Source organism: Pungitius pungitius, chromosome 14 (genome assembly GCF_949316345.1).
Source record: "Pungitius pungitius chromosome 14, fPunPun2.1, whole genome shotgun sequence".
NCBI lineage: Eukaryota > Metazoa > Chordata > Actinopteri > Perciformes > Gasterosteidae > Pungitius > Pungitius pungitius.
Window position 1 is genome coordinate 4,733,046 of NC_084913.1, and position 249,723 is coordinate 4,982,768.

General features: G+C 47.9%; 10 protein-coding genes across 20 annotated transcripts; 4 read left to right on the forward strand and 6 right to left on the reverse strand.

Moving 5' to 3' along the window:
• Window positions 1-622: 622 nt before the first annotated feature.
• On the forward strand, window positions 623-8,085 carry LOC119228185 (glutamate-rich protein 1). 2 transcript variants are annotated; one of them, XM_037487587.2, is made up of 8 exons: window positions 623-968; window positions 1,602-1,742; window positions 1,863-2,006; window positions 3,615-3,986; window positions 4,225-4,404; window positions 5,416-5,515; window positions 7,070-7,146; window positions 7,935-8,085. In XM_037487587.2, the coding sequence occupies exons 1-8, from the start codon at window positions 950-952 to the stop codon at window positions 7,973-7,975; spliced, it is 1,074 nt and encodes a 357-aa protein (XP_037343484.2). In that variant the 5' UTR covers window positions 623-949; the 3' UTR covers window positions 7,976-8,085. The 2 variants fall into 2 exon arrangements, with proteins under 2 accessions (XP_037343484.2, XP_037343485.2); XM_037487588.2 differs by having other exon boundaries at window positions 625-968; window positions 1,869-2,006.
• Window positions 8,086-10,611: 2,526 nt separating this feature from the next.
• On the forward strand, window positions 10,612-22,165 carry si:ch211-195o20.7 (cytospin-A). Its single transcript, XM_037487223.2, has 12 exons — window positions 10,612-11,360; window positions 11,735-11,859; window positions 13,567-14,202; window positions 14,406-14,458; window positions 18,151-18,641; window positions 18,837-18,933; window positions 19,050-19,116; window positions 19,726-19,786; window positions 19,985-20,081; window positions 20,198-20,314; window positions 20,407-20,466; window positions 20,567-22,165. The coding sequence occupies exons 2-12, from the start codon at window positions 11,820-11,822 to the stop codon at window positions 20,654-20,656; spliced, it is 1,809 nt and encodes a 602-aa protein (XP_037343120.2). The 5' UTR covers window positions 10,612-11,360; window positions 11,735-11,819; the 3' UTR covers window positions 20,657-22,165.
• Window positions 22,166-22,378: 213 nt separating this feature from the next.
• cd109 (CD109 molecule) lies at window positions 22,379-33,865 on the forward strand. Its single transcript, XM_037487221.2, has 32 exons — window positions 22,379-22,458; window positions 22,592-22,743; window positions 22,828-22,856; window positions 23,383-23,616; window positions 23,713-23,841; window positions 23,958-23,997; window positions 24,249-24,330; window positions 24,413-24,512; window positions 24,609-24,702; window positions 24,806-24,915; window positions 25,031-25,222; window positions 25,443-25,547; window positions 25,658-25,720; window positions 26,215-26,388; window positions 26,486-26,638; window positions 27,237-27,306; window positions 27,427-27,511; window positions 27,594-27,711; window positions 27,971-28,084; window positions 28,279-28,485; window positions 28,647-28,788; window positions 29,267-29,443; window positions 29,533-29,614; window positions 29,727-29,958; window positions 30,321-30,495; window positions 31,002-31,192; window positions 31,303-31,458; window positions 31,556-31,621; window positions 32,179-32,318; window positions 32,467-32,623; window positions 33,219-33,321; window positions 33,444-33,865. The coding sequence occupies exons 1-32, from the start codon at window positions 22,379-22,381 to the stop codon at window positions 33,641-33,643; spliced, it is 4,152 nt and encodes a 1,383-aa protein (XP_037343118.2). The 3' UTR covers window positions 33,644-33,865.
• A 46,843-nt stretch (window positions 33,866-80,708) lies between these two features.
• On the reverse strand, window positions 80,709-127,634 carry LOC119227598 (collagen alpha-1(XII) chain-like). 4 transcript variants are annotated; one of them, XM_037486511.2, is made up of 66 exons: window positions 127,462-127,634; window positions 126,303-126,408; window positions 122,875-122,991; window positions 122,641-122,784; window positions 122,024-122,077; window positions 120,584-120,847; window positions 120,286-120,450; window positions 119,903-120,076; window positions 119,465-119,755; window positions 118,719-119,321; window positions 118,188-118,466; window positions 117,811-118,086; window positions 117,445-117,717; window positions 113,075-113,344; window positions 111,347-111,613; window positions 111,010-111,202; window positions 110,786-110,910; window positions 109,171-109,320; window positions 108,950-109,069; window positions 108,674-108,838; window positions 108,443-108,589; window positions 107,920-108,059; window positions 107,291-107,420; window positions 106,860-106,999; window positions 106,370-106,499; window positions 106,122-106,258; window positions 105,004-105,133; window positions 104,779-104,918; window positions 104,464-104,596; window positions 104,238-104,270; window positions 103,358-103,497; window positions 101,565-101,694; window positions 101,332-101,471; window positions 101,103-101,232; window positions 99,483-99,625; window positions 98,663-98,792; window positions 98,418-98,560; window positions 98,173-98,302; window positions 97,871-97,990; window positions 97,599-97,745; window positions 97,391-97,507; window positions 97,128-97,280; window positions 96,900-96,974; window positions 96,669-96,808; window positions 96,373-96,496; window positions 96,053-96,196; window positions 95,657-95,821; window positions 95,365-95,403; window positions 95,060-95,198; window positions 94,267-94,409; window positions 93,736-93,845; window positions 89,565-89,723; window positions 89,280-89,357; window positions 88,435-88,521; window positions 87,953-88,006; window positions 87,586-87,681; window positions 87,203-87,256; window positions 86,383-86,436; window positions 86,045-86,098; window positions 85,248-85,319; window positions 85,129-85,164; window positions 84,962-85,028; window positions 84,673-84,855; window positions 84,400-84,477; window positions 83,047-83,217; window positions 80,709-81,520 (listed from the first exon to the last, which is right to left on the reverse strand). In XM_037486511.2, exons 2-66 carry the CDS (start codon window positions 126,370-126,372, stop codon window positions 81,372-81,374), a joined length of 9,354 nt encoding a protein of 3,117 aa, XP_037342408.2. In that variant the 5' UTR covers window positions 126,373-126,408; window positions 127,462-127,634; the 3' UTR covers window positions 80,709-81,371. The 4 variants fall into 4 exon arrangements, with proteins under 4 accessions (XP_037342408.2, XP_037342409.2, XP_037342412.2 ...); XM_037486513.2 differs by having other exon boundaries at window positions 81,378-82,453; XM_037486512.2 differs by lacking the exon at window positions 104,238-104,270.
• A 650-nt stretch (window positions 127,635-128,284) lies between these two features.
• LOC119227309 (cytochrome c oxidase subunit 7A2, mitochondrial-like) lies at window positions 128,285-130,187 on the reverse strand. Of its 2 annotated transcripts, XM_037485997.2 has the most exons (4): window positions 130,034-130,187; window positions 129,149-129,238; window positions 128,597-128,681; window positions 128,285-128,494 (listed from the first exon to the last, which is right to left on the reverse strand). In XM_037485997.2, the coding sequence occupies exons 1-4, from the start codon at window positions 130,049-130,051 to the stop codon at window positions 128,436-128,438; spliced, it is 252 nt and encodes an 83-aa protein (XP_037341894.2). In that variant the 5' UTR covers window positions 130,052-130,187; the 3' UTR covers window positions 128,285-128,435. The 2 variants fall into 2 exon arrangements, with proteins under 2 accessions (XP_037341894.2, XP_037341893.2); XM_037485996.2 differs by lacking the exon at window positions 130,034-130,187 and having other exon boundaries at window positions 129,149-130,027.
• Window positions 130,188-130,198: 11 nt separating this feature from the next.
• LOC119227306 (cell cycle control protein 50A-like) lies at window positions 130,199-134,734 on the reverse strand. The gene is made up of 7 exons (XM_037485988.2): window positions 134,245-134,734; window positions 133,414-133,533; window positions 132,804-132,911; window positions 132,635-132,722; window positions 132,287-132,430; window positions 132,000-132,206; window positions 130,199-131,298 (listed from the first exon to the last, which is right to left on the reverse strand). The coding sequence occupies exons 1-7, from the start codon at window positions 134,491-134,493 to the stop codon at window positions 131,105-131,107; spliced, it is 1,110 nt and encodes a 369-aa protein (XP_037341885.2). The 5' UTR covers window positions 134,494-134,734; the 3' UTR covers window positions 130,199-131,104.
• An 899-nt stretch (window positions 134,735-135,633) lies between these two features.
• filip1b (filamin A interacting protein 1b) lies at window positions 135,634-156,322 on the reverse strand. The gene is made up of 6 exons (XM_037485986.2): window positions 155,627-156,322; window positions 145,728-146,022; window positions 145,091-145,261; window positions 144,735-144,913; window positions 137,932-140,731; window positions 135,634-137,169 (listed from the first exon to the last, which is right to left on the reverse strand). Exons 2-6 carry the CDS (start codon window positions 146,013-146,015, stop codon window positions 136,963-136,965), a joined length of 3,645 nt encoding a protein of 1,214 aa, XP_037341883.2. The 5' UTR covers window positions 146,016-146,022; window positions 155,627-156,322; the 3' UTR covers window positions 135,634-136,962.
• Window positions 155,271-181,704, forward strand: tfb1m (transcription factor B1, mitochondrial). Of its 3 annotated transcripts, none has more exons than XM_037485989.2 (8): window positions 155,271-155,294; window positions 161,674-161,820; window positions 162,447-162,598; window positions 162,800-162,908; window positions 162,991-163,142; window positions 163,246-163,365; window positions 179,947-180,074; window positions 180,851-181,704. In XM_037485989.2, exons 2-8 carry the CDS (start codon window positions 161,685-161,687, stop codon window positions 181,128-181,130), a joined length of 1,077 nt encoding a protein of 358 aa, XP_037341886.2. In that variant the 5' UTR covers window positions 155,271-155,294; window positions 161,674-161,684; the 3' UTR covers window positions 181,131-181,704. The 3 variants fall into 3 exon arrangements, with proteins under 3 accessions (XP_037341886.2, XP_037341887.1, XP_037341888.1); XM_037485990.2 differs by lacking the exon at window positions 155,271-155,294 and adding an exon at window positions 160,653-160,693; XM_037485991.2 differs by lacking the exon at window positions 155,271-155,294 and adding an exon at window positions 160,704-160,922.
• Window positions 170,221-173,995, reverse strand: LOC119227308 (claudin-20). Of its 3 annotated transcripts, none has more exons than XM_037485994.2 (2): window positions 173,733-173,995; window positions 170,221-173,058 (listed from the first exon to the last, which is right to left on the reverse strand). In XM_037485994.2, exon 2 carries the CDS (start codon window positions 172,866-172,868, stop codon window positions 172,137-172,139), a length of 732 nt encoding a protein of 243 aa, XP_037341891.1. In that variant the 5' UTR covers window positions 172,869-173,058; window positions 173,733-173,995; the 3' UTR covers window positions 170,221-172,136. The 3 variants fall into 3 exon arrangements, with proteins under 3 accessions (XP_037341891.1, XP_062413423.1, XP_062413422.1); XM_062557439.1 differs by having other exon boundaries at window positions 170,221-173,324; XM_062557438.1 differs by having other exon boundaries at window positions 173,186-173,995.
• A 736-nt stretch (window positions 181,705-182,440) lies between the features above and the next one.
• Window positions 182,441-225,463, reverse strand: tiam2a (TIAM Rac1 associated GEF 2a). Of its 2 annotated transcripts, XM_037485982.2 has the most exons (27): window positions 225,360-225,463; window positions 222,110-222,197; window positions 220,376-221,509; window positions 217,283-217,748; window positions 216,515-216,687; window positions 215,632-215,856; window positions 212,774-212,959; window positions 212,518-212,661; window positions 210,185-210,241; window positions 206,396-206,572; window positions 205,743-205,847; window positions 205,563-205,641; window positions 205,355-205,444; window positions 205,060-205,263; window positions 202,593-202,693; window positions 191,938-192,177; window positions 190,691-190,759; window positions 190,063-190,188; window positions 189,523-189,631; window positions 187,513-187,692; window positions 187,154-187,272; window positions 186,574-186,682; window positions 186,104-186,162; window positions 185,914-186,001; window positions 185,616-185,709; window positions 184,553-184,698; window positions 182,441-184,206 (listed from the first exon to the last, which is right to left on the reverse strand). In XM_037485982.2, exons 3-27 carry the CDS (start codon window positions 221,501-221,503, stop codon window positions 183,479-183,481), a joined length of 5,202 nt encoding a protein of 1,733 aa, XP_037341879.2. In that variant the 5' UTR covers window positions 221,504-221,509; window positions 222,110-222,197; window positions 225,360-225,463; the 3' UTR covers window positions 182,441-183,478. The 2 variants fall into 2 exon arrangements, with proteins under 2 accessions (XP_037341879.2, XP_037341880.2); XM_037485983.2 differs by lacking the exons at window positions 220,376-221,509; window positions 222,110-222,197; window positions 225,360-225,463 and adding an exon at window positions 219,886-219,993 and having other exon boundaries at window positions 182,443-184,206.
• Between the last annotated feature and the right edge of the window lie 24,260 nt (window positions 225,464-249,723).

Below are 249,723 nucleotides of genomic sequence, written 5' to 3' on the forward strand. Positions count from 1 at the left end.
TTTTGAAAAAAGCCAGTTGCCCAAAAGTCAGGTAACCAATTAACGCACCCATTTTACACAACTGCACACCACGATTGAATTCTGCACGTGTCCTATGTTAGGAGTTAAACATCTGCTCATAGATGAATTAGAGATAGAGAGGTGGGTGGGTGAGGGGAGGTGATTACCTTCTTCAGAGCTGACATCCTAGGTGGATCTTCCTCCTGGAAAGCCCGTTCACATGCTGAGGTCCCAAGCTAAGTTTGGAGGGTGCTCAAATCCCACCTCATTCCGGTGCTGATGCTGAGCCATGAGGCGGCTGCTTAGTATTCTCCTCTCGCCTCCTCTCCATCCTACCGCTGGCTCGGTGCGCGCAACCCCCCAGCGCGCTGTCATTACGGGACTCCAACACACGGGGAGCTACGGGCTCGTTCGTCGTACTTCATGGAGAAAAAAAAAGTTGCCAACAGTAACTTTTAAAAAATTACTTCTGCTTTGTATGCCGATGTGAAGAATGGGTTCAACAGATTCGAATCGTGTTTTTAAATAAAGGATAAACGGTATACGTACTTTGTGACGCCCGTGGTTACGTGAAATCGACGAAAGTTTGAATGAGAACCCGGAGGGGGCGTCAGTCACCATGACCGGTCTGTGGTCCCTCGAAGGGGACGAACGCAGCTGGAGCGGTCGGAGTATTGTCGCTCTTTTTTAAAAGCGTACTTGACACGGACTATTTATCTACCCATTTAAACACATACCGCCGACCAACTTAGAATGTATAGCCGGTGTATCTGTCATGAATCGAGCTAATTTTGGAAGCTAACTACACAACTGGATAGCTACCTTAGCTAGCACGCTAGCGGAGCTAACTAGCCGACTGAATAGCTACCTCTGCTAGCTGGATTAGCTACAGACACGTGTTGCGTTAAGTTTCCGTCCTCGTCGCCTCCACGCAGAAATATTCGTCAAAATGGCACGTAGGGAAGAAGGTGAGCATCGCCCGCGTCATCGACAACATTATTCCTCGCATAAATCTCAACATAAACGTGTGAGCAGCTAGCTAACGAAGCTAACGTTAGCGGCCCAAGTATCGCGTTATTAAGTGGGTTCTAGCCTTGTAAACAAATACACGTGCTCCACTGTCAGATTATAGCTGCAGCATACGAGGTTATTGTAACGTGGCAACAGCAGATTACGAGAGCCTTTCTTTTTTTTCCATTCAGATCTGTAAGACTTGGTGTTTTACCCCTTGATGATTTCCCTTTGTGCCGAGTTCATAGTTAAACAAATGTTTACGATCTGTAGCTAGTCGTTTAATGGAAATATTGTATAACTATTATCACTAGTATCAATATAATATAATAGCAGTTAATGGCTATTATTCATTTAACAGGCACATCAACATGCACCGATTTTTAGGTTGTCGGTCACACTGGTTATTTATTCAAGTTTATCCTTTGTTCTCCATCGAAAATAGATTTATGAACCCTGGACAACATTGGATTTGCATTGTCAATCAGAATTCAGCATGGCCATTTAACATAATATTTTACAAGACCAAATGATCAGATTAACAGGTGTTGGTCTCTGTTTTGTGTCCTTTTTTCTTGTGTCCCTTTTAGTGTTTCAATCAAAAGTCTTCCAAAAGCTGTACCCTGCACCTCCCAAACTGGAGAGGGAACCGAGCCCACCAGCCATAGTAGATGCTCTTTCCAGAAAAACCCATGTGAAAAGAAAAGCCCCTCAACGGGAGACAGCCGCTGGTGAGATCGCATTCCAGTTTAACTTTCACTTTTGGTATTGCAAAAATACACAACAACATATCCACACGTGTGTCTTACATATGCATTGAGGCTTAATACCTTCTTTTTCTGTCTCGGGAGATGCAGGAGGGAAACCGAGCTCTGACAATCCGGCCAAGCGGATGTACACAGTCCTACCTCCTCCCGCTGACTACAAGACGGATTCAGAGAAATCCGTCACACTCCCCCAGTTAGAAAGCATGAATAGTGCAGACGGCCCAGCTGGTAAGGCAATGTACTGTGCACCATAAAAGCTGGGAGAGATTTACTGCGTGGGCGTCCTCCAGCCTCCTCCTATCATGTGTTAAATCCACTCAAGTTAACAAAAACAAACGGCGACGATCGATTGCCTTTCTGACCTCGAATGCGCCGCCAATGTATTTTCACTTGAATCGGTGTTGTTTGTCAGAGTGAACTCGTGCAATCTGTCCAAAGCTGCAGTGGAACGCGTCGTTTAACGGCTGCTTATCTGGTCTGCGGCTTGTTCTCTCGTCATGAACCGTTGGAACGATCAGACTGTGATGGAAGTCCCGGCTCATTACGCGGGTCTCTGTCCTCATCGTCTTCCTTAATGCAGACCTCCATTTACCGGATACGCTTCGGCTCCACTAGGAGTTTGATTAAATACACTCGCCTGCCTAACATGAGCCGCAATAATAGTTGCAATCCAAAGTCTGCGCTGACGTCGTCCTCATTTTTAGTGTTTGTCTCATTTCCCAGCTAACCAATTATCACAGTAATGGCAGCTTATAGAAGTGCATTTAGGCTTAAACACACACATTGATACAAGATAGGTTGGTTCACTTTTTAATGCGTTCACATGCGTTTGCAGCAAACAGAACAGTGCAGTTCAGATGAATAATCAATGAAAATATTTTGCTTCATTGATGCTCAGGCTGTTGTCAGTGAAGGGGTCCGTCCTCTTAAACCGCTTCTCGGGAAATTGTTTTGCGGCTGCACTGCCACCGCCTTTGGCCGCGAGGGCCACTAAGGAATCCATCAGAGCTGGTTTCTCTGACCTTTTAACACCTCTTGGGTTGTAAAAGCTGAGGGCTCTTGCTCACCCACAAGAGCGTAGCTCCTGGGTGGGATCACGGTTCAGCCAGAGTCCTTCAATTTAAGTAATAAGACATGACAGGAGAGATCTAATACACAGGTAACATGTATTGTTGTGCTACTTTTCTCTTTGTGAGTGCATAGCCTGCCGGTCTGGCCCGTTGTTATTTGGTCTTTCATCAGAGTGCTGGAATTGAAATGAGAGAACTGGTTACAAATCGGCACATACAGAGAGAATTAAAGAGACTCCATGGAGGGTTTTGTCTGCGACTCTCTCAAAAACCCACACGTACATTATACTGATTCTGTTGTTCCCTTATTAACCACCTTATGGTTTATATTTTTGCTCCATATGAGGTCAAGGATTGTGCAAGGTTTTATTTTCAATCAGTGAGCACGCCAGCTGATTAGAATGCAATCATTTTTTTTTTTAAAGACGGAGCATCTTAATTAGTGGGATCACCTGGTGCAGTGATTGGATGGAAGGAAGCCATCTCTCGGCACATTGATTAGCACAGTAATAACATTCTAACTCAAAGTGCTGGTTTGAGCCTGTATGTATGCATTTCTCAGACATCATCTGAATTGCAGGTGAATCCAAATCTGCCCACCCTCACTCACTATGTGTCACGAATCAATGCTCTTCACACCCTCTCTGCCCACCCTCACTATGTGGTCAAGATCAGAGGTGCATACGGAGGGCAGCAATGCATTAGTTCAATTCAACAATTAAAAACCCCAAAACAAATCCGAAATGATTGATCCTGTTTCCTGCAGACGGGAGCGTCCACGACAGCAATGAGGAACCAGGCCCAGATGAAGAGGAAGAAGAACCGCGAAGAAGACGGAAGAGAAGGAAACGGAAAGCGGCCCTACACCGGGACCCGGGAGCAGCCGGCGCGAGGGAGTCCGGCCCGGGTCCGGGTCGGGCCCCTGGCGACGAGAACATGAGCAGGAACAAGAAGAGGAAGCTGAAGAAGAAACGGCACAAAGAGAAGCTGCTCGCCATGGGTCTGATGCCGCGGGCCGCTGCACTGGAGTTCACATACCGAAAAGACGAAGAGGAGGAGGAGGAGGAGGACAACGAGACAAGAGCTTTTGAGGTGTCCGACTTTCTTAGGACAACAATGGAAATCTATATGTCAGATCGTAAGTATTTATCTGAGTGAGTTCTGCTTTTTAGGATCAGCCAGTTTTGTGCATTCTCACTGCAAAATATTGGCCCGTTGTTAATATTTTGAAAATAAACGCTCTGCCGGGGAGTATTTTGATTTAATTTTTGATTTGTGCCACGGTGATAGAAAGCCATCAGATGTGATCGTCCGATGCAAAGCTTTGTTTCTGTTGACTCCTAAATTGACCCCCCCCCCCCCTCTGCCCCCTGCAGCCTCTTTGCGCTCAGACCAGCGCCCCCTCCTGTGCGGGACAGTGAACAACCTTTTGAGCCGCCGCCCCCCCTGCGCCCTCGAGCAGCTCCACGCCCTCAAGGCCCTGGTTCAGCGCCGACAGCCGGGCCAACTGGAAAGGGCCCTGGTGGAGCTCGTCGGCACCTCTCCCCTGTCCTCAGGTCAGCGCACCGACGCATTCCCGCGGTTCCCATCGAGCGAGCGAGTCCTCGCCGCCCTCTGTTTGCCTGGGCTCCGCCCCCAGGTGCGCAACCTGCCCATACTGCCCTTCGTCCGCTTTTTACCTCTTTTGTGGGCCGTGCACGTGAGTTTGTGCCGCGTGCCTGCTCGCGTAATGGGATCATCGGAGACTTTCTGCTGTCACGAACGCAAGTGTTTACGTGCAGGGAGGAGGAGGAGAAGAAGGAGGAGGAGGAGAATCAGGTCACCGGCTTATTCTTTGAAAAATAATTTTCAAAAGAAAGTTAAAATATGTTCAAAGGTCTTAAAATATGTTGGAAGGAAAAGTACAAAAGGTTGAAAAAATGTATTGGGGTGAAATATGTCAAGAAAAGTCAAAATATTTATTGAAATGAGTTTAAAAAAAACATTTGGGCCCGTTTGATTCTGCCTGTCGCCGAGACAACACCATACAAAAAAATGAATACATAAAAAAAACTGGTTTTCTGCCAGCAGTATTGCTCTTTATGCACCTGCTCATCAGCCGACCCTGTCCTCTGACGCTGTATGAGTCATGCATGATTCACTTCATTGTGAAGAAAACCTGAATGAAATGAAAGCGTCCCTCGCTACATTCGACCTCGCCGCATACGATTTTGCTGCAGTGTGACAAGATTTCGATACTTTTTGATCCCTACCGTCCAACGGCGTTCTCTATTTTCATGTAACCCACGTCTTCACGGGGAGCTTTTCCTCGCGCTCGAGGTGAGGTTCCCTCGGCCTCCGTTCCGCACATTCTAATTCTGGGGTGTTCAAGTATAAGTGAAAAGGAAAATCGTGGCGTCCAGTCCAATGGCGTTCAGTCGAATGGCGACCCGCAGAGAGGTTCAGCGGTGCATTCATACACGGGTCGGGGGACTTTTAGGTCCTACGCTTAACAAAGACTCGGCAGCAGCGGCCCCTTTAGGCTCCCGAGGTGTGAAACGTTGCTCTCTTGTCTCCGTGCGCTTCAGAAGAAACCGCCGCCGTGGCTTCCCTGTTCCGATACTGGATCACACACATTCTTCCCATGCAAGGCGACGAGTGGGCTCCCTCCGACGCGCCCGCCACACGGTGAGTCACATGATCACTCACTCCTTCAATCTGAATCTGAAGCTGAATAAAGAATTTTAACCACTTTAACAAAAGCGGTTAATACTGAGGTTATTTACATTTTTGACAAAGCTGTTGCTTAAAGTGCCTCAAACATTTTCTTGGTTTAAAATAGCCAGAGAAGGTCAGTTCTACAGGAGCTGCAATTTATTATTATTTTTTTCAATAGCTCCTCAATTATCTATTGTACCCTCTCCACGATCCCCTTTCTGACCAGCTTACTGCTCCACGGGCCTTTTTTCAAGTGTGCGGATTAGCCCGCTGAAGAGATGACACACTGGTTCTACTCGGAGATCATGTGTACCGTTATGATGACCCCCCGCACACCTACTAGTTGTTGTTGTTGTTGCCCTTATCTAACCGCGCGCTCAATACAGCCGCCTGGAATGCCGCTGATGCACCTTGGGAGCAAGTCCCGCCCGGGAAGCGATTAGCTTAACCTCCTCCCAGGTAATCTATTCGAATGCCCCTGCGAGTCGGTGCCAAGGGGACGAGTTCAGGAGGAGGGCAGAGAGTTATCTGTCTCCACGCCGCGGCTCCAGGAGGAAACTCTTTGTCTCTCTGTCTTTTCACGAAATGGAAAAAAGTTCATTTTCAGGTTTTATTTTTTAATAAATTAGCAAATATTCGTTAGTTTTTGGGGTTCATTAAGTGTACATTAATGAGAAATATAATGACCTTTTTTAATTTTTAGCCTTTTGTCCTTTTTAAATGGCTTCATGGGCTTAAAACCCAGCAGGCATCCCGCGCTTCAGTGGCAGCGGGACTTTGACGGTATTCATGGGTGCAGGGAGCGGGGGAGGTCGAGAGTTGCGTCCTATTACCGGAGATGAGAGGAGGGCCGTTGCCGGGCTGCTCTCTTTCGGCGCGAGAGCCGTTATCAGCAGAGCCGCCTGATTATCGGACCTCACCGGGGACCCCGCGGCTGGGAGGGATATTAAAGCGTGAAGAAATCTGCTGACGTGGCGGGAGAAGCCAGAAAAAACCCCATTTCAAATCAAATCACTCGGAAGATTCAAATGGATACCAGTGGATCCGGTTTCAAATAACCTGGGAGTGGGCCTTCTGAAGAAAGCCGTTTTTCAAAGGTCAATTCACCCTTGACACTACTTGCATGAGTTGGTTAGGGAGAAGAATTTTGTCAAAAACCTCCGTTATCTTCTTCCAAACAGTATCCATCAATTTGTATAATTTCATGTTTCGCCTCAATGGGACAAACGTCCTGGGAAATCCAAGTGGTTACCTCCCTCCTGTTGGGACGGCCTTATTGGCCAGCTCCTGTAATCCCATTAGGAACCCCCCGCCAGCAGATAACCTGCTATAAAAAGGGCCGGCCTGGCCCGTCCCGCCCCAGATAGCCCGAAGCGCAGGTACGAAGCGTCCCAAGAGCAGACCTCAGACAGGCCCGCTCGCCGCCGGCCGTCCCGTCCTGGGGGGTCCAGGAACGAGAGAGCCGACAGTCACCTGACCTTTTGGCTCTTCTTCTTTTCTTTTTTTTTTGGACGGATTCAACAGGGGGACCCTCGCAGACCGCTCCAGAGATGTTTTTCAGAGTGCCGAGACTGACTCCGGGATACATCCGGCTGCTGCAGGTGAGAGTGGGCGGCGTCGCTGGGTTCAAACCTCTTCTTTTTCTTATTTTTCTCCCTAAAATAATTGAGTTAGTTTGGATCTTTTCGATGACACTTTTAATGTAGAGGTGAGGTGGAAACACCTGCATGAAGCAACTTTCACTTGACGATCTTTTAAAACAATAAGGCAGAATGCCGCCTCAGTGGCTGGGATGTCTTGAGAGGATGATGAACACACACACACACACACACACACACACACACACACACACACCATCCCCTTGTGTTAGCTCACAAAGCACAATCGCCTTCTTTGCTGGTGTTTATTCCAAACAATAGAGAAATGCAAGCCCATTGCATTGTCAAAGAAGATGGGAAGCGGGTGAGTGAGCTACGGAAATGGCTTCCTAACTATTTGCTCCTCCGTAGCTTTATATATTTGTCACGGCCCCACTGAGGAAATTGCCCGCGTCGCAGAATAGGCGAGCCTTCGGTTTGTCAAAAAGAGAGAGAGAGGCTGCGACTCGGTTTAAATGAGAGAAGATGAGTTTCTAATCTCCGGGGGGGGGGGGGTTGAGGGCGGTCTGAGCTACACACCGAAGCAGCCAGTCAGATGACGCCAACAGACGTTTTGAAACGGATCAGCAGCCATGCTGCATGCATCCATTTAGCGCATAAACAGACCATAACTCTTATGGGGCCCGTAGTTGTGTCATTTCCAGGGCTGCTCTGATCTCTCATACACCCCCCCCCCCCGCCCCCCCGCACGACGCCTTCCTCTGACCACGTTGCACCCCTTCTCCTTTCAGACGCAGGCCTACCACCATGTGTCTGTGACCCCCCCAGCTGAGCGGAGCATGCCGGGCCTGGCTGTGCTCCTGGGGGCCGTGGGGATCGGCCTGTGCGGCTACAGCTCCAGGCAGCTGGCCCTTTACCACCGGCCCTCCTCCCGCGTGCTGCAGTGGGTCGGCACGCACACCGACGCCACCAGCGCGGCGGGCGTGGCGGCGGCGGCGGCCCACCGGAGCCCCGCCCTGGAGGCCAATCGCCGCGTCGGAGCCTGCCAGGAGATCCCGCCCGCCTCCTTCGTGGGGCAGAGGGTTCTGGTGAAATGAGAACCCTTCGGTGGTAGATTGGATAGAGACTGGCAGACGGCTCAGGTCGAGCTCCGGTAACGACGCTCGCGCGCCACTAAGATTGTAGCCATGCTGGCCCCCCCCACCCCCGTGCGGCGCGCGGCCCATGTGCTCTCTTGGGTCTTGCGCGACTGTCGCTATTGGACCTCGAACCTTTGCGTTTGCAGGGGAGTTGCGCGTGGTGTAGTTTCTAATGACATGTCAGACATGGATAAATAGTTTTAACGTAAACTATTGGATGGTAACGTTTAGAGCCTTTGATGCAGGAGGAATGCGAGCGCTTCGATCATGTGACACCGAACGCTGCGGCTGAATGGCGCTGACATGTTTAATTTGGAGACATTGTGTGTCTTAATGGCTGGCGTAGAAAAAAAAACAAAAAAGGGGCTGACGCTTGGCAGTGCCTCGCCGTACACAGATGGTTGGCGACTCTCTTTCTCTCACTCCGTAATCGTTCCTCCCCAGCTATGTGTAAGTAGCCCCCCCCCCCCCTTGCCCATGGCTTCTATTGATTTCCTCAGAGGAGAAGCAGGTGCCATCCATCAACAAGCCGCGATGCATTCGCTGGCGTGGTCCGGCCACGGCTGTCAATCAAGAGAGTCCGGTTGGGAGGGAGGACGCGCGCTGAAGCCCGGTCAGGAGAGATAAATCCTCCGGAGGCGTCGGTCAAAATTGGATCGGGAAGACAAAAAAAAATAAACAAAAAGGTCCATTTGACCTTGAGAACCCGAGTCACGTAAACAGCCCAAACACTGGATTATGGGTCCTCATTTACCTCGCTGAGAGACAGAACCGTGATTCCTCCCGGAATAACCTTTGTCCTCGTGTCGCTCAATCTGCTTCACCTAATCTGGTATTAGAGCCAAAGACCTGCGACGGGGGGGGGCAGACGGTCACCGTGCGCACCCAACTTCGTACCATTCCCCCTGCAGTGTCCGCCATTCAGCCCCACCTGCCATGCATGGATTAACCCGCTGTGGAAATAGGTGTTTCCATGTGGGGGGGGGGGGGGGGGGGGGGCACTCGAGGCGTGGCGAGACACTGAGTGTGGTTGAGAATGCGTGCCGTGCCTTTATGGAGCGCACGGGGGCCATGCTGTCTAATGTCGTCATGGCGGCCATTAAAGGGGACAGGAGGACAAAAGAAAGTCAAATTGTGAAGAGGGGAGGACGGTGAGGAGGATCCCCCCCCCCCAGGGTCACGCGCACGGTTCTAATCGCCTTGATCTGGACCGAGACCGACACCCGTGAACTGTTTTACAATTTTTTTTTTGGTCGCGACGGGTCTCGCAGCAACACAAATTTAAGCGAGAAAACTTAATTGAAATTTAAAATGTCAAATCAATCACAAAGCATATGTCCTGAGATCCGGGGTCTGATCTGATCGCCTCCCGTCACGCTGGCGAGAAACCGCCTTTCAAAAGTCTTTTTTTTTTTCAGGCCCGGTGTGAAATGACCGGGGGCGGGGGAGGAGTTGTGCACCTTGCTGCTTTTGATGGATGGTCCCTCTTTTTTTTTTTGCAGCGGCGGTCGAGCATTATACAGTTTATGAGGTGGGGGGGGACTGCAAAGACAGTGCACTGATAAAACAGAGAGGCGATAAAAGAGCGAGGGAATGTTGGACGGCACTGTGTTAAACCTGTTAGCTTGTTGCGGGGGGTGTCGCACATCAGCGCTCGTTCGTTTGAATGAAGTCGACTTCAGCTGTGCCCATTAACGGAGAGTATTTTTCTGTTAGCGATATAATGAATATTTAATGAAAAGATGTTGGAAGAGATTTACGAAATAAAAGCATTTGGCAAACCCGCTGCTCTGCTGTTGCACTTAGTCACATTTGTGGGTCCGGTTGTTTTTCTACTGTGTGGTGAAGTTGTGCTTTTTGTACCGAAGAATGAAGGTGTTTTTAGTCAGAGTGCAATTCATGCTGCGTGGCTGTGATTAAGGTCAAATGAGAGATCAAGTGCTGATTTTACAACTTTATGAATCGGTTGAATCATTAGTGTGAATCTTTTACTTTGAAATACGCAAACTCAAAAGTGTAGTGCACAGATTTAACATTTGTGCCGTTGTTTATTCAAACACATATTTGTGATCCTGTATGTTTCTCCAACCACATTTCAAAATATATTCATTCCCCTGCACTGGAGTCACAATTAAACTGCCTATTTTAAATTATAAAAGCAACACGACACAATCAAAACTCAATTACAGTTCCTATATATATATATATATACATATATGTATATATACATATATGTATATATATATATATATATATATATCTCGTGTTTTCCAGTCTTCCGAACTAGATAACTAACTATATATATATATATCAGAATCATTTAAGCCTTTTGAATTATTTATTTAGTATTGTACAATGAGTCACATCTAATTAAATGTGCAAGTCCACTTGAAGCTGCAACGTAGCAGAGCGCCAGCAGGCTTCTTTAGAAATCGCTTCTATCAACCTACATTGTGTGTCTTTCTCATCCGGTTTTGCAATTTCAGATTCATGCAAATCAAAAACTAAAAATGTCATTGACCATTCACCAATAAAGAGTTATCAGGAAGAGTAGGAGGACTAACTTGGGGCAGTGTGCATAAGTTCAGGTGCAATAAACCCTGCTCGGCCCAGCGGGTCAATGGGTCACCGGCCAATGAGTCGGCTTCAAATTAAACCAAGAGGAAAGTGGCCAACCCAACATCCCGGAGGCAACAAGTTGTCCCTGTGGCGGCCTGGCGGCGCCCTCCAGCGGTCACGTCGAGTGGACACATCCAGCGCCCCCCCCCCCCCGGCCGCCATCTGCCGCCCGGCTCTCTCCACCAATGGTTTGTTTCGGGTTTCCCTCCGCGCTCTTTGTGCGTGTTCAGACCATGTCCTGTCTGCGTGTCGGTGAGACGTCTCCAGCGGCGGCATGTCGCGGGGTTTAGAGCGCGCTCGGACAGGGGACGCGGCGCCGTGGCCTCTCCTCTCCTCTCCTCTCCGCGGGGACGCACTGGGCAGCGCGCACGGCCCGCGCGGCGCAGACACACGTCGGAGAGCGCAGAAGAAGAGTTCTCCGTGAACGCAGTGGGGGGGTTTCTGCGCTTTTTTAAAGGGGTTTGTATGCGTTTTTTATTGCTCTTTTAATGCATCGCCGTTAAACGTAGCGTGCGATACGTTGATGGGACTTTTATAAACTTAACTTAAACTCGGGGTGATGCTTAATCGGCGTTGGGTAAAGCCAAATGCGTTACAACAACATGTTATTCTTTCTTATCCAATTTGCTCATACAAGTTAGTGCCGTTAGTTGAGTTGTTTCGCGGAGTTTGTTTCTACTGGAACATTTTCACGTGAAGGGTTTCAATCAGATGTTTTATCCCACCGTTGGAGGCACAGAGGTCCCTGGGCGGGATAACGGAATAAATGCATGAAGTTCATGACTTCATCCCTCATTTTTCTGGATGTCCTGTGTGTGTGCCTGTGTGTGTAGGTCACTTTGGTCTGAGCTGTGAAAAAAAAAAAGCATCAAGCCCCCGCAGGGCCTGCATCATCCGCTCACACCCCATTACTGCAGCATGGGTAACTTTTCCAGCAAGGACAGCCATGGACCCACAGGTAGGTCAACGCAAAAATACACCCACAGAGACACAAACGCAAACTAATGAGCCTCAATTTCTTTATTTTTATTATCTCAAACTAATTAGGAGCAAATGACTTGAATCTCCTCCGGTCTGTCTCTGAATGCGTTAATGGATTTCAAATGTTTGGTGGCTGTACACACAGACCTAGCAACGTGTGTGTGTGTGTGTGTGTGTGGGGGGGGGGGGGGGGGGGGAGATATTTTGAGAATAAAGTCAGCCCACTTGATACATGAGGTAGAAAGAGGATGGTACAGGAAGAAATACGGGAAGAGCTGGGAGATGACGGGTGAATGAGCGCCAATCGTGTTTTTGCAGGCAACAAAAGGAGAAGCAAGCTGTTAAAAAGGCTTTATGCGTGGGTGTGTGTGTGTGTGCGCGCGTGTGTGCGTGCGTGCACTGAGCTGCAGCAGGAATCTTGGCCGGCCTCCTGCGTGTTGCACAGTGAGTGGTCATTCTCCTGGCGTCCCTATATGATGCGTTCAGGCCAGCTGTGATGAATAGGCAGAATTCCCCAGCTGAGCACAAGGGCAGCGGATTAATCACAGGAAGCCTGATGCTACTTGACACACGCACACACACACACACACACACACACACACACACACACACACACACACATTCTGCCACCCACGCGCATTGGCTGGACCAACAAAAAGCCGAGGTGACACAAGAAAGTTTCGAGACAATCCCGTCATTCTTTCCCAATGATTTGGCCTCACAGCTGTTCGTGCGTTACTTCGCTAACACGAAGAAAAAAAAAAAAAGGGAAAAAAACACTTTGTTTTATTGGCAATGAGGCTTTTGTCCAAACAAGGAATAGGTGGAAAGAAAAAACGGATACACAATGCCCAGTGGTTCCCATAGCTTTTAAAGTTGTTATTAGTGGCATGCAGTTACAGACAAAGAGAACTGGGCCCTGTATCGTTTGAGTTATTGCCTTTGTGTCAGGTTTGGAAATGTATTTGCGCCTGCCTGCTGCAAATTGGTCTATGTACGGGAAACATTTCCCCTCTGTGTAAGTGTGTGTGTGTAAGTGTGTGTGTTCCTGAATGTCAGAGAATGAATGTCACACACAGCGCTGTGGATGAGCGGCCCCTGAGGAATGTCCGTATTAAAGCATTCATCTTCAGGGGCCCGGCCTGAATGTCTGCCGGCATGTTTTTTTTTTGTTTCTACATGCCACAGCAGTGAGCACTAAACCTTCTTTTTTTTAACAGTCTGTCTATGATTCGGTTTCTCCATCAGTTCTTTCAATCCCATTGTGTTGTTTTATTAATCCTAACTTTACAGCCTTGTTATTTTACTGGATGTAAATCTTTAAGGCCAGCCATTGGCCACATACACTTCCATTAGATCAGTGATGCACAAGACCACTTTAAATATTAAACAATTTGCATTTACATTCACTTTGGATCTTTCAAATCGGGAGAAAGAGTAGGAGTCATTTTAAAGGAGATAAGGAGAAATTGATATCTGATGAGTTTTTATCTAAAGCAGATTATAAACGATATGCATGAGTCCTGTTTGAGTTCGGTACAGCGGTGGCAACAAAACGAAAGCACAAGTAGACAAAGCTGTACAGTGACAGTAAAACACAACCCACCAAACATTCAAGCCCCAATATATAGTACGTGCATCTTTTAAAACATGTCTTTGCTTTTCTTATTTCATCTGGATTTAGCTGGGGATAGTTTCCACACTCCTCCCGCCTCCCCACAGACCGACGGGCCTCCTTCCCTGCTCAGTGGCCCCTCTTTCCTCCAACCTACTCCTCACCCTCCCACCACCGGGGCACCGGTTTCGTCGCCACCTCCCGTCCCAGTGGCCCCACCCGGCGGGAAGAAAGCCCAGCCGAGCGCCAACGCTACCGCCACCGCCCGCGGTGCCGCTCCTGACTGGAGGCCCCGCCCACCGGTCGGCTCAGACAGCTTCACCTTCGGCCCCGGCGTCGGCCCCGGCGTCGGCCCCGGCGTCGGCCCACTGCGCGACAAGTCAGGGAGTGCCGTGGGAAATGGACAAGATGCTTTGGGGAGGAATGGGGGACCTCCCGCTTCCACCCCGCGACCCGCGGCCCCCCAGGGGAGGACCGTGGCCGTCGGCCCCACAAAGAGCCCCGCCTCCCCGTGCGGCGCCTCACCTGTGCTGGCCGGCTCTTCGGGGCCGGACCGGAAGGAAAGGGACGGCGGCCCAAGTCAGCCTTTGCCGGGGGGTCACGGAGGTGGGGACGGCCGGGGCGAGGCGCTGGAGAAGCTGCTGGAGGAGTGTAGGTCAACACTGGGTATCACTGCCAATCAGGATGGGGCCAAAAACACTGCAGGTAGGACATAATACAATGTACTCAGTGTTCTGATGATGAATAATATCCAGGTCTACAGAATCTAAAAACCCTCATTTCGTTGGGGGCTTGACATTTCCCTGTGTTGAGAAGGGTTCCTCCGTTTCTTCTTCTTTTTAATTAAAAAAAGAAAAAAATTGGATATGCATTGAATGTCACCTGAAATTTCTGTGTCCTTCCCTCAGAGGTACTAAAGCATCTAGTGACAGAAGTGAAGAGTTTGAGGAGTACTTTACAGGTGAGAAAGTTTGTTTGTGTTGATAATGACCATCATTTAACATTGTTGAGCTCGTCGGTTGCTGCCACCCACTGGCCTGGAGGTGTTTAATAACTTGCAGACTTAGACGGTCAATAATGGCAAATTCTTTACAGCAAGTAAATAATATTTTTGGGGACCGATTAAGTGATGCAGGACATTTTAGCTCGCTAAGCTAACTAAGCTAGCTCTAGCTAGCAACAATTTCCTCTTCAACCAATGAGTTTAGCAACGTAAACAGGAAGCCGAGCATCAGTCAGAGTTGCGCTTGTGACCTTCCGTCCAGGAGATAACAGCGATACCCCCCCCCCCCCCATTCCCATCCCCCTCTAACCCCCCCTCCATCACAGAACAACTGTGGGCCCCTGTGGGATCTGCAGCTTTGCTAATGGAGGTCTTCCTGTCCTCCGGTTCTCCCGGGCCGCCCCAAAGAGGAAAACCTTTGAGATTGTCATCTGTCAGAGTTGGTTTTGTCGCTCATACTTGTTTGTCCCAGATAGTCGGGGTGTGGCGACTTAAATGTGGAAACGCTAGCAGGGACACCTGTTTCTTTGCATGGTTAATTGGATTTTTTTTTTGCCACTCTTTTGGATCGACACACTATTGGGATCCAAATCTGTACCTTGTAGAAACAATAAGAAGGTAAATTACGTCAGGCATTCTTTGGTCCCATTGCTCGGGCGGCGCATGCTCTCACGAGGATGGCGATACGCTGCATGTAATTTCCTGTGCGTCGTTCTGTCCAAATTCTTCCCTCCCCTACGAGGCTCCCAGCTCCCTCTATATCCGCCACAGTTTACGACAGCTGGAATATGACCCAACGATGCGCCTCCGTCGAACCCCGTCGCTCTTTTACCCTGCTTTGTCCACCCCGTGACCTCCTTCTGCTTCTATGAATCATCTTAATTGTTCATACCACTTGCTAATCGGAAACACGTGACAACCATGTCCTCCTCTACCCCGGCGCTCCCTTCTCACCTCCTTCCCTACTTGATATTCATAGCCAGCTTTCTCCTGTTTTCGCCCCCCCTTCCGCTCTCCTCCAATTTCCCACATCCCGGTGAGGGACCAGGAAACACTCGCCAGCTGAACCTCAGAGAGACCTGTGGTATGCCAGTGAGAGGAATTATAATATCGGGGCGATCCAAAACTGTGTTTACTCTGGCCCCCGGTGGGGCAATATAAGCCCCCAAAGCTTGCCTTTATGAACCCTCCCGGCCTGCACCGCTGCCCAGGGAGCCTGTTTGTGCTGCGAGCTGGGAAGGGGGGGGGGGTGCGGAGGGGAGGTTCACATTCGGCTGTTCGGGAAGACAACAACTTGTTTTGTGCTGTGCGGCAAGATGGGGGGGGGGGGGGGGGTGTGCACTCCACTTGAGACGGAGGACTCGCGGACACGATTGGATGCATTGAAAGGCGCTGTGGTTTTTGAAGCTCTGCGCCCTCCCTCCCTCGCTGTGCCTCTCCGCCGGGTGCTTCAGACTTTTTGCTCCCACTCTCTATCTCACCCCTCTATCTGCCCCCCCCCCCACTCCCCGGCCATATTCTACCTTGCTTCTTGAATTCGGCTCTTCCTCTTCCGTTACTCTTCTCATCGGACTCCAAGCTGCTTCGGCCTTTTTGCTTTAGCTTTAACCTCCTTGTTTTTGGACCGTTTTTTAGGTTTTTTTTCTCCACTGTGTGACATAGGAAGCCATTATTCTTCCAGTCCTCAAATGCCCTTGGTGTCTTTACACACTCACAATGTATTCCTGATGTACTGCAGTTCCGCTGAATTCTAAAAAACACACATGGTTAGACAATGCGCATCGAGCTACAAAAGGGTATCATGCGATGTGGCGTCTGCCTGTGATTATGCGCACCACCACTCTTCAATTGTCTTGCCCAACAAAAATGAAAACACTCATTCATGGGCAGTGTGTGTGTGTGTGTGTTGGGAGGGGTGGGGGGGGGGTTTGGCTTGTCAAAGTTGTGCTCCCTCCCTTCTGGAGTCCTCGTCGATTCACAAAGCCCCGCTTTGGAATCAGTTCCAGGTGAACGCCGCCGGAGATTTCCAGGAATGGTCTCCCGGTTCCCTCTGCTCTCTTTTCCTCTTCGCTAGGCTGCTTTAGCAAAAAAAAGAAAAAGGGGGCCGCTATGGAGGCCACGAACGGGTGTTTTGGGGGGGAGGGGGGGGGGCGGACGACTTGTGTCTGTGTTTGCAGCAACAAGTAAATGGCAGTGACACGGGACTCTTTTCTAGGATGTCTGTGGTCGTTTAGATGCGCTGCTGAGCCATTTGGGCCAGTCGGGGGAGGGGGGGGGGGGGGGGGGGGGGAAATTGGCCTGTTTTGTGCGCTCGTGTGACTGCTGTAGAGAAAGTGAAATGTCCCTTAATAGCTGTAACGGCCTATTCTACCTGCAGCGGGCTGTGGAGAGCTGGCGAGGGGAGCCGGTGACCGAGCCCGGGATGTTTCAGAACCACGATGGGTGTGGAAGTGAACAGATGCGCACACACACACACACACACACACACACACACACACACACGCACGCACGCGCGCTGACACAATCATGCGTGTGCGGGGCCCTGATACCACATCTGGTCTTGCTGTGGGACAACTCTTGAGGGAGAGCAAAGTGTTTTGTCTCCTAAGACTGACAATCCACACCCTTATCTCAGCGGGAACCCGATGAGCAGTCCTTCCTGTCTCCCCAGACGGACATGCTCCAGTTGGAGTCGTGTCCAGATAACAAAGACTCTGCGACGACGAGAGCCCCTGAAGGCCAAACGGGCGCATTACTCAACGGAGAACGTCTCCAAACTTCGAACCGCGCGGTGCTACTATTCATCTGACTCAATTTACCAGGGAGAATGTGCTCCAGCTTGGCCCTGAATGTGCAGAGAAAAATGAAGTGCGGTTTAGTGGTAAGAGAATAAGGGAGCTGTATGTGGGAGAGAAAAGGGGAATATGAGATGTGTGTGCGCGCAGTGTAATCAAATCCAGCTGTGGTCTTGAGTCAACGGTCAAACTTGGCTCTTATGTTGCCTCCTCCTCCACATCTCCATCCATTCGTCATCTAATTACCAAATGCTCCCCTCCTCCCTCACATGTCCCTTACCTTCCTCCAAAGCCTGAACCGTATTAAATCTGTATGATTTTATCCATTATATTCTCTCTTCTAATGATAATGGATGCTCAACTTTTTTTTATGTCCTGGTGTCTTTGCCTTTGGTTGTGTTATGTGTCACGTTTTTTGTGTGGGATTCATTTCATTCATCAATTCAATTTTTCAATTTTGTCATGAGTTGTTCACACAGGAAATAAAAAACGTTATGGGGCTGGAATATTTTCTTTCCTGGAACAAAGTTGATTTTTAAAGGCACCATCATCCAAATTCCTTGTGAGAAATGGACCAACTCCCACCTTACACCATACGGTTCGACTACAGAGGCTCAATAGTCTGGACCGAGACCGTATTATTCCTTTAATCTTTGACAACGACCTCGCCTTCCAGACCCACGCTGATCCTTTTTACAATAAAAGCCACAGACAAATAGACTCTGATTTAAATATATACAAATTTTAGAATGTATTTTGACCCACAAGTACACATAAATAAGAAACTCAATCTGCTGTTGGGATATTCAAATGACCGAATGTTTGAACCCGCCCCTCATTCTGTCCCCCCCCCAGACGGAGCGCGGCGACTGGCTGCAGTTCCAGGCCGACCTGCAGGTGGCGGTGGCGGTGGCGGACCGCCTGAGGGCCGAGGCCGAAGAGGAGCTCACGTCGCTGCGCTCGGCTCACGAGGACGTGGGGCGGGAGCTGGCCGCTTCCCGGCAGAGGCAGAAGGAGGCCGACGCCCACCTGGTGACCCTGAGAGGGGAGCTGAAGCAGAGCCGGCAGAGGCTGGCCGCTCTCGCCCAGGCTCCGCGTCAGGAACCGGAGAGGCCCGACGGCTCCGAGGGCAACGGAGGTGCCCCGAGGGGCCGGGAGAGGGGGCCGTGCAGGCCGGGGCGGGCGGGGGCGGAGGCGGAGGCCAGGGGTCGGGACGGATCGACGAGGAGCGTCGAGGATGCCAGCGGGGACTGTAAAGGTGTGACCCAGCGTTACCTGAGGAACGTGACCAAAAAGGACCGGGGCGGAGAGGAGGCGCGAAGGACAGCCACCACAGAGAGGTCAAGGTGAGATGACCTGTGTGAGCGTAAGCGGCACTAAAATGTGTTCCGACCGCAAGGGATTTCCAAAGTCAAGAACCCAAATAAATACTATTCACCAAAGTCTGTGTCCACTTGAGGACAGTTCTAATAAAATAAAATGCCCGTTTCTTTGGTCGATTTGAGACATTGTTCTCCTCACTACGTATTGTGATGTCACAGGAGCCTTTCCAGGTTACCTGCGTCCTCCGGTTCCCCCACCATGCAGAATGGAACCTTCCAGCCCCGGTCTGCCTCCACCGTTGGCCTGACAAACAAGGTGAGACCATTTATCTCCAGCCTCCATTAGAGTTGGCTTGATTGTCTTAATTCATGATTCGATGACTCTGTAGTGATTCAAATTTGAATTTTTAACACCTTGTGTTGTTTGTGAAGAACTCGGGACAACCGAGAGGCCGAAGAAGTCTGGATTGGCAAGACAGCCGGTCGAGTAGTGAAACAGGTGGGCTCGTTCGTATTTTCCATGTAACCACTTTTACCCCTGTACGTATTTATGGCCCTGTGTAGTTGGTTTATTTTTATAGAGCAACCCTTTTTACAAATGGGTCCCCATCACGTCGACGACCTGAATGCGTCAGACTCACATCTGTGCTGTCAGTACGATGTGCCACTGTACGTCATTTACAAACAGCCTGTGGCGCCTCGAAAATAACTTTTTGTACAGTTTCTGTGAAGAACTGTGTGCTCTTCCAGACTAGTCTGGGCTCTAATAGTGGTCGAATGTAATTAAGTATATTTAGGATACTCTAGTTCTGCGGCACTTGCACTTTACCTGAGTATTTTGTGTAACTTCATACATCTTGTCCACTGCATTTGAAACAATAGATAAGAACATTTTATTCTATTTAACATCTGTTATACCTTACAGCTCACTCTGATGCCACTGGGTGGGCAAAAAAACAGCTGCTTTAAACATAAAGAACTACAGATAAGGATCTTTGAGGGGGGGGGGGGGGGGGGTGTAGCTGAACCTCCGTCCCTCCGCCACCACTTAGTGTTCATAAAGATAACATGCTGTCATGTAATGAATAATGGAAGCTGGTCTCTGCAGGGAAACGTGAGGAGTCTCTAAACAAGCACAACTCTACCCTCACTGAGCTGCCTCCCACCAAGTGAGTCTTCACCCAAACACCCACGCGCTGACAAAGCATTTTGTCCGAAGGGAGCAAACCGATTGGCCACAAGCTGCCGAAAACAAATGAGTCCCTTCGCGTGTTGTAATAGGCTCTCCTGTCAATAACAGAGACCACGGTGTGACTTTTTACATGTTTACATGTGGTGTTTCACCCAAACGTTGACCTTGTCGTCAGGTCCCAGGATGGTTTCAGCCTGCTGCTGCGCCGCCACGGCGGCTCGAAGAGAAACTCGCTTCTCCGCTGGTGTCAGAGCCGAACCCACGGCTACGAGGTGATCCCCGGGATTCGCGCGAGCAAACACGCTGTGAGCGAAATGTGCAAACCCGGCGGTTTCTCTCCGGTGCCACCGTAATCCTTTCTGTCCCTGCCCCCCCCCCCTCCGTGCAGAATATCGACATCACCAACTTCAGCAGCAGCTGGGCCGACGGTCTGGCCTTCTGCGCCGTGTACCACACCTACCTCCCCTCACACGTCCCGTACGCCGCGCTCACGCCGGAGGGCAAGGTAGGTCCCGCCTCCTGCCGCTGGCCTGACGCACGAGACAAGGTGATATGACGGCGTTGAGCCTAAATCGATTGGTTCCTTTTTCTCCGTAGAGGGAGAACCTCTGCCTGGCATTCAAAACAGGAGAGACCGTTGGGATTGAACGAACCCTGGTAGGCCTCGGCGTCTTTTTTTATTATTGAGAATCGCCTCCTTCCACCACGGATGGAAGGTCTGAGCTTACGAATGTATTTGATGATCTTTGCTCCGTAGACGTTGGAGGAGATGCTGAGAGCAGGCGGTCCCGATTGGCAACGGGTCCTGAGCTACGTGGAGAACATCTACCGTCACTTTGAGATGTGACCCTGAAGGTCCCTCTAACGGGAAACGAGATTGGTTCCCGGAAAACGATTAAATGCCCTTTCTCGTGTGCCCTGATAAAATGTCAAAAAGTATTTTAAATTTCTATGTGCTACTGTGGACTCAAGTGACCTCTGCTTGTGAAACGCTTCAGAAAATGTCCTCCGACCAGCAGTGGCTCGTTTTCAGTGTCCCATTCATTTTTATATATTTTTAATACACTTAATCTGCTGCCATTTGATTTTTACATCAGAACGTAGGAAAGAATCTAGACACAGTGGAAGTCTGACCAATTGAGACCGACAATAAAACACCTTTAAAAACATTTTAAATATGATTGACCATTATATAAAGAATTTGAGGAAGATATATATATATATAGTCTTCACACTGGCCAAAACAATACTGTATGACAGACATGTCTTTTATCAAATCTGTAGGAAGTTCTTAAACTGCCAATGTGTGTTTTCCCTTTATACTTCTCCCCGAACCCTTTTTAGCACTCTGTAAATATGCACTTTTGTAAACACCTCGTTGGTGTACGAATGTATTAATGTACAGTACAGATGTTACGCAACCTCTGGGGACTTCCACAGGCTCGGCATGGTGTTTGTTCGAAACGGCCGCAGACCAGTCAGGATCCGTCGGCTTCAGATTTCTCTTTTTGGAAAAAAAAAAAAAAAAAAAAAAAACTTTTCTCACAGCAAACACAGCGACTGAATGGCAACAAGTGCCTCCATGTTAACAAAAGTGCGAGTTGCATTACAGGAGTGACGTAAGAGAAAGTACAAGCCAACATCAGCTCAGGTCACACCTGCGTCCTCACGGAAGACCAGAAACTGGATAACAAGTTTCAGCAAATGTAACGCGGGAGTTTGATGTTCCAACATTTTTAAACCTTTTTATGTATGTATGTAGAGTGAAAGGGAAGAATACCAAAGAAATAAAATGTTAATATGAAGTAAATGACGCAGTGTGGATATTGTGCATCGCAGGGAAATTCCAAAGAACAACTCAGAGTAAATTAAACGTTTACTTTAATCATAGCACTAAGCAGAGTGAAGAACTCTCATGTCTACCAGCTTGGAAGTGAGGAGTTAGCCTTGACTTGACCACCTCCTGCTGGTAAAGAGTTAGAAGGGCCTTCACGTGTTTTCATGTCCGCTTGGTAAAAGGTTCGAGGTGAAAACATGATCCAACCAGGTCAGCCCCTCCCCTCCCAGCTGCAATTGTTACACAAACCCTTTGTGTTGCACCAATTTATGTGTTCCCCACTTGCATAACCGTGCAAAAAATGACAAGACGTCCCTTGGCCTGGCAAAATTTGGTTTTCCAAAAAGTGATCAAATGTTTCCAAAAGCGATAAAGATTAAAACGGCAGCATCTCAGTTTTCTGATAGCACGTCACGTGTAAACCTCTCAGGTGGTTTTGTGTCACACGTTACATGCAGCCTTGTTTCCCCCCCCTAAAAAAAAAAAAGACAGATGAGACGTGTCCCCCCTGGGCTAGAAGGTGTGAAAGTGTGTGAACTCCCTTGTGCGACAAAGACTAGACGTGTGATGATATGTGCATGCATCCCTGTGTGTGTGTGTGTGTAGAGGCGTTGGCGGTCACACACACGGGAGGGAGGGAGGGAGGGATCTGGTACGTTTCCAGGTGACTTCGCGGAGCGGCCCCTGTTACTTCTGCGTCTGAACCAGGCGTCGAAGGTGTGGACCAGAAGCATGGCTGGGATCTGGGCTCTGGTGGTGTGTGCATCAGTCGTGTGGTCGGCTGCGCCCGCTTTGTCCCTCAACTCATCCAGGTAAGAGACGTGGTTCGTTCTCATTGTATGTACTACTAGTCTTAATCCCTATATTGATGTGTTTTTTTTTTTAATCTCACGCTCCAATTTGTTTTGCTTATCCATAACGAGCCACTCTTTTTTTCTTCAAAAGGCCGTTCTTTCTGATCTCAGGTCCAGAGGTGGTGCATGCTGGGACACCCACTTTGCTGGCAGTCACTGTCCTTGCTGACTTCTCTGGCAGGGTGACGGCTGAGGTTGCCGGTGGCAACACCAAAGTGGCCCAGACAGAGGACTTCGCAGGAGGTGATACTGCAGGAGGCTTTGGGTTAATTTGCATAATCACTTTTGACTTATTGTGCTAAAGTATCCATTGTGTTTTTTTTTAAGGTTTAACCAGCGTCCTCACAATCCCTCCTGTAAGTATAAATGCAGTTTATATGTCACCGATGAGAAAACAATGATGAAATTAAACTTTTCAGTGTCTCAAAATGCACCAACAGCGTATTGACTTATTTTTAGACTTTTTTTTCTATGACACTTTTTTCCATAACATTTTTAAACTCAATATTTGCCTTTTTTCATGACTTTTTTCCATAAAACATTTCACGATATTTTCTGATTTAATATATGACACGTTTTTATCTTACAAGGTCATGTCTCATCTTACATTTACATTTTGTAAAAAAAAAAAACTTTTGACCTAAGATATTTTTTTCAAAATGTTTTTGGACCTTATATTCTCATATTTGTCTTTCGATGACTTTTTTCCATAAAATTATATAGATTTTTTTTTAAACTTTTTTGAAAATATTTTTCTACCATATTTTGACATTTTTCTAAATCTTTTTAAACCCAATATTTTCGCAATTTCGCAATTTTTTCCAATTACCTTTTTCAATCCAACACAACCCTCTACTTCACATCTTTTGACTTTTTCTCCAGATTCCTGGAACTGCCGCTGCAAATTCCCCCTTGAACCTAACGGTGAGTTTCTACAGAGAGAACGACCTCGTTTTCACCAACACCACCACCCTCAGCTTCAGCCCCAGGAACGTCTCCACCTTCATTCAAACGGACAGATCGCGCTACCAACCGGGCGACAGCGTCAAAGTCAGAGTTGTGTCTGTGCGGTCGGATAACCGTCCGTACAGAGGCAGGGTGGATCTCTCTCTACAGGTAGGTCTCGGACGCCTGTGTCCCGAGGAGTAAAAAGCATCTTTTGTTTCGTGTGGCGGCACGAGGTTTTGAGCGACGTCCTTTTGTCACGCGCAGGACCCCGGCGGGAACGTCGTCGACAGGTGGGATTCCACTGGGAACGTGGGGATTGTGCTGTGGGAATTCAGCCTATCCCACGCAGTCCCAAATCCCGTCGGACAGTGGGTGATAACGACCACCATACAGGTGGGCCTGAAAAAAAAAATCATGAATTTACTTTCATCTGTTACAAAAAAATACTGCCCGTTGACTTAAATGAGAAAAGCAACGTTAAATTCCCCCTCCAATCCTCTTCCGTCCAGGGCGTCAGTGACGCGAGAGCATTCGCTGTGGAGCATTACGGTAATAGATATCAGTTTTATTGCAATATCAATCCAGTTAGTCTATCAAGACTGAACGATCCCAACAACGACCGGGAGATTACGGTCATTTCTGTGCAGAATCATGGTCCCCAGGGGATTAGTACTACCCCTCCCCCCCAAAAAATACACCATTGGTCTCCAAGAGTTTGTCCTCTGAGAGTAAATACAGCAGAATGAACGTGGCCGATAGCCACTCTCTCACTGATTCCCACCAACGTTTCACCGTTGCAGAGCATCCGCTCTTCGAAGTGCTGCTGAGGACCCCGTCCCGGGTCCTCGTTGGAGACGACATATCGGGATCAGTGAGAGCCCTGTGAGTTCCATCAACCCACGCAAAGCCCAGGCCGCCACATTTCAGCCTATGATGCCAGTGGCTTTCTCGTCTCCTCCACTAGTTACCCGAGTGGGAAACCTGTGCAGGGAAACCTAACCGTGTCGCTCACTCTGGAGGCCGGGATGCCCAAAACCTCATTCATGCCCACACAAACCACACCGGTGAGGCTTTGGAACTAATTTACGGTTGGCACGGCAGGTATCTGCCTACTGAACGACCCCGGATGACCTTTTTTTTCCTTTTTTTTCTCGTTCCAGATCTATGGGTCCACACGGTTTTTCTTCAGCAAGGATCTGCTTCAAGGAGCCGGCAGCGTACGCGTTTCCGTCTGCGTTACCGACAATTCCACAGGTGGGGTACATTTTGAGGCCTAGTCCGTTCGAGCGTCCCAGTTGCCCCCTTTTCGAACCGCTGTGCTGCAGCATCTCCTGTCTCCCCCCCCCCCCCTTCCAAGGACTCCGAGTGAACAGAACGGTGCAGGTCCAACGCGCGAGCACCGCGTTCCGGCTCGCGTTCCACCACTCGCCGCAGACGCTGAAGCCGTCTCTGCTCTTCGTCGCGAAAGTGATGGAATTATTATTATTAATTATTATTATTATTATTAATCTGCGTATGCGCCGTCTGTTTTTAAACTGATGTCCCAGTTTTCCCATTCCCCCTCTGCGCGTCTCCTGTGCAGCTCAGGGTCTCCAGGTGCGACGGGAAGCCGCTCAGCGCGCAGGACGTGAAGCGCTCCGCGGCGATTGAAGTCACCCAGAGAACGTCCACGGCGGCCGGCGAGCCGACGACTCTGACGCTTCCGGTGCCCGAGGACGGGAACGTCGACGTTCGGTTCGAGTTACGGGATCAAATAGAGATGCTTTTCATTCGGGTGAGCATTTGTGATTGACGACACGGGGCTCGAAGCAGTTTGGTTGGATGCAATTTCAGTTTCAAAGAAGACACACAGAGATCCGTGGAATTTAAGCAGAGCATCCTGAAAATACTTCATTTTTGAGGAAAAACAAAACCTAAACAATACGCGTTGATAATATATTTAATGAGGTTGGTTTATTTTTTCATATCTTCTGTGTCTTGGGTTTACATTCAAGGCAAGATTCCAGTCCAGTGAGGAGACTCTGACTGTCTACAACACCCAGTCCTCTCCCAGTGACTCCTATATTCAGATTTCCCCAATCAATAACTCACAAGCACAGGTAGCTCTAAGCATTTATTTAGTACCATTGGGATACGTTGATAAAGAAATGAGTAGATGACGCTAATAATGGAAACAAGGCATAATTCAAATAAGATACTTGTCTTTCAGATTGGAATACCTCTTCAGATGGATGTGATGAGCACCTTTCAACCAACTGAGATGCACTTCGTGGTACTTTTCCCTCAATATTAACAACGCATTGGGACAATAAAGACAGTCACATGAGTTTAATTGCATTTAGGGGTAATACAAACTTGATTGCTTTGGGTTTAAATCCAATTACTCAAGTCTAGCATTTTTATTTGAAACAATTTGAATATATTGTTTCGCATATAATCTCACGACACATGATAGTATCTTTACATGAGCAGAATATGTGGAAGTGGGCATCTGCCCAGACAACCTCCGTGTTGCTCAGTATGGAGTACATTATTACCCTACTACTTATTTATTTAACATTTTAAATTAAAAAAGGTGTGATTAAAAATGTTCCATTCTTCCAAACAAATTCACTTTCTACTGTACACACCAGGAATGTGTAAAGTAGAGTGTTCTTGTGCTCTATAAACCCAGATACAGTTTTTAGTTGGTCTATTTATGCGCTCCGACGAGTACACCAATCACTGTAAATGATGGATGTACTTTTACGGTTGATGTACTTCCAGGTGAGCTCGAGAGGGCAAGTGTTGAGCGCCGGGACGACGACGACGTCCTCCTCTTTTTCTCTGACTCCGACGGTGTCCTGGTCCCCTGAGGCCTGCGTCACCGTCTACTGCATCCTCTCTGACGGAGAGGTCGCCATGGACACGGCGCACATACCCATCAACCAACGACACTACGTACTCTTCCTCTTCCTCAATGGGTTTCCCACGGTTAATATATATGTTTGTTTTTGTAATAGTCGCGGTAGATACTTTGTGCGTTTGCTTTCCCCAGGGCTCTCTGAGCTGGAGCTCTGCCAGAGCTCAGCCGGGAGAACGGGCATCGCTCACCGCGACAGCTCTGGAGGCGCCGTCCGTGCTGGGAGTCGTGGTGACGGGGGCGCAGGACGACGCTCCGCCCGCTGACCTTGACCTCAAAGTGGAGCAGGTGTGATCACCCGTTTTGATATGCCAAAAGCTTTAGGCAAATAGCTAAATATCATCCGTGAAACTTAAAAGTCCCCCTCAGATCTGCTTCATTTTTGTCCCTCTATTAAACACTTCACACACACTTTTCCCAGTGAGATACCACACAGCCGGTTCGTCTAGGTGTAATCCATCTGGTCTGCTTTGTTGGGAGGTGACTCCGCTCTTTCCAAGAACTGGTAACGTTAGTGTGCTGGGTCACGGACCGGAGGGTTATTGATGAATGCGAGGTGAAGGAAACAAAGCCCCACCACAGTGGGCTGTCTTAAGATGACCTTTGCCCATCTCCAAAGCACAGATGGCGTGTATTGTGTCTGGTGGAATACACTAGTATAACAAGCGAGATCTCCTCGGGCATCAGAGCTGAGACCGTTTTACTCCTTATATCACATGCTGACCTATATTTCACACTAACAATGCGTGATCTGATAGTGGACTCCTTTGTACAGGCCTTTTCTATCTGTATACAAAAAAAAAAAAAAACTTTAAGCTGTAATATTATCAGCTAATGTAACAGGTTTACCATTGTTATCGTTGTCTTTGTGTCTTTCAAACCACAGGAATGTAATATTAGGATGCTGACCAATGCCAGAATATATCAGAAAAACAGGCCTGATGGACCTACAAATGGTACGATGACAAATAGCACACTGAGTGAAGGTGCTTTTTAATACGGCATATAAATGTTTGTTTTTTTTGGGGGGGGGGGGGCTCTTTATTACAGTTCTGATCTCGTCTCTCCTTGTTAAGACCTAGCTGACTTGATGGTGGAGAAGTACTGGAGCCACTGGATGGATGCCGCTGAGCCCTTGCTATGGTTCGACACTAGTGTGACGTGAGTGCTGAAGGGAGCCCGCAGCATGATTCGTTTTGAGTGTTCAGTGATGCGCTGAATGCGCTCCTTCCTCTTCAAACAGTAATCAAACGTGGACGAGTGGGAAAGTCACGGTGCCGGATGGCGTTACGTCTTTGAGCGCTTTTGCACTGGTGATGTCAGACAACCAGGGTCTGGGCTTCTCTGCTGTGCCACAGAAGGTAACTAAATCTTCGCCATGGCCTCCGCACATCTAATTGTGTCATTTTTCACAAGTCGAGGACGTTGAGCTTCTTTGTTTGTTCTGATAAAGGGAAAGTAGACACAGGGAGAGATTTAATGTTCAGTCTTTCCACTTGGTGTCACTCTAATAGTCTGTTTGCTTCTGTCTTGTAAACAAACTAAAAATAGTGTAGCTTTAAACAGTTCAAGGTTGTATACTAATGTTGTAAATTGTTTTATATGTTCTTTCATCCACAGCTGACCGTCTCCAAAGATTTCTCCTTGTCTCTGGATGTCCCACCGTATCTCATCAGAGGAGAGGAGATTGTGCTGGAGGTGAACATCATCAACCATCTAGAGCACGACATAGAGGTATGGACGACTACATCTTTGGAAATTCTTGCTACAACTGGTAAACCATCTGACCTGGAAAGTAGTACTTTACTACCTGATGATTTATTTGTATCTTCCACCAATACCGGTCATTTATGGCAACCAGAAGGTGGTACATATCTCTCTCTCTCTCTCTATATATATATATATATATATATATATTCTCTCATCAGGTCATTGTGCTGCTGGCACAGAGTGAGGCCTTCGAGTATGTTTTCAAACGGGATGCCTTTGGGAGTCGTTCTCTCACCGTAGGGAGTCATTCTGCTGCTCCAGCGCTGTTCCCTATAAGGCCCGTGGTTCTGGGCCAGATGGACGTATGCGTGGAGGCCGTGTCCGCCCAGGCCTCAGACACACTTGTTTGGAGGCTGCTTGTGAAGGTGCGGTATGATGGGAACACTGGATGACGTCCAATAATAATACTACTACTACTACTAATAATAATAATAATACTCAGTAAATAAACAGGGCGAGTTCACAAATGCACCGTGCTACGTGGCACGAGATTAAATCTTAAAAATAACTTCCATGTTTCTCAAAGCCGGAGGGAGTTGAACAGTCCTTCTCAGACACTCTGTTTCTGGAGATGGCACCAACGAAATACAACAGTTCCAGATCCGTCTCCTTCTCCTTTCCACCAGATGTGGTAGCGGGCAGCCAGAGGGCCCATGTGGCATTGGTCGGTACGTCCACGGTTTCGTCCTCCCTGTTCCATTTTGGGGCTTTTCATGTTTGCTTGAAATCCATTATGCATGCATAATATCTTCCCTATCTTGCATTTTCCATCGTGAATAGATGATGATTGTGGGCACAAGTCCTGAAACATTTGGGAACGGAATGATACCCAAGGAATAATTGACGTCAGATGGGAATGTTTATGGTGGGCAGATTCTGAGCAGTCGTTTCACTTGGCTCCGTTTGGGTTGAGGGATGTTGGGAATTCGTTGCGGTAGAAAGGCGAGCCCATATTTGTGGTTTCTGTACTGTACATGCGTACAGTGAGTATTAAAACATCACGCAAATATAGAATTGACTTTTTCCCCTCTAATGTGGCTTTCTAATTGGCATGGTGTTTATTCTCCATTTTTCCATACCTTGTAAATTTAAGATTTTGACATTCATTAACCTGTGCAAACTTGCGTCATCTATTGCTTTTCACAGGTGATATCTTGGGCATGTCCATCAGACACCTGGACTCGCTGATTCAGAAGCCCGTTGGCTGTGGGGAGCAGGTCATGCTCCACTTTGCTCCGTGTATTTATGTTCTCCAGTACCTGGACAAATCAACTGCGGACAATCAAGAGATCCGGAGCACAGCTCTGGGCTACATGATGGAAGGCAAGTCACTGTTGTACCGTAAATGTACTGTATACATACCGTTTACAGTTATTGGACTCAATTTGAAACGTTTCGTTTCCTGCTGTCAGGATATCAAAGACAACTGTCCTTCCAACGAGATGATGGTTCGTTCAGCGCTTTCGGAGCCAGCGACACCTCCGGTAGCACATGGTACGTCACCAGTGGAACGGCTGCAGGCCACGAGAGCTTTCGTTGCGTTCAATCGTCGCTACAGTTGGTTTAAAAAGGCCTCTCAACGCGCTTCTCCTCTCCGTGGTCCAAGGTTGACGGCCTTCGTGCTGAGGTGCTTCCTCCAGGCTCAGCCCTACATGCAGGTTGACCCGAGTGTCCTGTCCAGAGCCGTGACTTGGCTCTTGAAACGGCAGGGGCCCCGGGGTGAGTTTGTGGAGGTGGGCAGGTTGATCTCCACAGAGATGCAACGAGGACTGGATAATAGCTCGGTGGGACTCACTGCCTACGTGCTGATGGCGCTGCTGGAGGACAACAGCCTCGCGGTGAGTTCTGGGAAATTGTGTGTTTCGGGGGGGAAATGGGAAACGGACACAACTTTTGTACTTTTCAGGCGACACCATTTGCCGATGAGTGTCGATTTGATCCATTCGTTGCTTGATTAAGGGTCTAAGAGGCTTCAGACAAACTTTTTTGGGGTCTAAAGCATAAAGCGCAATATATTTTATCCTTCTGCTTATCGTCATACTGATTTACAGCGGCGCTCTTGCTCAATGGTTTTTAATGAATTAATAAATGTTTGTGTGTGTTTTGAGTCGATGTTTCGCGTGCCACCAGCGTGGATCGTGAGGATCTCTCTGGCTCTATTTGTCGGTGACAGACTTCTGCCTGGTTTGTCTTTGTAAAGGACATGTACCCAGGTAACGTGTCCCTGGCTCAGCGGTACCTGGAGAACAAAGTGTCCAGTGGAGCGATCGTCAGTAACTACAGCTTGTGCCTGGTGGCCTACGCTTTAGCTATGGCCAAAAGCAATGTGGCCGACACTGCCCTGGGTGAGCTCAACAGGAGAGCTGACCACAGAGGTAATTCGCTTTTGTTCTTCAGGAATTTGTAAAAGTCACATGTCTACTTAAATCCTTCTTATAGTTGATACGGCATGCATGCAATCCAATGAAAGTGCCATTATGTGGACGATATGGAGGCTTACAAACAATGAATTTACCAAAAATGAGATACGCTCAATGTTTAATGGGGAAGAAACCATGAAGACATATCTCAGGATAAACTTATACCTGCATGATCAGCACATTCATTGCAGCTATAAAACAAAAGGTTGCTTTCAATTATTATGTAAAGGGAAGCTAGAAGTCACAGACAAATGTGCAAATCATTTTTACTACAGACAATTAAAGGAAAAAATATAAAAAACGATGCCATTGCAACCCCGAAATACTAATCGTGACTAATCCCGTGAGAAAAATAACCTGCCATTTGTAGGAACTTACTGCATTGTGCCACCATCTGGTAGAGTGCTAGAACTTAAATCACATGAAAACGACACATCCTGTGCCGTGATGTCCTTCCTCAGACGGAGTCATGACGTGGGGATCCTCGGCCGGCCTGGGGTCACCCGACTGGCAGCCGCGCTCGGCCCAGATCGAGATGACCTCCTACGTGCTGCTGGCGCTCTACAGGCGCGGCAGCTTTGTGGACGGCATTGAAATGTTGAAATGGTTGAGCGTGCAGAGGAACCATTTGGGAGGCTACGGCACGACACAGGTGACCCGACGCCTGCTGCTGCTGCTGTTGCTCGACGTCTGTCGGCCTGTGCGGCGGACCCGTTCGTTCGGGTCCGCGTTGCGCTAGCCAACATTCTCTCCCTCTCTCAGGACACGGTGGTCGCCCTCCAAGCCCTGGCCGTTTACGCCGCCTTCAGCGGCGCCATCGCCATCGACCTCAGGCTCAACATATCTGCCCCAGCGTCTTTGTTCGAGTCACTCTTTAGCATTAACTCCACCACCTATCTGACGTTAATGAGCAGAGAGGTAATTGACCTGGGTTGAATCCTGCGCTCGTAATGTGCATTTTATGTGGTACTTTATTTATTTTTGATATGAGACTCAACCTCTCTTTGTTCCTCAGATCAGTTTTGACAAAGATCTAAATCTAAATATATACATGGAGGGAAGAGGATTTGCAATATTTCAGGTAGGGTAATAACATGTTAATGTTTTTCTTTGTCTGTAGAATATAGATTGGAGCTATAACATGAATTCTTCGGAAACAATTCTCATTTAAGGAAAATGTAACTCCACAACACGGGAATGTTTTCACACATCAAACAGCTTTAATTCAATCGTACCAGAATAAATTGAACACAGCGGTTGTAAAAGGCAAATATAGCATGATCATGGACTCCCAGCAATTCCTATCTGGAACACATACTCTAGCTTGAAAGTGTCTCCGGATCAACTTACTAGGACCTGGTGAGAGGTTAATCATTTCATTGTGCTCAATCTCACAAACCTTGACATCCTGTTTATACTTCCATAATTCAATACTTTATCATTGGAAAAAATGCAACGATCTTGATTTAATTCTCGCTTCGCTGTTATTATGACCGTGAGTGATTTAAATTGAATCGTTTTTATTACATATTCATATGGCCTTTAGCAGGGCGGATCAAGCAGTACAGTAAATTTAAGCTCCTGGCTACTGAATCTATTTTTTTTTTACACTTTTAAAACATCTGTTTATCCATCCAGATGAACATCTTTTACAACTTGGAGAGCAAAGCTTTTTCACGGGACCCGAAGCCCCGCCAGGACGAGGAGGCATTCTCATTAACTGTTGAGGTTACTGGGGAAGTAGACCTCAATCACATGCTGTTGTCTATATGCACGGCGTAAGTACTGCAACACAGAGCCAACCTGTATGTCGTAAAATGTACCCCAGTTTCTGACTTCATTCACATGGTTCATTGTTGTCATGCATGTCAAACATCCAGCAAGACAACAGACCATTATCCGGTACATCTTCCTGTTCCTCTGTAGGTTAAAGGGGAATCAGGTGATACCTCATACGGGGATGGTTATAGTGGACGTGGGCATGCTCAGTGGTTTCAGTCTCTCTCCTGAAGCTGCTGCCTCCACGGATCTTATCAGAAATGTGGAGATACTTGCTGATAAAGTCAGCCTGTACCTAGATTCAGTAAGTGTTTCATCATGTCCTTGTCTCATGTACCTTGTACTTTTATTTTGTCAAATCAGAACAGATCTCATTGGTTGGATGTTTGACTAACCCTGTCGTTTTCCTTCAAGGTTATTATTAATTGATCAAAGAGCTTCTTTGATGAGAGAATTACTTTTCATCCGATTTATTACATCCGGAAACACTAAACAATATTATCGTCTCAAGAGTTAAAGGCCTTCTTCCTCATGGCACGATGTTCATTGAGTACATTGACAGCCCGTTGAGAGTCAAATACATAATGAAGCAGTGTACGCTTTAAGGGGTGGCTACCTTTTGATTGACAGGTCACTACAAGGGTCTTTTTTCATTTAGAAAAAATGAACCCAAGATGACCACAGCAAAAATGGCGATCGCAAGGCTTCCAAGCATGTTGTCCCAAACCAAAGGGTGACGCCACAGTGGCGTATTCATTTCGTATGCGGGCTGCAAAGAACCCCCCTTTTATTTTAAAGATAACAAATGACTAGCTACATCACAAAGTACTTGTACATTTGACAGAATAAGGTAAGAGAATGTTATATTGAGTTACATTGCCTCGGCCCCCCGCTTGCAGCTCAACAAGTCCGAGGTTTGTATCAGACTGCCGGTGACCAGAGACTACAAAGTGGCCCACGTGCAGGATGCCGTGGTGCAGGTTTACGACTACTACGAGCCCGGTGAGTGCAGCCACACGTCGTTCGATTCTGCAGTCTGCTCCCGTGACTCTTCGGGGACATTCACACGCGGTCACCTGCTGATTATCACTTTTTTTTTTTTTTCCCCCCTCCCCATCTCACAGCGAGAAAGGCGACGAGAACGTACAACTCGGACGCGCTGCGCAGCACGACCCCCTGCTTCTTCTGTGGTGATAACTGCGAGCGCTGTGGGCCGGGCTTCACCATCGCTTTGTCATCACTGTTTTCTCCCTCTGAAACCAGCGCAACCCACAGCGTTGTTTCCATATTTCTTGGAGTTGCTGCTTTTTTTGCGGTGCAGTGAATTATAGTGAAGATATAATGATATAATAAAATTAGCACACATGGAATTGTTATATTTTAGAAATCTATTTTCTTTGCTTAGAGCACATGCCTTCTACTGCTTGTGAACTGTTTTGTACACAATATGAAATGTAGGAAAATGCTTTGAAACTATTCTGTCAAATTTCATTCATTTAATTGTAATTTTTAGTTCCGAATAACAATAAAAAAAACACGGTAGAAATTACATGAAATGATTTGTCTACCTTGGTCATGAGACCTGCCATTTTTCAATATGGTTTCATGTGTTGACAGAAATGAGAGCTCTAAACAACAGAACTCATGTTTAGGAACAAACTAGAAAATGCATTTCCTCCAGAAAATCCGTTGGAATGCTGAAAGCTGAAATGAATTTCAGAAAATTGCAAAAAATACAAAAATGAAAAAACTGAAAAGTTTGGGGAGGAGGGGTTTGGAGAAAAGGAAATTTTGGGTGGGGGGGGGGTGGTTTTTTGATGGGTGGTTTAATAAAAATAGTTGAGGGGGTGGATGAAGGTAAGGGATTTTCACTCACGCTGTCCTACTGACTGTCCCACAGACTGTCTCACACAGACTGTCCCACAGACTGTCCCCCACAGTTTCACACAGTGTCCCACACAGTGTCCCACAGACTGTTTCACACAGTGTCCACACTGTGGACCTGTGGTCTACATGTCGGTCGGCTCTGGCGGAAGTTTACAAAACGTGTGCCTTCTGTTTTTTTTTTTAAATATGTCACCAGATTTGTACTGGAACCTACGGGGCTTGTGACAGACTTTGTCTGACTCTCGGCCTCCTCAGGCAAAAAGTAAATAACTGTAATTCCATACCCACATGAGTCCGACCAGGACGGCTAATAATGTCTGAAGGTAGCTGAACATTTTTATATTTGAACGGTTTTAGTAGATGAAAGTGTGAAGGAGTTGAAACGTGCCACGGAAGAAATAGAATGAGTCTGAATAGAGATTAGAGGAACAATATGCTTCAAAGCATTCCAACAATAATGAGATGTTGAATAAAGATTTGAAGAACAATACTTGGAATGCTGTAACTCATTCCAAAAAGGAAAATGTGTACCACGTGTCCCGTTGTCACCACTTCCGAAAACGCACACAATGAGTTTGGATTTAAATACGGCAAAAAAAAGAGGAAAATGCCCCTTCAGATCGTTTGGAGTGATATGAAATCTATCATTCCCTTCGGCCACATCACGAACATTCGAGCCAGAGGAATGCAGACTGATCTGGAGCGCACACGTGTAAGTGATCAGGCCTGATGTTGCTTTAGTAAAATAAAATATGAATGTTATTGCTGAGGTTTTCATCTTATTGTGTTCAGTCCATAGCATATTTAACTTTTTTCAAAATAAACATTGCGTTCACATGACCAAGATCAGTGAATAAATGTTTTTATTTGGAAGTAATATCGAAGTTCCTCCAGTGATGAAAGATTTGGTCCGTCGCTGTACCCGACCTTTGAACCAGTCTGTTTTTTATGTGTTCGATGTTTTATAATAAGAAACTTCCCTCAAGGGCCAGTAAAGCGTTTTGTTTCATGAGCAAACGCAGACATGGAATGAAGTTGAGAATAAAAGTTGTTCTGATAAAAACCTCTACACATTTGAAACCTTAACTTTTGGCTTCATTCAAATGTCATAAATGCCTATAACTCAAATCTCAACTCAAAACCTTCAAATCTTTAAAATGAAGTGAATCCTTCAGTAATGATACCTGCACCACAGTACTGTGGTATGAAAAAAAAAATTACAGCAAAGACTGAACTGTGGACATGTAAAACACATGTGACCACACGGCCTTATTCTCTTTATTCCCATATGCTCCTGTTTTAAGACCTTGCCTTATTTAAGCATACAAACTACAAACCAGGAGCTCACAGCAGATTTATGAATCTTCAAAAAAGGGTAAACTCATACAAAAAAAATGGGTGGATGATCTTTACTTCTTACTGATAGCCCTTTGTAGATTGGCTTTGTCAAAGATATTGTACTTTGAGTACTGGGTCCATACCCTCGCATTTGAATGGAATTAGTGAAAGTCACTTTGCATTAAGGGCGGCAGCTAAACTCAATTTAATGTAATTAAGATAGAAACTATGCTTTTTTCACAAAACCCTGAGAGATTGCAGTACCAGTCCCACAGCACTAGATGGCAGACTTGCTCTCATAATATCCATAGTTTTAAAAGCTAGAGCCTTAATAAACCGACACTATTAGAAAGAGGAAATACTTTTGGCCTGCACACTCTGGTGTCTGGGATTTAATGATAACTTTGCCGTTAGCGCTAAATGGAAAGTTGACGTGACACCGGGGATGATACCTACTCACCAAAGACTCCCATTACGAAAGGGTCCATCGCGTCCTCTCTATGCTGGCTCGGAAACAAACTGCCTGTAAACCCTTAATTCATTCGAGCTGGCGGCTCGGCTGAAAATACCCCCGATCACGTGGGACAACACCCAATGCGTAAAGGTCACGACGAATGACCCTCACTCAACGGGGCCTTCTTGTGAGTCCGGCTTAGAAAAACAGCGATCAGTCAGTGGTCATGATGTCACGTGTTTACTATGTCAGAAGGTTGACAACTGCCTATATGCGGGGGGGGGGGGGGGGGCCTTAACTAACACAGAACTCGGTAAAGTGTTAAGAGGAGTTGAAGGAAAACTATGTCAGCAAAACCTTGTATGAGAGACAGAAGAAGAAGAGATTGACGTCTCAACAGCGCGAGTCTTTCACCACTTTGTTATCCAGTTATGAAGATCAACATGGGGATAAAAAGAAGAAAATGTAACATCCCGCAGGAACCGCTTCTGGGTCTCCGGTTCCCTGGAAACAATTGCTGAGTCCGAAATGAATCCGATCCACGGAGTCCGATGATATTTATTGACGTTTTCCTCATGTCTGTGTGGCCTTGAGAGGAGCAATGTTGGCAGCGCGGCTGTCGAAAAGCAGACGTGGTAAACAAAGCGCGGGAGATGATTGCACACGACAGAGGTCAAGGTGGAGTGGGAACGTTATTTCCCCAACACGCAGTTCACCTGGACAGCAGGCGTCTTTTGAACGTACCCGAGAAAAATATGTCTGGCGTTGAGCAGATTTTATCAGACACACTCATCGAAAAGGAAAAGCTTCTTGACAGCGCTGCAGATATTCAAGAGCAATACTTTTTCTCGCTTTCAAACCGCAGCTATTTCGAGCGAGACTTGTGTGGCTGGGAGGCGTTTCCTGGCAATGCTTCATATTAGAGCAGCATCTTTTTCAGAATAACTGATACGAAATGGCCCCCCGCGGCCCCCGCGCCAGATGACATCAGTGGGAAAGCTCCGCCACCACAACAAACAAGCACCTCGTATGGAAACCCAAACGATGCATTTGTTTGGCGAGGCACGCTCCATTCACCGGGTCGAATTGTGGAAGAAAAAAAAAAAAAAAATAGAAAAAAAAAAAAAACCTTTGAGCTTCGATCCCACCCAGAGTGAGTGCATGTTTGCACAACCCCCCCCCCGCCCCCCCACACCTCCCCCGCCGTTGGCGATCCTGCACAGGCCGGCCGAGACAGACAAATCCACTGGAGGGGCCTCAGGAGGAACAAAGCGGGGCTGACAGTGCGCTCAGTCATCCCGCCAGAGGTGGGCCCGATCTTATCACCGCGGGTCGATCCTCTCAGGTGGAGAGATGACCCCGAACAAGAGGCGTCTGGTTCGCTCTTCGTCACCGCCGGAGATTATGTATGGGTTATTAGTGTCTGTCAGGCGAAACGTCGGCCCGCGTGAGTCACTCTCTTTTGATGCATCATTTTCGACCTCATACGTCGATGTCTGGTACGCTAGCTGCTACAAGCCCAATGAGGCGCGAGCCAAATCAAATCCAGAATTATGAACCACACATTGAGGGCCTGCATGGATTCCTCTTAGACTTGGGACATTTCAGTGAAAAATAAATGATGAAAATGCACATTAGCTCTAATGATGTAACCCAACCAGCACTTTGGAACCCAAATATCTCGACAACCGCTTTAGACAAATGGTAATGGCAGCTTTGTTGTTGTCGACGTTTGCGAGTCACATGGTGGAACTGCTAGTGCAGTTGGTAGAACCGTTCATCTCTTCATCAAAGACCTCACGGCCGCGTTCAAAGCCCAGCTTTGAGTAAATGGATGACTGGCCTCTGCTCCATCCGCATTACCGCTCAACGCAACAGAATGAGTCGGTTTTTCATTGCGGTGAAAGGTCATTTTTGGGGAAAAAGGCTTCAACCGTGCCGCCTCTTGGGAGCGTGATGGATCGGTTCTGTCTGGCTCCCGATGGTTCCTTGACTCGGCGCTCCTGTGCTCCATCCATCCGGGCCTCGCGCTCGTCGTCACTCAGCGAGTCACTTCGGGGCTCTGGGGTTCTGAAACGTCTTTGTGAGGAAAAGCTACAGGCAGAAAACGCTCCCAATGTTGCTCCGACTTCTCTCACTTCGGTTTTCCACTCATTTCTCATCGGGGTTGTTTTCCCTCCCCCAGATTCAGATGTCACAAGTTTCCTCAACCTCGTGGGCCAATAAGAGTAATCAGAAACAGGTGGAAATAGGATTATGCCAGTGCTCCTGTATGCGTATGTGCAAATGTGCCATTCTATGCGCGGTTTTCGGGACCAAAGGGGAAGATTGTTAGTGCGTCTTGTGAAAGCAGCATGCGCTTGTTGGCACAGACGTGTCTAACCGACGTGGGATTATTGTGCGAGGAGTTCCGGCAGTCCGACAGACCCGAACACACGTCTCAAAGCGTCCGAATCCGCCGCCCTGGTTCCTCCGCATGGAGGAAACGCGCTGTGTGACACGGGGGCTCATGCAGTAGCAGGATACACGGGGGTTGATGAATGGAGTGGCGCTGAGAAAATAAACGCTACCGCTGTGTTATTCCCGCTGACGAATGGCTCGATGATAACCGACCCTTCGATGGGGGACCTGCTGGAAAGGCTCGGGGCCCGGTTGTGACGGAGCGTACCGAGTAATACGAGAAAGCAGAAATTCATTAATGATGTGTTATCAGACAACTCAGACCTGCAATTACACTGTGCCAGAAGTCATTTATTTGACATAGAAGTAATATTGTGCGATGATCGAGTGTTAGTGGATTCAAAATATCACCCAGAACTTCATGGTACGGTTATGTTTGTATGCAGGAACTCAATATAAACCAATACTAATTCATAGTAAGCAGGAAATTATGCATTATTTATAAATTGGCAATGAAGGATTTCATATTTGGAAAGGCTGGCGATCCGAGATGGGTTGTATAAGACTTATTAGTACGTGTAGTTAATACCAGATCAGTGTCCAATGGGACCAGAATTATGATGTAATCAAAAAGAATTTATCACAGAACTTGTTCAGTCATTCTCTCTCTGCATCCAGGACAAAATAAGTCCAACATGTCATTACAAATCATGTAGGGTCGTTAAAATGTGGCGTAAAAGGCTTAGATTTTCATTCTTTCATTGAAAATTTATTGTCAAAGGAAAATAAATTGAGTTGGTTTAACTTATATTTGTGTGAGATTTAAAATGCATGGACTGATTTCCCACTATTATTAGATAGTGGGAAATCAGGGAAATCTAACATTTTCTGTTTTTACACTCTTTTCGTTCCTTTCCAGAAAAAACAGACTACAGCATTAGTGTTTATTTTTGCACAAAGGCTTTGTGGACAGACCTGACCTCCACAGGGTTGAATGATTCAGAATCATATAAATGAAACCATTTTACATTTTACAAGATGCCGCCAAACTTTAGTTCTGCAAATAATTCTTATTGTGGAAAATAGACAAATCTGTTCCAAATAAGATATCAACATCAGTTTACTGTCACAGTAAGAACTGAACCCTAAAGGTATCTCTTGGGCCTTAATACAGCATCACAAGTGAAAGCCTGCTTTACAAACTGGCTTGTGGAGTTTGAAAGCTGCAATTACCAGCCAAACAAAAAAAGGAAAATCTTTCCCTCAGTGAGAGACTTATGGGGAAGCACCCTGAGCTGACACAGCATTCACTGTTTACTCTACAAGGTGCAAACGTTTCAGCCCCACTACCATTAATTGGCCGTGGCTGCGTTATTAGATATGCACAGAGTGGCCTTCAGACTCATAAAAGGAATGCATCCTTGAGAAATATGTCTGTGCATCTTCAGATGTGACATTTGCCTTTTCAAATTGCTTAAAATGAATTCCCACAGTCCACAAAACAGGACCAAGGGAGAACCTTTGGCATTGGGACCATGCCAACCTCAATGGAGCGTGTAATGATTTCCAAAATCACCCTCTCTCATCATTGCCCTTTGTGCCCCGTTAAAGGATATTTACTTCTGAGTAACCGCTTGACCTGCCAATGGTTGCGACTGATCTTTGGTGTCCATATGCCTATTGTGAGGATGATACCTCTCCCATTTTGTCTCCTGGGGAGAATCTGGTGAGTCCTTTGGGCTATCTGCAGGATGAATACCTTTATCCTACAGACCTGTTTATCTGGCACCGGCTGCATGTGGGGCGGAGCAGCAGATGTGCGAACGCAAAACCAAAACACCCATACAGTCAGAGAAAATCATTACTTCTAGAAGGTGTGCTGCTAGACAGTGTATGTATGTATGTACATGACTGACGTTGAATCTGCTGTCACACGAAACGCCTCAGGGAAACAAATCCAATCTGCTCTGGATTTTTGCACTTAACTCAACCTCCCCCCCCGCCCCCCCGCTGTCAGTCGGCTGGTGTTTGGAGACAGGCCGAGGTCTCGCTGCGGCAGACAGACATAACAGGAATGTCTGTCGGACCGACATATGTGACGAGGGGAGGAACAAAACGGAGCAGGGGCCAAGGGGCCGCGGTGCCAAAACAAGTCCCCTGAATGTGTGTTTTGTGAGAGCTGCTGCACCCACACACACACCTCTGCAGTACCTACCGCTCTGGGGACGTGATTTGTGTGTGCCTCGTGGCGACTAAACATTGCTGTTCGTTTCCATCGACGGACGGTTGAGCGTTAATGGGGTGTCAAAACACTCGCAGATGACCCCTGTGCTATTGAAGTCCATGGGAGTCAGTTTGCAAGTAGCTATGATAACAAATTCAATTTTACTGCAAATTGTTGTAGTTTATAAGGTATCTTTGGATTTTCATGCCTCTGAAATTAAGGCCACTCAGGAAACTTTCTCAAGCAATAATTCCACCTTTTGGCTTTCTTTCCAAGAATGGTTACCAATGTAATTGTTTCATTAGCGAATAGAGCTAACGAGGTCCCATATAAAATAGGTTTGTTTTTTACCGTAGGAAAGAGCCCGTCAAGCTTTTTCCCCCTGCGCACTTTTATGTCTTTATGCAAAGTTAAGCTAACTGGCTGGTGGTTGCAGCTTTACACCCAACAAACAAACACAATTGTTATTGATTACCAGAAACAAGAACAATTAGCATATTTATGTTTGGGTGCTATTTGGAAGCTTCGTAAGTTATATTTGCCTCTTCTGTGAAGCTGTAGGAGAATTGAACCGACACCCAATAAGTACCAGTCTTATTTACCAATCCTTTAGGGAGCTGCATCTTTGGATGCATAAAAGTAACAAAAAGAGGATTCTGTTGTCATCACGGCTAAATGCACGCACAACGGTCAGTTCCATGCTGAGCTCGGACTCTCAACCCCGGGCCTCTTTTTTTGTACACCAAGGACACCCTGGCACTCAAATTTAAAACCATATATCTTCCCGGTTTCCTGGTTCCGGGTCTCCAGACGAGCCGTGACCCCTCTGTGCTCTCACGGTCCAGATCTGAGGAGCGTCCTGTCCGTCCAACGTCTCCACTTCCTTCAGGTCTGCTCACACCAGACCATTCATTGTCAAGCGGCTGCAGTGTCTGCCGCCGATGAATTATTGTTTCTACTCTGAGGAATTTCCTTTTTTGTCTTTTTTTTCTAGCAGCTCTCCAAGACATCTGAGGTCCACATGAGGCCTGTCGGTCATCTGCTGCCATAGATCTTCTCCAGCACTGGATATGTGTAGCTGACCGTGTAGCTGGAAACGCATTCAGTCCAGCAAACCCCTTTGATTCACTGCACGCTGTGTATGAATGCACACACACACACACACACACGGACCCATTAAAAGGATGTTTCACTTGGATTAAGTGAGATGGAATTCATTACAGTCCAGAGCTTTGGCAAAGCATCCATGACTGTGTTCTCGTATGGTGGCAAATTACAGTAAGTGATGATTTCTTTTTGACACATTGTAAACTTGGCAGTAAATGGAGACCATTTTTCACCGTGGAGTAGAGGTGGGCTGTGTTATGTTTATGATATCATTTCTTTCTCAGTAGTCGAATGTAAAAACTCTAAAGAAACAAGGTTGACTAAGGGCCTAAGAAGATACTTTGAAAGGAATGGTTTGACATTTAAACATCATAAAAATTGGAAACAAAGAAATAGAATTAGAAAACGCACTATTAAACGTATCTCTTAATCTTTAGAAAAACAGGAGAATGTTTTGGTTTCATGTAATGCAAAGGAACGAAACCACCTGTTATTCCTGCTTGGTGGAGCTAACACATTATTATTACCCCTATTTGAAGCCTTGTAGTGACATCATTGAAATCATGAATTAAAGCCTATGTATATTAGCAACTTGACTCGTGGCAAATCTTTGGAGCAGCTTTTAAAGAACTAGAAAGCCTGAATCCAAAAAGTAGTATTCAGGTCCTCTGAAATAAGCAGAGTCATCAGCTGAGAAAAATACAACTGAAACGTTATTCTATTATTTTACCATTATACAGAGCAAGGCTAGCTCTGTACCAATTTCTATTCTTAATGCTAATTGTATCAGCTGTTGGCAGTCACTTTATATTTACCTCAATCTGTTTGACTAATATCCGCAATTAAGCAAAGAAGCACATTTCCCATAATCTAGACCTATTATTTTCCGAATCCCATCACTCTGTGTTGAAAGGTTCCCTCACCAAATGCTCCTCGGTGTCAAGCAGAAAGACAAATGTCGGGAAAGAGTCACTGGAAAAGAACGGACGTTCTGAGCTCACCTCCCCAGATAGTTCTGTCTGTCCAAGGGCTGTCCCCCTTGTTTCCTTTCAACTACGTTGCCCCCCCCCCCCCCATGGGGCAGCAACATGTACTGGATGAAGTCGGGGGCACACTGAACCCCATTTAACTGCTGAAGCAAGTAACGGGGGTTTGAAACCTAATACCTCTGACCCAAATCGATTTTCCAGCCGCTCCCTTCGCGCCCGGGGAGCCGGCCCGTGCAGGAAACATCAAGCGGAGGTGGGCGGCGGCGGACATTTTATTCCGCCTCGTAGAGTCTGCCGTCGACTACCGTTGGGTTAAGCCCGATGCCCCCCCCCGCTCACGGCGTTCCAACCCCGGCAAGACATAAACGGGGCCCAGCCCCTTTTTCAGCTACCTCCAGGTAACCTCTGCAGACGACGCTCCATATAGAAAGAACAGTAAATTACTTGCTGCAGTGTCAGGAAGCTGGAAAAAAAAAATAAAACGGAATGGAAAAAATGTGCAGCCAAGGATGTATGGGAGAGAACCGTGAGGTTGGGGAGGAGATAGAAAACACTGAAGAATGGGGAGCCGTTTCTCCTCAGCAATACTGTCCAGACTGTCTCGAATGTATGATGGGAGCCCGGACCACCAAACCCTGGGGGCAACCAGTGGGTGGGGGGGGGGGGGGGCGGTGGTTGAGGTCTGTATCTGGAACCACCATCTCCCCGGCCTCAGGTCTATTTTCAGGAGACGCTGCGGAGCCTCCACGGTGAACTCCAGAAGCTTCTGCGCTTAAATCATGGAAAATCTGGGCCCCGAAGCTTGCAATTGCCTAATTGGGAAGCCTCACTCCCCTCAGCTATTTCCATAATCCCCCCCCCACCCCCAACCCTCCTCCCTTTCCCTATCGAGCCGCCACTTTGATGACAACGTGAACCAGACGGTTCCGTCTGAGAGGTGTGCGAGCTCACGAGCGCCTGTGATTTGTGGCCATCTGATGCAGAGAGCCTCCTTTCCACTTCAAACCACTGGGCTCATGTCGGTGTGCTGGTCATGGAGTGGGGCGGGGGGGGGTGTGGGCTACAGCTGGGGAGGGGTGTAGTAAAACATGGCTTCCAGCATAAAAAAAAGAGCAAAGACGGAAGAGTTTCACTTGACTTTGTCCTCCTTGTAGCTGAGACATCATCACAGTCGGGGGGGCTGTGAATCCTTTGGAGTCTTTTTACAGTCTAGTAAAACAGTCCAATTGTTGTTCTTTGCTTCTCTTTCACATAATAGTTTGTCATCCGGGCCACAAGTAGACCGTATTCCTTGTTAAAATTGGCCTTTTCATCAGACCCTCAGAGACACTCATGCACCACAGAACTCGGGTTATTCACAACCCTCGGGGGGTGGGGGGGGGGGGGGGGGGGAAGCGGAACGCCCCGGTCTGCGCCCTTTCCTAAACCACGTCGTCATGCCACTTGAGGGCCCGGAGCGCTGTGAAAGTCAGTGGACCCCGAGGCCCCCGAAAAAAAGTGAAGGGGGCCACCTTTCGCCCGGTGAAGAACCAGAACAGAAAGGGGGGGGGGGGGAAATAGTCCACTGCGTGGTTAGCTCTCACGCTGTAAGAAGACTTGTTCTCAGGCAGCAAGGCAGGCCAAGAGGAATGGTTTTGAGATCAGTTGTCCCCCCCCCCACGAATGTCTCCACGTCAAAAAGAAGATTCATGTCTTTCTGCAGGTTTTACAGAGAAAACATAACCGGTTACACTCCGGATAGTGTTCTCATAAATATATAGAGACATCTATACATCTTTCCATTAATCTATCTGTAGATAAATATCTTTGAATAAACAGATAGACCGATCGGTCTCATTCGGTCCCGTGAGACCTCTCCGAGGCTTTGCCGTCCAATAACAGGAAGCAATACGCTCCCTCATCCATCCGGCTCTGGAGCTGAAGAACAGATGCACACCAAATCCAAAAGGATTTCCTCTCGTCCCTAAAATTTGTGCCATCCCTGTCAGGTTGCACGAGAGTTATGACACGCGTCCCGTGCTGATGTCATTATTATGTCAAGAAGTCAAGATTGAAATACCTGCCGCGGACAGAGAGCAGACCTTTCCTGAGCACGTATGACTTCATCTTGTAGAAAAACGTTCCTTCACTGTGGTCCTGACATGTTTTTATTTAGTTAAACATATTTCACCATCTGTACTGGCTAATTACACTTGTTTAAGTGCCAGATGAGCCTCGATGGGCGCGATGATAAAGGAATTTTAACTACAAAATCACACTTAACAAGAGGCTTAGGATTCCAAATAGATTTAACACATTTAATGTCCATGCTGAATTTTGCAAAACAGAACTTTTTTCCCCCCAGAAAGGCCAAGACAACATTATTCTTGGTGTAAAAGTTTCACGAGGTGCATTTCCAGAGAGAAGTGAAGTGGTAATTTCCATAGGCGCTCAAATATTATCTCTTCTGGGAAGCAAGGTGGTAAAACTATCGGCAAAGGCCGTGTTTGTGGAATTAAATCAGCACGCAATGCAATGGGAGGAATGAAACTTTGGGATTTTTTTTTTTGAAAAAGTGAGTTATGTGGTTTCTAAGAATTGCAGAGCAGACTGAAGCTCAGCGATTTCAGACACAACCCCGGGGGGGGGGGGCTTGTATGTGCGTCTGAGCGTTACGAAGGGCTCAAGTGTTCTCTTAATATCTCTCACTTTGACGAGAGTGATGTGTGGGCGGACAGGTGCACTGGATGGAACTTGACATTCAACTTTCACTTCCATGTTCCATATATAAAAAAAAAATAAGAGTTCAATGGAAGTTAACAATGGAATGTCTTCAAAAGCGAATGTTTGCCGTCTTAATGAATCGTTGGGCTGTGTGCGTCTGTGCAGTTTGGACTTGAGGGAGAAAGCCGAGCAGTCGTTGCTGATCAGTGAGGGGAGTTCATCGTGTAAACTCTGCATCAAACCGTAGCCATCGTGATGTTTCGAAGGTCATTCTCGACTTGAGGAAACAGCAGCTGAGAAAACAACCTCGCCGAGTCCACTTAGTGGGAGCTCCATGAGTTTTGATCATCTGGGAGGAATGGTTGGTCGTCGACAGTCTTCACGCCGCACGATAGGGACATTTTCCAAGATTTTTTCACTTTTCCAGAACTGAATTCTGCTTGTATTTTATCATCTGCGCAATTTGAAAGAACTCAGTTTATCATTAAATGCAGAGCACATTCATGTAAATATAAGTGTCTTTACTGGTTGTGTCGGCCCTCGCCGGTTTTAATTGGCTTCGATTACGAGCTGCTGCTTATCTTCAAATGTGGCCCAATGATCCTAATGTGATAATGAGATTAACAGCCAGTCATTTTCAATTTTTTTTTTTAAGTCATGACATCAGTTCAGCTCCACAGTCGAGCCCATTAATAATCTGACACCATACCTCTGCCTGCAGTGACCTCATGCCTAATTTAACACATGGTGCTGATGGCAATAGTGTTTGCTATAAATTAACTCCCACAAAAGAACTCATTCAGCATTTCTTTACATATAGTACGTGTTGAAAGCTTATAGCCTTGGGAATTAGCCTCTTTTGAAAGCCCCCACTGGGCTATGGTTAGTTTTCGAGCTCCTCATGCAGATTCAGCTCCCAGGCTGCACTTTCCGCTCATTAAAAAAAAAAAACAGGCCCCTCGAACCACTTCGGTAATCACATTTGTATCAGTATACAATACAACGGCGCGTCGACTCGGCAAATCTCCGCTCCTCTTCCTGCGCTTGTCGCAGGGCCGCACGATTCGATCGTCGAGCAGTCAGAGCGAAGGAGGCGTCGTCCCCCAGCGATACGCACGGCACATCGCCATGGTCTGGTTACCCGGTGCTGCTCTCGTCAAGGATCAAGGCCTCTCCTCCGCTCGTCTCGGCTCTGCGGTTGTGAAAGGGCGCTGTGACGCCAACGTTTTCACTGTCGGCAGTAATCACCCATCGGCTGGTGAAACTGGTGCCGCTGGAAATGGCTCTGATAGTCACCCTGGAGGCACGACCTCAGTTAAGCTGGGAAGCCAAACGCCGCGTGGAGGCGCTAGTCCTCGACGACGCACAGTTCGCCCTCCTCCGGGAAGAGCTGACCTTGGGCATGTGCATGCAGTGAGAGACGCACCACTGAAGCGTTTATAATGATGGGTTTTGGAATGTGGAGTCCACACGGAATGACGTTTTATTTAGTTATGAAGGGGTGCCTTCATGGACTGGATTTTACACTTTGCACCTGTCTCGTGCTGGTTATGAGGCACTTAAAAAAAAGGTTGAGTACCACCGCGGTGGTGTCTGCACATGCAGAGGCCGAGCCCTCTGCCCTGTGGCGGCATTTTCTCTTTTCTTCTCGGGATTTGCCGTGTTCAGGGAGTTTCTGAGCGTCGCCGGGAGGCGTTTGGATCCAACGTGGGGCTGTGACCCCCCCCCCCCACCCCCCACCCCCAGCCAGCCAATGAGCAGGAGGTGCAGTCCTTTCGACAATCCATGGTCAAACAACGCGGCTTCGTCACACCCCTCAAGGTCGTAGTAGTACCCTTTAGCGTGCAGGGCAGCGTCGAACCGGCTTTCTACATCACAGTCGTGGTTTTTACATGCCGCCGCCGCCCCCCCCCCTCCCCCCCCCGGCCCCCTCTCCCCGACAGTCTCCCCGCCGCAGCCGCATCATCGCATCAGTAACCGAGAGGACACACCGACGGGCACAGGGAGGGCCGACAGGCCGCAGCAGGATGAAGAGTGCCGCGGGCTGAATTCTTTCTGAAAACCCGGCACCTTCCCCGCAGGTCGGTGCGAAGGCGTGGATGTGTTCATATGCGCTTTGAAGCGTGACCGAAGAGAAACAGTCGCGAAAAATAACACTTCATTCTTCAGATTCAACCGTCCATCTCTTCTGTGTGTGCGTGTGTGTGTGTCTTTCCATGGATTCCCTGTTGGGGGTATCTCCAACTCGACGTTGTGGTTTAGGAACTGTTGTCCCTTGTCATACATAACTCATTCACAAAGTCGCGTCTCAACTCAGCATTTTGTTGCAGTTTTGCAAAACAAAAAAAGAAGACATCTTTCAGTCTGAATGGGTGTTCCTCAAAATGTCAGCTGTGAGGGATTACTTGTAAGCTCTGACCAGAGGCGGTCGGCAGTCTGCTTCCATGCACAGACTGTACCTTCTGAGCCCTTCAAGGCAGGATGTCAATAAATTTACCAAAAGCTTTTGGTCAAGCCAGACGGAGGAACTGCTCAGAGGCCTTTTATGGAGGATCTCGTAAGTTCAAAACACAGATGTTGAGTTTATTCTCAGGTTGGAACGAGAGAAGGGGCCCCCGTACCTGCATTTAAAACATCTGCAGGATATATAGGAGCGATGCACCGATACCAAAACCAGTATCGGGTATTAGGCGCCGTGCTCATGTTCTTCCGTTTGTACTCTCGAAACTACTCAACCGCACCCGATACCACAACAGCAACGTCACTTTAACTACTCTTCAGCTGGGAGGTTGTCAACTATGTGCCTGGCCTCCTACGTCAGGGTTTCCGCAAGTAAGCCTGGTGTAATGTTAATGGGTGTCCAATAAAAGAAGAAGAGGGGTGGGGGGGGGGGGGGGGGGGGGGGTGTACGAGTATGAAGTTCTCAAAATTAGCAACAAATCCGGCGCACTCAAGGTAGTTCGAGATAAACGGCGAGATCCCGAGGAACTCCCTCAGGCTCTCTTCAGTAATGTATACGAGCAAAGGGGCCACAATCTGGAGAATGGACCTGGCTAAAAGGAGGGAGCCTCACACTCACTCAGTGACTGCGCCCCAAATGGGGAGGGGGGGGGGGGGGGGGTTACACAAATACCAAGAAGAAAGACTAAGTCGTCTGCTACTTAACCGGCCTTTTTATTTGTTATTCTTAGCTTCTTAAACATTTAAAGGAGTCAAGGGTCACAGGGACTGCCTGGAGGAGGGGGAGAAACGTAGCTGTGGTGGCTGCGTCAGTTGACCACTCAGAGAGATGGGGGTGGTGGGGGGGGCATGGCACACTCCATCAGGGTGGCAGGGGTGGGTGTTGAGGACTGACTTGATCCACAGTGGTGAGGGATGATGTCATGAGGAAAAGGCAAGTTAGTGTGTGGGTGGATGAAATAGAGGGGTCTCAGATGGAGCGCCGACAAAAAAAAAAGGAAAAAAAAAAAGTTGTGGTTTGAGTTTTAAACAAAAATGCACTTCCTGTGGCGCCCTTTTCGTGGAAATCTTCTTCTTGTAAACTTCTCCGCCAATCACGGCTGATCCATAACAATCTTTCACTTTGATCCCTCACGTGTCCACATATAAACCTTCTGCCCAATCTATCTTGCCGCGGCTGAAGTCTTCTGTTCTCAATAGACTCATGAGTGTGACATTTGGATCAGAGGCCTTCTGTGAGAGTGGGGTAGGTGATGGGGACTGGGGAGGGGAGAGGGAGGGGGAGGGGGGGGGGGGGGGTATTTTGCCAGCAGATGTCAGTGTTCATCTGAATCACCTCCTCCAGAAACTGGGACAGTAAAAGATGAGATCCTGATGTTTGAGCTCAGCCCAAAGCTCCTGGTAACATTTCATGTCTCAAAATAACAAAACATTCAATCTTTGAGAGGAAGCGGTGTAATGGACCATTGTGAGTCGGATCGGTACAGTAAAACTGCTACTGACAAGGTTGGTTTTATTCCATGAAACATCATATCTTTCCGTATCATCTGAATCGTGCGTTTTTATGAAGAAAGAAAACACCACAAGTTACCTCAACAGAGTGAAAGAACATCCAATTGTAACTGTTAACACGACTTCAGAGCTGGGAACTATTTTTGGAACGGTTGCTAAAAAAAAAAAAAAAAAAAAGAAGCCTGGAACACAACCAAGCTGTGACAGTCCTACAGAAAAAAGATCTGCAATAAGAATCACATTATATTCATTCATAATTATCTTCTGAACCCTCTGAGCGGAAGTCGCCCCTCGGGGCTGTTTGAAATGTTAAAATTCCTCTGATCAAAATGTTTGTTGCTAGAATAAACACCATCGAACATGCAATGAGCAAACACCTGAAACCAATTACATTTTTGTCATATATATACACACACATATATATACACACGTACATATGTATGTTTGATCGTAGCTGCTTGGGCAAAGTGGTCAAAACAAAGTTTGCACAGCAGTAGATGTAAAGAATTGAATATGAGGCTCGGGGGAAAGGTGAGAGTTGAACTGGGCGAGGCGGCATCAATGTCTTTCGGTCTCCTGCGAGTCCTCACCACTTTTCCCCAAATGACTTTTAAATTTGATGCGGAGGCGCGGTTTCAGAGACGGCAGCAGATGCGCATGGCGCTGACCAACCAAGTCCCTGGAGATGGACGTGGTTTTTGTCACATCAGGTGACACTTACGTCTTGTCCGGCTCACGCGGATCCTCGTGTTTTCAATCACACCAGCCAACGCGCATTTTTTTTTATTTCTGGAAACGCTGCAGTTTAACTGCACGGCGCTGACTGAGGCCGTCGTTGGGTTTTATTTTCACTTGACTGCATTTTATTGCAAACATTAAACCAAAGTGCATTCAAGGGTCTTCTACCAACTGCCATGTTGCACCACTGAATTAAATTTCTCTCATAAAAAAAAAAAAAACCCACAACAATTAAATGCAACCAAATTCATGTCAGGTCACACACATGAACGCCACATTGGGGATAACAATGAGCAGGTTTCAGTGTTAACTTCATGACAATAAAAGATACATGTGGGGGGTCTTACGTATACAATTATTTAAAAAAAATATCACGGCATTGGTGATGTTCACCCAACTCCTCCCCTCGCTATCTGGGTCAGGGTGGTTATCAGACCAATGGATCCGTGGAGCACCAGGGGACGTCTCTCTAATAGCTAACGGCTGACAGAGAGCTCTCTCCTGGATTCTTTATGCATTATGAAACCATTAGACGCTAAATGATGATTGCCGGTTAATTCGAACAGACTGTTGTTCCGGACGGGACTTGCTTCCAGATGTGATCACCTGGCATTTGGATGAATCATTTTCACCATAACTTGGACCCCCCCCCCCCCTCCCTCCTAGCCGGCTGTATTTTGAATTGTTTGTATGTAAAACGCTCCAGTCACACGCAGTCCTGTGATGTTGTGGAGACACACGGGCGATCTTTTCCTCTCTCTATCAGAATGTCGCAAATCGCCTCCTGGATAATTAACCATTTAGCATTTGTTCCCTGTGATTTGGGGGCTTTTGAGCTAATCCTTTAGTCTGGTGGCTCGGAGGCTGCAGCGCTGCATTGTGTAAAGACGCGTGCCCAGATGAGTGTCCCTCTCATCCTTATTCTCAAAAAAAAAAAAAAAAAAAAAGGTCCAAAACCACAGGCCACATAAAGCTAATGTGGTCCCTGAAACACGTCATGGACACATACAGATGCTTGTATACAGACAACCACAGGCATATTTCCCTTATTTACTGTAAATGTGTATTTACATAACTTGTATTAAGAATTCTGAGGATTTTGCAGTAAAGATGTCCTCAATTTTCCGGGACAGTTTGTAATCTTTCTGTCCTTTACAAATACATTTTAGATCTTTTAATGGAACGGAAGGTTATTTCTTTGTTTGTTATGTAGTGTAATCTGCAACCCCCTTTGAATCCACCCGAGGACAGTTGAATCATTGACTCCAGAAGAGCCACAAAACTACAAGCATGCATAAAGCCCCCCAAAATAGCCCCCATGGCGAGTGTAAAGAGCTCTAATTACTCTTAGTTGACCCTCTCTGGGAGTAGGAACACAAATGGAAGTCTGTGTTACTTAATTATTGAACAAAACGCATATTTCAGTAAGCTCTAACTCGGCCATTGTACTGCGTGTGTGTTTCGAATTTCTTCAATTCTCCTGGGTGGTAAATAAGAGGAAGTGAATCCTGGGACCGAGTAAAGGGAGGGAACAAGGCTGTTTGAATGCAATTAAACAATCAAGTGTTTGATGTTGTAACATCTTCCAGAAGTCCCCTCAGTTTTACATTATGTCCTTTTCCTTTTCCCCACATGTGTGTGAAACTAAGTTGGTACTGGACAAATCCAGAAGAAGAGAGGAATTAATTCAATATCTGTGTCATTAGAAAAATGACAGAGCCACAACACCGTTCTATTTACTTAGGACGCAAGGAACCATCAAGCCGTGCCGCAGTGCGCCATTAAACGCCCTCTTACCAAACACGGTAAGATTGGCCGAAGGGAAAAAGCCCTTCTTTAACCAGCTTCGACACACAGGCCTTCAACCCACACCAGAAACCAAACCGAAAGAGAACCGTGGCCCCTTGCAGCCCCTCACTTGTGGCCCGGGAAGGAGTTTCAGTGGATCCATCATCAACGGGGCGAAGACAAGCCCTGAAATTTGCACCATGTATGACTCTCCGTTTTCTGTCTGCACAGCAATTTTGTTAACTGTTGCAGATGCTCGCAGGGCAGCGGACCAGATTCCGTGTGGGACGCAACAAGGAGGGCCAGAGATTTATTTTAATTTGCTGAAAAGAAAGTCATTGCAGCCAGAATCAGTTTTTTTTTTTTGCAAGTCCAAGTCATCAGCGCTGTGGTTTGGATCAATGGCACTGAGGCGAAAGGGGACCCGGTTCCAGACACGAGGTTCGTCCTCAGCGCGATAACATGTCAAGAGTTTGTAGACAACGAGTCCCCCTGCAGCTTCACAGTGGGGCCACATTTTGTTCTCTGCTCTAAAACCTTCCTGAATTTCAAGTTCCCGAATCTATAAATGAACCAAGTCATCTCACGCTGGAAGCCTGTTCCGAGGACGTTTGTGCGACACGATGCACGGGACGTCCTTTGATGTCAGGAAGCGTTACACTACCAACGATCGCTCTTGTTGCGCAATCTAGCGAAACTGCATTAGCTCCACGAGAGCTAATCAAGCAACAATCATCCAAAGTGCTCCTCGGATTCGAATAACCTTTTTCCGCCGCTCAGAGGTAAATATTTATATATATATACGAGCAGCTTTCCATTTCCCTGCCTTTCTTAAAAAGGGAGGAGACCTTTTGTTACTCTATGTACAAACACAACGGAGCTAATTGAGCGATTACAGGGGCGGATACCCACAGACATTACAGTACCTTTAATGTGGATATCACATGACTGGCAAATGTCTTTCAACGTCTCCAGAATGATTTTGGAGGATCGTTGTGGTGGGGTTTTTTTGTTTCACAATGGGGAGATAAATACCGCCCCGTCTGTCTCTCTCTTCATCCAACAGGCCTTTTTAAAATAAAGCACATTTTCATGGCTGGTATTCTTGTGGTCTGAATGCATATTATCATCGAACCCGTGGGAGCCGAGGCCAGCGACATGGGAAGAACTTGTTTGTTGAAAATAAATAATCGTGGACCTGGTTTGCTGTTCGACCGCTGCACTCATACTGTACTCATAATCAACAGTATTTATTGTAGTTGCACACATCTGGGCCAACAATCACTTAACAGTCTGCAGCGGGAGCGACGGCGAGCTGAGCGGATTAGGTGCAATCACTCCGCAGACGACGCATCTGTCACGTTGCAACCCGAGAAGATGCTCGGTTTTTGATTTCCATGCCTTGAAGCTGAAGCGCACCAAATGTTTGGAGCTGGTGTAATCAAACCTGCCACTCAGGGTGTTTGATCGCAGTGGGGGGGGGGGGGGGGGAGAAGAAGTGGCGCTCCAGCTTTCTTCAATTTCCAAATGTGGCAACGTGCAGATGGGACGAGCAGACCGCTTCAATCGTCTGCATTTGCGAGTCATTCAGTCATTGCAGGAGTGATGTGTCTAAAAAAGGTGAAGGTGGATGCAGCGTTTAACCTCCAGTCAGCAAACTTGTACATTTCATTTATAGTCACAAGAGAAGAAACTGATCTCCTCCTCCTCCTCCTCCTCCTCCTCATGCCGATGCTGCAGAACTACCTGCTCTAAAGAGGCCGTTTTGCGAAGCATGTGAACCACTCGCAAAGCTTTTTTTTTTGGAGTGACCAAGGCACTTTAGGTTGCACGGAAGAATCCCCTTTGGGTGAAGCCTATAAACGGCAAGAGGAAACAGCAATTGTCTGATCAAACATCTCCATTTGCAGTATCCCCCCCCCCCAACATTCTTTCAGGAACTAACGACTGACAGCAGGGCGGAGACTCTGAGATCAGTTAAAGCAACAAGCTGCGCTTGTTGTTTTGTTCTAAATCTGAAACCCGAGGGAAAATGTCTGCTCTGAGACGGTTTGAATAACAGCGAGCATAAGATGTTTTTCAAAGACATTTGTGACATTTAAAAAATAAATAATTAAACACAGTGGCAGGACGTGGTTTAACATTCATTTCGTCAAAGCACTTCAATCCCTCCCGTGTTTGTCTGTTAACACGCAAGGCTTAAACAGCATCCTTTCCTCCTCCATTTGACATATAGAGGAAATAGCAATGAGTAAAGTTAAGTAAGGTTATAACACTTAAAATGTTAAACGTCGTTGCCTGATTAAGTCTGAATTCAAAGTCATGACTAACAAGTATCTCACTTATTAGTGAATTAAAACCGACGAAAGGTCTTGAGAAGTAAATTGATGGCCAAAAAATGCATCAAACGTAGACAGAAAGTCAATGTAGCACGACACGTTGGAGCTGGACTTCCATATATTACAGTTTTAGCAGAAAAAGGTGTTCACTAGAAGTTCACTCTTCCTCACTTCAGCCTTCGTACTGGAATGGAGGGCTTAGATGCACAATGACGCAAGACGACCCAAGAGTAAAGTAAGTTATAGCAGGAGTGAAACGCATTCCCTGCACTTATATCAACTTTAAATATTATTTTCACCACAGCCCCCACAGACACAATTCAAACAGCGAGCGGTTGCCACAACTGGAAAAAGAAAAAGGCCAGACCGGTGTCCATGTCTGAATAATTGCATGTTTGCATATAACACAATAATTAGCAGAAAGAGGGATGGGGCGACATGGGAACGTTCCACTTGGTCCTCATCGGGGATCTCCCCCACCCATCGTGTTTGGATCAGAACTGGTCCCATCTACAAGAAGCGGATGGAGGGGTGTCATGTGACACACACACACACACACACACACACACACACACACACACACCAAAGCAGCACTAACAACAAACCGCTTAGAAACCTCGACACAAACTAAAGTGATAAAGTGATTTAGGTGGAGCTTCAGCTCCACCTAAATCACAAGAGACATGAAAAAGTGTTTAATAGCTGATATTTTGGTATACATAGTACATGTTACGGGTTCATTATTCCACAGCTTAACTGTGCATGTGGTTAATCAGTTGCATTTATCTACTGTACAAACCCAGCAATAAATTATGCTGCATGTCCCCTTTGCTCTGTTGCTACAGCTGTACGGATGTATTCCACAGTGTATTTTTAACTGTCCAGATGGGACTGATTAAAAACCATCTGGACCGAGGTCAACATCAGCTCGTCCATTCCGATAAAAAAAATAAAAAAACAAAAAGGGGGCTGAGGATGGGCAGGTACACTGTCGTGCTGATATAATACCCATGGAGGTCCACGGAGCACAGAAACAGATGCAGAACAAACCCTTTAACGACACACTGCATGAAGCATTTCATTTAATTATTGCTCTTAGAAGTATGAAGCTGGCTTGGTAACTCGATCCACGCACTGGGACATTTAGCGAGTTCAGGTTCGATGAATCAGAGCCTCAAAATAATCTCAGAACTTTGCCTATAAAGAAAACAAGATGTTGTTTGGTACTCGGCGGTGACAACCTGCTGCCGTTTGTACACAGCTCTGAACTGGGTTTGACCAGCATTGCCTCATATTGGACTTGAATTTTAACCATGTCAGTGTTCTAATTCATCCGGAGATCGATTGATTGAACTGTTAGTACATAACTTTTCACTACACGTTGTCATTGGCCCGCTCTGTGTCTTTCCCGAGGACACGTCAACAAGCGCGGGCCCGGGGATCAAACCCCCAACCCTCCGGCCCCCTTCAATCCCGATGGATGAAAAACAACTCCGTCTTACGACTTCGTGTCGTACTTTTTAAGAGTTGAAATTCCGCTGTATTTCACTTCAGAGCCTGCGGGCAAGCTGTCAATCAATCCATAAGTATGTTGAAGAAAAACGCTGTAAATACAACCATGAGTCCTTATGGACACCGACAGCGCAGCGAAGATTTATGGAGTAGTTATAAGCCTGATATTTTATCTGAAGAGAAGTTGCTGCTGTTTGAATCTCTGGTCCAGAGAGCCAAGGACTTCCTTAGGTAATCATTATCCGTCTTTTAAACCAAAAAGACTTTCGTTTTTTTGCATTTCTAAACAAAACCATAAACGCGTTCGTGCCACTAAGTGTGAGTATAGTTTATTCCTCTGTGCTTCAGGACTCCAACCGCTTCACAAAAGGGATTAAACAGGAAAGAACTGTAAACTGCACAATGTAACATTAACAACTTTAACAAGTTAATACTTGCTTGAGCACCAAATGAGAGTTAATCCTCAGTGGGAAATAGTCAATAATTCACTATCAACTCCTGTTTGTTTAACAATTTCTCAAGTAAACAGTGCCTAGCAGTTTCAGAAAATGATTTGTTGAATAAAAACTATTAAGAACTGAGGCTTTATGTTTGTTTCTCATATTTGTCTTCAGCAGTAAGAAATGTCTCGGGGGGGGGGGGGCACAGACAGGGTTTGTTAATTTACAAAGTCCAGGAAAAGATGAACTTGGTAATTCTCCGTGATGTCAGTGAGGTCCGGAGGGAAGAAACAGCACCGAGCACGCGGCCCGAAAGCTTCACGGTGCCAGAAATGTGGAGTCTTCCTCTCAATGGCGTTACACAACAGTTGAGTTACTCCAGACAGGACGCACAATTAAGGAGTTTTAGAAGAGATTTTAAGGCCATCTCAAGTTATATATGATGGCTTTTGTGGCACAAGTATTACGCAAGAGACATTTGGATATGAACAAAGTGTCTATTTAATTTCAGAGGACAAATGTGAAGTCTGTGGGAACGATTGAGAGAGAGATGCCTAAAAGACCAACACTTCACATATGGATCAGCCTGATGGACACATGGCGTCATGCTTTTGTGTGTCTCAACACATCTTCCAGTTGACTCTGATTCCGTCTGCATTTTTTACTTCGTCGTCACACCATTTAAGTGAGATAACACATTAAAAAGGTAAATGGAACACTCTATTTCCCGAAGGTTGTGCTCGATTAGTGGCTACGTGCTTCTCCCACAGTGCACCGGCGTCATCGCTTTTTTTAAAGTTACACCCACTATTTGAAGTTTGTAATGGGGGGAAAAAAAACAAATAAGAAGTGTAATCAAACATGTACAAATGTGCACAAAGGCCACGTTGCGAGCGATGTACACTGTAATCAGCAAACATCATAGTCATTACGTTTTAGGTCGACTCTTGTTTACTCTTGCCTCTCAGCTGCAGAGGCCGCCTTTGTTGTGGGGGTGGGTGGAGGGGGGGTGGAGGGGGGTGGCTCCACAATCGCCACATGGACAAGCAGTAAGGCCCACAATGATTGGCAGTCAGCAATCAGGCAAAACTGAAGGTGGGGGGGGGGGGGGGGGGTTTGCGCAGAAAAATTAACCCGCACGATGAGCACCGGAGCCTCGAAAAGCGAAGGAGCCAGTAATTACTTTTTGGGCTTTAATTTGACGTTCCGCTTCGTTTCACTGAGCCTCCCAGTGCACCTGACCGGGAGCGGACATGATTCACTGCAACGTGACATCCCTCCTCCCAGCGAGCCGCTTCTCCAGCACACAGCACTCACGAGAACTTAGACGTTCTTTCCACAAATGGTCGCAAAGTCCCCGTCATTTTACCACCTGTGACCTCTGCAGGGGGGGGGGGGGGACCTGTCCCTGAACGCATTTAGCAGAGAAGGAAAAAAAAAAAGGCGCCTCTGGAAACCTTTTACCTGGTCCTCCTGGTTCTGGGGACTTTGTATTTCCTGCAGGGGTTTTGGGCCATGAAAAGAGCAGCAGAATGTTTTTAACTGGAAGGGAAGCAGCACGTGGGTTTCATACATCATCTGGGACAGATATCTGCAGCGCAAGCACAAAAACAACTGCAGTCTTCATGTCAATGTGTTATTACCAGCATATTTACAAGCCGCAGTGGATGCTTCTGGGGGTTTTAATTACAGAGATCATCTTAGTTATTTCACAGCTCAAAACATCTTTGTTTACATTTCACTTGATTATGTGAAAGTTGAATTCACTTTTTTTTTCTTTTTTTTTTTTTAACCCAACCAAGTCCCCTGTAATCCCAAAAAATTAAAATAAACCAAAGTACAAACAGAGTTTTTACCTTTTGATGGTGCTAGATGAAAAGTAGAGGGGGTGTGGGGGGGGGGGGGGGTAACATGAAAGCATGACTTTGTCATTAGAATTCGACATGAAAGAAATTTCATTGCAACATGTTGTGGTGCAATTTATCCCTAATGAACAGCTACAATCTAGTGCTTTATTTAAATGCCAAAAGGAAAACAGTGTTCTGTGATTATTTGTGTCAAATAAAACGTTTATCTGGATTTAATGAATCCAGAAAATAACACAAGCCGTCTTTGGCACGAAATGTCTTCCATCCCTGCAGAATGTCAACTTCCAAACTTACAGACCCACCGAGCGGCAGATACCAGGTGCTGTGGAGGCCTCCGTGGGGGGTAACGGGGGGGGGGGGGGGGGGGGGGGGTGTAACGAGCAACAGCCGGAAGACTCCTCAGAGTTGAGCCGTTGGTGAAGTCTTCATTCATTTGCATTTCTTTTTTTTTCGAATTTTGCACCGTTGGAGTGCGGAAACCTTTGACTCTGTCCAACACGCTGCATTTAAGCATGAAGAAAAATGGGAGGGGGGGGGAGAATAATTCTTCAGCGTCGGCAAAGCTGCGACCGCTCTCGGCCCGGTCGAGGGAGTTTGGCGCGTTCCGTTCCGGCCAGAATGGGGTTTTGACGGTTGGCTGAATGGTTTTGAGGTGCGCACAGTGTTTTGATTAGGGAGGTAAGTGACATGATGCCGAGAGCCAACAGCGGATAATGTGTCTCACACATCTGCAGGAGTCATTAGAGAGAGACTCACGCAGCATGTATTTTTAGGAAACCCAGAGAGTCCCTAAGCACTTGGGGCCAGACGAAGTCATCTAGTGGAGTCCACTCCCCGCGCCGTACGGGGTAGAAGGTCACGTATGATCGCCCCCAACATGCGTCCTGAGGGGTACGACTCATGAGGATTAGTTAAAAAAAAATGACTGTTCTAAGATATATTGAATTTCAACAATCTGTATTACAGCTACATCCTGAGATTAAACGTTATTATGCCAAAATGTGCAGTCTGTATCTGTGTGCTGGAAAGTCTGAGCTTTAAATCACAGAATATTTTCCTCAACACCCTGTCAAAAAGGAAGATGCAGCCATTATCGACTATTAGGTTTACGCTCCCGTGCTGGCAATAATAACTGGAAAAAACGAAGAATGCCAAACCCGAAAAACAGGCACCGCAGGCACCAAATGAAACGAGAAGTGAAAGCATATGAAGGGCTGCGGGGGCTGCGGGGGCCGAAAACGCGTTGCTCAGATCTGGATCCATGATGTCTAGTTAAGCCAGTGGCGTTTCCTTAGATCATTTTTTTTACCTTCTTATTTGAATTGAGAAGGCGATGCAAAGACATTCCTTTGCTTTTAAGTTGGCTTCACAATGCACTCCAAAGAATTACCTGGGAAGGTCATTAAATCCACTTGTTTACCTTGGAAGGCTCAGTTGGAACTTTCCTACCGTTTGTGGCCGCAGACATAAAAAATAAAAAAAGAAGGCGCTGCCGTAGCAGCGAACCCTTTAAATAATACCATCATACTTCGTCAAATGTGTTTATCGTGGCATCCGGGTTGAAATCAAGAGATGTTCCATGTATTTCGGGTGGAATATAAACAAGAAAAAGTACCTGGGGCTTTTTTTGTTTGTATGATCAGATCGATTTACCGACCGGAAGAAGAACTGATGGCAACACGGATCCAAATGCTCTTCACTCCGTTTCTCACCGTCATGGTTCAAGAAAGGGCCTTTTGTTACCGAGTTATTGAGTATGTATTATGTATGTATTGTAGGCTACTGAACGAGCATCCCATGGACATATTTCCACCCCCTCCCATCGCGAATCAACTGACATCGGGTCGGCAAGCTGCGACATCCCAACGTAAGAATACGCTGTTGCGCAACACGCGCTACAACGCGGCGTCTGAAGAGCAGAGACGCATCGTTAGTTTGGACAGAGACGTCCCAAGTGTCCTCAAGGCACCTACGCGGCTTTAAAATGCTAAACGCGCTAAACTAAATCAACAGATGTCTGCTAGCGGCGGCGTGTACAATTCCCAGGTGGTGCATGAGAGACTTGCCGGGAATCTTTCCCATGTGATCCCTAGGTGTCTTCATCCCGGCTATGCGGTTAAATGGGGTGATTCGGCGTGCCTCTATTGTCATCATCAATATCCACCGAGTGGAGTGTAACGATACGTGCGCAAGAGAAGGAGCAGAAGGCCCTTTGTGTGCGTGACACAATGCATTAGCTAGCGCGCCGGGTGTTTTTTTTTGAGTAGACACATTTCTGCTTCACGTCATTGGGTGAAATAAAAGCTTCTAGTTGGACCCTCACAGGGCGTCTGGAGTAGGTAATTTGTGCTGAACGGGAGACCCAAGGAACGCATGCTGAAATGTAAACTACGCCAACGAAACTCGTGGTGGGGGGGGTTACAGCTTTGGATGGTTTACTACAGGATTTGTCAGACTTCAGACCTCTGAGGGAGATCCAGGGGGGCCCTTCTATCACCCGGAAAGAAAAATGTATCACTCTGGAATGAATCCATCCATGTTGTTCCAATGAACGAATCATCCACGAGCACATTGGTCGCGTAGATATAAATGCTGCGGACGAGGGACGCCCGCAAAATCACAGGAAACCGACTGGCCGGGGATCGGTGCTCCGTTGGATCGGCTGCTGACGAGCACCTTTAATTCTGAGTGGGAGGACTATAAGTGAACTTCTTCTGCTGCAACATAAACTGTCCGAAAAGCCTCAGGAGTCTTTTGGTTGGAACACGTCGTGTCTGGCAAAAAAAATACTGCAGAGGATCGATTCTATTGAACGCCTGCGTCCGGAAAATCTGCACCACATTTGCAGCTAGTGTGGTTGCAGTGATTTTTTTTCCCCAGAGGGTCTTTTATTTCCACTCATCGTGCACGTTGTTCATCTGACGTGACTTCATCACTTGGCTCAGGACGAGCATGGCCAAGCGGCGAATAAAGTTCGACGCTTTTTGGCCCGCGCGGCGCCAACCGACACCCTTCGAAATAAACATCAGCGCGGAGAGATGTCCTTAAAAGATATCCGAAGGTCCTGAGCGCGCGTTCCCAAAATTGATTAAAAGATGAGGGAAATGATTCTGAGATGAACGCAGCGAACTGAAGGGTCAGCGTAAACTTAGAGACCCGACAGGAAAGACTTGTTTGTCTGGCCGCTGGAAGTCTGACAAACGAAATACAAAAACGCTTTTAGAGGAAGGACAGAATTTCATCAGATTTTTTTTTGTCTTCCACCCCCCCCTCCCTCCCCCTCACTCTCCTCTTAAAAAAAACGGGACATTTTGTTATTTATCTCAAAGATATTCGTGCTCTGGTACTGTAATTTTGGGCAACAAAAATGACAAAATTTCACAAGTGATCAGTTTTCCCCCCTCAACCAACACAGAGGAAAAAATTACAAAAAACCCGAAATACAACCGGGATTACTTCATACTGCATGATGGACTCCACCTAATGCAAGCCATTAATCTAAGAGCAATCTTGTGCAACTGAACTGTAAACAGCTTACAGATGGACAGTGCACAGAATCATTACATTATAAATAAATAAATATAAGGCTCTGTCAGCTTGGCGTGTGGCGCTGTTGTTTTGCCAGTTTGTGAGGCAGTGGCCTGTGGAGTGTTAATATGCAGATATTCTGTTTAGTGTCGCTGCTTGTCGGGGTCGTTTTCATGCGTTTGGAATCTGGATTTTGTGAAACGGTTTCCTTTCTGCAGTGTTTGTGCTTCAACTATTCTGGCTTCTTTTACTTTTTTTGTGTTGATTTAAGTTTCCTTGAAACGCAAATACTTGGCTGCCATAGCCGTGAGAGCGCCATTAAAGTTCAAAGTTTGCCGTGTGTGTGTGTGTGTGTGTGGTTGGTGCCATGCATGATGTCTAATGCATGAGGTCTAAACACCAAAACTGCACTCACAGGGGACAATAACGGCTGAATCAACATATTTTCCAAGACTATTGTGTCATGGAATGTGTCTTTTTGTTTTCTTATTTTGTCCAATTAAGCATCAAGGAGAACAAAAGATCCACTCACTAGAAAAAAACGTGCTTCTTTACATCCACTCAACGCCCCGCTTTGGGTTAGAGGCGCGGCTTCAATAAATCAGGCGAGGAGGCGCTGCGTGCGGCCCCCCCGGAGGCGTGCGCCCCCCCCCCCCCCCGGTGGCTGTGCGTGCGGCCCCCCCGGTGGCACTGCGTGCGGCCCCCCCGCTGGCGTGACCACGCTGTCGGACGGATTAGCACGCTCACAGCCGAGGGAATTCAGACCGTCAGCGGAGGCCCTTTCTAGGATTATCAATCACTTGTGGACGAACCAAAAGCAAAAAAAAGAAAAAAGGAGATGGCAACTGCCTCTGGAGCGGCATTACTCATCTGGAACCGTTGCCGCGACGACGATCGCTAATAGCTACAGATGTTTGTTGACATGGTTTAGGGTGGAAGCCTGATGACGCCGTAGTCTAAATGAAGTTAATTTTATGCGATCGCCACAGGGAACGGATTTTATGAGCGAATGAAGCGTTGGGTTTATGGACAATTAGCTGAAGCAAATATTCTTGCTTCATTCGAAAAAAAAAGAGGGAAAGACGACATGGAACCAAGAGACAGGCGATGAGGAAATTGCGGTGAGCGTTGCCAGCGTCGGGCTACTTCTCACTCGTGCCATTCCACCAGGGTGACCCATCATGGTCACGCAGATACAAAAAAAATGAATAATCGTCACTTAATAAACCAGGATTAGAAAGCAGCAGCATTAGTCTGCCCCTCCAGGCTCGCGAGCTTCCTCCCCTCAGCTCCCCAGCGCATGTGTTGCGAATTACTCTGCTGGCAGCGGCCTTAATCCGGAGTCTTCCTCCGACGGAGGAGGCCCGAGCAGACTTTTACTCATCCGCCCGCTGACAGATCTCGGTGGAAAGTCTGTGTCCAGAGAGCACGAACCTGAATGGAGTTTGATCGTGGGGAGAAGCAGCGGCGATACCATCGGGGAGGTTATAGAGTACAAGATGAAGCGGTCTGTAAAGTGAAATATTTGTTTTCTCCCCCTGCTGCACAATCTACGTCCAGTTAATAAACTAAACCGTTGTCCTGGTGACAACTATTTTTTTTCTTTCATTTTAATTTTTCTTCCTCATAGCACCTCCTTTTAAGAGCTCCTTGTGCACAGTCGCATGTGTCTCCAATCATTGCAGTAATCTGCTTGCCACTGAGGTGCGTGATGGGGTGTCTTTGGACGTTTGGTGACAGCTTTATGACCATGTTGCTGGTCGCCCAAATGAGTAGGCGAGGGATGACTTGCTATCCCACCTGTTTCTGCTGATTTACAGTCGTTAAAGTGCAGCTTGCCAGAGTCCTTCTAATTTACACAGAGTTAGTGTATGATAAAAAGGGGGAGCGTAGTAATTGATTAACTACTACTGAAAGCGTCATTGGAACGCAGCTACAAACTCACAAGGATCAAATGTTGTTCTACTTTCTTCTTGATGATGGTATTTTGAATAATACACCAGCAGTTGGTGGGCAGCACGGCCCTCCAAAAAGCTAATGTCACAATCCAAGGTTGCATTGAGTTACATTATGGTGCTTTGAGATGTATTAAGCAGTGTCACATAAAAAATGTACCCGTGTTCCACTGTTATGATGATTTCCTTTTAGTCCAGAAACCTGAATAAATAACGCTTTTTTTTTGCTCCTAATCATTATTGGGAAGGAAAAAAAATGGTATCTGAACAATAACTAGTACTTACATACATAAAAAAAGATTGTTTATAACCGAGACAACCGAATTTTACTTTTTGTATTTCTACAAAAATCAGCTCCCTGCCTTGTGACAGCGACCTCGTTGCACCCAGTGACGTCACGCTCCAAAGCACAAACATTCACAGGTGAGAGAGAAGATAGCAGAAGGTACATAACCAGGTGTGCACAAACATCACAATGTGACCTCTGACGTTCTCCATCCCTGCCGTCGCCTTCACCGCCTCCCTCGACGTCCTTCGTGGCGCCCACTGGGAGCCGCGTGGTCACTTCAGCACGGAGTCTCACTGCAAACCGCAAAAAAACGCAGGAACCATCGGAGCTCGCCCGCGTCTCTCCTGTTACACCGTGGTTGCTTGACGTCTGCATGTGGCACCACTTAAAAAAAGATCTCCTTCCACCAGCATTGCATTTTCTTTTCTTTTCCCCCCCTTTGTGGAGTTTGTGGCCTCGGGGCTCACCGAACGTTAAGGAAATGTAAAGCTGTGTATTCGGGGGAATACGAGTTGTTTACAAAAGACGCCGACCGCGAAGCGTGGCTTCAGACCTGTGCGGACCAACGTGCCCCACAGGAAGAACGGATAAAAGATGTGGCTTAACTCAATTCATCACTAGCTCCGGGTTAGACGCTTGAAGGGGTTTAATTTCGGTTGTTGTCAGTAACCAGCCATGGTTGGTTTGGTTTGACAGGATTAATGCAGCATGAATAATGTCGGAGGGAACTCAAATTCACTCGGAGCGGGGGAAGTCGACAGCACAGCTTACAGGAGTTTAGTCAATAAAACAATTTACTTCAAGACGCTGCTGTGGGTCAACGAGATGCTGCCCGAGTCGATCGATTCAAACCCTTCATCGAAAATGTTTGCAGATTTCGTCTCCCTTCGCAGAGTTTGAAAAAAATTGGGAAAAGAATGAAATTAGGACCAGAAATTGGATTTACAACCACAAAAAGCGAGCCCGGCTCAGGATGTTAACTCTGCCTTTGTTTTTCATAGACATCATACAAAAGGTCAGTTGATGGTTGATTGCTTGAGAGATGGTGGTTCAGACTAAAGGACTAGTGCGTACTGGATGGTGTGTGTGTGTGTGTGTGTGTGTGTTTAAGGCATCTCAGCTGTGGACACTGTGAGTCACGCCGGTCCAGATGGCTCTGGGCATCCCTCCTCTACAGGTACGGTGCCCGGCGGTGGCAGACACCGGCCCCGTCTGGGAGAGAGCAGGCACCATGGAAAGTGTGGTTTTTGCGGTTCATTTTGAAGGGAGAGCGAGGGCGAGGTCCAACAAAAGTCGCCTTGAAGCTTCACTGCAGCGTCGGTGACGGGACACGTGGGAGCAGAGACTAAATATCTTCATCCTGGAAACCCCTCGGGCTTGTGGCTGGTTCGCTCTCTTTTCATGTGTCAAGACATTTTCTCCACAGCTCTTGATTCATGCGCATGGACGTTGAACAGTCATTTGTGTACACATAAAAAATCGAACAAACATCTTCACCACAAAAGAATGATGAACAGCAGAAACGTCCCAACAGTCCATTACCCGCACGGACGTCAGCGGCAAAACACCGTTCATTCTGACGCGGCCAATAACGCAGGACACAGCACATTATTCATGCGCTTTGGTTAAGTAAATCAAGGAAAATGTTTAGCCTAAATTAAGTCTTCTGCCATCATACAGACAACACACAAAAGAAGCCACTGCAGAAGGATTGTTGAGGAAACCCTTTCCATTTCTGACATGAGGATCCAGGAAATGCAAGCATTGTTTGGAGTCAATGATTCAGAGGTTGTGAGACTTTACGAGGCGGTCCAGACGCTCGTGGAAAGCTGACCAAAGTGGCGTAAACGTCACAGCGCGATGATGACCGATGAGTTAAATCGGGTTTAACTTCCATGTGTTGTCGTTTTTACAAGTCGTGCAATATATAGTTGTGGTTCGAGCACAGCAGTAGTTCCCATTGCTTTCAAATCAAAGACATCTTTCAATGTTATAAAAAACCTGTTGCTCTGATGAGTCCTTAACTCGTAACGTCACTGATTGAAGGGCTCTCAGACGACCAGCTGGTACTTTCGGTCTTAGACGACTACAATTTATTTTGTCGATCAGTCGTTCGGGATTTTACTTTCAAATGAGCACATTTCTGGTAACAAGTGATTGAAAGCAGTTTTGTAGGATAACTTAATGGGGAAACTCCGTTTTACAGATCCGTCGACTTCATTTTCCGCTCCGTATTTGTCCTTTTAAACGTCAAATATCGTGCCGTATTCAATCCAATAGATTGTCCGATAACCTTCCAAGAGCAGGCTGCTCCACAAGAAACCCCCCGACTAGACATTCCTGGAACCACAGCTCATGGCAAGAGAAACCTGCTAGCGTTTGCCCTCGGCTCGCAGAAAACTCCATATTTTCAGCATTCCAAGCTCCTTCCTAATGTTAAATTTAAGAGCGAGTGCCATTTACACGGGCTAATGAGAAGCATTAGCTCCCCCCCCCCCCCCCTCACGGACGCTGTGGCTGACTGAAAGCCAGCAGACTCTGAACGCACACATGATGTCATGAGCCTCCGATGCGGCGACGCGGCTCCTGTGGGCCTCCTCTGAGCCCGGCGAAGCATTCGGGGGTCACTTGGGCTGCTCGAAGCTCGTAAAAACCACAAATACCGCGCGCAGTAATCCCCTGTAATAGCGATAACAGGAAGAGGAATTAGGACTTTACTGCCTGTGACTTTTCGGCCGTGTGGAGTTCTGGGGGCGGGGGGGGAAACTTCCATTTATCCTTGTAGCAGACGTGCAACGAGGTGCTGACATTTCCGCGAGACCGATAATTGCGTAGTTGTCACGCTAGTGAATCAAACAGTAAGATCAGATGTCGACTGATCAAGTCAAGTCGTTGTTGTTGTGTCTCATCCAACTTTCCAGGCTATTCCCCGGGAAATCTCAGATTTACAGGAAACTCCGCACGGGGGGAGGAGACAGAGCCGCTTCAGCAACAACGACCGCACGACCACGTAACAAGACGACAGAGAGAGAGACGGAAGGTCAAACACGGATACGGCTCAGACCACCAATACACAAAGCGGTCTTCTTTGTTCAGTCGAGTTGCATTTGAGGCCATCGTGACCATTAAAAAGATCAGATTGTTGCTGAGTGGGACTTTTTGTGGTTTTTGTTAGTGGGCAGACGGTGGTCTGAGAGAGGATCGGTCATGTTCCTCGTTCTCAGTGTGGCGGACCCAAAACACCAGGGATTCCTCCGACCTGGGTGCAATGGGACTCATCGTTAGCTGCAAAACAAGGCATTTCTTTGGTCATATTGTTGCATTGTTTAAAAAGCTTTAAAATCCTGTCGTTGACTCCTCTCAAGCTACAGCATTATCTCAGTCAGGAGGAGGTCCCTCCTTCCTCCTATACTACTAAAAGCCCCAAAAAGAGCAGCAGATCTCCTCAGAGGGAACCTCAATCCCACGCCATCCCTCAAAAAAAAAAAAGTTTGAAGTAAGTAGGAAAGAATTCTGGTTGTCTCATGCTTGTGTGTCATTGGCTTGGAAGAATGCGATCTTTCACCCTCTTTAATGTTGCTACGGCTAATTTGGGAAAGCGAATCACATGTATCCTACTTTGCGGCAGTGACTCAGGCAGTGCGGGTATTTTACCCTCATAGTTGATAGTGTAATGCTGGGGGAACATTTCCCATCAAAAGAAGAATCCCAAATGTGCTGAGTCGTTGCATTTCAGAGACACCGGTTAGCATGTTAAAATGTACAGATTAACTTTAATGATCATAAAACACACTGAAAGGGGGTAAAGCTCCAAGACGAGGACAACTACCTGACAACGCCGTGGCAGTGACCTGTATCCTTCGATAGAAGACTCAGTGAAACAAACAATGAAAATAAAAAAATAAAAAAATTGTCATTTCCATACGGGTGTGACAGAAAAGAGCAGAATGAATGCAAGTCATCCTCAGCACGGTTCATTTGTTACCATGCCTTTCCCGAATCCAAACCCCAAATTATACAAAGCAAACAGCCCAGTTTGACATCATAATACAAGATCGGTGCCAAATAAACATCCACTAGTCTGCTGTTTCTGGTTTCCCCCCAAAAAAAGCAGTTTTACTGGAATGATTGTGGAAAATTGACAAAAAAAAAAAAAAGTCTGTTTCCAATGATTCATGATTTTTTTTCAGGTTTCTGTGATTGTGATTAAAGCGTCAGTAAATGGCCAGTTAGGAAATGTTTAAAGATTGTGGAAAGAGGAGACAAATGCACTTCATAGGGATGCATGCACATTTGAACAGAGAGGATCATATTTTAATGCCAAACTAACCAAATACACCTCAGGCTGTGTGCAAAACTACTAAAACTGCAACTGTCCATTCAAATTGTACCGAGAGATGGGAAAACAACAAGGCGATGCTGGTCGATTCAGAAAAGACGGTGTATCTACTTCAATCAATACATTTCACATATATATTATATATACTTAGCCACGTCTGAGGAGCTGAGGAGCATTGTGTTTTGACTACAGCAGCGTTAGTCTTCTCGCTCCTGCTGGATCCCAATCCAGTCGCCAAGCAGAGCGCACAAGACAAACTGTGCACCGCCGCACATCTGAGCCCTTCACAGGAAATGTCTTTTATCGAAACACGACCGTTATGAATAAAAACAAAAATAAAAAGGGTATTGTGGAGTGCTTTTCGCTATACCGATCAACTCCTACTTTGTGATCAAATGCAACAAAAAATAGTTTCAAATGTTGTCGTTTTAAAATCAAGCACCAGTAACCTTTAGCCTGATATACGAGATGCAAAAGTGAACACACTGCATCATTATGTGGACTGACAGTTCGTCCTGTCTCTCCCCCCCCCCACTCTACCTAAATGAAGAGCAATAAGTAATAGCTCCCCGATCCAAAAAAAACGGTTAAACTTCCACAGCAGATGGAAAATGTGAGTGGTTGAAGAGCAAACAGTGGAAAAAGTTCCGGCTATGGTTTGAACATTTCTAATTGAAGCTGACAGGGCCCGACTGCACAGACAAGGATCTCATTTTCTGCGCACACATCACAGCAGGAATGGGAGGCTTTCCGGCCATGAATAAATCAATCAATAACAACTTAAAGGTGTAAAAACCTCTGCACAGCGCCAAGGCAGGCTTTCACGGCCACCTCGCTTAACAGAAAGCAGACATTACATTTGACAAAGAGTCCTATTAAATTAAGCCTTAAAAGAAAAGAAAAAAAAGGCATTACCTGGTTTTCCTGAGGCTTGCCGGGTTGTTATTTGGTGAAGTGACAAACATAATGGATTGAGGGCAGTGAGGGTCCATCACGAGAAGTATTCCCTTCACTACAAAAGGTTGTTTTTTTTCCTTGCGCTTCCCCTACTCTCAGGTAAATGTTTGTGTAAACTTTGTACTGTCCAAAAAAAATAAATGGTCAAGTGCAGATGAGTGTACCGACTTCATTTGCTGCATCACTTTCCCCGTGAAACAGAAGAAACTCAACTTCATTCAACTTTCGAAAGGGTTCGAAAATGCAGGGTAATCTCAGGGTGAGTCAAGAAAGACAAACAAACCAACAGCCAGGCAGGGGACACACACATGGTTAGAAATCAGTGGGGAGGTGCAGGTGATTGGACACAGGTGTGAACAACTGAGGAAGGACCAGACAATCACAAGGGAGGACAAAACACACCTGTGGAGGAAGTGAAGTTAACCCATGGACACACGAGGCAGGGAAATACAAAATAAGACAATGACAAACCAACACAGGGACAACGAGTCACTTTAACCCCCTGAAACCTGGTCATTTCACACATTGAATGACATAAATACGATACCAATACTATTCACTGTTGACTCAATCTGAAATAAATCCCCAGCGATGTGGGCCTGCTAGAGATTAGGGCACAAAGATGCGGCGAGGGTTGCTGTATAAACATGTGCTTGTGTTATTTGTGATTAAAGGCTGTGGTAAAAACGTCACTGCTGTTTATAGACTGTAGCGGTGAGGCTTAATGATGAGAGACTATTCCCTCTCTCACACAAACGCACTGCGGCTGACGGCACTTTTCCCAGTCGCCTGGAGGCAGCGCTGTTCCTCCTCCACAAGCGGCGTCAGAGTGGCCTTCATCACAGGCCTCGGCCTCGGTGGCCCAAGCGGCGTGGAGCGCGGCCAGGGGGGGGGGAAGTCGGCCTGCTGACTCACTGAGGAGGGAAGGCTGAGATAACTGTGAGCCTTGACTCGCCGACAAACCAACCGAAGGGGGTCCCTTCGCGTGCGGCTTGGCATCCAAAGCAGCTGCACGACTTGATTACAACAAGATACTCCTCACAGAAGATACTCAACGCAGAAGATACTCCTCACAGAAGCACTTCTGCCAGAACCGACTTCCAACTGGAATGTCGTCATCACGAAACAAGTCGACATCTCGAAGGCAGTACCAGTCAACTGCGTGCCATCAATAAGAAAAAATGACGTCACGTCACGCATGTGCGGGACTAATGCTAATGCTAATTAGCGATTCTTGCTTACTAACGGGCGTGTTTTAATTTCCTTCCAAAGCAACCCGGGCTCAGTCCAGTAAGGTAACGGTGCGGGATGCTTGTGGCGGTTTGCTCCTTCTGACGGATGAGAGGCTCGTTGTTTTCTCGTTTTGCGCTTACGGCAGCGCTGCGTTAGATCGCCAGGACTTGGTTTGGTGAAAAGCAGCTCGCGAGCGTGAAAAGTGGGGGGTACCCCTGCGTTAGAATTCCCATCGATCCGTTTGCTCAAAATGCTCAGAACTCAACATTAACTGGTATTACGAGAGTTTTAGAATATTCTACGCAAGTTAAACCAGAAATTGGGCACTTCAACAAGCCTTCAAAGCTAAAAGCTAACACAGAAAACAACACGGCTGAATTTAGAGTATAAAAACCAACAAGCCATCGAAGATTGTGAATCATAAATATCTTCTACCTTTGCTGTTTTGAACAAACTTGTTGCTTAACATATAAACAGTTAACATCTAAACTGATTTCATTTTCATCAGAACACTCACATAGGTTCCCCTTTTAGTTATTACACTTTTTATGCCCTTTTAAGAAAAAGAGACCCCAAATTCCCCCTTCAAGGACAGATCATCCTTCCTTCCGTCTTGGGAAGATGAAGAAAGTGCCAATGGGAAAGTCAGAAAATGTCTCATAATGATGACTTTTTAATCAGTAGACAGGGAAATGAAATCACCTTGCCCTGAAGCTGGGCTTGTCTGCAGGTGTCTCCGTAAAATAATACCATAGAGGAATCTCTCAAGATTAGCCCGGAACTAGCTTCGAATCACGCGAGGGCCTACTGACGTCTTCCCTTGTCAGTCTGCCGGAGAGGTGATTATCATCTGTTAAGCAAAGCCAGAGGCGGGGAGGGAGGACACAGTGGACACATCCTACCGCGCTCTTTCCAATCCAATCCAGGCTGTTGTGCACGGTGAACCCTTGTGAGGGAGTTAAGGAAACGGAACCAAAGACATCTGCTGAAACCTGGCCGTACCGTTAAGTCACATCACTGAAATACAACGGCCATCCTCGGTCCAAATGGAGAACACATGGAGGCACGGCGCCGCGTTTTCGAAAGATGACTGAAGTATTGTACGTCGCTGGAGCCAGCGCATGAATGATGAATGGGAGGAACCGTGGTGTGTAATTAGCGGTTAGCTGCATGTGCATGATGTGACCCTGATCATGACCATCGCTCCAGCTGAAGGCTCAATTCTTACAATAAAAACTAGAGCCAATTTCAATTGCTGTTTTTACATCGGCGATTCACACAAAAATACCAAATACTAATCTAACATGTAAGGTGAAAGTTCGGACTTTCAAGTCTACATGGCGCTCAGAACATGATATTTACAAAGCGTATAAATGAAAAGTTGGACATTTGGAAAAGTTCAAATCACTAATAGGAAATCTAACCAAGGAGACACTTGGCTCGCTCTAAAACTCCGTAATTGAGAGTTTATATGACATTGATTAGAGTATATTGTGCAATATTGTGTCCAATTAGATATAATATGCGAATGATTTTGCTCTGAAGGTTAGTTTCTTTTGACATTTGGGGAGAGTCGGGATAACTCATTCCTCGTTTCCACTATTTATGCTAAGCTAACCGCCTTCATATTAAGTGCACAGACAGTCAATCCAACACCCAAAAAGAGAGCAAATAAGCATAAGTCCATGTGAAACGGTCTCTCTGGGTGCTATTTTAAACTCAGTTCGATTGTTTTCTCAAGTCTTTGTCGTCTTTATCTTCTGAGAAGCACAGCTGAAGGTGGTAGCTGCAGTTTGTATCACACTCCCTAGAAGTTAAACAGGCCTACAAAACCACTAAATAAACACGTATGGGGGAAGAAGGTCAGACCCATGAAAGTGCTCAGTCCAAGTTACCTTACCAGGGAGTACTGTCTGTTGCTGATAGACATGAAACAACCTGGACAAAAATAATCAGTGGTTACGTTTTTTTTTTTTTTTCCACCCAAGATTTTCCAATAAGGACGCAGGTCAAAGCAATATGCTGAAGGCCCAGAGACAGGTTTCATACCTTAAACCACAAAGTCACCAGGACATTTTAAAAGGAGCCAGGATCTGTTTCCGTGGCCAAGTTGTGTAGCAAACCTCTCAGATGGAATCGCAGTGAAAACAGCCCAGAGGGAAGTGTAAAACATGAGGTTTGCAGACAGGAAAATAACCTCCACAGTTGGGAGTCTCTGGTGTCTCCTGCCTGTAACTGGATTCTGCCCCGAGCGAAAGGGGAAATCTGGTCCTATAGGTTCTTAAGGTATGGAGAAAGAGTCCAAAAACCATACATGAAGCCACGTGAACCCAAACAAAACCCAAAGCAGAGTGCAGTTTGGCCCCCGGGGGCCACCGCCACGATGGGCATTAAAATGTGAAAATAAATGTAATTTTGAACAAACAATGTGTGAGCCCGGGGGCTTTAGTGAGGGAGGTCCATCGGGTTATCGTCTTATCCGGCGCTGGTTCCAGTGAGTGAGGATCTCCTGGAGAGACTTAAGTTTCACATCTAAACAAGTTTGTTCTTCACCTGAGTGTTGGACGAACTGTCAGTAAATGCCTTCACGTCACATGGCCAACACGCTGGGAGCGGAGAGCAAATCTGGGAATTGTCCCGCTAAATAAAAGACCAGATGATTTAACATTGAGGAGCTGCACAGATGGATTTTTGATGGTGCAGAAATGTTGATAGTATAATGTGGAAAAAATGTTTCACATCCGAGTACGTATAGAGGACAATACTCATGTGATGAACTGGCCATTTCTTTACTGTTATTATTATTATCAAAATCAGAACCAAACCACCAAAAGCTGCAATTTATCGGCTATTATCTCGGGTTTGAACCGGTGATTGGGTTCCCGTTGGGACACTGGGCGTCGCTTTTTCAAAGAATAAAAAAAAGCCGAGCATCCAGTTACGCTGAAAGCAACTGGCTTTGCTTCCATACGTTGTAAAAAGATCAAATGTTCGTCACTAAAGCCGGATCTTTTTTTTTTCTCAAAGGGGTCTGATTGATCATTCGTTTGTTCATTTTAACAGGCTTGAGATTGTGCATCTGGTGTGTGTGTGTGTGTCTCCACAGCTGAGAAGTCTTTCCCAGCAGTGAAACACAAAAGATAAAAAGATCCTCATTCTTCAGAAGAAGATCCATTAATTGAAGAAGAGCGATTTGTTTAAAAAAAGACAAAGCCCCAATTGCAGCAGTTACACTTCATTACAGAGATATTCTGTGGTGTTCTGTTATGTTCACCTCACCTGAAACATCAGGATCATGAGACAAGTTTGGAGTTGGACCAAACGCAACAGTATCAGATCGACTATTGATATTAACTAAGACTCCTCCCCCAAACAGTAATAGTCCAATCAACTTGTCCAATCAACTCGTCTCACTCAATGCATGGTGTCTGCATCAGAAAACCCGGCCCAAAGCCCAACCAAATAAAAGGAGGAACTATTATTATTTATCGACCTCTAGACAAAGATATAAATTAATTTGTTCTGAACGCCTGCCTTGTCTTCTCCACGGAATCGTTAAGAACGACTTCAAAGGCTTCACGGCCCTGAGAACAGTTTCCTCCTCTCGGTTTTTTTCCGCGTTACGGAATGTGCTGAAACGCGGGTCGAGAGCCAGGACCCGTCGATTCGGGAGGACAGAGGGGGTGGAAGGGGGGAGATGCGCGGCCCGTCCAGTTGGTGTTGTCCTCCTCCTCCTCCTCCTCGGCGCCGCAGTGAGCTGCAGACAGGGATTGTCTGCGAAAGCCATCGCCGATAAAAAAAACCTCCGCTATCATCCGCTCGGGAATGTCCCTCCCACGCGGACGGAGACCTCTCCGCCTCTTACCGCCTCCATCAACATCATTCATGGTCGGAAGTAGACGTTACTCATCATGATGTGCTTAATGTTCTGTAACCTCCAGCTGACGTGTTACATTACATGTCATTTAGCTGACTTTCATTGCATTGTAACCCATTGCCTGGGGAGCAATTGGGGGTTGGGTGTCTTGCTCAGGGACACTTTTACATGACACGTGAGGCAGCCGGGATTTGAACCACCAACCTTGTGGCTCCAATTGCATCACATTACTACCACGTGGCCACCATCTCCACGCTATGTTCCATAAAGTGCGGCTGGGGGAAGGAAGGTTTACCTCAGTCTCACAAAAACAAAACTGAGGCCTTAATTCGAGATTTTCCTGGAAAAAAAAGCCACTGCTGCCCTCCCAGCTGCAATCTAAACAAAAAACATAAAACTCCAGTGTGTCGTTGCAGTGACGAATCAAATTCTCTCAGCTTCTGTTTTAGAGTCCACGGACATAAACCTGCCAAAGGAAGATGACCCGGAATCTACTGTAGGTTCTGCAGAGGGTGAGTCCTCGCTTCTGTGACCTGCTGAACTTTCCTCTCGCACAAACAGTTCGTTCTCATCTATTTAGGGATGCTTCTTTGTGGTTTAGGTCACGCAGGCAGCAGGCTTAGTTCTGCCTGATGGATCCCAAAGCACTTTCCAGGTCACTCTCATAGGGGATCAATTCTCAAGCGTTGATCCTGTGGTCTTTTTTGCTAAAAGTCTCACCTCAGTGATGGGAAACCTGACAGTAACCTGAAACAAGCTAAGCTAAGCTATCAAAATATTAACAACTGACCCAAATCATCGACAGATAGAGACAACAACAACTATGTTGTTATGGTTGTCAAAGAAATGATACTGACATTTTCAACGGGTCACGATACAAAACGAGTCGTGCTTTCCATCTCCTTTCAATCGAAAAACTCAGAGGATTTGTGGTCATAATGAAACGTGGGGGTTTCAGCTACAGCTGAATGGCTTCCTTGCAATTACTCTATAAAGTACCACTTCGAGGTGAACATTTAAGCAATTATCTTTATTTTCTAGCAGCTTCAATAATCTCTAAATCCTAACAATAATGCCTTGTTCACAGCCCTTTTTCCCCCCCCCAAAAAAGGAAGAAAAAATATTTCCCAGAACAGCGGGCCCTTTCTTTCTCTCCCTGACACCTCTGGGAGCTGAGTCACACAGACTCTTCCTCCTTCCGGGGGGGGGGGGTTCACGGGTCATTATGAGGGCTGCTGTGCCAGCTGTGCTGCGGCCCGGAGAGGAAACCGCAGGGAAGCTGCTGTGCAGGGAAACGGTGACGCGGCGAGCACTTTCCTCCCGGGGGGGGGGGGGGGGGGGGGCCGAGGCCCCCGAACCGGATCCCACCTACAGAAAGATCTGAATCTGAACTCGCGGCGTAACGTCTGGCTGCGATGTTCCCCCGTGTTACGATGTCTTTGGTCACGCCTCGTATTTTAAGGTTTATTATTTATCGAATAATCACATCAGTGGACCTCCCAAGCCATCCTGAGTCAAAGGGATGAAGGTAAAGAAATATGATTCAGAGTCGTTTCTTTCTCTAAATCTTCTCTATTCTTTTGCGTGCTATTTTTTTTTTTCTGTGAATCACTGAATCCTTCGAACCCTGGTGGGCCTCCTTGAAATAGAAGTGAATAGTGGCTAGTTTATCCTCTTAAGGCCTTTGAAAACTCTCAAAGGAATAACTCACATAGCTCATGTGCTTTCCTGCCAAGTGTGTGGAGAAGATGAAATATTCACTTTCATGTTAGTCTATTAAATATAATATTATACCAAAGAGACGGCTGAGACTGGAAACGGGGGGGGGGGGGGGGGATCTAAATCTGTCCAAACATAAATAAAACTGTGTGCTTACAAACAACCCTAAGCTCCATTACTCATAGGCAACCCAGACTCTTGCAAGTCACAACTTCAGGCCGAGAAACCCCCCCCCCTCCCCCAAATGTATTTGACAAACGGGTAATGTGTTAATCAACGAGCTTTCAGAACGTCGAGCGCAGGGATGGAGATACACAACATGTTCTTCCTTTCAGTTGGGATCCATCTGTCTCGTGTGTTTTCTCGTTTCGGAGTGCCAATCAAGAGGGAAGTGGAACGCGGGCCCAGACATCCGCTCATCATTCGCTGCTTGTTTATGCGGAGCTCAGCTGAAACGTGTTAAGTCCTGCGGCTGTATCCCATTCTCTATGCTCCGCTTCACACTGTTAATTTCCTCTAGCTTTACATTCAACAATTGATTGTATGACCCCCCCCCGCCCCCGTCATATCACCAACGTGCGGCGTGCCACAAACTTTAGAAACATCTTTGCTTTTTCCCCTGGTCCTTCCATGGAATCAGTCTCTCTGTGTTTCCGAGAGTTTGCTGTAACTTAATCGATCCAAGATGGGACAGTAACGTCGTCCCCACACTCCCGCTCTTCTGAATTCTGCATCATTTGGCTTGTAGTATTACAACAAGACCTCGCTGGGCAGAGAGCACTTGAGAATGAGGCTGAAACGAGCGAGGTCTAATAGCAGCAGATGGACCGTGACGAGAGTTGGGAGGATTTATTCCAATAAAATATTTCACAGCTCCCTGGGAGCTTTTTAACAGCCTAAAAAAAAGGAACAAATAAACATGTAAACTAGATAACACTTGAGGGAGTGAGATGTATGAAATTCATGAATTCAGGACATGAAAGAAGGCAGAACTTCACATTATAATGCGCCTTGCATCCAAAACTCAGCTGCTCTCCAGTTTCACCTCATTAACTTTCCAGTCACAGCAACAAGACATAAAGGGACCACCCTCATCTCTCAACAAACACACCATCAAAGCTGACTCGGCACAAACGGTCCGACCATTTCACAAAAAACATCGGTGCACCCTTTTGTGGGACAGGCAGAGGAATCAAAGCTCTACTTGGCCTAAAAAACAGTGACCTCCACAGCTGTGCTGCATGCACGGTTTTCTTGCAGCAGAGAGCTCTGGACCGGGTGGAGAACTTTTCAGAGGTTCTCCTGCCCGGCAGAGTAGACCTACACAGCAGATCTTAAAGGTAGAGTCCTTCAGACTTACATCAAATCAAAACATGTACATTTTATTCATTATTTCCGTACATCTCTTGTCATTTTCTCTTTGTGATATTCTACTCTGCCTAAATGTCAACCTCATTAATATCATTAATATTAATACCTTTCCCACAGTGGTCTTAGAGCTGTATCGAGTTACTGCTAGTGCAAAAATAACGGCTCCTGCTGCTGCACATTAAAAGCAGCTGGGGACCCGAGGTGAGTTTTATTGTCACGCAGCCACAGTAAAGAGGATTTATGTGTCCCGGGGTGTGTAGCGCTAACTGTGGTTCTTCATTAAAAGTGAAAAATGCACGTGTTTAAAAGAGCATAAAATTTGACACGGGTTTGAATTATTTTTGGGCCGACGTTTTTTTTCTTTTCTTCTAAAACACAACTTTGTTTGACTGCCCTTTAGATAAAAAACACCACATTCTCTCCGGATGTTTTACTGACAAAGGAGCTGCTGAAGGAGTCATTATTAAATCGAAGGATGCTATCCCCGCATCCCAACCAACAAGGCTAAAAACACATTACAATGATGCATTCTGGGCTGAGTTAGCTCCTCACTGAGAGAGTTAAACAGTGCGCCTCACATGCTCGCAAGCAGCAGTGAAATGGAAAGTTGGAATACGTCACGTGCCATTCTACTGCAATAGATCACGTGTCATCTATAAAACATGTCCTTTTCTGCTCTTCTGGAGGACGTTTTGGCGACAGGTAAAAAGGCAAATGAGGACACGGAGGAAAATTCCACAACAAAAGCTCCGTTTTTTTTAACAAGGTCAGCAGGAGACCACTTGGCTCTCCCTCTTCCCGTGGTCAAAAGGTCGCGCTGTTGCAATGCTGCTCATGGCATCTCAGGGCGGTGGAAACGTACTGGATGCTTAATGCTTATACTGAATATTTGCCCCCCCCCCCCCGTGGACTTAGCACCCCCCCGTCCCTTTAAGTTCAAAAGGACTACCTCATTCCTGCCTCAGGTTTTGGTTTGTGAGAATCAAAGCCACTCTTTCCTAATGGGGGGGGGGAGCAGCTAACATACATTTGGGTCAGATAGCCTTTAAACAGCGAGGTCCTTTCTAAACCACATACGGGATTATACACATATTATGATAAGATGCAGTGCAGTTTACAGGGATGTCGTATACTGGTTTTATGGAGTTTTGGGGATTTCACAAAGTTATCCGTACTAATAAAAGTGTCTTTGCAATTTTCTATTTTCTTTCTTGCAACTTCATTCGTTTCCAGAGTTGGTTCAAGAGGCTCGTCCACTCCACAAAATTAAATTAAAATTTTGGAATAAAACAAAAGAAACCATTCATTCGGAGACAAATATTGGTTTCGACCAAAGGCCGTCCAATAAAAAACTGATACAGTGGTCATCAAACCTCAACTCAACTCAAATCCAAAAACAGCATTATGTAATATTTTGTTACATCTGTGATGATGTGTGTGTGTCTGTTCAATACAACATCTTAAGTTTTTGCCATTTTCATCAAAGTGTGACTTTTCCACAGTATGTTTTCTAGAAAATCTGAATATTTTCCACTTACACTGCTGTGTTTTGACATGCCATTGAGGGAACTTGATTGAAATTCAACGCTTGATATGAGCCCAAGATGTGACACCACACTGAAACAATGTGAAAAGTTAGACAGTTTGACAAAGTCTGACATTTTAAAGCAGGAAACTAAAGCTTTTTAAGACACTGCACAAAATATGACCTCATACGCAGGGATATTAGTTTCATCCCAAATCATTTTCTTTGACGAAATGCGAAGATTGGACTTTTCTGCCAGAGCCTCACTATGCAGTTATATAGTTTGTCTGCACATTCAATTTTGATATTTGAAGGAGGTCAACAGTCTGAAGCTCGTCAATGTTTTTGTCCAACCTCATTGTTTTGATTTTGAAGTGTTTGCAACTAAACTGTCCAGTTTTAAAGTGGACTGAAGGTTTGATGAGAATGTATTCGCTCACACGATAATAAGAATGATAAAGTTGTCATTTTTTTCTGCCCCAAAAGGTTCACCTGTGGTTGTAGATTACAGAGATTTTGATAATCCTGTGGCATTGTTCCTGCAAAATCAATGTTTATTTTAACCAACTGGCTGGCAGAAAAGAGTGAGCATATATTGGAGCATTTAATTATTAACAATTAACAGTCCCTCAGGAGTTGATGTGGACCAAAAAAACTGCTATAACCAGTGTCTATATTAAACCTGCGTCTGCCTGATATCTAGAATAATGAGTCCTGGTAAATGCCAAAATGTTGTTCTGTGTGTGTGTGCCGGGATGCGTAAATGTGCTGTAGGCTTCAATCAGTTAGTACAGTTTCTGGCACGTTGGAATAATGTTCCTAAGAAGAGACGCTTTGTTGACTGCCAGAAGACAACCGGAGATAAAACATGTTAGTTAAAATCCGAAAAAACAACCGCAGACTCTGGAGCCGACCACTTGAAACGCCCGCCGCAAAGCGAACACAGATGCTCCCCGGATTGTCAACAAACTCAAAGAAATCAGCGGACAGAAAGCAGACAGGGTGAGGATGGCATCGGGCATCACTGAATACCGTTTTTTTTTTTATGGGCGTTTGGAGGGGAAACCATATGATTGGTGGTGGTGGTGGTGGAAAAAAAAAAAAAAGGCACACAGAGCCATCTGGAAGACGGTGAAATGACATTAAAACGCAAAATTGGAGCCTGATGTTGAGAAATGAAGAACAGCGCACACCCTCTGAATGGCGGTGAACATACATCAACAAGGCCGGCAAGTGTGAAAGAGTGTTTTGCTGGAAGTGTTGGCTTCCTTAAAAAAAAAAAAAAAAAAAAAAGCCACATCATCAAGTGTGTGCTGAGGCCATACCTGTGGGTTTAGTTACGCTCTCCCATGTGTTACAGTGTACTGCTGCAGAGATATTCACAACAGAATGTCCTTATACCTGTGATCTCGTTCCCCTACCCCTTTAAGAGAAGCTTAATGTGGGGGGGGGGTATCGGCCCCAGGTTTATTTGCATTGCTTCCTGGTGGAAGTTCACGCTTTAATGATTGCAACCTGACGAAAAAGCCTGACTTTGCATGCTTCCTTCCTTCTTTTTCTGGTTTTGTTGTTCTGACATTTTACCTGACATTCTGGCGCAAAAAATATCTTTAGCTGCCAAAACAAATGAAGGTTCAAACTTCAAAGCATATTTCTCGAGGCCTTATGTTGGAAAGAAAATGTTTTGTCACTCAAGATCAAATAAACTCTGTTTTGGTCTTTGGAGGCGTGTGGAGTAAAAAGGGGGAGACGGCGGCATGTTGAGGCGTCTGTCAGATACTGTGAGAAGTAAAACAGCAAAAAAAGAACAAAATGACTGGAAAGCTGAGACAAACGCTACATTTTCAGTAGTTTTATTGAAAAATGCCTCTTCTGTTTTTAGAAATAAATAAGAAAATAAGGCTGTGTGGAATTCACAAAATGTGCAGTTCAAACGTGGGAAAAGCAATTCTATGTCCATAGTCCTGCATCCAAATCCAAACTGCATATATAGAAAACAGCAACTATATTCTGACTTTGAGATCCTCAGTAAATATACAACACAAACATGCAATTCCACCAACAAAACAAAATCAGATTATTATTTGGTTTAAAGGCCTAAAAAAAAAAAAAAACCCATCACATTAAACAAATCTTTGGGTATCAAATTAATTGTCCATTTTTCATCATGACGTTTGACAGAAACAACAATAGATAGTCTGAAAATGTTCAAAGTCATACTGTACTTCTTTGGTTTTCACATGATTAGTGCATGACACAATGGAGTCCGATAAACAATTGCAGATGTATTACAGACAGACACTTAAAGGCGAACACTTAGCAAGCGCACACAGGTTTTTAATGAACAAACATGAAAGGTTTCTATTCATCCCGCTAAATTGTCTCAAATATATGTTCAATATAGCCAGGGGTATCAAACCCATGTAAGTATGTATTTTTCGGGGGGAGATCACCTCGTCCTCACATGCGTGATCACGGATGTTTGATCCAATATTTTCTCCTACGACGCTAGCGTTTCTGTTTTGTCGCGTGGCAGTGATCTCTTTCCTCGCAGGTTTCGCATGTAACCGGGTGATCGTATCGCCTCAAACTCTCCAGCGGGCTCCACGGGTATAGTCTCTACCTCAGGTCCGGGCTGGTAGTTGTTGGCTAGAAAAGGTATTTGGAACGGGCCGATAAGAAAGAAGGGTTCGATTTTTTTCACATGCACAATTTAAATCATATTGCACTTTGGAATTCCAAACAAATGCCTAGTGTCTTACTATTGCTTCCTGAAGCACCATAAAAAAGCTAAATAAAACTCTTTCAAATGCTGTGATGACATTTGAAATAAAAATAAAATAAATCAACCATCAAGCTATTGGATAATAAGACGTAGTAAAATAACCAGCTCATACTACAAAGAACTCGTGGAAATAGCAGGGGAGCAACATTGAGCACGGATTTGTGGGACGTACACAGAGAACATGAGGATTAAACTGACAAAAGGAAACATGCTTCAGTCCCTACCGGGGCTGTTTGAGCCACTGAAGGCGTCGTAAACAGAGGTGACAGAGGTAAGTAAGCAGAGGGTTATGAGGCACGAGCTCAAAACAGATGTTAAATTGATTTTTCGGGAGGGTTTTTTTTTTTCTTTTTTTAGTAAAAACGTCCTGGTTTCATACAATCATTTACAAGGCACCAACATTAGTTTTATTTACACAGATCACCGGTACATTGACGTTGCTTTGTATTATGGGATCCTCTTTGTTAGTAGTTGTTTTGGATGGTGTTTACATGCTCCTTTCATTGTAGAAATGCTCAGTCTCTGGGTTTTTTTTATTGGGGGGTTTTTCCAGTGGGTTGTTGTTGTTCAAGATGCAAACAGGCCAGCAGGTTACCATCACTGTAGCTTGTAAGATGATGTTAGTGCCACTCCGCTCCATTTGTTTTTGGGGTTTTTTTTATTTGGTAATGTTTGTGTTTAGCGTTCGATAATTGTGTCCGTGGTGATTATCCCTTACATGCCCCCGTTACTGTCTCAGAAACAGGGCTTCAAAGTGTAAGCGGCACAGGTGACCTAGTGTGATTACTATGCCATACCTGCAAATAGTTCAAAAAAGGTGTGAGTTTTCATATTAATTGAATGTAAGTCATCATACACAATTAGCATTAATGCTTTACAGGCCAGTTTAAACACATGAACATTCAATGTATGGAGATATCGGAACAAGTGACTCAGCATTAACCAAACCCCTCCCTGAAATGGACTGTATCGTCCTGGTTAAGCATCAGCAAAGGTCACTAAGCATTGACCTACACATTTCTATTAGAATCCAAATAAGTCATCATCCCAGCAGTTCATTTGTGAGGAATAGATTAAACAGTGGGTTTGTGCCTCAAATCAAGGTCTTATTCTTTCCAAAAAATGACTATGAATTGTGATGGGCAATCATTTTAAACAGCATCTACGTTCCAATCGAGGATCATCTCGCTCACGGGCGTCGAGGCAGTAAGCCGGACGGGGCTCTGGGGGTCGATCAGTTGGACTTGTTATGAAAATAGGAGTTTTTCCTCTGTAACACTTAGACTTATATCTCCATACATTATCAAGACGTAAAGCCCTGAGTGGCACGTGTAAATTAGTCTGCATACGCTTAGTCTTGCATGCAGGACCTAGACGGCGTTCAGTGTACCTGTGTATCCTTGTCCATTGTACGGGATGCCAACACACTGAGAGGAGTCGCAGTACCCAGATGGTCCTGGTGGTCCCCTCACACCTGGAGTGCCCTGGCGACCTGGAGGTCCACGAGGCCCAGTGGAGCCAGAGGCACCCGGGGGTCCCGTCCGCGACTCTCCTGGTGGCCCTGGGAAAGGGGAGCGAGAAGGTGAGCGAGGCCCGCCGGGGGGGGGGGGGGGGGGGGGGTTGGCGGACATGTCTGGAGCTCAGCACAACAACAACAACAACAAAAAAACTCGCTGACATCACCGGTAAATCTTTGGTGGAAATTGATAGGGGAAATTGATCGGGGAAACACGGCGCTGCTGCACTGCAATTAGACCTTTTCAATGGCTCAATTAAAGAGCTTGACCAAGAGAAAAAAAAGAAAGAGTCTGGGGCTGTGTGAACCCCCCCCTGCCCCCCTGGCCCCGGCTGTCTAGACGGTAAAACTCAGGATTGGAATTTTTTCCCCTCGCTCTTTTTCTCGTCCTTAAGTGAGCCCATGTGTTGGCGATGAAGTCACTCAAGAAAGTTCATTGTACGATAATCAGATTCTCCCACACACATACTGTACATTTACAGTACACACACACACACAAGTGAGTCATCAGTGCGGACTTCCTCCCACTGGTGCTCAGTTGTTTCGGTCTTCATTCACAGAAACAGGCATGCGAGTGTTTGGTGTTGTGGGGTCGACATCAATAGGAGGCCTCTGCTGATTTGCAACAGCTTCCCTGGGGAAAGGAAGTCTTCTGAAGTGGTCAACCTTCCACAGCTAGAGCATGTTGGATGTTAGTTTTAACTGAGGAGAGCCTACAGTCTTTTTCAAATGGACAAATCAGTCTAATACGTTTTTTCTAAATAATAGGAACTTAACCAAAGACTAAATATAGACCATCTAAACCCTAGACACATAAATTCTCTATTTAATGAGGAGTGTGAATACATTCCATTCACTGTATTATATATCAAATGTGCAAGCACAACATACTCAAGACATAAATCCTTGGGAAAAATAGATGGTAATGTGTGCGTGGTCCCTCCAAATAATTTATGGAGAGCAGCAGCCCGAACGAAGGTCCCCTTGACACATACGCCACAGGTACATTTGGGTCGGAATATATCACTTGAATTGTTCTCACGGGGGTGCCGTGACATGGAAAGGTCCACGAAAAGGTGAAAACTGTCACTGGGGCTGTGATTAGGTTGTGACTGAACAGTGGGAGACCAGCAGGCTGCCTGGAGCTGCTGGAGAAGGCTTGTGTGGGTCATTGTGACGGGGGTCTAACAGGGACTACAGGGAGGGTTATTTAGAGTAATGCGTTACCTGGGGGCCCTAATGGACCTCGTTGTCCTCTGATACCAGTTCCTGGAGATCCTGTCTCTCCCTTTTCTCCTGCCAGACCTGCAAAAAAACAAAGAGTGGGGAAAACATGTTCACACCAATGAAGCATCTGATTGCTGTAAAAGAGAAGAACTCTAAAGGGAACAAATGAAACCCAGATCCAGGGGCCTAATATTTCAATCAATATAACTATTATTTTTCTGCCTCCCGCTTTGCAAGACAACCAAACATCCAGACAAAGTACAGCCAAAGTACCTCTTTCTCCTGGACTTCCAGGTTGACCTGGGTTTCCAGGGAAACCGGATCGACCAGGTTGTCCGGGCTCCCCGCGGGACCCCTCGTTGCCGGGAGGCCCGGGAGGACCGGCCGGCCCCGGAGTGTTGCCACGGTACCCGGAGGGGATCTGAGTGAGCAGCGTGTCGATTCGGCTCATCTGACCTACGAGGGAGGAGGCCAAAAGAGCAGGATTTACATCGGGGGGGGGGTTGGAGTTTTTAAACAACCGTAGAGTTGCGTTAGACGCGAAGAGGAGGCTCCAGCTCACCGCTCACGAGCTGCTCGCACACTTGTCTGGCTATGGAGCGCATCATGTTCTGGGACGCAAAGTCTCCCTTGAAAACAAAGACCTCTTTGTCAAGACATGGCACTGTCTTTACTCATTAGTCGCGAATGATAATTGTTTTGGCCGTTTCCTATGAAAACAATACATACCCTCTCTCCTTTCTCTCCTTTAAGGCCAACGGCTCCCTATCGGAGGGAAGAGATGTGTGAGAACGAGCAACAACGTCTCCCACGCGATCTCTTTTCATGACCCGCCATCAAGAACTTACTGGGTTTCCGGTTTCTCCTGATTTCCCTGGCTTTCCGGTAATTCCTGGTACACCTGGATTTCCAGGGTTTCCCTGAAGAAAAAAAAAAAAAAAAAAAACACAAAGATTATCTAAAATGCAACTGCACAGTAAACATAATTGCAACGTTTAACTCCTGCTCCCTATTAATGTTTGTGTAACAAGCTTTAAGTTGAGTTTTATGCTTTGACAACTGCAGTGGGGGAATATAAGGGGGGGGGGGGGGGGGGGTTGGGGGGTGCAAAAGCTGCCAAGAACACTAAAGAGTAGATGGAAACACACACATGCCCAACAGCCAACTGGGATGCAAGCACACACACACACACACACACACACACACACACACACACACACACACACACACACACACACACACACACACACACACACACACACACACACACACACACACACACACACACTCTGGGAGCATTCAGGACGGTAAAAGTGCGTGTGAATTATATGCTGGCGTGTTGCCTGCTGGCTTCATGTCTGGATTAAGTGGATTCCGACCTCGTCTAACCGCAGAAGAGGAAAACGAGATGCGTGCACCATCATCGTGCCCGTGGAGAGGGCTTCAGACTATAGTCTGCTTTTTTTTTTTAATTTTATTTTTTTTATGTGCAGTTCCAGCAGAGTGCAACTGTGGAGCCAGAGAAGTAATTGGTGCAGATATAGCAGGAAGGAAAGCATGCTCCAAGGAATAGTTGTTTGGCTCTTTTTTTTTTTTGGTTAAAAAACACAAAGACAAAGAGACACACAAACACACACTCACTCACCATGGGCCCTGGTGGGCCTCTGGGTCCAGATGGTCCCTCCTTTCCTGGTGGCCCCTGTGTAGAAATAACATACAATCGCACATGGTGTACAACACACTGGGGACCCTATTCATGCAATACATCAGTGTCATAAGTTAATATTGGTTTCAGCCTTGAATCTGTCGTTTGTAATTACGCTCAAGTTCAGCGGCTCAATTATTTTAGCTCCGGGGGGGGGGCAAGTGAGAACACGCTCTGGCCCACGCGGGGCTCAGTGGGGGAACACGTGCACGACTCGCGTCCTTTAAGCGAAGTACGCATTGGATCAATTTGTTGGCTGGGATACAGTGGGATCTTACCCGCACACCGCTTGGTCCGACGGGGCCCGGAGGACCACGTTGTCCAGGAGAACCCTGGGAGGAAAAAAAAAAGAGGTAAACGCTAAGGATCAGGAGCAACGCATTTGTAAAGATCCCTGTTCGGGTTGTAGAATACGCAACGAAATAAATGATATATTGTCTTTGAAATGAAAAAATGCAATATTTTCTCTCTTGTTTGTTGACTGACATGTTTTCGTCTATAAATCGGAATATGGAGTTTTACATTACACTTTATTTTGAAAGGACAATTGTGCCAATAGGTTGTCTGAAAACGCCTGTTCAGAGCTCAGAACAACCAGCGGCCAATGTTCTCGACTGTCGAACGGTGGGAGTCGGCTGAATGATCTCAACTGGATGAATGAACGTTGCTCGGGCCAAAGAATGGCCGGCCCACTCAGAAGTGCCCTTTCACCCTAAAAAAAAGTCCCCCCTGCAAATATGAAATCTGTAGCAGTGATGTTGACACCCTCAAAGACCTTTGACCTCGTAATGTTTAGCTGGTTTTACGTCTGCGTGATGACATCTGCTGCGAGGAAAAGACGCTCGAGCTTCAGTCTTCACCGAGTCACCGACATCTTGGGCTTTTTTTTGGCAACACGAGTCGGCGCTCCATGATGACCTATCTGCCGCTTGTCAATCAACAGGCCGAGTAGAGAGTGTGCGTCTCTACGGTAAACCTCCTCCTCTCAGTGTGGTTTCAATCTCAGTCCAGGCTGCAGTAGCAATGCTGCTCTCCAGGGATATTCTCCTTGTTTCCTGTTCATAAACCACAGAATCAGAAGGGGGGGGGAGTACCTACTTGCAAGCCAGGCAGGCCCGGGTCTCCGGCATCTCCCTTTGGTCCCTGGCGACCCTGAAGGTGGAGGAGGGGAGGGGGAAGAATGTTTTGTTGAGAGGATGTAGTTTTTGTTTTATCCCTTTTAAGCCTGCGATTGACGTCATGTTTGTGCAAGAACATCTGCAGATTAGAAAATAAATTAGCAAGCCGGGTTGACTTTGGCCATGAATCACACACGCTGTGGATTGGCAACAAAATTAGACTTTTGTATCACCACTAATAAGGTAGAGGAGGGGGGGGTAGGGGGGGGGGGATAATGTGGGACGCATACATTCATCTCCATCTCACAGGAATTCCTGATTGCTGCTTGCGTGGCCTGACTTTTGTATCGTGGGTCAACTTACGGGTTCTCCAGGTAGAGACAGTCCGTTGGGGCCCTGTGGTCCCGGCGGTCCCATCGAGCCTGGGAGACCTAAGTCTCCACGTGGACCAGGTGGACCCTGCAGCGTTACCCAGAGACAACGCAAAGATGTTTTAAAGCCCCACCAAAAAAAAACATTTCTAATCAGACTTTGTACAAAAAATGTACATAACAGTGGAAAGGGGCCCTTAATGTATATGTCCCCATTGAATCTAAACTCAGATGTGTGCAAGTCGCGTTGTTTGATGGTGTGAGCTGATGTAATGTAAGTGGATTTACAATGAAAGTAAACAGAGTTACAAATTTAAAACCTGTAAAATGTGCTTTGAGTAGTGTACAGGGTTACTCACAGGATTGCCGTTTTGTCCTCGATCTCCTCGTGGTCCCTTAGAACCTGGGCTGCCCTGCAAAAGCAACGAGCCACAGGCACAGTGAGTACAACAGGAGTAAAAATGATATTAAAAAATCCCCAAAACCGCCGAATCCTCACAGGGGTTCAGTGAGGTTACCAAGTGCACAACCTCCAGACGTTTTCACTGTTTTTCTTTTTTTTTTCTCAAAAAGGCATTTATCTCTTCTCCACTTCCTCTTGAGCCCACACTTCAGTACATGCAGAGGGTCCGAACCTCTTCTCCTCTTTCCAAAGGAAAACAAAATACCACCACTGATGCGATGGACATCCTCAGCCTCACTAGAGCAGCCTGTCGTAGCTGCACAGAGACGTGTGGCTTTCTCATCATCATCAAAAACAGACGAGAGACAGAGGAAGTGAAGACAGAGGACGGGGGACACGGAAGGGTTGACCGTGGGAGGTTTTTTTTTTTTTTTTTACCGAATGTCCAGGAGGCCCCTGAGGGCCGATGCTGTCCTGTGTGCACGTGCAGGAGTGGGGGAGGGACGGACACTTGGCCTCGTCTCTCTGGAAAGGGAAGACACGGGATGAAGTGGTCAGAAAAGAGACAAAAGATGCACACTTCAGATTCCTAAAGATTCATTTCACTTCCGCGCGGCACTCGGAAATCAAGCAGAGAGAGCGCCATTCAGTGAATCCCGGGAAAAACCGCGGCTTTGACCTCGCTCGCATTTTCGGTTCAAGTTCAGACGCCCCGGCTGACGGTCGGGATGGAACAGTAGCCCATGCAAAGTCGGAGTGAGGACGTGAGGACGAGACGCTCAGCCCGACAGCTGCGAACATTGATCACATTTTTGGAAACGAGTCACTGACATAATGAGTTAAACAACACTGCTGTCATTCACGTGATGTATTAACGTCTGATACATAATTATAGACAGATTGCTGGTAATGGGACGAATGTTGCGTGCGTCCGGTGGTAATTACCGGAGTACTGAACCGAAATACGTATGACTTGCGGTCGGCAAATGGAGCACTTGTTTTGCTGTAATTGCCGGGTCATACGGCTAACAGTCCGTTTGGCAACAACCAGTCCGGGTACAAGGTTCCATTCACCGACGCACTCTCTCCCCGAACCTGCATTCTAGTTATCAGTCTTGTTTTTAGCCCAATTGATACAAAACTCTTTTATTTCTTCTAAGGACCAATATTGTCATTGATTCGTTAAAAACACTGTTAGTCGTACATCAAAAAACCAACATTCCCCGGTAGTGCGCCTACAGATGGGCCCTTTAGGTGATTCTAAAAAGGACATTCGTGCTTACTGTGGAGGGCAGGTCGCAGCATTTGTCTCGGCTGATCCAGCTCAAGCTGCAGACAATATCGAACATCTGGAGCTGGAACTACACAGACAGAAGAAGAAGGGGGGGAAAACATCGAGGGGTGTTACAAATGGCTCCCATTCCCGATGAAAATGCACACTGTTGGAAGCAGGACGACGGCGAGTCCCTCGGAGCGGTCAGTGGGAGCAGATGCAATTTAATCGGGCATCTACACACAAGAGGATTTGGATATTTATCCTTTGGAGAGCAAAGCCTTGGTGCGCTTACTGTCGCAGACTGCCTCTTTCCGCCTGCAGGCTTGGCCAGCTTGCCGAGCACTTCGTAGCCGTCCAGCGTGATGTTGTTGGCCTCCTTGATGGGCTTCTCCGCCACCTCCTGGCAGTCCAAGTGGAGCTTGACTTTCTCCGGGGAGACGCTGATGTGGAGCTGCAGGGAGGGAGAGGATGGATGGATGGATGGATGGATGGGGGGAGGGGGGGGGGTACACACACAATTAACAAAAGTGTATTGTCTTGTCAATACTTTGCAGCTGCCAGCCGTGTTGCAACACAATGACTTGGCCCGAGAGAACAACTGGAGCTTTTGAAAAGCCGGGTTTGGCACTCATTCGTATTTGAGGGACATTCTTTAAGGAAATGCAAGCCATAGAGGGCCCAGGAACGACTTCTCCGAAACCGCTTGGACCCACGTTGCCTGCAGCTTCGTTGACGACGCTGATCATGTGCTCCACGTCGAGTCGCCAGATTGAGTGAACTGTTTAAGTCTTCTGCGGAGCCATGTTAATGATAGATTCTGATATTACCCCCGTGGCGGTTACTAAAAAAAAAAAAGGAAATATACAACAGTTGGCTTTGGAGCTGCAGTCGGCGATTGTATAACAACGCAGGATGACAAAGTGCCAGATTTGGAAGTTTCCTGACCAGAGAAGCCCTGCTCCACATCTTGAAGCAATATCGCCATGCGGCGCGCCATCAAACGTCCTACACTTTCCGTGCTTTTTTCCTCGGCGTTTCCAAATGTTTCCCTCCCCCCCTCCTCCCCCCTCCCCCCTGATCCACGGTCAGACAAGCTCTCTTTATGTCAGGAGAAGCAAGCTTCCATTCCTTTCTACAAAACCCCACCGACCACAGACGAAGGCAGCAGTGGCTGGCAACCGATGACAAAATTACAGTCGACTTCCTTGGCAGCAGAACGGAGTGTCTGGTGGACCACAAAGAGAGAGAGAGAGAGAGGGGGGGGGGGTGTCGTTCGTCCCGGGGTCCTGGCACGGACATAACACCATAAACCCACCACGGCTTCCAAAAACATCTTTGAATGATATACCAGGGCAAAAAAAAAGAAAAAAGAAATGAGCATTTATGTATTGCCTCACTGACCAATAAGTAAACACTGTAAAAAATCAAGGTGGTTACTGGAAGAAAAAAAAATAAGGCCGCAGCTTTCTAGGGGCCATTGTTCAACTCGGTCGATAATACGCGCTGTTAAGAAATCCGGTTCTCCGGCAGCAAAGTGTTGACAGATGAACAATTTCCATCGTTCAATTGTTCACACGGGAGGTTTCCCTGCGCCTCGCCGGGTCAACGCGCAGTCAGGAGTCCGTGTGGGAAGACTTCCCAGCTCCCAGCTCCAATACGTTTGATATATTTCCGTCATTATTATCAGGTTAGATTTTATGGTTCTTGGCTCTTTCCTGAGCGATTCCTTCATACGCCTGTGCCTTCATTTCATCCATGCTGTTAATGATGAATGTCATTTAGGTGAATTAGTGAATTTACCTGAATTAGCATTCAAATAAATCGCTATGGAAATTGGCATTAGATTGTTGTTTAATGCTAACAGTGCTGTTGCCGGACAAGAAATCCCCACTTAAGTCAATCATTTCCAATTTATCTTTCATAATGTGAAGCTTTTTTATGTCTGATCTGGCACCTGCAAACAGTCACTGTGGATTTCTTTGGTGAGAAAAGTTAATTTCCTGTATTTCTCGCTCTCAGTTTTCAGGAAGTCTTCTTCTCTTTGTGTCTCCGTGTCCAAAAAAGAAAGTCGTCACAAATGAAGAGCACAATGACTGCAGTCAGTGGATCATTTTGGCAAAAATAAATGAATTAGCGTGCGCGTATTTTGGCCCGACCTTTGCAAGAAAAAAAAAAAAAAAGCGCCTGAAAGGAACGTTTGATAAACTGGAACTCGAGACTTGAAGAACAATACGTTTTTTTTTGTGTGCTTTTTAGCCCTCCAGTGCACTGTTCAGTGACCACACCGACCTCCTGGCTGGTCACAGCGTGGCCTTCGGTGAAGGAGGAACCTTCTGTGGGCTCCCACCCTTTTGAGTGTGGGAGGGGATTCCCCAATGGACCAGTGAGTGGCTTGCATCTGCTTTAGTCATCTGTGAGAGCTTTCCCACATGGTCTATAAGCAATAGACCATGACCTCTCCAGCCTGGGTTTTATTTTTTTTATTAACCGGGCTTGATAACAAAAGCCGTCGAGCTGTCTTTTAAGATAAGAATAGTTTGGTAATAGATTAAGCGATGGAAAGAAAGTGTGAATGTGAGAAAAATGCAAGAAAACGGTTCTATTCTCTAAAATGTAAAAACAAGACATTCGATCTAGATTTCTTTCCACTTTCTTTCAAAAATCAATGAAAAGAGGATAGAATCTGCAGATGCATCAACGGCGAGAAGCGTCCTTCGTTACTCCACTCAGCCCGAAGCACACACTTTATTACAGAGGTCACTCTGCAACATCCACGGATAATCGTTGGCAAACCACTGGCAACGTGTAAAGACAAACCACCACAGCTGTCGGCAGCGGCACCCACTCAGCAGACCAGCGCATTGGGCAGCTGGGTTAGACCGCTGCAGACCCGCCAGCTCACGGACCAACAACTACAGCACCGCAAAGCAGCCACCCAGTGTACATTCAGACTGCAGTCTCTGCCGCGGCCGCAGAACACACACACACACACACACACACACACACACACACACACAGGCTGCTGTCCAACGAAACCATCAGTGATGTCATTTACATCACAGTCCTGAGTCCGACCCAACATTTTCCAGGGTTCCTATTCATTCATGGAGTTACCCTGCAATTAGGCGTCAAGCGGTCGAAGCTGAACGCTCTGATCCGCGGGGCCAACGCGCCGCTCCCATCGGACCTCCCGCCCGAAACGCTGTACTTTGTAATATCAGCAAGCGGGTTAGCTTTGATGTCGCATAAGGCCACGGGGCATCAAACAGGGTCATTCGTTTTGATTACATTAGAAGGAGGAGTGGTGGAGGAGAGGGGGGGGGGGGGGGGGGGGCTTGAAACAGTCAATACATTGAAAACAGCCGTTTTCCTTCCAGTGATGAATCTAGCATCCAAAGGCATTCTGGGTTGATGATGGAGAGATACAGTGTCCCCCATTGTGCTCCCTACACCCTTCTGTGCTGGAACACAACGGAGGATGTTTTATGTTCGGACTCCGAGGCATCTGATGTCTCTTTTTACCTCTCGCTGCGTGTTGCACACACGTATTGTTTATCGCAGCTATAAACTTGGCACGTGAGCCCTGATTTAGTGGTTAAACCACTGAGAAACAGAGTTTGTCCAACAATAACACCATTTATGGATGATTATTTCAAGATAGTTTGAACAGTAGTTGATTTTAATGAATACTCAAATTACCGGTCTCCACTGGGAGTTCAATCTTAATTTCTTCCTTAAAGGGCTGACGGCACGGATCGGTTTCTGAGACGGTTCAAAACATCTGGATTCAACCTTTTAATCCATTGTTTACAATCCTGACAGAACTATTATTGAGTGTCCTTTGGTACCAAAAACTATAAGGGCTCCAGCAAAGAGTTTAAAGGGGCATTCCACCAATTGTACACATAAAGTTCAGCTCTCGTCATGGGTAATACTACTGAAATCCCTTCTTTAATGTGTGCTGTGGTTCTTTTGCAGTTTTGCATGTTTCGACGAAAGACGTTGCATCATGGGAAAATTGAGATCCCGTTCTTTTGCAGAACAAGGGAAAGCAAATTCAGGATGTCTTGGACTCAGTTGCATCGATTCTCTGTGTACTAAACGCAGGGAGAACTTCTTTTAAAGAGGTACCGCAAAGCCCACCGTTTATGAACCCAGTACAAACAGAACCCAAAATTAAACTCAATCCAATCCGACTGGAGCCGACCCGTTTCTAAATCACGAGACAACTAACGGGAGAGTTTCCCGTCTCTATGTGGTCAGACCCCTTAAACGAAGCATGAAGTCACACAGGATTTAAAAGCCAATATGCGAGAGGAAAAAAAAATGACCGAGTTCTGAATGTAAAAGGATCTGAAAACGACAATCAGCCCACAGGTGACCACGAAATGCTCTCTCTTAACTATTCAAACCAAACGTCAACAGAAGCATCACTGTGTTTAAGAGCCGCGCGCTGGGTTTACCTTGTGGAAGCTCCCGTGGAAAACCCGCTTCACTTGCTGCTCGTTGAACGTGGCTCTCTGGATCTCTCCTCGGGCGTCCTTGTTGTAGAACGTGATCGCTTTGCTGGAGGCTGGAGAGAAAGGAGCCTTTGATTTAAGCGGCCCGACAGCGCGTTAGGATGCGTTGGCACGCAGGGCTAAAGCCGGGCTCTATGGAGAACACATGGCTGTAGAGAGGGAAGGCTGGGAGGGATTGGGCCCATGGTTCTTATTATCTACACGCATTCACCACGTGTGTAACCGTGCATTTGTGAAAGATGCGTATTCACAAATGGCGGGCTTTCTATTAGAGAATTTGAAAAAAAGCTGGGGGACAATCCAAAAGGGGAATGTTATTCAGAACATGCCTCAACTGTCTCATTATTACATCTGACAAACTATAGCGGCGGGTCAACAGGTCAAGTTGTTATTTAAAAGCCCACAGCTGTCTCTATTTTGGGTCAGGTACCAAAATAGAGACAGCTGGGGGCCACGGCAGGATGAAAGACTCACGGTTGACGGTGATCCCGACCTCGGGGTTGTTGTTTTTGTCTGAGATCTGCCAGATATCGAAAGGTTCAGAGGTCGTGTCGGGCAGCAGGCGGAAGAGCAGGATGATGGTGTAGGCCGGGGGGAGACCCTCCGGATGGATTTCCCTGTAAACGTAAAGAGTGACATACGTCGATGACGAGTCATGAGTCAGGACCGCGCCATTGCCACACAAACGATTCGAGGCCATTCGGACCCCCCCCCCCCCCCCCCCCCTTGCAGTGATGCGGCATCCGGTCCGTGGCATCGGCCCGAGAAACCCTTGAGTGATTCGCCAAAATTGCCCACATGCTGAAAACGTTCCGTGTTCCCTCTCGTCGTCTGAAGTCTGAAGCGTTTCCATTTGTGCACGTGATGGCATGTGGCCGCTTCCAGGCACCAAGTGCTCATCATTATAAACACAGGTCGGATGCTCCGCAAAATGCAAAACATCCCTCAAATGAGACCCGGGAGACGCGGAGCTTATTTGTTTGCTCCCTCGAAAACACAACAGGCGGGAGGAGGGCTGGTGCAGGAACTATTCGGCTCTTCCACAGGCTGCAACAACAAATAGGGCTGTGGGCTCATAGCCGAGGGGCACCGGGGGGGGGGGGCTACAGACTACAGAAGCCCCATTATGAATGATGGACTGCGTGCACACGGGAGATAAGGCCAGCAGAGGCTTGGGATGTGGACACAGTTAGACTCATACGGCCTCCGTTTGACGCACACACACACACACACACACAGACACACCCCCATCAGTGTCAGCGCTTACTTCGTGGGCTGGTTTAGGAAGGAGTCCTTGTGCAGCCTGTAGGCGATGTAGCTGTTGAAGGAGCCCGCCTCCATGGACACACCGTTGATGTCGGCGAAGGTCCGGTCGGTGACGTTGAAAGCCTCCAGCATCCTGAAGCCTGGCGTGGGGTGTGAGAGAAGAGGGAGGCACGTAGGGAAGGATGGGAGATGGAAAGAGGGAAAACCTCAATTGTTTGCGTAGCACAACAGCAGCTTCCCCCAATGCAAACACGCTCCGGAGGTATTAGCGAATGTGTAAGGTGCGTGGCGAGGCTCTTTGCTCACCCGGTGTTGTGAACCCATTGATGTAGATCAGGGGGCAAGCTGGAACAGGACAGAAAAGTTGTAAAAGGCTTTGAAAAACAGATTAAGGGTTAGAGAAAGTGATTCATGTCAGTTTGTGCACTTCCTGGCAGGAAATCCACTGAAATGCGGGGAAACCGGTGAGCTTCCTGTTACCTCTGCATGTGCATTGATCAACCCACGATAAAAGCTTTAGAGAAAAAGTCCTCAGCCCAAAGAAATGTTTTTGAATGTTTTTTTGTTTTTTTTTGTGATGCAATAATGTCGGCCTTACTGGACGTGGCGGTTTCACAGATGAAGGTGATCAGGTTGTCCTGGATCTTGGCGAAAGTGTCATAGCTGTCCACCACAAACACGTGTCTCTCGCTGGGCTTGCTGCCGATGATTCTCAACTCCGACATGTCCACATCGGCGACTCCCACCACAAACACGCTGTAGCCTGCAGAACGCACCCGGACACGCACACACACACACACACACACACACACAAAAACAAAGACTGCTGTCAAACCTCCAGCAGCCACACACAGTGTTGATCTTTTCAAGAGCTTATTAAATTAACAACTGGGGCTCTGGTGGATGGAAATAAAGAAAAACAGCTCTTCTAAATACAATAGGGACACAGACAAAAAACAAAGTGCATGGCAATGATTAATAATTCTACACATACCGGAATGTTGCAGTTTCTCTGCGCTCTTCTTGACCTCATCCTGGGAGCGTCCATCCGTGACCACCACCAGCACCTTCGGGACGTTCCTCCTCATGCCGCTGTCCGAGGTGAACACCTTCTCATAGACGTGCTTCAGAGCGATACCTGGATGGAGGAGGAGGAGGAGGACCACAACGAACCAGAGAGGGTTCAGAGAGCACCAAATAGGGAACACTAAGTTAAATATAACACTTACTCATGTGAGGGAGTCAATGGTTATCGATTCTCTTCTTTACAACAATACGTTCCATTTAGACCCCGGTGTTCTTTCAGAGGTGTACCTGTCTTGGTGTTGCCTCCTCTGTAGCGCACATTCTGCAAAGCTGAGATCACTACGCCCTTGTCCTGATAGGTGTTCAGCTTGAACTCCGTCTTGGCGTCGTCGCTGTACTGCACGAATGAAACCTGTTCAAAGAGGACAAAAATTATAAGAGAGAGCGATGAATGGTTGATGCACAAATACAATACGGACCATACAGAAACATACGTTTCAAAACATTGCATTGGGTGGGTTTCATTTACAAAAACGTGCGGATGAAAACTCATCAAAGACACATTAGAGAGGTTCGACGCCGACCTGCATGCCGCGAGGGCTGATGACATCAAATGCTCCAGTCATGCTCTTGACAAACTGGAGGACCTTCAGGAAGCTCTCGTCTCCAATGCTCCAGGAACCATCAATGAGGAAGACCACATCTGCTTTGGCGCCTTTGCACACTGTGGATGCAGGTTCAATGACATCGATGTGAAATGTCAGCAAAGCCACCAGAGTTACTGTTGGCTTTGCTGACGCCAGAGCTCTCCTCACCATCTAGTGCAGGGGGCACTGTTGCCGGGGGAGGGGGCGGGGGCGGCTCCGTCGGCACCTCGGTGGGTTTGATCACTGCGAGGGCGAAACAAAGCAACAACAAAAAAAAAACATTTAGGGTGACGCACCATGACGTGGCAGAATAAAAATCCAAGCTCCAGCTGGTTTGACTGGTGAAGCTGAACTGTCCTCATCGGGGACGAACCAGCACAGGGGGCGTTATCTTACATGTCCTCTCCTTCACTTTGACTCCGGGTCCCTCCAGGTTGGGGGTTTGGGTGAACACTGTGGCTTCGTACAGCGAGTCGGGGGTCAAGCCGTCGAAGCAGTAGTTGCTCTCCGAGCCCCTGACGGTGATCTCCTTAGCTCCTCGCTTGGACGCTGGGGGAGAGGGAAGCCGAGAGGGGAATCCAGGTTGGGCAGATTGAAACACGTTTAAAGCTGCCACCAGCGAGGCGCCTCCACAGTCGGGCATTAACTGAGCCACTTACGATCGATGGGGTTGACTTTGAGCCTGTAGGAGGTGGCGGCTCTGTGAGGGCTCCATCGGATGCAGAAGGTATCATAGCCAACGTTGTAAGTGCTCAGGCCTGTCACGTTCAGGTACACTAAAGGAAAGCACTCTTGTTATTACTTGCGGGGGAAATGGAGTGGCGGCCAAAACTAGAATCAACTTCATTTTGTGCAGATAACACTCACATGTGGTGCCTGTGCCAATGAGAGGCGCACTGAGGCCTGCTTCGTACTGCGCCAGCACCTTCAGGTCATAGGTGGTCCCAGGTTTCAGGTTGTGCAGCTGGTGGGAGGTCACGTCTCCAGCAAACACCTCCAAGGACTCATCAGAGCCTGCGAGTAGACATTAAGGGCCCCCTTATGCGTTAGTATCAAAAGGAAAGTCCCACGAATTGTATAAAAGTTCCTTTGAGGTGTAATATCAAAGAGCATCAAAAGCAATAACGACATGTTCCCACCTTCAGCCTGGTAGATGATCTTGTATCCGGTGACCCTGGAGGGGGCGGGGTCCCAGGACACCCTGAAGCGGGTGTACCACTCATCAGAAACAAGAAGGTTCCTGGGGCCGAGCATCCCCACTGGCGGAAAAACGAGACACAGTCAACACGGCTTTCCCGTCCATCGCTGTGGTTTGTAGTTCTACGTCGTTATTGCCCATTTTGCCACTTTAGATACGGGCGAAATATCTCAATCCGTATCCAAAACAACGGAGACCGATCTAATCCCATTCTCCACTGTCTGTGCGGCGTCTTGCTCGTACCCGTGCGTCCGTCCCCTTCCAGCTGTCCTCCGGCTCCGTCGGCATAGATGGCCGTCACTCTGATGTCATAAGGAGTGTCTGCATCCAGGTTCTTCAGGACCACGTTGTTTCTGTTTCCCGGTACCACGGTCTGTGAGACATTAGCCATGTCACAAAAAAAAGAACGAGATGAGAACATTGCATTCATGTCTGAGGTTCGTCACTGAGCGCTGTGGGTGAATGCTCAGTGATTGCCACATCCTTACGTATTCCTCGATGGGGTCTCCAGTGGTCTGGGCGTAGGTGATGCGGTATTGCGTGACGGGACCGTCGGCATGTTCCCAGCTCACAGACAGGGTGCTCGTGGTGGGGTCATACACGCGCAGGTTCCTCGGACCACTGCGGGGCACTGAGCATGGAAACGTGCGAAAAGCGAGGTGCGATCGTTGAAGGAACTACACCGGATGGTTGGAGGGTGGACCTATGAACACGGAGGCAAAAAGGTTCTCACGTGTCTTTCCGGCGTCGCTGATAGCGGGTCCTTCTCCGTCGCTGTACAGTGCGACCACTCCCACGTTGTAGCCGGTGTTCGGGAGCAGCTGCTCCAGAAAGGCCTCGGTTGTGCTCCCTGGTATCAAAACCTGCGGAGAGATATTTGCGCATGAGACGCAACCCGAAGAATCTCAGTACTTTTTAGATTTTCTGGTAAGCTGGCACCTTAGCTGCTTTGACCCAGTTTGACCCGTAACAACAGCTTTGTTGCATACGGCTACCTTCTGTTAGGTAACTTGAGTTAATTGGAAGGCTTGAGTTAACCTCTCTGATCAGGTCTGGCATTGCTGATGCTGGTAAAAACATCCTGAAAATCTCCAGCTAATAACAAATTTGATGGTGCCAGCTTTCAAAGGGCACATTGCAGATCATAGCTGCAGCTGCAGAAAAGGTTCTGGGCTGGCCATAAATGTGGACCTCTCCATCAATAAACTGGAAATTGCCTGACTCTTTAAATACTGTGTTTTTTTTTTAACTCCCAGTGGATAAACTGTTCTTAATGGTGCAATAACATTGGCAGATGCTGGAAGGAGCTAATGATACCATGTCAAAGTAAAGTTCTTTAAGCAACCCAGAAGTCCTGAAGATGTGGTCACACTGGTGCCAGATGATGGAAATTGTAGAACGGGGATTTCAATTTTAAAAAAGGCAGTACGGGCAAACCTGCATGCACGCAAACACGCTAACACGGACCATTTGGTGACAAGACTAATGGGTCCATTAAGCTGGTAATAACATTCTGCACCAATTTGTATACACATGTGCTATATTACACTCACCGACTCAGAGGGCCTGGCGCCACTGAGCGGCGAATAGACCACGCGGTACTGCAGCACCGGACCCGTGGCCGCCTCCCAGCGAACGTTCAGAGTGTTGGTGGTGGGGTTGAAAACCTGGATGTTCCTGACGGGGCTTCGCACCACTGCAGGCCCCGGGGGAATGTCGGGTGATGAGACGGAGACACGGAGAGCAACAAAAAAAAAAGGGGGGTTAGGATGAGGATCGGGGGCAAAAGGTCAAGCCCATACACGGCACAAAGTGGGAAGAAGATTGAGTGAGAGGAACGTTTAGACTGGGGGTCAAAGGCCGGCAACTTGAGTGGTTTGTAAAGATCGGGGAGAAGATGAGACGAGGCAGAGGAGGGATGAACAGAGATTGTTTGAAGAATGTTTCTGTTTGAATTCATGGTTTAGCGTTGTGACGTTTGACCCCGCGTTGTTTCATGGGGGTTATTTACAAGTTTTAAATGATACCTCTGAGAGTCTCACAACCAGTGGAACTCTCATTCAGTCTCATTTAACACAACGTGGTCTAGACTAGTTGTGTGGACCCACGGAACAGTGCAACATTCACATGAGAGCGCGTCAATGAATTTGCAACAACACCGTGGCCCAGTTTAAGACGTTATTTAACAATACTGCAATCAACAGGATGCTTCCTGTCGGGGGCCCCGCAGGTTAATGAATAGGATATAAAACGGTGTATGTGCAGCCCTTGTGTGAAGCTTGCCTCTAAAGGAAAAAACAAAGCAGATGTTTGGAAGCTTTGTGCTGCCCCCCCAATATAACCCCAAAAATGCACGGGAAAAACGCAGCGGGCAAAACGCGGGCAGGGAACATCCGTACTTACACAAAGTTACACAAACCCGAGCTTGTAACCCGAATTTTAAAAGGCACAATCAAGAGTCAGCTGCTTGCAAAGTCGACTCAAATAATGAGGGCTGATCCATCCTTAGAGGGTGGAATAAATTGAGGCACTGCAGTTTGAGTGCAGATGAGGACATGTTCCACAGATGCGACGGAGCTACAAGGTTAGTGGTAAAAGGCTTTGTAGCGGCATCATCCGTCACACTTTACGTAACGCATAAGAGCTCAGTTAACATTTCGAGGAAAAAGCCACAGAACATGAAGGTCCATGGTTCCAGAAGGGAAAATGGTGGGGGGGGTGGGGGGGGAACAGTAGCAGCCATGGAGCATGACCTTAGCCAAGTAAGTTGAGAGCCATAAAACACATCTCCATTCATTTCTAGCCCCTCCCCTTCATTTTCTTTTTTCCTAAACCGGAGCCAATTAGTCGATACACCCCTCCCCCCCTCCCCCCCCCATGTTCCCTATACCCAACATTATCCTGACCACCAGCTTACCCCCAAACCTATAAATGCACAATATCAGAGCAAAGACAGATGAGACATCATTACCGTCCTGCCAACCCGGAGGAATTCCTTCCTACGCAATCACCGCGCAAAGCGCTGACTCACTACCAGCACCCATTGGTGGTTGGAAATTGTGGCCAAAAAATTAAAAAAATAAAAAATCTGCTCGTCAATGAAATTCGGCCTGGAAACCGTCTTCCCGAGGAGGCCGTGTGTGTGTGTGTGTGTGTGTGTGTGCGGTGCTTACGGGTTTTGCCGCTCTCGGACAGGCGCTGTCCGTCTCCGGCAGAGTAGACGGGAACCACAGTCGCAGTGTAGACGGTATCGGACTGCAGGTTCTTCAGCACGGTTTTGAAGGTGCTGCCAGATACCTGGACCTGGACACAAGTTTACCGAGACGTTGGACTAAGGAAGCGCTTTGGCCCCCGCGTTTTGTGAATTGTGGAGCAGCCTCCCCCCCCCCCGCAACAACTCACCATCTGTTCCTGTCCTCCGGCGGCGGGGACGTAGAAGACTTTGTACTGACGCACGTTGCCCTCCGCGGCCTCCCACAGCACGTTCAGGGTGGTGGTGGTGGGGTCTGTGACCCGCAGGTTCCTAACACCGCCCAAGGGCCCTAAGGTGTGATGCATTGGAAAGGGTCAGACCCAAACAGCGCTGGGTACGTTCATCGCATCGTGAGGGGGGGGGGGGGGGTGTCAGAACTCACTGGTCTTTCCAGGGCCCTTCAGCTCCGGGCTGATTCCTTTGGCGTAGACCGCCACCACGGAGATGGAGTACTCAGTGTCAGGGGTCAGCTTAGGAAGCAGGACGGTAGTTTTCTTGCCTCCAACTTGGGTCTAGCAGGGATACGTTTCCATTTAAGGTCATGGCTTTAACATGTATGTTGTATGTTATCACAGATGCAGTCAAAGGTTTGGTTTCATCCTACACGTGGTTGTGATTAATCAAACTACTCAATCGAGAGTTTACTGGTTAAGTTGTTTACCAAAAAAAGCCAGATGCATTGTTTACGATTTATACATCAGTCTCACCGTCGCTTTCAAAAAATCTTTTAGCCATTCCAGTATCCACCGAGGGAAAAGCTCTATCAGATGGGATCAAGAGTCGAGCGGCTTTGTGGGTGCATCAAAGTGATGTCAATAACCTGGTGTGTGATAATGTGACCGCCGGTGCTTTGAAATTCTTCCTTAATCCTCTGTGGGTTCCTTTAATCGCTGTGCAGTCTTTTATGAGCAAATTAAAACAAACACAGAAGGGAGGAAGTTCTATAATTTAGCACAACAGTAGTCTTCTAAATGTGTTTTGGACTTTTCAGGAGAAAAACAAGACCAAATAAATGCTCTCTTTTAAATGTTGACATGTTGTGCTAACCCTTTTTGCAGCTTTCCATCACTCTTTCAGTGTGATTTTACCGAAGCAATTATCCCAAAATGAATCAAGTACCAAAGAGGAGAACCTTTCACATTGTGTTCAAAGGGAAAGTTATGGTCAGCTGTGACACCAGCCGAGCCAAAGGCACATTTTGCAAAAGAATTCTGAAAATCTGCTTAGACCTTCAGTCGCCGTCTCCAGAATGACAAACGCTGTCTGTCATCTGGAACTTATTTTGAAGAGAGGAGAGAACGGCGGGACGGCATTTGCAAGATTTGTGATGAAAGCAACTTAGTGCGGCACTATTTGACACACATGGCACAGTACTCTCTCATTACACAAACATACACTGAACAAGAACATTCCATTTTCCGTGTACACACACACACACATACACACACACACACACACAAACTGTGACCTTTCGATGACATTGTTTCTCTCTTAAATAACGCCTCACAAAGTATTACTGCACACTGGTGAGGATGAAATATACTCAACAAAGTCTGGGGGAAAAAAAAACTACCGTTGATTTAGGGGTTTGTTTTGGAGCTGATCTGTCTGCAGTCTAAACACACACTTTCGCGTGCTTGCTTGCTTTCAAGTCTGGCTTTTTGGAAAGCGACGAGAAGTGTCTGACGGCAAATTAAAACCAAATATGCGACCCGTCATCCAAAAAACTGTGTCTGGAAATATTGATAAAAACCCATGAAGGGTTTTGTCCACATTGATGCTGCCACGTCCAGACAACCGCTGAAGAGATTTATATCAGGGCAAACTAAAGGCAGAGCTAAACCAGTGGCAGCACCTGTGTTTCCTGGAGGCCGAATGACCACTGGAGGAAGAAACCGATCCGGTGATCGAGTGAAAGCTCGAGGGGCCGTGAGCGTAAGTAATAATTGATGGAAATCCGGTGAATTTGGCAAGAAGATTAAGGAGTAAGTATAAACTCTTAATTTTCCAGCAAAGCTGCTACTTCTTATATTCCAATAAACTACCGGGTAACTTCTCTACTTGACACATTTCCACTAAAAGCAGCTTGCAAATGAAAAAAGTCTCCTCTACTGCTAAGTTTCAGAAGACACAACAACCACACAAAGCCGCGTGCTGGTCCGCCGGGCGACTCACAGTCTGACTCCTGCCTCCGGCTGTGGGGACGTAAGTGATCCTGTAGTTCTGCACCCGCCCCGGAGCCGGATTCCACCTGGCGTTCAGAGTGGTGGTGGTTTCGTTGAACACAACCAGGTTTGTGGCAGGTCCGTTGGGCACTGGAAAGCGTTTCACAAGTACAACGGCGTCAGTGTCGATGCGTCACGTTGGTGCGAGCGGCTTTCTTTTCCACTGCATACGTTAAAAATATATTCTTTAAAAAGACACAGTCCTTGATATTTTGGTTCGGATCGTGGTTAAAATGTCTACCTCACGGTAGAAGAAAAGCCGGTTTATCGCTGTTTTTTATCAAGGATTGCAACTTTAAAAAAGCAAAGACAATCGGTTTTGTCTTTCCTGAGGCAGGGATGGATTCTTGTGAACAGCAATGAATGGATGGAAGGATGATGATGGATGGGCTGATAGATGCATGGATGAATGGGATGGAGAAATGGATTGAATGAATTGATGATGAACGATGCAATGCGCTTCGAAAACAAGGATTCAAATCCCCGTTGGGGCGGGGGCATGCATATTTGGAAAACCCCTCTCCAGCCATGTCATTTGTCATTTTCACTGGGTAAGAAGAGATTCAGAAACAGCCACGGGGTGAATGGTGCGGACAACGAGATGAACACAGACGAGGACACACAAACGAACGCGTCGGGTGCATCGCTGGTTGGGTTCAGGGCCCCCTGCTTGATGATGATGATGATGATGATGATGATGATGATGATGATGACGGTCGTTGAATGAACAAAAATGCTGATGACTGCTTTGAATATAAAACATGCTTCCACAACTTGAATGAAAAAAAAAAAAAAAAAACATCCTCTCGCTTTACCATGAGTATACTTACGTTTTGGACCACCACTTGGGGACCTTAGAGGCACTAGAGGCAGAAATAGAAAGGTATAATGGGCATAGCCTTTGCTAAGAATTTGGCTAATTTAAAAATGTTAGTAATTGGGCTGTCCTTCGTTTAAAGTTCAGACGGAGATTCTGTCAAACAACTGAAGCAAAGTCCTTTAACCCTGGGGAGGGGGGGGAGGGTTTCGGTCGCCATTGCAGAGTGTGAACCTTACATGTCCTCTCGTTGCCCAGCAGGTCCTCGCTCTCCGACTCGTCCGGGTAGATGGCGGTGACGGACACGTCGTAGGGCGTGTCAGGGTCCAAATTCTCCAGGACGTAGGATATCTCATCGTTGTTCAGAATTAACTGAACGAGCAAAACAAGACCACAACTTTTAGACAAAAGAAACCAAACATGAGCAACACAAGATCCACGCTGGGGTGCTTATAATTGGACTGTTGAGAAACATCTGGGTCCCCGAAGCACTTTCATCAAGAAATACCTGCATAAATTATTCGAAAAATCTTTAAAAACTGTATTTTTCTTACGGATTCGCCGGGAGAATCTCCCCTCTTGACCCAGCCGAGCCGGTACATGGCCACGTCAGGGGCTCCGTGCTCCCAGGTGGCTCTGAAGCTGGTCTCTGTGACCTCCGTGAGCCGCAGGTTCTTCGGTGCGGGAACCACATCTGCAGAATAGAAGGAGAGGAGTTAAGAGTGATGGGATGGTGCCCATTCTCCTCAATGTCATATTAATGATGAGGTGTCTCTTACCAGTGATTGCCTCTCCCAACATTGGTTGACCGGGTCCCTCGTCGTAGATCGGAGTGACAGCCAGAGAGTACTCTGTCTGGGAGATCAGGCTGTCCAACTGTCTGGTCGTCACACTTCCGTCCACTTCCAGCTGTGGAACAATCAAGTAAGCGTATTAAATATCATTGCAAATGTTGAGGCTTGAAAGGGCAAACAGCTTAAGTTGCTTTTTTTTCTCAAGCAAGACTTGAAAAACTTGAATTCCGTTCACAGCACGAGTTTCCAGGAACGCGGTAAAACAGCTGCAAAGCACTCCTTAGAAGTAGTAGAGTAGAGGGAAATTTGTGGATATTAAACTGGTCGTTTCCAGAGAACAAACGAAAAAGAAAAAAAACACAAAACAAACAAACAAACAAAAATAGCGGCTAAGAAAACCACCTGAAATACTTTTAGGAAACACCATGCTGATTTTACTGCTGTTTGTCCCATTAGGGGAATGGGAATAAACAGCAGGAGTTGCTGTTCTTTTGCTGTTTAAAGCCCAAACAGACACAGTATTTGTCTCTGTGAACCATTAAACCTTTTGTAAAATGATGCACCTGGAGGGAATACGTCCCGCGGCCTGCCTTCCATCACCTAATCCATCACGACAAACATGACATTGTGCTACTTTCCGGGCACTAGGCTGCTTTTCCCCGCATTGCATCTTCCTCCCATGAGTCACACGGGTGTTTCCATCAGTAGCGGTTTGGGGGGGGTCACCTCCACCTGATTTATGGCTAAAGAAGTAGCGAAAACGCTGAGCACCGAGTTTTCTGCTGAAACCCGAGTACTCCTAACAGGGGATATGCGTCCGTGGAGAAGCTGTCCAATCCACCCTTCAGCCCCCACAGAACCATTTTCTGATGGTCTCATAGTGTTTTCATTGGAATCGAAAACCTTCCCTCGTGTCCACGCAACCAGCTGCACTCTCCATTACGTGCTCTCAGCCAATACGTGAAGGATTCAGTGTAACATATATGTATATATATATATCAGTTTATATATAAATCAATATATGAACCTAATGGCGGAAGCAGGCAACATGCAGCGGAAGGGAAACATCAGAAAGAGCTAAAGAGGATTGGAACCAGACTCACTTCTTTTGCGTCTCCTTCCTCGGGCTTGTAGGTGATGAGGTACTTGCGAACAAGACCAGGAGCGGCGTCCCAGATAAGCCTCAACGTGCTGTGGGTGACGTCGCGAACATTCAGCTTGCCGGCAGGTGGCAGAGGCCCTGAAGTTGGGGTGGGGGGGGGGGGCAAAGGTCATCGGATTAAAGTCGAGCATTCACAAAGAAAAGGATGAGACCAAAGCGGCGGATGTGCTGCGTTGAGGGACTACGTACGTGTGACTCCCTGGTTGGTCAGCGGCTCACTGGCTAACTCGCCGTGCAGGGCAAAGAGCGAGAGCGTGTAGGCCGTGTCGGGGAGCAGCTTCGCCAGCTGGACTTCGGTCGTATCCCGTCCCACTCTCATCTGCAAACGCGAAACAACAGCGCACGGTCAGAAGGGAGAAAGTGACACGCATTGAGGCATTTGGAAGAGACCGGCGGGAGAATTGCGGGCGTTCGACACCTCGTGAAAAAAAAGATGGTGGTGTTTCGTTTGGCAAAGCTCGTGTTTCCCCCACATCTTTGAGACTAACGTTGGAGGGTGGGGCCACTGGTGGTTCTCGTCAAATGCAACGGCTGACATCTGTATTCTGTCGAGAGCTGCTTGCGTTCTTCGTGTTTGGGTGCATTGTCCTGCGTGTGAATGTTATTCCCCTGTCGTATATCCCTCCGCCCCCGCCCCCGGCCTCGTGATGCGTTCGCCCCCCAAAGGACAACCTCTCACCTCCTGCTCCGCGGTGGTGGCGTTGATGGCGCTGTACAGCAGCATGTACCCGGTGGCGCCGGCTGCCTGCTCCCATCTCACCCGCATGGTGGTGGTCTGCTCGTCGAAAATGTACATGCGTCTAACAGCACTCAGGGGAACTAGAGAAACAGGCAAGGGGGGGTCAAAGGAAACCATTATTGGCACAGTGGAAGCGGGCGGGTGGAATTTAAACTGCCCCCCCCCTCTCTCCCCCCGCTTATCAGGGATTCCTTAATTGGCGGATTGTCAGATTTACGACCAGCGATGAAAAAGACCAGTCCAATGATTCTTATATGTTTAGTTTAAACAGTTTACATTCGCACAAACAGCTTTTGCCTTGTAAGGATTTTTTTTTTTTTTAAGTGTTTTTTTCACGTGAGTCGAGAAGCCAGGAATAGAAAAAGACATACGCGTGGTCTCAGTTCCCTCGAGGGGCTCGCTGCTCTCCTCTCCCACCACTGAGTAGACGTTGATCACGTACTGTGTCAGTGGGTCGAGTCTCTGGAGAACCACCGTGGTCTGAGTGCCATCCACGAACACCTGATACACACAGAAGAGTTCAATTGCAGCTACAGGATAGAGATCTGTTGCTGTCACTGTCGTCTTGTTATATGTCACAGAGCTGTAATATATAATACATCTATGCGTGCTTTCGGACATTTTTATGGATCATTACTCATGCGCAAAGTCTGGAGACAATTCAATTCAGAGACATAACAAGCACCCTCTTTCTTTCGACTGCTTAAAGTATTTCCTAATGCTATCCATTTATGAGGAGAAATCCATCCAACAAGTTATTACTGCACTCGTGTCCATAAATAATAAAAACCTCATCATTATGTTCGCTATTTAGCAGCTGGAAAAACATCTTGCAAATTAGATTCAGAAAACAAATTGCTTTTTTCCACGCCATTAGAGCCTATAACTCATGCAATCCGTATTAGCTTCCTAATCCTCTCCTCTGTCTTGTTTCCTTGCCCTGTGTCCTAATGTAATTAGACACCCAAACAGTGCTGTTGCTGCGCATCGTTTCGCATACCTGTTGCTGTTGTCCAGCCGACGTAATGTACTCCACGCGGTACCTGTCCACCGGGCCCTCGGCGGCGGTCCAGCTGGCTCTGAAGGAGTGGTGAGTCACCTCCGATGTCCTCAGATCAGTTGGAGCGTCGGGTGCACCTCCTAACTCAGGTGGAAGCACAACAAGGGCGTGAACTGCTTAATGAGAACCACAGGGGCGACAGAAGCTCGCAAACGCGACAGCGCGTGTTATTGAGGCTACGAACCCATGTCCTCTCCAAGGACAGCTTCTTTTGGCTCTAATAAGGATAACGACGTATCAGATTTGGTTTTTGAAAGCCCTGAAGGTGCCATTCCATGCTGGGCCAGACTTGTAACAGTCTATGGTGCCATACACGGGCATGCATGTCGGGGGGAATGGAGCAGTTGGCTTGGACTATCCGTGCTTGTTATCATTAGCAGAGGCCGTCTGTACTTTCGGTGAACGTTCCTCGGTGATTCCCCTCCTTTGGTCTCGGCCCGGTGGGTTCATAACTCATACACACCTGGTCCCTTGACACTGTTGCAGAGGTTATCGGTGAGGCTGTCGACGATTTCCAGCAGGAAGGAGAAGTCGGCCACGTTGAACATGTGAATACTGTCCGGATCGGTGGCGATGGACCTCAACTCATTCTCATCGGCATTCTTCACACCTAAAGAGCAATGATGAAGATAGTAGTTTTGAGCACTTTGAGAAGTTGCACGCAAACAAACAGGCAAGGTTTGTTTTCACTTACCGACGGCGTAGAGCTCAATGCCCTGATCGCGCAAGTTCTGAGAGTTGAGGATGACGTCGTCCTGGGATTTTCCGTCAGTGATCAACACGCCAATCTTTCTGGCTTTGGGTCGCATCCCGACGTTCTCCTTGAAATTGTTCTGGAGGAGGTAGTTCAAAGCCAGGCCTACAACACCGAGACACACAAAGTTCACTTTCATCCCGATAGTCACGCGATACAACATTTGCCACTGGGCTGATTGGGGGTTACAGATTAAAAACAAATCGATCCAAGTACCAGTCAGGGTGTTTCCTCCTTTGTAAGGCAGGTTGGCCACAGCATCCAGGAGAGATTCCCGGGTTGGATGAGCATCCAGGTGCCATTCGGTCTTCGGGTCTCCACTGTACTGCGCGAGACCTAAGGACACAAGTGTTACACCAATGCAAAGAGAACACTCCTTTGTGTTTCATTGGAAATAAATTGGACTATAACTAGTTGCTAGTTTTGGTTGAACCCACCGATTTGGACCCTTTCCGGACCGATTTCAAAGACCTGCACCATACGGGCGATGAAGGAGCGAATGGTCTTGAAGTTGAGACGTCCAATACTCCAGGAGCCATCGACCAGCAGCACAATGTCAGCTTGTGCGGCGGTCTTACAAGTCACATCTGAGAGGGCAAAACATCAGGGCCTTAATTTCACAAATATGAAGGTCTGATATGATACATATGACAAGATGGTGTTCAACTTGTACACACAGGTAGTGCGTGTGGAATTGTAGTGAAAGAGGTACATAAATAGGTGTGAGGGGTAAAGAAGAGAAGAAGGGGAGAGTTCAGTTTTTGGCATTTAACAGAAATAAAAACGCATCGAAACATTCCCCAAGTTGCAGACAAATGATACATTTACAAGCAAGTAGTAAAACATCCCCTCTTTTCTGGGGATTTTTATCAGACAACTTCAATTTTCCAGGTGTTGTAATGATCATCTTCTTGTCTTGTGGCATGTCGAGGCAGTGTTTCTCTCTGGGTTGTTCCTTTTTGCGTCCACGAGTTAGTCCCAGGGGCAAGTCAGGCCCGCGACATATCAAAGGCCGCCGATGGGAGAGGGCCTTACTGCGCTCCCCCAGAGCAGCGCGGTGATGCGTGATGACAAGGGAGGCATCCCATCCGCTGTACCTAAAAGGAGGGCTGCAGATGTGCTTTGGAGATATGCAGATGTTGCACTAACTGCAACCGTCTGCAACTGAAAACAGGTTATATGTTTGATTTACAGAACCGTTTGCTCACACAGAAAAGCCCCCCCCCCCCTCCCCTGACAGACAACCAGCTGTCAGACATACCCAAGCAAGGGAACACAGAAGAAAAACCATAATCAAAATAACGCCTGGATCTGCCGACTATACTTTGACTAGAAGGAAATGCAAAAAGAATGGGAAGATGATGTAACGCTTTTGGTGGAGTTAATTATCTACTGCGACTAAAATCACTAAATAATACAAAAGCGAAGGAAAGCGAATGTTACTTAGGACTTTTGAAACACCCAATGAACTCCAGAGACCAAATGAGCGCTGGCGTGTTGTCACTTGATGGGAAGCGTTGGATTCTGTATTCTCTGTGGATCCTAATCTGCCTCCTTGTTAGGACCCGGCCTGCCTTTCAGCGGTCAAGCTGACCTTTCAACAGAACATTTCTTCCTGCCTTTCACACTCACTGCTGGCCGTGCTTTGACTCGCGAGGTAGTAAAAAAAAAAAAAAAAAACTCTCATAACTGCAAACAGATTGTACGTGCAGGGCCTGAATCTACACAAATGAAAAGCAGAAGCCTGAAGCGACCAAACGATTCGATTTGACCAAAGGCATTTAAGGAACCTCTTTAGCTTTTACGGGCCGTGGGTTTGGGGCCTATTTTCCTAAGCAGAAGTTTACTATGTGATACAGTCTCCAATGTTTGACTGTTGCTGCCCATAGACATAACATGCTGGAGACGCCGCCTTAAAGGCAATGACGGGAGTAGTGGCAGAACGACTGAACGCCATGTTGTTCTTTAGCATTAAAACATGGTTTATCCGGTGGTTCCTTGACCATTTTCGACAACAGGCTAGTTGCATTGTAGAGTATCAGATAACTTTACCTGATGCCACATAGGGAGGAGGCTCAGGTGCATCGACGAGAGTTGTTTTCTCCTCTCCAGCCAAAGGCATACTCTCCCCCCCTTCAAACATACCAAACACATTCACCGTGTATTTGGTACCAGCTCTGCAGGCCAAAAAAAAAGAGACATATTTCAGATATTTCTTGACATGACATACTGGAGAATATTGTTTCAAAGTTCCTTATGACGTTGAGATTCCACACCTCAGCTCCTCAAGGACCACGGTGTTGTCATAGGGACCAACCAGAAGTTCCCCCAGGTCGATGTCTTTGCCCGAAGGGTGGAAAATGACTTTGTAGCCCTTAACATCGCCAGGAGCATGGTCCCACGTGACACGGAAACTGGTCTTGGCAGGCTCTGAAGTCTGGAGGTTCCTCGGTCCTTTATAAGGAGACACTGGGGAGAGAAGACGATTGCATACGTGAGTAAATGACTCAGGACCACTGAAGGAATAAATACTGCACCGTGAGACGTTTACGATGTTTATGCAGTGAAGCATAAACTCTTCGTAAACCTGGCGAACAAAAAAAAACCACGCACGTGTTGTTCCTTCTCCCTGCCTGGCTTTGCCCTCTCCAGAGCGGTACACCGGTAGGACGGCGATCTCGTAGGTGGTGAGCGGGCTGAGGTTTCTCAGCACAGTGTGCTCGGTGCCGGCGGCCACCTTGGTGGCCAGCTTGCGCCCTCCCGCCGCGGGTTTGTAGGTCACGCGGTAGTTGAGGACATTCCCGGGTGCGGGTTGCCACGTCACCTTCATGCTCTTCTCCGTCTCTTCAGAGACGACGATCGTTCTGCCGGCCGCTGAGACTGCGGGGAACCGAGAGAAAAAAAGAAAGAAAAAAGGAACAATAAGGTTAAAGGCGGGAGAAATTATTAAATGATGATCTGAGAGGAAAATGTGGATTTCGGGCCTCGTTCAGGCGGGATGTGCTAAATGTGCGTGTTTTCCCAGTATACCTTTGGAAATGTAAGCATCATGGCTTTCCTGTCGGTAAGTAAACTAAACAATAACACGCTCGGCGAGCTCAGTCTTTCTTCTGGATATCTGCTCGGTTTCCAAATGCGTGTGGACACAAACCTACCCGAAATTTACGTGATGTTTTTATTTGAAAGGGTGAACACTTAGACGCCTTGTGAAGTTGAGTAAAGCCAGCGCTCGAAGTGCTCACCAGGAAATCGCACCAGAACTCTTTGATTCTGCTGCCTTTACTTCTTTCTTTTTCTTTTCCTTTACTCTAAACATCAGGTCTTATGAGCGATTCATCATCAAATGACGCTCTGGTGGATTTCCAAATGTGGCTTTTTTTTTTTTTTTCTGCGGCACAAGCACAATATGTTGTGTAGCTCACACCCTTTGAAGTTTAGGTTGGAATTTACAGGCCAAGTAAAATAATGTAATTTTAACATTACATTGATAATGAACTGACGCAGTGTAATATGGTAAAGAATAAGTGACAAACCTAACAAACAAAACGAAATGAATACAAATACGTAGCCAGAGATTGCTAATGGCCGCCAATACACATGCCCACATGTGAACAAGGGGAGTACTGGCACATTTCTTTTCCCCTTCAAGCCCCGAGCAAAGCCACGGCTCTCAATTTTCCATCGTGCTCCATTGAGTTTTTTTAAACTTATTTTCAGAGCAGAATGGTCCGAAGCATCAAAACGAGCAGTTTCAGAGCGAGGCACTTTTATTAAAACGAACACAATCCAAGTTTGTCTTGTTTGACTCAAAGAGACCCGTGATTGTAAAGCACAAGAAAAGATGATGATTTTTTTTTTTTTTTTTTCGGGGAGTGTACGGGGAGTTTCACCGCCTGCCAGAATCAATGAACAGTAATGATGGTTGGAAATATTTCTTTCCAAGAGCACATTCCATTTCACCTACTGATGGACCAATTCCCTCCCAACTGGTGCGATTTTCCGCTCAATGTGCTTTTCTCCTCCGAGCCCGAGTGTAGTCTAACGAGAAGGAGGCCGAGGCACCTACGCGCCCCCGAAATCTCCCACGAAACCGCAGTCGCAGGCGTGCTCGGGCATCGCGTCGCCTCCGAAACACGCACGCAAGACTCTCCATACCCGGCGGCTCACGTGACCTCCGGGGGCAGCTTTGAAGTGTTGCCTCTCAACTGGATTGAGTTTGTGGTTTCCCCCCCCCCCCCCCCCCCTCGTGGTCGCAGAGCGTTCTCGACTGCTATGTTAACCTCGGCGAACCCCGACGCAGTGCTACTACCAAAGTGTCGAGAAAGAACCGCCGGAACTCACTATCTGTGGTTTCCTCTCCGACCAACGGCTGACCCTCTCCCCGGGCGTAGCCGGCGAGCACAGACACCTGATAGCGTGTCTCCGGGGTGAGACCCTGGAGGACTGTGGCTGTGGCGTCTCCCGGTATCGTCTTCTCTCCGGCCTCCTCCGTGAACAGGGACTTCCAGGTGACGCGGTACTGGCGGACGTTGCCGGGGGCCGCGGCCCAAGACACGGCGAAACTGGTGTCCGTGACGTCTTTGGTCACCAGGTCTCTGGGGGAGCCGAGCTCTGTGGGGGAAGGAAGAGGAGGCGGGGTTAGAAACGAGAGCGTTTTGCTCAGTGGATACGGAAACGGAAAAGAAGGAGCGCTACGGCTTTACTTGTGTTTACCTTGAAGACTTCACTGAGGTTTTTCTTTGATTTGAGTTGCTCCGATGCACAATAATTGAACTAAGGTGGCAGCGTTGGTGCTTAAAGTACCAAAAGGCTTCAGGGAGCTCCAGGCAAGTATGGGCTTTTCCAGGTGGTGTGGATTTCTACTGCAGGTGTATGAAGGGGGCCCGAGACTCAAAATACACAAAACTAAGAACCCCAGCGATTTACCATTATAAAAGGACTCATTTGTTTCTGCGTTAACCCCTTGGGATCCGTCTGATCATCCTAATTTTCTCCCGTCATTATCAAACAGTCCTGGAAAAATGTCTGCAAAACTAATCATAAATCACAGATCCTCAGCGCCTCCCCCGGCTGCACTTAAAATGTCCCGTTTCGAAACAGAGGACACCCGATCCACTAAAGTGTGTTCGCTACTATTGCAGATGTTCGCCTCCCCTTCACTCACTTTTCTTGACGGACCGACATGAAAGCAGAAATGCACAGAATCAGAGTTTAGGGGATTTTGTGGTGGCCAGCCAATAGAGCAAATAGGAGGGATAACCCAGTTGAGATGGACGAACACTACGGGTTTGGCTGCCTAATAAAAAAGGAGCTTCATCTACCATGAGAAGTCTCCCACACAACCTCCGCGATCCTGAACCAGGGCCCTAAGCCCCTACAAGCCAGCACCTAATGACAATATAATCGCAGGAAGATGCAGCTGGGTGGTCCTCCTCAAACCTCATTCATCAGAACTCAAAAACTGGGATTTATTAAGGAAAAAAAGCCAAAAGAAGGATGAGATGCATGACAAACCTTCCTAAGTTCTAAGTGTAATCATTTGGAAAAAGCCACCGCACCGCAGAAAAAAGAAGCCCATGTGTCTATCTATCACCTTTCGAGTGCCTTTCCGTATTTTCTGTGTTGGAAACTGATCTGAACGGCAATAACAGCAGCAGCGCCGCCTGCCAAGCGCAGCGTTCTGCGCCTTGAGCGTGGAGGCCCGGTTATGAAGAGTAATGGCCACGGCCACAAACTAATGAAGAGTTCCAGATTCCGGAGGAGCACGAAAACATCGTGAGCACTTATAAATACCCGGGATCGTTCCATCAAAAAGGGGCCGTCCTCGCCAGAGCCAAAAGGAATAAACGTGACGGACTTTTCCGCCTGTGTGTGAATCGAGGGGAAAAGGATCACACGATAATAAGTTCTGCAGACAGCGGCTCACTCTTTCATCGCCGCTTGGAGGCGAGCTAAAGCGAAGTCCACATCCACGAAAACACATGGCCGACAGGCCTGGCAAAGCATTTTTTAAATGTGATGTTGGGTTACAGGGTACGTTTATTAATCGAGCTTCAGGTTTGTTTGATGGAAGCATTACAGATGTTTACTTATTTGGAGATGTGTTTCCCAGTAGTATAGTGCCAGTAACATAACAATACAATATCATTTCATGCTGACAAAGACCTTCTGGATCTCCTTATTTACTGTCTAACCCCCCCCCCCCCCTTCCCAGCCTTCCCCTCCACACAACCTCACCCAAACTGTACCCACCCTTCAAGAAGAATGATACTCCAAAATTACAACCTAGGATAGAAGCGGATCAAACAAAACACATTGACATGACAGCCTCACCCTCATCTCTAGAAAACCACATCGTCTAAAGAGATTCCATGCAGGGCATGTGCTGACATAACCTTCACATCTGCAGCCAAACATGTCTGAGGCTTAAAAAAAAAAAAACTATAAATGACTGCAGATCAGAACGGCAAACAAAATAACAAAGAAACACTGCCGGCTCATGTTCTGAACATCGTCCTAATGATTTTTACATGGCCATTGGATCCTTCACCCCATTGCACCGCTCTACATCTTAATTCACCACCTTGGAACTATGTAGTCAGCCCGAAAACCCGCGCTAATGCCGACTCAAACTGTCTTAGCACCCCCCCCTCCCCCCCCCAAAATCCTTTCCTCAAAGTGCCATCTCAGCACTGGCATCCCGCTTCAAACTTTCCGTCCTTTATTGCTGAGACACATGCATCGGAGCCACGGGGGCTGAAGCCTCCGGTGAGAATGTGCCAACGTTGCCCGTCTCTCTGGCACATCACTTCAAACCTTCAGAGCGGTGGAGGAAAACCACCGAGGGAGCCTGGCTCTGCCCAAAGGGTTCACAAAGACGTTGCTCTGAGAGGGAATTAAAACCAAGATGCTGCCGCTTCACCTGTTGTTGAGCTGCTGTCCACGTTTAAGATAGCAAAAAGAATTTCCTTCTGGCTGTGTTATGCCGGTAGGTCTGTATTCGGAGGTATTGGTGCGATGCTTCGGGGCCTTTTGAACTTTGCGCTCACGGAGACTGGCTTTTTTTTTTTATCCCCTCTGAGGCATTCTGGCTGACACTTTGAATAAACCCATTTTCTCTTACTCATCCTCGCCCCGTCTCTGCCTGTGCCTGTCCATTGCCCCTCCCTGGAAGAACAGACAATTCTCCCTGTGACCAGACACAGACAGACAGCCCTCTTAGGTAACGTCTTCCAGATGCTGGATAAAAAATTAAAAAAAACCTCTTTTTAAGTAAATAATTTAGTCATGTTTGAGTATAATATCAACATATGGGATGTTCCGCTCAGCATTCACAACGACACCTTCTATGTCCTCCCTTCTGAGTCATTTCAGGATGTTTGGTCCTACTCAAGGCTTCTGTATTGGCTACCATCCACCGTTAACCACAAGGGAGGGCTTTGTGCAAAGCAGCTCTTTCCCAAGTCTTGCCTACATGGACTTCACAGAGAGGGTCCCTCAGTGACTGGTCCTCAAAACAATGAGATCAGTGTGGGGGCCTCGTGACGTCATGAGAGTCGAATAGTGCTGGCTAAACAAAATGCTTTGTCGTGAATTTTCGCCTATGGGGGTGTTTGCTTGATCACAGCACAGAGTTGACATGTGGAAACGGACTCAATGATCAAAACCAAGCCCTTTGGTCAGTGTGGGAACAGCTGAAGCACTTATCAAAATGTACACACATTATTATTTTTACTTCAGATGATAGATAATCTTTGAGGGGACAGAGCATAAGCCCAACTCCTCTTACAGAGCGTAGTGCCAGAATCCAGGTGGTAAACCTCAGTAAAGTTCAAACAGGCCCTGGAATGAGGACCTCTCTGCTGCCAGGAATGTAAGGAAGCGACATGAAGCAATCAGAACTTTGCTCTTGGTATTCCGAAGAATAGATTAGCTTTGACATGCACATGGGCTCAAACTGCGTTCAAAGGGGAATCTATTTCAGTGTGAGTTACACATGGACGTGATTATAGACAGACATTTCATACACAGTTTACTGGCTCAGCAGCCATAAACTGAACTAACGGAAAGTCAGAGATATTCTCTTCTGTGGGATAAGGCACCTTGATTGTTGTTTTGTCCCACCGGAGGCGAAGCCCCCCCCCCCCCCCCCCGCCATCTCTCTGAAAGGAGATCTTGTTGAAGTTCTTTCCTGTGGTGTGACACTACAACAATCCCTCTTCCCACTGTGTGAAACCAATAGAAGACCTGCCCCACGTTGTGTCTTCTACACTGACTGAAAACCGCTAACAACACAAATAAGATCTCTGTTGTTGCGTTTTGGAGTAGGATGGCCATTGTCAGAACAATTTGTTAATTCCCCATTAAAAAATGAACGAATAACAACTGACAATAGGTATTAGATATCTTCCATGTGTCTTATAAACCACTGTAAAACAACCCTGGCTTCATCTCAGACAGACCAAGATATATAGGAACTACCAGCAGTCATACGGCTGTCAACACAATAGAGCAGAACACACAGTGGTGGCCGGCCAATAGAGGTGCAATGGGTGTGTTTTAGGTACTTTAATTGTTATGCACAATCATTTTCCCACTCAGTGGATCCCACTTGCTGATCCACAAAGCATGTTGAACATTCCTGTCACACACTGACTACAGCAAACAGTCCCGCCATGCTCCAAAGGTTTCAAATTAGGCCCTACCCTTACCTTCTAAGGTGGTTCCTGTTCCCAGGAGAGGATCACCCAAACCGGAGGAGTAGCGGGCACTGACAAACAGCTCATATTCAGTGGCTGGTTGGAGGTTCTTCAGCACAGCCTGGGTAGTCCCTCCCTTGACAGACACCTCCTTCCGTTCACCGCCCTCGGCGGGCTTGAAGGCAATGCGGTACTGAAGAACATTTCCTCGAGCGGCCAGCCATTCCAGCTTCATCGTGGATACGGTCTCGTCGGAGACGCGAAGGTTACGAGGAGAGCCGCGTTCTGAAAGACAAACAAAAAATGTATCGGACGTTTATTTATATCCATTGTGCAGAAACACAGGTTTCATACAACGGGTGGTTTTCCACGACTCACCTTCTTTGGTCGTTCCATCTACTTGCATCTCGCCTCCTAAGCCTGTGGCATACTCAGCAGACACAGACACACGGTAGGTGGTCGAGGAGAACAGCTCTTCGAGAACTATGTTTGTCTCCGATCCAATGGTTTGGGCCTCCAGTGTTTCCCCAGCACCACTCAGTGGGATGTACGATAGGCGATATCTGATCACCACACCTGGAGCAGCTTGCCATGACACCCTGAAGCTGTTGGTGGTCTCCTCTTTAACTTTGAGGTTTCTTACGTTCCCTTTTTCTGAAAGGCAAAGAATATTTTATATCCTAAACATTGTCATTCCGATGACTATTTCGGTATTTGGCGCATTAGGTAACGTCCGGTAACTGAATTTCTCTTACCATCTAGAGTGGTCTCTTCACCACTCAAAGCAAAACTGTCTCCTTTCTCATACTGAGCAAAAACGTTGACCTCGTAGGCAGTGAGGGGGATTAGATGAGGCAGAACGGCTGTGGTGGTATCACCAGGCACTGCTATGGAAATGTAGTCTGCAGTCACATCTTCAGCCTTGCGGAAACGCACCATGTAGCTCAAGACCGACGTAGTAGGAGCTCTCCAGGTGGTACGGAAGCTTCTGGAGGTAACCTCGGAAAACACCAAGTCACTGGGTGGAAGCAGACCTGGAAATGAAGAAAGTTACACGTTACTAACATAACATTGGTTAAAAATGATAATGCTATACCACACCTATCCAGTTATGTCCATCTTCTGAGGCTAAATTCTATTTCTTCCCTAAAAGAATTTACTTTTATCTCAACGGGCAGCAATGAAAAGCAACGCACTGTTGTGACCTTGTTCAGCTAACAAAGTTTAAAAAAATGTGAAATTTACATGCATTATTGTTTGGCATTGAGCGTTATACTTGGACTTACTTTTCTTTTGGATGTTGAGCAGCTCCTGTTCAATCCTTAAACAGATGGACTGAGTCAGCTCCTTTGAGATCCTTTTGAAGGCATCAAAGTCCTCCACCTCGTAGACATGACTGTCCGATGGTTGATTGGCGATGGCCTCGAGCTCTGACCTCACTGCGTCCTTCACACCAACAGCAAAGATCTCCACATCGATATTCCTCAGGGCGGTTGCCGCATCTTTAAAGGAGTCTGATGACTTTCCATCGGTGATCAGGACCATGACGCGGGGGACGTTCTGTCTCGCTCCACGGGAAGGGGTGAAGATCTTATCCTTGACATAGGTCATGGCCCTGCCGGTGTTAGTGGAGCCGCCGCGGTAGGGGAAAGTGCGCACGGCTTTGACAACGGCATCAATGTCGTGGTGGGTGTCGAGGTAAAACTCGGTGTGTGAGTCGCGACTGTATTGGACCAAGCTTATCTGAACCTTGTTGGGTCCAATGTCAAAAGCAGTGACCAGAACCTCCAAGAAGCCCTGGACTTTGGCAAAGTTGGCCTTTCCGATACTGTACGAGCCGTCAACCAGTAAGACCACATCGGCCTGCACGTCAACTCCCAGAGAGCACTCTGCCAAAAGAGGGGGAGGGGGGGAAAGGATGGGTCACTGAAAGGCTTCATATGGCTACTATGATAAACCACAACAGCTGAGGGACTTTGAGTATGTCGGAGAAGGACCAAGGAAAGACGACGTGCATGACTAAATGTTTTACCTGTTGACACTTTGACAGGCTGAGTCTTCCCCATTTCTACGGTGGGTTCACTGGGAGTCAGACCTTTGAGGGCATACAAGCTGATCTCATACTCGGTCTCTGGGGAAAGGTCACGGACATTGATGGACGTCTGTGAGGGCCCAATGTAGAGCTCTTGGCGTTTCATTCCGGGCAGCATGGGGTTGAGGGTGAGCTTGTAGCCTGTGATGTCGCCCGGAGAAGCGTCCCACGTCACCCTCATCGATTTGGATGCCATTTCCGTGACTTGCAGGTTGGAGGCCGGATCCACCACTGTGGGGAAAATTGAGGAAAACGTATTATCACACGAACTGTCTACATGTAGCATCACACGGCTGTGTTCACAAAAGGACAGTTGAGCGTCAAAACTGTAGAACCCAGATATAACGAAACCCATTTGAGGAAGATCTTTTGACTTACTTTCTTCCCCGCTGATCAGTGAGCCGAGCTGCTCGTCGACACCAAAGCACACCTCCTCGATAATCTTCTTCTGGACCTCCTGGATCCCGTCAAAGTTAGGAACATTGTACACATGTCTGTTGTGAGGCTTGGAGGCCATTTCTCTAAGCTCATCCTCATCTGCTCCTTTGATCCCTGAGGTGGAAAATGTGAACAGCATCAACTCATATGTTCTCCGCCCAGTGGCTGCGATGCGTATTGCGTATGGTAAAAACATTAAAAGTACTGTTACCAAGTCAAATATGGATATGAACAATCAATGGAAAATAAAATGGGTTCCAGGAACAGGCTGACTTTTGCATGAGATGGGACTGATCAACAAAACATTGAGTAATAAACCATACCTAGGACAAATATTTCCACTCCAATGTTCCTAAGCCTTTTAGCATACTCCTCCACTGGGTCTTGGGATTTTCCGTCAGTGATGATCATGGCCACCTTAGGAAAACCTTTCCTGGATCCAGCTGCCTCCGTGAAGATGTTTTGCAGCAGATAGTCTATGGCATCACCTTAACACAAAAATGTGCGTGCATTTTTATTTATTGAGATTTGCACAGCAAATCCAATCCGCAACAGCAACACAAAAATCTACACATGAACAGTTGTGTATCTCTGTTCCTCCCTCTGCCGCCAAAACCTTACCTGTCATGGTATTCCCCCCTTTGTATGGCAGGTTGTTGATGGCTTGGAGCAGGTCTCCTCTTCTGCTGTAACGGGTGAGAGGGAACTCTGTGCGGGTGTCGGTACTGTACTGGACCACGGCCACCCGGGTCTTTTCCTCGCCAATGTCGAAGGCCCCCGCCAGTGCGCCGATGAAACTGCGGATGTGCTTAAAGTTTTCTCTGCCCACACTCCATGAGCCGTCCACCAGAAAAACCAGATCTGCTATTGCACTGACCGAACACTCTGGGTAAAGAGAGTGGAGAAATGGAGGTTAGTCGGGAAAAGCCCCATTAAACAATTGCGCAGCAGATATTGGTTGTGCAAGATTAGGAAAAGTTTTACTACTGTTATTACTACTGCAAGACCCAAAATTCAGAAAAGGCACATCCTTTATGTCTCAAATTAAACCACTTTCCAGGTCAGAAATGTGCCAGAACCTGCTTAGCCTTGGAATAATATTTTTTTGCACAGGACCAATTTCTTCTCTTGTCCGTCTAAATGAATTAAAACGCTTGGCAGTTACTTGGATGGCTCAAAGATATGCTTTGTGACATCAAAAGAAACAGTAGCCAGTGCCAAACAGGGGGCTGGTATAGTCGTTCCAGCAGTCAGAGGCAAAAATAAGACTTTTTAGACTAAACATCTCGCAGAGGTTAGATTTTATACTTTCGATCCTGCGGGGCCTTAAATCACAGACGAAATTCTCTGGAACATTTAAATAAGACTCTTTTGAAACAACTGGCAGGGTTTATGTGGATGGACTTTAATCCTCATTTCCCCGCAGTCTCATGGACTATAAATTCTCCCCCCCCCCCCCCCCCCCCCCCCCCACATCTCATAAGCCCCCCTTCTAATCATTTATTCCTCAAACGTCCCTCGCCTAATGTTGAAAACGTTGGCATCAATGTGGGCTTTAGTCCAACGATGTGGGTGGTGGTGAAAGATGGGGCCTACTTGTGAAATATGGGTTTAGCAGAAGCGTGGCTCTGGTCTCCCAGAAGAGCACACCTGCAAGTGCACACGGACGGGTCTCAAGAGATGACCGTTTGACCTCGTAAGTAAGAGCTGCCACTTCTTTTGACAGTAAAAGGGAAAGCGCTCGCCTCCGGGGGGGAGGGGGGGCACAATGAATTCATTACTTGACAACCCCCTTCTGCCTTTCCCCCTTCACGAAATGACTCATAAGACTACACGTGTCTCCTAGCCTGCAGCCTTCCTTTCCTTGATGTGCAGACTGGTTTTAATTATAGGAGCCAACGTGTGCCCTCCCACTGACTACCAAAGCAGAAGGTCAAATGTTTGCCTGACTCATTTAGTCTGTGGGAATAAAAAAATAAAAAAAACATCAGAAATGGGAAACACCGTGGAGAAAAAGGCCCCCTGTGAGATTTCTGTGGACACGACCGCGAGCGTACTCACTGATAGCGTCTGACTTTGGCTTCTTGACGTGTCCGCTGGTGTTACTGGACTGGACTGAAACACAGGAAACACTGGGTGAGTTAGCACCTCACATCGCCCCGTTCACTGTGTGCGGGTTTCTCCAAAGGGAAAAACGTTAAGAGAGTCCACACATCATAAAAGCTGGCCGACCGGGATCCAAACCGCATTCACACAAACACATATCGTTATGCAGCATTAGCCATAAACACTGGGTGAGAGTCAGTAAACAGATGGGATTCGGCCATATTTTCCTTTGTCTGGTGGCTTGAAGAATGTGCTAAACGGAATAAGTGATACTGCTACTATAAAAGGGAAAAATCACTTTCTCTGGAATATCACGTGCAGCCAAATGCTATCCGTGCGTTGTAGGATGAAGGAAGAGGTTTTGACTGGTGGTCTGATATGTGTGATAAGTGTCATCATGTATTCTTAATCTCACACAAATGAAATCTAAATCTGCTGTTTGCCTACAAAACCAGCATGACTATACCATTATTGTAACACTACAGGGACGCTTACGAGTTTCAATTGAGAACTCAAAGTTATGAATTTCATGCAAAGGTTGTAAAAGATCTTGCTGTGAAAGATGCACTTACTGGTAAGTTGTCCAGTGATGGGAATGCTCTCCTCGGACCCGTAATAGGAGTTTATGGACACCGAGTAGTCCAAGTCAGGGGTCAGGTCAGTGATTTTAGTCATAGTTGCGTATGCGTCAAGAGTGAAGTCTCTGACTGGTTCATCTAGGAGAAGGAATTTAAGAAGTAAATCAACTAATGTTTTGTGTAGACCGCGAGTAAACACCGCTGTGTAAATAGCGCGCGCCTACTGACCTGCGTCTGACACGACTTGTAGTCTGAAGCCGTCTATCCGCGACGAGGGTCTCGTCCATGACATTTCCACCGAGTTCTCATTGAGAATTTTAAATTTCATGTCTGAGGGGGGTTCCACTGCAAAAAAGAGGTGACACGCTGTTAAATCGCGACAGGTATGGGCGCACGTGTATTAATATGGTTATATTTGTGACTCAATTAAAAGGCGCATTCACATTGATCCCAACGACAAACACTTCGTGACTGAAGTGGATTTTTTTCGTTGTTGGGGGACAGAAGACACATAGCACCGACGTCCGTTTTTTTGTGAGGGGGTGTGACGAGTAAACGACGCGTGACAACATTGAAAGGTGTGAGAAGCCATTTCGGAGCAAAATGGCGTTTGTTTGAGTTGCTCGACCCGAGACGGGGCGCGCAACTCAAGCACTGGCATACTGGCGGCTCCACGCCGGAGTCCGCCCCCGAGGTGCAAAAACTGAGTGGACCATCCAACACATGCTGAGTGCAGTCATTACAACGCATGCCCCGAAACAAAACACACAGACACACAACGGCTTTTACCGTGGAGTCGATCTCAGCATTACTGAAACGCACACCAGCACGATTATACAATGGAATCCAGGTTGCCGTGTAGTTGATGACGTAACTCTCGACAGAATTGAACACCATATGTTATATACGCATTGTATATAAACATATTTCAAAGACGAAAAAGTGTTTATTTGGTTTTGAACTTTTTTTTTTTTTACACAAGTGAGTGGCACACATCCATTGCAAACCTTTTAAAAAGAATACACAATTCGTCCCCGGAGACCCTTGTGTACTTTTTCATTGGCAGCATAATGCGTGAGAAGGCACCAGAGAACAAAATGGCTCTGGGCTTACTCAAAAAGGCCCATAATAATAATAATACTACTACTAATAATAAATACATTCAGGAAACGATATACAGAGTGACAAGGCCCCAACGCCTTTAACATTGAGCTAACGTGATCCCAGCATCATGCGTCATGTACATGAGAAAGTTGTTTGGATCAACAACTTTGACTAACTGGATGGTAGTTTCCATGTACAGTTACAGTTGGGACCACACACACACACACACACACACACACAGATGACAAACATATTTTAAAATGATATTCCATTTTACAGCTTCTAGGCTACCCAGTAGAGTTGGTTAGTAAAGGTGTGCTACTATAGACTGTTCACATGCATAGAAGGTAGAGCTGGAGCTAAAAGTGCCACGTTCACGTTGTATTAAGCAAGTTACACACTATCAATCAAAAGAGGATCCTATGGTTAGTTCTTAATGGGAGTGTTAATTCCCCTCATTCTTTAGAAAATAAATCATTGTGTCATGCAACCTTATCAGAAAATGTGGTCTATTGTGTGGGAAGGGAGTGTTTTAACAACAAAAGAGCACCTAATGGATTATGCTAATGTTGCGTTAATGACCACAATGTCTACCTGCACTCATTAGCAGAGCTCGTTGGGGTAAGTGAGCATGCGTTCGACAGTAAGGCGTCAGCACAGAGCTTCGACCATCTGGGTTCATGCTTGCTGTAAGGTAGGGTAAGAATATCATTGTAAAATACCCTTTGAGGGGGGGGGTACATCTCGGGACACACCGAATGCACAGCAGGCAGATGACAAACAAGGAGCCCACCAAATGATCAAGAACTGAGTTTGGAGGATCACCAACCTGACGTTATCAACTCAAGGAGCCCCGGTGGGCCGCGCCGCACCTGATTTCTCCGCGAGTACTCATCTTCATCAACAGCGAACGGTAAGGGCAAGTGGAAGTGTGTGTGTGTGTGTGTGTGTGTGTAAGTCGCGATGGGTGGTGAATTGAAAAATTCACATTACACTGTTTTCAAACATGGATTCACTGTGCTTGTTTTTCCACCTGCTTTTTAAAATATACTGAAGGAATAAAAAAAGGGGGGGGGGGTTATGTCACATGGCAAATCTCTGAAATGTTATTGGGACATGGTGTTTTCTCTTGCTCTATGGATCCCGACAGAGGACACCTGGTGCTCCCAATGGCCACAGTCTGGCTGCGGTTAACAGGCCTCAAGCAGCAGCTACTTCCAGGAGGGGAGCCCGAGAAGAGGAGGAAAGAACACCGATCCTCCCAAAGAGGCAGGACAGATGCCAAAGTAATTCCACAACATGTGCTGACATTAAACATTGCAGCTAACTTTCCATATGTATTGCAATTCAGCGGTTTTGCGAAAGTGCCCACAAAGAAGTCCCAGAAGGGCTCTCTCTCGTTTTTTTTTTCTTCCCTTTGTGCTGTCTGAGGATTATTTTGCTATTCTCGTGTTTCATCTTTCCGTTCCGTATGGTGGAGATACGTGAGAGGAGTCTAACGTCTCCTCACACGCAGCCAGAAAGCTTTCAAAAAGGAGAAGAAAAAAAATGTGCTGGGTTCCATAGCATATTTCCATATTTGCCATGGAAACGTCTGCATATGAAATTACTTTGAGTGATTTTCGGTCAAAACTGCTGACAGATTGTTAACAGCCCGTGACATGTACAGGACTCCAAAGTAGCAGTTATTGAGGAATGGCACTCAAGCACGATTTTTAAAGTGCACGCTATTTCCTTTGATAATTCCAGTAATCTGATTCAATTACATTAAGCAAGTTAAACGAGTTTCAAATGTTGAATGCAGTTCAAACTCTTTGTACATTATGTGTTCATTTCATTATTTATTTTTTCTTGCTGCTGAAGCCCTTCCCCAACCCACGGGGCAGATTGAACCCGGTCCTACAAGAACCTCAGCGTGACACCTTTAACGCATGCAGGCTAGTATTTCAATGCATAAGAGGCTTGGAAATCTTGCACATTTTACTTTGAAAAAAGTGCAGACGCTTGCTATCATAAAAGCACAACAGTTTGGCACAAACATTTATGGGGGAAACATTTAGCAATGAAATTACTCTTTTTTTTTTAACTCTGTGCCCTGCTGTTTACTGCTTTTCGCACTTAGTAGTGCGCTTGTTTTCAGTATACATTCCCAGCAGCTCAATGATAAATATGCCCCAAAAGTATTGGTTTAAAGGGATCTAAATGACAGACTTAATACAAATAAGTATTTAGATTTGAATGAATCCTGACAGATAATTCCGACAACAATGAGGAATCAAAAGCATGACAAGTAGTCCAAAAGGCACAAATATCATCCACATAACACAAGGATTACTTTATTCAGGTCATCAATAGAAAGAGTCCAGTGTCCATTTGATTGATTCTCTGACATTCAAGTGAAAGACTGATCCCTGTAGCCCAGGGAAACCCGTTGAGATATAAAGATGAAAGAAGGGAAGAGAGGGAGGGGGAGAGCCTGAGGTGGGGTGGGGGGGGGGGGGGGGGGGGGGAGAGAGTGTGTGTGTGTGTGTGTGTGAGAGTGGACTCATTACCTTGAGCGTCTGTGGAGCACAGCAGGGCGGCGAGGAAGGCCGCCGTGGCCAGCGACAGCCCAATCTTCATGTTTGGACGTGAAGGGTCAGCAGATCATCAATCAGTCTGAGGGCAGAGAAAGAGAGAGGAAAATTTGGTTTGGCAGACCCGTCGGTGCGGTGCAGAGGTTCAGCTGCAGGACGGGGAAGGGTTCGACCTCGATCCTCGACCCCCCCCCCCCCCCGAAGCGCTCGATGTAACCGTTGGAACCACGGGGCCCGTTGAGAGCTCAAATGATTTAATCATTACTCTTCATTTTTGACACACACACACACACACACCATTCAGACTGCGTTGCACAACGAAATGCCACACCTCGCTGCTTCCAGTAGATTCCCACACCCTGAGGGGAACACTTAACTTTAGGTGATGACATGAGTAACATCTTAACACATGTTCATGTTTGACATTAATAAGCATCATTTGAAAATGCAAAGCCTTGAATCGTATATATTTATATATTGCCGGAAGGCATGTAACTAACTCCTGTACTTGAAAAGATCCAATAATTTATCAATTGAAGACAAATGGCATTGACATGCACTCCCCTCGTACCGTAGCAATAAATGGATCCCACACGGTAACTGTTCCCAGTAAGAAAAACCACTCTCACACAGTCTAGTCTCAACTCCAGTACTTCCAGTAAAACACTAGAATCTTCCCCGCAGGCTGCTCGCCCCGCCTGGCGCACGAGCACGAAAACTGCAGCCCCCCCCTGGGGGGTGGTGGGGTGGGGGGGCCCGGAATGACTGTTGGCCCCTCAACACACAGTTTTGGACATCATCTGATTCAGATTACACATGGAGCACAATAGATGCGTCTGCCTGCCGTTCACTCTGATTGAAGAGGGGACCGCCTGTGATCGCTTTTTGACTCGATTTAGTTTAACAATTAGATTGAGGTGTAAAATCTTGAAAACAGTAACTGACCCCAAAAGAAAGTTTCAAAAGGTGTGTTAATTATCTAAATGTACGGTGGTCGAATTACTACAAGACACACTTGAAAGCATAAAACTATAGAACAAAATCACAATATTACCTGTTATATATTTGTTATTTGTTTTGTAATTAACATTATTAGATAAATAAATGTAAATTTAAAAAAACTTTTCCCACTCACCTATTTGACCCCCCGCCAAAATAAAAGCCGCGCGGAGCAAATTTGCAGAGCAGCCTGTCTGTAGCCTCCCTTCTGCAAAGTGAAGAAGTAAGAAGTTCAGGAGCTGCGGCTGGACCCCTCTCTCCTCTCCTCTGCTACTGAAGCTCCTCCAGCAGATGTCCTACAAGGGGGAAACCTCTCTCCAAGTGGGAAGAATCTTTCCACCATCGGCTACTTAAAAAGGGGGGGGGGGGGGCAGATCCCGACTCTCAGGGTATCTTACGAAACCTCCACTCGATGCGTAATGCCCCCCCCCCCGCTGAGAGCGACCCACGGCTGGAAGTTACTCTCTTTTTCCTGCATTCCTTCGGTCTGGTGATTTAATGAGTTTCCAGGGCCAATGTGACGTCACTGCGGGGTGACAGCTGGACAAACGAGGCTGGTGTGGGAAGTGTTTCGTGTGCATAACAACAAGCAATCACATATTTACTCACATGTCGACGTGAATAAACTTTTATTTTTTCGCTCATTAAACAAAAACCTCTTGGCTGTTGGTAAGTCAGGGCGGATATTTCTCACAGTGCCTCCAGTATGGTCAAGGAAGTCTAAAGATATATATTTTATATATAGCCCAATATTTTTTACAAGTGTATTCCATTGTTTTGGGGATGTATTTTGGGAACAACTTACCGGGCTACTCGTTGCCACAAATTGAGCGCTTCTGACTCGTTGGTTTATGGCGCCCTCTGGTGTTCAAACCAAAGAGCTGCACTCGATTTTAGGTGTGGGTTGGTGGAGAAGATCCAATCTAGTCTAATTAGAAATATCTCAATTACACACACACTTTTTTTTAATTTTTTTTTTTATTTGCAGCCCGTTATTTTTACAAATAGATTTCCAACATGAAACATACGATTCATCGGACTCCCAGAGTTTATGAATTACGTTCATGATGCGATGGTCGTTGCATCAGATGAATTAAGTCCAATCCCCTCTCAGTGTGGCTTCTTGGGCATTGCTGCGCTGAAGAGCTCAAACACCACATACGAAGCCCCTGCGAAGACGGCGAGACAAGAATCACAGGTGGGACGGAGACACGACCAGAAGCGCTGGCGGGAAAATGTGCTTTTCAGATCTCAGACCGAGGCGTACGCACCGAACACAGTGAGCGCCATGGTGGCTCTGTAGAGCAGAGCGTCCCCCGTGCCGCCTTTAAGATGGACGGGTAGACCGTTCTGCTCCTGTTCAAAGAACGAAGAGGCATAAAGCATTCAAAAAATAAACCATCTCCGCTTAAAAGAATACGGTAATGCTTCTTTTTGCTTGTCTCAGACATTTTTTGAGCAGCTCGGCTTTGGTTAACCGCAGCAATTAGGGCGGTGGGGTACAGAACACTATGCAATCAAACAGTGCTTGCTCTGGGATTTAGAAGCAACTGTGACTCAGCAAAGCCTGCCACACTGGAGTGTGGATTTGAAGCTCGCAAGCGATATGTTTAATTTGAGCCCCAGGTCTCCAGAACCTGTGAATAAAGTGTCAGCATCAAAATATCTCTTTATCCATCTTTGCCCCACTTAAAAAACACACATGTGTAGCTTTTAAATCTCAAGTTCCACAGGAACATGATATAAGAATAAAAAACAAAAAGTTGCCTACATTTTTTTGATTGCCAGGTTTCACCCTCGTCCTCACAAAAATGAAACCTTACCTGAAATAGTTTTTGTTTTTCCTTCACGGAGTTCTCCATCTGCCTGTTGGCACTGCTGGTAACGCTGCGCCTGGAAAGCTGCCGGAGCCCCTGTTGGTACAAACACTTCATGGAGGACTTGGCGGTTCAGACGGTGTAGTGGACAGTGGATAAGGGGGAAAAATCACTGACACTGGAGCAGTATGTGATATGAGCCACGATGCTGTGTAATTACTTGACGCTACATTGGCAAAGCTTGTATGGACTTCAACTAGGACTGAAATTCCACATTCTACAACACTTTGACCACCTGTGCTGAAAACAGTTTAGCCTTTAAATAGAAACCATGGCGACACCTGGCGGGCGACCTCCCGTGTTGCACCTGTTTGAAAGGAACGTGTTCGAAGAGGGTCACGGGATGTTCGTTTCGTTTAAACCAGCAAATGGAAGCACCTGTTACAGGTGAGCACCTGTTTAAACCAGCAAATGGAAGCACCTGTTACAGGTGACCACTTAACAGGTGCTTCCATTTGCTGGTTTAAACGAAACGAAAATCCCGTGACCTTGCCGGCTGTCGTACTTCGTCCGTGACGTCACAACCTTCCAGCTCACTTGCGTGATCGCTCGACCTGTCGTTTAACTGATGACGTAACGACAGCTTCGCGTCAAAAAGGGCAAACGGGATCTACGGGGACAACGAGTAAACTACGTAGAACATCTTAAAGGAAATAGGTCTAATTACGACACGCTCTTAACATCTAGCTTTAGGTTAAATAAGCAAAGCTATTAAAACAAGTGGAGCTCGTTAAGTACCGTTACTCTTCATGTGAAAATAAACGCGCATTTACGCCGTAATAACGGCGTAATACCCGGAATATGTTTAACGCATAATACGAGCCGTCTTACCAAGAGTTGTCTGTACATTTCGGCGAACTTGTTGCGTTATGTTCAGCTGAGAGGAGACGGCACAAGGACAAAGGGACAGAATGACTTCCCACAATCCTTTTGTGAGCAGGATACATCCGGTCGGGTACCGAGTTTTAAAAAACAAACAAACACGTAAAAGTGATCCGCAATTACATTCCACCGGTTGTTTAATTGGACCTTACAAACCTTATAAAAAAACTAAAAATTTCAAAATTTAAACAAGTGAATTTGATTTAATGAAGAATGTAATAATATAACAGAAGATGAAGTGAAATGGGGGGGGAGAGAGAGACAAACAAATGGGACACTCTAAAGTGCATATCATTTGGTCAACATTGAAGGACAAAAGATGATCGAACACTAGCAAAACACACAAAATCACGTTTGTGCTCTGAGGCAAGATAACGTTTCCATCATCAGCAAGCATCAGATTATAATGTCGAAAATAAACCTACGGAGCCGTTTAGCATCTGTGTACAACCAGTCACTGCAGAGGGTAAATAGCCACACTTGTGGTACTACCAGTATCCTATGAATCTCCGTGGATTAAATACTTCATGTTCAATATCAGTGATAGCAGTACTCGCTATAACCAAGCATCACACCAGCATGATTTTACCATCCTATATTCAAGGTGATCTCAAAACCAGAGGTATGTCAATAAAATATAAATGGTACATTCATCAGCAGGACATATTACAGTACATAATATGGACAAAAGTTGCATTAAAAATGCATGAATCCTTCCGTAAAGGACCCATTCGCAAAGCACTACTAAAATAAATCAAGATACTTTGATATGATTTCGATAAATAGAAGATAAATACATTTTTTGAACGCAGGAAATTACATTCCCAGCAGCTGTTTCAAAGCTATATGTACAGAGACACAGACGTGAGCATCATTCTTTGCATTAGTTGCCCAAAATCACAGCTTTTGAAGAGACTCTTCAGACAACAGAAACCAGTGTATCCACACTAAAGTCAACAAGCAACCCCTTCAGGGTCAACCATGCATGCGCAGACAGGAAAACGTGCTACATGAAACGGATTAGCCTGGGATATCTGCACTGTTGTTGCGGGTGTCATATTTATGGTGGATGATGAGCAGAACCACACCCAGGAAGAAGCAGATGGAGCCCACGGTGATGTAGGCGATGCCAAGGAAAGGGTTCTTGCCTCCCATCCAGGAGATGGTGCTCAGGATCATTCGCTTGCGACCATCAAAGCTGCGCACGGGGTAATCTGGTGATCACATGGTTAAAAGAAAAAAAAAAAAAAAACGATGGCAGCTTCTGACTCGCACACGGCTTGCACAGAACCATTCATTTTGTAAACCGTGACTCCACCAAAGTAAATAAATGATCAATTTATGGAAACGCAACGATTGTTAGTAAGTTGTTCCATTTGCTCGTCGATGGCACACAACTCAATATGGGTCACACATTTCCAGTTTAGCTCAGTAGCGTTACACCAGTTAACGTATAACTAGATATATTTACAGAAGCTGGAATACTGAGATACCTGAATAACTAGTTGAGTAAAACGCAGATCCCCTTTACCCTAAAACACGTACTGATATCAAATGAGCCACTTTAGTTATGAGCATAGTTCACATTACTAGGTTCCTTCATTAAAAAGTCGGGCACCGACAGTAAAAACACACAACTGGCCTCAGACCAGTGTCGACGGCAGACCGAGCCAAAGTGTATTTGTTTCAAATATTTACTTGTTGTTCTTTAGGTGCTTGCCAAATTAAGAATTTGTGGATTTTACTTTACAACTTATGTGATTTAAGATAATCACCAATACGCGTAGTTCTGCTCAAGCCTCTTACCCTGTGGAGCATTATGTAGGGCAATATAAGTCCTACTAGCCGGCACCACCACAGGTTAGTTCCATTCTTGATTGTACAGTAGAATGTCCGGCCCGAATTCAAAGGATACTGTAAGTGATGTCCAAGACGTATCGGCCACTTGCTAGGGTGGGGGTGCCGCTGGGCTTCTTCTGGATGATGCGATAGAGCTTGCGAAACGTGGGCAACGCAGCTGTGCGCATCCAAACGATAAAGTCCTCGTTGATGAAGCCGTTGTTCTCGGAATCTGTGTCCAACTCAAACACCGGCTTCCTCCAGTTCACCGGTTTGGATGTGTCTGAGAAAGACCAACAAAAAAGCTAGTCAGAAGGACCCCCATGTGTTTATGGGTCATAAAAAATTGTTTGATTTAAATACCTTTGAAAGCTATAGTAAGGTTGTCGTTTCCACCAGGGTTCCTGAACTTGACATGCTTGTCCGTCCACCATGCAATCCCCTTCTTGACCAAAGGAACTGCACTTTTGTTGCCATCCGAATCAATGGAAAACAGCTCCAGAGTGTCTGAAACAAACATTATGTTAAATAAGGTTCCATCGAGTTACAGCAGCTAATGAGCAATAAACCGATGCCAGAGTTTTGATATGTACAGAGCTTCTGGTCAGGTGCTCTGATGGTCAGATCACCCTTCGGTTGACCACCGATGGAGCCGTAATCCCAACTCTGGAGATGAGAAAAATGTGAAGTTGTACATCGTCTCGTACTCACCGTTAAAAAGGCTGTTAGCTATGGCTCCGCATGGAGCAATGGGCACTGCTCCACTAGTGCGGTACGGTTCGCATTCCTTGCTCGGGTTCTGGGAAAAGCCGGCAGTATTAAAAAGGATGCGAAAGGCACTGACCGACATTGAAATGGTACAACGCTTCAGAGATCATACCTTTAAAGCAGAGAGGTCGCCATTCAGCTGGCTATCGTCCCTGGACTTCACATAACGTCTGTGGTTCTGGTAGAAGTTGGACAAGCCGTAGTACATGAAGACGTTGCTCTGCAGGAGGAGAGAGATCGGGTTATTGATGGAGTATCAGTAAAAGATTCAATTTACTTGACCCAGGTGGCCTGTTGTTGATCGTCGTTTCGCCATTTACAGAACTATGCGGCTACTTCTTTCACATATAGGATCATGAATGCACTCAGATGAGATTAAATTGAATTTTACCCGAATTTTCAACAATTACAAATATGCTAAATCATGACTGGAATCTAAGCAATCCTTAGCAATGCGGGTTTGTCTTAACTGGAAACTGAAGAGCTTTTAGAAGTAATCAATATAAGCCTGCTGCATGCCCGCCTGCCCAATTTCACACTCAATGATCGATGATAATAACGTCTGTAAAACAACCTCGACTCTGCCTTTCTCTAGATTTAAAATAGATCCTAATGGACACTTAGTGTCAGCTGAGAAGCTTCTAGCTTTTATTTCTCCATCAGCTTTGAAGCCGAGGGCATGTATTATGCATCGGATCCGCCTACTGCGAGCTGGTGTTCACCTCAAATGGCTGCTCCAAGGTGAACGGCACGGAGCACACACAAGGTGTTGTGCTGTTCCAGCTGAAGTTCTGGGAACAGTTGTAGCAGGTATCGTCAGGGTCGGCACCAGTGTAATCAATCTGAAAAGAAAGAACGAGGGGTAAAAAAGCAGATGAACATATAAAGTTGACCAAAAGTCAACACATACCGTTTTACATGCATATCCACAGAGAAGCTCCTTTATTCAATAGATAAAGACAGCATTCCATTTGTATCGAAACCACTATGTTGAGGTGCTGATTCAGATTATTATTTTATTTTTTTAGGAATATCAAAAGGGGTTTCTTGGATTGTTATGTAAAGGTGTGTGCAAAATAATAGAGACACTTCAAATCCACCACATCCTCTGAATAACCGTGAAGTTCCCCAAACACCTTTTCATAATAGGTTCCATTGATCGTTAAACGCTGATGTATTAAAAATGCATCACATGGACCTGATGTCACCGCGAGCATTTTACCGTTGAAAAGACGTTTAAAACTGGTTCAAAGTTTTCTTAGACGCCTGAATTTAGACGTTGAAAATACTTTCGCTACCTCTAAAATAATTTAAGTTAGCACAAAGTAGAGGGCGGACGCCTGAAAAAACGTCTACAAATAGACGTTAAAAACAACTTTTCAACGTCGGCCATTGACGTGTTTTAAACGTCTTTTCAACGGAAAAAAAAATACTCGCCGGGTAACTTTTAAAGCTAACGTAGCTTCTAGCTAACCCATTACAAATAAACAACTGAGACGATCCTGTAACCTCAACAGCTAAAGAATGGTAAACGTTAGAAGAGAGTCCTGTACCTCGTACTCTTTGATGTTGTTGGAAGTGACGTAGAGGCCGATGCCGATGGGGATGAAGATGAGACCAATGACGAAGAAAGCGGGCAGCACGGTGCCCGCCGTCAGGATGGGCTGCCAGGCCGGTAGTCTCTGCTGTTTGAAGGCGGTGTTGTCCGGCTTTTTGCTTTTCACAACCCCGGCGCCGCCGTTATTCGACGCGCCCGGGTGGTGGCCGTCCTCCTCTTTCGCGTTGTAGCCCGACGCCATCATGGCTGCAATCCGCTTCGGGGCGAAACAATCGACTGGGAATTGACGTTAGTTGACAGCCGGTAGTTCCTCGATCCCAATCCCTCGCGGTGCACACGAGACAACACGTCAAGGCGAAGGGTAAATCTGTCTAAAGAGAGGAATTCATCGCCAATCTTACCCAGATATTGTACGCATGGTAATGTAATGGTATACACTGTAGGTCCCGTTAATCTCATCCCAGAAGAAGCCGGAAGCGTATAAGCCAATAGGATGATGAGACGTGCTGTTACGTCACTGCAAATAATAACAAGGACGCCCCTTTGAAAATAAAACAGACTCCGAAATGTATAACCTATTAGCTACTTACGATCCTGACTTTTTATTCCAAAGAATTTATAGCATTAATGATGAATTTGAGAAACTTAAAATGGAAACGAGCTACTGGAAACTGAATAATAATTGACATACATTTGTCATTACTTACTCCCTTACATACATTGAAATTACCCCGCGGAAACTTGAAAGAGTGGAATATAATTCACATTATAATTTTAAAATACATGATTATTATCCTGGACTCTCTCCATATACAAGCATAATACTTTCACTTTATCTCAAATGAAATGGAAATTTGCAAAAAAATCCCAAATATACATAAGTAGGCAATGTGCTGTTGCTTTATTACATTTGAAATAACAAATTGAGATTTCCTTGGTCAATGTGGATGGATGCCCATAGAGACAAAGAGTGATTTAATCACCTGATTTACTATGACGACACATGATTAAACATGCAAATTCTCTGGCACAATTCAGTCTCTGTCTTTGCTGGTGTTATTTGCATACACAAATAAACATGTCACACTCTCTTTTCTACGGTGGCCGAGAAGGTTCAGACAAATACAAAAGCAACAACACAAACGCAAACGCCACAACACAACACGAACGCCAAAACACAAAATACAAAAGCCACATCACAACCGCAAATGCCGCAACGCAACACGAACGGCGCAACACAACACGAAAGCGAAAACGGAAGTAGCTGCCCACGGGAGCGAGCGTATTTTGGAGGAACGCCCACGGGAGCGAGCGTATTTTGGAGGAACGGAGCTGGAGGATGCCAGATCGTTTAAGAAGTAAGTGAAACATGATTCCTTGCGGCTACAGTTAAAGTAAGGAATCATGTTTCACTTACTTCTTAAACGATCTGGCATCCTCCAGCTCCGTTGTTACGTGCCGACTGGTTTTTGAACCTACTGGTTTGGCTACGCGTTTAGATGTTATTAAGAGAGTAATCCTACTTGGGCAATGTGCTAGAAAACCTGACAGAACTATGTATTTCACGCTACGCCACCAAAAACCAGTTGTCTTGGCTCACCCTGAACCAAAAGATGTTCTTGCCACTGACGATTTGCAATTTCATGATAAGTAGTGAAATCAGTAGCGGCATTTGACAGCTCGGTTGGCCGACGGCGTAGCGCCGCCGTCTTATAAAGTTTTGCTATTTTGCTCGACTGCGGGTTCGAATCCAGGTTGTGGCGATCTTTTAATAAACGTATGTTCTTTTATTTATTTCTTTATACGTGGCAGTGATGTAGTGCTCACTTATACAATCATAATCGCTGCATTGGATATGGGATGCATTTTGAACATTTTCAGCAATATGTTTGCGAATGTGTGACGGATCAGGTGACCGAGGCAGACAACATCTGCCGCTGTCGGGGCAAAACAAACACGCACGCGTAGCCAAACCAGTAGGTTCAAAAACCAGTCGGCACGTAACAACGGAGCTGGAGGATGCCAGATCGTTTAAGAAGTAAGTGAAACATGATTCCTTACTTTAACTGTAGCCGCAAGGAATCATGTTTCACTTACTTCTTAAACGATCTGGCATCCTCCAGCTCCGTTCCTCCAAAATACGCTCGCTCCCGTGGGCGTTCCTCCAAAATACGCTCGCTCCCGTGGGCAGCTACTTCCGTTTTCGCTTTCGTGTTGTGTTGCGCCGTTCGTGTTGCGTTGCGGCATTTGCGGTTGTGATGTGGCTTTTGTATTTTGTGTTTTGGCGTTCGTGTTGTGTTGTGGCGTTTGCGTTTGTGTTGTTGCTTTTGTATTTGTCTGAACCTTCTCGGCCACCGTACTTTTCAAAACATTTATTTAATACACTTTTCAGTAGAAATCTTTTCCAGAAATGTGTCCTGATTAAATATTATCAACAAATGTGTGAGACAACCATACAAAGCAACAAGCATTTAGTAGCTGGATGGTCTGATACAATATTTACCTAGATGTCACAATACACATTGTAAATTGAGTGGTTTCCATTTAAATTACAGAAATTAATATGTACAATGTATTGGTACAAAATACTTATATAATTACAAACAAAAATGTCTCTGGGCCTTGAAATGTCCAGTGAAATAAAAGCTTTCTATTTGTGGGTATAGTTATTGTCTTTTACAAGCAATATGTTTGTGTATTTTGTTGGTATTCATCAGGCTTTTCCTCCATTTTGAAAAGAACTGCTGTTTACGGAGGCTTTCTTAACTTCTATCCTCATGGACTGACTCTCAGCTCGTGATTCTAGCTTCACTCCACCCGAGATCCCCAGGGAGCCCAGCACAGCCTTCCCCGTCTTCAGGCTCTTGGACATCGGGATGCGAGTGAGCCCCGTGCGAGGTGCCTGGGCCTCGTGCCCAGTCTGTCGACAAAAGGAGAGATTGCAGTTGCAGGAGAATACAGACACGAGCACTAGGGTAAATAATGGAAAAGAGGCTAAATAAACATTATAGCAGCAAAACAAAAAACTCTTTCTAAACAGTGTAACTAATCATACGTGTTATATAAGCTGTGTGAAGGAAAAATGCAATTATTTATACATTCCCTCACTTCAATCCCATTGGGCGAGCACTTCTCGGGGCTGTTTCAATGTGTTGTTAATGGTGCAGGGCTGCTTTGTGTCAGCCAGAGGGCACTAAGCCTCACCGGGCTGTTTGTGAATGTAAATACTGTGTAACAACTCAATTACATCGTGAGTTGCAAAATGCCACATCATTAGCTCTGCTGTGCTGAGGCCTGTGAATATGAAAACAAGAAGTAGCATTTCTTTTGACCTTTTACAGGAGCATTACACACTCTATCCTAGTAAATAAAGGAACATTAAACAGCGCGTTTTTACTTTAACACATTGTGTTCTGTAACACATTGTGTTCTATATCTTGATATAGCTTGTTCAGGTGCTTCAGAGCCACAGCAGTGCAACTCAATTAAAGATGTATTACGTCATGTTACTTATTCCTTTTTATGATGTATTGATGCAGATTGATGTCTTTGCTAGCAAGTACTTCCAATGGGCCGAGTAATTTGTAGTTATGTGTCTCAAAGAATGGTCAAATTCATTAAGGTTATCAAGCCTAACGTTATTCTATACTTTACTTGAACAGAACCTCCAAGCCGAACCTACCATGCTTTGTGTTGGTCTGGAGGAGTTGGGTGCAACGGGGGAAATTGTGATGGTGCTCATCACTTTGCTCTGTGTGCTCCTGGCAGTAGTCGTAGTGGTGGTGGTGGTGGTGATTTGCCGCGGGGAGCGTAAAACTGTCCCGGTTGACAAGGTCATCTCCCTGCCCTCTGTTGCGGCCGGCGCCGGCCTGACCACGACCTTTGGGCTCATGCTGTTGGCTAGGTGAATGTGGATCTTGTTATCGTCTGTGGTCGTGATGTAGCTCGTGTTGGCCTGGCCCTTCCGTAAGGGCATCGGGACCATCTGCTTCTCGGGGGTAACCTTGAACACAGCCCGGCCCATGGTCATCTCCTGGGGTTCCGGGGAGGAAGCACTTCTGACCGTCATAATGGAGACGGGGGACAGGGCCCTCCCCGAGGCGGAAGAGGGGACTTGGCTGTTTTCTGGAGACTTGGCTCTGGATATTGTCGTGATGGTGACCGGAGACTTGGCTCTTTCGAGGCCCTGAGCTCCGTTGGTGGGCTTTCTCTTGTGGTTCGGAGCAGAGTAGGTGGGAATGATTGTGATTCTTGATTTTGGTTGAGATGGGTTGGGGCTCAGCGGAGCTGAGCTAGAGAAAGAGTGCTCAGCAGTGGGGCTGCTAATCTCAAGAGTAGCCGTGTTGTTTTGGTGGTCTGGTGTTACGTGAATGTGCAAAGGCTGCCCTTGCTTTTGCGACATTGTCAATTCAGAAGTCATATGCACACCGTTCATTTGCAGATGCTTCCCCAAGTTGGTCTCTTGATGGGCGTGGTCCTTTTTCCTCATCCAGGGAATCCAGGACTTCTTCACGCCCAGGTCGCTGCCGGCCGAAGGGCAATGCTCAACACCACTCTTTTCTGTTGGCTTCTTTAGGTACTTCTGTCTGAGGTTGTTCATGATGTGATTCTCTTCTTGAACAGATTTCCTGATGAACACAGCTGGGGTATCCTCTTCCGCTGGCTCAGTTGACAAAGCCTCTGTCTGTACTCCAGTGGAAGTTACCGCAACGTCCACTATTCTCCTCCCATTCAAACTGGGCCTCAGCGCTCGACTGTGGCGCTTCGCCATCTCCAATTCTTTGGTGAGATGGAAAACTTCGGTGCCCATGTTCTTGGCCCTCTCCTCCTCTTCCAAGAATCTCTGCTGCAGGACGGAGTAATCCACCTGCAGCTGAGAAAGTTGGTCTTCCTCGTGCATCAGTTCGTGGATCTTCTCCTTGAGGGCTACGACGTCTGCCTGCAGTTCCCTGGTTTTGGCCTCCTCTTTTTTGCACCGTTGTCGGAGGTCTACCTCCTGGCTCTCCTCCTCTCCTTTTTCGACGGCTTTGTTTCGCGCAATCTGACCCCTCATTTCTTCCACCTGTTGGGAGAGAATGTTGGCTTTGTCTTGTTCGGTCAAGAACCTCTTCTCCAAAATGTCGTACTGATCTTCTGTCTTGATCAAATCTCCCTCGACTACTTCAAGTTGTTTAAGGCGATTTTTCAGACGCTCGATTTCAAATGTCAGCTCCTTGACTTTTTTGTCTTCTCTTCTGGCTGGGTCAGACATTCGTCCCAGTTCACATTTTACTGAATTCACTGATAGCTTTTCTGCTTGCTCAAAGCCATCCAACCGTTTTTTCATTTGACCAACCTCGGAACTAAGATCTTTAGTTTTATCAATTTCGTGGGTCAGTTTAGTACCAAGCTCTACCTTTTCTATGGTTAAAATCTCTACTTTGGTTTCCATCTCTGATTTCATCTTCAAGAGCTTTTTGCTTTCCTCTATCAATTTTTCAGTCACCTCCATGACTTTGCCCTGCTCATCTTTGAACATCTGACTCAAATCCTCCTTTTTCTTCTCATCTGACTTCATTCTTTCCATTTGGGTCTTTCGTTCTTCCATCAAAGCAACAGTCAATGATTTCAGCTTACTCAAGTCATCCTTGAGGCTCAGCTCGGACCTTTCTAACTTAAGTTCAGACGACTCAACTTCTTTCACGCGGATCTTGAGCGCTACGACCTCATCTGAGAGCACTTTGGTGAGGCCCTTCTCCGTCTCCAGGGCAGTGTGTAACTTTGCACATTCAGCCTTGTTTATGCTGAAGGTACCCTCGAGTTTCTCCAGCTCTATCATTCTTTTTTGGAGCTTCTCCACTTCCAGCCTGAGGTCTTTGCTCTTACTATGCTCTTCTTGTAGCCTTTTTCGTAGCTCTTTACACTGATTTTCAGTCCTGGTAATCTCCTCATCCTTTCCCTCCATCTCCAGCACATGTTTCCGCAAGTTCTCCAACTCAGTGGTCAAGTTGGAGTTTCCAGACTCTCCTTTTACAATCTTCTCCCTCAGCTCCTGCAACTCTTCCTCAGATTTCCTCAAGGCCCTGTTGCTCTCCTCGAGTTCCTCAACTTTATGCGTAAGCCCAAGAACATTGGCATCGAGTTGACGGCTGTGGATCTCCCGAGTGGCCAGCTCGGCACTCATCTCCTCATGTTGTTGGGTGAGTTTGGTGGACTTCTCTTTGAGCTCAGCCTCCAGGCTCAGCACCCTGGGGCCATGCTCCTGACTTTGCTCCCGGGCTTCACTCAGGGCCTGCTCCTGCTGCTGGAGCTGCTGGCTGAGTTCCTGCACCCGCTGGTTCTGTTGGTCCATTTGTTCCAGGTGCTGCTGACGCTCATTGACCAACATCAGCGTGAAGGACTTCAGCTTGACCAGCTCTTCCCGCACCTTGGCCAGACGTTTAGAGTGCTCCTTCTCCTTTTTAACCTGATAGGCTTTCTCGTTCTCAATCAAGCGCTTCAGTCTGAAATGCGAAAACAAGGAAAAAGCGAAGCATTAATTTGGCTTTTAATTTATTTAGAAGCCAGAAACTTTGTCTGTGTTTGCCATTGTGTGCTACCAGTATGAATAACTTACGTACCCAGTTAATGTTTCAATGCTAGAGTGATTTCAGCACACAAAATGTCACCAACACTCAAAGCCATTTCTATCTTTCTTTAAAAAAATATAGTACAATCAGAGTACATTTCGCATAAAATATATAATACATATAATGTATGTAATGCTACTATAACAAACAAGCAATACAATCAAAAGAGAAAAGTGACAAATATTAACACTAAAACACTCAATGTATCAACATCCCACAAAGACCAAGATCACAATCTGCTAGTTAAAGTTTCACCCTCTCACCAAGGTGTCTTCTTTCTGCTCAGCTTCTTTCTATGCGGCCATTCTCATCTCTGGCTCAAACAAAATGAATGCAAAGCAGATTGGATGCAAAGCTGTATCTTTTCCTCTTACACTCCCAGGCACTCGTGATCTTCATCATGCACGTTTTTTGCATTGCAAAACATTTTTGATGTTCATGGCTGGACAGAGTCACAAGATCTCAAAAACTTTACTACAACCACATTTAAAACTTACCCTAAACGGATGCTCAATAGTCAGCACAAAAACATTGTTTTCCGAATGCAGGATCCTCTCAGAACGCATGAGAAATAGCCGGTTTCCTTCTTTTATACAAATCCTACAACATCAGATTCCATGCACGGTATAAGGACAATGAAAGGGGAATAAACACAGTTGAGCACCATCGGACCTCTAGTGAGTGATGTCACCTTATCCATATACGGCAGAATGTGTGTGTGTTCTCCGGCTTTGGACACTGTGAAAGGGGTTGGACCCTTTCCACAGGAGGAGCTACCTTGAGAAGCCCCAATTGTCATGCTTTCATAAAACATGGAATGTTTTGGGGGAAAACAACTACGGACAGTTTCGGGGTAAAAAGGAACGAGTAACTAGAAACGCTTATCTCAGACAAAATCAAGTTCAGTGTATGTTTGGTGCAAATTATATTATATTTCAATATTGCAAATGATATGGCCTCTGCAGACTGAAAGCATTACTCTCACTTGCACAGTAGACCTGCTGTAGGTCCGCTGGAGCGGAAACTGAACTTGAACTGGGTTGGTCGCTGAGTCTGAATGTGATGAGGAAAGCAGATATGGCCGAGTTGGATGTCCCCCTTGACATAAAGAAGATTTGCTACAAGGATATGTAACCAAAGATATGTGTTTATAAAGTGCTACACCCTGTCCTCCGTATGGAACTGTATAGACAACCTTAATCTTTTAATCAACTGTGGTTTTCACAAGTCAACAGCAAATTAATTCAGTTTGAAACGCTAAATGCCGAATGTCAGTGTTACAGAAAATATCTACATCGATTCATATCGCCAGCAGTCTTCTTTGCCAAGTGGGATCACTTTGCTCTGGCTTCTGTACGAGGGAGCCATCCAGATCTCAGACTGTGACAGTCAGATGTCACTGATACAAACTGGCCCCTTCATGAGAGGGTCAAAGTCATGATGTCAGTGGTATTGGGCTTCAGTGGTCAGTGACTCTGTCTCTAAGGAAGAAATAACTATGGACAAATTGGCTGCGTGGAGTCGTCCTCCCAAGGCACTGCAGGTTTAAGAAAGTTTGAATGAGGATAAAACTTTGTGTACGTGCAAGAAATTAAAACACATTTCTTAAGCAAATACACAAGACTACATCCACAAGAGACCATTTTTTTTCATCATGGAATAACATGTCATCCCATTTGTCCTGGGAAATTTGCTGTGTATCCTGTGTGCCTGAAGGCCGGGGGACTGAGGCGGATTAAAACTGTCAAAGCATAGTCTTGCACGTTAATGACTTCTCTTGACAGAGGACGACCCTTTTGTGTTATGCTTCTGTAATAGTGAACAGTAGGCAAGTCCGATGAGGAATCAGATACAAAGTGCACATACAACTATGCAGGACAAACACAAGAGGTCTACACAGACGGTGGGACACAGTTTTCAGTTTTATTTTTTCATAAGCAATTTCTTTCAATGAATGCACCTTCTAGTTTAAGTCAAGCCACTTGAATGACCGAATGTAAATTCCTCTCTTGTCTCAGAGGGTGTTAAAGGCTACCAGTCAGAAACAGCTCCTCCGGTGCCCGTCCCGTGCATTCCTGCAGCTGTTTGGCACGCGACCGTTGACTTTTCTCTCTTCACTATCACCCCGCTGGCCCGGGGGAGGAGATCGCATTGATAAAGACGAGATGATGGCATGCTTTCGTCTCACCGAAAAGAGCGCACATAAAAAAACGGACACCAGACACGGTGGCGATGGCGGTAAAATGTTCGTGCAAAGAAACTAATGTTTAGGATCTTTTTCAGTTTGAAATTTTGGTTTTGTCCGTATTTGGCCTACTGGTGTAAGCTCCCCCATTGAATCACCCGCTGGGTTTCGCGTTGTTCTATGCCAACAGATAGAAGCATCCGGGCTCGGGCAGGTGCTGACAGATCGAGACCCAGGAGGGCTCATCCCCTTCACCCTCTCTGTGAGGTGACGGAGGGCGAGCTGTACGTGAGCCAGGGAACCTGCTGGAAACTACCTGGCATGAGAAGGAATTCCTCACATGTAAAACCAAGGATCAAGTAAAGGTTAAATGGTCGTTCACTTCGTCGACAGTTGCTCCAAACTGAAGGCTAGCGTTGCTGTTTCCAAGGTTTTGATACTATGTCTCAGCTTGGCTGTAAGGATTTCAATGTCAGTCCTTTATTTCAGAGACTTCCTGACTGAAGTAACTAACTGAAGGGGGCAGCGTTTCCGAAACCATTTTCTAAATGAATTCATGGTTCCCCGAAGCCTTTTATCTCGAGGTTAGGTTTTGGAGGCCTGTGTGCACGTTGATTTACAACCAGGAACAAATTCTTCATTGAAACGTCTGGAATCATGACCACCGTCTCTTCCCTGCCGCGGGAACCAGCCGCAGGAGTATAGCTGTGATACTGCTGCCGCCTCTCCTCCAGCTGTCAGGGCCGCGATTTAACCTCCACGGCCCGTTTCCTGTGTCCTGAACTAAAGCCCGGGAAAGAGCAGCAGCCGGTGCTTCTGCTGTTTGAAGGTTTGACAGTTCTTGAAATGCGGCATACATGTGGTGTCTGGTCTGACTGACTGTACACACATACGGTACATAGCATACGCCCTTCCTCTTCCTCTGTCTGTCTCCCTCAGACTTATTAACGTGGATGTCATGTAGTCACACAGACCAATTTACAATAAGGCATGTGCAACAGCCAATGCAACTCTTTCATGGGTGCATATTTTATTGAGTCGCGCCTCCTCTGTCATACACACTCACAAGTACGCTTGTTTGATCTATGTGTGCGTCCTCCACACACACACACACACACACACACACACACACACACACACACACACACACACACACATGATGCAACCATCCCCTCTCCCATGTTGGAGGCTTGTGTATGTCCCTCTTACTCCCTACACCAACCGTTCGTCTCCTCGGGACCAACAAGCCGAGCCGCGACCTCGTTGATGACTTCATTTCAGGAGGTGATGTCATGAGAGAAGCCCTGCGGTCCTTCCCTTGTTTTTCTCCGGGGGCCTCGTCTGCTCCCCTCTGTACCCCTGACCCTCTGTACCACTTCCCCGCTCCACCCGCCTTCTCTTCTCCATGCGCCGTGTACCTCTCCCTGTCGAATGTAAGTATGTCGAGGTTATCACCCCCCCTTCTCCTGTTCGCACTTATTCACCCGGCTGATGAGGCCATCTTTCACACATTCTCAGTTGTCCATGCATTCCTTCACCGCTCTTCCCCCCCCCCTCGATCATCTTACCTCTCACACTTTGTGTTCCTCCTTCCCCAGTTTGCCCTTTTCACCACTTTCACCCGTTTCTTTTTTTTTTTTTTTTTGACAGCAAATTCTTAATCTCCAATAGCTCCCTCCATGCTCCCCTCACCTTTCTCTCTCCTGCTCCAGGAGGTTGGTGAAGTCGTCGCTCTTGTCCATGTAGTCGGCGTGCTTGCGCTTCTCCGAGTCCAGCTCGTGGACGGTGCGGCGGTGGGACTTTTCGGCGAGCAGCAGCTGACCCAGCATCCTGCGGTACGTCTCCTTGTGCTTCTCCTGCAGACGCTCCAGCTGGAGGCACACAACACACATCAGACGGCCGAACAACACACACCTGAGAGCCGAGGACGCATCACAAGTGGACCTCATGTGCCGTTTGTGCGACATTTCGGGCGGCAACAATCATGTTCAGGAATGTCATGGATTTTTCAGCATGGAACTGCTGTGACCGACAGCTGCAAAGCTGACCTCCACCATCGGCTTTTGGTAAACGCCGGGTCCGTGCGGCTTGCTGCCAGCGATGAATCCGTCCCTCTGCAACGCTGAGAGGGCCGAACCGGGGGCCGAACCATAACGTGACTCAAGGTCCTCTGGGACCGTCTGTTTGGACTTTAGCGTGCAGATAACATCTTCTCTGGCCTGAAATCACACAAAGGATATAAAGAAATACAACCCATACGCCATTTGATGCCTTGAGGAGCAAAGTGTGTCTATTCACTCGGCTTGGACACATTTTTGAAGAGTAACAGATGTATTCGTCGCAGATATTCAAATATGTTAGATAAATATTATTTATGTTAGTTTAAAAAACTCAAAAGTGTTATTCATGTGGCATTTTGCCCTAATTCAACACATCCAAAAGTCTTTGAACCCTAGTAGCATTTGCTTCATGGATTCCAGATTTCTCCAATAGGCAAAAATTTGCTGTTTTCTGGCACGTTTCAACTGCCATTTTCCACCACAAGATAGAGCTAGTGTGCATGAAATTGTGTGCCGAATGTGTACCGACTTTGTGTTCATCCACACCCACAGGCCCGTCATTATTGCACACACCCTTCCTATTAGGTTTAAGGGGTTAGAGGTCAAAGAGGAACACCCAACCCACCTGAATCTCTCCTTCCATGATCCCCAGTAGTTTTAACAGATCCTTGTTGGACAGATCCATGATGTTCGCTCTCTTTTCTTCAGCCTCAGGGGAATCAAGCAGTAGCTTCTCTTTGTTTGAGATGGCCTCCACCTCTGAATGATCCTCGCCCTCCTTCTGCTGGACTTTGGCCTTCAGGCTCTTAACGGGTAGATCCTCTTCCTGTTCCTTGCTGATGTCGTGGTCAGCCTGCGGAACCCCGAGCACCCCGTTAGCCGGGGTCTCTACTCCGCTGCTTTTGGACCTCATCTTTTACCTGCACCAGCAAAAGAAGAAACATGATTTCACCTTTTTTTTTTCCATAGATAATGGTACCGCTATTATTATTATTTTATGGCAAAATGTGTTACTGTTGTCCACATCTCTTTATAACTTTCTTGTCATTTTTGTTCCATTTGATACATGAGGTGTTAAATGGTCACTGCATTTCATGACTTTGTCCCTGACCACTAACTCACCTTGATCCAATGACATGTACACCGGATGACATTTTTATATGTAAGATGAAATACATGTGTGGATAAATACCCACAATTACCCAGCAGTGTGCGCATTCCTGGCACGCACAATGCCCGGATCACGCTGAGTGTTGATAATGTGAAAGCACATTTGTGGCACTCCTGGGTGTCTTAACCTTTGTTAAGCACTCCTTTCAGAGTCAAACATTTTGTTCAGATGCCGAATATAAATGTGTTGTTGCCCTAGGTTTAACATTTATAACAAGTGACATTGAGGCGGCCTGTGGCATTTCTTGAATGCTTAAACATATAATGAGCAAAGCGAATAGAATTGAGGACTTACTGACATACATTGTTTTGCTAATAGAGGGTCGGCTGTTCCCCCACCCGAACCCTGAGACGCTGCGCAAGTGCACAACGTGATTGATTTCAGATATGACATCAACAGCGCTTTTTAATTACAAACAGAAAACAACACCCAAGCCCCCAAAGATGTCACGGTTTGGGTCTGCTCTGTCTTATTTTGTAGTTTTCATGTCTCTGGTGTTCCTGGGTAACTTCACTTCCTGCCTTGTCCTGTCTTCCCTTGTGATTGTCTGCCGTGCTTGATCGTTTCCACCTGTGTTCAATCACCTGCACCTCCCTTGTGTATTTAAGCCCTGTGAGTCCCTTGTCTGGTGTGGCGTCATAACATGTCGTCCGTTCATGTGTCACGTAAGTCAAGTTTGTGTTTTCAAGTCCAGGTCCCTGTTTTGTTTGTTGGTTTTGTTTTCTCCTCCTTCCTCCCCTTTTTGGTGGGAGCGATTTTGATTTTGAGTTTTGACTATTAAAGCCCTTTTATTTTTCATCAACTCTGCGTTTGAGTCCTCCCTCCTTGCCCTCGACCGCGTCCCCCCCTGACAGAATGACGCCACCTCCTAAGGACTCAGCAGGGTTTGACCCAAGAAACCCATTTTTGGGAACTCGCCTGGCGTTTGGGGACCCACACGGCACGCAGCTGGCTGCCCGGCGCAACGCCAACCCTGGCTCAAAAGCAGGCTCCAGGCAGCGCCCCGGTCACCGCCCTCGCCGCTCTCCAGACCCAGGTTGGGCCTCGCCGATGGAGGCCAGCGTCCAGCCCCCAGTCCTCAGCGCACGCTGGAAACAGGTGCTGGAGCTGGCCGCCCGCCTCCAGGCCAGGTACGACCCCCACGCCCTGGACCTCCGCATTCGGCGGCAGCGACGGCGCCAACCACGCCCGTCTCCGCCCGAACCGGCCCCAAGACCCACGCCCCCAGCTCCAAGACCCACGCCCCCAGCTCCAAGACCCACGCCCCCAGCTCCAAGACCCACGCCCCCAGCTCCAAGACCCACGCCCCCAGCTCCAAGACCCACGCCCCCAGCTCCAAGACCCACGCCCCCAGCTCCAAGACCCACGCCCCCAGCTCCAAGACCCACGCCCCCAGCCCCAAGACCCCCGCCCGTTCCGGCCCCCAGAGCCTCGCCTCCTCCCGTTCCGGCCCCCAGAGCCTCGCCTCCTCCCGTTCCGGCCCCCAGAGCCTCGCCTCCTCCCGTTCCGGCCCCCAGACTCCAGTCTCCGCCCGTTCCGGCCCCCAGACTCCAGTCTCCGCCCGTTCCGGCCCCCAGACTCCAGTCTCCGCCCGTTCCGGCCCCCAGACTCCAGTCTCCGCCCGTTTCGGCCCCCAGACTCCAGTCTCCGCCCGTTCCGGCCCCCAGACTCCAGTCTCCGCCCGTTCCGGCCCCCAGACTCCAGTCTCCGCCCGTTCCGGCCCCCAGACTCCAGTCTCCGCCCGTTCCGGCCCCCAGACTCCAGTCTCCGCCCGTTCCGGCCCCCAGACTCCAGTCTCCGCCCGTTCCGGCCCCCAGACTCCAGTCTCCGCCCGTTCCGGCCCCCAGACTCCAGTCTCCGCCCGTTCCGGCCCCCAGACTCCAGTCTCCGCCCGTTCCGGCCCCAAGACTCCAGTCTCCGCCCGTTCCGGCCCCAAGACTCCAGTCTCCAGCCCCGTCCCCACGGCCCCCGACCATGACCCCTCCAGGCCCGTCCCCACGGCCCCCGACCATGACCCCTCCAGCCCCGTCCCCACGGCCCCCGACCATGACCCCTCCAGCCCCGTCCCCACGGCCCCCGACCATGACCCCTCCAGCCCCGTCCCCACGGCCCCCGACCATGACCACTCCAGCCCCGTCCCCACGGCCCCCGACCATGACCCCTCCAGCCCCGTCCCCACGGCCCCCGACCATGACCCCTCCCTCCCACCCTCTTGGGACCGCCTGGAAGTCGGTCCTTGAAGGGGGGGTGGGGTCAGGGGTTGGGTCGGCGCCCCCGGCCACGACGACGCCGGAGCCGCACAGCTCGGCGCCCCACGCCACGACGCCGCCGGAGCCGCACAGCTCGGCGCCCCACGCCACGACGCCGCCGGAGCCGCACAGCTCTGCGCCCCACGCCACGACGCCGCCGGAGCCGCACAGCTCTGCGCCCCACGCCACGACGCCGTCGGAGCCGCACAGCTCTGCGCCCCACGCCACGACGCCGCCGGAGCCGCACAGCTCTCCGCCCCACGCCACGACGACGCCGGAGCCGCACAGCTCTGCGCCCCACGCCACGACGACGCCGGAGCCGCACAGCTCTGCGCCCCACGCCACGACGACGCCGGAGCCGCACAGCTCTGCGCCCCACGCCACGACGACGCCGGAGCCGCACAGCTCTGCGCCCCACGCCACGACGACGCCGGAGCCGCACAGCTCGGCGCCCCACGCCACGACGACGCCGGAGCCGCACAGCTCGGCGCCCCCCGAGACCCTGAGGCCCGGCCGCCGACCCGGCAGACCCCCCGAGACCCTGAGGCCCGGTCGCCGACCCGGCAGACCCCCCGAGACCCTGAGGCCCGGTCGCCGACCCGGCAGACCCCCCGAGACCCTGAGGCCCGGCCGCCGACCCGGCAGACCCCCAGAGCACCCCACGCCCGGCCGCCGCCCCGGCAGGCCGCCGGACCATAGCTGTCGGGTCCCCACCCTCCCGCCCCTTGTCTGATTTTCATGGTTCTGCCCCCCTTTAGGACCGTCTGGAATTCGGTCCTTGAGGGGGGGGTTCTGTCACGGTTTGGGTCTGCTCTGTCTTATTTTGTAGTTTTCATGTCTCTGGTGTTCCTGGGTAACTTCACTTCCTGCCTTGTCCTGTCTTCCCTTGTGATTGTCTGCCGTGCTTGATCGTTTCCACCTGTGTTCAATCACCTGCACCTCCCTTGTGTATTTAAGCCCTGTGAGTCCCTTGTCTGGTGTGGCGTCATTACATGTCGACCGTTCATGTGTCACGTAAGTCAGGTTTGTGTTTTCAAGTCCAGGTCCCTGTTTTGTTTGTTGGTTTTGTTTTCTCCTCCTTCCTCCCCTTTTTGGTGGGAGCGATTTTGATTTTGAGTTTTGACTATTAAAGCCCTTTTATTTTTCATCAACTCTGCGTTTGAGTCCTCCCTCCTTGCCCTCGACCGCGTCCCCCCCTGACAAAAGATCCCCGCCGAAAAACCCCCGGGTGACGTCATGGGACCCTGACCCTCTGAATCATGCGCTGAGACATCCTGCAGGCTCACCATCATGTCACCCTCTCAAGTTCTACATATACAATGTAAAGCATGAGCATTTTAATCAGTACGGCTAGATTAGTAATAGCTATGTCAAAGGTTTTGAAAGGGAGTTTATCCCAGGTTTTGCTTCACATCAAGTGTCTTGTAGTCATCAAAGCAAAGACTGCAGTTAATTCTAATGATGCTTGAAACCAATCTGTTCTGTTTCCAGGAAAGAGACCAGAACACATGAGAGGGGAAGCGTGCAAAAGATAACAGCGGATGCATCGCGCTCTCTTCAAACCAACACCTTGGGAACACGTCTTATCTCAGCTCTGGGAAGGTCAGCGAGTGCACATTGGCTCCAACGAGAGCCGGTTCTTTGCTGGAGATTAATTGCGGTGCCATCTTTCCTGTCCATAACTATTAGTTTCAGCTGTGGGCTCACTATCACCGAGTCAAATGTGTTAGTACAGGCCCGTACACAAGTGCTTACGGGGCTCGTCCCGCCATTCAAGCACTGCCACATGTGCAGCACGGTAAATTCCTCGGGCAGATTACCGGGGCGACCAAAAGGTTGACACTTAGTTAGGCAATGCAAGGTCTATTTTTAATTTCTGGGGCCATCTAAATGTATCAAGCTGAACATTATCAGCCTATTAAAAATGGAACATCTTTGATTCGTAATAATAAACACAGTTATCTCAATCTTAGGCTGTGGTAATTGGACATCTGTTTACTTAAACCGGCCTTAATTGAGTTTAGTTTTCATTTTCACAAGCCGCATCGATGACGATAGTGGTCACGGTGGATCAACCAGTCAAGTCATTGACGGTTTTATCCACCTTTGACCACTTGATTGTAGCGTATTCTCCAGCAGCAAATGGTAAATCCAAAGGGCACGTGCCCTGAATTCCAGTCTGACATGCGGCATTCCCAGTTGCCTCTATGGAAAACAAAGAAGAGCGCGGGGCAGACAATAGGCCGTTACTCTGAGGTCTGCGCCGACCTGCCCCAATCCCCAAACACACGCATGCCATCTTAAACCATCGACACATTGGTGGTTCATCCAATTCCCCCAGGGCCTGCTATATAAAAAGGCCGGTCCAATACCCAGCGAGTCACCGCTCAAAGGCCTGAGCCGATAATTTAAAGCGGTGTTCCAAATCCATCCTTTGGTTGGAGTCCAGCTGTCATACATAAGAGTATTTATAGGCCCAAACGGGACATGTGGGGGCTGTGAAATGTTGTCAGTGGTCCGAAGGTTAGTGAATGATCACTAAATGACTCATCTTTGGTCTGAAATTCCATTTCAAACATGAGGATGAATAAAATAAACAGGTGTCACTTTGGGGAGGGGCCCGTAACCCATGCAAGATTAACTTCACATTATCAATTTTTTATTTTATTTTATTTTTTTAAGTATTTGAATATTTCAGTATGTGTGTATTCATGTGGACACATTTCAACAGAAAATAAGCAACATTAGCATTAGCTACATTAGCAGAAATACAAACTGCTATCATGACGTCTGGTACTCCAACAGCTGTAGCAGCTTAGTTATTTATCAAGCTTTACTTCTTAAAATATGAGGCTATAATATTGACGATTAAACATATCAGTAATATTCACAAATAGCAAAAGTGAAGATTAAATGTTTTAACCACATTCATTTGCCGGAGAGGAGCCATGAGGAAACCAGCTGCAAATAATAAAAAAAACTTTTAATAAATTCACACCACTAACCCAATGTGACTAAATGACGATGGGGAAATGTTTTTTGCACGTCAGAACTGGTTCCTGATCAAATGCGGTGCGCTTGGGAAGCTCTCCAATCCTGACAAGGAAAACACAAAAGCCTTGCCAAGCTGTAAGAATTTCAATCAAAACCGTAGCTGAGGATGAGATTCGAATCCACAAGTCAATCCAGCTGATATTGAAAGTTTGGGGAGCACTAACTTCTTTGCATGGGAAACAAAGCGCCCGTCTCTTCTGGGTTCATGATGGACGGATTTGTTCCAGTCTTAACACCCAGTGACCCCTGGGGTCAGGTTTTGACCAAACTTGCTCGGACGCCGCTTTAGACACGTACAAACGACCCAAAGAGATTTTCATCCATCCTCTGACTCAATAAGTTCTTCTCATAAGAAATGGGATAATATTGATGTGCTTGTGGTAGTTTGTGAAATATTCACTTGCGTTTACCAAAACTCATCTCATTATGAGCACTGATAGTGTCACCAAGCATAACGAAGCTGCTGGAAGACACGACTCACCTCAATCCATCAAAATTAATTTAATATACATGGTGAAAAAAAAAGAAAACATCCCTTATTCATGAGTTGATTTCCCTAGCAACAGCAGTCATTCTGTCTATGTAAACGGGAACCCGCTAACTTATCAAGCGCAAGACTCATCCAATGACACGCGGTGGTGTTCAGCTTCACAGCATGGAGATCAGGGAATAGATCAAGTTCTGGTTGATCTATGAATAGAAACAGCACGACAACATATGGATGAAGCGGTCTCAGATATGCTAAAATGTGATGGGGGCAGCTATGTGTCCGATGTCTCGTCTAAATGTCTCCTGGATCAGAAGTCCACAGAATGAAATGTCTGTGTTGGTCCCTTTTTTTAAAAGATAATAACTATTTTTTTTGTTTTCATGGCACTTGTATGATAATACTGTAATGCTGTGTCTATAGTGTGTGCAACAAAAAGTACATCTTTGTTGCTTCCGTTGAGTTAAAATACATTTCTGCTTGTTGCAATGATCCATGGATGGCAATACCGGTCCGTCAATTTATCCATTCCGAAAACATCTGAGCAATTAGTGGACGAAAGGTCAAGAAATTGTGACCATAAGAAGTCCTCAGAGAACTGCCGACATGGCTGCGGACTCTCAGTCGTCAGACAAACAAGCCACCTGCAAACATCTAGCGAGCTTAAGAGCCAGGTGTTTTTTATCAGGAGGTAATGGAGACTAACGCCACAGGAAAAGGAGGCGTTTTTAGTGTCAAGTGAAGATAAATACAAATACTTGAGCATTTGTCTTTGAGTAAGTGTCAGTATTTTTTATGCACTTTCTCTCAGCCTGATGTATGTGAATATATGCTAACATATAACATTTTCCTACATATTGTTACATTCAATGACAATAACAAAAGGCCAGAGAAATCAGTCTTAAAGTAAGCTTTTCAAGAGTGAAAGACTATTGGCTATTGAGATTGAATTGTTAATTTGGCTAACTGCACCCGTCTAAGCATTTGAGTGGCCATTGGCCATCTGTCTATTTCATTGGTTAAAAAAAAATTAGAAAAGAAAAGAAATGCATTGCTGCCGGTGAGGCAGAAATGAAAATAGGGTAAAGAGCTTATCTCTGAGTGCAATGTGTGAGCTCAGGAGATCATTTCCAGTGCACACTGTGTTAGGGACATCACTCATAGGTGACGTCATCATCAAACAAATACACCCGTTTACTGAGAGGCTCGTTATGATGTCTCTTCCACTGACGCAACGTGAATGAGTGACATACAGCACGTGGTGGGCAGAGATGGTGGGAATGTTCTGTGGGATTTACAATTTCACAAGCATCAAAGCAAAGTAAAACATGTCTAGTGAAAGAATACTAAACAATGTGAACTTTATGAAGGACTTCACTAGTTTCACGTCATTTAAAAAAAACAATTCACAACCAATCTACTGTTAATAGCAACTGTACTTTACCACCTGATGAGCTACATTATCAACTGTTGTTTTGAGAAGGTTGCATCTTTAGAGAAGGGTTTATTTTTAAACCAAGGCAACATGAGTATTAAGTACCACTGTTCTGCAAAATATCCAAATATGTCTACTCTGCATGTTTGGAATTCAAGACCAGAGGCCCATGTACTCCTGGAGCTGTGCATGTGTTACTGTCAGCTGTTGTTGAGGCTCACCAGACTTAATCGGGAAGACAGTGACTATTGGCAGCAATGAGCTCCACCTCCCACTACATTGTGTTTATGGTCATGCACATTCGACATATACTCACACTTTTACCCATTCTCCCACACACAAATGCATGTGCAACAAAGACACAGAGTGAGGGAACAACGGGCTTAAAGAGTTAATAATGTGAAGGAACGTAAAGTTGTCAACGCGATACATTTGTCACATTTAAAAGGGAGAAGTGCTTTTCTTCATTCTCGCAGCTCTTATTTATGAAATCTGCTTACAACGCCGTTTGTCTAACTCCATTCCAAGTCCATTCCCAGTGTATTACTTACTGAGTTAAACACTAAAACCCAGGATGCATCGACGCAAAAGGCTTTCCCACTCAAAGCCTCAAGCTGAAGGCTCACTCTGCCGGTGACACAGAGCTATACTGATGTCATGAGGTAAGCCAGTGGGACGCATTTAGTTCATCTAAAAATCAATGCCGCTTTGGCAAACACCCAACCTCGGGCCAGCTCCGTTTTCAGTTCACGCAAGGCCCACATTACCAATTCACGCGAAGACTGATTCATTTACGGCTCGGCCACCCAGTCCGCTTTCACAAGTCCGTCTCTCCCCGGGGATCATTTGGCTGATTGAGCTCCAAGGACTTTGCAGGGCCTGAGGTCTGCTGAGACAGGATGAGCTCAGATAAAGTTGGAACGAGTGCAAAAATGTTAATGAGTAATATCTGGCGACTAGGTCTCTTTGTCTGGTGTCAGTGGTGATATCACTGAGTGTGCACAGAGGCCACATCAGCTGGAGACAGAGCGGATGGGTGGGGGGGGGGGGGGGAGAAGGTTGAGGTTGCACAGAGCCCCTGGACTCTGACAGAAAAGGATCTGTGACACCAGCATTAGTCACACCTGCGTCCGATTCCCCTCGCCCTCAAGAGCGAGATACTTCCGGGGTTTCTTTTTCGGTTCACCGAGATGACGTGCAACCTCGAAGAATGGACAGCGGGCTCTCGGGGGGGGGGGTGCTGCTCGTCCAAAAGGCAGATGACCTCATGTGGATAAAATGAAATGGAATTCATTTTGGTTTCATTACCATCCATGAATATTCCTGATGAAAGACGTCATCCCGCTGGGCTTGTGAAGGCTTCACGATGTTAAACATTGATGGGGGTGCATTGTGTGTTGTGTTCGATGGGTGTCCATTAGGTATGGCACCTACAACCCAAACTCCAGGTGGCTGTTGGGAGAAGTTAGGGGGGACATGGTTGCATGTGTCTATTTCTATGTGAGATTTCCCAAACACCAAATAGCCAAACATGATGGATAACTTGTCTTTCTTCTACATTCTCAATATCTCAATATCACCCTGTGTTGTCTGGCTAAGCAGTGGGCTTCACTTCCCACACAAGCCATCACCCTAAATGGTCTCATTCATACAGCAAATATACAAGGTAATTCATTGAGATATTTTATTCATGACTCTCTATTTTCTGTATGCATGGTCACAATGAGAAATCTGTATTGCCATCAACAGCACCAAGAGCAGTCCCTTGTCTTCTCATGGGCGAGTACTGGCGTGTGGTAGGTTGAAATCCATATTATTATTATAAAATGTTGAATTGAAATTGAAAAATGTTAATTGTACTTTTTACGGGATAGAGTTGTTTCATTCATTTATTGCAGAACAGATGTAACCACAAGTGAAGCCAAGTAGCTTTTCAATCAAGGCTCCTGCTTATCTTCATAGAATGATGACAGCAGAGCAGCATCACCTGTACTGTGTTTCCTGGATTTTATTCCACAAGCATAACTACTTTGACAGAAGCGCATAGCTGCCTTCGGCTGTTTTTCCCGCAACAAGGGCAGGGAGAGCAAAGAATTCCTAGGGACAAGCTCGGTAGAAGCCTACGTACCTGCTGTTGTGTTGTCCCCCAGGTTTGAGCAATTAGTCTTCACCCCGATGGTAATCCTGGAGAAAAGGCTCCCGAAGCTGCAAAATATATACCCTCCGGCTCTCGGGTTCCAACTTGTGGTGTCCGCTTGTGCTCGCTACCGAGTTGGGCCAACAGCCATCCCAAGTTCTACTCTCTCTCTCTCTCTCTCTCTCTCTCTCTCTCAGTCCAGCTTTCAGTTCTTCTGCTCAGAAAAGTTATGGCAGAGACCAATAACAGAGCACTGTAACTTCCCCTGTTCCTCACTCGCACACACCCTCCCGTCCCCTCTCGCTCCCACAGCCTATCCAGATGCACTCTGCAGAGCTGGCCCTAAGGTACACCTCTAAAATGTCTTTTCCCTCCTTGCCTTTTCGAGAAGTCAGTGGAAGAGTGTGGGAGGATAAGAGGCAGAAGGGGTTGAGGGGGTGGACAGTTCACTGTTCTCCTCCCTCTCTCCCGCGGTTGAAAGGGCTCGTCGCCCCGGCGTGGAGAAAGGCAGAGGTGCGGTGATGTCCTTTTTGTCAGCGGGCCAGACCTTTTTCACTCGGCGACATCCTCCGTTGTGCCTCCCTCACTCTTTCTTTTTCACTTCAGCCGGCGAGGCTGAAAAAGAATATTTCTATTTTTAAACTCCTCCGCTCTCGCCAACATGGACGCTACTAGCAGCTGGGGCTAGCTGAATGCTAAATGTTTTGGCTGGGCAGCTAGGGAGTTAACTTTCCTCGCTGACCCTCGGTGACAGCTGAACTCTGCCCATTTTCTCATGCTGGGAAAGTACGGAGACAGTAGCCACCCAGGCCCCTGACATGGCTCCAAGGAACCACCAATTGCTGACTTTGGAGGGCTGAGCGAGGCCAAACTCTCCAGGGCTCTGGCAGCTCGACTGTGTTTTTGGCCGTGTTTGCAGAAAACAACGCCGGCGCGCTAAATCTGAGCTAAATGAGAGCTGCAGTGGTTTTTCTCTGCATCAATGGGGAGAGTTGACTTTGCTTCCTTGTCGTACTGTTGCGTTAGACATGTGCAAGCAGCAGGCAGTAAACACATAAATGTTTTGGTTCCCCTTTTATCGATGGATAACCTTTTCGGGGTTAGCAGTTTTCTGAATTCTACACTCGTAAGGGACCACCTCAGCATGAGCAGTGAAGTTAGATAACTCGGTCACCATTGATGACTAATGACAGGGATAAGTGTGTACTGATACAAACACCTCTACATTGTTGGGCAGTTGGATGAAGAGTCATGGGAGTGCCCCACCGCCTGCATTTTTCCTCCAAATGGGGACATTTTTTTGTCCAAACGGGGACATTGTTTGATAAGAGATAAGAGGGACACCAGAGGACGATGCAGCTAACCAACAGAGAAACTCACAAAGGAATCATCCCAGATGGACACATTCATTTTCTCTTTGTGGGTTCTTTGTTGCAATTGCACATCCGACTCATTGCTCCTTGTTTTTTATGGGTGTGGGGCTGACGTAATGTTTTTTAGTTAAATAAAATGAAAACGCACTCAAGCAAATACAGAAAAGAATACGTTTTTATTGTCTTTCCTGGATATATTAGGTCACCTGGGAGATCTATGGAGGGTTATAAATAGTTATTTGTCCCCTCTTTGCTGTCCTGTATGTGACACTGAAAGAATTGTAAGGAAAAACAAAGCACATTTGTTTGACGGACACTCTTCCTCCCCACATATGAAGTCATCCGCCTTGGTATCCAAGAGGAAGATCTATCCAAACTGAGATTAAGAAATGTGTATTTTGATGGAATGCCATACTTCCCACACCCAAAATGAAGTCATGTGGTGGGAAGTGAGGAAGAGGTTTGTTATGATTTAAATCTGTGTATATATTTATATATTTAAATATATAATGCCCACATGACGGTGGTCATGTCTCTGCGGTTCTATGGTACTATGAATCATAAAGAAACACGGGCTGGCGGTAGCTGCCATTCCCACACTTCAATGATGGTGATTAGAAAAAAATAGCACTCTGTTTTAATTAATGCAAGCTGGGTGATAAAATGTCTCCGTAAGAACTGAGTTCATTCACTCAACAGCAACGCGGGAAACGTAGGAAACAAAGACAACTCCATGTTGTACACGTCATAAGCCTGTCTGTCATCTAGCGATATAATCTATGTCAACTTTACCATGAACACACACACATCTTACTGTTTCACACAGGCCCCAAAACCTCTCTCTTGTCCCAAATCAATATGCGGGGGGGGGGGGGGGGGGGGGGGGTTCCATCCGCCAGTCGTGTCCGTCACCTAAACACTCAAAATGAACAACCGTCAGACGTTGCCTCAGCTCTCTTTGGCCGCTTCGAGGCGCGCTGACAGATGCTAACGAGCTGCCCAGGCAGAGGGAGATTACACTGGACTACGGGGAGCATGGTCGTTCCTGGCCCAAAGGCTGGAAGGGACATAATAGGTTGCTGTTAAAGGGGGACTTGAGGTCAAAAAAAATAAAAAATAAAAAAAGGGGAAAGAGTTATGGATGTGTTAACTGGAGTTAAAGGGCTTTGGTGAAACCTTTCTGGGAACCTTCAGGAAATCCGCTAGCTCGGCAGTTTGTCGCTCCACCAGGAGGTTTACCGCTCCTGCCCAGACACAAAAAAATATCTAAAATGTGGTTTTTACAGTTTTTCTGAGAAGTAAACAAGCGAAAGACAGCTTTTAAATGAGTGAGCTTTGAATGAGGTGGCAGTTAGACGGTGCAAGCTATTGCTTAGCTATTTTCCCCCTTTTTCCAGTCTGTAAGCTAACGCGAGCTAACGCGAGCTAACAAGCTGCTGCCTCTAGCTACACATTTACTGGACATGACAGCGGCATCATTTAACTCTGCTAACGGGATGAAAGCAAATTTGTCCATTTCTCAATCGTTAAACTATTTGTTTTTGGTATTAATACCACCCGTGTTGGTCCCCAGGGTGCCACAAGGAACCACTCTTTATTGTTTGAGTTTAAATTCCTGTAATTGGTTACAACAATCACAGCATGCAGGGGGAATATTTATGATTATTATGTTATCTCCACACTTACCAGACTTGGAATCATTTGTGCCACAGAAAAAAGTTGAATCTTGTAGTTCATAAAAGGTGCTCAAGAGTACCACAAAAATACCAACAACGCATGTATCACAGGAAAACAGGGATTACCACAAGAATTTTAATGACTAAGCACCGCAACTTCTTTTATGTGGTGCTACGCCATAGGATTTTTCGTTACGGTTGACAGAAAGGAATGTCTAATTGGTGTTTAAATTTTCCACCTCCAAACACAGTAATGGTTCCCTGTCCAAAGTTGATGAATGTACATAATTCCGTACCAATAAAAATAATCAACATATATCGTAGTTCAAGTGAAACTATTCTCAACAAGCACTTCTTGTGTTCATCCCAAAACATCTGGATGCAAATCTAAGAGATTACTGTAAAATCATCCAATTCACTACTTTTCACCTTGATTAGAACACACAATGTGGTTAATTTACAATTAGTATTGTTATTTTGTCTCAATTGTAATACAATAAGCCCACAGTAACCCAGTAACTCATTGTTTTTGGTATAAACATCTGGTTTCACTTTTTGGGCAGCTAATCCTGTTGAACTTACAGCATAAATAACAGATCCAGTAAAAAAACAGAACATAATACTCTACTTTGAATTGTCATCAAAAGAGAAGTTATTGTTTAACATATTACAGGACATATCATCTCTTGTGGTTTCCGTCTTTATTGATGTAAGTCTGTTCTTCTAAGTTGGCTTGAAAATTATATACTTATTTCCTGTCTTTGTTTCAGTTAAAAAGATGACTTACCATTTCAGCAATGTTAATTGCCTATGTTTCATTTCCTGTCTTTGCTGATCACACACTACAGTTTGCAGGGAGGAAGAGACTGTGAAAACTAAGCCAAGCTTTCCTCACGCTTCTGAAATAACAGGAACCCACGAGTCTCAGTTAGTAACTGTTCCTTTGACAATATTAGCACATGCATTATCGGGAAAGTGTTCAACCTGTGACTAATAAACACTTTAATGAGGAGAAGTCAAGCAAACATTTTGATATCATGCATGATCCACTTTAAAGTAGTTCCCCGGGGAGTGGTGGAATATGATCCTGGCTCCTTCTGTTCCGGGGTGATATATTTTTCTTCAGCTAGAATAAAGTTCACTTCAAGGTATGATTTCATTCAATGCAATTGCCAATGGAAAAAGAAGCCACAGCAAGGGAACTCTTTTATATTCATATTTTCAACCAATAGTGAGATGATTGCCAGAATAATAATCAAAGAGGCATTATATGGACTATATTTGGGGAGTATGACCACTCAGATCCCAGTTGATTAATCAATTACATGAGTACATAGTAGTCTTATTTTTGTGATTCCTACACAGAAATTAACTGTCAAGAGGGTGACCTTGGAGACACCTCTCCAGAGCTGTAGACCATCTTAAGGGCCTGAAGTTCTCTCCCAAGGTCAGCCACCGCGGGAAACAAAGCAGCCAATCAGCCAAACCCTGGAGCTCAATCCAAACAACAGCTGTGCATCGCCCAGCATGACAAAACACTTATACTGGGAATTTCTTCTCTGCAACGGACAAGGAGCAAGTGGGCTGCTAATCACATTAAACTGACAAGTACTGTATACATTAGTAAAAGAAATGATGGAAACGTCAAAACTAGGGGATTCTTACAAGACTGGGTGGGGGGGCGTTGCTTAATTGCGACCCTATTTCATTCTTTCTTTAAATTATGATAATTATTGATAACCACTTAAGTGACAATTGTTTGGAGCTACATGATCACCAACCGATAGATAGTGAATAGTTTAACAAAGTCCATCGCCTTTGAACGAGCCGCCCTCTTTTGGCATTGACGCGTAATTACATCAACAAAAGACGGTTTTTTTCAAGGGCACAGCCAAACCCCGCCTTCTCCCTTTCTGATTGGTTTAGATTGAAGTTCTCGTGTATTCATTGGATACTCATACGTCAGTAAGATGACGAATAGGGAAACGTACGGGAGGAAAACAGCACCGGTGAGAAACGTGGATTTCAGCGTTATTAGCCGTCTGTCCTTCTAATATTCCGTTTGTAGAGAGCTCAGTCGTACCTCGTTTTTCTTTTAAGGAAAACCCCACGATTTTTATGCTTGAATTAACAGCCTCGCGTTCTTTTAACAGCATACGACCCGATAAGTTGACATTAGCCGCGATGCTAACGACCGTGTGCGACTCAGTCAAAGCTCAGTCCGCCGTCAACTTAAATGTAAAGTGAATTATTCCAGTTTGAGGTTATTTCACTTCCTCCCCAGAGGAAATGTTGGGGTTTAACGTAGCAGCAGATTCCACAGGGGCCATTGGCGTAAACTAACTAGTTGGACACACGTGTTTTCCTAATGTGGAGTGAAAGACTATGGTTTTGTGATTAAACTCGACCAGTGGTGCTCCCATTGGTGGGTTAGTGGTTAGGAGGCACGGTGAGGAGGTGAGGAGGGATCAGCCCGAACAGCTCCTTAAACAAGTGGTTAGGGATGATCGGAATTAAGTGGAAGCAAACGACAGGGAAAAAGTGTTAAAACACCTGATTTTGTGTCTTCATGTTGATCATTTAGTCTTCTGTTATAACACCACTAGGTGGTGCACAAGTTCTTCATGACCAGATACCCGAAACCTTTTAAAGTCAACCTCGGTAATGGGACTTGACAACAATTCTGCCAGAATTGACCTGTGTTGATTGAGACTGTGCTGTTTGACAATAAATGTCCTTTGCAATATGTTTGTGGTAAAACATTTTAAAAGCTTATAGTAGCCTATACAATTAAATACTTACCTCTGAGCATCTGGCCTGTGATGCATCTGTGATGACCATCATTTTCACAGAATCTTTCAAAAGCTCTTACTGAGAGGCTATAATTACAAGCATGTTGCCCTTTTCAGGTTTTGTACCGAACTGCAGAGGAAGCTGATCAACCACACTGTTTCCTCACCTTTTTGTTTGTTCTCTTTTCCTTCCGCAGTGTTCACCGGAATGATGGCCGCCTCGGGGAAACTGGCGTCTTTCCGGCTGCCTCCCCTGCCTACCGTTGGCGAGCTCATAAAGCTGTACAACCTGCGAGCTGAGAAACAGCTGTCCCAGAACTTCCTGTTGGATTTGAGGCTCACGGGTCAGCCTCAAGTCTCACTCTTCCTTTCAATAGAGTTCTTTATCTGCATGGGAAATACATGTTTACCTTGCCTTTTATTTTGCCCTACCTGCACTGCGCCAGTACCTACCCACTGGCTCCTGTTCTCTGTTACTATATTATGTCAGCACCGAGGGCACGGTGGTGTGTTTTTTTTTTTTTTCTTCTCGATTGCACCGCTCTGCATCACCTTGTTTCGGGGCATTGAAACCGACAGGGTTTTCTGTACGGTCGAGGTTGAGTAGATCTCCTTCTGATGTGAATGGATCGAGTCAATTGTTTACAGCCCTTGCAGAGCATCGAGCCTTAATGTAATTATCAGTGATGCAGTGCAGGTCTGATCTGCGCTCTTGTCCTTGGACAAGGTGACTGTTGGATTAATGCACCTCCTCTTCATCACAACGACGCAGACAGATATTGTGACACCACACTATTAATCTCAATTTATACACCCCCGACTCTAATGAAGACATTTGATTTGAGGTTACGGTGTTATTCATGTGGTGCATTAGTTAAACTTAGTAACTACTTCAGTGTATGCCAAAATGCATATTGCATATTAATGAGATTTCGCTGTTGAGTTGTTAATTAAATGTCCATCTTTTTAGACAAGATCGTGCGTCAGGCGGGCGGTTTGAGGGATGCCCATGTGTGTGAGGTGGGTCCTGGTCCCGGTGGCCTCACCCGCTCCATACTCAATTCCGGGGTGTCAGATGTGCTCGTGGTGGAGAAGGATACGCGCTTCATCCCAGGGCTCAAGGTAAATTGAACAGCCACAGCGATACAGGCTTTTGCACAACGTTATCAAGGTCATTAGGTCACCCGGCAGAAAAAAAGCTCCTACGCTGTCAGCTTTCATTTGCCATTCAATCCACCTCAGCATCATTAGCCACCTGCAGAGTGACCGAAGATGTTTTAGAGCACCATTTTTCTCATTTAATGTCACCTCCGTTTTCCACAGCTGTTGTCCGAGGCGGCACCGGGAAGGTTGAGGATCGTGCACGGTGATATACTCACGTACAGGATGGACCGAGGATTCCCCGAAAATGTCTCCAAGCCCTGGGAGGAAGGTGCGAACAGGAGCCTGTGAAAGCTGTTGCAGCCGCCGCGTGTCATCACACACAGTTGACCCGTGCAAGTGTGGCTCCACAGATCCACCGAACCTCCACGTCATCGGGAATCTGCCCTTCAGCGTCGCGACCGCCCTCATCATTAAGTGGCTGGAGAACGTGGCCGACAGGACGGGGCCCTTTGCCTACGGACGCACACGCCTCACGCTCACCTTCCAGAAAGAGGTCGCAGAGGTGAGTGAAGATTTGAAAGAAGGCTTGATTTTGTTGCTATGCTATGCTACCACTAAAAGCAACATTCCTTAACTAACCCATGTGTGTCCTCCTCTCCATCCAGAGGTTGACAGCCAGCACGGGCAGCAAGCAGAGGAGCAGACTGTCCATCATGGCTCAGTACCTCTGCACAGTCCGCAACTGCTTCACCATCCCCGGGAGGGCCTTCGTCCCTAAGCCGGAGGTAGGATTAAAGTTTAATGATGGTTCTTAATATCTCCAAATGTAATCCTGCCATGTCGAAGAAAAAAAAAAGGCGATTTCAACCGCAAGCGCCGGTATTGAATCAGTGACGGGCAGTTGGACACATTATTATGTTGCAGTTCTTGACCTATAAGGCCTCCGTCTGCTCACAGCTCCCCTGCTTTGCCCCTGTCAGAAGCCCCCCCCCACCCCCTGAAACCCCCTTCCTTCTCTTCTTGCTTTAAGGCTTCATTAAGACTGTGTTGAGTGGATGTTGTCTCTGTTCGGTCTCTGGACCCTTTCTAGGTTGTAATGATGCCTGGTGGGTATTTGAGACGTAGCACGATCACACTGCTCCTTATAATGAGGGCCCTGCTTCTTTTTTGGGACCATTTTCTCGCTCTGCGTCTTTCAGCCCTGGTGCGTGCCTCAGTGGTGAAAGAAAGACGTTTGCTCTTGCGTAACATGTGAATGCAAAGTTTTCGGGGGGGGGGGGGGGGGGCATTAAGAAAATATAAGTACCGCTGCAACATCAGAGTTGGTTAATCGACAGCTCTGCTGAGATGGATTTTGGGATTACAGACAAACAATTCCTCGGAGCTCTCCCACATTTTTGTACAAACGAGGCCATGTTTTTCTTTTCCTGAATTAAAGGATAGGTGTTAGGTTGATGTCAGAGATGGACTGTTTGTCCCCTGAAGATGTCGTGGGTCTTTAGAAGACCCACTGTTGGTCAATATTTAATCTCCTCTGTGGCGTAAAACGCAGCAGAGTGAATGGGACCAGGGCTGATTGTTCATTCTCTTAGAAGAGATGGCTGCCAATGATTATTTTATCACACTCCGCTGCCTTTCAGTGCTTTTCTCTTTCTTTCCTTTTTTTTACCCTTAAAAGTTTTGCTTTTATGTGCATGTCAAAAAAAAGGCAGCTTAATGGATTTCAGCTTGCTGGTCTGTGTTAGAAATGTGCACGCGTGTGTCATGGTAACATGCATACCGTGTCTCAAGAGTGCACGAGTCTTCACTGCAGATGAATCGGCCGCTCATGCACGCAAGCCCCCCCCCCCCCCCCCCCTCCCCCACTAAATGTTTTAATGGTCAAATGAATATCATCAGGAGAGATGATGTGTGTTTGATGAGCAGGCCTCCTGCTGCCGGTGTCCTCCATACAAGATCAGAGAGCACACCGAGTATGTAAATGCTCTCCTACTCTGTGCACTGTGCAGGGCCCTGTTTACTACTAACCCTCATAAAACCCTCTATGGGTCCATATCGTTTACTGGTGCACACCAGCGTAATTACACAAAATTGCATGAACAGTAAAAACGTCCTGCCTGATCTATGGGACGGCATTAAAGGCTTGTGGGGGGGGGGGGGGGGGGGGTTGAAGTTGTGACACTCAGCAATATAGACTTCTAAAGCGGTGGTTTGTCTGCAGAGATGACCGATATGTTGTCGGAAGGCCTACAGAGATCTAGAAGAATATTGTCACAACAGAAATAAACTGTAAAAAGTGTGTAACACTTCAAAATATCAAAAGGTGTTCTCCCTCTGCTCCCCTCTCTTTCTGCCTGTCTCCCATGGTTACTGCAACGTGCGTCTCATACTTAATGGCCAATAAATCGGCTCGGCGTCTGTATTATCTAGTTTCCACTGCAGATTTGTTTGTTTGTTCAACTTGTTCAGATTGAAGCACAACTGGCATTGCTTCTTTTTCTTTGTGGCCAAACCCCCGAGGCTCCCTGATTCCGCTGCGGGGGGGGGGGGGGGGGGGGAAGAAGAGAGTGAGTCACGGCCGCTCTGGAGCCGGGGGGCCACCCGGTCACGTATCGATGGGTTATTTCTGAACGCTTCTGCCAAATGCCACTGGTTCGTCAGTAGGGCTCCCAGGCCGTCGTCCTCCCGCATCACCAAAGGACTCTCTCTCTCGCTCTCGCTCTCGCTCGCTCTCTCTCTCTCTCGCTCTCTCACACTCGAGTAAATGCAATATGCAGGTGATACCCCGCACATATCGGAGTTGGTGGAAGGTGAAAAACATTTCAAGCGGTTTAATTCTGTCTAATCAAACACGCAGCGAGTCACAAAGAGCAACGGAAAAACTATGAAATTACTGAACCGTTCCAAATAACCATAATGAGAAAATAGCTTCAGCTTAAAGCGGGGGGGTGGGGTTGATTGGTCGGTTGAACCTATAGGAGCTAGCCAGTGCGAGCTAATGGGATAATGAGAAGGGAAATGTTGAATCCATTTTAAATCAGCAGCTGCCGGGAGCCCGTATTGACTTCAGGGGGCGGGTAGACCCTTCGTCCGTCCCGTCCTGTCCTCCTCTGCTTGAGTTTGTCCTTGAAGGTTTCGGAGCGCGTCGATTGGCTGCTTTGACGGTATTCCCAGAGGCTCTCCATTCCCCCCCCCCAGGATGCGTCTGGCTGCAGTTCACACCTGCCTCCCTTTCCTCATTAGTCACTCCCCGTCGCTCTATCGCTTCTGTCGGTCACAGCTGTACATCAATCTGAAAGGTGTCTTTTAAGTGTTGCTTTTAGTCATTATACGCATTTCTAATTTGTATCCCGGCCAGGGGTCAAAGAGTTGCATCTGCATCCTGTATGCGCCGCGTTCAGTCATCCATTTTCATCTCCTGCTGCCTATTTACGTAGACAATGGCTGATTTGCAAAGAGCATGTGATTAAAATCAACTCGTGTGCGTCACAGGTCTTTTAAGGCGGACAATACATGCTCCATCACAAGCAAACCCGCCGTCTCTCCTGTACAGCAGAGGAAGAAAAGACATTTTCAATGACAGAGATAAAAAAAAAAAGTAAAATCAGTAAGAGAAAATGAGTTGGCGAAAGCTGGGGAATGTAGATGGGAATAAAGTATGCATGAAGAGGAATCCGCCTAAAACCACGGTGGCATATGAAAAAATAAAGAGTGGCGAGTCTGTGTGGAATGTAACAAAGGCTGGAGGTGGTGGAGGATGTAAAGACGGTAACGCCCCCCCCCCCTCCCCCCGTACAGAGCGCCACGGGACGGCTCCATGACAGAGATCGATCTGAGAGGCGAGCGAGCCGTACCTCCAGCACATGGCTCTGAGTAATGGACGCACCGGCCTCGCGGGCGGAGCGCCGCCCAGATGTTTGTCCGGTACTCAATGGTCGACCAAGACCGCCGCGCGGTTGAGTCGCGTCGAAGCAGCCGGGTTGAGACGACCCGGCGGTAAAAGTCCCACGGATACGTGGAGTACATGTTCAATAATTAAAATGTAATATCCTCGGTTTCAGCAGCTGCTCATCCTGACAAGTACATCCTTTAAAGTCCACTCAGAGGAGGCGCCCTGGCCGCTTCCTCACCTGCACGCTCACTACTCATCCGAGCCCGGGGTCAAACGTGGTACCGGGGGGGATCGCGCCAAAGTTATTTCAATGACTTGGCGGTAAACGCCCGCAGGGCTTTGTCTCAATACATCACAGACCCGTAAGAAGTGGAAAAATACTCCCCTCCTCCTCCTCTCTTCTTTTTTTTAAAACAAAATGCAGAGGTTGACGGAGTTGGCTCGTGAACATCTCCAGAGATCTATTGCTCCGCCTAACAAAGAACCCGGGCCTGGTTCGCTCAGTCAGCGTTCAGTTCTTTCAGCAAAGTCAGCTCTGTTTTAGTTAAGTAAGCAGGCCAGGAGAATATGTCGGTATTTTGAGGAATTAGGCTAAAACAACTGGCTGCGTCCCAAATCTGGGAGGCCGGCTTTAAAAGACTAAACCTGCTGGTGGCGCGAAGATAACAAATTAAGTTTAAAATTTTAAAAAGCTATTTGAAGGCTCAGAGTAAAAATCGTATCGTTGCTCTTTCAACAATTCCAAGATTTGCGGCAACCCTTTTTGTTGCATCCGGGCGTGCAGGCATGCATTGTGCTAATGCAGCGTACTCTCCTGTAACACTACACAATAACCTCCTCCCATCAGTTCCATCCAGAGAGCCATTGTTCGCAACAAACCCTTGTGTGTGTGCGCGCACCTTTCCAGTCATTTAGCCTCCCTCGCCTTCAGCTCACAGGATCCTCCCAGCGCCGCGTAAAAGCTGAAATATTAAAGCGCTTCCTTTTTGAGCTGTCACAGTGTATTGTTTCCCTACAAGAGCTCCCTTTTGTCATCCGTTTCTGCCTTTCTCAGCAGTTAACTGCTCGGCCAAGGTCGTCGCCATTATTCCCCCCCCCCCCCGGTCCTCAGCGCGCTCTCGTATCCGCCTCGGGCCCCTCGTGTCCGCCTCCGGCTCTCTCTCTCTCTCTCGCCGCGGTTGATCTTTTTTTGGAAAGGTCGCTTGCCGGTCAACGGGGGTTCGGCGAAGTAATCTGTGGATCTGACGTGGTGGTGGACTTCAGAGGGAGGCCTTACGCGTGGTTAATCCCCGCCCCCCACGCCCCTTCAAAGAGCGCTCACCTCCCTCCACATTCCAGATCTGTCATAGCGGCACAACTCGGGGGTGAGAGCCTTTGATGGAAAATGTAGGTTAAACACACGGAGGAGCAGATCTTATTAGCGTTTTCCCCACGAGACGAGCGGTTATTTGATCTGCACTCTTGTTGCATAACCAAGAGGAGCGGGAGACTGGGGGGGGGGCAGTGAATATTCCATGTTTGTTTCAGGAAAGCACATTCTCGCTCCAATCAGCTGTAACGAGAGCCCAGATTCACTTGAAGAGTAAATAGAAAGTGAGCGAGCGAACCGTCTGAAGTGTACAGGCTACGGAATGTGACAAAGATACTAAAGTGGGAAAGTTTTCCGAAACCAGTTCAACTCGAGGCCAAAGACATCGAAATGTTGTTCAATGGGTTTTTTTTGGACATTTTTATATTACGGTTGTATGAAACACATTTTCAGGAATTCTCTCAAAATTTAAATTAGCCTTTCTTATGTATATCATTTTTTCTTGATAAGTGTTCTTTATTTTGTGTATAATGGCCTGACTAAAGCGGTGTTAAAATTCTCGGAGTAACACTATTTAACCTCATGCATGTTTCCATTAAAAGTCTTTTCATAGTTAAGTATTTGTAATGAGACCGGGATATATGTTTAGTAATTGATGTTATCATTATCAAGTAATCCAACAATTATTTTCCACAGGCTTTCAATTTATGATTACATAAAAGAAAAGTAGCATCACTATTAAGTAGCTGCAAGCAGTTAATAAAAATGACTCCCAACAATAATTAGAGTATCTGCAAATAATTTTTCTGTCGATCCACATTTCAATTAATTGATGAATCTTTTCCGTCGGTTTAAACTGCGAAAAAATCTTACGTCAGTCACGTTGGTGATAAATCACCGCCTCCATTTGTTCCTCCGCTTGACGTGAACGTCTCGCCGAATGTTCGACGCAACGCGCACGCCTGCGTCCCGCTTCCCCCTCGACCTCCCGGCGTTCGGACGGCGTGCCTCTCCCGGGGTTCTGCGTCCGAGCTGCCGGTCGCCCCCGGCGCCGCTCGCCCTCGCCCGACGAGCTGCCGTCTCCGTCCTTTCATCGCCTCGACCACACCAGACCACACCCGCGTTTGCTTTCACAAAATAGTTTTATTGGTAAAAAATAGAACTACTTGCACAAGCACATTGAGACCACTGTATCAGAACTTGTGAACTATTAATCATCACAAATATGCTCTGGCAAAGTAAGAAGTGCTAAAGCATCCACAAAAATAAGCTGCAGTTATCAAAATTATAAATCAATGTCTCGTTACAGTATACGCAGGAGAGTTGTAACTCTTTAGACTTTTAGGACGTAGTCGCTTTGCACTCTGGCCACTTATAAGCTGATGAATTTGCGTGCTGATGATCCAACGGCACAGCCACAAAAAAAAAGAAATCTCTAGCTCCCGTTTTCTTGCTGATCATCAGAGAAACCCTTCACTTTTTAATTTTTCCCCCCCTGGAGTGTCGGTAGTTTTGTGTATTTTACTGGTCCAGGGTGCTTGGAATGCTCGGCCGTTTCATACAAAGTAACAAAAGTAAAAGTGCATCGAGTTGTCTTCTTATAAAGAAGATATGGCATGAACATGAAATTGTATTTAATATTGAGACAATCTGAGGGAATCCTGATCCCTCTGAGAAATAAAAACAAGGGTGAAAGCCTGGATACTTGTACTGTTGTCATGGACTAAAAGTGAACCGGGAATTAATGAAACGAAAACACAAGAACATTTAGAAAACACCACACTCATTACTCCTCAATGAAACTCTCACCCCTATAAAGTCCTGCTGTGCTTTGGGAAACTAAGAATAAAGAGGATTTAAAATAACCCTCGAAAGCTTCACTGGACTGAACACAAGCATCTAGTTGACTTGAGTCGGGCAGAACAAATCACAAATCCGTAAAACATTTGTTGATGTATAAGTCACGTACAAACAACCCAATAAAAAAATAAACGGAAAGAACTCCAGATAGTACTAAAATGTGTCCTCGTGAAAAGATTTGGCACATTCTCAAAACGCATAACGTGTCGGTATTAGTTGATCACATGGCACATTCTTCTTCGTTTATTGCATTGGTTATGGTGCCTGGGCAGTGAGTCATTGTCAGGAGGCCAGTTCCGTCGGGCGGCTATGTGGTGGGCAAGATGGCTGAGTCGGCAGAGGGGTGGGGGAGGGGGGGGGGGGGGGGGGGGGGTGTGTAAGAAACCTGGCCCTAGAGCGCTGCCAGGGCCCGCGGCGGAGGGGGCCCGCGGCGTGCCCGGCAGCGGCCTGCAGGTGGCGAGCTGGGCTCGGCCATCTGCTCTTTCCCCCCCCCCAGGAGGCGAGAGAAGGAGAGAATGTGCAGGCACTGTACATCGCTGCCTCGTGTCCTGTCTCAAACACAATCCCCCCCCCCCCCCCCCCCCCCCCCCCTCCGTCGGCGTAGAGCAGACGCACCGATGTCGCCACCGACAACAAAGTAGGAGGGGAGTCTGTTGGTGCCTTCGGCATGCATTAGCTTTCTCTTGTCAGCAATCGCATCCATGTGACATCGATGAGACAAAAGCAGGACTGCGGGGGCGAAGCGCGCGGGGGGGGCAGGCGGGCGCTGGTAGAGTGATGGATAGGAAACGGAGGAATGGCGGCCTAGTCAAGTGGCTGCAGTTTTAAGACACTGAGACCTTCAGCAGGTGCAGACCGGCAGCATATGCGCACTGCTGACGCACTTGGAATACAAGTCACATCTGGGGAATGACTCAAACCTTTTTTAGCTGCCCGCCACAACAAGAAGCCTCTTCCCTTTCTGCCTCCTCTCTGCACCATTAAACATCCGTTCATCCCTGGGAGGTCACTCGCATGGTAAAACTATTGCAGCGGGCAGTAAAGAGGGCCTTTTATTTATTTTTATTTTTTTACCTCTGACCATGCAACAGGCTAATAAAGAGGATTAATGAAAGCAGTGTGAGCTCTGATTTAAAGCTTCTGGATCCATGCCAACGGGAAAAAGATGTCCCCCCCCACCCTCCTCCTCCTCCTCTTCCTCTAAAACAACTTCAAATCACTGACTGACATGCACACAGCCGCCCCCCCCACAAACCAGTCATTTGAATGCCGAATTCCGTTTCCATGGCAGTGCGGAGGAGGATGACACAAGCAAAAAGCACATGTAGAAAGCCGGCGATTGTTTACTGTGCACACACACACACACACACAGAGGAGAGCGCAGGCGGGTGGGTGGATGTGCATGTGGTGGGGCAGAAATGGGTAGGTGGGTTGGGAGGGGCGGCTGCTACTCACAGGCAGTGTGTGTTTTTTGTCTTGGTAGAAATAAATAAAGCCGCACAGATCAGACGCTGCACTCTGCTTCTTCATTGACTCCCTTTCTCTCTCTCTCTCTCTCTCTCTCTCTCTGTCAATTCCTCTCCATCTCTCTCGCATTTTCACCCCGCAGAGAGAGGGAAGCAGGCAACTGTTTGTCTGCGTTTTCTGTCTGAATTGCTGCCCGCCAGTCCCCCCCCCCCCCCCCCGTTTGCTCCTCTTGACAGTCCTCTCTGAACACTCGCAGCATGGGTAATGTTTCTACAGCTTTTCAGGCACAGGCATTTTGTGGCTATGTCTGAGTCTTTTTTATAATTATCTTTTTAACCAGGCATGCCGCTGTATCAGTACACAGGCAGGCTCCACGCAGCATGCTTTAGAGGCAAAATATCAACATCATTCTAGTAGCTAACAAAAATATGACTATTTGTTTTTTTTTCGATCAGTTCCTCGTAGCGTTCTAGTGGAAAACTACAACGGCTCGCTACGGAACGGTTTCTCAGGCGTTATACTGCCTCTTTTGTCAATTGAGTGGACACAGACAGATTGTAAATAGCAGCTAAATGATTGCTTTTTTTTCCTTTTGAATTCAAACCTTTGGCGAGGGGTGGGTGGGTGGGGAATCAAAAAACATCTATCTACACGGAAGGCTTCCTTATTTGCTTAATCCATTCCCTGGGGAACTCTCTCTGTGGTTTACCGGTGAAGGAGTTCTGCGTTTGGTTAGCGGCATCCTGCAGCGCCTCATCCCGCCTCCTCACACGTTCAGTTCAGTTTGATCCAAGGCGACGCCGAGGGAATGTACCTCCACCGCTTGTGCTTTGCAAAAGACCAAAGGGAAGGAAGTGCAAGACGGAGGGGAAAGGGGAAATTAATTCAAAGTCGTTGCCCTCCCCTCCCCTCTCCTTTTTTTTTTTTTTTTCCCCACCTCCATCTGGAGTGGAGCCCAGTGTGTAGCATAAGCCGCGATGGCGTCCCCCCTCAGGCTCGTCTCCTCGTGGCCGTAGAGCGCTGCTCCATCACACGTAGTCCTGCAGGCTGTAGCCGGTCTTGTTGTCTAACGGGGAGAGGGAGCAGTACTGGTGCTGGAGCTCCTGCTGGAGCAGCTGTTGCTGCTGCTGCTGCTGCTGCTGGAGCAGCAACTTGTCCGGGGGAGGGAGCAGGATCATGTCTTGGGGGCCGTGCCTTTTGCCCGAGCAGGACATGCAGAAGATGGACCCCCCGACGAAGAGGAACCCCGCCGAAACGAAGGCCACGTACACGGCGCCCCCGGGCTCAAACTTATTGCTCTCGGGCACAGAGGAGTCCAGGAAGTTGGTGATGACCTCGTTGGTGAACCAGGAAGCCGGCACCAGGCACAGGAAGCCGGCGGCGACGAAGCAGCCGCCGCTGGCGATCGCAGCGTGCCGCTTGGAGCGCCGGCCCCCTCCCCAGCGCGTGCACTTGAGCCCCAGGGACGCCAGGCAGAGGCCCATGGCGGCCATCACGCAGCAGAGCACCATGGTGGTGCGGGCGGTCTGCAGGTACGCGGGCAGCGAGAGCACGGAGTACTTCAGCGTGCAGCTGAACATGCCCGTGCTGTACCACGTGCAGTCCATCCACAGACCCTGCATCTGGGAGATCGCCGTGATGATGTTGGAGCCCACGTCCGCGCTCACCTTCCAGTTGGGCAGCAGCGTGGCCACCATGGCGCCCATGATGCCCAACAGGGCGAGGACGAATCCAAATATCTGCATGCCCGTGGATGCCATCCTCCTCCTTTTTTTTTTTTTTTTCTTCTTCTTTTCAAGTGGATGCTGCCGCCGCCGCCGCCGCCGCCTCAGCGCCTGCCCTCGCCGGGCAGCATTCACCCAGCGCCAGCCAGGCACGTCGACCCCGCTGCCTCAGTGTCGTACCGGCTGCCAATCAAAGCCCCAGTTCTTCAGCTGCGGCTCCACCGGACTGGAGGGGAGAGAGAGAGAGAGAGAGAGAGTGTGAGGGAGACGCAAATGAGAGATGGAAGTGAGTGGGTCCCCAGGCACTGCCTCCTTCCTTCTCCCCCTTCGCTCAGCCCCACACAAGCACACACTTTTCTGGGTGGAAACAAAGGGCAGCGTGGCTCCGGCTGACTGGGATGCAGGTAAGCCAAGCGCTCAGGGTTGTCGTGCACGTGTGCATTTTCTACGTGCTGCCTTTCTCCTCCTCTTCCTTACCGGAGCCCCATGGAGCTGTTATTGGAGAGGGAGAAATGAGTTTGGGGGGTATTGGTTCAATAGCTATGTGGACTTAAAGCCGCAGTGCCCTCGCCGTATACTACCACTTTAAAGCCACTGCCGTTTGCCTTGTTATTAATTGAGCCAATATTTCAGACGAGGTAAAAAAAAAAAAATACCAGTTCACTCAATTAAACTTCACCAGTTCTTTTGGTTATTTTTGTTCCTCCTCTCATTTCCTTTTACTTCCCAGCTGGCGCATTTTGATCTTTAACGTCTCCGAATGAAGAAAAAGAAAAAAAGACTCTTCAATGTAGTTTGTCTGTTGTCATTTTACAATCCAAGAGAGCGGAGGAAAATAAAATTTAAAAATGTAATAAAAAAAAAAAAAGCCAGAAGAGCGATGTTGAAATTATCCCTTACCCCGGCTGGCGCAGAGCTGGCGCGCGCGTCACGTTGTTCGCAGTGAATCCCGTAAACACGCAGAGCGGCGCGCGGAGAGACGGCCGGCCGGCGAGGGCGCGAGCGGGGACAATTCGGCCCGGATTACGGGTCCATTCGAGCCGTCCATGTCCTCGGCAGCAGGGCGGGAGAGGACATCCCTGCTCCGTCGACCGCACAGAGCTCTCTCTGTCGCTCTCTCTCTCTCGCGCGCGCTCTCCTCTCCCTCCCTCCCTCCCTCCTTCGCCCCCCCCCCCCCCCTCCCCCCTCCCCCCCGCTCGCCGGTATATATGAGAAAAGCGGTCTCTGCCTCACAACAACTTCATAAGCGGATGAAGGAAGCTGCATACTGCCGTCCAGCTAAGAAATACTTCGTGAACGATCTAAATAATATTAGACTTCATGTGGAAAAGCTTTCTTCCCTAAACGTGTATCTGTATTTGGTTTTCCACAAATTTTAACAGACCTTTCTCTAAAGAAACAAATTATAATAATAATTTAATTATTTCAATTCCCTGAAGGAAATTGTTCCTATCATAACTGTTTATTTCCACACTACTCTGGGATTGGATAAATAAAACCTAGTAATTGATGGGAATTCTACTTTTTTTTAACTGTTTTTATTGTTCATCATCTAAACCAAATGCTGTTTCAAATATAGTTCTCATATATAGTTTTGAATATTATTTATTTAGGATGTATTTTGTGAAAATAACTGAATACTTGAGTAATTGTTTAAAAAGTCCCATGGAGTTAAAACAGTCAAAATTTGAAACTTTGATGAATGACTAGCACATTATTCACAATATACATCACATTTGGTAGAATGGTGTTGCTTGAACGGATCGAGGCTACAAAGAGGATTATTATTAGTTTCTGTAGATTCCAGATGAGATGGTGAGCTTTGTTTTGGGTTTGTTTTGGCTCAGAGGGGCACGGTCACCCCTCCAGGCCCAAACTGACCCTCCCTGGGGCACCGTCTTCGTCCAGCATCCGTCGGCCGGAGCCTAAAACTCACAGCTGCTACCCCGTCTTCCATCGCCTCTCTGTAGAGGCCACGCAACAAAGGAAGGGAGTGTCTCAGGTGGTCCACGAATGACAAAGGACAAAGAGGACAAAATGGGAAAGGGAGGGGGGAAGACAAAAAAAAATCTGATTGGACTAATAGACCCGATACCCTTGGAAACGCAGATGTGTGTTGCTGTTATTTTGCTGCATTGGCAAATCTGCAAAAAAAAGCCTGCTGCCAGAAATAATTCCCCCCCCCCCCCCACTTACAGTGTAATGACCAGCCATTGACCACAGTGATGTGTGGTCGTTACGTGTGGATTGGCAATTGATTTGTTTAGCTATTGATCAGCTTTCTCCATTCATCCTTGTTCTGGTTGACAAAACGTGGTTAACATAAGCCCGGTGAGTGTGTGGCGCTGTGATGTGTGAAGATATCGCAGCTTATTATAAGCGTGGTCCCCTTTTTTTTTAATTTATCTTTTATTTCATCACCTCGCAGCAGACCTCTCTAGCCTTTCTGCAGCATCGCTCGGAGGCACAGCCGGACGGGCCGCGCTCCTTTTGCCCGCACGAGGGGCTTTTATCGTTCCATTTGCATTTTTCCCCTTTTATGTCCTCCCCTTGTGTAATTGGGTTTTTTTTTTGTTTTTGTTTTTTGTGCTCGTCGTCTTGTAAAGGCGGTCTGCTGTGTGGCAGCTGTGATGTCGTGTAGCAGCACCAGGGCACAGATTCACACACAGATAATGTGTGGAAACCCCCCCCCCCCCCCCCACCCCCTCTCCGGTGCAAAAGCATTGTGACATTCTGCAAATTTAGCGGCGCGGCCTGATTTAAGCGTCTCCTCGGCTGACTTCATTGGGGCCGAGTCCCGGGGGAACGACGGTGAACGTAAAACAGTCAGATGCGCGTGAGAAGTTCAGAAGCTCTTCTTGGAACAAAAGAGTCCGTCCAAAAGGAGCTGACCTCGTCAAAACGCCATGGCGACGGTCCTCGGCGGCCCACCCCCCCCCCCCGCCCCCCGGTTTGCACGCCATGGGCCACTTCACGGGAAATACGCCAAAGCCCTTTCTCCCCTGAACCCCCTCCGGCAACACCAGCCTTGCATCGGCTGCTGCCTCCTCCTCCTCCTCCTCCTCCTCCTGTCTCCCTCCACCGATGTAATGGAGGTTGTCCTCTCAAGGTATTGTCATGATTAATGCAGCTCTTCCCCCTTAGCAGGAACGCTGTGAGCTTTTCCCTCTCTTGTATTCCCTGGCTGTATATGGCTTTCTTCTTCAGTGCTTTTTTTTTTTTTTCCCAGAACCTGCCATTATGTAAGCGCAAGTATTGGTGGTTCAGGTAGCGGAGTGGCCGGTGGCCCCAGGGCCCCCCCCCCCCCCCCCTGCCATCTCGCCATGGTTACGCTCAGAGGGACGTGACAAATTACTGCACACAACCCCATTGGGCGAGAGCTCACCAAGAAAGCGACGTTGGCGGTGGAAATGTGGGAGGAGAAGCATTACAGAGCAGTAATGGAGTGCCCTGCTGAGCTGTGGGAAGGTCAAACACATGAAATATGGTAACTCACGGGTAATACTTTTGCACTAAAGGTCTTCAGTTGCAGGCAAAAGCAGACGTTGGGCTTTTGGGTGGCGTCTCATATTTGGCCCTCTTCTCTCTACGAGAGGGAATCTAAACTAGCTTATTTCTACGGTGGATGTGCATTGTGGTGGTTTATTAGTTCATCCAGTATAGCATGCATAAGGGAGGAAGCCGTAAATGTTTTAAAGTATCTTCTAAAGCTCCAATCAAATTAGCCAGATTTGAGCCGGAGCAATCACTTTCATGAGCTTGAGTATTGATCCCTACATAACAATCTAATTAGGAGGCCAAATTACGTAATGATTCACACGTTTCTGCTGCCAGATATGATGGCCTGCTGAAATAATTACCATAAGAGCATTGATTGAGCAATGAATCGGCGGGGTGGAGGGATTGGGGTGGGGGGGGGGGGGGTATTAAGGTTGTCAAAGCTGGTCAATTAGTCAGTCTGCTGCCCCAGTTCAGGATCTCCCAGCAGATGTGAAGCATTTTAAAGGTGTTTGTCGATGGGACCGAAGGCATGTTCACAGCATCTCAATGGAGCAGCCAGGCGACGGCGCGTGATTTAGGACGGAGTTTCCTCGCATGTTGAGGTTATCAGGGCGAAGGATTAATGGCGGGGAGCGCGCTATATTCCGGTGGCGCTATTGAAGCCGCGCAGCAAGGCCATACATAAATCATCGCAGCAAAGTGACTCGGACAAGATGATGGCTGAAATGCTGCTGCCTGTATGGTCCCCGTATCGACTTCTCCACTTGCTCCCCTCTTAAATCACGGAGCGCAGAATACAAACGGCCCGATTATTCCAGCAGAACCTGAAATTAAAGACGTTCCCCCTTCATCGCTCCGGGTTGTGGTCGGATATCTTGCGCGCCAAAATACAGATGCAACCTCTCGAATCAGAATCCAAACATGTTGATGTGAAGCTCTCAATGCCTTTACGTTAAAGGGATTACGAAGCCGAGGCTCTCACACGCACTACAGAAACTTAAGAAGTCTTTTTTTTTTTTGTGTTGGGTGGTCTCTGATAAGCCAAAGATGGACATTGAAAATGAAACCAGAAGTTAGTCAACAGATGTTCAGAACATGCCGTACCTTCCACCCCTCCGCTCTATTGTTGCAAGTAGCCTCCGGTGCTGTTGAGACAAAGCGTTCCTGCGGCACTTTACAGGGGGGGGGGGGGGGGGGGGCTGGGATCTACAGATCAGATGGGAGATAGTGCTGCGCTTTAACAAGGGCTCGCCGAGGGGTACCGCGAAGCCAAAAGGGGCTCATTAGAAATCCTTCACGGGTCTTCTTTGGACCACTTAGGTTTTCCTGCCCCAATTATTGACGCCTGCCCCCCCCCTTTCCCCCAGGAAAGAAAAAAGCAGCTGTGAGTGACGCAACCCAGAAATAGAATCTCCTGAGGAGGCCCGAGGAGGAGCGCCGCAGGGCGTATCAGTTTAAACCGCAGGGCGGAGGAGCCGAAGTCCCTTCAAGTTAGTCCAGTGTACGTTTGCGTTGGCAGGAGAAATAAGTGCGCTGCTATGTGTTAGCACGTGCTCAATTTGCCTTTTTAAATCTCAAGTTAACATGCTGTGAAACCTTGTTTGCTTGCGTCCTTTTAACGCCTTCGGTCACAGGGATGGAACCTCTCAGGAAACGCCCCGGTCCACCTTGCAGATCTCCACTTCTTTTGCATTCACACGGACACGTGAGCTACTTACGTAGGCGTTTCTCATCATTTTTGCTCGCTATATAAAAATAGTCCTTCAGTATCATGAAAAGCACTCAAAAGGCCAAAAGCACTCAGGGACAATGAAAGGTATTATTATTTAGAATAACCCTGCGGATGTTTTCCCTCGGAGCCCCGTGGTGCTCAGCCAGTCAGAGTACAGCGCCTCACAGGGGAAGCGAAGCTGTTACCATCTATGGGAGGACACACACACACACACACACACACACACACACACACACACACACACACACACACACGGCTCTGCCATTGGTTCGCACGCAGTACAGTGTCTTGCAGGACTGAACTGCGCGCAGGTCCAAACTTTCTGACTTTATAGTTCTTTTGATTCCGTGATGGTGCTCAGAATATTAAGAGAGTAGATGGTTCCTTAAAGGGGGGGGGGGGGGGGACAGAGTGAGGATGTTCAGTGGGTGTGTGGCTTGTCAACAAGATTCAGACGGAGGTCTGGCGCGACCACTTCATTCAACAATGTGTCAAGTCAGCTTAGGACTGAGGAACAGGAGCTAAGGTTAGCACCACCACATGGCCCTCCGCTCTGGTTCAGGGGGGTTTACAACCAGGGCTACTGGCCGGGCCCAATCGGTACATCAAGCCCAGTTACTGTGTCGTCAAAATAAAGCCGCTAGAAGAGGAAAATCTGAAATATTTGCTGGCAATTCTTCATTTTCAGACCTTTCACAACAAAGCCGGGCACGAGGATCTGACCTTCATTGCGCTCGTATGTAGCCGACGTGTTAACTCTGATGTGGTACCTGGTTTATAATGGTCAGCTTAGAATACCGCTCAAGCAAAGGCAGTGAGCTCATAGGCCGCCGCTGCTGGTAATATATAAATAAATGAATACATACGATGGGCCGACGACTCCCAAATAATTCGACGCTTCCTCCAATTTCTATTTTTAAAAGCTTTTAGAAACCATGCCTGTGATAGTCCTCTGTCTCTCTGTCTCTCACACACGCTCCATCATACACAGCCAAGCGGCAGGCACTCAGCCCCCTGGTCTGTAATTGTAATTGTAAAACGGACTTTTCTGCTTGGTTTGCTGCCGTTTAGTCCGGCTCAGACCAGGCCCATGTTTCGCCTTCTCGTGTAGGCTCGTCACCCTCAAGAGGACGCTCAACTACTTGTCTCTGTTTGTGGCATTTATGCTTTTTCTTTTCTCTATCAAAGACGACGATTTGCGAGAGAAAAAATTAATTTGCTTCGTGTGCAAGAGTTGTTACTTTATTGCTGGCTTGTTTTTATTGGTATTTGTAATTCGCATAAAAAAACAAAACTGCATTAGAAGAAGAAAAAATGGAGGATTTGGTGTACAATAAATGTCTCATAAAGATGCCTCAAAGTGATCTTCCGACACATATTTCACGTTCGGTGTGAAACGCCCTTCCTTTCGCGGCGCTCGTGTCCCCCATAAAGCAGCGACGTGAGCCGTGTGACTGCCTGACGCTCCCATCGCTGCGTCCACACGCGTTGGTGCTACGTTGGCCCCCCCTTGTCGTGCAAATGGTAGACGGACAACAAGGCCGTGGCGTGTAGAGGGGCGAGCTACGGTGAGTCAGCCACGTATTAAGAAACTCTGGCGGTGATGCGGGGCCCACGAGGAGAGACGGGGGGGGGGGCGTCTGTGGTCCATCGCGCCAGCGTTACTGTGGCAACTGGAGCCGGCGATGCTGCGTCACCTTGTTTTCTGCCTTTTGCTTCTTTCGCTTCTATCCCAGGATATTGATCCCTTCGCCCCTCCCCCTCGCTTTTCTTTTTATAAAATCACATTTCCAGTGTTTCACACTACTCGCTCTTTCTCGCCACTTTCCCCATTGCAAACCAGTTCTTAAGATGTCTCTTGCTCCCTCCGGCTGTGTGTAGGTGGACGTGGGAGTAGTTCACTTCACCCCTCTGGTTCAGCCCCAGATCCAGCAGCCCTTCAAGCTGGTGGAGAAAGTCGTCAGGAACGTGTTCCAGTTCCGCAGGAAGCACTGCCACAAGGGAGTAGAGTAAGTTCTACTTGATGGAGCTTTCAAGGCTTCCACTACTTCTTAATCTTGCCTCATCCTCATCCATCAGTCTCTCTACATGTTCCCCTCCCTGCTTCATCGCTTCTATTAGTCCGATTGTTTTTTGGGGGATTTGCAGTCCTCTGTCTCTCTCACTCACACACACACACACACACACCTTTTTTGTTCTCCGGACGAGTCTGATCATCGGAGCCCGCTTTATAAAACCCACACGCCCACACGCTGCCCGTCGCCCCCGCTCCTGAAGGGTACGTGGGCACGGATGACAAAAAGGACTCTGGTTGTGCGAAAGAGAGCAGCAATTATGAGTCATTGAGGTGGCACAGGAGGAGGAGGAGGAGGAGGCAGCATATTTTTATGTAACTGTAGCGGGTTGGCGGCGGCACCAAATTGGAGAGGAGGCACCGGCACTGAAGCGCCTAAAAGGATTGGGTGCTGCGTGGTGTGTGGAATTAGCCGTTACTCACCGACCTGCAGAGAAAGAACACGGGGAAGGAGGGAAGCGTTTATAGAAACAAATGATCGCCCGTCTATGTTGAATATTTGGGGAGCTTTTCAGGAAAAATGCTAAACATTCCAATGATAGCTGCAGTCTTAATGTGTCCATTTTGGCTCCATCTGAGTATTTAGTTTTTTATTATGCTTTTTGCGTTTTCAATTCATTTGAACAGTTGCTGAGGGATCATTTTCTTACCGTTATATCACCATCAATCTGTCCCATTATTTCTTCATGTTTTCCCCACTCACCTTTTCAGAAAGCTGTTCCCCGAGGCGCGTCGTGCCGAGCTGACGCAGGAGGTGATGCGGAAAGCAGACGTGGACCCCATTCTGCGGCCCACGGAACTCACCATACCCCAGTTCGGGGCCTTGGCCGATGCCTACGCTCATCTGTGCGCACACGAGCCCAGTCTCCTCAGCTACGAGTTCAGAGAGGAGCTCAGAGTGAAGAACCTCGCCAGGAAAATTAAAAAAATAACGGACACGTCTACGGACGAGCCCCCCCCCCCGGCATCCTGCAACAACCCTGCTAAATAACTTAAAATAAAGCCCACTAATATTCCAGTGCCATGGCAACAGTGCTGCTGTTACTCACATTTCAACCTGGCATGTGCATGCATTTTTTTTTAAAAAGCCCTTGAAATCCTGGGAAAGACGCAAAAAAACATGGGGCGCACGAAGAGCCTGCATGGGTCGGATCATCTCCAGAACCCTGCAGTAGGTCTTAGAAGAGTGAGCGTCTCTTTCTGTCCCATTTTCTTTCACTTCAGATCCACTTGCATAACATTTTGTCCTGCGGGACCTGAAATAACAGTCAGTGTTTTCAGGGTGATTTAGAAAACGGGAACAACACGGCAGCACCAGATTCAGGTCGTTTTCCCTCCTCTAAGTACTGAATTGCTTAAGTCACTTGGGAGGAGGTAAGTGATTTTTTTTTCCATCATTAAAAGGAATGCACTCTTAATGCCGATGTTTATATCACGAAAGTCCCCTCGGTGGACTAAAAATGTCACTGATGTCATACAGCATTCACGCGATGTGTGCTAACCACGCTGTAGCCGTTTAATGTTTCATGTCAATAAAATAATCCTTTTTGAAAGCTTAAACAGAACGTGACGAGGGGGTTTCCCGTCGGGGTGGCAGATGGCCGCGGTTCAGTTGCAGGAGGATCGGTCGGTGTTAACCTCCAGCCACAGTCAGGATTTCATCTGATCCACGTGAAGCATAAACGTGCACGGTGGCAGCTGTGAGTCATCACTACGCCGTCTGGGGAAAGTTATGAGGGTGGTGTATAGACTATTTGCAAATGCCTCCCCAGAATGTTCGTTAGTTATGTCTGAGTCACATATTGTAATGAACCAACGTCCGATTATCTTTACAAATGTAGAACCTCATATAAAGCCTTCCTAAAATCCCAGAGTTATTGAAACAGGAATTGGCTGCATGACCTACAAAGTCCAGGCAAAAAAAAAGGATTAAAATATATTTTTTTCAAAAATAACAAAATGTCATAGTATGCCGAAAAAAAAGGAACAATTACGGTAGAGTGACAGTAAAATGTCAGATGATCGTAGTATATTATGTCAGTAAATAACTAAATGGAATGTGCTCAGCCAATTGAAGACGTTCCCGTATAAAGCTTATAACTTTGCTTCTGTCAGTTTTCTTTGAATTCTATTGAGAAAATACCTTTTCTGCCAATATCTGAATTTCTTACGACAGCTTGATCGGGGACCCCCCCTCCCGCCTGAGAGAAGCACCGCTCCACCTGTCACTAGGACACAAGAGAACCATCAAACGACAGACTGTGAAAAGGTTGAACGCGTCATTCACAGATAAAATATTTATTCATTAAACAGTTCCATAAGAATGGGACGTTCACATTCATTGGTATGCTAGCTAGTTGAAGGCCTGGTAAAGTGGAGTGGAGGAGGGCAAAGGATGTGATATCAGTTTGCCCTTCTCTCGTAGTTCAACACGTACTCTGTGATATGGCGAACAAGAGATTTTTTAGAAAAATATCTGCTGTGTTTATTGCCTTCTGTCCTCCCTGCACAGTGTCAAGTCCGTATGTGAGAATACGTACACGAGGCGGAGATAGAAAAGGTGACGTATACAAGACAAACGTAAAAAGAAGCGTTGGAGATTCAACATGGTTGCAGTTTAAATCATTTCAATGAGGCAGCAAGATCTCAAAACAAATGTACATTCCAAAGCATTTTCTACAAATTGCAAATTTTGTGGTAAAGACTACCAAAATCCAGTAGGCAACATTTCAAATGGAGTTGAATAAAAAGTCAAGCAGTATTGCATATTTTGTATTTACTGTTCAAGCCTTCACTCAAATAAGTTTGCCAAGCTCGACTGTACATGGTCCAAACCATTAATAAATAAAAAAAAAACAGCATTAATAACATCAAAACCTGTACAAATAAAAAATATTTCAAATATATAGGCAAACATTGTACTTTAGTGCACAAAATACAGCAAAAATAATCTTTGTTTTGAAAGTCGTCGTCCTTCCTGTTTGTTTATGTTAAAATCATCTAGTTCGAGGAAGACTGACGTAACCGAAGCTCTTTGGCAGGGTGTCATCGACAGATGACCTCTGACCCAAACTGTTTGACCCCCTGAGGAGGCGTCCGGTGGAACCTCAGGATGTTTTTCATGACTCTATAGGCAGTGTGGACTGTTCACTTAAGGGGACTGACAGATTGAGGACGTTTCCCTCAAAATCCCCCATCCATGGTCGGTAATCGATCAGCTCGAGTCTCACACAGGCGGTTTGTTGGGAGCGGAGGAAAATCGCTCTAATGCGCCGACACTTGGTGGATTGGTTGGATTTTCTTTCCCTGCCACTGACCGCCTCGCTCAGCCAGCGGGCTTCAGAGCGGGTCGCGTTGCTCCCCTCGAGAGGACGGCGCGTTCGGGCCCTCGGCCGCTTCGTAGAAGCAGTCCTCGTTCACCACAGACGTGAGACTGTGGACGCTGAACTCCCTCTCCAGCAGGGCGTTGAGGTCCGGGACCCCCGGGGACGAGGCGGCGTCCGTCTGGCTGTCCAGGGACCTGCTGTGCTGCCTCATGTGCAGCAGGGCGCCCTGGCTCCTCCTCAGGCTGCTGGACTTCCTCTTGACGGCGCTGAAGTGTCCGCGCACCAGCCGGGGCTGCGTCTCCGGCGTGTCCCCCAGCCTCTCGGGCTGGACGCGGGGAGCCCGCGCCGCGCCGTCCTCCGACAGCTCGAGGCGGAGCAACTGCGCCTCGACGGCGCCGGTCGGCGAGCCGCTGTCCCCGCTGCCTCGCCGCGCCGCGCCTTCGCTGAAGCCGTCGTCGTCGTCCTCCTCGTCGCTCAAGATGTCGGACTCCTTGACGGCGGAGCAGCGGGGCCGCGGGTTCGATGCGGGCGGCTGGGACCAGCTCTGCTGGACGGGCAGGAGGTGCGACTCGGAGGAGGCGCACGGAGGAGGCGGGGGAGGAGGAGGTGGAGGAGCCCCCCCCCCGGACAGACTGCAGGTGCCGCTGCTCAAGCTCCCCTCGTCCGAGTCCGGCGCCGGCTTGGGCCGCCCGGCCTGGGCGCCGAGCGGCTGCCGGCAGAGCCAGGACGCCCTCGTGGTACCTGGTCGCCAACGTGGAGACGGGAGTCAGAAACGCCGCCGTCTCATCGGAGCAGAACACTCACAAGCTCAACCACCACCACCACCCCCCCCCCCCTCCCCCTTCCTCTCCCCCCTCTCTCCCCCTTCCTCTCCCCCCTCTAGCGTTTCATGACCTAAAAAAGTGAGATACGATTATCTCCGAAGTACATTCATAATTCGCATTACACAGTTGATGATTTATAAAGGCTGACTACCAGTTAGGGGACAATCTCTCCTCAGCCCCACGTGGACATTAGAACAAAAAAACGTCCCAGGAGACCATTAAAAGAAATATCTTCTCCATGAGGAACGTTTCCGGAGGCTCACCCAGCTTGACGCAGGAGGGGAAGGTGCCGCGGAGGGGGACCAGTTGCTCCTGGCAGCTCGGCTCCTCGCCCCTCATGGTCCTCCTCACGTTCTCCCGCAGGATGGAGCGGACCACCTTGATAACGTTGACCTTGTTCTCCACCACGCTGAGGAGGACACGGCGTGAGCACGCGGTACGTAAACTTGATTTCAGATGCTAAATATAGATTAAGGGGATTAGAAGGAGAGTTCCGTTGTGTCCCCAGTGAAATGGGTGATGTGATTCATTAGGAGTGATCCCAATTTCACTCGGTGTCCCGGGACTTACCAATTGGGTCACAGGCTTTACTCCTGCTAACCTCCCCGTGTAGAGAGGAACAGACTAAAGTAGGAACAAAAGCACCAATGGGACCAAAAATGCTATTAATGAGGTCCAAAAAATGGCTTTACACAATAAAATGTTTAAATAGTTGAAAAAATACTGAATAGCGGACAAAAAAGGAAAACTCTTAGTATTTTCCATACTATACATTGTCTGTCTTACTCGTTTTAAATTATTAGATTAAGATGAGACTAAAACAAATGTTTTCCTGTTGAATACGAAATTTCACCCAACAGTCAAATTCCTTAGCGAAGCACAAAAAGGCCGTCTTTGTTTAAGCCGGATTTGTAAAAACAAGATATATAATGTTAATTACTGAGCCCTAAAGGTGCCCGTTAGACGCATTTCCCTCTTTCAAGTCCGTATGAGAAACCAAGCGGCTGCTGAACACGGCTTCATATCGAAGAGAAAACATTCATCGAGCTGTGAAACAGATTATTGAATTAAATGGGCTTATTTTTCTTGAGCTTGATCAGCACCCACCCACCCAAATTCTGGGCTTGTTTACAACCTCGGAGAATTCTAATCTGTCTCGCAGTGTAGAATCTCATAACTTTGAGTACAATCTTGGTAATAATAATAATAATAATAATAAAAAAGGGTAGAAATTAATCCCACGCGAGGCCAAACTTTTTATTCACCTTAATTATGCTTCAATGTGTACGCTGTGGAATAATCCACCTGAAAGCGTAAATGTCTGACCTGCTGCACAGCTGGAAGACCGTCTCCGGTCTGCCTTCCACTTCCGACTTGGAGTGAATCAGCTCCCAGATGCAGCTGCTTTCTGTGCCGGTTCCTGGGAGACACAGGAAATAAAGGGGAGGCTTTTAATCACAAGGAGGGAGCCGAGCATAAATGCCAGAGGAGGTGTGTGTGTGGGGGGGGGGAGCAAGGAGAATGAGCTCAGGGGTTTTGTGTGGAGAAATATGAAGGAGCGAACCTTTTTTAGATTTAGGGTCTGTGCACTTTTGAGTGATTTAGTGGGCGGCCTCGTTCTTACCTGCAGTGTTTCCCAGCCTGACCTGCAGCGAGGAGAGCGGTATGAGCCAACGGAACTTGAAGGGGTCTGAATCTCCGCGGGAGCTGGTCTGCTCATCGCATGGAAGGAGAGAACGAGGCCCGAGTTTAAAAAATAAAAATAAAAATAAAAGACACCAATGCGCAAAGCGCAAGGGAAAACAACAGCTTACCATCTTCTTCTTCAGCTTGTTGTTTTCCCTGTAGACCAATATCACGGCTTTCTTGAACACTGGCGAGAGAGAGAGAGAGAGAGAGAGAGAGAGAACGCGTCTTAGTTTTGACTGCGAACGCCTCTTGGGGAAAGCGACTGGAGGGAGGAGTGCAACCCACGGAAGCATTTTAGATGCCAGCTTGAAGCCTTGAAAGCTTATATCAACGCTCCAGCTCGAATTTTTTGAGATTCACTGGAATATGGTGGTAATCCATGCCCAAAGCCATCGGGACAAAATAGTATGGAGTTCAATCAAATCATTGGTTGTCTACCAGGGTTGCGGATAGGGAAAGAAAGGGGATCGTACTTAACACACTTTCTAGTTTCTTGTTCCTCTGAGTTTGTATCCTGGTTGAAATGCACTTTTTTTTTTTTAAGTCGCTTTGTATGAAAAGCATCAGCTAAATGACGAGAAGGGCGCAGACTCACCAAACACGGTCATCTCGGGATGTTTTCTCATGCGTCCCAGCGATGAATGCGGGTTGAGCCAGACCACTGAGGAATGCATGAGAAACTCCCCCATAGAAATCTCTGTGACCTGAGCGGGACACACAGGAGACTGTTGAACGGTGTGTGTGTGTGTGTGTGTGTGTGTGTGTGTGTGTGTGTGTGTGTGTGTGTGTGAGAGATACATATCAAGCGGCCCTTTATCTGTGAATACAAACAACTGTTTGTACATTAAGTGAAAGCTTTAAAGCTTAAAATATTTGAAAAAACTCTCGGTACCCTAGACGACATTATTTCGCATTCACTTTGAATGTTCACACAACCGAACTTGATATTCCATCAATTTCTAAAAACATATTCAATCTCTGGAGGCAACGCACGTAAACATCTTCGGGAGCTAAACAGGCCGGGGCCCGCTCTGATGTAGTGGAACTGGATCTACGTCGTTGAAACGAATAATTAAGAGTATCTTGTATTCTTGTAATGTTTGCCCTTGAGGAACAGTGCACAACCGCCTTCAAATCCGTCGGCTACACCAGGAGAGTCTGAGCCGTGGGTCTACCTCTTTGTCCTGGCCGCTCTGCTCGGCAACAAGCTGATCGAACACGGAGCCGTAGTCCTCGTAGATCTTCTGCATCTCGTTGATGTGGCTCGCCACCTTCTCCATGGCTTTCTGTGCCTCTGCAGAGAGAGGAAAAAAAAAAAAAAAAACTGTTACCGGGGATCCATTCGGGGGCCGAATTCGGGCGCACTGCGCGTCGTTGCATGACAACATTGCGATCTCTTTATGTGCAGAAGTCACTTGATGCTCGCAGGCTCGACGGCATGAAGACAACACACTGAAATCGACAAGTGTGAATGTGGCTCGTATTTATAGCACATCATCCCTGGGCGCGTGTGTGTGTGCGCATGTCTCCTCACGGGTCAGGTGGTAGTGCTCCTCGCTTTCAGCGTCCGTGAGGGAGACCAGCTCCCTGAGCAGCAGGGGGTACTTGAGCACCCGCTGCACCGGTTTGATCAGGTAGGACTCCAGGGTGGACGAGTGCTGCTTGGTGGGGTTCCTCGCATCCAGAAATTCCTTGAAGGCCTGATCCGTCTTAGCTGAAAAATGCACACACACACACACACACACACACACACACACACACTGAATGAATAGGAATCTCGGAGTGGCTTGTGTTTCCAGATGCCCACGTAGCGACAGGGACGTGTAGCTGCAGCGTAACCGTACATCATGAAGCGTTAAGCTGTCACCGTTCTTCAGCATGCCGCCGCCGCCGCCACCGTATTTCACCACATTACTAAATCCTTCACCCATGAACACCATTATAAACTAAAAGAAGATCTTTTTTTTTTACCCTCGTGCTGAAATCTAGCAGAAGCCGTGATAACGTACTTAAATACTAAAGCCCGCCTGGTGAACACGATCGAGTCGGGGCTCCTCGGTTGTGTGGCCTACTTAGGATATACGAAGGTTATACTAAGGAGCCTTTTGTAAAAGGTGATGACATTTTCCCTGAGGAGTACGCTTCCTTGTCGCTCCCCGAGGGGGGAGCCATTAAAGTATTAATTATAGCACTCGCAGCCACAGACAAGGCAGCTGCCGCGACACCTCCCAGAGTAATTGGCAGGCAATTAACGAGTCGACAAATAAACACGGAGAATAAGGCAACCCGGGGCCCTTGGCATGATGGGAAAAGGGAGGGCGTGATATAATGGCAGAGATGGGCATATAATTACTTTAAGGGTTGACAGACTCCCCCAGATTTCTTCTGTGTGTCCTTGGATCAGCTGGTTGGGACCATGCTGAGCCAACTACATCCTCTGTATGGAATGTGCAACTATGACCCTTTTTATTCTTTGCTATTCTTATCTGTACTGTGCAATTATTGTGTTACTCGTGTGCACCGACTACAATACAGTTCACCACACCATTTAAAGCTTTGGTTAAAGAATAAGTGAGTAGAATACTTTGCATCTGAGATCTTTTTTCCTACAATTGAAGTCATTACGAGCCAGGTTTGGATCGTTCATTGTTATTAAGGAGAGCCAGTGCTCTTTACCTCACAAACGGGAAAAATATATATACAGTTGGATCCAACTGCTCTCTTAATTTAGCTCAAAGGTGGTATTAGCATACGATTAAACATTTTCAGCATTTTAAATATTCCATGCTGCAGAAAACTCTTATTTACGTATTTACTGCACTTTGTTCTCCTCTAGGTAATTCTGACCCATCAGGGACTATTTCTGAGTGTTTTTCTTCTGCAAATCCTATTAAAGTTATCCTCTAGCTTACTTCGAGGAATATCCCATGCAATTCTAGTAATGGGGCGGATTTAAGCAGCACTGGGGGGGCCATTTCCCCCCATGTTGGCAACAAAGTCGATCTTCTTCCATTTCTCTCTGAACTGGGCACCGTTCCCAAATAGTGGCAGAAAAGGCCGGCGCCGCGGGAGCCATAAATCAACGGCAAAGATTCTGCTCTCAGGCGCCGAGGGGCGACGCGAGGAATTATTAGAGCTTCATTGTACGGCTTTAAACGCTCCATGTGGACAAGGTCACCCAAACTCTAATAAATGCATGTATTTGTTTTGCCTGTAAAGCTGCTTTAAGGTCCAGACGCCTTAGACGGCAAAATGAGATCGTGGGTTGGATGTGCGCGTCCGTGCACGGTGATGGAGACGGGACGAGTAAACGGCGCCCACCTCCCTCCTGGTGCATAATCCCCCTTTTTCTCCCAAAAAGACAAACGCAAAGCTTCAACAGTGACTGCTGACGCAACACAGGTGCAACGAAGCGGCCTTAACGCGGCTCCGGAAAACACTTTGAAGCAGTAAGTGTCGCGTTATGTCATTCGAGTTTGTGTGTGTGTGTGTGTGGGGGGGGGGGGGGTCGTGAATTGTTCATGTGCTCAGGTGTTTGTTGTACCTCTCTCCAGGACCTTCTGGACCTTGATGTGGTTGGCGCAGAAGCCGCTGTAGAGCTTGAAGTGGTCGGCGTAGTAGAGGAACGACCCCCCGAGAGAAAACAGCAGCCTCTGTAAACAGACAGCGTGTGAGAGAGGGAGCAACGGGGGGGGGGGGGGGGGGAGATGAAAGGGTGCAGACGTGTGAAGTCCTGACCCAACCACTCTGTCCTTACTCCAAACCCGCCCCCTCTGTCCTCTTCCCTTCTCGCGTAACCTCTCGAGCTCGCTGGCTTTCAGCAGCTCGCCGACCTGCGAACCCTCGCGGCGCTCAATGGACAGCACACCTTTTCATGTACAAGGCACAAGGCTGTAAATCCCCCGGGGGGGGGGGGGGGGGGGGGGTGCTCTCTCGTCTCAGAGGTCCTACCTTTCTTTGGAATATTGTATGAAACCACCTGGCATAAGAATAATGTTGTCCCGTATACTCATACTCGCGAAATCCATACTGAAGTGTTGGACGTTTTAATCAATAAGGCCATAAGTTACCGTGTGTGTCTCACCTTGAATTGTGAGGGCGTCTGCAGCGTGCTGAAGTCAGGCGAGGAGGCGATCCTCTCCTCCAGCGTCTGTAGAAAGACCCTCTGGAAGTCCAACATCTCAGGCAGGCTGCCAAACAGACTCTCCATCTGAGGAGGAGGGGGGGGGGGGGGGGGGGGGGGGGGGGGGGGGGGGGCACCGGGGGATGAAGGGACAGGTAGTGTGGAATTGTGGGGAGGGGGAATGGAGGAGGGTTGGATGTCGGGAGAATGGCAGAGAAAAGAGGGCGAAGGGGGGAGAACATTAGGGAACGAGCGCTAAAGGATACGAGTCGGTCAGAGTCACACTGTGACGCACACTCAGGGTCAACACCTCCCCTCGTTAAAAGCTTTTTAGGGGCTAACGTGCTCTCATCCATTTTGTGTCTGGACACATCCCATAATGGCGTTTTAATTTGCCCCACTGCTCAGTGGTCTATCGACTCCTGTGTCTCGAGGTCAAACCGGACACAGAGGGACGGATGCTGCGGGCCCTGTCACATGTTGTCACGGCAACACACATGAGGTGAGTGCTTAAAGGATGGGTGTCATCTTTAACTCTCATTCATTGGGGGGGGGAGGGGGCCCTCACATGCCGTAACTCGCCACCTACCTCGTCCAGTGTGAGGAAGGTTTCACTCTGCAGGGGTTTCAGGTAGATCTCGAACAAACAGGCCAGGTCCTTTGCACCGAGAGGAGAGAGACAGAGACGAGGAATCAAACATCATCCCTTTGTCCGCCTGTCCTTTATGCGATTTATCATCTTTAACCTCCAATTGTCTCCTCCTCCCACAACGACCCCCCCCCACCACCACCACCTCATTCCTCCATCTTCTCCCTCTCCCCCACTACTTTAATGCTGCCGTAGCTCGTCTTGGTATCAGTGGGGATGTTCTCATTTGGTCGATTTATGGGTTTCCTCCTCCTCAAACTACCTCGTTCAAAAGAGGCGCATCGATACAGGCGAGCGGGCCTGCATCAAGGCAGTCCGGGGAGAAAATCTCCTCACTCAATTACCAATCAGCAGCAAGTTGAGGGGGAGGAGGGGGGAGCCGGGGGAAAGGACTTAATGAAAAAAAAACACCAGACGCAACAAGTGTTGTCGAGTCTGAAAGATCATGAACGTGGATCTTTAATGTGAGACAGGGAGGAAAAGGTCAGAATGGAAAATAGGGCAGGAAGGAGATAAACAAGGCTAGACGAGGAGCTCTCACTGTGAAAAACATTTTCTTCTTTTTTAAGTTCCATATCACTTCTAAGATAATATCTTCCATTTAGAGGAAAAGCTCAAGAAAAACAACATAAGATGAAACATGTAGGCGTTAATTACTGAGCTTTAGAGATGCTGATTTTGTTAAATTTTAACAGAAGAGAGCAAGGTTTCGCTCCTGCCAATTATCTATCATAGAGATTTGATTAGATCTCAACAAATAAGTAAAACAAATTGTTATTGCCCAGATAAGTTAAAAGGAGTAGGCAGCTGCCAGCGATAATGCCTGTTGTATTTTGAGATATCAATTAAAAACACGAGTTGTCCAGCCAAGAAAACTTTTACCGCCTCACAGTTGAGTCCCTGTGCCAACCCGTCATGTTGAAATATATAAATCCACGTCGGTCCAAAATAACTTCACTTCAACGTTTTGTCAAATTACATTTTTGTTAAATTGTCATACTCGCGTATCAACTCTTATTTTTGCCAAGGGTGTGTTTTGTAAAGTCGAATCGGCATATTTTGATTCCAGGTGGACGCCAAATTCAAAAAGACAAGTCGACTGATCCAACAACACGAGGTCATTATATAATGAAGGCCGTCATAAGGTGCTCTAATACGACAGCAGCCACAGAGCGGCGCCGGCTCACCTTGACGTAGGACTTCTCCGTGTCCACCAGCTCCTGGATGACCTTGCGTAACCTCTCGGTGGCGCTCATGTGCCCGGGGCACGGTCTGAGCAGGGTGGGCTCTCCCGTGGCCCCCGGCCCCGTAACCCCTCCCCCTCCCTGCCCCGCTGGAGGCTCCTTGGCGTCGTCCATCAAACCCCCGGAGCCAGAGCCCGCCCCCTCCTGGAAGGAGTGGTAGAGGGTGCACACGGTCTCCGCGCTCTGCAGGGGGCGACAGAGAGAGTCGGGGGTTAATTCAGGTGAGGGAGCTCAGGGGTGATTGACAGCCAGTTGACACTGCATTACCTGCAACAAAGGTCCTCAAGGATCAATTCAAATGAAAAAAATCCAATCTTTCACCTTTAACACATTTAACTCGTCACTCTCACTCATCCACAGTTGCTGTATATAATATAATGAATGCCAGTGGTTCTCCTGGGTGTACTAAGAGCCTTGTGGGGATTTAGTTACGCAGTCTATGCTAATTGGCTTTGCATCCAATGGTCTACAGTGCATCTGAAGGACTAACTGGACATCCCGGCAGACAGCATTATATATATCACACTGCATCATTCTTCTTAAACCCGTAATGGACAGTCATGCAGCTTTGTGTCGCATCCATTCAAGGAAATCCGACATGCGCGAAGATCCCAAGAGGTCTATTTTATTTAATGATTGTTTGGACCGTAGAGTGGAGGAGAGGGTGCAAGCATCTCATTTTCTAAACTGAGCTGATAAAACCTCATTCATGAAAAGTGAGAGTTAGTTGCAGCCCGTTTTGTACTCTTGATACGTGGAAGCCTGTGAACCCTGTGAACCCCTGCAGCGGCGTGCCGTTTACAGAGGTCTGTGTTCATTGGACTGCGTCGCCTGGGGTAAGGAAATTAGTAACCGCCGTGGGCACCATACTGCGAAGTCTTGCCTGTGGCGGGTAAGACTTTGAAGTCTTTGAGCAGCTGTGGCAGAAAATGAACCCTCATCAGCCTCTCATCAGCCTCAATGGCAGTAAATGTCCCTACACAATCAAACGCCATCCTAATTTCTTACCTCGGCAAGCTGCTCAAGCACTACTTCATCAACCGCACCAAGCTTTGCCAGGCTGTAGTGCGCAAGCCATCAATAGTGATGCAATTTAGATTCTAAAAATAGCCTCGCGATGGCCGGCCGTCCTTGTTCCAAACAATGCGGTTGTGTAATCTGTTGCCGTCCACTAGAATCAGCACAGGCTGATAAGTGCCAGTAATAGCTGGTTCCAAGCCGCTGCCCCGGCGACGCAGCACGCCGGGGCGGCAAAACAGCTGCTCAGCACTTTCAGCTTCTGTGTATGTGTTTGTGTGGGTGGGTGGGTGGGGGGGGGGCTGGGCGGGGGAAAGTGTTCCTGCAGAATGCACAGCAACACTCTGCGGATCGATGGGCCGTCCACTCAGACAACACAGGCATCGATGCGCGCGTTGCGAGCAGTGTGTGTGTGTGTGTGTGAACACTTGTCTCTGTCGTTCAGTCTGGAAACTTGTGTGAGCTGCATCCCATAAACCCCCCCTCCCTCCTTACCCCCCCCCACACTCTCCATTCCCAGGGAGCCCAGAGACAATCAAGGCTTCCATTAATAAGTCTGCAACCCATCAGCCCGCTCATTATAGCCTGGTCACTCCAGAGACGGCACCTCCACCGCTGCACTGCAGGCTGTGTGAGGGGGACAGACTGGCGGGGGGGGTGGGGGGGGGGGGTGTATGCCTCTCTTATGTATGTCTGTGCTAAGCCCCTTTCAAGTGATCCGCCGCCCACAGCAACGCTCCGCTCTGGGGCTCATTGAATGTGGGATGATAATTATGAGGGGACTTGGTTTCTCCCTTTGTGGTGACGTTGAGGTGTTGTGACTGGAGAGCGCGCACACACACACACACCTGGCTACTCCAAACAGAAACATATGTTAAAACACACCGGCGATAAACCTCTCGCTCGGTTGATGGTCCAAAACGAGTCCGAAGCCGCACTGGCAGCTCCAACAGACGGGCCTGATGCCCACATTGAGAATGCTAACATGTTTAGCATTAAACACAAAGTGCAGCTTTGCTGTCTCATGGGCGTGCCCTTCGTTTTGCAGGTGATCAAAATTCAAAGAATTTGACAAAAATGTTTTACTGATTCATCCAGAGGGGGACTTGAGTCATATCCAATAGTTGATGAGATATTTCATGTAGAGGACCAACCCATCGTTGCCATCGTGCCAGCCTTTCCTACAAACCCTCATCAAGCTTTGATGAAGCTTTGAGACGAAGATTTGCTACCATCATGTTCAGAATAAAAGTGCCAATGGCCAACAATGGCAGCCATGATCCGTGATGGCAGTTTGCTGATGCAGACTAGGTCCAATGAGAATCACGAAACAATTGAGACACTGATGATGCCGCAGCACACAGCGCCAGCGAGCCACTGATTTTGCATGCAGCGGAGGGCGGGCGAACAGGAGAGACATGCGCGACGGTAACACAGAGTAATGCACTCATCGGAGAGCCCGCCGGTAGCTACAGGCCGGTGAGATATGTGGCCGTTTATTCCGGGCTGCGGGCGGCCGCGGGAAAAGGGCGCTTCATTCGTTCTAATCATGCCAACGCGTGGAATGCGTTAGGAATACGTGCTCACATTTGCCTCACGAATGAGACGACAGAGGAGCCCCACAGCGGCTGAAAAAAAGAGTTAATATGCCTAATTTGACTGAGCGTGCAGGGGAAGAAAAAAAACGTTTTCCTGAAGTAGATACGATTTTCATCACCACTAAATGAAATCGCCACCTGCATTGGACCGTGACAGGGAGAGGTGGGGGGGGGGGGGGGGGTGCTGCCATGACTCAGGAGTCGGAATTGCCTCACAACAATGCCACCAACACAGCCTGACAGCTAGCGCAAATAACCAATGAAGGGCCGAGACGACGCGGAGACGGTGGAGGCGGGAGAAAAGCCCCGGAGCTCCGGGAAAGAGGATTGGATCCGACAGCGCTGCAGAAAATTCCTATTCAGGTTCTCCCTCTGACAGCTGACACCTCCGAATTCGTTTCCATTTCTTTTTCGCCATGTATGCCCTTAAGTCTAGAAAAAGAAGCGGCCTTTGTCACCTCTGCGGGTAAAAAAAAAAAAATATCGAAGTGAGAGGGTGTGGAGTCATTTCGTCTCTGTCGACTCGGTGTCCTTCTGATGGTGTCCAGCAGTCAGAAGTAATTCCCAGAGAAGTGACAGACACACCTGTAGGCCTACATGATGTCCACCTCTGCCTTGATGTCAAAGCAAAAAAGGGTTTCATCAGAAAATGCTGTCAAGGAAAATATTATTTCTATTGATCCACTTTTTCATGGAAATTACCATGAAATAAAAGCTTACGCTATACTTCCTTCACCGCATAATGAAAATAAACAGCACCCCATATCAATATGAATCCAAAAAGCCCCTTTGATGTATCCACTCGCTTTCTCCAGCAGTCACACTTAGAAACACAGTCGCGTAGTAGACGACTTTCTGTCGCCTCTCGACCCATCGTTAACCCCTAAAACATCCGCTGTAGCTCACCATGAAGAGCAGTCTGTAGAGCAGCCTCCACGCCGCTGTCGCCTGCCGCCGGGTTCTCCGGGCCAGCGAGCAGCCCTTCCTGCGCAGCCGGCCTCCCCCGGGTGCCGGCATGAGGTGAGATTACAAAACGTCTACCAAACCGGACGAAAATATCCGCCACGAACCCTGGGTAGTCGGCGCGGTGGCCTCGCCTCTATCTGCCGCCCAACCTCGGATTCGGGTTGGTCTTCAAGTTTTGTCCCCCTCCCTCCTCCTATCCGGGCGTCCTTAATTAAGTGTCCACTGCCGCCTGCCTTTTCCACTAAGGCCCCCCCCCCTGGGTCGGAAGCCCTCGGCATTGAGTACACCTGCGCCTCTCTGACGGGGATCGAGCCATTGATCCTGCGCCGTTCTGTGAGCGTAAGCAGAGAAGAACAGCGCTCGCTGCCAGCTTGTTTTGCATAATAATCGCCGGCCGGACAGTCTGCCCACTTGGCTTGTGCCAATAGAGGGGAATTCTCGCCCTGGCAAATGCGTCCTCGGGTCACCGTTCCCAGTCTTGTTTCATCAACGCTGGTCTTCCGACGTCCTTTTTACATCCTGCTTCCCTCTCTCCATTTGCCGCCAGATATCTCCAATCACGTTTCCTCTTACGCGCTTTTTCAGCTCCATTTGAACTCGGTGTAACTTCCAGAGAGCTGAATGGAGAGTCGGTATCCAGCCTCTCAATAGCATCAGCACAATGCAGACTGTTCTGGCTTGTTACCTCCACACACAGAGGAATGGCTGACTCCAAAATGTGAGGCTCGAAGCCCGTGGGGGGGAGGCGGGGGGGTGGGTAACAGAGCAGTGATGTTAACCATGGCCTCGTACTAGAATAAAACGTGACATGAATAGCACATTGCAGACGGTACTTTCGTACTTACTCAACTTGTTTTCCCAGCTGGCTTCAGCCTTAAGACTAAGATAAGGCACTTGTAGCCTATAACAAAGACAATCCAGTGTCCCGGTTCCTCTACTTCCCCTGCGCCCCCTTCGAGGAGGTATTTAGGTTTTCATGCTTTTGTCATAGAGACGCTAAAGTACGAGCTGCGATCCGAGATTGGGGCCTCAATCCCTCTGCTTTTCACCAAGGCGCCCCTCGGCATGGATGTTTCTTCTTCTTCCAAACAAATAGAAATAAAGGTTGTACGATGTGTTGTTTAACTACCAGGCTAAATGGCATTGGTAAATGGAGTGTTTTAAAACCACATGGCATGACTTGCCCATTCATAAACCCACATTGGGGGGGGGGGGCTGCCAAACAGAGTGTCACGTGCCAACCAGGACACGGTTCCAAAAGACCTGCATGCCACAACCTCACAGACAGTCTGTCTTCATCATCTCTGTTGTCTTGAAGTGATGAATGGAGCACATTTTTGGAAGGTTTCTCTCCTCTCTGAGGAATTTTAGGAGTGGTGGTTGGGACGTTCACACGAGAATGCACCAAGTTCCGAACCTGCCGACAAAATGCTGTGTAAAGGGGAGGTTCCAGGCGCTGTAAAACAACCCAACGAGCACGTAGTTTGAAGCGTACGGAGGCCTCATAATTCTCCCCCTTTGCAGTAATCACAGGCACTTATCATGCAGGGGTTTGCCCCCCCCCCCTTTAATGCCACAGGTAATAACAAAATATTATTCCATCTCATTTGTGTCACATTTGTATACGTTTTGTCCAAATGTTGGGTGTAAACAGTCTGATAAAAACCCCAGCTCTGTCAGACTGGGAGGCTGAAAGATGAACACTAAACGCCGTCTTCCATCTCGCTTTAACGCTCCGATGGATTCATTATGTACAGAACTCAGTCTGCTTTGCAGATGAAACAAATCCCCAAAGAAGTCTTGCACTTCATCAGCAGAGGGGCCCAATCTTCTCCAAAATACACTAAATAAATAAATATGATGATGGAGAGGAAAAAAAAAAAAGATGAAGAGGGGATGAAATACAGGTGTGCCCGTGGGGCCAGCTTTGCCCATCCCTCACAAGAAGCAGCCTTGTTGTGACACTTTGAGGGAGAGAGAGTGTGAGGGAGAGTGGCCTGGCAGCCCGGTGATTCATACGCCATGTTAGTGGGCTATTCTGCCATGATGCCACCTTCTTTTCAAAGCTCAATAAAAGGAGACGCATGGTCATAAATCAAACATAGCGGAAGGGTGGGGGTGGGAGGTGGGGGGCGGGGGGGCTGGTCCCGTCGCGCTCCACTCAAGCCCATTTGCGCCTTTTATTATTCACCCTAAACAAATATTATTCCACCAAGTCTCAGAGGACTTTGGAGGAAGGCTGTATTTTAATAATGAGGCCGTTCCTGCCGAGTCCCCCTCGGCGATCCAGACCCACTCCGCTGCATTGCTGCCAGTGCAAAGGCAGAACAACGTTAGGACGCTGTTCTTACGCCACCCGGGTGCCTGAATCTAAGCGAAAGGTTGAGGGGAAACGCTCGTTGCCAACATTAAACACGGATTGATGACAAGCGTGTCTGCAGGATAAACTAATGGCAACCCCCCCTGCGCTGCCCCCGTTCCCCTTTCTGATCTGGAAAAAGATCAATCTGGGTGATTCAGAAGGGACCAAAGGACCCTGAACTATTCACACCCTAGACCTGCCAAAGATGGTATGACGCCAACAGATAATAGACCCACTAGGCCCACCGGGGGACAGTCAGAGAGTGAATACACAAATAAAGACGCCAACTGCTGGTCAGACCAGTAGAATTAATTATACCACAGACATTACTGCCGAGATAAAACCGTGAACGGCAATGAAGGCGGGAGAAAAGTAACGCCATGACCTTTTGACTGCGTACAAGAATAAATCTAACAGGAGAACATTTCAATTAAAGACCAGCAGGTTAGGGCCGAGTTAAGTGGGCTGACGGGGTCAACCGGTGGGAAACACGTCAACCTGACACATGACCCGTTTTTCTAAATGTCACAATTACAACTAACATTCTAATGTTTAGCAGGCAATGCCGTGTTCAACATCATCATCATTAGGTGTGTCAGCGTGCTAACATTCGGGTACAGCTTGGGTTGGTTGGAATGTCACAACTTTGGATGAACGAAGGTATCGGACAAAATGATTATTATTAAGAGCTGGCAATGGCGAAGGAAAAAATATTCAAGGGCACATCAGAGTGACTGGGATTCATCCTCTGGCCATGTTTTATGGCAATTCATCCCATAGTTTTTGAGATTTTTCAGTCTATATGAGGTGGGCTGACTGACGGTAACTGGCCTCCCTAGAGCCAAACCACTAGCATGGCTAAAAATGCCGTAAATTCATACATATTGCATGTGGTACTGTAAATGCACACTGTAATTTATGAGCGCTTTACAAAAATGACTGGCTGAGTTGCTAATAAAATGCAAATAAAAGGCAAATGAACCCCTCCGAATGTAAAACTACTCCAGATCCGTAGCACTGGAGGTATTTTTAGCAAATACACACAGACGGTCGTGGGAGTTGTGCGTGAAAGTTTGCAGCTCTCATAGTGTGAACCCTCATAGCATCCGCTGCCTCGGTGAAGCGATACGCAAACCAGCCCGATAGTTACCGTCCGCTTGTCCCCCTTAGCGTCCTTCTTGCAGGACAGGCAGGCGGCCATGTCCCGAGCCAGGCAGCCCAGCTTGTCTTTGACCAACCTCCCCAAACTGAGCAGCACGGAGCCCCGGAGCAGGTCATTCTCCTCGGACTCGCAGCCGGACGGCCAGAACCAGCACATGGCCAGCAGGGAGCACAGGGCCTGCAGGGGCGACTGGTCCCGCATGAAGAGCCCGATTAAGGTGGTGAGGAAGAGGCCCGGCTGAGGATCTTCATCGCTCACTGCCGGCGCCACAATGGGTATGGCCACGGCGCCCGGCGCGGTCATTCCGGCCGGCTCCGGGTCATGGTCGATCTGGGTCCCGACCGGTCCCGCCGTCGCTCCCCCTTTTGGGGGTTTGTATCTCCGGGCTCGGTCTTTCCAACTGGTCCACTGTGGGGTGGACTGACGAGAGCCGGCAAGCATGAACAACACTGACAGCTATAAGCCCAGATTATTAGCCTGCTCACGGCCAGATGGCATCTGGCATCATGGTTTAGTCATAACACACACACACACACATCTCACTAAATACACCCCTCCAGACTCCCATCCCACAGACAGACGTCCACCCCAGTGAAGTAGATTCTCTTAACGTTGGGAAAGGGATGGTTGTAGCTCAGAGGAAGACGGGAGCATGTTTGAAGAAGATGATATAGGCCAATATCCGTAGGCATCTACCACATTCTTTTGAAGTCTAGGAATAAAGGAATAATTTAATTTTCTGTTCGTCACACTTTTTTTTTTTTTTTTTTTAAAGTTTTAAAACACCTCTCAGACTCCTCTCGTTCACAAGGTAAAGGCGGAAAAAAGGATGATCGAGACCTGAAGGAGAGACGAGGTAATAGAAACCTTCCCAAATGTGGCAGCCGACTAATACCTTCTACTAATCACAGATGAAGCGGAATAACATCACTACTTGAATCCGGTGAATCAAGCCAAATCTCTCTTACTGAGATCCAGACAGAAAATGGCTCCAGTATATCTCTCCTCATAAGTCCATTTAAATGCTCTTACGGAAACCTTTAGTCTGGACGAAAGCAAAGAGGCTTAATATGTCTGCCCCCTGTTTAAACCTTGAGTTAAACACATGACAGGCCACCTTACAAAGTGGAAAATATCAAAGGCAGCAGAAGTGATGCTACCCGAACTCCCTGCATACTCAATGTAACTATAATGTTAATTATCTGTTTATCATGTGTTTACTATTGATCAACCGACTAGTAATTCCTGTGACGAGGAGCTTCATGTCATCCCGGTATGTTCCTGTGTCTGTGCACGTGTTGATCATGCCGGATTACTCCCCGCATCCTTCCATCTGTCTCCCCAGGAAACGCCAGGAATGCCATGGATGAGCGTGACGTGACGAGGACCTTTCAGCAGACAAATCCACATCGAGCCGCTATTAAAAACCCCTCAGTGGCTAAACCAGTTAAGATTAGGCAAAGCACAAAAAGATATTGGATGCTGCCGTTCATATTTTGCCTCGATGCACTGCACAACCTCCCAGCGCAAGGCGCATCGAATCAATTCCATTTAAGGGGACCTCGTGGGGAGTTTTCTGGAACCAATTCAGTTTACGTTGGCAATCGATTGGCTACGGCGACACTGCTTTAAGCCGAGTGCTGTGGCGCCGCGCAACGTCCCATTGAGTCGCCCACAGGCAGAGGAATCACAATCAGTGCCTCTATCAATTAAGTAAGTGAATAAAGTAAAACATTGATAACCGTGCCTGATGAGCACTTCAAAATCACACACAGACACGCGGATCTCTCTTGTGTAATAACCACAAATTGGAAGGCTTGTCTGCCTAGTGAGAAGGCAGGTGATAAAAGGCCTTTCCAACCATCTCTGCTGACATGTGTGCGCCCATATGCAGATACATGGCTGATTTCTTCCTCCTCCCCGCCCCAGAGAGAAAAGTGATGGCCGGGCCGTGCTAAAATCCTGTTCTCCGTGAGCAAAAAGTATTTACCAGCATTTCTCTCTTTTTTTTTTTTTTTTTGCCCCGCCTTCACGATGGCAGACACTCCCTGGTGGAGGCAGAGCGCCTTTCCTTCTTTTGTGCCTCAGATAAGAACATATGCAGTGACATAAGCGCACACACACACACACACACACACACACACACACACACTTCTCCCATCCACTCCTCTGTAAAAGAGAACCGGCAGGGAGCTGAGCAGCAGCTGCCGTGGTGCAGTGCAGATCCCAGTGCAGCACGACTGACTCAAGTCGCTGGGCATACAAAAAGAGAAGATAGAGAGACAATAGAGCGCGGCCGAGTCCTAATCCACCTCCCGGCCGACCTCGGGTCAAACGCTGCGCGGCGTCCTCCAACACGGGCAATTAGAGAAGAGCGGCAAGGACAGCTACGGCAATTAGAGATGGTTTTCTGGATATTTGGCCTGGATTTACTATCAATGAATCATTAATGAAATAAACACGATAACATGACTGCCTATTCCCTTTGCAACTTAGGCCTCGTTACATAACGAGCAGGTTGGTGAAAGTGTGCCAAACATGCACTCAATGGTTGTTGACAGTAACTGCGTAGCTCACAAAGGACACCACGCATTAGCTAAATTATGCAAGAGATGGGGCATATGCATGAACGTACACACACACACACACACACACCTCGGCTCTCAGGCCTTCAGCCATGTCCAGATCACTGGCACGCGGCTCTTTGTGATGACCACACGCTCATTACTGCTCCCCATAAACACTGGTACACACACTTTGCCTTCTTGCATCACTGCAGGCTTTAATTCCCAACGGGACGGGCTCATGCTCAATTTAATGACTTCAATAAACTTGGTTTGCATATCAAAAACCTGGCCGGATATTCACAGACGGAACAGAAATAGGCATGCAATCTGCCATAAATCATCAGGGACAACCATTTGGCATAGTCAGAGACATTTAAGACACAAGAGTTGTATCGATTGCAGGGCGCCTGTATAGTGTTTAGGAGTAAAGCCAGGACCAAGAAAGCAGTCAAAGCACCATGAATGTCACAAAATATATGTTTTTGGGTTTTGATATGATGCTAGATATGCAAGTGGATCTGATTTATTTATGCACAGCGGGAATACTCGGTCATGTGCATGCATGCGTGTACATAGGAATACATATGTGTGTGTGTGTGTGTGTGTGTGTTGAGGAGGCAGTGGGAACAGCCACTTCTCTTAAGCCTGCACCCTCTCTGCATGACAGTAATAAGCTGTGTTGATTCCGGTGGCGACGACGGCGTATCCTAATTACGGTAATGCTAAAAAAATTGGTGCCTGTCTGGCTTCTGACAATCCCACAGCTGCCAGTGTGAGTGGGCACACAGACACACACACACACACAACACAGTGTGCCCACTTTTATTCAACACATACTAACCCGGCAGGGGGGGGGGAGAAAGAGAGAGGGAGGGGGGTGCTATAGGTGGATTTCTATGGGACAATGGAAATACTTCTGCTCCTACCTTGCTGTGCTGAACGGGCCTGTGCAGCGTGCAGCGGTACGGGCTACTGTCCTCCGTCCCTACACCCGGGGAATCAGAACCATCAGCTGCATCGCCCACACCTGGAGGAAGAGAGAGAGAGAGAAAGATACAGTTCAGCTTTAGTCGGCGTGCGTGTGTGTGTGTGAGACAGAGGTTTATTATCATACCACTACGGTGGTTTCTGCTGAAGCACATCCTTCCACAGACTACAGTACACAAACAAGGGAAACTAGTTATTGTTTAAAACCGCCATGGGCGCCCACCGGTCTTTTCTAAAGTAGTAACTAACCCTCCATCACCAAGAAGGCCCAGCAGAGGATGTTCTTCCCGAGGCAGCTGAAGAAATTCAACCTGCCAAAGACGATGATGGTGCACTTCTACACGGCCATCATGGAGTCCATCCTCTGCTCCTCCATCACCGTGTGGTACGCTGCAGCCACAGCCAAGGACAAGGGCAGGGTGCAGCGTGTCATCTGCTCTGCAGAGAGGGGGATTGGCTGCAGTCTGCCGTCCCTTCAGAACTTGTTCGCTTCCAGGACTCTGAAGCGAGCTAGAAAGATTGTAGCTGACCCCTCTCCGTTTTTTAACTTAACTAACCCTATATTTAATTATATTCCTATCTTATTCCTGCACTACGTTGTCTGTTGTCGTACTGTCTGTCGTCATGCACCAACCACCAAGTCAAATTCCATGTATGTCTGACATATTATGGCAATAAACGATTCCTGATGGGGGACATTTTCCAACACACCGAGCGACATGTCTTTAAATTCAAGGTCCCGAGGACAAACTCTAGCGGTTGGCACAAGAACAGACTTTATTCTTTGATTGTAGCCCGGGAGGCGGGCCGGTGTGACAGCAGGAAACAAAGGCAAAATTCTGGACCGCCTGTGGAGCAGAAACTCTTTTTCAAGATGCCAATCAGCTGATGGAGTAGATTCACAAAAGATTTCCAGTAATCGGAATTTGGTTCTTTTTGCCTCCCACGTTTGCATGAGGCTGCATCCGTCAAGATAACACACCGTTTCCTGTGAGGAATGTCATCGTTAAATAATTTGTGTCAGACAAGTGTTAATCCCCCCTGCTGTCTGCTTTTGCCCCCCCCCCCGCCTCTTCATCAGTCTGCCTGAAATCACACGCCCTCTAGAGACAGAGAAACAAACTGCAGGCCCTTTGATCACACCGCTGTCTGTAATGAGGCCTTTAAGTCATTAATTCCTCCCGGCTCAATGACTGCTGTAGAGCAGGAGAGAATAATGAATTAGAGATTATTGAGATGAGGCTCGATACCTTCTCTGAAACGGACTCTTTGTTTATACTTTTCATGCCAAACAATGAAAAAATAGAACGGAACGGCAGTTGTAATTATAATATTTTTTTTCAAAGAGGTTAAAAGGCAATTTAGTGGCGCGCGTGTCCCGAAGTCGCAAAAGTTCAAATCGTCGCCGTCCTCACATCTTCAGATGTAGTTTTTGAATGGCCATAATTATCTAAGACCATGTGAACTGAACGAAGCGAAGAACTGTAACAAACAAAACAAACCAAACCTGACTCGGGCTGCACCAATACATCTCCCTCACCTTTTAGATTGAGGCTCGAAACCAACACAATGGATCCCTACCAGCTGGGCTTCAGCTGCGTTGCTCCGGCAACGTGGATGGACTCACGTCAGATCCGCAGTGAGATAACACCAAGCTGACGGGCGGCTGTATGCATTCACGGCGGTACTGAGCCGTCTCGGGTCAAGCGGGCCATTCTGGTCTTTCCTCCACCTCGCGGGTTCGCAGCACTGTGAGACTTCACCTCAGGCTGTTACTTTGGGGGGGGGAGGGGGGGGGGGGTGGCTCTTGAGGAAGTAGAGGACGAACTGCGGTCTTCGCTGGAGCAGAAGTGTTGTAAGCCGTTCCGCGGTTTAAGAAACAAAAACTTTCGCAGCAAACGCTATTAAAGCCACCGACCGTCCAGTCGCTTTGAGGCTCAGCTTAACACCACAACTGCTGAGACTAACTGGATAAAACTTGAAAATTGGAAAAATTAGCAAAAGGATGCAAGATGTGCAAGATCAGCAACATGAGACTGATCACTGGACGTGTCGACAGGGTGTTGACTCTGAGCAGTGGCAGCTACACGTTGTTTAGAGGAACCATGACACAGCTGGATCTCTTTGCTTGCAGAGAACCTTTTGCCTCGGTGAAGCACGCACACGGAACCGAGGGAGGGCCAAATGAAAGGGTGTTTGAGCATTTCACAGCAGCCACGGCGTTCTCCCTCTCACCATCTGTCTGACAGACTAGAAACTAAGGGGGCAACACTATCAACTTTAGCTTGTGCCATTAAGTGTTCCCATTAAGTAAAATCTATTTCCTTTCGCCAGTGCAAATCCATCCCGGCTAATGACTCGATGTACAGCGATCCGTGTGGTTCCGTGCCACGCCGGCATAAGCACCTGGGGAGGACTTGGCGCGGACCTCCTGGTCGGGTTCGGGGGGAGGGGCCAGGTGGTCGGAGCTCGCCGACGACGGCAGGGGCCCGTCTCTCCTCAGGCTGAGGTGCAGGGCTCGCTCGGCGAACAGCGTCTGGATCAGAGCCAGGTCGAGGCCCGACACACACCTGCCGTTCAGCACCAGGATCTCGTCGCCGGGACGCAGGCCTGGGGACACAGACAAGAGAGTTGCAAAAAAAAAAGGGAGGGAGGAGAGCAATATTGGAAATGGTAATCGATGGTTCCTGCAGGCGGGCACCTTCGTTGAACGCCAGGTCGTCGGGAAGCACTTCGCTGACAAAGATCCTGCTGTTTTTCTGGCTGTCAATGTGTCCCGTCACCGCGAAGCCTGGAAGGAGAGACGAAAGACGGAGCCCCGCAGGGAGAGTCAAGACAGAGAGGAAGAGGACATAAAACACTGACACAAACTAGACCTAAATCAGTCCCCGTGTATGAGGTCGCCTCACCAAAGTCTCCTGCGTCGCTCGGCCTTTTCATGTGCAGATTAAAAACGTTAACCGGGACCACCTCCAACTGATCGTTGACCTACAAACGGGACGACATTAAATGCACGTTGACCAAAGGGCAGATCACAAGGAGCTTCCGCGTGGCCACATGGCCACATGGCGCGTTCTCTCCCTCCTCACCACGTCGCCGAGGAGCTCCCCGGGAGCCAGGTATCGGACCTCCACACCCTGCCCGGCTCGTCTGTGCAGTCTGAGGCAATGCAGGCCCGCGTCCAGCTGTTTCACCTGTGTACACGAGAGCCCCTAATGTTCAGTGGCCTGCGTGCACAAAACCATCGGACATGTTTCATGCACCAGCGCTCATTTCAGACAGCTGCCGTGCGGCCGGGGCGTGAATTATTCAGCGACTTTACACTTTGTGATGAGGAATCTGCGGAAAACAAAAAAGCTTTGCCCAGGGGGGGGGGGGGGGGCTTCGGTGTGCGTGTGCGTGTCCAGCTACGTGCAGTCCTCCTTAAGGGACTGTGTGATGTCAGACACTGGATGAACAGGGGGTGTTATTTCAAGCTCATGGGAAAATAATGCAACCAGATCTGCTTCTGCAGATGCGCAAACAAAGACCGTTCGACCCTTACCCGGCACAGCTGAACATGAAACACAAATTAACATTGTTATTACCATTAAGTATGGGTGGTAGGGTTAAGTTAACAAAAAATAGACCACTAAGTTGAAAGTGTGTCATACTTTGTTGGGTTTTGCGACACCTGTCAGCATATTGTTCTCCTATTGTGGTGAAATGTCATCATTTCTCCGCAGCAAGCTGCCAACCGAACCTTGCAAGATGCGAAGAGAAGGTCGGCGGCGGTCTGGTCTCTTCTGACAGGAACTTGGACCGTCAGGCCGTCTGGCATGTAGACGCAGGTCGGCACGTCCGAGGCGCCGCTGATGCCGTCCCACAAACCGCCCTCGGGGGGCGACATGGAGTAGATGCTGGTCAGCATGTCCAGCCTCTGTGGGAGAGGGTAAGAAGGGCGAGGGTAGAGGAATGAGAGGACGGGGGAAATGCAGGGGGGGGGGGGGGGGGGGCGCGGGAGGGAGCGGATGAGAGGGAAAGGTAGACTTTGAGTAACAGCACACAAATCAATACGGCTCCATTAGTCCGAACGCTTGGCCGTGGATCAAGCAGCGGAGCGTAGATGTCATACAATTAGCCTTTCACGGTCACTTGACAACACGGACGGCAGCCGATCCACGTAAGAGTCTTCGTACGGGGGGGGGGGGGGGGGGGTGGGTCGACCGGCGGACTAGACTTCCCGGCGATGTCGCCGTTTGTTTGGTTTTCAAAAGCCACAGCAGCAATTCTAAACCCTAAGTGAGGGATTCGGGACGACTTATCTTAAAAATCAGATGGGCCATTTCAAGGAAGTTGCTTAATGGTGGCATTAACCGTGAGGTTTGTGCTGGATATTATGGTTTGTGTGTGTTTGTGTGTGTGGTGAGGGGAGGGGGGGTTAGCCCACCAGGCAGTCATTTGGGGGTTTTGGTTGCGACTCTGTGTCTCTGGAGGGGGAGAGGGGCGCTGTTGCATCGAAGGGGCCTGACGGAGAGACTCCACGGTGCAGCAGAAGGCCTCAATTATCAAAGCCCAGATGCCGAGGAAAGCATCAATCACACCGGAGGAGACGCCAGCGACGCAGCACCATCGGACAAAGCGCCTCAGACAAGGATTTCTGTCTGTTTGAGAAGCTGGCTGCCTGCAGTTGATGCATCACCGCAAGAGGAAAAAGACTGTCAGACAACAAGCCTAAAGGGACAAGCCCTGGCCTCTGATTCAGAGCGTCACACACACACACACACGCACATAAACACACACATGCATGCATGCATAATGCTCTCTCAGTGTAGCTCATGACCACAGGCACAGACACAAACATTTTCTCAATTTGTCATCTAAATGTCTGTTGACTTGTCTACGTAAGGAGCCAGAGTCTAAACAAACACAGCCAGTGTTCTTGCTAAATGTTTCCCCCTCTAACCTGCCGGGATGCAGGAACACAAGGTGCCACTTGAGCACACACACACACACACACACACTCGGGCCTGTGTGTGTGTGAAGGACGTGAGGTCATGCTTACAGAAAAAATATATAAAAAACGAGCCGTCATGGCAACTTGTTGCATAACCAATTCGGCTACGTGTGCCGACTAACAACTATACGCTCATTCATGGCCGCAGAGGGTTGCAACGCACCGACGGTTCCCCCTCTCAACGTTCCACGAGCGGCTGCCAAGAGCCCGGTCCGGGCACGTGCCGAACTCCAACAAGTGCTCTGTGTGGCGAGTGTGAGTGTGTGTGTGTGTCGCCTGGATTCAGCCTCTCATGGGCGGATTCTTTTCCTCGTGGATGCAAAAGTGCGCCCCTGTTCCTTTCCACTAAAGCAACTGGATCTGGAACACATATGTCACAGGACTGCCTTCGAAGAGACAGCGTGGCCGCGAAGGAGAAACAGAGAAGCAGTTGAAATCTATTTCGGCCGATTTCCTGCCATCACGTCTATTAGAAGGCTATTGCTCTTCACTTCCTCAAAGCTGCGACCGAGGTTCCTCGTTGCATCGCGGTCACAAACCCTTCAACACACACACACACACACACACACACACAAGCTTATACCCGTCTGCACACCGTCGAGCGCCTGTGCCTCTCTTTCTCATTTAGAAGTCAGAGGTGCGTATTTGTGGGTAGAGAAGTGTGGTGAGACGAGGTTGATGCACGAAAGCGGCATCGTCATGTTCGGATCGAGAGCACCAGCCAATAACTTCTTTATAAAAAGAAAGAAAGAGAAAGAGAAAGAGAGAGAGAGAGAGAGAGAAAGTACACTTTTCCGTGGGAACCAAATAGTTAACAAGTTAAACCGGAATCTTATCCCTTAGCGATACGTTGATTACCCCATTGAATTATGTGAGCAGCTTAAAGGGAGTGCGAGAATGCCACATGAAAAGGTCAGAAGTTCACTATTCACGTCGCTCCAGTCAAGCATTTCGTGTCGTCTATTGTCACGCATCCACTCCCTCCTGCGCTGACAGAGGGAGCGGGTGGATGAGGGATTTGTAGAGTAAATGCCACGGCGGTCCCACGCTATACGAAAGAGCGCACAAAGACGTACCCTTCACTCGACTTCCCTTTGAGGGATTAGCGGAAGATGATTGCTCATTAGAGTAATTCGGGGGATTTGAGACAACAGGAGCAATGTCATCAAGACAGAGATGATGTATGTGCCAACAAAAATCAATAAAGCTCAGTCATCCTCCCCCTGCCTCACCTTTTCTGGCCCGAAGGGTCTTAATCCACTTAAATCAAACCCATGCCAATGACGAGCTGCTTTCCACCTCCAACTCTAGGACGGACCAAGATACTCTGCCGCATTTAAAAAAAGATTAACGCGTTGAGTCGATGAAGGCCATTATTGTGTCCCGAGTCCATTTCTAGGCTCTAAATGGAGGAAGTTTTAACACTTGCCTCATTCACCACAGACTGGCGCTATGAATCACAGCATCCTGCGGAATAGAAATCTCTAGAACCCCCGTCCTGCTCCGTCTAAAAGCGTCTATTGTTCTTATCTGTCAGCGACGGGAAGGATTGGATGAGATTTGACTCGAGGGGACCCGAAATACATCCATCAAACATGTCATCCCCTGGATTTTTCCCATGGATTTTCTTGCCATTTCCCCATCCATTGAAATATGAAAAGGGCCTTTCCTTGCTTAAGAGGCACTTCAGAGCGTTCTCAGCACGTGGGCTGCAGCACAAAATCAGTCTCCATGAAGGCAATCGTTGAATATTTAAGGGAATATTTGAATTTGGCTTTGTTGCAGGTCTACAAGCCCCCCGCGCTAAGCTAACCCGCGCTAAGCTAACCCGCTGCTAGCCGCGGCTTCGCTGCCACACACGACAATGACATCGATCTTCTCGTCCAACCCCTGGCAGAAAATATATCCAACTATTCCTTGAAAGCGTCATTCGGGTTTATTGCGAACTGATTCTTGTTTTTGAAATCATACTTTTTTTTTTTTTTTAAAGGCCTGACCGAGCAGACGAAGAGAGATGGAGGTTTGTTGACAGGGGAGGGTTGGAGCCAAAGCTCACGGCAGTATTTCACACACGCCATATTGGAGGCGTGCAACCACCTCATAACCAGGCTGCACAATTCACGCTCCCCCCCAATCATCCAGCACCTTTAACCGTGAATCAATACATTTACACTTTCACGCGTGGTCAACGCTTCAACTCAACGCTCTCCATTAACCGCCGTCAATTGGAGGCCGGCGTCCGTTTCAGACACCTGCTGATCAACATGAAACGAATCTCTGCTTTGATCGTGCACGAGTAAATTACAAAGGCAGACACACACACACACACACGTTTAAAATCATCTTTACACGGACCACTATCAAAGCGATGAAGGACTGCGCAGGTCAGAGTAACACGTTTCTGCCTTGACTCCTTCGCGCCCGGACCGATAATTCAGCACCGCAGGATAAAAGATGGCAGTGGAATTTTTTAATAGATATATCAAAGATCCACACGCCCGCATCGGACGGAGTCACGCCGACGCCATAACTCACCTCAGTGCTCCTGGGAGGAAGGGCGTACGTCTGACCTCCGGCGTCGCTCTCAAAGATCTAAAAAAAAAAAAAAGACAGACACTTAGGAGCGCAGACAGAGGGGCACCGCGCAGATGGACTCCGCGGCAACTTGGGAAACAGAATACCAGACACACACACACACGCACAGTGCTATTATGTTGTTAATTAAAAACTACGTGCGGCGAGTGCCGCGCTTTGATAGCGCTGCTAAACGGGCTCTGTGGCCTTTGAAGGCGCAATGGTAGATATGTGATGTGTGTGGACACGGAGCGGTTTCTGGGTAGAAGAGAAATGAAAGGGAGAAACAGGTCAGTTACAGATGAGAAGAGGACGAGCCCCCACCAACACACACACACACACACACACACAGCGTGGAAATCTCTCTCTCGATCCACTCCGTCTTCCTCAACCTCTCCTCTTCAGAGCCTCTCCCTGGCCTGTGATGGTGAGGCGTGTTGGAGGCGACTCTGCCCGCCCTCAGAGGGCTTTTTAACGACTCTATGGAGCAGCAGTGACACAGAGCCATTCGTTTTCTCAAACTCTTCTGAGAGGCGTGACATGTGCCACAGCTGATGAGAGAAGCAGCCTGGTTTTGCTCAGGATCAGGATTGATTCTCCCCCCCCCCAAGAAGCTTAATTTAAAGTCCATTGCCTCTATTGTGACGGTTAAGAAGGAGGCTAACCTCCCCATCCAGTGCATTTATAAAGAGGCTGTAAACAGACTAATTTTAGAACGCTCACCAACCCTTTCACAAATCCTCGGACCTTTCTGGCCTACTTCCCACAGGCAACTGCTGTTCCTCACCGTATACATAGCGGACGGATGAGAAATAGAGAGAGAGAAGGAGATGGGGGATGGGAGGGGGGGGGGGGGGGGGGCATGACTTTGGGGCAAGGTTGTTAAGCGCGGCGGCGCAGTGGTAAATGAGATTTAGGCTTAGGCACTGCAGATGAGTCAGTATGGAAACTGTGGGAGAACGCTGGCGCGTTCATGCTCTGAGAAAAAGGCGGTTTGAGAGGTGGCCGAGGAAAACCCACAGACCAACGGGGAGGAGAGTGAGATGAAACTTTTACCTTTGGCATATCAAACAGGAGGAGAGGGTAAAGCAACAAAAGTGTGTCTTCTCAGTACAGCAGAGAAAGAGCTGAAAACAACACTACAAATGATATCTGAAAAGTGCAGCCACCACAAACCAGGACTGTGTAACTCTCTTTTTCCGGTTCCCGACTCGCCTCCAAAGCACTAAAAACGCGCTTGTGAGAGAAGGTGGGTGGACCAGTGGGGGGGAGGGAGGGGGGGGGGGAATAAAAGGGAGGCTGTTTAATATTTAGCGTCTTCACAACGACCATCTGCTGGCGTTTGCTGGGCTGAGAGAAAGAGCGGAGAATGCCATCCACCACACACACATGGCGTTCAATAATTCAATGCGCGCCACCTCCGCCCGTCTGCAGCGCGAAATGTAACCGGGCCTCATCTGGGCCGGGCCGGGCTGGACCTCGCACCTGGGAAAATAACGTCTACTCGCGAATGCGCAGGCATAAATATCACAAAGCAGGTGGTCGGACGGCTGAGCAAGATAAGAGCAAGTGGAACAGGGAACATTTTGTAAGCAGTCGGGAGGGTGGGGGGGAGGTGTGTGTGTGTGGGGGGGGGGAGCTCAGCCACCGGAGCACACGGTTGGCTCTCAGCTGCGCGACCTCCAAAAACAATAAGACGCCATATTGACTCTTCGAGGCGCGAGGAAAAATGAGGGGTTGAGCGGGCAAAACCCCTCCTCCTCCTCCTCCTCGCTACTGAGTTTTATAAAAACGAGTATTTCCATGTGGCGATTCTAAAAATAGACAGCCATGAGCGCAGTATGTAGCAGCGATCTACCCTCGGTGTTCAGACAGGGCGGGTTTCAGTATCAACGAATCTTCCGCTTGCATGATTCTAATTATTAACCTGTGAGGATTAAGACCCCCCCCCCCCTCCGTCCCCCCTCCCCCACCCCCTGCTCTGCACCTGGGAAAGGAATGCCCCTATGTCTTCATGTTGATGGGGGACGTGCGCTCGAGGGTGAGCTTAGGTGTGCTTCGATTTAATAAACTGTCTTTTAGGGGGCAAAAGGGCTGAGATGGATGCATGACTGTAACAATGTTCTTTCTTTCTTTCTTTCAATGTACATGAAAGTAAGCGACGAGGAGACGGGTTTCATTAAGCCCGGTTTTTGTGGAGATCACCTCAAGCCGAAAGCTGCTGCCAAGGCTTTCGACAGTGGAGACACTTAGCACGCTAATGTTTGGTGATCCGCTGCTCTGCTCAGTGGTACCTGTGAGGCGGAGGGCCTTTTGTCCCGGCCCCTCTTCGTGAGGTTGTCGAGGCCTTTGAGGGACGAGAAGAGGCCTTTCTTGCGCCGCCGGTGCGTCAGGGACAACGAGCGCCTCCGGAGCGTGGCCTCGTCTCTGGAGCAAATCTGAGCAGACACACACACCGACCGTCAGAACCGCAAAGCTTGGACCTCGGACCTTTGGCTGTTAATCATGTATCTGCAGGCTCTTTAGGGGGCCTCTCCTGCGTTTCCTCACCAGGGCGTGGAAGGAAGAGACAGAGAAGATCCCCAGACGTCCCAGGGTGGCTTTGGTTGGTCGGCTGGCGGTCGCCAGCAGGCTCTTTGGGTTAGGCAGCTCCCCCCCCTGTAGACTGGCCAGGTAGCAGCGCATCCTAAACAGATCCATGTTGAACTTCTCCAGATTCTGCTCCCACTGCTGGATCTGGAAGAAAAATAGGAAGAGGTTTACTTAAAAGGTTCTAAAATGGGACGTTTCTGTTTTTGTGGGACAGCTGAGGGTAAAAGAAAAAAGAGCCAAGGTGGGGGCTCCGGGGTCAGCCGAGGGCTTTGCATCAAGCGGCAATTGTTTGCAGATGTTGGTGGAGGGTGAGGTCACAAATGAGTGGGGGCTTGATACGACCATATATCTGCAGTAGGATATATTGGAGGAGTCAGAGTGTGTGCAGTAAATCCTGATGCTCGTTTTTTTTTTTTTTTTGCAAGTCTTGCAAGACTTTGCATAAGTGGTGATGTTGCACAGAACACCCGTTAAACCTCCATCTCGCACATACGCACCAACACGGCATACACACCGTTTGCACTATGTACACTATGAGAAAGTGCTTATTTTGCTGGCAGGAGACTGGTTTTATTGAGAAAACCTTGAGTTAAACAACTCTCTGTAACCACTGACTTTAATGCGTCTCGTCTGCATTGCGAGTTTCTTTACAATAACGCACCCGATGGTATTTGGCTATTCGGTCATTTTAGTTTTTCATTCTTTAGACATAGGAACAGGAAGGTGGTGGTTTATTAACCTCAGAGTTTTTAAACATCTCCCCAAAAAAAAAAAGACCATAAATCCACATGGGACCATAGTGGGCTATGTGCTAAGCCCGTAAAAACACCCGCGTACTCAGCAGAGCAGGTGGCCTCCCTTAACAAGCCGAGAGTCAAAGGTCGTTAGGCATTATTTTCCATTCCGGACTTGAACCATGAAGACAAGTAAGAATCCACAGGTTTTGGGTCAAAATGGCCTCGAAAATGTAAAATGTAAACACTAGAGTAAGGCATTTGTCCTATGCACAGTATATTTACTTTGTTATCTGTAAAAACCACATAATAAAGTATAATGAAAAACAACTTTTTGCAATTAAACGGGTATTCTTTTTGGGACAAAATAAGTCCCAGATACAATTAGCATGCATTAAAGCTAATGAAGGGAGGCCTGGATATGTTATGTGCCTTTGTTCTCATCATTCCGTAAGCAACCTAACAAACAGAGCATGTACATAAATCCTCCAAGCAAGCAAATAAGAACTTATTTATCCTGCTATTCCTCGGCCATTATATGTAAAAGGGTGTTCTGCAGGAACAGTAAATAAATTCGTTTGAAGAGGAACTACTGAGTAAATGAGCTAAGCCCTTGCTTCAAAAGCAAAGACACATCCAGGAGATTTGCTGCAAGAGAATAAATTGCATCTCTATGTATAACTACCAGGCAATATCCCAGCAAGGCCCTGATTCACACCCCATCAGAGTCAAATATCCCAGTCCTCATTTAGGGATGTTTTAAAATAGCCCTGAAGATTTTTTTTTGATTTGATGATTCATGCCACGGGTACATCACTGACTGCCTGTATGCAGCCTATTGCATCATGCCTTTTAGCAGGCCTGAATGGCTGCAGTGAGACAACCAACATCAGTGAAAAGCAGGGCATGTCATTAAGCCCAGCACTAGGCCTTTTTTCACAGAGTCTCATCTTTTCTTATTTCCACTCTTCAACATCTGCCCCCTGGCTTTCTGTAAAAAGCCCTAATGCACAATAAGTCTTTCAATGCAACCTGATCGCAGTGGAATACGCGAGCGCGAGTGTGTGAAATGGGGGCAAATGCGGTCTTCCAAAGACGTCTTCTGGCACCGACCTCCGGCAGACATCGGTGGGAGTGGGGTACATCAAAGTGGTGCCTTGTTGGGGTTAGACAACCCCCGTCGAAACCTTAAATCCATCCTCAGCCTCAGGGGCGCCTTGTATCCGAGCCCCGGCCCATACCCCCCCCCCCCCCCCCTCTCACCCTATCATTGACTCGGGCCCCGTCCTCCTCTCTGTTGCCTCTGAGGTGGCATGCTGGCTAATTGGAAACAGATGACACGGTCGGTCTCGCACGACGCGGCAGCGACATCTCCGTCCGCGCGAACGCCGGGGCGAGCCTACGTAGCGATGCGCTCGTATTTCCACCCACTGCGCACGGAGATGAACACCAAATAGCAGCCCTTCCAGTGAGTAGCCATTTTGTATAAGCAGCGAGTGCACGGCGACACGAGCAGCTGACGAAACGCGAATCCCCAGAAGTAAGAGACCCTCCAAGTCACTGAGCAGCTCAGTCACATGTAAAAACAGAAAGAAAACAGCTGTAATTCCCACATTCTACAACAAACACCTAAGTATTTGTGTGGGGGGGGTCTTGCTGAGCAATATATTAGGGGATTCTTATACCCATCAGTAATCTGCTGTATGTAGGCTACAGCACAGCGCTGGGTGCTTTGGATTCTCCCCCCAGGCTATGAGGAGGAGGAGGAGGAGGAGGAGGAAGAGGATAATGCATGTTGAGAGGCCATTACCGGGAAACATCTGGAATCTCGATCCGACGCCCGGGGAGCGAGCTGCTCCCTCGGGCCTCCGGCGATGCGTTTGGGGACTGATGCGTTCGGGCCACGTCGCCCGCCCGCAGACACAAATGAGCACGAGCCAGTCGCCGCGGTAGCAAATACAGTCGAATGAAGCAAGGCACGTTGTATCAACGACTCGCAGCGATGCTGACATACGTTCCCACTAATTGCCCCGCTGAAGTCTCGCCATCGGCCTCGCCGCCGCCGCCGGCCGCCTGCCTCACCTGGTTCTCGATGGCCTTGCGGTTCTTGGGGTCGCTGACCACCGTCAGCTGCAGCTCGGCCATCTTCCTCATCTTCCCGTCCATGTCGATCTTTTGCAGGAGACTGCGGACCTGGCTCCGGAGCAGGCGCACCGTGTCCTCCTTCCCCTGGCGCTTGGCCAGCAGCGAGGCGCTGGCAGAATGGATGGCCGTCACCCAGTTCTCCATGTCGGTCTGGTTGCTGGCCTGGAGGAGCCGAGGAGAGGGAGAAATTCCCCGTTAGCGTTCGGAAATGCTGATCTGTTATTTAACAATGAAAATAATAACAACACAGTGAGATCGTTGGGTGGCAAAACGGGGCAGTGAGAAGGTTCGGAACGCATGTTGAAATCAAAGCGCACATTTTTCCCCCCTGTTAAGAGACCGTTTCAAGAGGCGCATCAGTTGAGAGATCAGTCCCCCCCCCCCCCTTTATTGGGAGTGACTCATGCTCAACAGGCCGTGTGAGTGGAAACAAAAAGGTAGAAACCCCAGGCTGTCTCCGTGCTATTGAGCCTCTGTGGGCCCCATGTCAGCTCCACACAGGACTATTTAATCAGATGCAGACATCACAACGTACTGCAGTCCAGAGAGCTCATCACGGCGTGGGCTGCACGCCGAGGGGCCGTGAATTTTTTTGTGGCGATACGTAGGTCAGCCCACGGGCCTGAGCCGAGACTTGGGTCCGTTCATAGGAAGCTAAAAAAGTCTTTTTAATTGAACCATTTACTTCAACGGTAAAACCTAAAACTATGCTACATATTTCCGTTGGTTCTCCGCTGACATCGTGATTGGATGAGAGGATTCAGGAGACGGGAAAAAAAGACCAGAAGAAGAAGAAGGAGAAGAACTCAGCGGGCCTCACCTGAAAGAGGTAGACGTCTCCGTACGAGTTGCTGAGGCAGAAAACATTCTCCTTCTTGGGGTGCTCCGGGACGGCCTGGACGACGCCGTCCTCGGCGAGCAGAGCGTAGCGAGGGGACATCTCCTGCTCCAGAGGGCCCTTCCCGTAGGTCTCGTAGAACAGCAGCGTGCACCCTGGAAGCGATGGAAGAGAAACACAGACACACACAAAGGTGCATGAGTGAGTGATGCAGATTGTCTTCTTTTTGTTCCTTTTTTTTTTTAAAAGCTGTCTCATAATCTTTTACAGAAGCAATGTCCTTGAAACAAAAACACATCCAACAAATGAAGTCCTGCTGGACCGGGGTACACACAGAACTTTTACACACTCTCAAAAGACCACAAACGATGACAGTGTCCTTGCCATTTTCTCTCTTTTTTTTTCTTTTTTTTTTTTTTTTTTTTACTTCCAAGAGGTGCTCTGCAGTACTTAGCAGTGTCGGGAAAAGCAGCACGCGTGGCCTACATTTAATCTATTTAGCGAGAAGCAACAGCGTAATTCCCTTGAAGCCGTGGGATGGAGTGAAAATCGCTCACTGTTGAGTGCAACGTCAACGGTCAAGGACAGAGCTGACGTGAAGAGGAACCAAGAGGGACCCGCCTACTGAATTGAGGTGCTAAAACTATGATAATCTACTTACCTGCGAATCACTTTAAAAACCAAAAGACGGCACATTCTTTGACTCAATTTCAAGGGGCGTGATCCTCCTCCTCCCGGACTCACACTCACCTTTCAGGGTCACCCAGTACTGCTTCCACTTGCGGCGGGTCACCAGCTCCAGCTTCCTGTCCTTGTGCAGGGTGACGAGCGGTTTGAAGGACAGCCAGCCGGCCCGCCTGACCACCCCTTGCTCCTTTTCAAACAGCAGGTCCAACTGCTCCAGGGAGCCCTCGGCCGACTCGTTGCTGCTCTCCCCCTCCTCGGTGCCCGTGGACGGGTCTCTCCTCTCGCCGCCGCCGCTGCCTCCTCCTCCGCAGCGCTTTCCCGCGTCGGTCTCGAGCTCCCTCATGAAGTTCTCGTAGATGTTCTGGCGCAGGGCGTCGCTGGTCGTTTGGTGGATGGCTCCTGACGATTGGGCCCTGGAGGCTCCGGGCAACCAGAGGAGGCTGGAGACCTGAGAGGGGGAGCTGGTGTCTGCGGTCAGGCCGTCGACCCCGCTATCGAAGGCGTCCCCCAGGTCCTTGTACCTGGACTCCTGCACACAAGACAAGGGCGGGGGAGGGGGGCATGAGACGCTGAAGAGCGGACACGATGAGATGTTCATGTAAGACTAGACAGAACCCGGATTGTCTCATTAATTAGTCACCATTACGGTTTGCATTTATTTATGCAAAAGCACGAAACCCGCGTCGCTCCCGGAGGAGCACACCTCCGAATCACAGCTCACACTGGAACGACAATCAAACCGCGCTAGTTTCAATAAGCCCCAAGGCGCGGTGGAGGAACGGGGACGTGCTCCTCCTCCGCCTGCTGCCGTCTCCCACTCGGCATCGTCCACGTGGCGCTCATTAATGCTAAAAAATGTAAAGTTACCCAACTATATCTGCACAAAAAAAAAACGGATGTTACTTAAAGCCCTTCACAAAATGTTTTGATTATATGAAAAATAACAGCAAGCTGATTAATGCTTTATTAATTCCCAGAAGTTCCTGTTTAGCTACAGTTTAACCTACAGTGTTCAGTTGAGGACGGCCTTTGTTTAAACAGTACATCCACCTGCCACCATAAAAAAGAACCGTATTTATAGTTCAGATGAAGGAAAATGTGTTGCGAGCACAGGGTGGGGCTTTTTTTTTTTCCAGCTTTAATTTTCTTTTTGTCCACACAGCCTTGATGTTTCCACCCATGTTCTCCAGCTGCTTTCAATCACTAAGCAGGTTCTTGGCCTTTGACACCTCGGGGGTTGCAGCGTGACCTCTAAACCCACAAAAGAGCCCTGGAGTTCAGGTGGAGGGGTTATACCACAGCTGGAGGCGCTCCTGATTTTGGTTGGTCTTGCACTGCGAACGGCTTTTGGAGGCAAAGGCCACAGGAGGTTCGGCTCTGCAATAAATGCGCCCCCCCCCCCCCCCCCCCTCCGAGAACCGATGGAAATTCGTTAAGAAGCACCGAAGGAAGCACCGGAGCCACTTTAACGGGAACATGATGCAAAGCTACTGCCGATTATATTTTCCTCCGGTAATCACACCTCGTTTAGAGGTTTCTTTGGGAGGTTAATCAGCTTCATTTCTGCATCACAAAGACTGAAGCAGATCTGTGTGCGTTAGTCTGTCGCGTTGCCTGAGATTAGCGTGGTGTTATGGCAAGTAGGAGATTTAGAGGCGGGTGTAGCCGATGTAAATGCCGTAAGTCCCTTGGGAATTTGTCAGGTAGGACTGACGGCATAAAGGCAAATAAGCTCATATATTTCACTGAGCATGACCCCCCCCCCCTCCCCCTCCTCGAAGCAAAAGAAGAAGCTCCCACGGAATGCCATCTGAATACAGCGATTGTTCCATTTTGTCCTTTATAGTTTGTTGTCAGACCCAACTGACTGAACACCAATCCCTATTAGCAGATTTACTCTCAAGGGTCCATGAGGGGGGGGGGGGGGGGGGGCAGAAAGTCTGCTCCACACAACAGCCAGAACAACCACAAGTCATTCATTAACATTAGCGGGGTGGAGTTCAATCTTCCGCTAGGATTTAGTTTCACTCGAACAGAGCCTCTCAAAAGGCTTACAGCTATTCTCTTGGCAGTGCCCAAACGGGGTTCTTTAAACTTTTTCCAAGCCAGAGCTAAACGAATTAATGCAGAAACAATCGCTTTCAAGCCCCAAAATACGCAGAGGGAGGCGCGGGCTCAGGCTCGGCTCCAAAAAACGTTTTATGTCAAATTAAAGCCATTAAGAATGCAGTGTTTGTAGAACAGAATCACATGGTTTCTCAAAATTCTGTGCAGGCAACAGGCAGACGAGCTGTGGTCATCCCCTCTGTGTGTATGTTTTATAAACACACACACACACACACACACACACACACACACACACACACACACACACACACACACACACACACACACACACACACACACACACACACACACACACACACACACACACACACACAGAGAGAGAGAGAGTCAGCATATCACTACTCCATTAACAAAGCTTTTTAAATAAAATGCCTAATCACCACTGAGGCTGAAAAAAATAGCATTCAGTTTAAAATTTGTCCCACGCTGTATCTACGTCACAAAGAGCCGATGACATCAACATGCGACTAGGACTCGTTTAAACCACAACTAATCAATACAAACAATCGGCGTGCAATAATACTTCAAATCGTACCCACCCGGATACAGTCATCGTGAAAACTGCGCATAAAACCCGGACTTCTCGTCCTCGGAGGATCATCCATGCCTGACGCATCCTTGTTCCGTCGTCATAAAAAAATAAAAAATAAAACCCGAGCTCTGGCTGCCTTACAGATTTTTTATTTTGTGCCGCCCCACTGTTTCCCCCCAGTCTCCGGACAGCTGGTGCTGCAGTGCTAAGGACCAGAGGACGGGGGTTGGTTCTTGGCCGTGGCGAGACCACCGCCGCGGTTTGCCATCAAATAAACCTTGCCAGACAGGAAGCGCTCCGTGCACGGCTGTTACTTTGTGGCCTCACCTGTCTAACAAGCTGTGGCCTTTAGGGGCTAGTTGTGAGGCAACGACAAGAAGAGGATAAGAAATGATTGACATCTATTGATGTGCGACGTCGGGGTCAACCATCTGCGCAACCTGTTGTTTTACATACCGTGTAGATAAGAGTGGCAAAGGCGTGTGCATCAAACATACCTGAGACTTCCTCTTCTTGCGGCTGAGGCTTCCTGTCCAGTCACTGAAGCGCCTCATGCGGGTTTTGATGGAGTCTTTTTTATGGAAGCCACAGTCGGGTTCGGCCGCCTCCTGGTCAGGATACTGGTCCAGATCCTCGCTCATGGTGTGGGCTTTGGCCCTGCGGCACGGCAGCGTGTACGACGAGTACTGGCAGGGCTCAGCGGACTCCTCCTCCAACGGGACGTCCAGGACGGAGGCAAAAGAGGCCCTGTGTGGCCTCTGGGCTGGAGGCGGCCGGTGCGAGCGGGAGGAAAGGTCCCTGGCGGCGGGGAACGTGGCGGCCATCGTGGAGTCCTTGTAGAGGTCGGCGACGGACGCGGGCGGGGACTGCTCGGGCGGATGCAGGGGGGAGTGGGCCGGCGTCCCGCTTGCCGAGCAGCCCGGTTCCTGCTCGCACAGCTCCGCGCCGGGCCCCCAGGGGGAGTCGTACCAGGAGCCGTCGGAGCTCAACGAGCTTCCCTTGCTGGTCCTGGCCGTGGAGGAGGTGGAGGCGGGAGGCGGGCCGCTGGAGCCCGGCAGGCTGGGAGTGGATGCCGACTCCAGGTTGGGGGAGAACTTGAGGAGCTGCACGGGCCCCGAGGCCTCGTCCAGGAGGACGGGATTGCCCGAGGCGTTGGTGAACTCCACCCTGAGGCTGCCGTCCTTCTTGATCACCACCCGTGGGCTGCTCTGTTCCTCCAAAGCCTCGCGCTCATCCGCGCGCGCATCCAGGGCGCCGCCGCTGACGTCCCCGGCCCCGTACGGGTTGTCCTCGTACTGGTCCGACGCGTGCCGCCTCCGCAGGCCGCACCCGGGCGACCGGCGCCAGCGAGGCTCACCCGGGCTGCCCCGGACGCCCTTGGAGAGGTAGTCGCAGTGCCGCGGGGAGTAAGGCGGCCGGCTCTTGGGAGGCGACAGGCAGCCGCGCGCGACACACCTGGCCTTGTAGCCCGAGCCCAGCGGGGCACTTCTCCACCAGGTGTGGGGCGACAGAGCGTCGTCTTTGGCCGACTGGAGCTTCAGCGAGCGCGGCTTCGGTCTCCCGGGGAAGACGAAGCTGCTGCCTTTGGGGCCCTGGATGCTGTACTGGCTCTCTGAATTTCCCATTGCTGCCTGGAAAGAATGAAAGCGGGAAAACTAAATCGTAATGTCGCCTGCATTATGCTACTGGAAAACTCTGTTACTCCCAAAATAAGGCTGTATAAAATACATGAAATGGTAGGACATCATGCCAGCAGGTCAGAGACATACAATTAACTTATTACTCATAAACAAGAATAACTACAGTCACATAAAACCATACCATACACACATTAAACAGTTTCATTTGGAGTTTGTGTAGCAACCCCCCCCCCTTTACATTTTACTAGATCCATTCATTCTTAGTCCATTTAGATGAACAGGCTTAATACGGTCACGGTTGTTATGTGAGACGGAGTTAGGGACAATGTGAAATCCCTTCCAGACATTAGTGACGGAGCGCCGCGGCCACACAGACATTCCGTAACAGGCCTGACGCTATTGCAGATAGTGCTGCGGACACGGTTTCCGGAGAGAGAGAGAGAGAGAGAGATGTCGCAATCTGATATCACGTAATGGGTAAAGCTTAATACCTTCAACGGTCTCAAAATGATTGAATTAGCACACAGAGAAAACATTTTTATAAAGTGTATATCAAGTTTATACTAATATTGGCCTCCAATGAAGACTCACCCGTCAAAAAACTGTCCTTTTTTTTCCTCAGATCGGAGCTCCTATGTGCAAGGTACCGTCGACATCATTCCTTTGCCATCCAGCTCATCTGAAACACAAGAGACAGAAGTTGACTTAAGTGCTTACACGCTCTGTGCAGGGCTGTAATTTACCACCATGTAATAAGCTCCTTGTCTGATAACAGGTGTGCCAGTTAAAGGGTACACCTAATCCGCGGCATTTTGGGAGACGGCAGCGCTTGGTAGGCAGCCATGCTTGGCTTCTCACCGGGACAGACAAAAGCCCGTGCAATGCTGAATCAGCATCTGGGATCCTACTCGCTGTAATTTGAGAATTGCTTTGTGTGGAAACGAAAACATTTGTTTTGAGGTTTGGGGCGGAAAAGACAAAATGTCAATATTTGTAGTAAATGAAAACCAAGCACCAAGTCGCATCAAATCAACTGAGCACAGCGCAGTGTGAAATATTCAGTACAACCCCAAAATCTTTCCTCATAATCAGCCCCAACTGAACATCGGTGCCACTTTTCCTTCCACCTTCCAGCGAGGAGATGACGTCATCTCCGATCGGGTTGGAAAACTTCTTGAAAGCCGGCTACAGTTTATCCGTCGGTTTATTTTTAAACCTTGGGATCTCAGCCTGCTGGGAGGTGGGGTCCAAAACCCGAAACGGGCTGAGGGAGGGCGCCCCCTTTTTTTTTCGCAGACGCACACGGGCATCTTCTGAGAGCCGGTGAGAGAACCCCCCCCCCCCCGAACGTGTGTAACATAACCCTCTTACATGCGTGTGGCTCACACTCCAAGAAGGACTTCAAATAGAGCTAAGCCTCGCAGAACACACACACACACACACACACAACGCGTGAGGTTACAGCGCCAAAAAGCCCCGACCTTCAGGATTAAGTGATCTGTAGCATTAGGAGTTCATCTGCTCCTTCTTGGATGCACCTCGACTGTGAGACAAGATTATACATAGCGTTGGCTGACTGAACGGACGACAGTAAAAGAGCGTGGTTAATGCATGCAAGTCGAGAGGGAGCTTCCAGGGGGAGGGGGGGCGGGGGGGTCTTAATTTTAAATGTAAAGCATATGAGGAGCAAAAAAAAACCAGACTGACGTTACACACAAGGAAATGTTTCGCTCTGAAGTGAGAATGAAAAAGCTGTAGCCCGGCATGCCTGGTAATGAAGCTGAACCACCGCTCTGAGCTGATCGGAGGATTAAACAAACGCTCGCTTTGTTCGTCATGAGTTTTGAAAAAAAAAAAAAAAAAAAGGGGGGCGAAAAGCCGCAGTGATACAGAGACAAAACGGCCCAGGCACAGCAACCCTGAACCGAGGCGGCTTTCTGCCAGTAAAACACTAATGGTTTCCATCTTTGTCATAGCCCATGATCAACGGCACGTGACCGGTCCAACTATAAGCACCTACAAACCTGCGGGACAACTGGCATATGTGTATTACCGAATTCCCTGCATCTAGAAGCCTGGAAAGGGTAAATAAAATGGCTTTGAGTCGAATGGAGCATGACTAAACGTTAGAAGAGAGCAGCTGCCGACGGCACCGGGCGAGTCGGCATAAAAGCGGGATGTCGAACGTGTCAGGGTGACTTGTTTTTCTTTCTTTTTTTTAAAAGGCCTTCTTGCAAACTTCATTCACACAGAGCCGGGAACGAAAGGCGTGCCGACACACAAACCCGAGGACGCACACGTCCTCCCCCCGCCCGCCACTTGAACTGTGGCATTGTGCGGCGCTTTCGGGAGGACAGCGAGACAAGTCTTCCTTTTAGCCCCTAAAACCGGTGCTCCCGGTCTGAAGGCTCCCTCCCTCCTTTCCCCCTTTGAGTCCTCTGTTCTCGTCAATAGGCTTCCTACAAGCCATCTGCTCGGGCGGAGCGGGGGGGGGGTTAAGGTTAGCCGCTGCCACCCCGTGACCTGGCATTCTTCTGCGGCTGCCACGCCGAATGACGCCCACGTGAGCTCCGTGTTTAGTCTGGCACCGTGTGTGTGTCTTAGGTCTGCAGCCCCGGGAGGAACCTGCCCCACCTTAGGAACGCGGTATAAACAGTGGGTACGTGGAAGCATTGTGCCCTTTTTTTTTTTTCTCCCTCCCCTACACGGAGACCACCACGCAACAGTAGCCTCCGACCTCATCTGACCTTGGCAACAAAAAAAAAGCAGGAGGAGCAAACTAATGACGCAGCAGGGCGATTCCCCAGGAAACTTGGCGTCGTGATACATCTGAGAGGCCATGTGCAGTTTTTCTACCATAGAAGCAGAAATCCTGCAGGACTTCTCTCTCCACGGCTGCAGAATATGGGTTGACCATGTGTCGAGATCACAAAGCAGCAATGCAAGTAACAAATAAAGAGGCAGAACAATTTCATGCATGAGTCGAGTAGCGACGAGGTTTCGTGTTTTTTGAATTACGATTCTGTGAACTCGGAACGTATGAGGTCATTTGTTAACAGTCATTTCCATTAAACACAATCACGCCGGCTTCCTCCTGTGGAACCACAGCCCGTGGGACTTGTCTCTTATCACGTCCCTCTGGCGCGGTGACAACTGAGCCTAAAGCCTCACTCGCACCAGACACAGCTGGAATTCACACTCATGCAAAGTTATTTCGGGACAAAAAAAAAAAAAACGAAAAAGCTAAAAAAGACGAGGCCGTCTCCTGCTGAGCTTTTTGTCGTAGGAACCAGATTGGAAGCATTCTGCGGTCGCTCGATGCGCGGAAGAGCCGTCAATCCATGAATCACTCGCTGAAAGAACCACATTACCGTGAGGTGGATTCGGCCCAAGCCACCAAACATCCATCATGGTGCTTGTTAAGCGTCTTTCGGACTTTATCATTATGCATTTCAGAAGCGCCGCCCGCGCTTGGCTCCCGACCCCCCAAAAAAAAAGAAGGACATGGCAGCCTCTGAAAGATTAATCCACGTACGCCGCTGCCGCCTCGGAGTGACAACAATAAAAACGCAAGGCGCTCACGTGGGCGAGGGTCCAGAGGGTTCTGTCACCGTGGTCGTTTCTTCAAACTGACTTCTGCTCTCGAAAAGTACCGAGTCACACTTAAAACAAAGCTTGGCTTATACGGGACAACAGAGACGAGCCATGAAACACAAACTGCTGTCGGACAGACGCAGGAGGACACTCAAACCCACTCAGAGACACCTGTGGATCCAAACAACGCATCCTCTTCCAAATCCAGTAAATAGGAAAAACAAAAAGAGAGAGAGAGAGTCCATACCATCCTTTACCTCTGTGGCCCGGGTGCTTTCATCTGAAAGCTCTTTGAACAACTGGCAAAGGAGGACTGTGGCGTTCCCTGATCTCAAAGTGGATATCCATGCGAAGGCTCGCTGTGTCTTAAAGCCACACGCGCACCGCATCTGACTCAGTCACTCACACACAGACACACACACACACACACACACAGACAGACTGGAGGACACGTGGAAACTCCCTCCCGGCAGCGAATCACAGCGCCCCCCACCCCCCGCCGGGGGTAACCCTGCTTTTAAAACGCAGGATGTTTTATAGCTCGCGTACCATTTGCCGTCCTCCCCCAGCAGAAAAGGGGAAGGGGGGGGGGGGGGTTCCGCTGCCGCGCCGTGTCGTTTCTTTTTTCCTCTGGCCTGCTTTTCCGTTGGCCGGGGAGGAAAGATGCGGGGCTCGTCGCAGCCAAGGCGTTTTTTCCACTGGCGAGTGAGGCGCTCGGGGCCCAGACGAGCTGGCGTGTTGCAGCGGCTGCAGCTCTGCATAACAGGGAGGCACTGGGGAGGTCGCAATGACTGGAGCTCTTGTCTGACCCTAAATACCACAGTGACCCAAGGGCCGAGGCGGCAGCCAGCTACTGGAAAGGCAGAAATTAAGCGTATGCACACGTGTGTGTGTGTGTGTGTGTGTGTGTATGCGCGAGTGAGTCCGAGTCATTTACTTTTTTTTTTGTTTTTGAAAGTACAGCAAGCAAAGAAGTGAGTTTTCCGGATCCCAGTGGAGACAAACTTGAGGCCGCACGTCGCTCTACAAAAATAAATAACACACGCGTGCGCGTGCCTCCGTTAAACTGGACCCACAACAGAACGCGGCACAGCCCCATCAGAACCATTGAGTGAGAGGCCGCTTCCCGAGCTGCTCCCTGGCGCTCGTTCAGGAAGCCGCCGGCGTTATCGGCGTTCAGGGACATCACTCCGAACAAATGGAAATACACGAGAGCCCGAGTAACTGCGACTCACTCAATGGGGTTCTTCTCGGGGGGGGGGGGGGGGGGGGGGGCATCGCGGGCCTGAACTGATCACGAGCGCGCCAGCTGTGGCCTGCTGCCCGACACAGAGACGTCAGCTCCGGGGGCCTCAATGTCAAGCGGAGAGTCGTGATGACACTCACACAATAGTCACGGGCCTGGTCCGCGTTGCTCTCAAATGGCCTTTGTCCGCCCGTAAATGGAGGGCCCCCCCCCCCCCCCCGCTAAGGGGGTGGGTCAACTGGCCCGGGACGGCACGGGGAGAAAGAGGAACAGAAAAAGGAGAAGGCGAGGAGGCCCCGGTGTCAAGTCTAATCCCACGAAGCGAAGTGATCCGACCGCTAATTAAGACCAATGAAGGCGCCGACGAGCCCTGCGGAAGCCAAATCAACACGGCTCGCTACACTGTGACAGTGATGCAGGTCCTGACGTTTTCGTTTTCTGCTCGTCTATGCCGTACGACCAAGAAAAGCACAGGAAATGAAAAGAAAAAGCGTGTCCAACGGGCTTTTTTTTATCCTCCCCCGCAGAGCAAATGGGGAGAGCGCTGCTGCCGTGTGTGCGGTAACGCGCCTCTCAGGGAGCTTATGGGCAGAGCTCGGGCTTTGTTGTTCTGGGATGAAGCTTTCAGAATCCTCACCGATGCCGAGGTCCAAGACGATGGCCCGATGAACGGCGGAGGAATCCTCTCCTCAAAAAGCTGCCGCAGATATTGAACATGGAAAAGAACATGAAAGAATCGTCCAGAATGGCCGACAGACTTGACGAGGACCCCGAACTTTCCACGACTCTTTACATACTTTATGTAAAATCCATAAACTGTATCAGATTTATTCTCAGGACAGATTACTTGCAGTGCTCCTCTCTGGTGAATAACTCACACTGGCTCTGTGATGCTAACGGGGCTGACGAATGGGGGTGTTAATGCCAATATTTCTCTCGTCCCCCTCCCTCGTATGAGCCTCGTGGCCCGGAGGCCGTTTACAGTGCGACGCCATTGATTACCCGCCCCCCCCCCCCTCGCTGCAATTTGTGAACGAAAACGCCCATTGGGGAGGAGATTAATTGATCTTAATTGCTCAGAGGATAGCGGAGCGCCTCCCCCCCCCCCAGACGCGTGGGTTTGAATATCAAGCGTCTGGAAACGCAGCAGGGAAACGATGACAGTTGCCGACTGATGGAATTCCCTCAGGATGGAATGCTTTGAGTCGAGGTGAAAGGTCGGGTCTTTTGTTTGCCCTCTGCCCTCAACTCGCTTTAACAATTCAACTGCGAGGTAACTGGAATAAAAACATCCTTCATGTGAGGTGGGTTTAGTTTTTTTGGAAGGCACGCCTGCGTCTAGGTGTAAAAAGTAAAGGAAACAAGTAAAATATGCGTTTCTCACGTTCCGTCAATCGGAGGTTATCCCTCCCACTTTCCTCCATCCCTCCTCCTCCTCCTCCTCCTCCCCCTCCTCACAGGCGAAATCTCTGTCCTGTCGGCCTCTGCGGCTGTCGGCTCAGTTTATTTTCTGGCGCTGCTGTCAGACGAGACGCAGAGAGCACGAGTACGACGCGCTGTAACTTTAAATGAACCGGGACGAGATGAGATGTGGGCCTGTGTGTGTGTGTGTGTGTGTGTGTGTGTGTGTGTGTGTGTGTGTGAGTGTGAGAGAGAGAGAGAGAGAGAGAGAGAGAGAGAGGGGATAACAGAGGGAGTGTCCTCGGCCAACAGGGTAGAAATCTATGGAAATGTGGCGTCCTGATGATTTGTTTGAACGGAGACACTTACTCAGGACATCCTCAAGGGGGTGTAAGTACCCATATGGTGCTTACCAGTGTGTGTGTGTGTGTGTGTGTGTGTCCCTAAACTTTTACAGCTGCATGTTTTCAGAGGCAAAAGGAAGTAAGGAAGGGGAGAATCTCTCCCACAAAAATACGGTGTGTGTGTGTTTGAGATTTGGCAAACAGCTGGAGGACTGCAGGTGCGAATCGGCTTTGCATCAGCTTCTCTGCCAATTAAGCTGCTTAATGGACAGAAGGAGGTCATTTTGGGGGTTAAATCTGTGAAGAAAGGAGGAACAGACACACACACACACACACAGAATGTACTTGAACATGATCCAGAGATACAGCATCTCTGGCTTTCCAGCCCTGTAATTTTAGCTGGATTGATTTTCTGGTGCAAGCATTAGGCTCTCTCACACACACACACACACACACACACACACACACACACACACACACATCTGTGCAGCAGCGGAACGTCCCGGCAAAGTTTGATTCAGGCTCATGTCGTTTGTCATATGGTCCCTTTAAAGCAGAGCTAACGCAGAGCCCCCCGGTGTTTAGGCAGCAGAGGTTTACAGAGAAAAGAACGCCTGATAGTAAAAGCAAATTAACGAGTGACAGGCGCGGCCTGACGAACATGTGGATCCAGACACTTCAAGCAGCCACGGGGTCAGATAAGAGACCCCTGCAAAAATAAAAAAAAACATGCACACACACCCAACTCTGCCCTGGATGACGGGGCCGATGCCCGACAGCTTCCTCGCACAAAGGGAAAGGAGAGACACCCATTTATGTCGCCGCCGATAGCAGGCAGGGAGGCGAGAAAGACAACAGAACAACGTTTTTTCCGTATTTACAACAGTCAGGGAGGTCGTTTTGAATCCCAGGCATCATCAATAAAGAGACAAAAACATTGCCGCCCCCCCCCCTCGAAGTAGAGTGTGGGCTGCGGGATAATCGGTCACGCGGTTTGCCGTGGCGTGAGCTCTGGTTGATTAACAAGCAACTCACTCACTCGTTACCATAGCGATAGCCACTGTACCGCCCACCCCCCCAGCCACGCGAGACACACTCCAGGCTCCCCAAGGTGATCCATCAGAGATGGTTGACCATCGCGGTGCAACGGCGTTCACACGGAGCCGGCAGCTAGAGGTCACGCCGCCGGGGGGGGGGGGGGACAACGAGGTGGTGGGTGATAGAAGGAAGCTGAAGTCACACACACACACACACACATCCAAACCTCAAAGCCATGAACGCGGAACGACGAGGGGTCAGTCACCAGATTCAAAGAGTAGAAGGAGGAAGAAAAATTAAAACAACGGAGCGACAATGGTTTCACCTGCGATCTGAAAAGGACGCCGTGGATCACTCAAAAGCGACCCAGACGTGAACTTGGACAATGAAAGCTAAGCCGTGTGCTCAAAATGACTAACGGCTGGCAAATACAGCTCTATATGGGGTAGTAGGGCAAACAACAGACACCTGGCTTTGTCCCAGCGAACACACACACACCTGTTAAGATAGCAGATACTGCTACAAGGGAAGACCAAGTACTTTGCATCCAGATGCTCTTTTGGAATATGTGTGTGTGTGTGTGTGTGTGTGTCGTCCCATCCATCACTGCCTCAGACTTGCATTAATCCCTCCCTGCATTCTTGAGGAGCTCTGTCGCCAGAGGGAGTTTGCCCTTGTGGCCTCCCCCACCCTCGGTGTGGAGCGCGCCCCCCCCACCCCCCCTGCAAGTCTGAAAACTGCTGAAAACAAATGCGTTGGCCCTGTGCGAGCTGACGGATCGGCCACATGTGATTTAAGCCCGACGGGCCGGAGGACAGGTTGACGCTAATGTACATGGTAACCCAAATGTTGTCTGGGTATGCCAAGGCGAGGTGCTCATGGTAAACTACCCCCCCCCCCCCCCCCCCAAACGACAATGGGGTCTCCGTTTATGGCCTATTAAGGGCCTAAGTGACAACAGAAAAAAAACAACAATAAAAAGGACTGATAGAAGTAGGTGAGAAATACACAACGACCGGGTCATCATCCATCATCCAAACGTGGCAGATCAGTCAATGCGGCGGAAAAAAAGAGATTAGCATGCGATAACTAACGATGCTGATCCACTTCCTTTCATGTAGCGAGCCGCTGAGATCGATTAGCAGCGTCCACCAGACGCATTGACTCTTTAAAATTCATTTCCATGAACTTTTCTGCGGCGGCCGGTTCCGACCCGCCTCACGAAGTGCATTGGAGGAACGCTGGGATGCAACCTCATTCTGGTTTGAATATGAAAAATGAACGCGATGATTCACCGGAAAAGGGCTTTCGCACATTTGTGCGAGGCAAAGATGGGGCTGGCACCCTCCTCTTCAGCACCGAGTCACCGACCTACATCAGAACCCTGTAAACACAGGGCTGCGCTCAAATAAACCATCCGTCGCTGTTTTGCATTGAGCGCTGTTTGGACCTGCGGCCCGCGTGCGTGCGGTTTCACGTCCTCACGCGGCTCATGTCTTTGGTAAACACAGTTCTGAGCTCACACACGCAATGAAAGCTCATGTACATCTCTGATGTAAAGCCGCTCGCAGCTACCGGCTCCCCCCAGAAGTGGGAGAAAAACTAATATTCTCTGCCGTGCTGAGCTGGCCGGTGTTCACACAAAACAAAAAAAAAAAAAGGTGGCAAAATTCCCAAAGCAATAAACAAGTCATGAAATAAGACCAGCTTAGCGCAAACTGGCTTTTACAGGAGAGCGAGAACACTACCGGCCCGGTTGTCACTAAGCAGAACCATTTGTTTTATTGCAGATTCCAGCCCAGCTGTATATACACAGGGTCCGTCACTCTCTCGCATACTGGAGGGGAGAAGGAGTCTGCTCAGCCTCCCCAAGGCCCCCGGTGATGGAGGAGACAGCTGGTGAGGAGCCAGAACCCCCCCCCCCACACACACACACACACACACTGTGTGCTCTTAAATACCTCATACAATGTCCGGGAATGAAGTGATAGAGATTAAAGCCAATGCACCTCAAACATTTTTGTAAACAATATTGACTTTTCATTTCAGCTCACCTGGGCAGCTTAGCCGCGACGGGGGCATTTGGGAAAAGAGGCTACGCCGGACACATGGTGCCGGGGAGGGGGGGGGGGGGGGGGGGGGGGGGGGGAGAGAGAGAACTCGACACTCACAAACAGGTTTAACACCTGTGGGGAGTGTGAGGACACATCTTTGCATGTCTGCCAGGTTGGTCCGTGCAAACCCCGTGACCCAGTTTCCGTGCCCGGACCGCGTGACGGGGTTTGACACCTCGTCCACGAAGGGACGTTGCGTGACAATCTTTGCTTTCCACGCAGAAAAAAATGAAATAATTCTACAGAGCTCGTTCTACGAAAGCCGCCCCAAACGGCAAAAAGGTGAGAAAGCTTTTTTGCTTTTTTTTTTTTTTTCCGCGCTGGTGGATGATCACAAGAATCGAGCTGCGAGGCGTTATCGAGCCTTAATCCACAACAGGTGCTCCACAAAGCATGCGGGCAGTGCAGTGTTTAAGTGGGAGAGTTAAATAAACGCCACGACAAAAGCCCTGCGGCAGGAAAAAAAAAAACCAAACCGGTTTGTCTAGTCACGCGATCGCGAGCGAGCGGGTGTGGGTTGTGGGGGGGGGGGGGGGGGGGGGGGGGGCGGGGGGACACGCGAGACAATGCGATTGCGGGAAGAAAAGTCAAAGACAAATCTTTGCAAGACTAACCCTTTTGTCCTGTAAATCCCTCACTGGGAGGAATGTGGTCCACAAAAGGCCCGGTGAGACGGGAGGCAAGCCGGCACAGGGACACCGAGTGACAACTCATCCGAGGGCCCAGGCGGCGCCAGCAGCTGCCCCGCGTGTGCGCCGCTTTTACCGACATGATTGAATTAAGGCCGCTGCCCAACTCGTTATTATCCCATCCGTACGGGGGAGGGGGGGGGGGAAGAATGTCAATGAGGGCCCGCGCTCGTTTTTTGCAGTCGTTGTGCGCGAGGGAAACAAAGCACTTTTCACACGATGGCCGGCTGCGAATCGACGGCAAGTTAGGAGGGGGGGGGGGAACTATAGAATATAGGCCTGTGTTTGATTTTCATCCACCGATTGAATTACAAGCGCTGGGGGCAGATGCGAGCGGCCCGGCGGCGTCCCGCAGGACGGCCCGGGCGGAATCGACGGGCAGATGCTCCCGCCTGCAGAGGTCAAAAGAGGTCAAGCTGTTCCATTATGAGAGGACAAGGGCGGTATTTATTCACAGCCCTCTCCTCTCCTAAGCAGGAAAGGGAGGGGTGGGGAGGTAAGGGAGGGGGGGGGCGGGGGGGCTTGGAGCGATACTTAACCCTTGAGGCAAACAGCTGACAACAGTCCATCCGCTGTTTCCCTCACTGCTGGTGGAGATTCTGTGTGAAGACGAGTGCGAGACGATAAAACGGAGAAAGGAATTCACAAACGATCCGCCGACTGAAAGATCGAGACAAAGCGGGCGAGATAATAATGAAAGAAAAAACAAAAAAGGAAATAGTCACCGCACTGCTCCCCCCCGCGCGAACGTGCCGCCGCCACCGGACTCCTGTGGCGAGCTAAAGTGTGGTGCACGGCGGGCCAAGAAAACCCAGACATTTAGCATGACGATATGGATGCTGCTAACAGGTCGGAAAGAATGAGTGCAGCCTTTCAGCTTGTTAAAATGCTTGTTGGCTTAGAAACAAGTTGGGGGGGGGGGGGGTCGTGGGGGGGGGGAAGAGCCTGTGGCATTGTATGATAGCGTGATTAGCCAAAGCAGAAGGCATGTCTGGGACCAAATACGAGCACTTAGGCAATATCCCTCGTGGAGACAGACACACACACACACACACACACACACAGTTCATAAAAGCTGCCCCATGGCTACAACATTACATTATAAAACTACTACAACTTCCGCTCGTGGATTCAATTGGAAAAAAGGAAAACGGTTGAAATATGTTGATTGAGGCTTCGACGTCTCAATTTGAAAAATGTCGTCAGCTACGTCAGGAGAAACGCACACAACATTCATCGAGTGAAAAGGAGAGGATACGGAGGGCAATAACACAACCTGAATGTGTAAGTCCAGCGACTTGAACAGGAACAATCATCTCAACCGTCAGGAAACCCCCAGTTTCTGCCATTTCTCTTTGCTTTGTTTTTATTAGTTTGACTCTGGGCGGGCCAGTACGAACTTGTGCACTGTATACTATTGTTATTAGACATTTTTCTTTTCTTTTTTTTTAAAAACAACCACAAGTTTCCAGCGAGGCCGATGGCTCCACGCGAGCAGACCACAGGGCTTGCTGCTGGAGATGGGGGCCGCTGGCTCAGAACACACAGAATCACTAGCGCGGCGCAGGACAAGCGCCTAAAGAGACGTGGGCGGTTTTCGCAACAAAAAAAAATCGCTTCAAGAAAAAGAAAAAAAAACTCCGTTATTAAAAGTCGTTCTTTTACGGCTCGGGCGGTCCGCCGGGCAGGGACACGCATTCGAACCGGGAGAATTAGCGACAGTTGATGAAAAGGGTCCAGGAACAAACGTTGATACCCCAAAGCCAAATAAGGGAAATTAAGCTTTCTACATCGAGAGAGAGAGAAAATGAATTTGCAACAGCACAGACACCAAAGTCAGCGACAGCCACCTATTAGTCACCATTCGGGGCGTGCTCCTTGGATTACTGACCTCATGAGGCCGCGAATAAACCGTTTCCCCCCCACCCCCCCCCCCCCCCCTCCAAGGAGGGAAAATGATTTATAATGAATGACTTCACCGCTGTTCGCATTTCACATTACACCCCAACGTGTCAAAACGCAAAGCCAACGTCAATGAATATATTTTCTTTTTATTACGTTTTTTTTTTTTTTTTTTTCGATATGCTTGCAGAAGGATTTGCGTCGCGAGAGGAGATGAGGTTTGGAGAGAGTTACACCCGCGCAGCACAGAGCTCTTCTTATTCAGCGAGAAAGAATGCAAGCCCCCCCAGAGCTGCTGTACAACACGTGAGGCCACTATGGCCCCCCGCATACTTGGAGCCGTGAGTCAGTCGTCCCCGCCTCGACCGGCAGGGAGCCGGTCTAAACTTTGAGACACTGCGCGATCACATCGTCGTCCGCATCCAGGGAGATCCGTTTAGGGGGAGTGCCCCAAAAAAAAATGGTTGCTTTTGAGTGGGTCAAACCGCAAGGGAGCACCGGAGGGGGGGGTTGAGTGAGATGAACCGTATTTGGGTAGAAATGTCCTCGCCACGGTGGCCACGAGAGGTTGGCCTAGTGTCCAGTCAAGTGGGCGTTCTTTTCCCTATTTTATTGTTGTTGTTTTTTTAGACTACAATTAGATAAGAAGATTTATAGGATTCTCAAAATAGTACACAAAGCTTGAGGCAGGATATGCTTAGCTTTAAGAATGAAAGCAGGGGGGTTGGGGGGGGGGGGGGGGGGAAACGGCTATTCTGGCTGTCAAATAACATCTGCCTTTCAGCACCTTTAAAAAAAAAAAAAGATATCGCGGTGCAGCTTAAGATTTTCTGAAGCTATATGCTTGGTCCGAGGGAGCAGGATCACATGACTCGGAGTCTATAAACCAAGGCACTTCACTTCCTCGGGCTGCAGCACCTTTAATAACATTAGGATTGAGCTGCGGACACATTAGGAGTCGCCCCCTCTCCAATGACGGCTGAATGTCAAACTACAGTAATAGCCTTCTGGTATCTGCTGCAGAGCCGGTCGCCCCTTCATCTCCTCTTTACCCTCGTTCCACACGGTTTAAACGGTTCAGGCCCCATTGCATTGATATCCTGTAAGTGGCAACTGGCGAGTTTGATTTTTTTCCCCACAATCCTCTGCCCATGACTGTGAACCCGCAAACTCTTGTCAACACCGTTTTTGAAGAAGACGCGTTAACATTGCAGGGGCTGCACTGTCGCGTAATCCGCTCCACTTGGCACCGGGCCACGGAGGAACCGGCCGGCGACGAGACGGACCTCCTGGACTTTGCACAAACGGCGTGCCCTCGTGCGATTTGTCGAGGTCAGCGAGTCGGCGATTAGAACGTCTCGTGGGTTTCTCCTCTCGACACGGGTTTGTGCGAATGCAGAACGGGGGGGAAGTAGCCTGGAAACCGCCGTGCCGTGCATCCAACGGGTGGCATGCGGTGTCGGGAGCGAGTTGCTCTCGTGCAGATCGGGTTTTTTTTTGGCGCCGCGAGGGTCAAAGAGCAGCTTCTGGGGCGAAGAGGAAACCCGAGACCACCGCGGCGAGGAACGGAGAGCTTTGGGCATCCAGAAGGTGCAGGACAAAAAAAACGCACACACACACACACACACACACCTACACACACACACACACACAGAGGCCCGATAAACCCCTGGCTTTCCAACAATCGAGGACGTGAGGCATGTTGTAGTAATTCGCTGCTTTTCCAAGGAGGGATTAAATGGAAAGAAACGTTCCTAAAATCTACAGCTGCTTTAGTCTTTTTTTTTTTTCTCTACATTCTTTGCCCTCTGACAGCTGAGGCCTGTCAGCCACATAAGCCTTGACGATGACATCGCCGCCGCCACCGTGAGGAAAAAGGCTATTTGGATACATTTACCTCTTTGAGAGAAAAGCGTTTTTTTTTTTTTTTTTTTTTTGGGAGAAAGCTCTAATTGAGCGTGTTGACCGAGTGGCCCCCGCCTCTGTTTGCGCTGGCCGGAAGCCAAAGCGACCGAGCCAACGAAACGCGAGAAGTGGAGGGAAGAGCTTATCGCTCTCGAAGATCAAACCACACAATGCCGAAGCAGGGCGGGGGGGGGGGGGGGGGGGGGGGGGGGGGGGGTAGCCCGGTGCGTGCAAGAGCGGCGCTAATGAGCCTGAAAATGTTCCTCCACTTAACACAAACATGGCGGATGCCAGAAGACACCCCCCCCCCCAGAACGCTCTTCATGTGCGACACAGAGCCCGGGAAAAACTGCGCAGATATGGACAGGGCGGTTCAGTGGAGCGAATAGAAGGGTACATCAACATCTCGTGGAACTGCAGAGTTACAGCAACTGTGTGTTGTAATGGACATATATATATATATATACACACACACACACATATTGGTGCTACGGGGGAACTCTGATGAATGGACTATTGGACACGGCTGGATCCATGTATGGTCAGCCATGGATCTGTGCGTATCCCCCACCTGCCCTTTATAAACAGTGCGGTACTAATACTCAGCGTTTCTGATGAAGAAGAAGAATCATGCTACGGTGAGAGAAATGTCTTTTCTAATTAATTATGAAAACTAGAGAGATGGGGGCACAATTATTACCAAAAGAGACGAACACAGTTTCAATTATTTTACAGACAATTGGAAAATAAAGCTGGTGTGCTTCCATATGGGACAAAGGGATAGCCCATATTCACCTAAGGATGAGCAGGTGGGATGGGCCAGAGTAAATGTGTACCGAGTATTCACTCCATCCATCATGTGTGTGTGGGGGGGGGGGGCTCCAACAGAACATCCAAGCAGCGAGCACTTTGGTCTGTAGCTCCAGCTGTGTTTGCCTTTCCAATAGGGCAAGGATAGTAAGGAAGACCGTATGGCTACTGGGCCACGGTAGGGCCGATCAATCTCAATCTCTATTGTTGTTGGGATTGACTGGTGAGCAGGCTTATGGCCAAGGAGGGAGAGGGGGGGGGGGGGGTGCAGCATTAGGGGCATTTCCTATTCAAGGCTGCTGTTAATTGCCTGATGCGTGTGCCAACACACGGCGTCTTTTGATGGTATAAGAAACCCAAACGTATCACACATACAAAGTGCTGCAATATACTATATCACACACACTCTGTAGCAGCTGGATGTGTGGGGCTTATCAAGTGTCACACACAGATCAATACGCCGGCAAACAGCCTACGTGCCAAATACTACTCGTCCGCTCCGCGTCTTTGTTTGAATACTTGAATAATCAGACCACTTCGTACACAACTAAGTAAATCCCTTGCAAAAAAAATCACATTTGGGCGGCAGCACCTTTTTCCAGACCGATAGATTGCATGCAGTCTTGTGAGCTTACAGGAAGTACATGCACTGCTCCTCAACTGCTGCCACGGGAGCATTTTTTTGTCCCCGACGCACACCTTTCACCATATGATTTATACGAATGTCGAAAAAAGGAACGCCTCGCAGTATTCCCGCTGGGGTTAATGAAAGTCTGACTCACAAGAGAAGTTGTGTGGGGCTGTTTAAAGAGCTACCGGGTTAATTTCTTCATCTACAACACCGATAACCGGCACCTAACTCTTAATCCATTACGTTGTTTGACGCATCGTTAAAGCGCCCCGCCGCCATTTAATCTTCATTGCAGACCTTAAAAGCCATTCATTAGCAGGGGACCCCAGAAGGAGCACAATTCAATTAAGACCTATGCATTAATCCCCTTTAGAGGTCAGTGGGGGGGGGGGCCTAAGAGGAGCCTCAATGGGCTGAATCGGTTCAGCTGGATGAGACCGGGTCGCTCCGCTGAGCCGGTCACATGGTTCCTGCTTGTGCAGAAGAAGCAGGAGAACGTACACAAAGTAGAGCTGACTGAACAGAATCCCTCAAAGTGGATGGGATGTGTGTGTGTGTGTGTGTGTGTGTGTGTGTTTGTGTGTGTGTGTGTGCGTCCGCTGACCAAGAAGCCACAGCAAAACAAGTTAAATTCAGAATCACTGAATTATGCAGCACAGAAGGTACACAGTCTTTTTTCTTTTTTTTGTCACAGGGTTGAGGTTTTATTTTTGGGTCGCATGCTCGGGGTGATGCCAATGTTGGGTTGGCGATAGCTCTTTGACCTGAGGGGTCAGAGCGCGTCATGCGCTGCTCCCCCCCCCCCGGTCTCGGAGGCCAAGGCGCTGTCAACGGCGGCTTTTAGCTCACCTGCTTTTTTATAGCAACCACTCCAGACGCGGCCGGTCGTACAGTAACCGGCGAACACTCTGAAAGCCAAATATAACCTCGACCGCAGATGCAAGAAAATAGAAACAACGCGGGCCGCCATTACGCTCGCCTGACCACATTGTCTACACAAAAACAGAAGCCTTGAAAGGGCATTGTGAACGAGGGAGGCGCACAGGGCCCGGGAGTGGACGAAAAGAGACTTAGTGTGATGCATTTCGGATCCTTTTGTTTCAAAAAGACGCACAAGTCATGTGCCCCCCCCCCCCTGCGGTGCCTCTCTACCTAGAGACAGTAGAAAGGCCTTCATTCCCCTTGTGTGTGACAATGAGCACAGATGTTATCCATGCCTGATAAGTCACATGCACACCCCGCCACCTTATATGGAGAAAAATGTGCCGGGGGAGAAGACATGAAACATTGGTGTTTCTCGGCCAGCGTGCTTCAGAATTAGCAACAACGGGCACTCACTCACTCTCACACACACACACACAGGCTTCCAAATGGCCCCCGGACAGGAGAACAGATTCCACACTTAGTGACAAAGCATCCAATCAAAATATTCGTCTTGCCACAGCTCCACAGCACGGTGCATCAACTGCCTTCAAAACACACTAGGTGTTTTCACGAGGGAGGTCCCTGTGCTGATTAACGTCAAGAGAGAGAGAGAGAGAGAGAGTCAACTTAAGTGACACAACCGATAAAAAGGGACCCGGTGCCACCCGCAGAGACGGTAGCATTTGTCCCTCGGTAAACAACCCCGCCAGCTGAGAGGCAAAAGGAGGACTTGTGTGCGACAAATGGAGAGCGTGAACCTGACAACAACAGAAAAAAACAACACAACGTTTTCCATTACAAAGAGAGGAAATTACGGGTCACACTTCATCAGCATCATCCTTGGTGCAGGAACCCGTCTCAACTTCGGGAAAAACAGAATAGTTAAAAAACAGAATGTTCCTTGTGGTCGAGGACTTCTTTGCCGCAAAAATGTGAAGCGTAAAAGGCGGCGATGAAATGAAAGCATGTGGCGACGCGCGGCTTCTGACCCGGCGATTTGGTTGCTGGCCTTCGATCCCCAACCAACAGGAAAAAAAAGACAGGGCGAACACATCAGAACGGCAATAATTCTGTAACAAAACAACTATTCATGTAGAGTCAAATGAGAGTGGGGCTATAATACAAACCAAGCACACGGCACACCCCCCCCCCCTGAGCCTTGTTCCTGGACGGACACGACGGAAGTCAAACCACAGTGCAGCCCATCAACCATCATTAAGTGATCTAATTTATCGCCATAAATACTGCACTTCCTCCGCCCGGATCAATAAGACCAGCAGCCGGCCTTCGCCGAGTCAAACATTAGCCCTGAGTTTGATTGTCACGACCCTGCACAGCAGGAGTTCAAAGGGCGGGAGGGACCATCACGCCGACACTTTCCCGCGACGGTTTCCCCGGGGCAGAGGGCCAAAGCCAAAGCATGCCAAGGGGGGCGCCAGGCCCTTCCTCCTGCCCCTTGGGGGGCGGGGTGGGGGGGGCTGTTTACTCTGTGGGGAGGGGCGGGGGCGGGTGTCTCGGGGGCCCTTTTGTTGCCTCTGAATGTGGCCCGGGGAGAGCCCTTTCTAGCCCCAGCACACGGCCACTCAACAATACGAGTACATCAGAAGAAGCGCTCAGTGGACCGACCAAAAGCTCCAAATATCTCAGTCGGTAAATCAGAGGGAACACTGAGAAGCAATGAGGGCCACATGTCGAAGTGAGCCCTTTTTGTCATTGGGGTGACACCTACATGCCATTGGTTTGGAGGTTTGATTTATTTTCCTGTTGTTAATGTTAATGGGTCATAACACAGGGTTCTTACAGCAAACAGGACTCAGCAAAGGGAATTGCATTCAGGAGTAAAGTCGGCGTTATAATATCTGATGTTATGTGTATGAACAAAAGGGGCGGGCGTTTTGCGTGGAGTCGGCTGCATTAAAACGCATTTCATCCCGACACACGGGTCCCCCCCCCCCCGTGCCCCCCACAGGTGACGTAAACAAAATCAGGTCCCAGCTGCTGCAACGAGATTTACAACCAACCCGTGAAAAGTATAGCGGCGAAATGAAAACCACAAACAACCCCCTCAACTTTTGTTCATCAGACCAAACTGTGCGCGTTTTTTTTTTTTGGGAAAGCAGCGCAGTCCTTTTAAAACGGAGGAGAATAAGTTCGCTCTCAACTCACCGGCACACGTCTCCGCGCGGCATTCACGCGCTGCTGCTGCTCTTCCCCCCCCCCCCCTCCCTCCCTGTGCGCGAGACCGCCACACAATGAATGACGTCGTGGCGTTGTGCAGAAACGTGCAAATCGGATTTTCTCCTTTTTTCTTCTTCTTCTTCTCGAGGAGTACTTCCACGATTCCGCGCCGTTCCCAGAGCGCAAAATGTTGGTGGGACGGAGCGCCAAGAGACCCCGAGGACTCCTCCCAGACACACCGTGGGGCTAAACTCCTCCCTCCCACGGACTGTGAGCTCGAGGGGGGGGGGGGGGGGGGGGGGGGGGAGGTTCCGAGCGCCGTGGGATTAATAACCTGAAGTGTATTTTAATGTATGATGGATTCAGTGGTTCCGAAACAGAGGTTCGTGGACCTTTTTATGGGTCATCTGCTAAAACCGAGTTAATTAAGTGACTTTTAACTTTTGCAGTTAAAATTAAAGAGGCACTCCATATTTCATACATGAAGTTCCGTTTATTCTTCTGGTAATGATGATAATAATGTAATATACAGGATATTTGTCTTGGGACTCAATGTTTTAATTTAAAATAAAGCTGGAAGTGTGGGTGTATAAGAGTTGGGTATAAATGAAGCATTAGGCTGTTTCGGTGCGCTGTCGAGTTGCATCGTGGGAAATGTAGGAGCCTGCGTTTGGGACAAATCTGCCCTAAAATTGTGTGTCCCCAAACGTTATGGAAGTACATTATTGAATATCTGGAGTACCTCTTTAAAATAGTGAAGGGGCAGATGGAGCCCAAAAACAGAAATATATAATATGAAATAACGTGTATGTAGGCAGTTCTGTTCACACATTAAATATCAGCCACATGGACTCGTTCACACGTATGGAAGATGGCAACTTGGTAAACTTATTTGTTTTATTTTAACTATTCCAATTAAGGATAATTCATCTTTATCAAGACAACTTTTAAATTCAATCTGGATCTGAGGTCCAGTGTGTATTTGGCAATCTTTGACCTGAAACATTTCCTGCCCTGGGTTTCCAAATAGCCGTTTTGTTTGTTAAGGTGAACGACGGGAGCATCATTTGCATGACACCAACATTCCTGTCAGTCACATGGACTAATGAACTGATATGCATGCATGTCAGGAAGCAGGTTTGGTCTCCTCGTACAATGGCACAGCATGCCAGTGAGGACAATAGTCCTTCTTATTCTAGGACCTTATTTCATTCCTCTCTTTCTGAGTCTCTCTACCGTTCTCAGGGAAGCACATCCAAATGCCTTCCTTCCCCCGATAACACAGCTGCGATGGCCAGGCCCACCTTCCGCCAATCTCCCTGGCAATGCTCGTAAACCACAATCGAGGCTTGTGTTTCGTAATGTGCCTCTTTGGCCAGGCGCGTTGGCCCTGCCAGACCCATCTAATCGGCGCATCAGCCTCTTTACAGCTGCTGCAGAGGGGGCCTGAATGGAGATGACAATCTTTCTGCGGCCCGTTGTAGCTGAAGCTACAGCAAATCCTCTGCTCCCTTCGGCACGGGGGAAGATCTGTCTACATAAGAAGACGCCTCTCCTCCATTGTCTCAGTTGGCCAAAATCAACTGCAATGATCCGTAGTGCAAACTGGGTGTCACCAACGACGTGCTCCAGATCCCCGCCCGGTTTGTAACGACGTTGCAGTGCTGCATTCTGGAGATGTTCTCGCCACGCTCTCTGCGTCGCCTGGAAGCCTTTCGGGGGCTCTGGTCACTCTGGGCATCTAATTAGACGTAATCGGCTCTGACAGACATCCTGCCACCCATCATCCCTTTTCTTGCCTAGCACCAGACAACGAGTCTCCTATGGACCCATATCGACCAACTGTACTGTGGACCAGCGATGGCAGATGTGTTAGCAGGGCCAATGAAAACACAAATGAGAGCCGAACAAAACAGTGAACTCAGCCAGAATTTTAATTTTATTCTGCAGACGCAAAAGAAATATTGCAGACAGCCTATAGACGCCTCAGGACCTTCTCTTTCCTTTTAAATTGAGGCTGCTCATCACCCCCAGCCCAACCATCCAGTCACACTTTGTCCCTGTCGTCACAGACCTTCTAATAGGATCGTCATAGTAATTGTACGTGTGTGTGTTGTGAGAGCGAGAGAGAGGGGGGGGGGGTGTGCTATTCTCACCCTCTTCACTGCTGCCCGATGTACCGACTTGACATTACAACTACTGTACGTAGTGCCGGCCTGTTTAGCGTCCACACAGAATTACCACGCTCGTTTGTCACGGAGCATTTAATGACTCAATGTGGCTCGAAATTTTTTTGTTTGTTGTCTCTGGCAGGAAGGCGCTCCGCGGCCAGGAGGTGGGGGGGGGGGGGAGATGGTGGGGTTTTTCTTGTCAAAAAGGTGTGGGACAGACAGACGGAGGGGGAAGCTTTAATCAGACAGTCTTCCGACCACACCCTTAAACATCTCCTCGCTCGTTTCTGTGTATAAGCAGCCGACATTAAAGCACCCGCAAGATGCAAAAATAGGGCGTTTGGCAGCCTGCGTACGAGCGGAAGATGGAAGGTACTTTCAGAGGCTTTTCAGAGAGGCTTTTAATTGAAGGCGACGGATCTGATGCAAGTGATAGCTCGCAGACTCCTGATGGCCTAACTGAGGAGAAATCAATGGTGACAACGGGTGAACTGTGCGTCGCGGCAGACGACCTCTCGCGCCCGTGCTGTTGGGGTCTCGAAAGGGACAGACGGAGCACTTAAAGCCACTGATTTACTCTCCTGAAGGCCAACATGTGATTTCATTAGCGTTAGATAAAATCCTCAGACCTTGTGCTGTAGTTGAAGACTTTTGAACAAAACCCTTGAACTGTAACCACGTGGGAATCTCTCGGCAGAAACAACAGCCGACGTTTAATTTCGTCCAGAAATTAATCCAGAAGTAGAAGTCGACCTGCGTATCTGTGGACATACAGAACTGAATAGATGTTTCGCAGTGGGAAACTATACCCGGGTGTGATAGATCGGCACATTGCATCTGTTTGTCTGCCACTGGGATATAGAGAGCGGGGGGGGGGAAGGGGGCGCTCGCCGCTCTTGATTGCTTGGGTTCTGGGTGAAGAAACTGTCACGCTTTTTGTGATAAAATGGGAAGTTGAATTAGGTTTTTAGTGTCCCCCGTATATGGAGAAAAGATTAAGAGAGGCCATTTGATGAATTGCAGGGTGAGACCGTATACAAAGATTGGGTTGAAAGAAGAATAAAAAAAGGCAAGAAACGCTGCACCTGTGGAAAGTGAATTCTGGTGAATTAAAGTTACCAAAATGGTTTCTAAACTGTGCAGCATCGATTAATAGAAAATATACCAAACAAAAACACCTGTAAAAGTAAAGTCACCAAACGCCATTTTAGGATTAGACAGTGTTTCTATTTCCTTTAATTTATTTGGTATCTATTCTAATTTTTTGCTATAATTGCAGTACTAGGATGTGGGTTTATCATCACATCACCCAACACACAGTATATCCAGGTTATGCCTCCCATCAGGTTATGTTCGAGCCCGGCACAGAGTGGCACCATTTTGGGGTTTTTTTCACTGACGATGAATATCTCACGTGCATGACATCAGACCTACATCTAAAAACGCAAACAAGAACACACACAAGGGACCATTTTTTTTCTCCTACATCTTCTTTAACTGAATGTAGGGCAGAGTCGACAATGACAACGTTGAGGGTAAGTGAGTAGCCAAATATGTCCCACATAAAAGGGGAAGGGATATGAATGTTTAAGTGACTGTGGGGAGATTACTTTGTCAAAGAAAGATCAGGACTGGACACGCCTTGTCTTTTATAAACTCCCAGAAAGAGAATAAGGGAGGAAGCGGTCTGTATCTGTGGGCTGGCGTGACGATTTAAGCCGATTTCAAATCTCTCACCTCCCGCCCGAGTAGCTTTGCAGCCAGCGGAGGGGAATCCTGACAGGACGCAGGCGACCTCGATTGACTTATCGTGAGCTAAAATCGAGTCAAATGAGAACAACACATTACACAAGGCAACAATCGTCGGGTTGGTAAACAAAAAGCTCTGTTCAGTAGCAAATGGCAGCGGGTGATTCCAATGAGCCAAATGAAATCATTCACTCCGAGTAGTGTAATGTGATTTGCATTGGGCTGAAGCTAAATTCTGCTCCTTGTAATTTAATAAAGGGCGACGGGCAAACTAAAAAACAAGATCATTCCACTCCAGACAGAAACATTTCGGGGCAGAGAGCTGAGGTGTACTGTACAACCAACCCTTTCATTGATGAATGAGATGTTGCTGGCCTCGGTGTCTCTCCCAGCACAATATCTATACATAAAGGTGTTAAAAACAAATGGGCTCTCATTTGCTCCATCAGGACTGCGATTTCTCCCTTTGCACCAATCCACAAGGTAATGTTCCCACACCCATTAGCTCCTCACTCCCCGCTGAGAAACACTTTCACACCCATGTGAAAGGGAGCAGAGCACAGGCTTGTTAAAATGACCTCGTTAAAATCTGCTCATTTCACTCTCTTGATTAGAAACACTCAGTCTTTCCCCACAAAATCATCACCTTAACCCGAGCGAGGCGGTTGTCCGTCTGGCAGCTCGGGTTTTAAACAAAGTGGGAGATGAATTGCTCGGAGCAGTTAATAAACGCTGGTCCCCCCCCCCCGAAACCAGCCCAACTGTCTGGACTGGTTTGTTCAGTGGGAATTTGGAGAAAGCTAACATTTCCTTATTTGGGGCCGTGTCTTATACTCATGAAGAGTTCTCCTTGGGGATAAACGTAATTTATTGTGGCGGGTCCGCCGAGCTTTACTCAACATTTCTCTTTACAAAAAACACCAGAAGATTGGTTACATTTTGTTTAACAGGCCCTAACATGTAGCCATACTCGCTGACGTGTCTGGCTACAAACTATAGTGACCAAACATTGCATCCAAAGCGAAGGATGACATCGTTAGCTAACAGCATTGGTTGCAGCAGTTGCAGTTTCAGCTATTACCTGCGCTAGCGGAGGTTATGCTAACGAGGTTATTCATTATTATTCCTGAAGCACATTTCTATGTCTACCAGCCTCAGTCTTTTAGCACAATATCATGTATGTAGCTACAAGAGTATAGAAACCTTGTGGTTTTCAAAATGTCGGCAGGGGAAAATCACCCGGACAGTGTTTTTAACCAGCGAATGTAAAAGGAGCTTGATTAGCCGGCTAGCTAAATCCGCCAGCTTCACTTTTCAGCCTGTTTAATTTTACTAGAATTATATGGTGTCAACTTACACCATATTAAATATCCAGAGTGGCAATTCTGTCAGGGTTATGGCTGTGGACTGTAGAAGTCGGCTGGTGACCCTACAATAGCCAGAAAAGGTCAATTTCACTACGACAGCAAAGGCTGTTCAGACGAAGAGCTTCTAACTCAGTGAGTTGTGGCGAGATCCTTCTCTAGAGGTGTGCGTCTCGGACTGTGTAGTCACCTGGAAAGCCCGCGAACAAAAGAAAAGCACTCGGCACTATTTGGTTTGGCAGCGGGTCTTTGCGGTGTGTTCATCCATTGGTGGATTTAACTAATAATAGCTAATGGATGTCCCCCATGCGAGACTCTTCTCATTTGGGCTGTGAAATCCTATTAGTTCTCCTGTGTACTGCGATGTGCGTTTGATTTACAGACAGAATGTGTGCAAAAGGGGCTTTCCCCCTCCACAGAAGTGTGCGTTTGAGGGCAGAGCAACTGAAATACACGATGCAAAGTATGACCTCGTGCCGCTCAAAATCCTGAACCGTTGTTAACAGGATATTGGAGCTTATCACAAGAAGGAAAAGGCTTCAGGTCGGTGCATCCTAAACAGGTTTAATGTGGTCTGGGTCTGGTGATTTGGGAGGTCCCAGGCGGCATACCGATGTTACCACTGCTGCAGGGCTCAGGAAGTGGAGGAGCTCGCCTACGTCCGCGTCATATAGTTTGAGCTAATTTGACTGTGAATTGTTACAACATCTGGATGCTTTTATTCATATTTTACTCATATAACTTTGGTGTTGAACACAACAACACAAGTTTGCCTCGTGTCTGTGGATCCTTTTTGAAGGTGCAGCTGGTCAAAGCTGCCCTTTGGAGCCTTTTTGAACTTAAGAACAGATGAACGGAGTCCCATATAAAAACACTGGCCCCCTCTGCTATATTAGCTTAAAAATAAACTTTAAAAAGGTATGAATCCGCATCCCGTATAATATAGACCTCAGAGCATTCATTAAAGAGAGATTTTCCGACCTCTTTTCCGACTGACACTCGCCACTAATCACTACGCTGGTTTTCTTTGCTGTGTGTGCTCACCGTGTCATTATGACGACGATAAAAGCTATTTATTTCATATGGATTCGTTTCGGTTCATTTGTCCGACCTTCTGTGTCCGAATACTCGCCCTCACCTGCTCCCCATTTGCATGGCAACAAAACAATGAAGAGTGTTCACTCCTCCCTCCATTTTTCACGTTTTGCATATTACTTCCTGGCTCGGTTTTGTTTGACTACAGAGTCTAATTACAATGTCGCCCAGCAACATAAACAGCTCCTCAAACGTAGCATTCTTTGCAAGGATGTCGTACTGAATTATATTGTGCAGGCTGTGCTCTCGGGTCTATTATTTGATATTAGTGCAGAATGGTACTCCTTCATGAGGCGTTACATTGTTTGTCTCTTTAGGATATACTTAGCAGAAAAAGCAACATTATCCATGGTATGCTTTGTATAGCTTTTGAACGCAAAATGGAAATTAAACTTAAGCTTTGAGCCTTTTTAGTCGGTTTTATGAACCAGGAACACATTTGGGAATCTGACCACGTGTGACACGTTTCGCTGTGGAGACGGGAAGAAGAAGAAGAAAGGGTTGAGCGTGCGGAACAAGAAGTAGAGAAGTGAGAGGTGGCAGGCGAACGGTCAGAGGCATTAACGAGGCTGACGAGAGCAAGCGGAGGCAGAAGAACAATTGGCGGAGAAAGCATCCGGCAACGAAAAGGCGAGGAACGAGGCGGTGAAGTCCGATCCGAGCAGAGACGAAAGGGAAGAGCGAACAGAAGGCCGAATGTGAAAAGTGCTGCATCAGCTCTGGTCATCACTCATCTGTCATTTCATGTGCAGAGGCTGCAGGGCAAAGTGTGTATAGTTTAAACAGCACATCAACAAACAAACAAAAAAGGACTAATGGCCCTGGAGTTTAGAGTGGAGTGAGAAAATGGTCCGAGGAGGAAAGACAAAAGGATTATATTTTAAAATAAAATTAGTAGGATGAGCATCTGTTTACCCACGCACAAGGAAAGAAGGAAAGAAAGAGAGAGAGCATTTTTCCTACATATTCTCTAGGTCATGGACTTCTCAACCCTGATTGCACACACACACACACGCTGGTGTGACATCTGCTGTGGACAGGCCCTGTCACACTGCAGCCGTCACATGTTCTCAGCGAGGTCCTCCCCTCCAGTCCGTCCCTCCACGCTTGGGAGACCGGCCGTCCGGAGAGACACGGAGGCGGGAAATCTGTTCTTTTTCTATTAGACAGGCCGGCGGATCCATATCACACACACACGCACACACACACACACACACCTTACGGTCGGATTAAACAACACAAGGACAGATTTATTCAGGAGTGAGTGTTTCAACGATGTACCGTAGCGTTTTCGTTTCTTTCTTTCTGGGAGTCTGTATTGTGCATCAACAGTGTGTCTGTATATCTGATATGTATGAGTGACATGATAGGAAGAGCTGTGTGTGTGTGTGTGAGAGAGAGAGAGTGAGACCCTTTGGAGACCCCTGACGCCTGCTGGTCATTAATAAACATGAATGTTTCATCCCCATCAGCGGGGCGGCAAGGGAACCCTCGTGTGTGATATTGACACAAAGTTGCAGACACACACGGTCGCACACGCGCTATCGACAAACTGGTGGAGCGGTGGTGGTGGCGGGGGGGGGTAAAGGTGGGGTGGGGCCGACGAGCGAGACCAGGACCTCGGCTCTTGCCAATTTAAAATGTCTGACTCACAGACCCTCAAAACCTGCACGTCAGTCCAACTCCACGACAAACATCATTCCGTTGGGTCGCGAGTGGTGAACACGCTTCACCAACATCAGCACAAGACTCGACCAGGTTTGATCACAGCGCCTTGATCCTGACAAATCTGTCAGCAGCCTCTTAGCAACCCCCCCCCCCCCCCCCCCCCCCCGCCCTGCCCCCCCCTCCCTTTTCCGCCTGATCCTAGTGAGTCAGGAATTACCTCTTCTCCGTTTGCCACCTTCTGCTCCGTCTTATTGCATCGACTCCTGAGTGACTCGTCCCCCCCCTCTCGAGAGGCAACGAACAGACAACGAAGGAAGGGGGGGCGGGGGGGCTCTGGGGCTAATTACTGGCTAGCCACTGCACAATTCTAACAAACAGCACACGGAGTGTGGGCAAATATAGTCATACATGTGGGCAGACACACACACACACACACACACACTTGATGGAAACACTGAGGCCTGTTTGGCTCGGGGTTCGGACCAGGAGTCACGTCTGCAGGAAGAAGCTGAGTCAGCCTTTAACAAATCATCACACATCTGCCGCACAGCGAGGCTTTGTGAACGTCTGAGGCTTCATCACACACCTTCTGTAGTGGGGGGGGGGGGGGGGGGGCGGCAGAACCATGACATGACATATGAAAAAGTGAGGAAAACTAAAGTGAGTGCCGTGGGGCATCGCTGATGTGAGGATGTCCCCCCCCGCCCCCCCTCCCCTCTTGCTCAGTGTCTGCACACACCTCCTGCCATATCTCTCCCACACTCCCCCCCCCCACCAAAGAGACACACATTCTTCATGTTGTTGTTCTTCTTCTTCTTTTCCGCGTTGGCAGATTGAATAAAGCTCCCCTGTCACCCGGCATCACACACACACAACACTCCGCCTGGCACCAATCACGGACCGGGTCCTCTCTGGACAATCAGGAATGCATACCACCCCCCCCCCCCCCCCTTACTCCCAAATGTCTATCCAACAGCAGTGACCTTTGAGCCGCCCGCTCCCCGATGATGACCCCCACGACAGGGGCAGACAGTTTGAGACGAGGAGCGGCGGCGGAGTTTTTTATTTCTTCTAGTTTCGCCTGAGACAGACGGGACAGATAGTCACTTGTAAACAGTGGATGTGCGGGGGGGAGGGGGGGGGGGACTGAGATTTGTTGTTTTAGAAGCGTGGGGGGCCGCGAACACCGACGATTAAGGGCCAACAACGTTAACGCGCGTCAATCCTGATGCGTGAATGCGCTGTCTCTGCTTGTGTAAACCACCTTCACGCTAATGGGTTTCATTCTAGTTGCGATGCTGTGACACACACACACACACACACACACACACGTTCTCTCCTCTGCTCCTGGCGTTAAAAAGAAGCTACCCGTTTGTAGAGAG

What these genes read in the sequence shown, in the direction of transcription:
- cd109 (XM_037487221.2), top strand. Translation starts at nt 22,379, where the DNA reads ATGGCTGGGATCTGGGCTCTGGTGGTGTGTGCATCAGTCGTGTGGTCG. An exon ending in CGTTACCGACAATTCCACAG is followed by an intron (nt 24,703 to 24,805) that starts GTGGGGTACATT and finishes CCCCCTTCCAAG; the next exon opens with GACTCCGAGTGAACAGAACG. An exon ending in GACACCTCCGGTAGCACATG is followed by an intron (nt 29,615 to 29,726) that starts GTACGTCACCAG and finishes CCGTGGTCCAAG; the next exon opens with GTTGACGGCCTTCGTGCTGA.
- filip1b (XM_037485986.2), bottom strand. Translation starts at nt 146,015, where the DNA reads ATGAGGTCCAAAAGCAGCGGAGTAGAGACCCCGGCTAACGGGGTGCTC. An exon ending in CTGGAGCAGGAGAGAGAAAG is followed by an intron (nt 140,732 to 144,734) that starts GTGAGGGGAGCA and finishes TTCGCATTTCAG; the next exon opens with ACTGAAGCGCTTGATTGAGA. An exon ending in CCAGACCAACACAAAGCATG is followed by an intron (nt 137,170 to 137,931) that starts GTAGGTTCGGCT and finishes TTTTGTCGACAG; the next exon opens with ACTGGGCACGAGGCCCAGGC.
- LOC119227306 (XM_037485988.2), bottom strand. Translation starts at nt 134,493, where the DNA reads ATGATGGCGTCGGGCTACAACGCGAAAGAGGAGGACGGCCACCACCCG. An exon ending in GCGACCTCTCTGCTTTAAAG is followed by an intron (nt 132,723 to 132,803) that starts GTATGATCTCTG and finishes GGCTTTTCCCAG; the next exon opens with AACCCGAGCAAGGAATGCGA. An exon ending in CCTTACTATAGCTTTCAAAG is followed by an intron (nt 132,207 to 132,286) that starts GTATTTAAATCA and finishes GGTCTTTCTCAG; the next exon opens with ACACATCCAAACCGGTGAAC.
- LOC119228185 (XM_037487587.2), top strand. An exon ending in GGAAATCTATATGTCAGATC is followed by an intron (nt 3,987 to 4,224) that starts GTAAGTATTTAT and finishes TGCCCCCTGCAG; the next exon opens with CCTCTTTGCGCTCAGACCAG. An exon ending in GATACATCCGGCTGCTGCAG is followed by an intron (nt 7,147 to 7,934) that starts GTGAGAGTGGGC and finishes TTCTCCTTTCAG; the next exon opens with ACGCAGGCCTACCACCATGT.
- LOC119227598 (XM_037486511.2), bottom strand. Translation starts at nt 126,372, where the DNA reads ATGAAGATTGGGCTGTCGCTGGCCACGGCGGCCTTCCTCGCCGCCCTG. An exon ending in TGAAGAGACCACTCTAGATG is followed by an intron (nt 118,087 to 118,187) that starts GTAAGAGAAATT and finishes TTTGCCTTTCAG; the next exon opens with AAAAAGGGAACGTAAGAAAC. An exon ending in GAGATTCTCCCGGCGAATCC is followed by an intron (nt 104,597 to 104,778) that starts GTAAGAAAAATA and finishes TTGCTCGTTCAG; the next exon opens with TTAATTCTGAACAACGATGA.
- LOC119227308 (XM_037485994.2), bottom strand. Translation starts at nt 172,868, where the DNA reads ATGGCATCCACGGGCATGCAGATATTTGGATTCGTCCTCGCCCTGTTG.
- LOC119227309 (XM_037485996.2), bottom strand. Translation starts at nt 129,259, where the DNA reads ATGAAGTGTTTGTACCAACAGGGGCTCCGGCAGCTTTCCAGGCGCAGC. An exon ending in AAAAACAAAAACTATTTCAG is followed by an intron (nt 128,682 to 129,148) that starts GTAAGGTTTCAT and finishes TTCTTTGAACAG; the next exon opens with GAGCAGAACGGTCTACCCGT. An exon ending in CATGGCGCTCACTGTGTTCG is followed by an intron (nt 128,495 to 128,596) that starts GTGCGTACGCCT and finishes CCGTCTTCGCAG; the next exon opens with GGGCTTCGTATGTGGTGTTT.
- si:ch211-195o20.7 (XM_037487223.2), top strand. Translation starts at nt 11,820, where the DNA reads ATGGGTAACTTTTCCAGCAAGGACAGCCATGGACCCACAG. An exon ending in CCGTTGGCCTGACAAACAAG is followed by an intron (nt 18,934 to 19,049) that starts GTGAGACCATTT and finishes TTGTTTGTGAAG; the next exon opens with AACTCGGGACAACCGAGAGG. An exon ending in GCCGAACCCACGGCTACGAG is followed by an intron (nt 20,082 to 20,197) that starts GTGATCCCCGGG and finishes CCCTCCGTGCAG; the next exon opens with AATATCGACATCACCAACTT.
- tfb1m (XM_037485989.2), top strand. Translation starts at nt 161,685, where the DNA reads ATGATGGCCGCCTCGGGGAAACTGGCGTCTTTCCGGCTGCCTCCCCTG. An exon ending in CTCCAAGCCCTGGGAGGAAG is followed by an intron (nt 162,909 to 162,990) that starts GTGCGAACAGGA and finishes GTGGCTCCACAG; the next exon opens with ATCCACCGAACCTCCACGTC. An exon ending in CCTTCGTCCCTAAGCCGGAG is followed by an intron (nt 163,366 to 179,946) that starts GTAGGATTAAAG and finishes GGCTGTGTGTAG; the next exon opens with GTGGACGTGGGAGTAGTTCA.
- tiam2a (XM_037485982.2), bottom strand. Translation starts at nt 221,503, where the DNA reads ATGGGAAATTCAGAGAGCCAGTACAGCATCCAGGGCCCCAAAGGCAGC. An exon ending in GGGAGCTCCTCGGCGACGTG is followed by an intron (nt 205,642 to 205,742) that starts GTGAGGAGGGAG and finishes TCCCGTTTGTAG; the next exon opens with GTCAACGATCAGTTGGAGGT. An exon ending in CCTTCCTCACACTGGACGAG is followed by an intron (nt 190,189 to 190,690) that starts GTAGGTGGCGAG and finishes CCTCCTCCTCAG; the next exon opens with ATGGAGAGTCTGTTTGGCAG.